The sequence below is a fragment of the Dermacentor variabilis genome, chromosome 1, assembly GCF_050947875.1.
Source record: "Dermacentor variabilis isolate Ectoservices chromosome 1, ASM5094787v1, whole genome shotgun sequence".
In the NCBI taxonomy this organism is placed as follows: domain Eukaryota; kingdom Metazoa; phylum Arthropoda; class Arachnida; order Ixodida; family Ixodidae; genus Dermacentor; species Dermacentor variabilis.
Genome location: NC_134568.1, coordinates 83,954,313 through 84,242,670, shown reverse-complemented (window position 1 = coordinate 84,242,670; position 288,358 = coordinate 83,954,313). Strand labels below are relative to the sequence as shown.

The following is a 288,358-nucleotide window of genomic DNA, read 5'->3' as shown; positions in this document are numbered from 1 at the left end:
CATCTAATTCATACTCTTGCATTTTTCAGTCTACTTCTTCCATTCGCTCCGATGTCACTTCTGCATAACTCTAGTCCATCTAATAGCACGCGCACTTTACTATGATAAATTAGACACTTTAGTACACTCCAGGTTTTTCTGTTCATTTTTGTATATGTACTTGGAATTTTGTTTATGTGCTAGTGAATGTTCACTTTCGAGTTCATTACGAATCCTTTCTGCGACTTTTGTCATTGTTGATGTACTTTTATTTCTATTTGCATTTCTCACACAGTTTGTTCGAACCTTGCATAAGCATTACATTTTAATAAAGTGTTCTTGCTTTGTCACAATGTTCTCATTTCATGCACTCTTGGCATGAAGGGCTTGGTCTGGCCACCTGCCAAGACGTGGCCATTTGTTCTTTGCAGGATGTCATTCCCATTGTGGTTGTAAGCATCGTAGCTTACTAAAGGCGGTATTAAGGATTTATTATTCCTAACAGGCTCATTTTCGTGCGACTTGGTAGACGATGCGCCGGCCATGCGGGGAACAGTGCTTGGCACTGCGCCATGGCTCTTACAGTCAACACCGACGCTTCTACTCATCTGGGGCGCGATTGGAGATCGTTGTTCGAAACACCCGATCAGTTTCACCTAACGCGATTGGCCTAGGCCGTGCCAACGGGTGCGGCTGACGACATCTGCGCGGCATAGGCCAGTCGCGTGAGGCGAAACTAAACGCGTGTTTTGAACAACGATGTCTCATCGCGCCCGTCACCCGCGAAAATTAGCTTCAGATGATCGTAAACCTTTCAAGACCGCTTCTAGACCAGCTTTTTGATAACGTCATAAAAACGTTTAGAAATTGGTTACGAATAGTTTTGGCAAAGGGATTACTTGTGTCTTTCCCAATCCTATTTCTAGACCAGCTTTTCGAATACGTCTTGCAGACCTGTTCTAGATCGTCTCAAGAAAGCAATTAAGCCGGACATTAGCAGAGATATCCGACGTTTTCCCTCCGAAGTTCTCTCATTCGTGTCTTCTTTAACCCGTTTTTATCGTCTTGGATAAACGCTACGAAAACGTTACGTATCTCTTTTGTGCTACCTGGGATATTAGCCTACGCTTAAGTCAAGGCAGGCAATATTCGAGCTTCCAGCGAGTTCATTATCAGTACGTACAGAAAAAACGATAAGTGACGGAGGCCGCGTTGTTACGCATGGCTTTGACGTCAGCCCCTCACATGACCTGTTTTTCAGCTGGAATGCCGCTGGAACTGCTTGCTGTGGGCCGAGACTCCATTGCATCATCCGTTGTTAGTTCACCAGCTAGCTCACTGATTGACATATAAAAAATTACACCTCAACTCGCGTCAGAAGCCAAGTCATTCGCCACATTTTTCGCCTGCCGCATCCGGAAGATCATGGTATTATGCCAAGAACATTCCAACTATGGATCACATCCATTGCCACAAAGGAAAGACAAAGGAAATAATAATGCATGCGTCGTCCAACGATACCGTCAACTATAGCGAGCGGCAGCCAAAGGTATTCCTGCCCTCGTGTAGCTCGTGCGTCGCGAAAATTCACCAGGGTTGTTTGAATACGAATTTTCGAGACCGATTCAAATGCGACCTGAATAGTGCCAGAAGCGAATCGAATCGAATATCTTATACTTTTCTAGTAGATTTTGAAAAATCAAGAACCGCCCTCACTTTAAATACAAAACGATCTTTACAGTATATTCACGTTAGCAACTTTCTATCAATACTCTGAACGTTATGAAGCGCTGCACATTAACATTAGAAGTGGAGAATTAGGAGCAAATAAACAGTTTAATCGCATAGTCTGGACAAGTTGGTGAGTGGGAATGATAGCCAAGCGTTTACAATAAGTAAAAGCCTGGCTCCGTGGGCCATGCATGACAGAATCGAATAGAAACATGTTCGATTTTCGATTCTTTATTCGAAATGTTCGAATATGCTCACATCCCTAGAAAGCGGCAAACTAAGCTACACGCGGGTGTTACTCCACGCAGCCCTGTTGTTAACCTGCTGCTAAGGACAGAGCCGCATCCCGCAGCCTGGCTTGTTGTCGACGCGGCCTACCTGTTGCGCGAGCCATGCGCCATCTGTGGAGCTAAAAACGAGAATATCCCAGCTTGTTCTATTTTTAACGCACGATGGCGCCACGTCTAAGCAAAATGCGCGCGCGTTCGGCCACTTGGCATATCCAAGACGCTATACGGGGAGTTTAGACGTTGTAAAATCAACCGACCTGTTTGCCGCCGGGTAACATATCCTTGTGGATAAAAAGCGATCAGCTAACTGGTAGGAACAGCATTAGCTACTCCCAGCACTATTAGCAATTGCATCGTCACCGTTCTATTTTTTGTCGGCTACATATAAATAGGAATCGTAAGCTCCATCCAAACAGAAAAACAAAACGCCAATATAAGTACGCCAAATTCACTCTCAATACTGCATTTTATTTGTAAAAGATAACTCTGCAAGTACTACATACGTATGAGAAAATAACAAGGTATCATGAGGGCAAAACACGTAGTTCGCGCTATTGGTGTTGTCATTCCTATATAAGCTCACCCAATGGAACTTCATTAAATTTTTTTTCCGAAAGCTCATTTTTTATCGCACACGTGCGTTCCATAACTTAGCTTCAAGCAGGGAGACATTCGGCAAGGGTCTTTGATGTGTTGCATAATGATCGTGTTCCTATAATTAACTTCGCCGCATCATAGCTTTGTTATGAGGCGAAGCATGACAATGTATTGCGGTGAAGTATAAATTTGTGCAGTGAAGCATACCCAGAGTGGAAATGGGACATTGTCACGGGGCCTAGTTAGGGATGCCAACGATTCGGAATTAAGCTAGGCACTCCCGACTTTTGAGTGAATTTCCCGCATTCCGACCACCGTAATCCCGATTTAACCCAATCGGGACAGCCAAATGTTCCTGTTATTGCTCTTTTTGTTGTTGTTGAATAGCAATCATTCCCTTTTTATGATGCCTAACGATTCCGTTGCACATTCTTCTCTTTTGTCTTCTGTTGCATTGCCATAAACATAAAGGTGGTTTTGTGTTTGTCTTGGATTAGTTCTATTGTATGCCCAAATTATTCGGAGTATCTCTATCTGTATGAGAAAGAGAGAGAGAGAGAGCAAGGAAAGGAAAGGCAGGGAGGTCAACCAGACGAGCGTCCAGTTTGCTACCCAACAGTGGGGATAAGGGAAAGGGGGAATAGAAAGAAGAAAAGAGGAAGGAAGTGATGACTGTGTCCAGTGAAGCACCGTGGCACCAGAGTGGAGTTCCATCGGTGGTGATCTGCGTTGATCGCATCTGGGACGACCAAAGGGCCGGTGGTCGTTGCGCGAATAGGAGGCTGTGGGTGAGATATGGGGCTTACTCGAGAGTTGCAAGCACTGGATTAAGAGCATCCAGCGCTTGCACTGCACTTCGCGCTGACGGAGTATGCAACTTGCTGAAAAGTGCACGAAGGGTATTTATGAGAGACCGAAGCATCACAACCACTTGCTGGTCTTCTTCGGACAATTTATCGGTAGTCGGCGTTGTGGACTCTACCGCGGTGCGCTGTATCCTTTGATAGACTGTGGCTGCGGCTCTGCACCGGCTGTGGCATCGGCTGTGGCATCGGTCATGGCTCCGGCTGTGGCTCCGGCTGTGGCTTGAACTGTGGTCCGGCGGTTTCATCGCCTAGCTGTGGCTTCAGTTGTGGTGGAAGCTGCCGCTATGGTTGCGCGGGCCAAGCTTCAGTATTGGTGTTGTGTGGCACGGCCTCAGACTCGACTCCGCTAGGCCTAGGGGGCAGAGGAGGAGGAGTTGTCGGTTGTGGCACGTTCTTCAAGGAGGCATCTGTGTTCTTTGAAGTCCGACGGCGTCAGGAACGTCGCTTTCTAACGCCGCAGCAGCTTCCCGACGAGATAAACGGTCTCTCGTCATCTGCTTCAAGACCTCCCGTTCCTTCTTCATTTTGGAATAGTCCTTTGACGTAGCATCATGGGACCCAATACAAATGGGGCATTTGAGGACAGTGGCTACACAGGAATCTGCAGCGTGGGGCTCTGCGCAGCGAGAAGCAAATTCTCGTGTTCTCACACACATCACATACGTGCAGGGGCGTAGCCAGGGGGGAGGGGGGGGCTTATGGATCTTGAGCCTTCCCCCCCCCCCCCGAAATCGTTTCGTGCTGCCCATGCAAGGTCGACCAAAGCAACCCCTGGCGCCGGAAATCATTCTGGATTTTGCCTAGAATGTCTTTTTCACGCATGAAAAAAATTTCACCGCGAACATTGCGAACTCGGCCTCGATTTCGCGGCAACGCCTATGCACCGGGAGTCACATAATGCAAGCAGCCCCATCCGAGCACAAAGTTTCAAGGTCGCTTTGATGGCGAAGGGGCTCGCCGCGGAATCTAAGGAGCGCATGGATTTCAATTCCGAAACGTTATGGGCCTAAAGTTCTCAAACTATTGATGCGAAACATGCATTGGCATTTCCAAAATTGTGCTTCAGATATTCAGTTGCGGAAGTTTGTGTGTTTAATGTTGTTATAAACATTTGACGCCATGGGTACAGCGACTTTTCTAAAGTCTTTGATCGGAACATGCAACGAGACAAGCCAAATCAATACACTATCAGACAAGTTGACAAAACCCGCAGCGACATCCCCTGAAACGAAGCGTTGTGGTGGTTCATTTGTGCCATCATGTCGCAAGAAAAAATATCAACCTTTTTTTTTTTCACCTACGCCAAAGCATCAGTGTCAAGACACTAAAGCCAGGCAGGGTAACTACGTTCTTATTTATTTTTTATACATTTACTTTTATTCGTGAGGACACATTGAGCCTCTTAATTTTTTTTATTCTCGCTACCTTATCCGCGGGCTGCCAGAGCCAGCCAGAGCGCATGCGTTTTTCCCGTGTTGCCCCCGCCCACCGCGCAGCGCACTTCGGTGCGCGTTTGGTTTTCTCTGGCCGAGTGGATTGCCGCCTGGCAGTATTTTGGACGCCTTCTGGCTAGCAGACGAGAAAAAGAAACAATGGTCGCTCACCGCCATCACTGTGAAGACTCGACGGATTGCACCGCGTTCGCTTGAGCGCAACCTCTCCGGAAAGTCTTGTCTCGCCGGTGTAGGATACCCACTACTACGCGTATGGTTCTCGATAGACCAAGCGTCTCACGCTTTATTCGATATTCATTCGGTAGCTATGTTGGGTGCCCAAAGTAGGCATTAGATTGTAGCCAACATACTCTCCTTCGCCTTCTTTTTTTTTCATTTCGGCGTCCCCGCCCCAATAAAGAAAGAAAAAAAACCTTGTTGCGGCACAACGAATTGTCGCGTGGTGACAGTTTGTTACTTGTTCTTTTGCGGAAAGTAATCGGCCACGGCACGCTTCAGTTACCGGATACTATTATTATATTATTGCAATAGCAATTATATGAACATCCCAGGCGCATTCCTGCTGTCGCCATCGCCCTCATGTTTAGTATGAAATCTAAGGGCGATATCGTCGTGACCGCGCGCCGCATGCTGTATGTGCGAGTGAAAGAGTAGAGGGGGGGTGGAATAGGTGAACTGGCGATGGTGGCTCAGTCTTGCGTGCGCAAAGGAGAAAAGTGGGGAGCAAGCGCGCCGCCTTCCGTCGCGCGCGATACATCGGGGGGAGTGGATGGAAGGGGGGCGGGATCTAGTATTCTGTGAATCTGTGACTGGGCAACATGCTTATTTGCCTTGTTTGACGCATTATATACAGCGACTTTTTTCTTAGATACGTAGATTTATTGGAGACTTATACGTATATTTAAAGATCTTGTTGCGAGGTTTTGTGTATACGTGCAGTGATCTTTCTATCCAGTGGCACTTTTCTGCCCTTTATCAAGCATTTATATGTTCCATTGTATCTTCGCATTTCTAATGAACGAGGGCGAGTTACATGAAAGTGAGCCTACCCACCCCGCGCAATAATGGTTCGGTTCATTATCTGCGAGGCCTGTGCGTAGCACACAGGCATCTCTCATTTACAAAAGTGACAAGCAGGTGTGAGGGTAAATGTTCTTTAATGCTCTCATACACTGGATTGAACATGGTTGCGTGACGTAATGGACACTTCAGAAGTTGAGCAGCGGGATGCCGTGGTGTTTTTGACAGCTGAAGGTGTTTCCCAAAAAGAAATTAGTCACCGTATTGCTGTTGTGTACGTTGAACATTGTATTTCATTGGCCACTGTGAAGCGTTAGAGCAAACGGTTCAAAGAAGGACGTGAAAGTTGCAAAGGCGATCCAAGACCGGGCCAAAGCCACCGTGAAATCACCCCAAACACAATTTTAAAGGTTGATGAGCTGATTAGACAAGAACGGAGGATAAGCATGGATGAACTGGCAGAGTGTGTAAACATCAGTCGCGGTTCGGTTCACACCATAATTCATGAACATCTCGGTTATCGGCTCTTGTGTGCGCAATGGATGCCCAAGATTTTGAACAACCGACAGAAGAAGGTTCTACGCTCCCTTGACTAATCTGATCCGGTATCGCAATGAGGGTGACGACTTCTTGTCTGCAATTGTGATCAGGGACGAACCATGGCGCCACTACTACGAGCCTGAGACACGATGGCAAAGTTTACAGTAGAAACATTCGAATTCACCACCCCCAAAGAAAGCAAAGGTCGTCATTTCCGCCGGAAAGGTGTTGTTGACTTTTTTTTTTCGATCGTCAGGGGCCATTACTGATAGGCTTTGCTAAAGCAGGAGAGACTAGCAATCGTTTCCGATATTGTGAAACGCCGGATCGGCTGCGCGTCGCAATCAAGAACAAACGACGGGGAAACTTGACGAATTTGGTCATCTTGTTCCACGACCTGGCTATGGTGTTGGGCTGCTGAGCACGAGGTCGCGGAATCTAATCCCGGCCACGGCGGCCGCATTTCGATGGGGACGAAATGCGAAAACACCCGTGTACTTAGATTTAGGTGCACGTTAAGGTGGTCGAAATTTCCGGAGTCCTCCGCTACGGAGTACCTCATAATCAGAAAGTGGTTGTGACACGTAAAACCCCATAATTTAATTTTTAATTGTTCCACGACAATGTCCATCCCCACGTCGCTGATGTGGTTAATACAAAACTGGCAAAGTTCATGTGGGAAACGCTGCAACATCCGCCATACAGCCCAAACATGTCGCCTTGCGACTTCCACGTTTCGGGACAAGTGAAAAAAAAACAGCTCAAGGTAAGCAGATTAGTGTCGGACGATGACGTGAAAGAGTCAGTTGCAGATTTTTTGAAGCAGCAACCCAAGGAGTTTTATGAGACGTGAATCACCTGACTCGTTAGTCAATGAGACAAATGTCTAAATGCTCATGGAGACTACTTTTAAATAAAGTACCCCGTTTGTTATATATTCGCATTGGCACTCTTTGTTTTTGACTCGCCCTCGTATATTTTGCAGACCGGCTTTATATAGGTGCTCTCTGATGGGACAATAATTTCGGTGCAATTACTCCCGATACACGACCGGTGACAGCTGCTCCTGTGTAATACATTGGAATAAATTCCAACGTCATAGAAATTTTTCACTGGCCGTTGTATATGTGCAAAAATGTAAACAAGATTCTTGAATGACAAAAGTTCATTAACATATTTGTCCTCAACTTCTTCATTTGATGGCCTTTACATTTTTCATATCAGTGGCATGCCCTACTTGGCTGGTTTCGAACTGATATAGTTCTAAAGATAGTGTGATATTTTCTTTACTTAGTAAATAGACGAAAACATGGAGACATTGACATCAGTTATATTGGGCACAATTTCGGGCACATGCGAGTATATATTTTTATGAAAAAATACATATATTACTTGTTTTGACAGTGCGTAGCGTTCAAGAATTCGCTTGCAGTATCTTTGATAATGGAAATGCAGTTATTATTCATGTATTTGATCCCTCACGAAATTGTTTAGGAGGAAGCTTTAGCTCGGGCCCAACTCCGACGCGGCCTATTCAAATACATATAAAATGCACAAACGCTTTTCTGTGATAACCCCTGGATCGCTTTAATCAAATTTGTTGCATTTGAGAGAGAAAGTTAAATTCTAGTATCAGTTGGAAGAGGAATTTCGATTTAGGGCCTGAGTTTTCTTTAAAATAATTTGAAAAATTCGGGACTCGGGAATTTCGGGACTCGGGACTCGGAATTTCGGAACTCGGACATCGGGACTCTTATGACATGGGTTGGATTCCGTTCAGCATCGGAGAAATTAAAGGGATCCTTTTGGCCACTGCAGAGCTGCACATCCCCAGTGGCACATAGCTAGTTACAGAAGTAGGCGTAAAATACGCTCATTGGAGACCAGGACAAACCGAGTGGCGCATACTGAGTACTTAAGTCAGCGTCAAAGAGTTTCTTCGAACAGCGCCACCTACCCAGTCCCGCGTCTACACTGCAGTGACTCATATCGAGGTGAAAGGTTCACTGAGGAGCGGCAGGTATGTACAGTCGCGGACAGAATAAAATGGACCACGGGATCTCCTAAAACGTTCAATTCCCGAGCAGCCTGTAGCAGTAACCTGTAAAACTGCCCACGACAACGTTGTTAGCATATTCTAGTCGAGGTACAAAATGCAAGTACCAGATTTCGTTGTGAGGTTGCGGAGATATTCCGATTTTTCTTAGATTTCATGGTCCGTAATATTCTGTCCGCGACTGTACATATTGCTACACACTCAGTGACCCAAGTTGGTCCGATGATTGGCCTCGAAACCCTGTTACCTCAGCACAGCTGCCCGGTGTGCTACCCATTCCACCACTGACCACCTAGTGACCCAGGTAGGCGGGAAAAGGATTAAAGTCCATAGACAGCAACATACATGCATAGATTGATTGGCACCGGAAAGTACGTGAAATACCTTAAGAACGCTTAACGCATTGAAATTGGGAAACTTTGCTGCATGTACAGACTGGTGGCTCACGGCAGTGACAGGGTCGGTTGTCGCGCCACCACGTGCTGTCCCGACTACAACGGTGCCTGTGCGGCCCGCGCAGCCTGAGCGCGCCGAGCCCGGCCACTCAACCCGAGCGGCAGAGCGCATACGCCGCCCTCGTGGGGGTCACGCGATCTGCTGCGGTGGCCAACATGTGTCGCTCGGCCTTAAAAGGTGAAAACACTATGGACTGGGCCGCACATCAGAAGTGCCGGGGGTCAGGTTAAGCAACGCCGGTGCGAATGTTTCACTTCGAATTATATATTCCGGGAATCCCAGCACTTTCTTGCCATTTCGCAAGAAGTTCTAGTCAACGTCGCAGTATTTTGCCAATTTCTTGTCCTTCTTTTCATCGACCCACAAATCGAAAATTTCCCTATTGACACCATGTGATATCCTCCCCGTTCTTAAAATTTTCATTGGAATTTGATGTGTTAATATGGCTATTGCTTTAATCACTCCGAGAACGATACGCTGCATTCTGATCAATGCGAACTCCAGTTTCTTGTGACTCCTGATTTCCCTACAAGTTTGCAACTATTCATGCATTAGCATTTTTAGGGTACTTCACGCACTTTCAGGGCTATCTCTATGTTTCTATGTATGTTTGTATCTAACCATTTTCCCACCAACCTCGGTCAATGGGTAGTTTGTGGTCTAATGGGTAGCGCATCGGACTGCTGTGCTGACGGTACCGGGTTAGAGAAGAACCGTCGGACCAACTTGGGTGTCTGAGTATGTGGCAATGTGTACGTATGTACCACTCTTCAGCGAACCTCTTTCACGCAGACGTGGGCCACTGTAGATGTGGGACTGTAGGTACCGTTGTTCAATGAAGCTCTGACGCCTACTTGGAGCACTGAGTATGTGCCAGTCTGTCTGTGTAGGTCTGCAATGAACGTCTTTGACGCCAACTTGGGTAGCTAGGTATGTGCCACTGGGAATGTGCCGTTCTACACTGACGAAAAAGAACCCGGGGCCCTGAACCACTTTTTACCGAAGTGGAGAAAGCCATTTGAAGTGAAAATAACCTATATCAGAAATACTTTGCCGTTAAAAGTGCTTGAATGCGTTTAGCAGAAGTTATGGGCAATCAAACACTGCCTCGGCTGTACTCCCGCTCCTTCTTCAATGCCTTGCACTGCGAAGGCTACGGCGCAGTGGGGCGTGCCCCACAGCGCTCCGCGTTCTGAATGTCACCGTGGCGCGCAGTTCAAATTTTATTTTGGATGGTAACGTAGACGCCACGACTCCCGCCTTTGGTGCCTACGACGCTCTAAACATAGGCCAAATGCGGTTGTCCTCAGCGAGCCGCAGTATGCTTGGCCAGTGAACTCGTGGCGGCACCCCGCGGCGGCCGCGGTATCTGCGCCATGAAGCCAACCGCAGCTCGATGCCAGCTGTCGCCCAATAGCAGCCGTCTAAGGGAATGACGAAATAGTGCATTCGATGAAGAAATAGCGCTGCTAGAAGAGAGTGAGGACAGGGCCTTCTGTTGAAAAGAGAGCGTTTGAGAAAAAGGTGACCTCGCGATACGCCTGCGAGCTCCACACACGGCAGCAAAACTTGGCTGTGATGTTCACAGCAGCGTATGCAACCCGCGGACTATGTTATTTATTTTATTTATTTATTTCACATACTGTCAATCCCTCATGGGATTATAACAGGAAGGGCAAGTATAAATGGTAATATTTGCGAACAAATAATATAAATACATTATATAATCACGAGTGTGTTATTGCAAAGTTTTTAGCTTCGCTAAAAGAATTAAGTGCTTCATCACAAATGCAATATATGGGTGCAATACACTATAACAAAGAAGAATCTCAGAAAAGAAGAAACCAAATAGGAAAAAAACACCTGAAATCACATGTGACATAAAACACCTAATGAACATGATAAACAGGATGCAGTCATGCATATAATGCATCTTACAAAAAGAACACTTATATGTTAAATTGTTGGGCTATGAGATCAGTAACAAACCGGAGTAAGTAAATCAGAGCTGTAAGGCGAGGAAACATGTTTTTGCACAGAATTAGCAAATGTATCTAATCAGGAGCTGTTACTAAGAGAGTCACTCAGTTTATTCCACTCTCTTATTGCTAAAGCAAAGAATGAATTCTTGAAGCAATCGGTATGAAAAGCACACTCATTGAGTGTTTGTGTGTGTTTATGTCACGTTGTCCGTGTTTCATTTCTGGAGGTGTATCTAGAGGTATCAATATTAAGCTTGTTGTGTAGGAGCTGGTACATAAGTTTAGAACGGGCTAGCGCTGTTCAGTTTTGTACTGTTAAGATTCCGGCTTTGTTAAGTAGTTCAGTGGGCGAATCTGTTAGCTTATGTTTATTGTATATATACCGCAGAGTATTTGTTGTTCCTTTGTGCACCTTCTAGTTTTTTAATTAGTTGTTTAGTGTATGGGAACCAGAGAACATATGCATACTCAAAGACGGACCTGACAAAAGTTTTGTAAGCCAGAAGTTTTGTATCGGGTGGTGCTAGTCGCAGGTTTCTCCCAAAAAAGAAAAGGCGTTTCATTGCAGCCTCCGTAACGTTATTTATATGGGAGTTCCATCTGAAGTCATGTGTTAATGTTAATCCGAGGTACTTTTGTTCATGAACTCGCATTAGTGGCACGTCGTTAACGGTATACATGAAGCTCGATTTACTTTTTTTCTAGTGATTGAAAGAACAGCAGATTTCTTAGTATTGATGGTCATCTGCCCCAGTCGGCACACCGGTTAGACACAGCTTTCAAGTCGTTTAATGTTATGTGGTCATCATGTGAGTTAATATTTCGATAAAGAATGCAGTCGTCTGCAAATAGCCTAATGTTTCCTGTGATTTTTGCTCGTAGGTCATAATTAAAAATTATAAACAAAAGGGGAGCCAGAACGCTTCCTTGGAGGCTCCCGATGTTCCCCGGGCTGTCTGGGAAATTTGTCCGTTCACTTCCACAAATTGGGTACGGCTAGTAAGATAGTCACAAATCAAGTCAATTATGGGGCCTGTACCTAATGTAATCTCAAGTTTCCTTATGAGATTTTTGTGTGGTACCCGATCAAATCCCTTCGAGAAATCGAGTAGAATGAGGTCTGTTTGTGTTGGTTAATACTAAATGATATGTCGTGGGTTAGTTTCAGCAATTGAGTGATTGTAGAAAGGCCTCTGCGAAAGCCATGTTGATATGGTGATATCATAGAATCCTTTTCTAAAAAAACGGTTATATATTATAGTATGATGTGTTCGAGAAGTTTGCACACGGTACTCGTAAGCGAAATTGGCCGAAAGTTGGACGGGTCGTCCTTGCCGCCTGATCTATGTATTGGGAAAACTTTTGCAGATTTCCATTTGGAAGAACAGATGGTGATAATGATTTGTTAAATATTATACAAAGGTACTTCGTCGTCCATTCTGCGTATTGTTTCAAGAAAGCGTTTGGCATGTTGACCCGGCTTGGCCCTTTTTCGTGTCCAGGTTTAGGAGAAGGTTCGTTACTCCGGCCTCCGTGACGGTAAGAGGGCTTAGTCTGCTATTAACGGTGATGTCGATTTGAGATAGTTTCCCATCGTCAGTTGTGAAGACAGAACAAAAGTAGTTATTTTGTGAATTATCGCTTTCTTGGTTAGTTTCGGGCGACACTAGAGGATCACTTAATGTCTTAGGTTTATTGTAGTTCCAGAATTTGCTCGGTGAATTTCTTAGGAATCCTTGAAGTGTGTTTGAGTAAAAGTATGACTTAGCTGTCTCTATTTTAGATTTCATGTCTTGGATAGCAAGAGTAAGTTACTTCGAGATGAAGGATTAGGTGCTATTTTCATTGATATTCTCAGAAACAAGACTTTTGTTTGGCATGAATAATGTCACATGAGATCCAGGGATTGTGCTTCCTCGTTTCTTTAATTTTAGAAGGTACATACTTCGAAACACAATGAAACATTATATTTTTGAAACTATGCCACAATGTTTCGACGTTTGTGGTGGGACGTATTGACAGTGCTTCAAAGGTGGTAAATTTGTTAGATAAGTAGTTAATAATACTGGTATCGTCTGCTCCACTGAAGTCCGGGTAAGTGATGCGTGGTTGGGAAGAAAATGTAGTATTTTGAGCAGGTACAACACCTAAAGGAATCTTCTGACCAGATAGGCCATTGATGAATTAAGATACGCTCAAAAAAACTAAATCAGATGTAGTGGAAGTAGTTCCTTGAACACGTGTTGGCGCTGTTACGATTTGGCTGATGTTCAATGAAAGCATAAGATTGAAAAGCATATATCAGCACTTGGTGAGTGGTGTTCAAATGTTTGCCAGTTCACATCAGGCAGGTTAAAATGCCCTAGAGGTATTAGTCTGACCCCCAAAACGTTATTTTCCGCATACAAGCACAGTCTTTGCGACATTTCAACCTCACATGAGGGACTACGATAAACACAGCCGACGACAATATTGCATGTAGAAAATGTTAGTTTGCAAAAACTTCATTCCACTCCTGTGGCATCAGGTAACGCGTTGTAAGTGATTTCCTTTTTAATCAATAAGGCGATGCCACCACCACGTGTTAATTGGTCCTTCCGTACGATTACGTAGTTTGGCAGTGTGATTTAGCATCCCTGATATCGATTGTTAGCCATGCCTCACTTAAAGCAACAAAATCTGGTTCGATACCAAGAAGTAATGCTTCAAGGAATTCAGTTTTCTTTAGTGTACTACGCATATTAATATCACAGAAAGTTATTTCGGACGGAGTGCGTTGCGCCGAGGGTGTGTTACTTGCCTTCCTGCTTCCTGTTTTTTTTTTTCTCTCTCGAGGTAGCTGAATGTGGTTGGATTAGGGCCACATCATTTGTTTCGTCATCCCATCAGTAGAGGTCAGATTCTTTTCTAGCTTTCGCGTAGTGCCATAGTTTCTTCTTGACGTTTCTTACACGCCATGAAAAATATTCGTTGATTGAAAAACTGCTCCCCTTCAGTTTATAACAGTTGCTTAGGATTTGCGATTTGTCGCGGTAGTCCAAGAGCTTCAATATAACCGGTCTTGTTTTTTTAGCTGCTGGCCTGCCCAATCTGTGAATCCTTTCAATCGTTACATCTTCGACTTCGAGGACACTTTTAAGAATTTTTTCGTGCACTTTGTGTTCAAGTGAGCCTTCGTTTTCCTTAGCTTCCTCGGGAAGACCGTAAACAATTAGATTTGATCTTCTGGAACGATTTTCGAGATCGTCCACATTTAGTTCAAGCGATATTAGTGCTTTCTGGAGGCTAGTAATTCGATCCATGCATGTAGAAACCTTGGTATCGAGATGGCTTAGGCTGTCAAGCTTTAAGTTGATGGATGTTAGACGTTGTTCCTTAATAACGTGAAGTTCGTCTGCAATTTGTTTTAGCTGCTTGGAAAACTAGTCATAATCAGGCCCAGTGTTACTTTCGACATTCCCTGCAATAGGCAGCAATTTAGAAACATGCACGTCGCACAACAAATTTGAAAGCAGCCTTGGGCATGGCAGCACAATGAGACACAATTCGTTGGATCGTAGGCATTTTTCCCAAAACGTTTGCTCACCTGTATGGCAACAACAAATGGGTTTGAGCTCATCGTGCCAGCAGCACTGCCATGCCCGGTGGTCCATCGATGTCTGTCTGCTCCTTCTATCGTCGGTGGTGCCCATAGCCTCTCTGTGGTGGCGCTGAATCCGTGACGTCATCCAGCGTTGTCGTTGCACTGTAATGGTGCTGTATATCATGGTCATTCAGATAGAGTGGAGAGGTAGGCCCTTGGGATCCAAGATGCTTTGGAAGATAGGTCGAATCGGTTGGCACATGCTGGCCTTCTCCTATATCGCTCCTTATTTCACCAAGCCCGAGGGGCGGTTCAGGCCCACTTTAAGAGGAAGCTTTAGCTCGGTCGGGCCCAACTCCGTCGCGGCCTATTCAAATACATGTAAAACGCAAAAACGTTTTGCTGAGATAACCGCTGGACCGATTTTAATGAAATGTGTGGCACTTGAGAGAGAAAGTAAAATTCTAGTGACTGTTGGAAGTGGAATTTCGATTTACGTCCTTAATTCTGTTAAAAGAATTTTCAAAAATTTGAAAGTTCTAAAAATATAGAAGAACGAAGTTTGCAAATTCATAACTCTGCATGAAAAATAGATGTCATAGTTCTGTAAGCAGCGTCCATTAGACCATTTAAAGCGGACAAATTCGATATGTCATTTTATATCTTGCGTGAATTTGTTACGTTGTTTACAAAGGTTCTGCAAAAGCTGTATTTACATATAACAAAATGTTTTTGTACTCATGTATAGCATATCAATTTTGTCCACTTTAGATGTACTATTAGATGCAATTCACAGAATTGCATTATCATTTTTCGTTTCTGAGTTACAGAGTTGTAAACTTGATAGTTTCGTTCTTTGGCAATTCTTGCTTTTTGCTAATTTTTAATAAAGAATTGAGGAGCTAAATCAGAAATTCGAATCCAACAGTCACTAGCGTTTAAGTTTTTCTTTTAAACGCAACAAATCTCGTCAAATTTTGTGCTGTGGTTGCCGAGAAAAACGAGTTCTCCTTTCTCCTAAATCATGGTATACTTCTGTGCAAACTTTATGACTGTAGTATACGTGGTACAGCATTAGAGTTAATGAGAAGCTACTTAACGGATCGTTACCAGTTTGTTTCATATAATCAGGCCACTTCCTCACTTCTCAAAATACAGAATGGCGTGCCACAGGGATCCATACTTGGTCCTATATTATTTAATCTATATATCAATGACCTTCCTAACATTTCTTCCTCACCTAATATACCTCACCTAGTACGCAGACGATACTAATCTTTTCTTTGCAAATTATTCCTTGCAATGCATACAAAAAGAAATAAATGATTATTTAAATTTATTATCTGAATGGCTGTACATCAACAAACTACAATTGAATGTCAATAAAACCAAATATATGATATTTAGACCGATAAACAAGCCATTGCCTGTTAATATAACTATTCTATTTCAAGCAAAGAGGCTAGAACAAGTAACAACGCAAAAGTTTTTGGGGGTATGGTTCCAAGAAAACCTCTCCTGGAATAATCATGTCAATAAGCTCTGCAATGATCTTAGCAAAGTAGTAGGCTGTATGTACAAAATAGGTGATTTAATTCCTTTATGGCTAAAGAAATCAATATACTTCGCCCTTTTTTTCTCGAAGCTATCTTATTGTGTCTTGATCTGGGGAACAACTACAACAAAAAACTATGATAAGTTATTAAACTTGCAAAAACGAGTACTCCGAATTTTTGAAAACTACCATGGTAGGCCGCGTGACTTACCCACGCACAATCTCTTCGACAAACATTTAATGATCCGAGCAAATCAAGTATTTTATTATAGATTACTCCTACATATAAAAAAACACAGGCTCCATGTTGACAGCACACCCACTTCTTTTCGATACCCATTACGTTATGAAATCAAGAAAATACCATTCACGCGTACTAACTACGGACGTCAGGATATAAACTATCAAATACCTAGGCTACTAAACATTGTTGAACAAAAAATTGATTTCTGTGCACCTAATTTTAAGCAAAGTATAAAAAACCTACTCATACACTATCAAATTAATTACACATAAATTGCTCTCGCACTAAAATTTTTTTTTCTTTTTTTTCTTTTTTTAATAATGCACTATATATGTATTCCTTAATATGCGCGGAAATGTGATTGCACAAACAAAAACTGAAGCATAAAATGTCTTTTACACATAGTCATTGTATAATGTACACATTATCTTGTTTATTTGTTTGTTGTACATCGTACTTGCTTGTTTTCCTGTTATATTTGCTTTTTTGTTTGTACATCGGTTCATCATGTAAGCCGAACGCACTTAGGAGCAAGAGCCCCTGTCAGGCCGAATGGCCTTTAGCTCTTGGTTCCTCTTTCTGTAATGAAGAAAGGAAAATAAACTTCAAACTTCAAACTTCAAACATGTATTTAGATAGGAGCACCCGACTTCAGCTTGGCCCTAACTCCAACACCGCCTATTCAAACGGAAGTAAAACGCAAAAATGCCGTTCTGAGATAACCCCTGCGCCGATTTTAATGAAATTTGCGGCATTTGAGAGGAACAGTGAAATTTTACTGACTCGAGGAAGCAAAATTTTTATTTGTGGCCTCAATTTTTACATGGATTTTTATATAATGCTGTGTTTTTATATAAGCTGCAGTACACGCTTCATACATACCTCATTTTGACGGGGTCAATAGGATGTGTCGCTATGATGATTCAATGCTAAACGCATTGCCGTCAACAGTCGTCATGATATGGGTTCTGCCGAAATTGTTCTATGGGTTTTGCAAGGTAGGAAAATACCTGCTTATTTTTCTTCAAACTGTATTTCTGGTACGACTTTCAGTTCTGTTATAGCAACGTTTTAAGCGCCCTGGTCCGTGTTATTTGCAAATAGCTAAAATTTTATCATTTCTCGTGAATCGTACAACTGATTCAGATGTTTATAATTTCGCTAGTACATTCATTATACATAATTCCCTCTGTAAACATGCAAAATTTTGTACCTTTTGCATGATTATTTTTCTTGCAATGAGTTGGAACACTTGCTTAGCAGAAACATTTTGCGACGGTTTGCCTTTGCATACTTATGACTTTTAGTGGAAGCGCTAAGAGCGTCGCTGTAAAATATGTCTCCTAAGGCCATATGCAGTTTTTCGGCGTCAGCTGTTCGCCCTGATCGATGCCTGAGGATGCCTGTGAGCGTTAAACTTGTCCCTTACTAAATGATATTTTCAAGTTCTCAAGCACAGCTGACGAAGCTCCACAGAACATTGACTATTGACAGCAGTCACTGTGAACGTCTGAAGGAGCACGCATGCGAGGCTGGATCGCCAGCGCTGCCTGACACCACATAAAGATGCTCCGTCCGATGGGAATAGTTGTGAACCCCGTCGTTGACTATACTTTGTGATCGTACGTGTATCTACTTGTGTTCCGTCCTTTGTGAGATGGGGCAGTTTCATTTTACCAGCGAGCAACACCGGGGTATTTTAGTGTATAATTTTATGCAAGCCGCAGGGAACTATGTAGTTTTACATCCCAACTCTTAGCTGACGCTCCGAATTGTATGAAAGGGCCCTGTGTTTTCTACCGTACACACACTTTGCTCATTTTTGAAGTTCCTTACATTGCTGCATCACATTTTCTGGACAACAATCTGCCTAGAGCAGCCTTTATCGCTGACAGTCCGCTAGCTGCCATGAAAGTGATTTCTATTAGTATCCCCTTTAAAATGGGGCGGTGATAAATAATCACCTACTGCCTACTTGAGCTAATCAGGTTTTACTACATATATCGCAGTCTAGAATTTTGCCTATGTCTTTTTCATCCTCTCTCCCGTCATTAAAACCTCTATTTCTATATTGTAGGTCACCTATGCCTCGGACGGCTGTGCCTATATCGTTCTCTTTCCGTTTCATTTTATCAGTGCTCTAAACGACTCTTGCTTATCTCGACCACTGACCACTTAACACACCAATTAGCTTTGAATACCAGCGGTCATGGGAGGTGGACGTTCCCTACGGTCCTTACTGGGTGAATATCTTCGACTGCCATTACAATATGCTGAGTTGCTTCCGGGATTTTGTTGCAGCAGACACATGCTTCATCCTGTTTCTAATATCTGCTAGTTTATGCTTTTTGTCCTCAGGTAGTCAGCTCAGGCATCAAATAGCAAGGCACTGCTGCTTTGTGTTGTCGCATAGATTTTCTATTCTGATTTCTTGCTTGCCGTATTTGTCGCATTTCTCCACTAACGAACTCGCCCCCTGGCGCTGCAGGCACGCTTCCTCGCATAACGCTTGTGGCTTACAGGTGAATGTGCGGACGATCACATGCAAAAAGCGAGCGAATGACGAAAAAAACGCAGGTGTTTCTTAAATATGAGAGGACACAAACTAAGACGATGGACATTTTTTAAGAGAGACGACACACAAAGTGCGCTTCGTGTCTCTTAGTCCTCGTCCTTCGCGCTGTATGTGGTTTTAACTTTAAACCACTTGATGACTCTTCGATGAACCCCTTTCCACTTGCAGGAGTGAAGGCGCATGTGGTGATGTCGGTGCCGGAGATTTCTTAGCCGCACCGCTGGCCGAGCTAAGGAGGACCGGCATAATCCGTAAGAATTCCTCTTGCTCGATTCCGTACCTTACATGTCGGCGGAGCACTGTTCGTACTACTGGCTAAGCTCTAAAAGGATTAAAAGAGAATCGTTGCAATGATTATCTCGGCCCAGGATACTCCACTCGTCGGGCCCACAAAGGATTTTGACCCGCTCGCGCTAATGACTGGCTGGGCCGCTGCCTCGGGCTGCGATAAATTCCATCCAAACGTGAGTAGTTTTCATTCCGGACTCTAAATTTCACTCGGAGGCTATTTTTAAACGTCTCGACACGCATTAGACGCGACGGCAGGATCAAAAAAGGGCTAGTTTCCTTGTTTGGACCGTCGCAGCCACCGGCCCATAGCCGGAGAGGCTAGCATGGCTGAAATGCGGGTATTGTTACGTTCGACCTGCGGAGGCTGGCGATCTTCGGGGAAGCGACAGTCCCCACCCCAACGGCGCCAACATATCTACTGCAGTGACTCGCTTTCTAAGGACGACAATACGACAGTCCCCAACGAAACGACGCCACCATGTCTACTGCGCGGTCAGCGGACCAAGTATTGTTAGAGGATTCGCCGTCACCGTCACGGTTTGTTTGAAGCGGTGGAACTCCTGGAAGAAGGTGTTTTGTGGCACTGTCTGACGGGTCTTAGAAGTAGTCAGTCAATGGACAGACGCGGTGGCCACTGTCTGCGGAATCAACTCTGGGATAAAGAGGCGCCTGCTCGGGGCACGACCCGTGTCTGCAAGAACCCTCTCATCTCAGTGTGGTTAGTGAAAACCTGTGCGGAAGTGAGTGTGTAAACCCTCCCGCTCAAAGGCGGGCCGGCTTCGATGACTTTGGACGCTCCCATCGGTCGAAGTTTGAACGGCCGTTTTCCCTCCCCTAGAGATCTCGGGAGGACAGAGTGTATTTAAGCAGCCGTCGTCGGCTGTTCAGTATGCGTTCTCTCTCGGTCATGCTAGACTGATGAACTGTAACGTTCTCACGTAGATACTGTAAATAAATCCTATATTCCTCGTTCTCGATGACAAGTCTCTCCCTTCAACAACACCCTCAGCGTGTATAAGTTGGACGACGGCATGGGCCAGCTCCCATCTATTTCATGCCCGACCCCAACCATTACAGTATGCGCTCATGGCTATAGTCATGGGCTAGCGAGCATCTCAGATATACCCACTTTCTGTCCGCCCAACAAGTCCTTAGTGCGTATTATTACGGGTCTTGGCAGATTTCCCCATTACCTATACCGCTTCTGCCTCGCCACAAATACTGTATGCCCCTGTGGATTGGAAAGTCCCTCCTTCATACGTTATCTTACGGCGCGTACCCTGCTGGCGTGTACCCTGCCGTACCCTGCGTGTAGCCTGCGGTTTGTTGGCGCCAAGGACGGGCGCATGGTCACAACTGCGTATTCCCTGAACTGCGTATCCTGGGGCAACGGACATTACAAGCAGGGTGCCCCGCAGGATACCTCCCTGCGAGCCCAGCTGCACGCGGCAACTCAATCCAATTTGAGGCACTGGGTCGAAGGTTGGCGCATTGGCCCCCAGCAGCCATGCAAGGATTTCCACCACCACAGCTGTTTTTCCCTTATGAGCCGGCTGCCAATTAAACCCCGACTGTGACGCGCCGTTCGCCGGTTTTCCGGTTCCTACTAAATCGGCACGTCGCAAGCTGCATCGCAAACGCTCGGCCGGGCGTTCATACATAGCAGACAACTGAATTGTCAGAAATGGATTCTGTTTCGATTTTTAAAACTTTTCTTAATTCATTACAGCATCATGTATTTTGCTGTCGTAAAGACTTCTACGCATCGGTGTATTGTTAGTAGGCTACTAATACGAATTGCGAATAAATCATTTCCAACAACAGCGTGAAGATATTAAACGAGCACTATATTTACATAAACTCTATCAATTAATTTCAATCATGCAAAGTCTGGACTCGGCTTGTCGCCGCTTCATTTTCTTTTTATTTTGTTCGTATTTAAGTACACCCTACTCTTTACAAACACACACACAGAGACACATGCACACACACGCAGACACACGCACACATGCGCACACACGCACAACAGTCAATAGTCACGATTCGCAAACCCTGATATCTTGCACCAAATACTTTACATCGTAAACTCTGCATCATTCAACGTGAAGCTGAAGCTAAAGTACGCTAACTTTTATCCCGGTAGTGTAGTGCACATAACATAGTAGATCACGTTGCGTCGCTCAAGGAGTTAGACTTCGTAAGCTAAGACGCCATCATTCGTACACAGATTTCATTCAGACGTGACATTCTACAGTTGGTATTTCTTGGTACTACGTATGTATGTAAGCACCTCTGTTCTAGCTTCAGATTAGATCTGAATACGTTCCATTTCCGCTTCATTTCATATAATATATAATGTACCGGGTGAACATTTTTTAGTTTTACGGAATTTTCTAAAACTGCCTGTTGCAGATTACATAGTTCTAGTCCTTGAGCTGGATTATTCAGAGAGGCGGACACTGCAAGCGCGATAACTCGAAACTCATATTCAACTAATTAACAAAGATCACTAATTAACTTTCTAATTAATTACTTTATGGCACATATTGCAAGTCATGAATTGTAACCGGTGAGTTTCCAAGGTGTACCCAATGAGAAGGAATTTCCAGAATGACATGGGCCTCAATCCTGTCGACCAGTGCCCTGACGCCGTGCGGATTCCTAGCGACATCAGGTCGCCACTGCACATCGCGCCCCTTCCCAGCAATATGCACCCCGCAAACAACGTCGGCAGACGTCGGGCCAGGGGAACAGCTCTACTCGAGCATGTCCGCAGTAACCACATTGAGGCAAGCTTCGTGGATGCCGCGGCATATGTCCAACTAGAGGCATTCGCCGTCTCCATCGTAGACTCTAATTCAAGGCTCACTTGCTGCGCTACGGTACACACATCGAGGCCCGTGGTAGCCGAACAGTTTGCAATCACGCTAGCAGTGCTCGAGGGTCGCAGAAAGGCAATATATAGTAATTCCAAGGCAGCCATTAAGGCCTACCAAACCGGTATGGTCTCCCCCCAGGCCCTCCGCATTCTCCAAAGCGCCAAAAGTATCTCTCCGCATTCTCTCATTTGGTTTCCCGCTCACTTGGGGTCGATTGAGCGTTCTCCCTCTAACCCTAAGGAGGGCGCACACGAGGCCGCGCGAGGACTCACTGACCGCGCCGCCTCAGCAGTCGCCCAGCCCCGCGGGGAACCCTTGCTTACGTTTAATGAAATCACCACGCACTACTATCTGTCAAGACGGGTATTCCCCCTCCCGCACCCCGCATTACGCAGGGCGACGGCGGTTACCCTTCGACTTTTACGAGCCCGTGCGTACCCTAACTTCGCGGTTCTTCATGCCATATACCCTGAAAGATATCCCAGTGCGGAGTGCCCTGCTTGTGGACTAAGGGCAACATTGGACCTTTGTTGTGGGAGTGTGTTGTGGGAGTGTGAAGCCATCGGCTCCTCCTTCAGCGAGGATAGGTGGGCTGCGCTCTTGGGCAGCCCCGAACTCAACGACCAAACCCTGGCCGTCCAGAGTGCCCGCGATCGGGCCGTCAAGCTCGGCTTGGCGGTCCCTACGTGGGACTAGCCGGGTGGCGCGGGGTCTCCCCGGCGTCTTCTCTGGACCGAAATAAAGTTACTTCACTCACTCACTCACTCACTCACTCACTCATGACATCAGTTTGGAGATATGCGGTGTCATACTCGCCGTAAAAATGCACTGTTGTTCCACTTAATTATTTTAACAAAACGCCCTTTTATGCATTGAAGCACAAAAGTAACTGTAATGACCATGTATTTCATCCCAGACTTTGGAAAATCATATCTCGAAACTGGTGTCATCCTGGAAATTAATTTCAAGTGGATGCGTCTTTCGAACTCACTGGCTACAATTCATAAATTGCAATATGTGATGTCAAATTTTAATGAAGAAGTGAATCACTGAAGTTTCGTTATTTTTTTTAATATTTGTTTTGATTTCTCGTGATTATGACGCCTGCCTCTGAATAATCTAGCTCAGTGACAAGAATTATGCTATCTGCCACAGGGAATTTTTAAAAACACTTTTTTTTTAAATCCGGCACCCTCCTTGACGTTATGCGGTGCCATATATCCGCATGTAGGGTAGCAAAGCAAGTTTGGTTTGGTTTGATTTGGTGCCTAAAGATATGGCTCAACCCACTATGGGGGATCGGCCATGAATCGGGCGGCAGTAGGTAAGAAGGGAAGAATACGTAAATATAATATTGTAATTTAGAAATGATATTAAATTAATACTCATAATTATCAATTTTGAGGCTCTGCTATTCTCAAATTTGAAGTTCATATTTTTGTGTATATATTGAGGAAAGCAAAACAATGAAATTAACGTGTTTCACTTACAAAATTAAATAGGGCATCAAATGCGTTCCTCTTGCAGGGTCGTAGTGCCAACGCTCCAAGAGACAGTATCACAGCGAGCCTAATGCCCAATCCAAGTTGGCGAAGGGGACCTTCCAGAAGTCGTTTTCCATGCACGTCGAACCTACGACCCTCTATAAGGAAATGTTCTATGGTTTCAGGTTTGTTGCAATGAGGGGAAGATGCGGAACCAGCCCTGTCGGAATAAAAATTAAGCATTGGTATTCTTCAACGCATTCTCGTGAATGAAACTTCAAATTTTCTTGTAGGACACCACTTGCTGTGCAAAGAAATCTAAGGTGCTAGAATGTGGCGTTATTTAATACGCATGATTTGTCATGTTCTCCTTAAACAGAAAATTTTCCGAACCTTGCAGCCACGATGTATGCCGAAGAATTCAGGATCATCAGTACAGGGCCTCTAAGAAATGTCGCCGCCGGTGCATCTGCTGACTCATTTATAAAGGCCCTTATAATTCTGACCTCATTGAACGCGTCCAGAATAAACAGATATGTTTTCGAGCACCGTTATTGCTGTTCTGGCGACCATACTCCAGTCCTGAAGCGTAGCAACCGTTTCCTTTCTTTCTTTCTTTCTTTCTTTCTTTTTCAGAGTTCACTGCCTGTCTTTCTTATAAAAGTAGATAATCATGTTGTATGATCAACCCCCTTTTACTGCCGCCTGCTCGTTTTCTGTTTCCCTGTCTAACATTGTTTTGTCTGCCACATTTACCTTGTAATTGCATTTTGTCCCACGTATTACTTTTTGAGTGCACCAGTACGAAGGCCACGTGGCTGTTCCTGGGCACTATAATAAACATTTCATCAATAGATTGATTATTATTATTATTATTATTATTATTATTATTATTATTATTATTATTATTATTATTATTATTATTATTATTATTATTATACCAGCCCCCGAATTGGGCTTTCCAGGTGTTTTGTGAACAGTTACGGTGGCTCTAGCCGTGTATTCCGACGTTTCATTCAACAGCCTGGACTCGCTATTCGACTCGTCGTCGTCGCACGCTGGCAAGCAAAAGGCACGCACTACAATGGCACGTGCGCCCTTCGATAGGCGGCTTGCTCATCCTAACCCTGTTGGCTTCCGAGTCAGGGTTCAAAGTACACCTTGCTTTAGCACTGCTATTTTTTATGTGTCTTGTTACTGTTCTAGCGCTTCATCTTCTTTTGTATAAGCTTCCTTTCCAATGTCATTGTTCGTTCGTCTATTTCCACTCTGCGCTATCGGACAGTGTTTTCGATAACGGCAGCGAATGATGCTTTAGGCTCTTGTTGCTGTGTGTAAATGGGGAACAAGAAAATTAATGTCCGCGATACTTGCATTGTATTGAAAGGACTGAAGGGCATATATGCTCGCGGCTCTCTGAGTCATCGATAACACTGGAAGCGAAGAAGATGAGGGCGGATCACATCTGCACTACATTTTTCTCCAAACACAAAACGTTTAATTTTAAACTCCAAGGCTCAAATTGTTAACTCCCTTGTTATCATTATTATTTTTATGCACCTTATTGAACCACCCGATTCTTGGCCAATACCCCACTGTGTGTATGTGCCACGGCCACTCAGGACAACAACAACAACAACCTCTCCATCCAAATGAACCTCAACAGAGGCTGAGTAATATTGCAGCCAGCTGTAATTACTCGCCATTATATCAGTGTCATTTCATACGGTATACTGCTTTCAAAGAGCAAATATTTGGCACGGTCATCTCTGCAAGTGACATATTGCTGTTCGTACGGCAAAGGCCGCTTTCAATGAACACACCCAACGCCATGTAAAGTTGCTCAGGCTATCTGAACGTGGCAGCTGCTAAGCATCCAAATTTTAAAAAGCCGCAGATTTAACCTGAACAAATTACTTTTTGCATAACCTTTCTCACTGTATATGTGTATACATAAGCATGTACTACAACGCAGTTATCTATTTTCTTATAATTGTCCTTGCTGGTAATAGTTGCCAGACGTGACAACCAAGCGCAATCATGTTCAAAAAGGGGAGAGTCAACTGTCAGATATCAGCGACCTTCTTCACATACCTTTGTTGCCGGTCGTGCTGCGTACTTTTCGTGTGCGTGTGTGCGTGCGTGTGTACTATCCCCACGAGGAAGAAGCCCAATTGGACGGCGATATTACAGAGACAGAAGTGACTACAGCCCTACACGGCATAAGACGTAACACGGCGCCCGGAGCTATATCCACAGAATCGCCTCGTGTTAGTCACCTGGTTTCTCAACGATGTTGTTGCAGGCGCTGTGCGAGCAAGTGATCGGTGACGGACAGCTGGCCCAACGACGAAAAACATGCGGTCGCTGATAATCAGGGCATTTCATTCAGCGCTCGACACTTAACACGAAAATTTAGGCCACTTGCGAGTTCTCTAGTGGCATGCTAAGCCGATCATGCACATACGCCCGAGTGCCACCACGTTCGTGACGCATCTGAAATCCCAGAGATAGTGCTGAAGTTATCGCTGGCCACGTGCTCACCAAGCTGTTGCTCTTGTTGCGTTTCGCCTGCGACACGCGGTTTTGCCGGCGCGACTGCGGCGGGGCGGCAGACATTTTGGCCCGTTCGGCGTCGCCGCAACGCTCCCCGCCAGGCGTTTCCAGGCGTTTCCAGGCATGTTCCGATGCCACGTGTCTTCATGTGCGTGTGTGAGTGTATGTGCCATTGTGCCCGAACCAGGCGATGCGACAGCAGGGGTCACCCTCTCCTTCCAGTCATTGTGCCCGAACCAGGCTATGCGACAGCAGGGGTCACCCTCTCCTCCCAGTCTTTGTGCCCGACCGGCGGCGCTACGACAGTGTGCGTCACCATTAGCCCATTGTACAATCACGTGCTCGTCTATTGAGGGGTTCCTTCTTGCCCTCAACTGCGAGAGTATAAAAACAGCTGCCCCCGGACGCCAGAAGGAGGGCTCCGATTTCTTCTGTTGAGTAAAGTGCACTCCCGTCTCTCTACTTCGGTCAACCTGACCGCCAACTCTTTGCGATGTTAAAATAAACAAGTTGTTTTGTTGTTACCAGTCGACTCATGCTTTGCCGGGACCTTCGGATGCTTCCAGTTGTACCCCAGGCCGCCAGGCCAACGCTACCCTTGGGGCTTGCGACCCAGGTACAACCACGGGCGTCAGCGCCGAGTTCCCAACAACCGATGCCATCGGTGGGATCCAAACACTCTTGATACCATCTTCCCTATAGTGTCTGAACTTCTCGAAGCCATATTTAATGCCCTGGCTTCACCTGACTAATCTTATTTAACTGAGCTCGTCGACCAAAAACAAAAGGTTGATTTCAATGCGCACTCGGAGGAGCACAACCTGTTCTCTAATAATTATTAAGAAAAGAATACGAATTCCTCCACTTCCAGTTGACTTGTGTCTTAAATGTACACTAGGGTGCGCAAGGCCCGCAACGCAGCACTCTTATCACGATTTTCCAACTTACAGCAATTCGTTGGATCGTTAGCGCCCAACACCGAAATTACGCCTCACAGCACGCGCGTGTGCTTTCATACAGAGCGCACAGAATTAGCCTGCAACGAAGGCTCAAAAATCTTACCGAAATGCTTGCTCGTTATGTGTTAGTCACCAAATTATGGTTACACAATGGCTGCCGTACGTTGCTGCTCCGTCACAGCTCGCCCACTGCTTGCATAGTGAGCGATATCTATCTTTTGAAAAAGCACATTCGTGGCCGCACTGACTGTACGTTCGGTGAAAAAGAAACAAAGGATGTATAAAAAGGCAGGGCAGTTAATTAGAGGTAGTTCTGGTTGGCTACCTGTCCCGCTTACACTCTACCCCCTGCAAGCGGTCAGAGGGTAAGGGGATACAATGAAAAAAGAGAGAAGCACGAAGAATTCAAATCACGCGCACAATACAAGGTTGGTACACAGCGTTCTCCAAGTCTAATCTCGGGTCCCTTTGACCTCAGAAACTGGAGCAGAGTAAACATAGACTTATGCGTAGGAACACTAGCATTGAGCTTTCTGCCCTGATAATGAACGGCTGTCAGTCTGCAATGTGCGTTACATCCCTTGCCTTCCTGCATTATAGTGAGGGACACGGATATAAAGCGTACTAAAGTCTCGTCAGAAACACAACCAACACCGTCCGCACCATCATCCACAAAGAACAAATGGATGATGACACTCTCCTCCAAACACTGCAACAGAGATACATTGCTACAAGTCACTGACCGAAGTTCAAATACTATCCCCACAAGGAAGAAACCCAATTGGACGGCGATATTACAGAGACAGAAGTGAGGGCAGCCCTACACAGCATAAGACGTAACACGGCACCGGAGCAGACGGCATTCCCTATGCACTACTACGCAACCTCGACGACCAGGCCATACGGTAAGTGACGGCATACAACGACATTTGGAAAAACGGAACGCTTTCACAGGAATGGCGACACGCCGATATTGCCTTAATTCCGAAATCAGGGAAATAATTGTCCCTCCAAAATCTCAGACCCATTTCCCTGACTTCGGCAACTCTTCGAGCACGTAGTTCCAATGCGACTCCAGCCTCACCTCGAAGCGAACCAGTTCTTCCCAAATACCTTCTCCAGCTGTCAACCAGGTCTGTCTGCGCAGGACATACTGCTACAACTTAAGGGGGATGTTGTGGATGGTCCGAGTAAAGCTCAAACAAGAGCTGTTCCGGCGATGGACCTCAGGGTGGCCTTCGATAACGTCTCACATGACCTCATTCTAAACAATCTTGCATCCTGCCGATGTGGAAAACGAGTCTATTATTATGTCCGAGCCTTTTTATCTGACCGCACGGCCACCATCATCCTAGGTCAAATTCGGTCAGATATCATAAAAACTTTCCGGCAGAGCGACTCCCCAGGGTTCGGTTCTTTCACCCACCCTGTTCAACGTGGCGATAGCAAAGCTACCACCACTCCTCGACAAACTTCCAGACGTGCAGCACGCCCCGTACGCGAATGATGTAACAGTCTGGGTGACCACAGGGTCGGACGGCGCCTTTGAAGACTCACTACAGGAAGCAGTAAATATAGTACAAGAGTATGCAATGGGGACCGGAGGACTCAGCTGCGCAGCTGATAAGTCAGAACTACTGCTTGTGTTTAAAAAATGCAATAAGGCTGATATTCCACCAGCCATCACATTGCATCTCAATGGCAACCTTCCTCCCAGGGTATACAGACTACGTGTACTATAGGCGTTCACATATAACACAAAGGGAAGGCCACAAATACTCTACACTTACTCCGCCAACAAATCACCCAAGTAACACACATGGTAAAGCGCATTACAAACCGCCGACAAGGACTCCAAGAAAAAGATGTACTCCGAATCTTGCAAGCCCTCATAATTAACCGATTAACCTACCACCTCCCTCATCATAACCTGACTCAGACCGAGATGGACACCCTCCTCCGTACGGCCCTAAAGGCAATGCTGCGACTACCCCAACATGCGTCCACGCAGCTCCTACAACGACTCGGGGTGCCCAACACCATCCACGAATTGCAGAAGGTCATCTTAACAGCCAATTGAAACGTCTCGAACGAACAATGCAAGAGTGCCTCATTCTATCCCGGCTAGGATACCAAACACCAAGAAAACCACAACAGGAAGGCCGCACACTTCTTGCGCTTAGCACACACCGGCACATTAAGTGGTCTCCGCCAACCACCGGCAGCACGCTGACGCCGGCTACCTTCCCTTGCGCTCAGCATTCGCAACAAAATTTGCGTGGCCCCGATTCCCCGGAATATGCACCCTCGCCGTCATAAAGGCCGAAGAAAGGCAAGAGCGTAAGCCCTGGCTTGACTCCTGGGCGATGATACATCGGACACACCGGTTCTATACACCGACGTGGCCCGGTACCCACAGAGATGTGCCCTATGTCTAGTTGTACTAGATAGTAGAAACATTCTGAGGGTTTCGGCCACGCTCAATACTGTGGACAGTGGTACGGCGGAAGAGGCTGCTATCGCCTTAAACATCGTACACGCTTCAATCATACCGGCACAGGATGGACCCATCACAGCTAGTGGTCACTGATTCACAGAGCGCGCCTGCAGGAGTTTGGCACAAGGTATGGTGACACCCTACACACACTGCATCCTTACATCATTAAGCCCCACAGCGTTACACAGGGTGCCTATCATCTGGACATCTGGACACACCTCTCTCCACGGAAATCAACGCTCTAATGCGATAGCCCGAGAGCTCGTTAAGCGGGCGCCATTGGAAGAGATGTCCAACCGAGACAACGCATCGACAGAACCACTGGACTACGCTGAAAATCTACAACATTACAGAGATAGCAGGAGACACTCGCCCCACTACATAATTCTCTTAACCGAGAAGATGCCGTCGCGTAGCGACAGCTTCAAACTAATTCATTTCTCTGTCTCTTTTATCTTCACCTGTTCCACCCCACACAACATCCCTCATACTGTCCCAAGTGTGGAGCAAAGCCCACAGTATATCATTGTACCTGGGAGTGCCCACACCCTCCATGTTACTCCCCTATTCCTTCACCTTCATCCTGGGAGACTGCGCTGACCAGTTTAGACCCGCAAGAGCAGCGACAGCTGATCCGGCGGGCACGCGGAGTGGCGCGAGCCAATGGGGCCCTGAACTAAACTGAATGGCTCCAGCCTACGAGAAAGTCACCCCACCTTATCAGAAATAAATGTTTTCTCTCTCTCTCTCTCGTCCCATGTTACACTTGCTGCAGGTTGGGCTGTGAGGCATTCCAACAAGGAATTCGAATTCAAAGAGTTGGTTAATGTGACCCCGGGCCACGAACGAAACAGTAGGGTTTGTTCGCGCCGTGCTAATTCAAGTGGTAGACGTCGTTACATGTGAAGGGACAAAGAACATAGAATAGGTATGGCGAAAATGTCATAGTCCCACAGGGACAATATATATGGGGCTTCAGCCCCCCCCCTCCCCCGAAATTTTTTCGTGCTGTCCATGCAGCACCGACCAAAGCAACCCGCTGCTCCGGAAATAATTCTGTATTTTGTCTAGAATCTCTTTCTCATGCTCTAAAAGACAGTTCACCGCCAACATTGCGAACTAGGGGTGGATTCTGCGGCAATGCCCATGTACTGGGATTCACATAACGCCAATTAGCCCAATACGAGCACGAAATTTCAAGGGCGTTTTGATGACAAACGGGCTCGCCACGGCATCTCGCGGAAGCCGCGGAATCTACGGAGCGCATGGATATCAAATCCGAAACTTTATGGGTATAAACCTCAAAACTTTTGATGTGAACGGTGAGTTGACATTTCCAAAGTTGTGCTTCAGATTTTTGATTTTGGAACTTTGCGGGTTTAATGTTGTTATAAACACTTGACGCCAAAAGTGCATTGAATATTCTAAAGTCTTACTCGGAACATACAACGAGACAAGCCGAATCAACACACTATTAGACAAGTTTACAAAGCACGCTGCGAGGTGCGATGAGACGAAGCGTTGTAGTGGTTTATTTGTGCCATCATGTCACATAAAAAATATCAAACATTTTTCTTTTTACCTTCGCCAAATCATCCATGTCAAGACACTAAAGCCAGCCAAGGTAACTGCGTTCTTATTTATTTTTTCTACTTTGACTTTTATTTGCGAGGATACATTGAGCGTCTTCAATTTTTTTGTTCTCGCTTCCCTACCCGCGGGCGCGTTTTTACAATTGCTAGTAGGTACAGCGGGTGTGGCGCTTTTCACGGCTCGTGACGCTTCTGCGTAGGCGCGAGTAAGAGCAGGTGCGAGAGAGAAAATCTGGGGGCCCTTGCTCCTTGAATATGTGAGTCTGCCTAGGCACAACGGAGGAGGTTTCTTAATACATGTTGTATGCGTTTGTCCCCTAGGCACGCCAGCATTGCCGAGTGTGGTCCGGTTTGTTTTACGCTCCGCCGCTGACAGCCCGCGCGGTGAGGTAGTGGGCACGGACGCCCCATTTGGTGACAGCTGTTTCTGAGAGAGAGAGAGAGAGAGAGAGAAGTGGTTCTTGTGGGGAAAGGAGGAAAGGCGGGCACTATCTTCTGCAACCCTTGCGAGAACACGGCTCAGCGCCAGCAGGGGGATGGATATAGGAGTGAAGAAGATAGAAGGAGGGGGAAAGGTAGAGAGTCACCATGGCAGCAGCGGAGCAGTCCGGCCGGGATGGCCCAGTGTCTTCGACTGGAGGAGTGGACTGGTGATAGACCATAGGAGGTGGCCCAGCAAAAGCGAAGTTGAGGCCGATCAAGAGGCCCGAGGTGGTGAATAGCCGTTAGGCTATTCACCACCCCGGGCCTCCTGATCGTTAGGATAGAATATCATTAGATCGTTAGAATAGCCGTTAGGCTATTCACCCCCTCGGGCCTCTTGATCCTAGAGATCCAGAAATTTCCTAGAGTCTCGCCGAGAGCCCCGACGAGTCGAGGTACTCGACGACACTTAGGAAGACTGGTAGCTGATTACGACTAAGGAAGAGGATGTCTTCCTGTCGTGAACAAGGGAGCCTCAGGCGGGAGAACTCCTGCAGAAGTCGACCCCGATGCTGCAGGTGAGCAGGGCAGGCCAGCAGAAGGTGCTCCAGAGTCTCTGGGTCACCGCAGGAGGCACATACTGGCGAGGTGGCTTTCCCAAGGCGGTGCCGGCGGGCTGCCGTCCAGTAGCAGCCAACCCGCAGTCGGAGAAGCAACGAGGTATCCCTTCGTGGGAGGCCGTGTTGTGGAAGAGGCCGTGGAGGCCGTCCCAGGGATACCCGTTTATCCGGATGGCAGGCGATGATGTGCCTGCGCAGCCTGTGTCTTGTGAAATCCGCGGCCGTTACAGCAGGGCTGAGGGGGACGCTTGAATGGTGGGCGCGCTTTGCGAGAGTGTCTGCCTCTTCATTGCCCGGGATCCCTACTTGCGCCAGTAGCCAGTGCAGGGATAGTGAGCATCCTGCATCCTGAAGGGCCGCCAGTCTTGAGGAGAGCAATGCAACCCCAAGGCTAGCCTTGTCAGGGCTCTGCAGGCAAAGCAGCGCCTCCTTGTAGTCGCAGAAGATAGCTACCGGAGTCCTTGGTAGCTCCTCTGCCAGTAGGTCCACAGCAAGGTGGAGTCCTGCTAGCCCTGTCTGAAGGGGCAAGGTTCTGACTGGTGTTGTATAAGTCGCGGGTCGCTTTTTTAGTCGCGACGATAGATTCTATTTTTTACAAGCCCTGCTCCAGGAGAGCACATGTGACCAGCAAACGGAGGCCTCAGGAGAGCACCTGAGATTATATTAAAGCAGACAGCGCAGGATCTCCGGGGCACCCAAGAGGTAGCGGGGGGATCAAAGCTGGAAACAAGGCGGCCCGTGGGTTGTGGCCCCGGAGGCCGAAGCGTGCCAGGAGGTGTTCGTATAAAAAATTGGCTTCCCACGACAGGGGACAGCCGATCTTATACTTCCCTGGCACGCGCAGGCCTCTCCGAGCCCCAACCCACGGACCAATCCGGGTTCTAGCTTTGATGTCCCCGCTATCGCTTTGGTGTCCTGGAGGCGCCGCCAATAATGCGAAATAATGACACGTTGTTTTAATTAGTAAACAACACGACTAATACATATAATTGCGTCGAGCCGTTAACTTGCGGTGCTAATTTCAGCACTACCGCGCCCCGCGACTTCTGCCGGCACGCCTGTAGGGACAAGCGCATACAACAAGCGCTAAGAAACTCCACCGCAGTGCCTAGGCAGAGACGTATATTCAAGAAGCAAAAGTCCCCACATTTCCTCTCTCGCACCCGCCCTTACTCGCGCATGCGCGCACACGTCCGTCGTCTCCGCAAGTGGCACGCCCCGTTGTACCTTTTATCAATCGTAAATACGCCCCGCGGGCTGCCAGAGCCAGCCAGAGCGCATACGTTTTTCTCGTGTTGCCCGACCACCGCGCGGCACACTTCGGTGCGCGTTCGGTTTGCTCTGGCCGAGTGGATTTTTGCCTGGCAGAGTTTTGGACGCTTTCTGGCTAGCAGACAAGAAAAAGAAACAATAGTCGCTCGCCGCCATCGCTGTGGGGCCTCCACGGATTGCACCGCGTTCGCTTGAGCGCAACCTATCCGGAAAGTCTTGTCTTGCCGGTGTAGGATACCGAACAGTATGCGTATGGTTCTCGGTGGAACAAGCGTCTCACATTTTTTTTTCGATATTGCTTCGGTAGCCGCATTAGGTGCGCAATATCGGCATTCAATTGTGGCCAACATATATGCCTTTACGTTTTTTTTTTTTTCATTTCGGTGCCCTCGCCCCACAAAAGGAAAAATACGTTGTTGCGGCGCAGCGAATTGTTGCATGGTAAAAGTTCGATTTTGTTACTGCTTCCTTTGCGGAAAGTAATGGGCCACGGGACGTTTCAGTTGCCAGATACACTTATTATATTATTGCAATAGCAATTATACGGATACTCCAGGCGTATTCCTGCCGTCACCATCGCCCTCATGTTTTGTATAAGTCCAAGGGCGATAACATCGTTACCGAGCGCCGTATTCTGTATGTGCGAGAGAAAGCGTAAGGAGAGGGGGGCTGGAATGAGTGAGCCGACGATGGTGACTCAGTCTTATGTGCGCAAGGGAGAAAAGCGCAGAGCAAGCTAGCCGTCTTCCGTCGCGTGCGGTGCATCGGGGGGAGTGGATGGAATGGGGGCGGTATCTAGGATTCTGTGAATCTGTGATTGCGCAGCATGTTTGTTTGCCTTGTTTGACGCATTATATACCGTGACTTTCTCTTAGATACGTAGATCTATTGGAGACTTATACGTGTATGTTCAGTGAACGTTGTTTCCAGTGACACTTTCTTGCCCTTTATCAAGCTCTATCTTCATATTTGTGTATCCCGTTGTATCTTCGCATTTCTAATGTACAAGGGCGAGTCAAATGAAAGAGAGCCTATCCAGCCCGCGCAATAATAGTTCGGTTGATTATCTGCGAGTCATGTGCGTAGCACACAGGCAACTCTCATTACAAAAGTGGCACGCAGGTGTGAGGATAAAGGTTCTGTAATGCTCTCATACACTGGGTTGAACATGGTCGCGTGACGTAATGGAAACTCCAAAAGTTTAACAGCATGGTGCCGTGAAGTTTTTGACTGCTGAAGGTATTTCCCAAAAAGAAATTAGTCACCGTATGGCTGCCGGTACGTTGAACATCGCATTTGATTGGCCACTGTGAAGCGTTGGAGAAAATAGCTCAAAGAAGGACGTGAAAGTTGCAAAGACGATCCAAGACGGGCCTAAATTTCATCGTGAAATCACCCTTAACAAAATTGCAAAGGTTGATGAGCTGATGAGACAAGAACGGAGGATAAGCATCGATGAACTGGCAGAGCGTGTGAACATCAGTCACGGTTCGGTTCACGTCATAATTCATGAACATCCCTGTTATCGGCTTTTGTGTGCGCAATGGATGCCCAAGATTTTGAACCACCGCCAGAAGATGGAGAGGTTCGGCGCTGCCTTCACTCATCTGACCCGGTATCACAATGATGGTGGCGACTTCTTGTCTGCAATTGTGATCTGGGACGAACCATGGTGCCACTACTACGAGCCTGAAACACGACGGCAAAACTTACAGTGGAAACATTCGAATTCACCATGCCCAAAGAAAGCAAAGGCCGTCATTTCGCGCCGGAAAGGAGGTGTTGACTTTTTTTTTTCAATCGTCAGGGACCATTATGGATATAATTTGCTAAATCTTGAGAGACTATCAATTGTTTCCGATACTGTGAAACGCCGGAACGGCTGCGTGTTGCAATCAAGAACAAACGACGTGGAAAATTCACGAATGCAGTCATCTTGCTCCACGACAATGCCCACCCCACATCGCTGATGTGTTTAATACAAAACTGACAAAGTTCAAATGGGAAATGCTGCAACATTCGCCATACAGCTCGGACCTGTCGCCTTGCGACTTCCACATTTTGGGGCAACCAAAAAAAAACAGCTCAAGGGAACCAGATTCGTGTCGGACGATGACGTGAAAGAGTCAGTTGCAGACTTTTTGAAGCAGAAACACAAGGAATCTTATGAGACCAGAATCACGCGACTTCTTAGTAAATGGGACAGATGTCTAAATGCTCATGGAGGCTGCTCTTAAATAAAGTACTCCGTTTGTCAGATATTCACATGGGCTCACTTTCATTTGACTCGCCCTCGTATATTCTGCAGAACTCCTGCTTTTTATACGTGCTCTCTGTTGCGAGTATAATTTCGGTGCAATTACTCACGATACAACGCCGGTGAGAGCTGTGCCTGCGTAATACATTGGAATAAATGCCAGCGTCATTGAGATTTTTCACTGGCTGTTGCATACGTACATGAATGTAAACACGGTTCTTGAATGACAAAGGTTCAATAACATGTTTGTCCACAACTTGTTCATTTCATGGCCTTTACATTTTTCATATCAGCGGCATGCACTGCTTCTCTGGTTTCGAGATGATATATTTCTAAAGTTGGTGAGATATTTGCTTTACTTATTAAATAGACAAATAAAATGGAAGCATCGGTATCAGTCATATTGGGCACAATTTTTGGCACATACGAGTATATTCTTTTATGAAAAATGACATATTCTACTTGTTTTGACAGTGCGTAGCGTTCTATATTCGTTTGCAGCATCTTTGGCCATAGCAATGTAATTATTAGTCACGTATTTGATCCCTCGACAAATTATTTAAGATGAATGTTTAGCTCGGGCCCAACTCCGACGCGGCCTATTCAGATAGATGTAAGAAACAGAAACGCTTTTCTGAGATAACCTCTGGATCGCTTTTAATGAAATATGTTGCATTTGAGAGAGAAAGTTAAATTCTAGTGTCTGTTGCAAGCGGAATTTCGGTTTAGGGCCTGAATTTTGTTTTAAATATTTCGAAAAATTCCAAAGTTCGAGAAAAATAGAAGCACGACGTTTGCAATCTGATAGCTCTGCATCAAGAACAGATATCGCGGCTCTCTCAGCGGAATCTATTATAACAGTCAAAGCGGACAAGTTTCGTATGTCAATTTGTATCTTACGTGAATTGGTTACGTTGTGTACAAGAGTTCTGCACAGGCCGTATTTCCATAATACAATTTTATTATATTCATGTGTAACATATCAATTTTGTCCGCTGTAGATGTGCTATTAGTTGAAATTCACAGAATTGTGATACCATTTTTCATTATTGAGTTACAGAGATTTAAACTTGATAGTTTCGTTTACTGAATATGTGCGATTTTGGCCAATTTTATTAAAAATTGACAACCTAAATGAAAAATTCGAAACCAGCAGTCACTAGAATTCGAGTATTTCTTAAATGCAACATACCTTGTCAAACTTGGTGCAGTGGTTGCCGAGAAAACGAATTGCCCTTCTACATGTATTTAGATAGGAGAACCCGAGCTAAAGCTTCCTCTAAAGGAGGATGCTGAGCTGCAACGTGAGCCCCCCCCCCCGCGCCCCCCCGAACGAAATTTCTGGCTACGCTACTGTATATATGGGCATGTTTGTCGAATATCTGAGACCAGTTGTTGATTGCGTCCGCTGTGCATTGCATTTTATAGGCTTTGGAAGATTTCCTTAGAGCCGCACAATTGCTGAGGCGGCTCCTGGGCAATGAAGTGCTGCACAATAGCAGCATGGAGTGCAGCAAGATAATTCTACACGTGACGTGTTCCACTTGCTCTCAGTGAACTTCTCCGGCATGATTAGTGCAGCTGCAGACTTCCCAGTTTCAGTGTCGAATCAAGCTGTCAAGTCACATGCCCCGTTGTAAACATATTGAAATGCAGCTTGCTTTAAAGGTGGCATTGACATTGCAGCTTTCTCCTTTCTACCTGGAATAATCGCTTCTACCTGAGGAATTGTAGGCTCGACCAATAGAGAGATATATAAAAGGAGAAGGACTGAACAGAACGTCTAGTTTACTACTCAAGAATTGAGGAGAGGGAAGGGGGAGGTGGAAGGATAAGAGAAAAAAAATAGTGAGAGATAGAGAGGCACCGTGCACATACACGAGCAGTGCCATCGGCACAAGCTAACACCAAGGTGCTAACAGTCGTGTATTAGGCTTAAATTGTGACGGCAAGTATAGACCTCGTGTTCAGACATTATTTTTGGCGAATGCTTCATGCGGCCGCTCGCCCGCAAATAAGGTGGTGTGAAGGCTACTGAAAGTAAAGTGATGTACGTACATGGGCTGTCAACGCATTAACAGTCATGCAGGACGCGATTGAAGACGGGAGTCTTGGGAAAGAAAGGCGCGTTCTGCAGGACAGTGCTTCCGGAAGCCTGCTGAATATTTGGCGCACCAGTTATTCTCATTGCGTGCAAGGCGTAGCGCAAAAAGTGTACCAGTCGTGCGGTGCACGCGTATAGTTGCAACATTGGCTGTATACTGAAGCACCGCCGGACTTTCTTGTCGAGTAACTCGAAAGTTACACAAAAGCACCCAGTCGCTTTCTCAAGTGAAAGTCAGGTCCTCGAGACATGTATCTATCTATGATGACACCAAGAAATCGATCCGTTCTTTTGTTGGGTACTGTTTAGTTCGCAAAACTTGCGCTGTCACCGCTTCGCGAGTAAAAGCAACATGCGAACACTTTTCAGATGATAGCTCCATCCCTGGCCATTGTAGTTAAGACAGTGCCAACAGCCTTCTGAATTCATCCGCCGATTTACAAGTGCAAGAGTGAGCAGCGTAGACACTTAAGAAAACTGCCGGGGAAAACGGGAGTAACTGGGCAGTTAGTCCTAAAAAAGACGCTTTCGTCCCTCAAGGAACTAACTGCAGGAGTGTGCGTGCCGCGTGCAAATTTCGGAGAGTAAACGTTTAGTCCCTGGTCTGAGAGAGAGCAACGGGAGGACGAATGGCAACAGTTACTCCCCATGCACTCCGTTGTTTTCTTCCGCATCGTAGAGTGATACAGCGAAAAAGGTATATACGTCTATAAATTGTGAATAATTCGAAGATCGTGCACTCTTGAGTTAACTACATGCAAAGCAGCGCTTTCCCTTTTCGTGAGAAAATTGCGTGAAATTTAAGGGGTGGAATGTGAAGAGCCATGCACTTCCACAAGCTGCCATGGTGACGTGGTTAGAGATATATCCTTACTTGTGAGCATGAGGATGTGAGTTCGAAATTCATTGTAGGGCGCAACTTATATTTATTTTTTTCTCCGGCTAAGTAATGTTTTTCATCAGCGAATAAATGGCTAATTTCGTTAATTCTATCTTTGAGAAGCATCGGAAAGAATGACCGTTACTCCCTTGAGGAGCATCAGGAAGGAGTAACTGTTAGTCCTTCAGAATAGTGTTTCCCTGAACTCGTTGGCTGCACATAGCACAATTGGTTTCCAGCAGAACGTTCTGACACAGAGAGAAAGAGACGTCGTCGTGTGTCGTCGCCTCTTCCTGTCCGTTTCAGAACGTTCTGCTGGAAACCAATTGAACTGTTAGTCCTCGAAGGAATAACCCTATAGGGAGTAATAGTTCATCCCCTAACACTTACCCCCCTAAATGGAAGAATGGTTGTGGCATATCAGTTCCTACCCTAAAGGAAGGAGTAACTTCAATACCCCAATTCCTCCTTTTTTAGAGCGTGATAAAGTGAACACCCCATCTTGCGGAACATCACGCGATGTGTAACGAGAATAGCCTAATCATATACATTTTCATAGGCCCTTTCGACATTAAGGAAGAAAGCCACATCGTTTTAGGTCTTGCTAGCCTTGTACAGACGTCACGTGCTATAGGTTTTCTATATATAGGCATCCCTTCAAGTGTGTCATGATCACCGTCTCGACCACATTGCCGACGCAGCTGGCCAATGTAATCGGACGCAGGATGACAGGCCCTGAAGATACATGGTAAGCAGTAAAGCCGTATTAGGTGTCAGCTACGCCGTCATGCCGTGATTTGTTGTGCATTGACCAAGGTTTTCATGCACCGCATATATATATATATATATATATATATATATATATATATATATATATATATATATATATATATATATATATATATATATATATATATATATATATATATAAACACACAGAGAGACAGAGCGAATTTTAATTTCATATGAACAGATTTTAAGGACGGGTGGTCGGCGCACGCAGTCCAGGGCCCCACTAGCCTTTGCCGCCGGCCTGACCTGGCTAATTAAGGATTTTCGTCCTGCCAAGTAGGAGCGGGCGAGCTGTACCTCCCACTGCTCCATTGTGTCATTGCTATTTGGCCCATGAGGGCGCTTAATGTACTCCCAGGTTACATATAATAGGGTGGCTATGCCACCGCACCAAGGGCAGTTGGCCCTATAGCGAGTTGTATACAATGGCATTTAGCAATTTTAGATGGGGAAATACCCCAGTCTGTATATTGCGCTAGTCGGCTGCCTCTTCCCGGCTAAATTGTGAGTGAGGAGGCGGGTATTTTCTGCGTACTCCGCGCTGGTGAGCAAAGATATCTTCCGGCATTTGAATTGATGGGGTTTTGAGAGGTCTAGTGCGAGTGGTTGGGGTTAGAAGAGGACGCCGTGGCTCGTTTGGAAAACCCTCGAGCTAACGCGTTAGGCTGTTCGTTCCCTTGTACCACCGCGTGTCCCGGCCACCAGAATAGGTGACGACGGTGGGTGAAAGATTTGGGAATTATCGCGAAGCTAGCCGCAGTCACCGCGTAAGTGACACCATTCGGGAACTGGCAGCTCAACAATTGAGCGCCACCTCCAGTTCTTCCACGTATAGAAAGGGACGTCCGTATGCGGAAACCTGAGGCGAGGGGTTGCAAAAGGGATAAGTGTGGCAGACTCTAAAGCAGGGCCCGCTGTCTTGGCGCAGAGATGCCGGCGTCCTCGATGCAGAGCAAGAGACAATTAAATACGAGGCGCCGGGCTTACAAGACCCCTCACCATGTTTAAAATGAATGAATTAAATTATCGGGTTTGCCGCTCGGTGGGTCAAACCAGCGGGTGGGAACCTCTGCCGTTTGGAGGGCGCCTTATCAAGGATACCAATGAAAGTTTTCTTTTTTTAATATTCTCGCGCTAAAACGGTGCCCTAACGGCGGTGTACAAGTTCTATAGAGCATACAGCATGATCAAAATTTCCTACGGGACCCGGTGAACGGCGCCTCATATCGACGCATATGTGGCAATGTTATTTTGCAAACGTCATGCAGGATGCTATGCACTCGCTTTGGACATAGGCAATGTATACGAATTTTGAGGATGAATTACAGCACCTTCGCGCTATACGCTTGCAGGCGGAACCAATATACAGGCGCCAAATCAGTTGACAACCTAAGCGATTCTAGGCGCATTCAACAGAAATGCAACGTCGAATGGCCACGTTCAGTACTACCGCTGTATTTCTATTTCTGTTTTTTCTGCCTTTTCTTTTTCAGTCACTCGATCCGCGTAAGCTTCTGTCGCACATGTGGAGAACAGTGTGTCGACTTGAACAGCTCCTGAACAGTGCACGAGCTTGCAGAAAACGCGCATTGGATAATGCAACATTACAATGCACATTGCAAGGTCTGTTTTTAAAATCACACCCCCGCTAAGCAAAACAGAACCATGTGTCATTAACAAACTCGAATCCAATTTTGTCTGTCACTTAAAAATGGCTACACCTGTAATGAAGTCAGATGGGATGCCACTGTAAACTGCTTCCGCCATCTTAACTGCGCTGAAATCACTTCATTGCTCTGCGTCTCGCATGGCATTTCCTTTTCTGTGAAGGATCTAGATTCCTTCAGCCGTTTGGGTAATTTTCCACATTTTCCTTCACATATACTCAGGATAATAGACTTCTTCTTATGCTTGCATTTATTCGTTGAGGTTTTTTTTTACTTTCTGTCTTTGTCTTATGTGCATCCTCTTTTAGTCGTCGCGAATGTTCCTAGCTTGCACTCAAGCTGTAAATACCGACATTAACAGGGCTCCCCTCATGAACGCCCATAATGAGTCTCAGGTGCCGGCAGATGAGTCTAATGTGCTTGGTTCTTTTTGGAACGGGGTGTCTGCGCTCGCTGGGGTTAAAATGGTTCGCGCTCGAGCGCCTTTGTGCCGCTGGCCTGTTTCTCTCAAACCGGCTGCATTGTTCTCGAAGCGGACTCAGTTCTTTTTCTACTTCGTTGTCCTCCGAATAGCTGTGACCGCGCAGAATATCAAACATGACGTTATCAGAAAGCTATCGCGTGAAAATAAGGCCAGCAGTTGCTGTTGACTGTGCCCTAGCACTGGCTGACATGACTGACGCCTGAGTTGACTGCGGTGATCGGTGACCGACTGACGCCTTTGATGCTAGTGAAGTTTTCTTTCCAGTGGTGGAGAGGGACGAGGTCCCTGTGATGTAGCTAGGCAGGGGTGAAGTAGTAGACAGGAAACGCTGGACAATATGAGTAACTGTATCTACAGCCGAGCTATTTACATTTACAGAGAGTGCGAAGAACTTTAGCACTTCCTCGCTCGTCTATACTACTTGCTGGGTGTTAGATCTCAGGACGCTGCTAAGGAGTACGTAGTACGGAGCCTCATCATCCTACCACTGCGTCGTTACACTCCAGGCGGCCCGTGAGTGCTCCGTACTGCGTTTTTAAATGAAATGGAAACTAAAGAAACGGTGAAGAGGAAACAGTACAGCGCGTCACGGATGGAGTTGGGCTCTCTCTCGCTACTAGCACTGTTTGTCTAATCAACACCCTAACTGGCCTTTCCCTTTCTCTGCTCGAGGCTCTCACATTCCGACGCACCCCGGTTGATGCTTAGGTGCACCTTTGTTTCACCACTATGGTCGCCAGTAAGTGCCAAGGCCGTCGGACAATACGACGTTGCTATTTTGGGGGAACGGGGGAGGAATCGGATTTGCCGTTTGTTCTCCTTCCGGTAGGACAAGGGAAGAAAGGTTCAGTGTCGCTGACAAATGGCCTCAAACCGCCAGTCGTACGGCAATTTCGCGTGCATTTGCGGACTTCCTTGAGGCTCGGAAAAACACTTTTATGTAGCACGTATTGAGCAACAGAAAGCTGTATCGGGACTTTTTCATGTCGCTCTACAATTATCTCATCGACACTTTTCATCTAATTACAATATATGAGAAGTTAATTAATTAATTCAGACATTATTTAATTAGGTGGAATGAAAAAATATTATTTGGGTATCTCCAAGCGACGGCAAACAATATTACCTTAGTTCTGTCTAGCTACGTGCTATGGCATCCGCCTATTGTTAAACTCTGGCTAAAATTAGCTGGGACCCCCTATATACTACGACACCAGGCTATATACGGGGTGTTTAAAGGGCCCCTGAAACGGTTCGGAAAAATTTCGTTGACATGCAGCATACAGCTAAAGTTAATCATTGGCACCACAGTTTCTGTGAAGCGTCTCGTATTAAGAGAGCTACGGACGATTACGAGTTACCCGCCTCCATAGCCATGCATTTTCTCCTCAACTCATTCGCCCAGTGATCGGGGCTAAGCTCCGCATTTACTGGCTCTGCGTCATAAGGACACGTTGTGTCGTCTACTTCAGGTTCCCTAGGAGCGAGCGCGCGAAGCCTCTCCAAGCTCTCTGCCAGCTGCTTGGCAGTCGACCCCAAGCTACAGCTATCGAAGCAGCGTGCGTTGCGAGCATTCTGTCGCGGCGCCGAACGTGTCTGGTATTCCGGCAACTACAGAGGAGCTGGGTGTTTCGACGGAACGCTGGAGGCATAAACTCAAGCTCATGAAGGAACTTTAGCGCAGACGTACGTGAGCTGCTTGATCAGTCTCCACGGTCCAGCCACCCGTTGGCGCAGAGCTTTACCAGTCAATCAAAGAGCTAATATTGCTCTAACCAAGCGTAAAACATTCTAAACATTTACGAAAACAACGTGTTAACGAATACGCACCTGCGAAAAATTTACACCAGCAGCAAAGAAGAATACGCTTCGTTACTGCAACTGTGTTTGGTTGAGCTCTGTGCCACGAGGTGGCTGCACCATGCAGACCATTCATGTTTGCGCTTCTGCTCATACCGTGAAACGACACGGTCAAACGGCCAGGCCCTGTCCCCTTGCTCTTGCGTTTACCCGAATACCGGACTCGCGAAACGTTGTTGTAGTAGTAGTCTTCCGGTGTAAAGTGAAGGGGGGGGAGGGGGGCGCAAACACGCCAATCCTTGCGACGATCAGATAGCGACAGTACGATGCGCTGCAACCAGTCCACTCGTCTGCTGCCTTGCAGAGGGACACGATGTCGCTGCGTGACATATTGCCCATCGCTACGTTTGCAGCCCACAACGCAACAAAGTCGAATCATGGTGCTCGCGGAAATACTGAGAGCGACTCTGACCGCGAAAGCCCTCGTCAAAATGGAGCACGTTGTAACACAAGCAGACGACTCTTGAGCACGTTGTAACACAAGCAGACGACTCTTGCTGTGCGACGGAAGTACTCAAGTGTAGTGAGAAATTGTCCTTGTGCATTCTCTTTCTGTTGCTTTCTTTTTATAGAAACAAATTAACTAACATTCCAACTATTACGAACAACATTTGCTCACCATGAAGTTGGAAAAATTATTGATGACGCGTCCTGGGCAGCCAATCGGATAGCTCGCCCTACGGACGTCATTAGGGAAAATGACGTCAAATGGGTAGAGGCGGCTTAAAATTCAGCCGAGCGAAGTGCTGCGATCGGCAGTGATGCACATTTTCAAAATCTTATAATAAATTACATGCTTTATGCGGAGCACTAAGATGCGTCAATTAATGATCATGAGGACCTACTCTAACGGCACGGTACGTTCGTACAAAATCGTCAAAATCGTTTCAGGGTCCCTTTAAGCTAACTTGGGCCAAATATTTAAAAAAGATAGCATAGGCGCTACGCGTGTCGAATTGCCGCAGTATTGCTCTGAGCCATATGGAGCACGTATGATATTTTTTTTTTCAGTCTGCCAAGCTAGGTAATTACCAAAGATTGCTTAATTAACATTTTAAATATTAACTCAAGCCAAAAATCCTCAATACAAAAGTATAGTAGCGCTTGTTCAGAAACATCGTATTATTTCATCTATGCGAAAATGTCTGCCTTGTTTATTTTTTTCCAGCATTTCTCCAATGTGCGCGCAATTTAAAAAAAAAAATTACCGACGATTACGTTACTTCCTAATGCGAAATTTGAGCGCAGCAAATAAGCTGTTTCACCTTTTCGATAGATTGAGGCAAAGAAATCGAGCAACACATGTATGCGCTATCACAGAATTTTTTTTTTTTATATTTCCCGTACTCCTGGATCGTCTCGACGGCGGCGACGGTAAGCTTCTGCTTCGGCGGCACGCACCTCTGGATTCTGACGGCGACGGCGCTGGGCCTCTGCTCTGGCAGCTCGTTTAGCAGCAGCAGAAGCAGCAGCAGACGGAGGACTTCCATCGGTCGTCTCGCTCATGGCTCAGAAAGAACTGGCAGATAATTTCGCAGTGGCGAACGGCAGCGGCAATTTCGGCTCGGGCGGTGCACATATACAGATCCGCCGCCACCGATCTGGCTCTCTGATTGCCACCGCACAGGGCGAACGGCAGCGGCAATTTCGGCTCGGGCGGTGCACATATACAGATCCGCCGCCACCGATCTGGCTCTCTGATTGCCACCGCACAGGGGTTGCATTGGAGGAGGAGCGAAGAAAGGAATTAAGTTCGAGCCGGCGCTTTGACAACCGGAGACTCGCAGGAAGAGGGGGGAGGGGGGCGGCGTGTACACCCAGCGGCAAACGATGGGGGCAGAAGCGCGCGCAGCAAGCGGACAACACGATAAAGGGAGGAGGGAAGAGATAGCAGCGACTGACTGATGCCGCTGACGCCGATAGTGAGTCAACCCCAGCTGCGGAGTTGGTTTCAGGGACAACGCCGCCGATGCCGACACAAACAATATGATACCCTCGCTTCCGCAGCGCTAAGAACCAGGTCTAGCCGTGGGAAGGTGGTCACGTATTCGTCGACGTGCCGGGGCCTACGTGAAATAACCGGCGCGTCGGCAACTGAAGAGCACCCTATCCGCCACACAAGAACAAGGGGGGGGGGGACCCTTTCCTCCTCTTTCTGCATGGCGGCGACGGTGTTCTATGCAGTCACGTTATCTTGACTCTCTAGCGGCGTCAGCGGCATCCAGCGGTATCAGTCGGTCGCTGCTAGCGCTGGGGGGATGAAAGGGGGGCGGAGCTGGTTACGAGGCCGACGACAACGCCGACGACGACGCGAAACCCAGGAACGGACGCCAAAGAGCTGCGCTCTAATACCACGTGACGGTCGGCTAACGAGCCGCGTTTTTACTGCCCTCAAATGTAACTAATTAGCAAAGGCCGCTACGCGCACTGAGATCTATTGAACAGGCTGTCGGCGACTGCGATGGACTGGAGACAGCGTGACTTTTATCTCCGTCTTTCATCACGTTCTCAGCGTCGCTCCCTCCATCGTATTTCTTCATTGGCCCGAAAATACATAAAAAAATGCCTGCGCTGCGTCAAATGTTGCCTCTGGTCCATATGACATTAGCACGTGGCGGCCGCTTTTTCGTTGAAGAATGTTTCTGAAAACAGTACGCCCGTTTTTGTCACTTAACGTCCATCGAAGTCACCGACAGCCTGTTCAGTCGATCTCAGTGCGCGGAGCAGCCTCTGCTAATTCGTTCAACTTACATTTAATGGCACTAAAAGCGCGGCGCGCTAGACGGCAGTGAAGTGGTATTTTTTTTTTTCGCGCACTTTCTAGAAAGGCTGGAAAAAATTAAACAGGGCAGTTATCTTTGCATAGATGAAATAATCCGATGTCTCTGAACAAGCGCTACAACTTTTTGTATTGAAAATTTTTCGCTAGAGTTAATATTTAAAAAAGTCAATTAAGCAATCTTTGTTAATTACCCAGCTTGGCGGGTAGAAAAGGTATCATGACGTGCTCCATATGGCTCAGAACAATACTGCGGCAGTTCGATACGCGTAATGCTTCTGTTTCGTTTTTTAATACTTGGCCCAAGTTAGCCGAAACACTCTGTATTAGCTCTTGTGTCACCGCAAGAGGAGTCATTACCGCAGGCACGGAAGCGCTCCACCAATGTCACGTCGGTACTTCAAAACCATGCGATCGATCAGCCTGAAGTGCATTACATTTTTCATTCTATATTGAGAGGAAGTATATTGTTGTCGAGATCCCAAATGATAATATTACCGGTTTACTTAATCCTAACCCAATTTTGCAGAGTGGAGCTTCGAGTAATATCTTTCTCTGCATGGTTTGAATATTTTCGGCATGATAAAACTAAGTGGTCTATTGATTCAATTTCCTTGAATTTGTGTCATAGAGGGGACATCATCTGACCAGCTCTATGTAAATAAAAATTCAATTGCGGGATGCGACAGCGTAATCTGATGTATGTAATTTCCAATTGCCGAGCTGGACACCGCTGTTTATTCCAGTAAAACCGAGACCCTGAAAGTCCGGAGATCTTATGAGCGGGAATTTGACCAAGATGATGATGATGATGATGATGAGCTGCTGACGTGTTGCTGTTGTTATTGTCGTCGTCGTCGTTGTTGTTGATCATGATGACGAAGATTTCTTCAAAAATGTCAGAAAACAATTGTAGTGAACCTGGGCCAAGAATTGGGTATTATTACGATAACAAAGAGATGGAAATTGAAAAGAAACTGATCATAAGTCGAGTAATGTAATGCGTAAAACAACAGTTACACTTGCAATTAGTCAACCGCCAAGCCCCACAGCCACGCACACACCTTCTGTTCATGCCCAAAATGATGCAATAATACACGACCCGCGTTTCAAAAGAAACGAGCGCAAATTGTTCCCCAGAGGTACGCAGAAGGCCGGGCTCAGCGCAGCTTTGTACTACATCAGCTGTGAGGCTTGGTCAGTTAGTGCTCGTTTAGTCGCTGATTTGGCGGCACCTCGATTAGCCAGTCGAGCGAGCCAACCCACCTGCTGGTGACTGACTCAACCCGCGGCCACGTCCGTCCGACACGCCAGCATTTACATGGACCGATAGTAACCCGTTTCATGACCGACGAAACAGCTGAAACGTTGTCGGGAAGGGGAGGAGGCCTTCGGAATTAGAACACCGGCAGAAAGTTTATTATTATTCTTGACAAACACTTCAGCGTGATTCTGCGAGTCGCTTTTCGGATACGCGACGATGCACATCTCTTGTGTCACCACGAGAGTCATTACCGCAGGCAAGGAAGCGCTCCATGCACCGATGTCACGTCGGTACGTCTACAACCATGTGGCCGATCAGTCTGAAAGTGGGTTAAGTTTGTCATTCTATATTGAGAGGAAGTGTGTAATACGACGCGACCAAAATGCATTGTTAGCAATGAAATCATTTTAAAAAATCGCTCATTGAAAAAGCGAAATTATTTTCGCTGATTAAAACCTACAAATAAGCTTCGTCTTACTTATTTTTTCTAGGCAGATTTTGACATCGGTATGACATCGGTATCTTGACCACGCACCAGCCGCGCGTGGTCAAGATCGAAGTGGCGCCGCTAGGCACGTTCGTGCTTCGTCTTCTCACAAACTCGGCTATGAGTCTGGTTCGGGGCCTAAACAGGTGCACGTCACGATCCCTTGCGTTGAGGCGAGCGCGGACAGTCCCGAATGCAGCCGGAACTTCATAAAGCGACTTTTCGCTAATTTGATTGACACTTTCTTTTTGTTCCTCATATACTGCGTGAGATTCGCGAACTTTTCTTCTTTTATTGTCTCGGCTAGTTGAAAGTGATTTTTTTTTTCGCTATATGTTGTTCAGCCCCAGACACACTTGTGTATAGAGCGAGGTAGCGTTGTGCTCGCAAGTGCCTATTGATTACTGATATGACTTTCATTGAGCACGTCTTTCCTGGCACGAGCAGTGGCCGGCGACCGCTGCTCGTGCATCTTGGCGTGCGTCTGGCTTTCGTTGTCCCCTTCTGGAAGCGGCCCCTGTCCTGCGGTAGCGAAGCTGTCGCCGAGTTTAGAAGCTAAAGTCCGCCTTATCGCCTCGCACGGCTTATCGCTCACTGCAGCGGCTGCCTTCAGTCTGCAGAGGACAGTGCGACCAGCGACGGCCTACTAATCAGGCAGTGCTTGTTCAGTTCTAAGCAAATTGTCTCGACCCAGCGACCCCCCGGTCAATGGGGCAAACGCAAGCAGCGTACATAGAGAACGCCGTTCCCGCGCTCTAGACAAATGTGGTGGGAGCCTGTATACTCTGCCTGTGTACTCTCTCTATGCGCTCTGCCTCTGCCAGTCTAGTTCTCACGCATTCTGCACTGTTTACGCGCGTTTTGCTGACCGTGCTCCCTTTCGGTAGGCAGTCGCTTCAGTTAATTTATTCGACAGTGTACGCACGTCTGAGATCACCCTTACTGGCGCGAAACGAATCGTCTGGAACTACAAAACCACGATCTGATTATGTGGCATCTCCTTTCTTCAGGTCATGGAAGGCGTACTGCCGAGTGCCTAAAAAGAATTTACTTCGTTGTTCCTTGAAGCTAACTTTATTTCGTATGAATGCGGTAGCTAACATTCTTAGGGCACTTTACGCATTTTCCGGGAGCTATATATATATATATATATATATATATATATATATATATATATATATATATATATATATATATATATATATATATATATATATATATATATATATATAATGAAGAAAAAACCGAGAAAATCAGTGTGCCCCGACCATCGTTCGGCCGAACCCTGCGCGATCGAACATCGAACTGACAATTCGATAGCGACAGCGCCTTCGCTTGTATATATAATTATTCGCGCCCAAAGTGAGTCAGAACATGCCTACGAAGTTGCAGCAAAATGCAAAAGCTAAGCAAAATGTATCCGACGCTCCACACGGAATGTTGTCCGTGATGTGGCGATGGACCGACATTGTCCCACATCTGGTTGGGGTGCGCTAAAAAACAAGGAAACCTAGCGTACTTCCTAGGGAATAACATAAATTCTAGCCAGGCACGTACCCAGGTTATTTTATAGGGGGGGGGGGGGCCGCCACCTTCATCACCATCATCATCATCATCATCATCATCAGAAGCAGCAGCAGCAGCATCATGTTTTATGTCCACTGCAGGACGAAGGCCTCTCCCTGCGATCTCCAATTACCCCTGTCCTGCGCCAACCGATTTCAAGTAGCACCCGCGAATTTCCTAATTTCATCGCTCCACCTAGCGTTTTGTCGTCCTCGATTGCGTTTCCCTTCTCTTGGTACCCATTCTGTAACCCTAATGGTCCAACGGTTATCTAACCGGCGCATTACATGACCTGCCCAGCTACATTTTTTCCTCTTGATGTCAATTAGAATATCGTCTATACCCGTTCGCTCTCTGATCCAAACCACTCTCTTTCTCTCTTAACATTATGCCTAGCAATCTTCGTTCGATCGCTCTTTGCGTGGTCCTTAACTTGCTCTCAAGTCGGTGCCCCATATGCACTGGCATAATGCACTGGGAAATGCACTGGCAAATGCATTGGCACTGGACATATTGCACTGGCAAAATGCACTGATTGCACACCTTACTCTTCAATAATAATGGTAAGCTTCCAGTCAGGAGCTGGCAATGTCTGCCGTATGCGATACAACCTATTTTTAGTCTTCTGTGAATTTCCTTCTCATGATCAGGGTTCCCTCTGATTAATTGACCTAGGTGAACGTACTCCTTCACAGTCTCTAGTGGCCGACTGGCCATCCTGATCTCTTGTTCCTTTGCCCGGCTATTTATCATTATCTTCATCTTCTGCATAATAATATTCAACCCCACTCTTACACTCTCTCTGTTAAGGTCTCCAATCATTTGTTGTAACTCGTCTGCATTGTTGTTGAATAGAACAATGTCATCGGCAAACCGAAGGTTGCCGAGATATTTGCCGTCGATTTTTACTCCTAAGCCTTCCCAGTTTAATAGCTTGAATTCTTCTAAGCACGCAGAAAATAGCTTTGGAGATATTGTGTCTCCCTCTCTGACCCCTTTCTCTATAGGCCTCTCCCTGCTTTTCTTGTGTAGAATTAAGGTAGCTGTAGAACCTCTGTTGATATTCTAACGCGAAAGACGAGTCAGTAAGACGAGAAACTATTTACAGATTATATTTACAACAACGGTTGCAGCGCTGACCGGTTAGATTCACAGCGCGAGCCCAGTTCGTTCTTCCTCCTCTTTTCTGGAGTGATGGCGCCTACGCGCCTCGTTCAAACAAACAAATACCTCACGCATGTAGCAATATTTTCCAAGCTTTTTACGTAAGCGTTCTGTACTCCTTGATTACGTAGTGCCTCTACGATTGCTGGTATCTCTACTGAATCAAATGCCTTTTCGTAATCTATATAAGCCACATAGAGAGGCTTATTGTACTCTGCAGATTTCGCGATAGCCTGATTGATGACATCGATGTGATCCATTGTAAAGTATCTCTTCCTGAAGCCAGCCTGTTCCCTTGGTTGACAAAATCCAGTGTTAAACTTATTCTATTGGAGATTATTTTGGTAAATATTTTATATAATACTGGGAGCAAGCTAATGGTCCCATAATTGTTCAATTCTTTAACGTCTCCTTCTTTTTGTGGATTAGTATAATGTCTGCATTCTTCCAGTTTTCTGGGACGCTTGCAGTCGATAGAAACTTCGTATGAAGAGCCGCCAGTTTTCCAAGCATTATGTCTCCTCCATCTTTGATTAAATCGACTGTTATTCCACGTTATCCTCCCGCTCTTCATCGTTTCATGTCTTGCAGGGCCCTTCTGACCTCATCGCTAGTTATAGGAGAGTTTCTGTATACTGTTCTTTACTGTTTCTAAGTGAACTATCGTGACTCCTCTGGGTATTGTATACAGGTCAGCTTAGAATTTTTCCGCTGCTTTTACTATATCTTCGAGTTTGCTGATGATATTATCCTTCTTATCTTTTAGTGCATACATCATGGTTTGTCCTATGCCAGGTTTCTTTTTTACTGATTTCAGGCTGCGTTCATTTTTTTCGGCTTCTTCAGTCTTTCTCATGTTATAGTTTCGAATATCAGTTATTTTCGCCTTGATGATCAGTTTTGACAGTTCCGCGAATTGCGTAACGCTGTGCGGCCGCCAGTCCCATACAACCGCGTAGAGCGCAGGACTTTGCGATTCTAGGCGTACTGCGCTCACTGCGAAAGGTTAGAAAAACACCCACATAAGCACAGCAGAGAAGTGGCTACGTGAGGCGGTTCGACCGATAACTGTAGAAGCGTCATTCAAAACAAGTAATTGTTCTCCACTTCCGGCGGCGTTTTCTCTACTTCCTTTTTAAATAAAAAGATGTTGATCCATAAATATTCTCATAAACAACGGTTAACTTTTTTATTATTCGCTTTTGCTTGCAGTTTGGTTGTTGCCTTGGCTCTCTCCCTTAGTAGATCGCTTAATTTCTCAACTCCTTGCTATTTTTGTTTCCAGTTGCCAATTTTGAACGAAAAGTGCTATACAGTTAGGGAAAAACAAACGAGGTAACGGGCGACATTCATCTTGCTTATGGGTTTAAGGGTTATTGCAAGGTTTCATGATGGACGCTCTTTCACATTATTTTATTTCCCACCTTATCTAACTCATATCACGTGTATATGGTTTCAGGCATCTGCCAGCGTCGCGGCGAGCCGTAACTCAAGGAAACAATGAAGCAAAGGGATAAGTTAAACGCAATTGGCGTTTTCTCTGGCCGCAACTCGTTCCATGAGAGTACACACCAGCTGAGTAACAGCCGCATCCCTCTCCTGGTCCCAGGATCAGCCTAAACAAAGAAGGTTGAACTAACAAAAGCAACAGCTATGCGCGTGACGGTTGAATAGATGGTGACAACTGAACGTATCTCGAGTTAATCGCGCGGGTGCTGAATCTACGAGAAAAATGTCCTTCACATTGCAAGAGATGCCGATAACTACCACCATCTAAAAGGAGTGAAAAAGGCAGCATAATCCTGACCGATGAACAGCTACGAAGTCTCAACATTGATCTGGCGGCGCTTTAGGAATGTGTGAGGAGTGGTGGCGTGGGTGGGGAGGGGGGGGGGGGGTGTGTGTGTGATAACTTTATTTGGAATCCGGCGATTGGGAGGCCCGGGCCTGGGGCCGCCTAGATGGCCACTGGGAGCTGCTGCTCCCGTGCGGCTTCCTTGGCTCGCTGGACGGCCCAAAGTTGGTCTTGGAGTTCTGAGCTGAGCAGCACGGCCGACCACCGCGCCCGTAGATTTTCTGGGGAGACTGCCATTTTATTTTGGTATATTTCACATCCCCACAACATGTGTTGAAGGGTGGCTCTAACAGACTTGCATAGCTTGCACATATCGCTCTCGTATATATCGGGGTAGAAAGTTTTTAGTTGCACGGGACTCGTATAAGTTTCTGTTTGTAGTCGCCTCCAAGTAACGGACTCAGCTCTGTTCAGTTTAGTGTGAGGCGGTGGTAATACCCGCCTCCGATTTTGATAGAATTTGGTAATATCACTAAATCTTGTTAATACATCTTTTTCTCTCCAGATTTCCTCCCCCGCGTTCTCCTGACCGATGGAAGTCACTCTTTGCTCAGCTCGGCGAGTAAGACCTCGAGCTTCGCGGTGTGCTACCTCGTTGAGGTTGACTGCGGGAATGTCTGGAGTCGTATGCGCTGGGAACCAGATCAATTGCCTGCCGTTCCTCTCTGCATTGGAGAACTTTGCTTCATTGACTCTGATGATGTGCCATGCCTCAGGAGAGATCCTACCCTTTGCATAATTTCTAATGGCCGCTTGAGAATCGCTAATGATGGTGTATGCCACTTGATTTCTGGGGGGGCCCGGGCCCTCCCGGCCCCCCCCCCCCCCCCCCCCTGGGTACGTGCCTGATTCTAGCATGGAGCAGGGAGTGCCACAACTCGCCAGCTCGGACCCAGAGGTGCAGGTAGCACTTCTGGATCAAGCCAGTGGGGCCCTACACTAGGGACACGCCTATGATAATCCCCCCCTCCACATCATCACCTATTTAATCAAGTTATGTTCATCTTTTTCATCTTTGAATATTTAGCACCAGACCAGCTATTTTCACTAGAAGCGCTCGAAAACGTAAGCTTACATGCGCAAGATTAAATAAAAGAAGCTTAAAACAAGCTCTTATAGACAGGCGCATGAGCGCGAACTCAAACTTGTCTGAGTAAGCAAATGTTGCAGCGAGCTGGTAAATACACGTAATGTGGTGGCGATGGAGGTAACGTTCAGGTAAAGTTACGAGTGTTTCGATTAACTAGCTGCATTGTGAGAAATTACGTAAGTGTCTGCAATTTTCGCTAGTTAGCCTGCATCCCGCTTTGGGGTTCTATATAAATATAAAGAGCCGCGAGGCTAGGTTTAGTTTGTCGGGCAAAAAGCTCCAGCGAATCGAGCATATACGTTCGACGATGTGCCGGCGAAATTGGAATGTCGTCGGGCGAGATAAGGAGCCGCAAAATATTCTAAAAATTGTAATTCTTGCTGCGAAGCTAAAAAGCTTACCATAAGAAACTATTGATTGTATTGGTTTGATCATTCGCAGAAATAATGTGTAGTTGGAAATAGTGGCGTAGCTAGGTCGTCGGGCACCCGGGGCCGATAGCTCTTCTGTCACCCCCCCCCCCCCCCTAGGTGTAGTCGAGAAAGGCGAGGATATCGACAATTTTCGGGTGTCTTCTGACGTTTATGACCCCCCCCCCCCTTCTAATGGCCCCGCACACGCACGAGGCGTTCGTGGCAGCGCATTGCTCTGTTTAATATTCGCTATCCATAGACTACCTTTTTATTTCTCGGAAATGACAACATTCGCCAGCCTTTTCGCGAATGATTTGAGCACTGCTTAGACGAAGAAACCAGTCATTTTGCAGCCGTCACAGCAAGGCCGGCAATGCGCATGATGTCTGCTGACCAGGTAGTACGTGTACGGCAGCTGTGTGAAGTGAGATTGAAAGAGTGGGGTAGGACGTGCGCATTGAAGCACCCTATCGAAGATAAGCCCCATGAATATCGAAGACAGTTTCATACTTCCCCTAGCGCCCTCAAATTCCAGTGACACAACTGTTCAAGGCAGAGCTCACCTGCATTTACGAAAAGTAGATTGCCATTTAGTTAGCAGTCCTCACCAAGCCAGCTCACCAAGCCAGCCCGCAGGCATGGCACACGCCACGCAGCAACCAGCCCGCCGACCCGCCGGGGACGTTAAACCGGCCGTCCTTCGCGGCAACTTGCGAAGTCCATCACGGGGCGGCGCCAGCGGCGTTGTAGAGCCGCGATAACGAGGCTTCTTGAACGCGTGTGCAGCGGCGACGGCAGGGGCGTCTGGTGCGTGGCCCGATCGGCGTGATCGGCCGTCGGCAACAAGTGCGTCGTCGCGTGTCCGAAAATCGACTCGCAGCCGCCCGCGGAAAAAGGGCACAAACCTCGTGTGCGCCGAGAGGAGGCCGGCATGAGCGTCGTCGACTGAAGTGAGCCGAGTTGGACCCCGCTCTTCGTATGTTTCCTTCGCGGCCGCGCCGTTCGGTGGTGATCTGTTTGTCCTCGACCGCCGATCGCAAGCTGGAGTGCGACGAGAGTCCGCCGCCGTCCTCGTGCCCGGCCGCTCTGCTCAGCATGGGCACACTGGAGGAGCTGCGTGATGCTGTGCTCAAGCAGGAACGGATTATCCACGACCTGCGGCAGGTCATCTCGTTGCGTGATGAAGAGATTTTGCAGCTGCGCAGCCAACTGGACAAGTTTCAGTCCGTGCTCATCCCGTACAACGCTCGCTACAGCCGCTCTGGCCGCCGCAAGGAGCGCGCCCAGGGCATCTCGGCCGAGCCGCAGTCACTTCGCAGCATCCAGGACCTCATACAGACCAAGTTCCAGGAGTATCCAAAATCTGACAGGTCAGTGCCCGCTGCTCTTTCGCTCATCGCACTGCGCCCGGATGAGCCACGCAGAACTTCGGGAAACGGTGATTTCGTGCACCCCCAATCTCTGCTTCCGGCTCGTGTGGGGCATGCGATTCGCACGTGAGGAACCCTTCGCCCATGCCAGTGGGCGAAGGTTTCACTGTGGTGCTTTCTTGCATTGCGCAATAAATTGTCAGTACGTCTTCCCGTGACCGATCGTACCGAGAAGCTGTGGGCACTCACGATGTGGAGCCAGCTGGGGAAGGCATTTATTGTCGCGGTTTCCACCCTCCTGAACCTTGGCGCATAAGTGCATATTTATGGTTGAAACGAAGTAGCTATTACTGTATGGACAGGAATGGCGTATAGCTGTCATTCTTCCACTACTGTGTGTCACACTTGCAGGCCGAGGAGAGGTTTCGCTCCTGCTGCATGCCGTAATAGTGGACCAACGCGTTTGCCCTCTGACAACGAGCCCTTCGTGACTAAGATGTTTCCGTGACATAGTGCTTCCTTCCTATCCTGAAAAGCTTTTTAAGCTGGAATTAACTGCGTAGACCCAGATCTCGGAGCTGAGGGTATTTTTTAAAATAATTATTTATTTTTGAGCAGTCGCAATGGTGAGATCAGCTGCAGCAGCGGCACATGCTCATATCGCCCACCCGAAGCGAAGGACACCGGATCGCTAAAAGTTGGCGGTTAGCGGTGACGGCTCGGGAGGAGCGGCGGCGGCCGCGTTTCCAGCTGCCTGTTTACTCACTCTCTCGACTCGCTCCGGGCGCAGGCACGAAAAGGAATGCGGAGGATTCGGCAGCGGCGAGCGCCGGTCTCCGCGCTGATTATCATAACCTGCCGACCGTATGATTCTCGTCCCGAGACCCGCGCTTTTACTTTTATCGCTTCCTCTTTACTTCACGTCTGTATCATATTTCTTGCTTATCTTTCTTTTTCCCTTAGCATTATCATTTCTGTACGTGAGGACGCGTTGCGCCACTCTTTCGGAAACCTTCTGCATTCACAGCGAAATAAAATGGCGAATGAAAAATAGGGCGTCGATTGCACACCAGGCCTCGCGACAATGTAAATTCCGTATATGGAGAAAATGCTGGCATCTCCGTATAAGCCGTTCACTTTTCAGCCTTGCTGTGTAGTCGCTCCGAAAGTGAAATGTGGCATCCTGTAACAATCACAGAATTACCTGTGCAGCGCTCATCACGAGCGTGTGTGGGACGCAGAATGTCTCTTGTGTGTAGCCTCCGGGCATGCTGAGGCTTGAAGAGAGAGCTGAAGATAACAACCCAAGAAAAAATTAAAACCAAATCGAACCAAATTGAAAATAAGATGGAGGAGAGCCCTGTGTGCCGTTTCCGTGGTCTTATGGTTTCCAGAGGTTACGCCACGTGGTTCTCTTGTAAACAGAGGTTTCGTTAGTAATGCCGCCCTCGGCCTGAAACATTGACAGCTTGGCGACGGTTTTTCTTCCGCTTGTAGCCTGTGACTTGTGGCACGGGATGAGTGGCTCTTAGGTCCTTGGGGTAGTTTATTTATTTATTTCGATGCATGGGGATGTCGTGGCACTCAGTAGATCCCTGTTCAGTAAAGTGTCAAGGAAGCAGTTCAGCTCAAAATACCTGCAGCACTTGCAATGTAATCTGCACTTGCCATCCTAATGTCTGTAGTAAATCTGAACTCCGAATAAACCTCCGTAACCTCCTGTCCGTCGAAGTCTCTGTTGTCAGTTAACAACGGTTACGTAAGAGTTGTAAATAGTCTTCGCACAGAGTGCATGAGTGTTTGAGGAACAAGGCAACCCAGCAGTAGACAGTATTAAGGGTGGGATTGGAAGCACCCGCTGCGATCTCTTCACTCGTTCACCTGTCTTGTAGCGTATGGGTGCGCGTTAGTTGCGTTAGAACCACGGTGAGGAATATGAGTGGTCAGATCTGTAGTCTGCTATTCCATTGGCGTTTAGTTGTTTTCACACCCTAATTTCGCACGAAGGCGGGACATGCACGAAATATTGAGAGAAAATGACATATGTACAAGGCGAGGGCATCACATTTACTAGCGATTAACTGCAAGGGTAGTAATCTGAAGGTCACCTGCACATATACGCATACTAGTGTCATGAAAAGGTAATTACGAATGAGCTAACATCAGTCCATTCGCAAACTTCGTTTGCACGTACTGTGCGGCTGTATAATTATTCATGGCGCGAAGACTATAACTTCCTTGGCACCGCATGATTCGGTTGAAGTCTTTCTGCGACCTTTTGTAAGCAGGGGTTTCCAAATGTGGTAGAATTTATATCCATTTTTTTCTCGTCGAGAGGACATGTACGAGCATAGGGAAAATATTAGCTGTCTTACTTGCACGTTGACATTCTCTGATGCCGATACTCTCTACGAAACTTCACGCTTGGTGTTCTCTTACGCCTGAAGCAGCAGGAAATATACATGCACTCTTTGAAATTATTGCGCATGCTAGTGATTATTGATCGTGCTAGCTAATGATTACGACTGGTTACGTACTGTGCACTATACGCAGCAATAAAGTTATCGAAGGCTGTACGTAGCCCTTGCTACGAATTTCACATAATTTTGTGCGAAACAGCGCTGCTCGGGACGCTTGATATACCGGGTGCGACTGCGCCCATTCATGTATATATTTTGGAACCCAGTGGCTAGCGGAGCGCTCTGGATTCATTTTGACTACCGGAGGCGCCGACATAACGCAAGCGTTTTTTTATCTAACCTCTTGCGGAATCTGTCCTCTGCTGCTGAACAAGAGGTCGCGTTGCGGAGAAAGACATCAGGCACGACCTCGTTCTCATTGGCAGAACTGCATAGGCTGGGTAGCGGGCAAAGAAGTGCGGTCTTTTCTGTGTATACATTAAAAACAAGAATTATCATTCACATTTCAGGATACGTTCAAGTGCCACGTCTTATGGCTCATTTATAATCTTGGAATCCGTCAGGAGTGTGCAACGCGTGCTTCGTCAGTGTCGGTGCAGGCACAGACAGGGTCATTTTTGTAGTGACCAAGCGTGTACGAATTTGTTGTCCCGCAACGCGACTACCGGGTATACAATAAGGTCGGTAATGGTAAACTCTCATTGCTATAGCAGGTCCAGTAGCCCTTGAAAACACGCGATCCTTCAACATAAGCCATCAGTAGGCGTGTTGTCATTTGTTTGTTTCCTTTAAGTCTTGACCACTTTCTTCTTCAACTCTGACAGTGAGGATAAGTGGCTAGCGTTGTGTCAATTGGTGACCGCTCGCTCCCTTTCCATTCGTTTATACCACGCGACCTGCGGAGTCAGTTTCTTTTGCGGGGTGCTCGAGGAACGAGTGAGATGGAAACGTCGTCGGGAAGCAAGTGCTTCGACCTATGAAATCGCACAAATCTTAGCACGGTTCGAGGGTGCTCACCCGAAAGCGGTACAACGAAACGATCTGTGCGCGCGCGTGTGTGCCTGCCATACGCCAGAGTCGCCGACCGAGTTGGCGCACCTTAGCAAGCGCTGAGCAAACGCCGGCGCAACAGCGATTTATTTCAGGCGCCCGCCACAAGTGGGAGTATCTGGCGTCTTCGCAGGTCCTTCCCCAACGCCGGCTTTGTTACCACTTTGCAAGATCGTTGAACCAGCTTTGTCTAAGGACGAACGACCCCATTAGCTTAAGCTGCCTCTTCGCACTTTTCGGTATAGATAAGATTGTGCTTCCTGGCTGAGACACAGGGCTTTGTCAGTTGCGCATGCAGCAGCAGCACACTCGGCTGGCGCCATCCTCTCCGGACGAAGCTCGTTATGCTGCAGCTCCCACAGACGCACTGGCGCGGCCGCTGACTCTAGCGGCCATTTGTTGGCTCCGCCGTCCACGTCTCTGCGTTTTATCGACGTCGCCGCATCAGATCCAGAGCTGGCTGCGCCAGGCGTCCAGCACTCTCGGGAAAACTAGAGAGGAGGAAAAACGGGTAATTAACTTTTTTACGAGCAACCACAGTGGCGCGCACTTGAGTAGAAACCGTTGCTCTGTATTTCTAGCGTGCGACAGAGACAGGACTGGGCGATAAGTCGATACCGGAGGCCACGCATGTTACCGGTCTTCTTGATATCCGGAGGCGTCTGGCGGCTGAGATTAAATTATCGCTCGCGGATTGTTCGCCAAATCAGTAGGATGTCCACTTCGAGGAATCGCGGTGTCAAGAGTTTGCGCAGAACGAGCGTTTGTGTTCAGACACGCCGCCATTGCCGACCCTCAAAGTGACCTCTGCGAAAAGAGCGGCGGCTGTGGGTTGGCCTTGCAGCTGTATTGCATGCACACCTCAAAAATTAATTAATATTTGGGGTTTTACGTGCCAAAACCACTTTCTGATTATGAGGCACGCCGTAGTGGAGGACTCCGGAAATTTTGACCACCTGGGGTTCTTTAACGTGCACCTAAATCTAAGCACACGGGTGTTTTCGCATTTCGCCCCCATCGAAATGCGGCCGCCGTGGCCGGGATTCGATCCCGCGACCTCGTGCTCTGCAGCCCAACACCATAGCCACTGAGCAACCACGGCGGGTACCTCAAAAATGGCTCCCTAGAAAGATACGCATTTGACAAGCGCGAGACAGAGAGAGCCAAGGGTGCTGTTTCTTCCCGTACAAAGCGTGCTGGACACTTGTCTCGTTCACATAGGATGTGGTGGTTGTTACCGTCGCAAGCAGAAAATAGTGTTTACGCTATCACGGTGGTGGTGAAGTGAATGCTCTGTGCAGTGCCGTACCCTGGTAGATCTTATTTGTAGCCGTTTGAGGTTATTTATCGAACTCGAAAGGAGCTCTTTTTCCAGCCTTCTTTCGTTTCCTTTTCTTTTTCTTGTTGTCTTCGCCTTTTCTCCTTCGTTGTTTGGCTTTTCGCCGTTGTAAGAAGGGCTACAGCATGTGCGGAGCGCTGGTTCTCACGCGCTGTAAGGATGACCCGCATTCCAGCAGCTTTACAACGGTGAATACTAAGAACATTTCTAGCTGCTTGTGCTATAGGCTAAATTTCTCAGATAAGCTATGGATTCGGAGACACTATGTCGGCCGTGTTAAAGGTGAGATGGACGTGCAAGGCCGAAAGAAAAAAAAAAAAAAGCGAACGCACAGCGGTATACTGCATGCTCTCACTTCCTTCTAATACATGTAAGCTTTGTTAGTTGAAATTTTCCCGTTGCCCATTAGGTCACCACATAGCAGCACTACCCATAGTGTTTGGCCCAAGCGACAGCCCCGCGCGGAGACTTGTTTGTCGACTGTGCGCTCGTGAGCATTTTAGCGCTCAAACAGAGGTTGCGTGTCTTTTTCCCCTCTTCCCTGCCTTGTCTGTGGCGATGCTATCACAGCGCTGGCTTGAAGAGTTGTTTTTAACATCCCAGCGAAGGCGAGTTCCCAGCATGCTTCACCCCCCTTCGCCCGCCTCTTCCTCTTTCCCGAATTGGTTGAGAAGGAAAAAAAATAACTACGAGATATTGCGCTCATTCTTAGACGAAACTAGCGCACTGTCAGATAAAGCATATGTTTATTCTGGATGATCCGGCTAATAGGAACGAACAGAGACCTTATCAACAATTTAGGGCTGGGATGACACAGCGGTCTTTAATGACCGCTGTGTTGTGTGCCCTATCGATTTGAGAGCTACGGTTCGACCACCACTTTCTTCTCCGCTAGACACTTATAATTCAGGACATAGTAGTACAGCTGTCACATGTGTATAACCCAACTTCCTTTCTTGCTTTTTCGAGAACGATCGAGATATGTGCCCTCACACATATTTAAATTATACCTCCAGAAATTTAGTCGAGACGATTAACATTAGAAAATCACTGAATTTAATTAGCTCTCTTCAATAAACGATAGATCTTACCGGTGACATCATTTTCGCCTCGTGCATGCAGCTATGAAATGTCGGCGCGAATTCGCAAACCTGTTTGGATGCAAAATATCCTTCCAACAAGGAACGAGGGGCCAGGGCATCGTGATAAGGAAACGTGCAGGCCAGTGGGAGTAATTTTTACGAACGAAAAAAAAAATGCGAAACCAAACTTGACAGTTTTGATTAGCGCAGATGCATCAATGTAGAGGCTGATAATGAGGGCACGCGTGCTTTTGATGGCTACAGTTGCGTACCCATGCGTGTGCTATTATATATCTGTGCACCACAAGCGCAGCAAGAGCCCCAGTATCAGCTCCGCAAGCGAGAAAAAGTAGCGCGAACACGTCCGTGGAACACGGCTGTTTTTCCTCTGAGGATCGAAACCCTTTAGCGAGTGACTGTCTGTGCTGCCTCCAGCAGCGCTGGCGTCGAACCTCCGTGCATGAACACCAGCGCGCGGCTGTGCAGCCACGACACTGTGTGGCGGCCTGAAATCGGTAGTCGATTGCAGGCGACAGAGGCAAGGCTTCGCGTGCCGTGGCGTGCCGTCGGAATACACGCCTCTGCATCTCGCAGCCGAGAAATCCTTTTGTGGGTCGGCCGTTTGCCCGAGGCACACCGCCAGCCCTGTCCAAGTCCGGAGCACGGTGGCGCTCCGCTGTTCCCCCCCTTCCGCCGCTTATCGAGCGGCGCGCCACTGTTTTAGGGGTCTCCTTTATCTCGGCAGCACGGAATGTGTCCACGGCGACCGCGCTGCGCAGGACAGCGAGCAACCTCGTCTGCCCGACTTTTTTTTTTTTTCCTTCTCTCCTTGCCGCCTTGATCCGTCTACGCGCGAAACAAGTTGCGCTCGAACGCGACGAGGGAAACGAAAGGAATACTTTGTAGCTGGCTACGGTGCCTTGGCCGCTTTGGCGAGTGCTGATTGATCTTTACAATTTGTTTCACCGGTTGGGAATCGGGGCTGATTTGTGGGTGGAGGTCGTAGTTTATGCGACCGCGAGTAGCGGCGCTCCGGGTTTCTCCTGCTGCCCATGGCGGCGCGCATACACGTTCGTCGTGACAGCGGCTCAAGTTCGTTGTTTGACGCTCATCCGTCTCCTCCGCAGGCATTGAAAGTAACGAGGGGGGGGGGGGGGGGGCGTTCTGTTGCTGCAAGGCGGTGCTGATTCGGGGAGCGCGCCGCTACATGGCAGCAGCTGTCATTGGAAAAGTGGCAAGTTCGAGCAACAGCGCGACACCAACCGATCGACTGGGCGGCAGCCGGAAAGCAGTCTTTCAGAGAAAAAGCGCTCGAGGCAGTCTTGCCATAAAGCATACTTTCAGCTTCGGTGAAAATGTCGGTATGCTTATACTGTTGCAGTGTTATTCACATCTTCTCGACTGCGTGATTGCATTTTTTCTTGTGGGCTATTATAGCTTCAGTATATTACAGAGCAGCAAGAAAAAGAAATCATCCACACAAACAACTGTTGGTGTTCTAGTTTTGAAGTTCTATTCCCGTTGGACCTGTTTTCCCTTTCTAATGCGTTTGCATTAGGAGTGTCAAAGTGGAAATAAGTGTATGTGTATGAAGTGTGGGAAGTTTATCACGTGGTAGAGGTAGAGAGGGGATAGGAGAGCTTAGATGCGCTTATATATACACACACTACAACTTATGATCGTCTGCTCCGGGCCACCGTCACTCGCTCCTTCGCTCCTCGAAGAGGCGAGTGAGCTCCTGACACTTTGCAACGTGGTGTACGCGGTTGAAGTCACGGATCAGGGACCTCAAAGAGGTGGGACGCAATGCTAACGCATTGCTGTGGAATTTATTGCTGAATCGCCACTGATTTCTTTCTGCTCGCTTATTCTTTCGTTTTATTTATTTATTTATCTATTTATTTGTTTATTTTTGTTCCTTTGTTTCTTTTTATGTCGTCTTTCTCGTCGCCGCGTGGGTCCGTTAATGGCGATGTTGGAATAGCCTATTCTTCGGTAGCCTATTTTGCCATGTCTTCATCGTTTCATAAACATTTACACTACCCAGAAACACTTAGGCAAAAATTGACAGAAGTCAAGATGTCGGCATGTCAGCGGCCGTGCACTCTTCTGGCAGTGACTCCCCAATGAGTGGACGTCCAGCCCTGAGCGCTACGGTATACGAGTTGGGAATGCCTCGAAGCGGACGCAGTTTGCACCCGCGGAGGGGATACGTCACGTACACGTGATCGCCAGGGCGCCGAGTTTGGCTTGCCGCTGGTCTTCCGATTCGCGTAAACATGATAGCGCCGCGCTCGAGTCGCGGAGTGAGCTTCTCTCAAGGACGGCTTCCCGATGAGAAGAGAAAGTACACAATCTAAACGTGATAAAGGTGGCGTTTCCTGAGTGAACAGAATGAGAAAGGTGGCAAAAAATTCTGTAATATCTATTAGCTCGCTCACGTAGGGCAGTTCGCCATTTATTTCCTGATACTATACGCACTTATCACATAGCATATGCCGTCCATTGTATGCAAATAGCGCAGTTACCCATTTGAAATTTCCCGCTATTCACTGGTGCAACAAAAATTGGTTATCATCTGTGGTGATTGTTGTGGCTCCGTCTTCGCACAGCAGTGTCGACGCACATGTGCTGTCAAAGCATCCGTCGTATTTTAACTATATATAGTAAATGCACTGTAAGGAGCCTGTTAGGCACTGAATTGTATGTCTACTGACATATTATTTTAAATTGCATTTTATTCTTGCTTGAAGGGTGTAAGAGTAATTACACCTATGAGAATCTGACGTCGCCAAGGCAGGGGGTAATGCTGGCATTTGCACCACTAAGGCCTCCATGCAAAACATCGCTTTCGAGGTATGTAAGGGCTGAGATATAGACATATAAAAAAAAGTAGGTGTAAATTGATTTACTGTGTAACTTAACGTAATACTTCTCGACTCTGGCGCAGCTTTGACAGGCTGTGCGAGCTTCGGCTATCGTTTGTCTGTGTTGCGCGAAGCGGAACTTAACGCGCCGCGACTAGCTCGTCTGCGTATACACGCGGGCATTGTCCGAGTTCGTTCTCTGCCGACCTTCTGCTGCGCAAACGCTGAACCCTCTTTCCCTCATCGGCCGCCAGCGCGGCTCGCGTGCCTGTTAACTCTACCGCACGTCTTTTTAACGTCGCCTACTGGGGTATCCACACGACGCTTAACGTTTTCGACTACGGGGCTGTTGTTGTAGCGAACTTAAAGGGAATTACATGGTGTCTACCAACCGGGAAAACCTGGAATTCTCAGGGATTTAGAGTAGTCTGGAAATACTCCGGGAATTTGTGCTTATATCAGGAAAAATTAGCTGTAATTTTATTGAAAAAGAACGAAAGTCGCCCTAATGCTGGCTCGAGTAAAAGATAGGAATCGTAACGAATTGTCTTTGACGCCGTGTCGTCGGATGGAGGAGTTGCCAGTGTACAGTCAACGACCGACTTTCCGGATGCCTGATAATTCGGACAGCTTCGCGGCACCACCACGTATAGCCCATAGAGTCAACGTATGAGAACGTGGGAAATTTCGGACGTAAGAACCCTTCGCCGTGCGATTTTCCGGACTTTTTGCCGTGACCGCAGGTCCGAAATGGCATTAATCAAACAAAGCCACCACCGCCGCCATATTGATTACCTCGCCGCGTCGAACGGCGCTCTCGCATGCAGATCCGTTTGCAGCCAGCCGTAGCCACCACCGCGGCAGCGCTAGGCCTAGCTGCTTCGACGTTCGCTGTTAAAGGGACACTAAAGGTTACCAGAAAGTCAAGTTAAAGTGATAAAGCAATGCTCAAGAACGTCTAAGGCGTCATTATTATCGCGAACGGAGCTTTACTAACCGAGAAGTTGAGGTAAATGCATGACACAATTTGAGACCCCCCAGCGACATTCCGGTACTAGCCCGATGACGAAAGCACTCCTCATCATAATTTATGTCACTAGTACTCAACTACTCGTATTAAAAAGACCATTTCATTAGATTATAAGACTGAAGAAAATGCTACTTGCCTACTTCTATTCGATTCTAAGAAAAAATAACATTTTGACGTTACCCTTGAGTAGTACGGGTGATCTAAAGGTTTCGTTTTCGCTCGACTCTGCGCGCTAGACTTTGCGCCGCGCGCGCTTTGGAGTTTCAGTTGTTTCTTTATCGCGTCGTGCTGCGGTGGTCCTGCTGGCTCGCGAAACTTGCATATGGAGCAGGCAGCGAGAATGCCACGTCCATGTTATGTTGTGGGATGCGTGAACGGTCCGCGGAACTTGGCCAAGGGCAGTCGTCCAGAGGATTACGAGTTCAACGCCGACTTACTGAAGTCGCGTGGAGTGCCTTTCAAAGCAGGCCGTCGTCGTAGTAGTACGCAACGACGCCGGCAGCGCGAGCCCTCAGCAGCAGGTCACGTTCATAAGTGCTTAAATCACTGAACTCGAGGCCAGCATCGCGAGCCAATGTGTCGTTGTCAGGGTCGTCCATTGCAACGAGCGTCGAAGTTGGCGTCATAAAATAAAGAACAAGCTTATCGTCGCGCGCTTTCCCTTCCGCTAGCCACCATAGTTCCGCTTTCGTGCTGCTGTCGGCTCTGTGTTGGCTCTGTTTCTGGCCTCGCGTTCGCGTTTTGCGCAGAAAAACTGTAGCGCCGTCCGCGGGAGCCGTTTTACTCACCGATGGCGCAACGTCACTATGAGACCATGACGTCAATACTGCTCGATCGGAGGGCGGGTGATTTGAACTGCGCTAGAGGTACGCTGACGCTTCAGAACGCATTTTCTCTTAAAATAAGTCTCTTCTTCGCACGAAACAAGCGTTTCGAGGTTTCTGGGATGGTATTTCAACAGTCCACGTTGACTTAATGTTAACCTTTAGTGTCCCTTTAAGCTTCTTGCCGTTCGGTGCCGTGTTTTTCATGGAAAGAATTCGCCACTGTCAGCAATGAGACTCCGCCTTTGTGGTAACCGCTATTATTTTCGAAGCTCGGAAAGCACGGAGCGTTGCATAATGCCGGTTCCTGACAGTTATCTTCGCCTTGATACAGTAATTTTACGTGGCGAAGCATAACAAGCGTGGGAAGGGCAAATAGTCACGGGATGCAGTATGCACTCGCCATGTCCTGTCACAGTACGAGTACAGATATGCCTAGTAAGTGTACTGGCAGGCATTCAGAGCTTTTTCGGATGTGCTTGTGACGATTAGAGCCCTTAAAGAGGGCATTACACCCAATTTTCGATCGTAATCTGTATTGTGTGAGATAATCTTTGTGCATTCAAGAACACGTTGGCAAAATTGTAGCGTATTTGAGCTAGCACGTAATTTGTAATTTATTTTTTTTTATATTGCACTCGAACGGCATAACAGTGGGGCAACACTGGCACGCTGCCGAGCCGTGACGTCACAGGTTGCATGCCTGCCGAGCGAGCGTCTATATTGTATATTCCGGCGAAGAATCGGTGTGTCAGCTGTGCGGCATGCGGGAAACTTCTGCTGTGTTCTGTTTGCCATTGGAATTGTTCAACTTGTAGCGGCTGAAACAATGCCACCGCGGCGCCTATGTAGCGTTGTTGGCTGCTAGAGCGAACGGAGCAAGGAGTGCCCCGTATCGTACTTCAGGTTCCCCAAGGAGCCGGTCACACTTAAGGCTTGGAAGATTAATGTCGGCAGGAAGGACTGGCGATTATCTGACGCTTTTGTTTTGTTCTCAGAACACTTCACGCCAGGCAGCTACAACGGCGATTTACGCCTGCTCGCCGAGTTTGGGATAGCCGTGAAAAAGCTGAGACTGCGGCCAGACGCGATGCCGACCGTGTTCGCGCACCGACCCATCCGGGAGGCAGCGCCCCGGCCAAACGTTAGCCTTGCTGTTTGTTTTATCGATATGGGGCGCAATAAAGCAAGTTCAAGTGAAAGTTCAGCCAAGCCTACATCTCGCCAAATCCTTGCGCCTCGGACACATGTGCGCGGGCATTTGTTTACATATGCTGCACGCGACTACAGAGGGGAAAAAAAAGAACTGGTGGGAACGCACGGCAGCTTAACAGCATCGTAGTTTAGTTGAGTACGGATCTTATAGAAATCCATGCCAGCAAACAATCTACGCGCCTAACTAATTGCATTGTGCGAAGTAGCACCAGATTCCTGGCTGAGCAGTGCTGAACGCATAAAATATCAAGAGAACGGAAAGCCATCAGCAGCATTTAGCACAACACCAATGTCGCCATTTATGTTCACCACGTTTACTACGCGGTCTTCGTCCATGGCCTCTGAGATTTGCGCAAGCCAGCGCGCGCCGCGAATCTCTGAGGCCGTGTTTCGTCGCTTGAGCTGGTGGCGATGACGTCGAAGTGAAAATTCGCAGCGTATACTACGCCATCGCTGCATGTGCTGCTCAAAGATCCCTTGCTTCCTTCATCACGCGAAGGTGGCGAAGACATGGCACGTGACATCTGGAGCAAACACGGCAAGAAACGGCAGCTGTGTCCCGACCTCACATGGCGCGGTGGACGATTTTGTAGCACACGATGGCTCGGTTCCGTGCAGCGCATGACGTCACGCATGGCTTGGCATTATGGCGGTGGGCGCCGGAGGGCGGGGCTTAGAGCCAGGGAGTTCTAGCTCATATTTTGGACAGAAATGGGCTTTTACTGCCCAGTTTTTATGCGTGTATAGTCATAATAAACCCTCTGATACAGTGTCTCGCGGGAAACCACAAATTGTTGGGTGACCGTGTCGTGCATGAAGGACTCACCAGACCCTCACCCTCACCAGGGCCCCTCACCAGACCACATAGCAAATTTTGGTTATATGCTGGAAGTTGTTACGTGTCCTCTAGGGAGCGTTCTGCCGCAAAACTTTTTTCAAATCGGCTCATTAATAGCCAAGATAGAACTAGTTCAGTGACCTGAACCCATGATTTCAGCAGGCGGGCTCCATTGCCAAGCAAGACGCTCTCTCCACTCGCCCCGTCTAGCCTACGCAAACGAAATTCTTTCCCTGCGTTCTCCCATACCGGACCTCAAGCATTGCGTAACGCATACGTCATGGGCCCCGCCCTCATTTTTTGTTTTTTTGCTCGCTTTCTTTTTTTCGGCGCTACGCACTTCCGCCAACGGCGTCGCGCGCGAGCTGTTGTCTCGTTCGCGCAGCGCAGCGCACGGTTTTGCGCGCTGTGCACAAGGAAAGATGACTAGCGGTATAATTCAGTGCTACACAAATACTGAGACAGAACAAGCGGATCGCAGAGCATGATCACGCGCTGGAACACGGTAGAAAATTGCATAGTTTCGGTACCTGCGCACGTGGCCGCATGACCGCAGCAGACGAAGCGGAAGTGCATCTCTCGTGCTTCGGTGAGAAGTAAAACAAAAAATACGCAGACATTCCGTTTGTGTTTTATTATTTCTCTAAACTTCAATTCGTCAATTCAAGCAATAGATCGCACAGATAACAGATGTTGCCTTGAATAATTTTAGAAGACACGTGTCACCACGGGCGACGTCACACTGCAGACACGACTACGTAGGCGCAGAGGCACGACTACGTCACCGTCCGGCTTGGAGCGCGGCGGCCGCGAGGAGAAGGAAAAACGAGCGTTTGGTGTGAAATTTCAGACCTTTCCGCGGCTCGTAGCGAAGTAATACTTTGCAGACACGATCGTTATCGCGCAATGCATGCGCTGCGCTTGTCAGCTCAAAATGGCCAGAGCTGATGAGGGGCACTTTAAGGGCAGTAAAAGACATGCATTAATTTTGTCAAACTGTCCGATTTTTTTCTGTGTTTTCGCGGCCCCTAGGGAGTACTAAAAATCGTGCAGTGACTGCGCAACGGACCAAGAGGATCGTTCAAATGGTTCGTGAAGGGAACGGGCGTCGGAAGGACGACGAGAACAGCACTGAGGAATGAACGGGAAAGGAAGCGTGCTGCCGCTTCTTTCAAGAAGCTTGAGCTCAAAAAAAAAAAAAGTATTGACTGACGCCGAGGTGCAGGTCTCCCTCATCCAAACCAAAATAAACTCTTTCAAGCAGTGAAACGCAACACTGAGGTGGTGTGCGCGGGCTGAGAGTATGTCTGGCCAGTTGAGGGTGACTGAACAGCTGTTGAGAGAGAATCTCACTTCTGACGAAGTTCTGACACCATACCAATGAGCTTGTAATCAATTGATAGAAGTAGCTCATATTTAAAAATGTTTGCTTCTGTATGCATCTCCTTTCTATTCGTATTTGAGAACGTTCGACTCAATTCAATAGGTTTACCATTTTTTTCGAAGGTGTTTTATTTGCTGAGAATTTAACTAGCACCCCCCGCCCCTTTCTGTTTTCTTATTGAATAAAATAAGCACTACTCCTTATTAGAAAAACTGGATTAAGTAGTTTGTTTATTTTTTAATATGCTTACTAGAGAGTGACAGCATCGGGGGACATGATGTCAGCCCGCCTTGACATAAAACAAAGTTCTGTGTCACTCAGGGATTTTTGCAAAGCCACTCAGGGAAAACCTAAAAAACTCGGGGAATTTGGAAATGCCAACTTGGTAGATACCCTGAATTAGTTTTGTGCACCCTTGTGGACAGATTGTGATGTCAGTTTACCTGCCGCTGAAACCATACTTTGAGACATTTAATGTGGTGCTGCCGTCCAGTAGGAATATAGTCGTATTGCACTGACGTTACGTAATGTTTGAATCTCAGCGCTCACACCCGTTGTTGCACCTCGGTCGCAAGCCCCAAGGGTAGCGTTGGCCTGGCGGCCTGGGGCACAACTGGAAGCATCCGAAGGTCCCGGCAAAGCATGAGTCGACTGGTAACAGAACAACTTGTTTATTCTAGCATCGCAAAAGAGCGGGCGGTCAGGTCGACCGAAGTGGAGAGACGGGAGAGCACGTAACTCAACTGAAGAAATCGGAGCCTCTCTCTTGGCGTCCGGGGGAGCTGCTTTTATACTCTCGCAGTTGAGGGCAAGAAGGAACGCCTCGATAGACGCGCACGTGACGGCGTCGCTCGGGCACGTTGAGACGAGTAGGTGACGCATCCGCCGGGCCGGCGCCGATCAGACCTCCTCGCTTCACAGTTGGGGGGAGCTCCTCTCCCCGGCTGCCGCGCTTTGACAAGCGTGGGCACCAACATGCACACACACACACGCGCGCACACGAAGACACGTGGCATTGAAACATGCCTGGACGCGCTTGGCGGGGAGGAGTATCGGCGGCGCTGAACGGGCCAAAATGTCCGCCGCTTTGAACGAAGCCCCGGCGTCCGTTGCATCCGCGCCGGCTATACCGCGCGTCGTAGGCGAAACGTAACAGTAACAAAGCCTGTCTAGGCATTCTTTATGCGAAACATGATACCGGCTTATCATCCTGTCCTATAGACATCAGGCCTATAATCCATTGTATACGACGAACGGTCAGCGGAGAGGGAGCACCGGTAGCCCGTTGGCTGCGCAGCTGTATCCGCGTCGACCTGGACGTCTTCATCGCAAATATGGCGCATGCTTCGAAAACAGCCGCGATATGTTGAACATGCGTTAACGCGAGTCAGCAAAGCTGTCCCACTGTGGCAAGGCCGTATCGCCTATAGAGGAGAAGCGTTATAGTGAGTATGGTGCAGCTGCATGGTTACTGAAGTAGCGATGAGCGTGTCACAAGGGGAAGCGTATGGAACACTAAGACCGATGCATACCGTAGGAACCGCCGAGTCCCACTTTCCTCCAGCATACTCTTACGGGAACATCACGCTGTCGTAAATACTTTAGTTGCACTTCGGTCGTCATCTTAATACTGGTTCTGCTGCTTCCTACTTGTATTATCAGTCTCTCTTATGGCGCATGCATCTTCCTAGACATATGTTTCACACATCTATTTGCAGCAGTAAGTGCTGTTAGTTTTCGCCGTTGGTAATGTGCGTCACCAGAGAGGCTTGCAAGGAACGCGTAGGGAACGCCGTTGTGCAGTCGTTGCTACGAGTCGAGCGCGCATGAGGAGGGCGGAAGCAGCGCTCCAGGGAGCGCGCCAACTGGTCTCGCTGTCGCCGTGGCTGTCGCCAGCGGGGCGCGTGCAGATAAGCGCGGAGCAATTATACGAACCATCCGCTGGGCGGCAGGTGAGCTCGCAATCGGGGCCGCGCACCAGGCTGTGCTTGCCTCCACCACCTCGCTGCCTTGGAACGAACGGCGCCGTGCGTGTCACGAGACGATTAGTTCGCGTCAAGCGGCCGCTTGCTACGCTCGGTATTTACTTTTTAAAAATGAAAGCACGAGAGTTGCTTCGGCAGACCTCATTGTTCACTCTAGCTTTGAAGAACTAAAGGCTAAACCCCATGAGCGCGATTTTGTGCGCGACAGCGGCGAGCGACGGCTTCGAGCGACGGATCGGGCCGTCGCTTGAACAGATCGCTCGGTCTTGTCGCGCGATCGCTCGGTTCTGCAAATCTAGAATTCGTCGCTCGTCGCCCGGAAGTGCTATGAGCGACTAGCCAATGGCGCGAAGCCGGAACTGGATGTACATCACTCTAGCACTACCGATTGTGGCACGGAACGAGCAAACGATTGAATTTTTATAGTGCAAGGGTAAGAACCTACTGGAAGACCTTCAGAAATATTTTATGCTGCTTTTTACAGTAAAACACATCAACTTAAGTTAATAAAGCACGCGTCACGCTAGTTTCGGCCCGTATATTGCTGCCCTCATACCGGCAACACTGGGGAGACGTCGCTCGAAGCCATCGCTCTCATGGGGTACGACTTGTAAGCGACGAGCGAACGCGACAGCCATCTCCATCGCGTCGCTTGTCGCTGTCGCGCGCAAGATCGCTTGCATGGGGTTTATACTTAACGCAGAAGCGTGACACGGAGCGCTCCTTGTCTTGTGTCTCTGCTCCTCCCCTTCAGTATAACTTTCTCGCAGCTATCTATTTAATTAGTATTAGAAATTTGAAATGACGGAAAACAGTTGCGGTTTCGTAGGAATTATTTTCACGCGTGCGCGTTGTGGAGAGAAATAAGTGGTTCTTAGTGAAAAAGAGTATTGGCTGACTTACATGGTCAAACACTCGCGGATCTATCTGTTCATGGTTCTGTTCGAACAGCAGAGAGCCACCCTCTCGCAACTTATACGGGACAGTGCTGAGTGAGGTAAAAAAAAGACATACGAGCCTAGCTATGCGACAATTTGTTACGCGCGTGATCTTCGGTTGGCATTGTCGCGAACTCGCAATATACTTTAGTCAGTTTGGCTCGGGACTTTCTTTGGATATTTCCACTTGTTCAGTTCGTTCGCGTTCAAAGCCTTCAATCAGCGCCACTACTCGTTAGTGCATTTTTGTGGTTATGTCCTGCCGCATAATTCGGCGATTTTTTACGGCGTTGACGAGATCGCGCTTCAGAAGCCTGTGTAATATTGTGTGTGAAGAGAACGAAACGATTATAGAAGCGCGGAGAAGCACGCAGTTTTGGTTGGATACGTTGCACGTGGGCAAAGGGGATAAAGGAGTGACGCACGAAAAACGTAAAGAGCGAATGCAGTCCAAGGGCAGCACCTCGCGTCTTCCAAGTTTAGCATGTAGGCCCGTAGACCTCAGGAACTGGAGTAGCAAAGTGATAGCGCTGACCTTGTAACCTTGTATTCGAATGGTGAAACACTGTCCAGCCTGTGAAGGGACATTGGAGATCACTTGCCTCCCTAAGCGTGTGGATGTCTCTTCTCAGTCGCGCTTGTGTATAGTGAGGCTGTCGACAACTCCAGAGTTCACAGGAAGGTTAGCAACGTATTCATTTGGTCTGGCTGGTACATCTTGTCACACAGCATACTTCTTTAACACCGCGGCAGAGGACGAAAGAAAGACAACGCTATGTCCTGTGCCTCTTTCCTTCGTCTCGTGTCGCGCTGTTTAAAAAATCGGCTGCGTTCACAGAAGGTTGGAGAGCTATCCACAAACGGCAGGACACGTCGTGTTCGTGTCGGGGTCACCTAGGAAGTAGATGTTGTTACTGGTCAAGAGAAAATGAACGTTGAGGAGATGTGATGAAAACGTTCGAATCGCATAGGCACAGGCGTATTCACAGTACATCGAGCGAAGCCTTGCCCATGATCATGACCTTGCGTGATCATGATCATGACCTTGACCTTGCCCGTTATCATGACCTTGCATGGTCATGATAACATACTTTGGACAAAGCACACTTCGGCGGAATATAATACGATAGATGTATCGCTGACGCAATCAGACCCTTTCTTTTTAATATCAAACGCATCCAACAACTCTCTTGCGTTTTTTATATAAGAGAAAGGGTCTGATTGTGTCAGCGATACATTTATCGTATTATATTCCGCCGAAGTGTGCTTTATCCAAAGTATGTTATCATGACCATGTTGTTCTGTCACACCTTGGCTCCCTACGCATGAGCGGAAGTTGCCTTTTCTTCTGTACGTTTTTTCAGACTGTCATTAAACAGCTGGTAGTTTGACGCCTTACTGTCTTCCTTTGTCCTATCCCTTTTCAAGAATGTATTTTACGCCACAATGTACACCTAGGAAATCTAAGCACCAACTTGCCCAAGAAGACGTCGTTTTGGAAAGGTGCTCTAGCCGTGTGATGGGCGTAAATTGTCACTGCAAGTAGGCCTGATCCTCAGAAATTATTGCGATGAATGTTGTATGCGGTATCACTGCTGGCAGGCAAGGTGGTGTGAAGGAAGCCGAGTCAAGTGCCGATTATGCGCCGTGAGTGCATCAGCGGCAATGCGGACGCACCCGCCGTGTGGCCTAGCTGCTACGTTCCCCTGCTAAGCCAGAGGCCGCGCAATCCCGGCAACGGCAGCTGCATTTCGCTTTGACCAGGAATTAGGTGATGGAGATGATGATTTATTATAACCTCCTTTGAAACGGGGCGGTGATAAATAGTCATCTAGCCTGCTTGGTTTAATCAGATATGCTGCACATGTTTATCATTTTAACATATTTGTGTACATCTTAACATTTTTTCCCCCTCAAGTCTTCTCTATCTCGTACCAAACCTATGCCTATAAGAGATCCGATCGCATCAAGGTCTTCCCCGCATTTTACCCACCGATGCTCTAAGCGTCTCTTGCTTATCTCGACGGCTGACTGGCTGATGCTTCCAGCCATTTTAAACCCAAGCGCTTCTGGAAGGTGTACGTTACCTACGGTTCTCACTGGGTGAATTCCTTCGCATTCCATTAGGATGTGCTGAGTGGTCTTTAGATTTTTGCTACAGCATACACATACCTCATCTTGTTGCGAATATTTTCTCCGGTATGTGTTTGTCCTTAGCCAACCAGCTCGAGCCTCAAATAGCAAGGCACTACCCTTCCGATTTCTGTCCTCGCGTTCTTGTAAACCTCCATGGTCTCTTTTGTTTCCTTTCTTTGAAGCCAATTCGCTGTCTTTGTTTCTCTCACTTTCTTTCTGATGATTCCTGGTTGTCTGTTTACACTTCCAATTACCCTGTACTTGGTTGCCAACTTTCTTGACCTCCTCCTCCATTCTGTGTGCGCACTTTTTAGGTATAGATACTTGTGCACTTTAGCTGCCCATTTATTTTGATCCATGTTCCTGATTCTTTCTTCAAAACGAATTTTGCTCTGCGCTTCTCTGACTCCAAAAGAGGCCCGACCCATGTCACCCTGCACTGCCTCATTTGTGTTTTTACCGTGGGCTCCCAAAGCCAACCGGCCTACCGATCTTTCGTTAACTTCCAACCCCAACAAGATATCCCATTTTAAGCATACAATGGCATTTGCAAACATTAGCGCTGGCACCATTGCTCCTTTCGAGATTCAACGCACCATCTCATATTTATTGTGCCCCCAAAGTGCTTCATGTTTCATTATTACAGCATTGCGCTTTCCCTTTATTTTCACCTTATCTTGGTGGGTGCTTGAGTAAGTCGTTCCTTCCTTTGTGTATACACCGAAGTATTTAACTTGCTTGACTATAGATATGACTTGCTGTTGAATTGACACCACGTAATTGCTCGTGTCTTCATTAACGATTATAATTCCCGATTTTTCTATGCTAAACTTGAGGCCTAAATTTGTCGCTGCGTTGCCACAGATATTTGCAAGTGTCTAGATATCTGGCATTGTCCGCTAGTAGCACTATGTCGTTCGCATACATCAGTCGGGGAACCTTCTGTTGCACCATTTGTCCATTACGGATGTAGGGTAAATCGAACCCTAATTCACTGTTTTCCAGTCTGCTTTCAATGTCCTTAACATAAAGCGTGAATAACAGTGGAGACTGAAAACATCCTTGCTTCAGTTCTTGGTGAATTCCCACCACTCTATTACATTTTCGACCTTCCCATGCAATTTGTACTCTGTTGTCTATACATATATCCCTCAGCAGCTCCACGAAATCGTCATCTATGCCTTCATGCTTGAAAATGTTCCATAACAATTCTGTGTCTACGTTGTCGTAGGCTCCTTTAATATCTAGAAATGCTGTCCATAAAGGTCTATTCTGAGCTACTGAAATCTCTGTGCACTGAATTAGTACAAACATATTATCTTTTAAGCGTCTGCCTTGTCTGAACCCATTCTGTAGTTCCCTAGTATATGATTTTTTTCCACCCACTTCGACTCTTTGGCTTGCATTTCGATTCTGTCTATCACCGACGTTACCGTAATTGGCCTCTACGAGCTCATCTTATCCTTATTACCTTTGCCTTTGTAGATGAGGTTCATCTTGCATTCGCGCCATCCAACCGGAATTTTCATCTTTCTAATCACTTGCTCTATGGCATTAGTCAGCAGTGCCTTGCTCTCTTGACCAAAGTTTTTTTTTATTAACTGTATTGCTATTTCATCGGGCCACGCGGCCGTATTATTGGGGACATTTTGTTCTGTTTTTTTCCTTTTTTCAACAAAAGCTTTCTGTGCTAAATTATGATCGCTCAGGCTTCTCTGTTGTTGCTGGATCTGTTTGAGTCTGAACTACTCGTTCTTTCATGACGAACTTATCCCTAATAACGTCTTTCATGTACCGCAGCGCATCGTCTCCTTCGAAGGTGTTACCGTTTTCATCCCTCATATCCATTTGCGAATTTTTAGTTGAAACTCTCATGTTTTTTCTCACGCTTTTATTTTTGTCGGGATCTTCTTTCTGTCTTTACTTCCCCTTTCCCTTCCCCTCGTGCAGGGTAGCAAACCGGAGGTTTTAACTCTGGTTAACCTCCCTGCCTTTCTATCTTTTGCATATATATATATATATATATATATATATATATATATATATATATATATATATATATATATATATATATATATATATATATATATATATCTTAGTTTAAACTCCGAGTGATCTTACATGGTTCCAGAATCTTTTTGGTGCACCTCTGTCTCTCTTGCGAATGTTATGCACCCAACGTTCACTTGTGCGTTTAATTTTCTCTTGCACGAGCTCACTCGCCACCCGGTTCTTTTCTCGGTATTTGTTCCATCTAATGGATGGATGGATGCTATTAGCGTCCCCTTTGAAATGGGGCAGTGGTTTTTACGCCACCAAACTCTTCTTATTATTTTATCTAATGGCCTACCTATCTTTTAGGAAAGAAAAAGAAAACGAAGAATTCCCAGCATCAAACTTTCTGAACCGCTATGGGGAAGTCTGTTTTTGTACTCCTCCGTTGTAAGACATCGCCAAAAAGCGCCTGTAGTGGTCGCCCCCTGCAAACATGCGCATTTTCTATGGGAGAGCGTCGTTTTTCACGAATAACTAGTCATAGAAGCCATCTTTCAAAAAAATATTATAATTAGATGAAAAAGGTCAATGAAAGAATGGTAGAGCAACAGGAAAAACTCCCGATACAGCTTTACATATGGCTGACCGGCCTAAATAAACCGTGGCTCCGGCGGCTACCTTACCCCCACCCACCCCCACCCCACTCACACACACAGTAGCATTGGTGCGACTGAGCCATCGCATTTGTTATTCTAGGTCCGCAATCGTGCACTGGATTCAGGGCGTTCAGTGGTTGCAGCGCACTCGGAGCCGATTGCACGTGCTGTATAAACGTGTGGGCAGCGCTGTGTATGGTTCATCTGCTTGTTCATGTCCGTCAGTTTCAATTCCTGATTTTCATTCTGCTTGTCGCGAACAATGTGTGGTAAAATATCCGTGCCCGCATTTTCTCGTAGTGACAATCCGTGAGCCTTGCATGCAGTTTTGTTTTCCGTTGTGAATACGAAATTATCTGAACCTTCCTTCAACGCTATAGCTTGCAATTAGTGCTGGCTTGCGTAGAATCCACTAGACGCGACGAACTGCAGCTCAAGTTGTAACGAGACCTTCCCTGGCGTGAGATGTAATTGATGTCGGTGAGCCACGTTTAGTAACGCAGAGGGGAAACACGAGACACGGCTGCTGAGACGGAAGCGCGTGTATGTCGGCACCGTTTCCTTTCACCGAGAGTCGCGTTCCCTGCAAAGCACTGCGCAGAATGGAAGTCTGCAAAAGTTTCCGCCGGAGGAGAGATTAATCGCACGTTCGTGGCGTCCTGCAGTGACAGTTCCGGTATGTAAAGATCCTTCGTCCACTTGTGTAAAAGAAAGCAAAGCCGCGCGTGTGCCGATGTGCACGCAGATAGATCGACCCCGTAGTCGTTCCACTCACCACTGCGGTGCCACGGATGCGAACAAGCAGCGCCGATGTCCTAACGGGCTTCTGGTTATGGTGTCCTTTATGTATAGCGACTGGGAAACAGCTAAATGCGCATTGTACTTTCTCCAGATGGCAGTCTATAGTTTAACAGACCAGTCGGGAAAAGGAAGTGTTGTAGGTCTATGGTTGGCGTCCCTCTGTGAGTCGACGGTGGCGGCGCGAACGAAGAGCCATTAATTTGTCAGGTGAAGAAGTATTCGAGTGCAAATCGGACCTCCCTGTTTTTCCTGGATAAATTAAGCTCGAACTTCCACCCTCATAAATGTTACTGGAGTCTAGACGTCTATGAAACATCACAGAACCGCATTAATTAATCAAGCCCATATGTTTCTAGAAACATTACCATCTCACTTGTACTCTTAAACGATCCGCTGTCACACCGGTGTTGTGCAACTTCTGCGTTGCTCGGGGATCTATCAGACCAAGTATCAGCCTATCAGTCGCTAGATGTCACCAGAGCGCTGCGGACAGCCTAGCCTTTGTGCACCGTTCCAGCGGACCGGAGGAGTGTGATTGAGGATGTATACACGTCAGTGACAAGCAAAACGACGTGTCTGCGATCTTGCTGACTTTGTGCTGATTGAAAACAATCGACGCAGGACTCGTGTATCGAAATACACTGCTTGCTCTTTCCGCCCAGTTCACAATCTGGAACGTCTTCGGTCGGCGCACGTGGTTCCCTCGATGGGCCCAGTGTTACCCGCAACGCACCGCTATCGGAACAAGCCGCGGTGCAGCGCCCGAGGTTAAGCCGGAAGCATCCGCGCGCCGCGGCGATGCTCCGCACGCGCGGCGTCGGTCCTTCGTTCCACTGAAATAGCCCGCCGAGGCTATTGTTGGCGGCAGATAATAAATTATCTGGAAGCGCTCCAAGGCAGCCCAGCGGAGAAGCGGCGATCCGTCCGCGCAACAGCGTCCAAAGGGCGCCCGGCAACCGGCGCGAGACGCGCAGGTCGGCCGCGGCGTGCGCGCGCGATTGCTGCCGCCGGCTCGATGGAGGCCGCCGGCCCGCGATTTCTAAGTGCCCCGAGCGAAGGTGAAGCGTGCGAACGGCAGCTCCACGTTGAAGGGCTTGTGTCCTGTGCGGCCCGACCTGGGAGCACCGCATCCTGCCATGTCGCTGTGCCGTTTGCTAAGTTGGTTACCTTTACTGGCACAGTCTGGCCCACTAGGCACTTTGCTTCAAGTCCGTCGTGCAAGTCCGTGCCCCTGAGTGACAACATGAACCATACAGGCAGCTTCGCGCGTGTATATTTAGTGGCATGTCGGGGGCTTGTGCAGGACCAGCCTCTGACCAGGCGGCCTTGGCCCGTGCCGCACGTGCATGTGTGTACGTGTCTGTGTGCGTGCGTGCGCGGGCGTGCGGTAATCTCAGCCACATAAAGCCAGCAGGCAGCAAAACCAATGAGAGAGAGAGAGAGAGAGAGAGAGAGAGAGAGAGAGTCATAAGGGAAAGGCAGGGAGATTAACCAGGCTGAGCCCAGTAGGCTACTCTGCACTGGGGAATTGGTAAAGGGGGTAGCCAAGGTAAAATGACTGTGCAATTGTTTAATTGAAATATTAATTAATATTAAAATAAAAGTGGAAGAAAAGACACTGTGTGCCGCTTAATACTTTCTTTGTCTCCAGCGTATGTAGTCTTCATAAGTTTTTACTAGCAAAACATCGAGCCCCTCGGTTCTCTAGATATCTTGAGTCTGCACTATACGGCACCAACGGGGATCGGGCTTGCATTACATATGTACAGTCGAGGTCAAAATTTTATTGACCGCAGATTGTGAGTAAAAGCTTAATATTTTCTCAGCATCGGCCAAGCACCCTGGTATTCGGATTTCCAACCTGAACTCGTATGCTAACAATACAGTGTTGTATAGTTTTACTGGCTACGGTCACAAGCTGCGCGTAAGATCAGCGTTTTCACAGATTGCGCTGACCGTAAAATTTTGACGCGGGCCGTATATATCAATGCGAGAGCGTTATATGCCGCATTACGCGAAAATCCGGCGTTGTCGTCGGTAGTGTGACCGAAAGATGGTACCAAAAATGGCCGACGGCGCGAAGAGTAAAAACACGTAAAAATGCTGGCATTGACGTCAATTTTTTCAGTCAGGTTTCTGTAGACAAAATAAAATAATAGAATTGAAGAGAAAATTCAGTCTGGCTGGGAAGCGTGCTCGTCTCGAACCCCGGAGGCCCGGCCGCGATTCCCAGCCAGACCGAATTTTCGCAGCGCTCGCTACTTTCTCGTCGAGAATGCTGTGTCACGCTGATAACGCGCATGCCGTTCGTGACTTGGAAGTCCCGACCTCGCAGCGTTAAAGAAATGCGGGCAACGCAGATGACGGTTATTAACTCTAAGTTTACACCTTTTGGAGTGTATATTTGCCACACAACGATAATCGTCATCTGTCTTGCCCGCATTTCCTTTCTTGAAAACGCTGCGCTCGTTACTTTCCTGTCGGGAATGCTATGTCATGCTGATAACGCGCATCCCGTTCGTTACTGGAAAATACCGGGCTCGCCGCGTTAAAGAAAGGAAACGGCAAATATACACCCCAAAGGGTGCAACTGTTTTTAGAGTGTAAGCCGCGACAGCCCGTCGAGGGCAGCGGTCAAGCGCTGTAAGCGACGGGCACAGGTGAAAGGGCAACAGCGGCTACAACCGAGGCCTGATCGGCGATGACGCTCAAGCGCGAACCGGGCAGCTTTGCAAACAAAAGCATGGCATTGGGCATCGGGGTGCTCAGGATAGAGTGGTCATTTTGGGAACTTGGCGAACACTGGCTCGCGCGTTTCGATAAACGGTTGGGCACAAGTGACTGTGGAAACCGAGACTGGTGCTACGATCGACCTGTCAAGCGTGAGGGACATTCAGGTGTACGTTCTCATGACAAAGTTATTTGCCTCGTCCCAGAAAAGGCTGTTACTCACGTCCTGCGTGGGCAAGGTGCTGGAGCTCGTCCTGCTCAATAGGTGGCAAGACTACCTGGAACGAGAAGGGCCGTACCCGACCACTTTGATCGGCTTCAGACAGCACCTCAGCACGCAGGACGCGATGCTGCAGCTCAAATACCAAATCATCGACGATGGCGGCAGCGCCCGCGACAACAAAGCAATCCTAGGGTTCGACCTGCAGAGCGCCTTCGATAAGGTGAAACACTCGGCGATTCTGTCCCAAGTCTCCAAGCTCAACATGGGCGAAAGATCCTACAACTACATCAAGGACTTCCTCACGGACAGGACCTTCGAGCTACGAGCAGGCGACCTACAAACGCAAGAGAAGAAGCTCGGGAGCACGGGCACACCGCAGGGATCGGTCATTTCGCCGATGCTATTCAACCTGGTAATGATCGGAGTAGCCGAGAAGCTCGGGGACATCGAAGACGTCAGGCACACCATCTACGCGGACGATATCACGCTGTGGGTGACCGGTGGCAGCGACGCCCACATCGAGGGCGCGCTGCAAGCCGCCGTCGACGCAATAGAAGCCCAGCTGGAAGGCACCGGACTGAGATGTTCGCCGAGCAAATCGGAGCTTCTCATACTCCCACCTACCAAAAACAGCAGAGGCAAGACCAGACAACGCGAAAACGAAAAAAATCAGAATCGTAACCAAATCCGGCAACGTGATCCCCGAGGCATGGTCATCGAAAAGCACGGAAGAAACGGCGAAACCATCACCCGTCTCAAGGCAAAAGCAGCCAACGCGATTCGACTCCTTAAACCAGTCACTTCCCGGAAGGCTGGCATGAGAGAGGAGAGCCTAATTAGACTCGTCCAATCCTTCGTCATCAGTCACGTCGCATACGTTGCAGTCTACCACAGATGGCTGCAACACGAACGTAACAAAATCAACTTGCTCCTCAGAAGAGCGTACAAGACAGCGCTGGGCCTGTTCGAGTCCACGAGCACGACCCGCTTCTTACAACTCGGGATACACAATACGCTTGAAGAAATAGCCGAGGCGCAACGGACCTCTCAACTGGAGCGGCTGTCCATGACCAAATCCGGGAGGAAGATACTGGGCGATCTGGGAATCGAACGCTCGAACGAGGTGGATATGAAGCTCCCTGTCCCCGAAGAGGTCCGACGCCAGACCAGAATCGACCCCATACCGAAAAACATGAATCCCGAGTTCAACAAGGGAAGAAGAGCGGCGAGGGCCAAGGCTTTCATTGACCAGCATACCAACGACGAACACGCGCGCTACGTGGACGCGGCCGAATACCAACGGAACGCCTTCGCAGCGGTCGTCATAGAGGCGTCAACCGGCGCCACGAGGACGGCAGCGAGCGTGAGAAGCACCGGAGTGGAACACGCGGAGGAGGTAGCCATCGCCCTGGCCATCGCCGACGCAGACTACCACACGGTGCTCAGTGACTCGAGACAGGCGGTGCGAAACTTCGCCAAAAGCCAAATCTGCAGGGAGGCTGAGCGCGAGCGGTCAAACTACAAGGCAGAAAAGTAAGACTCAAGTGGTTCCCGGCGCACGCGGGCGACGCGTCGGAACGCAATGAGAACCACAATGAGACGGCACACGCAGCGGCGCGAGCGCTAACCAACCGCGCCCCGGCCACAGACCGTCCGACGTGGTTCGGAACCAAGGACCGCATGACGGATTACAACGAAATCACGAAGGCCTATCACCTGGCTCGCAGGACTCTCCCACCCCCGCACCGGAGGCTGAGTCGAGCGGATGCGGTACTACTGAGACAGCTCCAAACCGGATCGCTACTGAGCCCGAGACTAATGCATCGCATGTACCCCGAGACATATCCGACCGATATGTGCAGAGTCTGCCGGAGGGAGACGGCAGATTACACGCACATCTTATGGGACTGCGTTAAACATCCCGAAGAAGCAAAATCAAGAACGCTCCTACCGCGGCTCGAGGCAGCCGCGAAGAGCTACGAGCGAGACGAACAGCTCTGGGCCGTCCAGCAGGTCCTCGAGGCGCTCGAAAGGCAGGGACCCAGCGAGCCGGCAACGGCGAGAGGAGACCCGCGCCGAGTAACGGTGACATCGTAGATGACGTAGGCCCTCGGGGCGCGCGAGCGCCCAACTGCAGGCATAAATAAAGTTGGCTCCAATCCAATCCACTGTTACCATAAGCCTGGACATCGACCTGTCAAGTGTGAGGAATGTTCAAGCGGGCGTCCCCATGTCGATATAGTTACCATCTTCCCTGAAAAAGCGTCACACCTTTATTCCCTGAGCAGACACAAAGGGAAGGACGCAGAGAAGAAAACCCGAAAGGCAGGAGCTCGTCGACGGCAGAACCTGACGAAATCACTAATACCCTCGAATATCTCCTCTGCTCCTGCCCAGCCCTTGCAGGATTGTTCGAGGGTCACCGCTGCATATAAACACCAGGGCCTCCCTGCGGCCCATCTCATGGACTTGCTGTTCCCGTCCCGCCCCCACCTTCCCGCACAACACAGCGTGCTGGAGTTTGTGGAGATGAGCGGGATTACAGCATACAGCTGAGCACCACCGGCCTGCCCTTGCTGGCTCCTGCCTCTCTGCGGCCCCTCTTTGTGCGGACGAGCTCCAACTGCTGCATCTCTCCACCATCTTTAACTCCCCCTCTCATCTCCCCTACGACGCTGCGTCGGGCTCCCCAATGGGCTGCACAATATAGCATCTTTTCCCCTTCTTATTATCACAATCAATCAATTATCACAGGCTCCTCAAGAAGGCAGCGACGACCACAAGACCGCAGTGGGTTATTTAAGGCCGTCCTGTTCCCGTGTTAATCAGAACCGCTCGAGACTAGGAGAAGAGTCACAACCATGTAGCAATGAAATGCATACATTCTTTTCTACTTTTTTTTTTCATCATCACCATGCCCGGATGCGTCGTCGTTTTCTGATTCTTGCGGTGAAGACTCACTCCACCCGGTAGATATCCCACCCGGAGTTTCGATCCATGTGTAAATTTTGTCATTTATTTAGGAGTGTTCTAAACTGGTATGGGCCATTGTTTATTTGCAATACTTTGCCGCTGCCTGTGGTGTTCGCCGTCTTTTATGTCTCACGTGATACAAGACGTCATCGCAATGTCGCGTATGGAACACGCATTGCTAAAAAGAAATACCTGTGGTATAGTTTTTAACAGAGGCGTCTCAAGAGAGATATATTTGTGGAACCAACCAGGCGACTTGCGCTCATTAACACTTGCCGTTAACTCTCGCCCTTCAAAAAGTTATTTCAGTGTTTACTTGCTTATTTCACTGCTTATTTGCTGCTTACTTGCTTGAAAAGCGACGGTATGGATATTTCCGAATCAGGCAATAGCATATTCTGGCTAAGCCAGGCCGATAGTGACAAGTCAGCTCCCCCCCACCCTTTTTTTTTTTTTGCATGTATGTCCTAAATCTAAGTCGAAAAAGAAAGTAGCCATCCGGGCCCTGCGAAAGTGGATGTCCAGCGAAGCTCTTGAAAATCACAACTGCTGAGGGGGGTATGGCAATGCTTGCGCTAGCCATGTCTAGTGCGGACACCCTCATCCTGCCTGACTTGTCGCTTGCAGTGAGCATCTTGAGCGACAACATTCGGGTCCGCGTGGCTTGGTGCTTGCGCTGAGCTTCTTGGGAACAAAGTTAATAAATTTAGGCAGCACGCTAGCGGTAGTCGTATTGCCGTTTCTTCCCCTTTCCGCTCCTCGTATTCACGCTGCTCCTTGGGAGTCATGACTGCGTTGCCTAAGTATAGCAGTGCTGCAACACTGAAATCCGTCGCTAGGCTGTTTTTTATATATAACAGGCTAGTGACGTCACTCCGCACGTCGCAAGCTGCCGTCGCCGCGGCAGGTTGCGCAACTCTACAGTCCGGCGTACGCGCGGCGCAGTAGCGCTACGCCTGCGCAAAGTGGGCGCCTCTATATATTCTAGCATCACCGCGCAATCAGCGTGACTGGCGTCGTTCGGCGCACGTTGACATGGCCAGCGCGGGAATAGAGCGCGGCCTATCTCACGCCCGAGTCGCTAGGCCAGAGTGCTTCGCGCGCTAGTTTGGCTGCCCCGCCTGTGTTTTTACAATTGCTAGTAGGTACAGCGGGGCGTGGCGTTTCTCACCGCGCTCGACGTTTCTGCGCAGGCGCCAGTAAGAGCGGATGCGAGAGAGAAAATCTGGCGGCCTTTGCTTCTTGAATATGTGAGTCTGCCTAGGCACTACGGAGGAGGTTTCTTAATGCGTGTTGCATGCCTTTGTCCCCTAGGCATACCGGCGTTGCGGAGTGCGGTCCAGTTTTTTTACGCTCCGCCACTGGCTTCCCGCACGGTGAGGCAGTGAGCACGGACGCCCCATTTGGTAATCGCTGTGTCTGGAGGGGCAAGGTTCTGACTGGTGTTGTAGAAGTCGTGGGTCGCTTTTTTAGTCGCGACGATAGATTGCTTTTTACAAGCACTGCTCCAGGAGGGCACATGTAACCGGCAAACGGAGGCCTCAGGAGAGCGCCTGAGGTTATATTAAAGCAGGCGGCTCAGGATCTTCAGGGCACCCAAGTGGTAGCGGGGGGATCAAAGCTGGAAGCAGGGCCAGTCGGGGTTCTTGCTTTGGTGTCCCCGTTGCGGCTTTGGTGTCCTGGAGACGCCGCCAATAATGTGAAATAATGACACGTTGTTTCAATTAGCAAAAAACACGATTGAATAAATATATTTACGTACAGCCGCCAACTTGCGACGCTAAACCGGGCCCCGCGACTTCTGCTGGTACGCCTAGGGACAAACGCATACAGTACGCGCCAAGAAATTCGTCTGTAGGGCTAGGCAGGGTCGTATATTCTAGGAGCAAAAGTCCCCACATTTCCTCTCTCGCACCCGCTCTTACTCGCGCATGTGCGCAAACGTCCGTCGTTTCCGCAAGCGCCACGCCCCGCTGTACCTACTAGCAATTGTAAATACGCGCCCCGCCTACAGTTCGCATGCAATTAAGAGATTGCGCGGAGTTTGCGCCTTTTCCAAACGAAAAAGCGCTCACTCGCCGCGCACTTGTGCGCATGTGCTGCGGCAACATCTGATCGCCGCGGGGCTGCGGGCCACGATGAACGCGCCGTATATAGCATACAGTGCGAATTTTCGGCGATCGAGGCGTCGTTGGCGTAACGTATCCGACTTCGCCGGGCACGCTGGCAACGCCGGACTATATGCGGGCCTTGATATTTGCCAGGAAACGTATGCGGAGAGCGCTAAGGGCTTCGCAGTGTTATCAGGAGCGCCTTATCATCGATGATATGGTGTGAATGCTTGTTTTGTGCTCGTTCTTCATTGAAACGAATGCTCTGTTGCACGTTGTATGCGCGATACCAAAGAATATATGCACTTTACGCTTCAATCGCAGAAGGTGTATTTTTTTGTGAGGACGGCGCCGCGAGATATGCCGACCAACTAGAGGCTAACAGCTTCGCTGTAAAAGTTGTTCGTATCATCTGCTTACATGATAACTTCTCGAGAATTGCGCACATCTACAATATCACAATGCAGGCCGTGCAACGCAGACACAGGACGGCTCATGGCGCGTGCGTTCGCTGCCACAGCTTTAAACTAGATATGGCTGATGGCAGATAATAAACGTAACAAACATTTACAGGGGACTTAGACTTGCGTCACAGTTATAACTTTGCTTTGGTGAAGGCATTGATGACCTAGAGGAGAAAACTTACGGTGTTCTCCTACACTCTCATTCAGAAGACCATTATAAGCGCTTTTTGCAAAAAAATCTGAGACGTTGAGCTAGTTAATTCGTCCATCATAAAAAGTGCGGGAAACACCTCAAGAAACGTGTACAAACACTAATGTTGGGACTGACGGTAACGTATCCCATCGCTGTCGTACGGTTGTTGCGACTCTGCGTCTGAGGGGCCATTACGCTTTTGTGGCTGATGATGGGCCAGGTACCCGCCGTGGTTGCTCAGTGGCTATGGTATTCGTCTGCTGCTTACGAAGTCGCGGGCTCGAATCCCGGCCACGGCGGCCGCATTTCGATGGGGGTGAAAACACCCGTCTACTTAGATTTAGCTGCACGTTAAAGAACCCCAGGTGGTCTAAATTACCGGAGGCCCCAACTACGGCGTGCCTCATAATCAGAAAGGGGTTTTCGCACGTAAAATTCCATAATTTAATTAATTTCATTAATGTGCCAGGCGCCGGGCGAACGAGAAGTCCGAGGTATTTACAAATTTACTTGATGAGAGTTTAAATGTACTAGCACGAGTTGGAATACTAGCATGAGTAGGAGCACCCGTACGACTAGGATCACTAGTACGAGTCGAAGCACACTCCCACAGCACTCGAGATCTACTTCTTATGCACTTCATTTTTACCTTTCTCTCGTCAGGGGAATTGACTGTTCTTCTCGGCGAAGCACAATCGTTGAACCGTTCGCAAAATCCCGCCCATGAGGTCGCATCGTCCCCCCCACCCCCCCCCCCCCCCCCCCCCCCCGCATACGAGGCAACGACGTGGCAAGCTGAGAACTTTAGTCGAAGTCGTTCCCATGGAAGTCCTCAACTTTGGCTCCTTTTATCAATTAGCGGGGGATTCGTGACGGTCAGGTTCCGGTAGAGTGGTAGTCACGGTTAGATTTTGCTTCCACGAAGGGCGGCGTGTCGTGTTTTGTTTCCGTCTGTCTTTCTTTTTTTCGCTGTACACGCGCTCTGTAAGCAATTTTTCTATATACATCGCATAGGGTGTTCCCTTGTTAACAAAATTAAGACCACATTAACACACAAAAACCTTTTCTTTTTTCTTCTTTCACGCTTCCAGCATGGTCGCCCTTTCTTTTTTATGGTGGTAGCCCGAGCTGGATGTGCTCAATTGGTTCGAGTAATTGCGTTCAAATATGGCGGAAAAAAACAAGGAAGGAAAGCGTGAACGAGACCGATGTGCTTAAGTGCAGCATATGTGTGTCCCAATTTCGCGCGGCCTATAGTGCGCACGCACGAGAAGCAAGAAGCACCTTAGCAAACGCAAAATCCGTGTCGTGACCCCTTTATAGGCGAGGCGGAGCGAGAGATTAAACGCTATGCCCATTTCCTAGTGTCACGTCGTAACACGGGAAGGTAATGTTGCGTCGTCGCTTGCGCACCTCCTTCTGTAAACCGCGTAAATTAAATGTTTAACACAATATATTTTTTTTCAATTAACCGGTCTGTCATTACAGGCGCACGCATTTAGTTTCGATCAGTATGCACCAGTATTCTTCTTCTTCTTCTTCTTCATCTTCATCATCATCATCATCATCATCATCATCATCATCATCATCATCACAGCCTATTTTAAGTCCACTTCAGAACGAAGGCCTCTCCCTCCGATCTCCAATTACCCATGTCCTGCGCCAACCGATTCCAGCTAGAGCCTGCAAATTTCTTAATTCCATGGACCCGCCTAGTCTTTTGCCGTCCTCGGCTGTGCTTCCCTTCTCTTGGCATCCATTCTGTAACCCTAATGGTCCACCGGTTATCTAACTTACGCATTACGTAATTGAAGTAGTAACTTAGCGCGATAAAAATGACAGAGTCAAGAAAGGTGGACAAAGACAAGCGCTACTCACAACAGTTGTGAGTAGCGCTTGTCTCTGTCGCTCTCTCATCCACACCACTCTCTTCATGTCTCTTAACGTTAAGCCTATCATTTGTCGTTCCATCGCTCTTTGAGCGGTCCTTAACTTGTTTTCGAGCTTCTTTGTCAGTCTGCAAGTTTCTTCCTGATATGTTAACGCCGGTAGAATCCACTGATTGTACACCTTTCTTTTTAGTGATAATGGTAAGCTTCCAGTAAGGATCTGAGTATGTCTGCCGTACGTACTCCAAACCAATTTTATTCTTCTGTGAATTTCCTTCTCATGATCAGGGTCTCCTGTGAGTAACTGACTTAGGTAAACTTATTCCTTCGCAGACTCTAGAGGCTGACTGACGATCGTGAACTGTTGTTCCCTTGGCAGGCTATTGCATGATCACTATCTTTGTTTTCTGCTATATTAATCTCCAACCCCACTCTTACACTCTCTGTGTTAGGGTCCTCAATCATTTGTTGTAACTCGACTTCACTGTTGCTGAACAGGACAATGTCATCTGCAAACCGAAGGTTGCTGAGATATTCGCCGTTGATCCTTACTCCTAAGCCGTCCCAATTTAATAGCTTCAATACTTCTTCCAAGCACGGAGTGAATAGCATTGGGGAGATTGTGTCTCCTTGTCGTACCCCTTTCTTTATAGGCGAGAAGGGGGTTAACCGAGGGGCCCGATTTTTATTAGTCATATCATAAGAAGCCAACAAACACTGACACCAAGGACAACATAGGGGAAATTACTTCTGCTTAATAAATGAAATAAAGAAACGCTAAATTAATGAAATGAAAGTGGATGAAAAGAACTACTTGCCACAGGTGGGGAACGATTCCACAACCTTCGCATATACCATTTGTTTATAGGTATTTTCCTACTTTTCTTGTGGAGAATTAGGGTAGCTGTGTGATCTTTGTAGATATCATCCAAGATATTTATGTAAGCCTCCCGTAGTCCTTGATTACGCCTCTATGACTGCTGGTATCTCTACTGAATCAAATGCCTTTTCGTAATCTATGACAGCCATGTGGAGAGGCTGATTGTGCTCTGCAGATTTCGCGATTACCTGATTGATTAAATGGATGTGATCTATTGTACAGTATCCCTTCCTGAAACCAGCCTGTTCCCTTGGTTACCTGAAGTCAAGTGTTGCCCTTATTCTACTGGAAATTATCTTAAAAAAATTAAATTATAGGGTTTTACGTGCCAAAACCACTTTCTGATTATGAGGCTCGCCGTAGTGGAGGACTCCGGAAATTTCGACCACCTGGGGTTCTTTAACGTGCACCTAAATCTAAGTACACGGGTGTTTTCGCATTTCGCCGCCATCGAAATGCGGCCGCCGTGGCCGGGATTCGATGGAAGTACTGGAAGTAAGCTAATGGGCCTATAATATTTCAATTCTTTAACGTCTCCCTTTTTGTGGATTAGTATAATGTTGGCATTCTTCCAGTTCTCCGGGACGCTTAAGGTCGTGAGACATTACGTATAGAGAGCCGCCAGTTTTTCAAGCATTATGTTTCCTCTATCGGCTGTTATTCCATCTTCTCCTGCCGCCTTTCCTCGTTTCATGTCTTCTCAGGCGCTTCTAACTTGATCGCAAGTTATAGAAGGAGCCTCTGTAACCTCTTCATTACTACTTTCAATGCAGGTATCCTGGCTGCTCTGTGTATTGTACAGGTCAGTATAGAATTATTCCGCTACGTTTACTATATCTTCGAAATTGCTGATGATATTACCCTGCTTATCTTTCAATGTATACATCTTGACTTGTCCTATGCGAAGTTTTCTTCTTACTGATTTCATGCTGCGTCCATTTGTTACTGCTTCCTCAGTCTTTCTTACGTTATAATTTCGAGTATCCTTTATTTTCTCCATGTTGATCAGTTTTGACAATTACGTCAATTCCATCTGATCTCTTGAGTTGGACTGTTTCATTCTTTGTCGTTTCTTTATTAGGTCATTCGTTGCTTGAGAGAGCTTCCCTTGGTGGCTTACCTCCCACTTCAATTGCTCCCTCTGAAACCAGCCTGGTTACGAATTCATTCATTACCTCTATGTCCTCTTGATTTCGCTGTTCTAAGGCTGCATATATGCTTGCAAGTACCAGCCTTAATTGGCCTGCTTTTATTCTTACTGCGTCTAGGTTGGCCTGTTTCTTCCTGACCAATTTTACTCTTTCTCTCTTCAAATTGAGGTGAATCCTAAACCTCACCAACTTATGATCACTGCGCTTTACCCTTCCTAATACTTCTATGTCCTGCACTATGCTGGGATCAGCAGAAAATATGAAATCGATTTCATTCCTTGTTTCACCATTATGGCTTTTCCAGGTGCACTTTTTGTTGCTACGCTTTATGAAGCAGGTGTTCTTTATTCGCAGCTTATTCCTCTTTGCGAATTCTACCAACATCTCTCCTCTAGTGTTTCTAGAACTGACACCGTATAGTTGCCAATCGCTTGTTCACCAGCCTGCTTTTCCCCCACTTTTGCATTGAAGTCGCCTATTACTACAGTGTACTGAGTTTGCACTTTTCTCATGGCTAATTCCACATCTTCATCAAACTGATCTACTTCATTATCATCATGACTGGAGGTTGGAGCGTAGGCTTGTACCACCTTTAATTTATACCTCTTATTAAGCTTTGTTACGACTACTGCTTCGCTCTCATTAATGCTGTAGAATTCGTCAATGTTGTCCGCTATGTCCTTATGTATTAAGAGTCGTACCCCGTATAACTTCGTATCTGGGAGTCCTCTATAGCAGATTGCGCGGCCGTTAGTCAGCACTGTATAAGCCTCACGAGTTCTTCTAACCTCATTAAGGCCAATGATATCCTAAACAATGTCTGGTAGTTCCTCAAAGAGCCCTGCTAAGTTAGTCTCACTCAAAAAAGTTCGGGTGTTAAAGTGGTCAAGGGTCAGTTTCCATTGGTGGCCTGTCCGGGTCCAGAGATTCTTAGCACCCTCTACTGCGTTGCAGGTCGGACCACTGCCTTGGTCAGGCGCTCCCGCAGCTGCTGGGCACTGAGGGCCATGGGTTAATTGTAGAAATCATGAGTGAGGTAGTGGCCGAATACTGCACCAGGGATGCCAATTCCTGTTCTGATGAGGGAGTGTCTTTGTTAGATAGTGAGCCTTCCTAAGTGTATTAAGCCCACTAGTTCTCGGCGTTTTAGCCGGTGTCAGGCGCCACTCCAAGCCTGGAGATGTTTGAGTACTGCAGGTGGTGAATTCAAGATTACCACATTCAGATTAAAAAAAAAAAAAAGAAAGCTTGAGGATTCGAACTTCTGACTAAGACACCCGAGCATACAAGTTAGCTCAGTCAGATAACCCTGCAGTCTGTGAGGCTGTCTTATGGTGGAGAATTTCAGCCCAGAGGATCTTACCTGCCTAAAGTTTTGATTTATCCGCGAAAGGTGTACCATCACGATAGGTAACACAATATAGAATGATTTCTAAACGGTTTTGACCTGGTAGTTCCAGTATCTCATGTATACAGGCGGCTGTGAACTCGGCTGGGAAAACGAGGCGTTTCGACGACATCTGACAGCACTTCAAACGAGAGGGGGGCAAAATAATGGTGGGACTGGTCGCTTCTCTCACGCGAAGCGCGACGAGACAAGACGTAAACAAAGACAAGTCCGTATAAAATAGCGCGGACATTCCCGAAAAATTGCCGAAAATACGGCTGTGCGGTGTCAAAGGCGTTGACATAGCAGGTACCATACATTTTCCTGGCGTAATTGTGTAGCATCGTACTTTGTGCGTTATACGGCTTACATGCAACACATCACAATGCATGTATCCTCACTGCCGGATATCCGTAGCCATTTCAGCCGTAAAAGTGAGCTGACCTCAGCGACACCTACTGCTCTAAACTGATTGACTGCTGTAACAATTACTCCTCAGTCTTGTGCCTACGCGTCGGACTCCTTACAAAACTCCTTCATACCGACATATCAAGGTAGGAAGCAATGACGCAACGACAGCGATTACGACGATGAGACGATAAGGACGACACATGCCGCAGCGTAACGGAACGAATGGACGGGCGGAGAAAACATTGGTACGCCAGTTGTGCTGCACCAAAAACACCCCAGTGGCAGTTGGATGTGTGTACATAGTTATGATATTCGCGCGAACCACGAGAAGGCAATTGGTTGCCCGGAAAGGGCAGTGGGCTTTGCGGCCGTTGAGGTAATATAGTAAAGAAATGTTCAATACGTTCGCACGCTCGGTTTTCAGCACTGACCAACTTGACATCAGCGTAAGCACATGGCACCTGATGTGGTGCCGGACAGGTGCCATGAGCTTTACGGACAGGCTTCGTTTCGCAACATGAATATCACCCTGAGCCTCTCTCTCTCTCTCTCTCTCTCTCTCTCTCCTTTTCTTTTTTTTTTTCCGGCACGCTTGGGCGCGCATATTGGCGTTGCCATCAGTGTGCAGATGCACCGATGCAGATCGCACCATTTCCTGTATACGCTCGCAGCCGCGGCGCCACATTTGATTCGTGGATAGCGACCAATTAAAATACGTTATCTCTGTACCAGTTAAGCTGGATAAACATTACCATAGGTGATGCGCGTCAAATGACGTCACTAGAGGCTTTGCGGTTCCTGTGTCGTGCAAACGTCTTCAGCAGTGCGCCGTCAGGGAGTGTCTGGCCTTCACAATTTCCTGTGCGCAGTCAGCACTGAAGGTTTCTGCACGACCAACACCACCAAGGCGAGGAGCGCGGCTATCGTTAGAGTAATTGCGCGAAGCACGCTAAGAATTCAACTTTCAGAAATCGTGGCCAGTCTTTCGCTATATATTCGCATTCACTGTGCATTTACCGCAGCTATTAAAGGGACTGAAGTTACATTTTTTGTGCTGGTTAGAATAACGGGCGGTAATCCGAAACTCGCATTCACCTTAAGCGTCATTAGTTTGCACTTGTGAGTCTATCGTGATGAGCCATCGATACGATCATTAAGGCTACTGTGCATTTAAATGAATATAATTTAACTGGGCACGTGCCGTCTTTCATAATAATCATTATGTAAAACATGTGGGGCAGAAACTTGGAGACTGACAAAGAAGCTCGAAAACAAGTTAAGGACGGCGTGCAAAGATAGATGGAACGAAGAATGTTAGGCGTAACCTTCAGAGACAGGAAGACAGCGTTGTGGATCAGAAAGCAAACGCGGATAGCCGATATTCTAATTGACATCAAGAGAAAAAAATGGAGCTGAGCAGGTCATGTAATGCGTAGGTTAAATAACCGGTGGACCATTAGGGTTACAGAATGGGTGCCAAGAGAAGGGAAGCGCAGTCGAGGACGGCAGAAGACTAGGTGGGGTGATGAAATTAGGAAATTCGCAGGTGCTAGTTGAAATCGGTTAGCGTAAGGCAGGAGGGGTAAATGGAGATTGCAGGGAGAGGCTTTCGTCCTGCAGTGGACTTAAAATAGGCTGCTGCTGCTGCTGCTGCTGCTGCTGCTGCTGCTGCTGCTGCTGCTGCTGCTGCTGCTGCTGCTGCTGCTGATGATGATGATGATGATTATTATTATTATTAGGACATATCATGAACAATTACCGACCAAGCATAGCGTAGATTACGAATAATAGCATTAAAATCGTCAATCATCTCTAAAGGATGGCTGCACTGTTTTTTGTTTTATTCTTTTCTTTAAATTCTGGAACAATGCAATTAACCAACCAACCGATCACGCCAGCGCACTCGACGGAAACGCTAGCGCGCACAGAGTGCGACATGTATGACGGAGGCGGAGGCGTAGCAGCATATTCTCGCGCTCTATGCATCACTACAACGTGACATTATTGTTTCTGAGCGGCGCTAGAGAGCCAGCTTACAGCTGGAGACACCTGACATATTCACAGCGGTAATCGGCGGGCGAGTGAGATGCCTGATGGGGGAAAAAAAAAGAAAGCCTTAAAAAAATCGGAACCCGGAGATTTACGGTGCGAGTCTGCAATGAAAGTGAAAAGGCGCTTTTGGCAGAGCGGTTGAAAAAAATGCAGCGGGCACGCAGCCGGTGTGTGCGCAGCGGAAGCTGGCGCCTCCGCTCTGCTATCCCCGGTGCGCTTTGCAAGCGGCTGCCTCGGATAAACCCGTTTTCCTGTGCTCGCAGCTCGAGCAGTGCTGTTGGCAGTGGCGCCGGCCGCGCTATTCTCCTCCACGCGGCGTTTCGCTGTCGGGCGAGCGCTCGCCGGCCGGTCGGCCAAGCGGTAGCGCTCGCCCAGCTGTGTAGCAGCAGCAACAGCAGAGCCCGGCGCCCTTGACCTCGGAGGGAATCGCAGTCAAGGCTGGTTGCTTTTTTCGGCGAATGCTCGCGCGCTCCGCCTGCGGACGCTCTTTCTATTCGCGCCACGCTCTCTCAGGCTGTGGCCCCACGCACACACCGAACGGAATCCACTTTTTTGTATTAGTAAACTCCTTATTGTTTGCACTTCGTACCGGCAAAATCTGAAGGAATCAAATGAAAAACTTCATGTGTGACCACATCGAAGGATGCACAACTTGCGGCACTCCGTGCTGCACTTTATTTCATTAATCAAGAACAACTACAACAATGGACACTCTTTAGTGACTCCAAGGCAGCCCTTCAGTGCATACAAAGCCCAATGCACCACGGACCCAATGAACAGCTGGCTTCAGAAATTCGATAGATATATCATCGCAGCCATGACAAGGGACACAACATATTTCAGTGGCTTCTAGGACATTGCAACATCAGCGGGAATGGCCACGCCGACGAAGCCGCCCGATCTGCCCATGAAAGTGGTCAACTTGTCTTGATTCCGCTTTCGCGAACAGACGCTGTGGCTGGGCTGCTATTGATGTCCCGTGGATGTACTTTGCCCCTGTGGGACTCGAATTTTTTCACCGTGTATCGTTTCCGTTCGTTGTCTCCGGACATGTGGATGCACCTAACGCCTGGGTTACCACGACGTGAACAGACCATGCTGTACCGTCTGTGGCTAAGCGTTGCATTTATGAACTCATATGCTTTCGTTATTGGAATGGCCAACAGCCCCACGTGCGACACATGCAACAGCAATGAGAGGCTCGTACATATTATCTGTGTCTGCCCGCGATATTGGTCTGGAGCTCCACCACTGGAAAAGTTGGCGCCACCGTCGGCGTGACGTGCTATTAGGGATCACGTGGACAAAGCGGCCGCGTCGGCTGCTTCGAGAGCGCCGAAGTGAGCAGAAAACGAGAGTTTAAATTCCCTCGTACGCTGCGGTCCTCATTTAGTGGCGAGATTTTCCCGCTTCTTGTGTCTCCTTTACAACGCTTGAAAGCACTAGAATAGGTAGTGGCTGTCTTTGAAGGCGCGCAACATCGTAGGCTACTGCTCGGTGCCGCATTGCCGGACGTACGCAACGGAGCCCGGTGTCAGCCTTATTCAAACGTAGACGCAGGACAAGAAGCTGCGTGAAGCTTGGCTCGCGAAACATAAAACCGGCAAACAGTCATCGGCTACAACTCGGGTATGCAGTAAGCACAGACGCGAGAAAGATTTCTGCTACGGCGCCGGGTCTGCGATGTTCGGAAAACGCGCACTGAGACGCTCGCCCGAGTCCGCTGCCCGACTAACGTCATGACGGTTTGGTCTATGAACTTGTCGATGCTATAGATATTGGCAAGTTCACTGGAATGGAAAGGGAGCGGTAAGACGCACATTAAAAGAAGGCATGGCATATGGTCATGTTTGTACGTGTTATGAATTAATGCACTGGATTACGAAAAAGAAGCAGAGGGTAATCGCACGCTGAGAACACCGATAAACATAGAGTGCGACGCAACTCGAGAAATAATATGGAAACGTCCAAGGATTTAGAAGAAAAAAACAAGATTGAATCGTCGCGACGGCACATCACAGTCCCCGTAGGCGTCGAAGTCTCTACAATGAAATTATTTTGAACAGCTCTGATAGCGCCCACCCAACAATGGTTGCTTGTATACTGTCAAATGCTCATATTCTGCGGCCTAAAGCTCATGGCACGGTGCGAAAACGCGCTCACAGCGAATGCAAAACATTGTGCGCGGACATGCATGCAGACGCGCAGTCGGTCACTGCGAACCCGTGCGATCGCTGCATTGAGGCTTCATTCTGTTATGCTCCATTTGGTTATACAGACAGCCCACTCTAACAACATATTTCACATAGTTTACTCTCAGCGTTTGGCTACCTTTCACGCAAGAAGCCGGTTCGGGAGACTCCATCGCGGCGACCGCGCGCAGTGGAGTTCACTGTACGTATTCGGTAAAGAGATAGCGTCTGTAAAGGATTCTGCGCTTTCAGTTTGCCCATGATTATTATTTAGATAGTAAAAAAACTTCTCTCGTTTCGAAAGTACTTACAGAAGGGACCGGGAGAGCTCGCCGTGGTGTTTTCAGTGAGCGCTGACAGCAAAACCTATGAGGAGCGCGCCGCGTGATCCCTCGTACTACGCCGGCGAGGCGCTTCCGATAGATGGCGACTCCGTAACTCCTCGCCGCCAATAGTGCCCAGAGACAAGTGATGTGCAGAGTACTGGACCAGTTGGACAATCATCCACTATCAGAACTCAAAAGCTTTATGTCAGTGCTCCCAAAAAACATCCGCGCCGAAGGCCTTACTCGCGTTATTAATACGGGGCTTCACGATAGACTTTAAGAACGCCGCCCCCTTCCGCTCTATAGTGTACGCGGTTTGTTCGTGTTCGTCTCTCTTTCTCTCTATCTTCCCCTTCCACTCTCTTTCACTTTTTATCCCCCTTAACCCTTCCCCCCGTGCAGAGAAGCCAACCGGAACTACCGCTGGTTAACCCCCCTGCCTTCTATGCGTCCTTTTCTCTCTCTCTCTTGCTCTTCGTCGCTTTTGCCTGTGCGTCGACTCAAAATCACATGGTGGTGGTGGTAGAAACATTTTATTCAAGAAGTTAATAAGAGAGTTGCTTGCTGTGCGCCTGAGTGGCAGCCCCTATTCCGGGACGCCATTGGAGATGGCCGCTGCCCGGGCGCGCGCCACCAAGGAACGTTGAGCTTCCAAGGTAGAGCAGCCGAGCAGGTACTCCTCCCAAGCCTCTCTAGTAGGGATGGGGAAAGGGGATGAAAAGGAAAGTGGAGTGGCGGGACACGAAGCCACAACGTGAAAGGTATCGGCGAGGACCTGACAAGTCGGGCACGTGCCTGAGATTTCCGGCATGAAGTGCCGGGCGACCGCCGGAATGAGAAAAGTATTGGTCTGAAGGCGGCGTAGTAGTCGTTCGTCCGCTTTCGCCAAACCGCGTGCAGGGTTAGGGTAGAGTCGGCGCGAAGTGCGATAATAATCCAGAATATCGCTGTAGCGTGTGAGGCTCGAGTTGCCAGGATCCGACACAGGACATGAAGGGGCAGCGGCCCGGAGGAAAGAAGCGCGGGCAGCGGAATTCGCCGCCTCGTTGCCGGGAAGACCTGTGTGGCCTGGGGTCCAGACTATTCGGATGGAGTGAGGCTTGAAGCGCCAGGAGGCGGCCCGAAGGAGACTAGCCGCCAGCGGGGTGATGGAACCCTGGATGTATCGAGAACAGGCTGAGCGCTAATCTGTCGAGATAGTGCGAGTGGTGGGGTGGGAGGCGGCCAAAGCGATGGCAACCTCCTCTGCATGAGTTACAGTGTTGGCTCTGAACGAGAGGCCATCGACGTGGTGACCCTCGGTGATCACAGCGGCCGTGAAGTGACCTGAGGGGGAAGGGCCCGAGGCGTCTACGTAGAATACGCCGGGGCGTTCGGAGTGGCGCGCATGGAGGGCAGCGGCACGCGCTTGCCTGCGACCGGGGTGTTGTTCGGGATTCATGTTGCGGGGGCTTCACCCGTAGCTTCTGGCGCCAGAGTTCCGGTATCGGGGAGGGAGGGACCGGGTTAGAGATTGAGCTGAGGAACGGTTCGCTCGCAGCGGACACCACCCGCGCGAGCTCTGCATTAATGTATTTCGTTAGGTGGGAAATCACGCGTTCGATGCATGTTCCGGTGCAGCTACAGTCCATGATGTCCACTAATCTATCGCAGGAGTAAAATAGAGAAAGTGAAATTAAGGGGAAGATGAAGATGAAAGTAAATGAAAGATATACGGAGTAAAAGGTGATGTGTGGTCTCGTTATTATTGAGATGTCAGTGTACGTTCACATCCAATTGCTCCGCAAGCATTAGGAAATTTGTCGCAGCTTGCGCATATCGCTGGTGGAAAATACATTGATATCTTTTTCTTCTTCTGTTCTCCTGTTGCTATCTAGCCTCAGGGTAAATCAAAATCGAGAAGTGCTTCTGGCTTGATTGCGAATATGTTGTGCGCGGGTTTTTTGATGAATAGTTCATCTGCTTACTGACTCACGCTGTGCATATCCCCAGCCTGACGTCCTACGTGGCGAGTCAGAAGCGACGACCAAGCTTGTAGTTATGTGACCACTGGTGAATTGACTTGTTTGTTTCACCGTATCTCGCTTATTGCCGTGTCTTTTTTCACCGTATCTCGTATCGACTTAGCCGCAGTGGAAGCGTTGGCTTGGGGGCTATAATTAAAAACATGCCAGCGTGGGTACGCGTGCTTTTTGATCTGTAGCAAGCAGGTGCTGAAGTCTGGTACACAGACCTTCCTACTACAGTTAGGGAACCTTTCTACTACAGTTGGGGACATCGGGTCCGTCAGGTCATTCCACCGCCCCCCCCCCCCTTTTTTTTTAGAGCAGGAACAGCAATCCGAGTTGTTAGCTAAGTAAATGGCCGTGTCGCCTGTCTCCCAGGCTCTTTACATGTCCAGTGATCATTCGGTTTTTGCGAAGGAGCATTATAAAATCATTCGGTCTTTGGGAATAAATATTACTATAGGCTGCAGTCGCAGTTATGCCCGATCGCGCAGCGTTGACTTTAGTCAAGTTGTTCGAAACTGCGCAGAGATAACGGAGCGGCCATGAAACATATGGTGACGTGGACAGGGCAGTCAGCGTCGTGGATGTAGATCTTCCCTTCAACGCAGTGTGGACATAAAATTGAAAGCGCAAAGATAGCGGCTCGAAAGGTCGGGACGACTTTTATCCGAAAGACGGCTCGTATATATTCTTGATGTCGGCGCAAGGAGAAGCCCATTGTTGTCTTCAGAGCTTTTTTGTATACCATCGTGTCGCCGCACTTATTTGGTTGAAAGCGCTTTTCCACTGCGGAGCCCCGGCTTCTTTAGCATAGGTTGTTGTACTTTTTTTTTTTTTTTTAGTGCGGCGCACAGGTGATTTCAGGTTTAAATCGGGCACCGGAAAGTTCACAGGTAGTCTGGTTGTAGTTGTAGAAGACAGGCTACTTTCTATGTGGACAGGTTTATCATCGTAAGCTACCTCCGCACCTCGTCTGTAATGCACGAAGGGTCTATATAGTATCTTAGCATCTAAAGGTGGTTGTAATAATCAAATCAGGGTGCGCTGACCTAAAATTACGCACACTCTATCAAACGGGGAGTACCAAAGGGTTTTGACATTGGCACCAGTATACAGAGCTATTGTTATTTGAGCGTCCACCGGGACAACATCGCGTAAGAATTGGTGCACGTCCTTGCTTTAATTCGAGTACAGTCGAGGCTCCGCAGCTTTGCGCAGCTCTCCCACTACCCTGTCGTTTGTGGTCTTTAATTGGCCTGCGGTGAAAAAGCCCTTACCATGCCCGCACTGGTCATATTGCTCTCGAACGTCGGAGATGTACAACCTGTAGAGCATCTTTATTAATTGCATTTAACACATTATATGCATTACATAATAATCATCTTCATATGGGAGACACCGCCCCTTCTGGCATTTCCTCATCGCTTTTCTTTTCACTAATGAATTATGGGGTGGCTGGCGGTTCGATCTGGATGCAGATCACTACAAATATCTATCTCCAAGCTGGCAACTTAAATCTCTGAAAGAAAGCCTAAAGGCGAACCCTATCTTCTGAGGAAACATAAGCAACAAAATGGAAACGCAAAGGACACAGAAAGCTTAGACGAAAACGCCGCTCTCTGCCCTGTTTACGCCTTCATAGGCTGAATTCTACCAGTTTTGAACAGATACCCTCGCCTAAATTTAACTGAGGCGAGTTTATATGATATAGAGCGAATGATGTCTTCCCAATCTCGGGCATATATGGCAAAAATTCACGAAAGACCTTCAAGGGACCTTATAAAACTGGCCCGTGCGAGTGAAAGTCCGCTCTAATGAAGCCTGAATACTATAGAAGCTTCCCACCTGCACAAACATAGAGTAAGTTTTCGTTAACAAGAATATGAGTCTGTTATAATTGCGTTCGGTCAAGTGGCGTTTCACAGCATGTTCCTTTAATGCGATGATACTCCGGGGCTTGGAGGCGTGTAGGTGACTCAGCGTAGATGACCTTGTGTACAAAACCTGTATGAGGAAAACGGGAAGACGAAACCAAATTAAGAAAGAAACTGGATTTGTGCCTCTCTTAGGAAACTAAACCGGTTCTTCTGGGCTTAAATTCCATTACCAATGCGGAATCGTTTTAGCAGCGCAGTTCCGCACCGCACTATGGGTATATTTGTGTAGTACACCGCATGTTGACACAGTGCTGCGGGCATTCTACTGAACGCGTGCTAGTGCATTTTTTGCTTCAGTAAAGAATGTGTCGTGAAAAAAGAAATTGAAACGAGGAATCGGAACAGCTTGCTTTCTCCCAAATATGGCGACGAACTCAACGTATGAAAGCGGTAAATACGTGTGTAGAGTTAATAAACGGGTTACTGTATTGATTATTTTTTGCCCTCTAAAATGTTACTTTGCCGGCCCGTCTGCAGCTGCAAGTTACACGTAAACTTACCGAGACAGGAGCTACTCTGCACGGCGTGTACCACCTTTCCGAGTTTACAAAGCTGCACAATTGCTTACAGAGAACTCTGACCACAAGATGCGCGGTTCATCTTGAAGAGTTAGATCTACTAGAGTCACATCACAGAACACCTATACAAACTTAGAGAAGGGAAACTGTACCTTCCACAGTGCTACGGAAATAAGCGTAGCGGTGGCGTCGTGAACTAAAGTATGCGACCACAGGTGGCGCTGTACAACAGGAAACGGAAACGGGGTTTTGCACACGCTTTACCAGGTGTTCTGTGGCTTTACTGGGTTGCTGGCTGCTGCGCCTCGATCGTGCTCCCGCCAGTTTGGTTGCTGTGTGGCAAACGTAGCGCCTACATATATATGTAGGCGCTACGTTTGCCACACAGCAACTAAACTGGCGGGAGCACGATCGAGGCGCAGCAGAATACATGTAGCGCAGAGTCATATCGAGTTAAGGCACACTCTGAACTGACTTTTATGGGCATCCCGAGCGGTTTTTCGTTTTTCGGCGGCACAACCCCGAGTTGTGCCGCCGCGCTAGAGCTGTTGCATTTCGTGTAGGGCTACTGACAGAATGCGGTTTCCAGGTGGCACGATGGCCTCGACTGGAATAAACGCACACGACACCAAAGATTGAGTAAGCCTGAAAATATTTTATTTGCATTTTACAAGTACAACAAAAAGCACACGTCTACGCATCCACACAAACGCGGTTACATAGTCAAGAACATAGTCAAGAAATGGATCATTAATAAGGGTAGCACAAACGCACAAGAAAGAAGACCTAAGCTACAAAACGTACGGTCGGCTGCTAAGTATAATAATTTCCCTGTCACCGCGTGTCACTTTTGTACAGCATCTTTACAGCACTACCAGGCCGGGTAGTTTGGCGGAAAGAACGCAACAGCTTACGGCCGTCAGCTGCCTCTTCCTTACGGGTGTCATAATTATCCTAATCTCCGCATCAACGTCGTGCAAGTCCGCATACAGGCATCTGTATCTGAACCATATGCGCCAGCTTAATACATGTGTAGTGAAATTATGATAACCACTGCGTCTTATCAAACGTATTGGTTTTGCAAATGCGCATTACAGCTGACGGAACGACATACTGTAAGTGAAGCACAAGAGAACAAGGACAAAAGGAGTATACAACACTTGAAGAAATGAATAATTAGTAGGCGTACAGCAAATAAGCGATGACGGAGAACACACAATGATGCATCGGGTGTTCTGTGACATCGGTCTGCGCACTTACGGTGTTATGGAGATCAACGGCATAAAAACGTACCTTGAAGCGTACTCCCTCAACCTCCGCCGCATTCATTATGATAATCAACGCCTAAACAAAATGAGGCACTATGTTTTGCCAAGAGTAGACCTCTTTACAGCAAGTCTATGTAATGACTCGCAGACGAAACCAGCATGCTTTCGAAAATGTTTTACCGCCGTAGTATTCGAACGCCAACGGCCAGGAAACACATCGATACCAATAGGCTGTCGGCTGTCGGCGGTTAATCAAGTACAAAAACCTTGACGCTATGATTAAAAAGCAGCTTTAACAATCAAATTAAAAAAAATCAACTGCCTATTTGCCTGAGGTAACAAAACATCCTTAGACACCTCGATTGTTTATGTCAATGGTTTGTGTAAAGTAAAAAATTCAGCATGTTCAGCGCCCCTAGCAGAAAAAGCACAAATTAAAATATTCGACCAAATTACAGTAGCTCCACTTGCGCGCTTACGCTGAAACACGCCTCGATTGATTTTTCGCCCTCTGTGGCCATTTGTTGAACTTGAGAGTGTGCGGGGCCTGGTCATATACAATAACTGCATTGGACCGGCAGCCAATGAGGCGTATAGTGCCCCGGCAGGGCACTATATGCCTCATTGTGCAATGTGGCAATGTGCAATGCCAATGTGCAATGTGCAATGTGCAATACGCCAATGTGCAATGTGGGCCTGCCACTGCAGGCCCACATTGCACATTGAGGCGCAAAGCCAAACCATCTTTAAAGCATTGTGGTGCCAGTCGCCGTTTACTCAGGCCTTGCAGCTCAATCCGAATGGCATAGAATGTAATGATAGGATCCCTATTGGCACTATATATATATATATATATATATATATATATATATATATATATATATATATATATATATATATATATATATATATATACATACAAACGCTGAATCCCCGAGGTTTCGAAGAATACTTGGACGTTCTTGTTTCGCAGCTGCGGTTCTCTCCTTGAGCTGTGGTTACGTGTCACCTTATACGCATGAGCGATTGTCAACGATTGACAATTGGTGTCAGCCCCATGCTGTTGTATGTAAGCACATTGGCTATCTTGTTGGCGTGACATCCTCAAAGATCGGTCATCACGTTTCTGCTTTATTTATTTATTTATTTATTTATTTACTTCATCGTACAAAAAGCATGTTTCGTTGTTCATCAATATTGTTTGCACGCTTTGTAGTCTAGGATGAGAAGCCTAATAGAACGCGCTCACTTCTCATTTTGTTTGGCCTACAACCATATGCGGCACGAGGTATAGGCTGTCAGGTGCACGTACAATCACGGTATCTATGTCTAAATTTATATTGTTCGGGGGGGGGGGGCATTTTTCCCTGTGTGCCTTCGCTGTCACCATAAATTACACTACTTCCGGCATACGTCTACATGTCAGCGCGGCTTGTTTCGAACAACATGCTGCCTAGGAATGTTTCATTGCGTGTCTCTAAAATACTGCAGGCATGGACGTTCTCTCACTCGCTGCGTATTGAACGCCGTGCGTGTTCACTGCAAATTAAGCCGCTTCCGGTGTTTATTGTATTTTTGTTGTGTTGGAGTAGTAAATGGAGCGGTGGGGAATTATTTATAAGGTAAACTAAAGTTGTATATCTCTTTTCATCGCCCACAGCACAGTACTACAGTGCCAGCTTTGTGTTCCATTGCTTAGTCAAGCGCTGTTATTACTTTTGAACAGCTCAATTCTAAATTCCAAATTCTTATTGCGATAGCAATTATATGGACGCTCCAGGCGCCTTTTTTGCCGTCAGCGTCGTCGTCGTGATCTCCCGTATAAAGATTAAGGGCGGTAACACCGTTGCCGCGCGCCGTACGCATGCTGTATGTGCGAGTGAAAGCTTGCGAGGGTCAGGCGACGATCGCGGCTCAATCCCGCGCGCGAGGCGCTGGGTACAGCGCAGGTACCGGGGCGGGAAGGGGGGGCGGTCTACTGTGGCGGCTGTTGCGTACGGCGCGCGTGCGCCCGTATCTTGAATGCGATCTGCGATGTGGACGAAGTGCGCCGAGTGCCGGTAGCATCGGTTCCGCTGTGCTTTCGACGCTTAGTTGCGTTGAAGCGAGACGCAGCACGAATGTCAATTCGCTCGCTGCGGCACTTGTTCACTTGAGCGTTTTCACAGTGAGTTTCGGCGGTCATCGAGTGCGATGTGTTCATGTTTAACCTGTGCGCGCGCGACACCATGCTTGTTTATTCAGTTAGTAAGCGAATGTTTACAAGTTTATACGGCCGATAAATCTACTATCCTTACTTCGTATCATCATCAGCCTATTTTATGTTCACTGCAGGACGATCTCCAATTACCCCTGTCCTGCGCCAACCGATTCCAACTAGCACCCTCGAATTTCCTAGTTTCATTGCACCACATAGTCTTCTGCCGTCCTCTACTGCGCTTCCCTTCTCTTGGTACCATGCTGTAACTCTAATGGTCCAACAGTTATCTAACCTGCGCATTACATGACTTGCCCAGCTCCATTTTTTTCTCTTAATGTCAATTAGAATATCGGCTATACCCGTTTGCTCTCTGATCCAAACCGCTCTCTTTCTGTCTCCTAACGTTATGCCTAGCAAACTTCGTTCCAGCGCTCTTTGCGCGGTCCTTAACTTGTTCTCAAGCTTCTTTCTCAGTCTCCAAGTTTCTGCCCGGTTTCTCCAAGTTTATGTCAGCACCGGTAGAATGCACTGATTGTACGCCTTCCTTTTCGGTGATAGTGGTAAGCTTCCAGCCAGGAGCTGACAATGACTGCCGTATGCGCTCCTAATCCATTTTTATTCGTCTGCGAATTTCGTTCTCATGATCAGGATTCCCTGTGATTAATTGGCCTAGGTGAACGTACTCCTTCACAGACTCTAGAGGCTGACTGGCCATACTGAACTCTTGTTCCCTTGCCCGGCTATTGATCATTATCTTTGTCTTGTACATATTAATCCTCAACCCCACTCTTACACTCTCTCTGTTAAGGTCCTCAATCATTTGTTGTAACTCGTCTGCAGTGTTGCTGAATTGAACAATGTCATCGGCAAACCGAAGGTTGGTGAGGTATTCGCTGGCGATCCCTACTTCTAAGCCTTCCCAGTTTAATAGATTGAATACTTCTTCCAAGCACGCAGTGAATAGCATTGTGGAGATTGTGTCTCCCTGTTTGATCCCTTTCTTTATAGGTATCTTCCTGCTTTTCTTGTGTGGAATTAAGGTAGCTGTAGAACCTCTGTAGATATTTTCCTAGGTATTTACGTAAACGTTCTGTACGCCTTGATTACGAATGCGTCTTTATAAAAAAAAGTAAGTTGGACAACAGCCCATCTTTATGGCACGTTTCAATGCGCTTATCAAAAAATTAGTGCTGGTGTCAAAATTTGTGCCAGGTGCCTTGTGCCAAGTGGCAGATCACTGGTTTCAGTTAGTGTATTGCAATATGGGCACTAAAGTAATTAGTTGAAAACTTAATTAGCTAAATTTTTATAATTAGTCAATTATGCGTATCGACTTCCAGTGTAAGTAACGTATGCATGTTCCAGTATTCCAGCTCAATAATTAGATTTGCTTTAGATGCCACAGTGTATTTTTAAAAATTCCGTTAACGTTAAAATAACACACCTGGTGTACGTATACCACAGTCGCCATAAAAAAAAGTTAATTAACACTCTTTTGTTTATTACGTGATTGGTGATTCTAATTTGGCGCACAAGTTGTGTCCGCCAAAACGCATAAACCGCCTGTGTAAGCAGATTTTGCGTAGCTAGCAGAGGGTATTTATATATGCCAAAATTACCATTAGTTTGACTTTGAAGACCCAAAATGAAAATTATGCCGGGGCCTGCAAAGGAGAGTGCATAGTAAAGCACAGTCTTTCCAAGGCATTTGGACGAAATTTTCGCTTTTTCTGAATTATATTAGTTGTCTTTATAATTTTTACTTGCACATGATGTCTTGCTTTCAACATCATATTAGAATTAAAATGGCGTTAGTGCAGACAAAACAAATTTTTGCACAAATAGTTTAGGAATTCATTTCTTCAGACTGAATAGATGCCTACAATTTCTTAAAAACGATTTGCAGTAGGTCAAGATTTCAACTGGTGCGTTTGGCGTGGGATAACGCAAACCCTAAAAGGGACACTAAATGGAAATATTACATCAATGTGGACTCTTAGAATACCATTCCATAAACCCCGCAGCGTATGTTTCGTGCTAAGAAAACGCTTAGCTTAAGATAAAATCGCGCCTTAGAGGTCCGCCGCAACCTTTAGTGCAATTCACTTGACCCGCCAGGAGCGAAGAGGTGTGACGTTGCATACGCCATCACTGCCGTTTACTGCCATCGGTGAGTAAAACGGCGCCTGACAGCCGGCGCTGCGGTTTTCTGCGTAAAATGCGACAGCATGGCCATAAACATAGCCAATGCACAGCCGACAGCATCAGAAGACATCACATGAACGCGGCATTAATTTACTGCTGCCTACCGGAATTTCGCTTGTCGCCTGCAAGTCAGCGGCGGCGGCTCGCCCGTTTCCACGCAATTGCGCAACAACGTGACATCGAGCGTGCTTCAATTTTGTCAGCGGCACAGGCACGACCAAGGAGGTTAAACAAAAACTGCTGGAGTGGAAACGATTCCCGAAGGTGAAGCCGCACAGGAGGGGCACCATAAAACTGTAAATAAACGTTAAAAATGATAAAGAAGTGCTTTTCGCACACTTCCCACGAGTTAATCAACCTCCTTGTTTAATCGTGGCTTATTTTACCAGGCAAATACTTATCTACGTGTATCTCTGTATGACTGGTTTTGGTGTGAAATCTGAATACCCTGGCATATTGCGTTGGGAAGAACGTCATCAATATTCAGAAGAAATGGTTTTCGTTGGGAACAACTAGCTTTTATTTTCTAATTAGCCTAGCATTACAATAACAGGGCCAAATCACGCAATCCGTGAGCGGACATCACCCGACAAGGCTCCATTTCAGGTGAAGGAGGGGCAAGCATTGGTTCCCTGTTTCCTTGTGCGATGCATGAGCTTCCACTCCAGCAGTTTTCTATTTTTTAACCTCCTTGGACACCCGTCGCTCCCCTTGTGAAGAACACTACGCGTCAAGTCTGCTGGTGAAGCATAGGTAATGCATAACTGTAACAACGTGCCATTATTAATCGGTATGCGGCCGATAAAGCGGCATCTACCTAAGCCTCCATAACCGCACTTTGCGCCGGGTCGCTCCGCTCTCCTTGACAGGAATCCTCAGCGACAGGCCCGGTGGCAAAGCATAGGTAAAAAACTACTGCAGAAGTGAAATGGGGAAATGGTATAATAATGCAGATTTAAAAAAATACAAGAAAGAAATTCACGCTGAAACTCTGTTTGGGAGTTGCCTGAGTATGCGTAAGCATTGTCCCATTTGCTCATCTCCACGCAGCCCGGTGTCATTATTAATGTTGTGAAACTCGATCCGATCAGTGCAAACGACAGCGCTGCGGCGACACGAACTGCTGCGGACGGCGGCGCAAGGTGGATTGATGACGCAAGCAAACTACTGCAGGTGACGCCGCTAGGTGCGCTGATGACGTTCCGATCATTATAAGCCGTTATTGCTCTTTAGCGCCTTATCCGTCCGTGTCGAGCCATTATCAGCAGTGATCAACCGTTGTTAGATACGGGACCTTTTCCTGAGCCTCCTACGAGTTCACCAGACCACATCGAATCGCGCCACAACTAATTAAGGAGCGCAGAAGCACATTTACCCTGTTCCCGAGGCGCGGCACGTGCAAACGAGTTGGCGTCCCCCACCTCGTGCGCCGCAGGTGGAGCTATTCACTGCTTGACTCTTCCCGAAAGTGTAGCGAGAGCCTGGCACGGTTCCAGGTAACGCAGGGCCCGAGCAAAGCTGCTTTGTAGCACTGAAACGTCGCCCCCTTCCGCCTATTGTGACGGCGCTTGCAAGTCAGCAAGGCCATACCGCAGAGAGAAGTAAGTACTCGGACAATTGGGGCCCAAGGAGCCACCCTCTCTGCCGGGTGTGACACAATCGCACGGGCGCTTACCATTGGCCGAAAATGACGACACCTGAGCGGGCTCGCCGATTGGCCGAAAATGGCGTCACCTGAGCGGGCTCGCCGGTTGGCCCAACGTGACGTGACTTCGGGACACCGAAGGGCTTAAAAGCCAGAGACCGGGAGCAGCAAGGGAGCATTCCTTCATTCATCTCTTTCGTGCGTCTTGCCACGGGCCGCAGCGTCCTAGTTGCTGCCGGCCCGTAATGACTTTATGACTGTTAATTTCTTTGTACTCTCACTGTAAATAATGTAAATAAACCTCCAGTTTTCATCTCAAAGTCCTGCTCAACTTCGGCCAACTCCCGCACTCAACGGCAAGGTCCAAATATCTGGGGGACAGCAATTGGGATTGTCCTCCAGATCCAACACCGTACACTGGCGGCGGCTGCGTACAGCGCGGCATCGCGGGCCCTATCTTGAAAGCGATTTGCGATGTGACAGAGTGCGCCGAGTGCTGATAGCTTCGTGTGCGCTGTGTTCTCGCCGTTTAGTTCGCGTTGAAGCGAGAGGCAGCACGAAGGTCATTTCGTTCGCTGCAGGGGACCCTATCTTGGAAGCGATCGTCTTACGTGACGGACGGGTTTCCTGTGACGCTGCATTATTGCGCGATATCGCGCACATGTATAGTCTCAGAGCGAGGCGCGGCAGCGCCACAGGGTGTCTCTCGCTTGAATATTATGCGCTCGTGGTCGACGCTTTAGTGTGAGCTTCGTGAGACACAGAAACTACCAATACATGAGAGCGCGGGCTCGAGCGAAAGCAACCTTTTGACCATCCTCTCCGTCGTTGCCAAGGGTAACCTCAGAAAGCTTTTTTTTCTTTTTCTAAGAATCGAATAGACCTGAACAAGTCGCATTTTCGTCCTTCTTACAATGAAATGCAATGATCTTTTTATTATCAGTGGTTGAGTATTGTACTGCAAAGAATGTCCCGGTACTGTCAAAAATTTAGACTAAATTATAGAGTTTTACGTGCCAAAACCACGCTTTGATTATGAGGCACGCCATAGTGAGGGACTGCGTATTAATTTTGACCACTTGGGGTTCTTTAAAGGCGCATACACACTAGCGGAAAAACGCGCGCGGCTCGCCGCCGCCGGCGAAATCCAGCGGCGGCTAGTGGCGGCAGAGCGGCCACACCAACTGGCGCCGAGCCGCTGCGGCAGTCACGTGACAACATGAAAATCTCGCCTCCTCTCATTTAATCTGCGTGTAGGGGCGAGATGCCGCGTGCTTATTCCTACGTCTGCTGACAGATCGGCACTCTGTTTATGTTCTTCGTTCTTAACGCGAGTTATGTCTTACGAAGATGGCGTCGTTGCCACTAATCATAATCATGTTGGTGCGCTCCCTTTTGTTGCGGCGTCGCCGCCTTCAAAAGACAAGGAGATTGAGGTACTAGGTGTCGCCTCCGCGTCCTTGTATTCAGAGTCCGTCTTCTCGTACAGAACCGGATATGGCGCACTGTTTCCAAAAAGCCTTTCCATAGGGACGTCTCGGTTTAGACTCATCATTATAAAAAAAAAACAATCGCAAACCATGATAATCAAAACAAGCACGAGCGAGAGTTGACGCGAGCAGACAGTAGTACGAAACGAGTGTGCCGGCTGGTATATCCATAGAGTTTCTCACTGTAACACCTAGAGGGAAATCTGGCGCCACCGTCTATGGGAGTTTCCTAAATGGCGCTATGCCGTCATGGGAATGGCCCGTCATGGCCCGCTCATACCTTTCACGTATCATATAATTATTGTACATGCAATATGAAGTTCTCATAGTTGAACAAAACATGTTTTGTGCAATAATAAAGCTAAAACATCTTTTTACGTGCTGTTTTAGTAGAAAATAAATTATTGTGACAGACGGAACGGTGCTTGCCTGGTGCTCTGAGAACGATGCCAATCCAAAATCACAATATACCGGCATACCTATGCTTACCACAGCGCAGCAGCGCCAGATTTCCCTCTAGGTAATATTGTGAGAAACTCTATGGGTATACCATACGAGTACGAATCGAACGGTCGGGTGGGTCCGCATGGAACCACTTTCCCCCGCGCACGTGATTCAAGGGGCCGCTCTCATTAGTCTCCGGCGTTCGCGGAAAGCCGCCAGAAATCGGTCGAGGACCGATCCATCCCGCGGCACCAAAAAAGCAGCCGCGAGGACGAGACGTTCGTTTGAGGGATAGCCAGCCGTTGATGCGCAGGCGCGAGTAAGAGCGGGCGCGAGAGAGAAAATCTGGGGGCTTTTGCTCCTTGAATATATGACTCTGCCTAGGCACTACCGAGGAGGTGTCTTCCGTGGTTTCCTAGCGCGTGTTGTAGGCGTTTGTCCCTAGGCGTACCGGCATTGCGTAGTGGGGTCGAGTTTGTTTACGCTCGGACGCTGGCTGCCGGCGCTGCAAAATACGTGAAGCAGCGGGCACTGACGCCCGATCAGGCGACCGTTGTGTCGGACAGACTGTCTCGCATTTGCGGCGCTCGTGCTGTCAGTCGTGGCGGATCATAGCGTTCTCGCGCCTTACGGCGATTGTTACTAACGGCCTGCAAGGCTACCGACCTACAATATTTTCCCAGCCAGCTGCTGCTGCAGGGGTGGCGAGATTTCCATAAGTGACCGTGGAACCCTTCCCCATCTGCTGCGGCAACTCGCTTTGTAGGGGCGACGATGTGCCGCATCAACACCCCCTCGGCGCCGCTATGACTAAACGCGGTCGGCGGACCAAGTATTGTTAGTGGATTCGCCGTCGCCGTCACGGCTTGTTTGAAGCGGTGGAAATCCTGGGAAAATATGTCTTGCGGCCGTCTCACGGGCCTTAGAAGTCATGGACAGACGCGGCGGCCGTTGTCTGCGGAGTCAACACTGGGATGAAGAGGCGCCTGCTCGGGCCAAGCACCGTGTCTGCGAGAACCCTCTCACCTTGCTGTGGTCAGTACAACCTGTGCAGAAGTGAGTGCGTAAACCCTCCCCCTCAAAGGCGGATCGGCTACGATGTCTTTGGACGCTTCGAATTGGTCGGCGGTGAACTGCCGTTTTTCCCTCACCTAGGGATCTATAGGGAGAACAGAGTGTACTTAAGGAGCCGTTGGCGGCTCCTCAGGGTGCATTCCTCTTTCAGTTATGTTACACTGATGAACTGTGACGTTCTCATGTAGATATTGTAATTAAATCCCATATTCCTCGTTCTCGATGAGAACAAGTACCTCCTTTCAACAACGTACTCAGCGTGGATAAGTTGGACGACGGCATGGGTCAGCTACCATCTATTTCATATGCCCGACCCCAACCATTACACAGCGTACCTTGTCAATAACATCACAGATGTTTCTGTGGGAGCAGTAGATACCGTAGTAGAGCCCGGGCCGCATATATTGAAAAAAGTCGCGGGTCGCGGTAGTGCTGAACTTAGCGTCACAAGTTGGCGGCTGGACGTAATTATATTTATTCAATCGTGTTTTTACTAATTGTAACAACGTGGCATTATTTCGCATTATTGGCGGCGCTTCCAGTGCACCAAAGCGGCAACGGGGACACCAAAGCTAGAACCTGGTCCGTGGGTTGGAGCTCGCCGAAGCCTGCGGCTGTCGCGGACAGCCAATTTTTTTATGCGAACACCTCCTGGCACGGTTGGGCCACCACGGCCCCAACTCACGGGCCGCCCTGCTTCCAGCTTTGATCCCCCCGCTACCCCTTGGGTGCCCTGGAGCTCCTGCGCCGCCTGCTTTATTATAACCTCAGGTGCTCTCCTGAGGCCTCCGTTTGCCGGTTACACGTGCCCTCTTGGAGCAGTGCTTGTAAAAAATCGAATCTATCGTCGCGACGAAAAAGCGACCCGCACCTTATACACCAGTCAGAACATTGCCCCTTCAGACACAGCGATCACCAAATCGGGCGTCCGCGCCCACTGCCTCACCGCGCGGGCAGCCAGCGGCTGAGAGTAAACAAACTCGACCGCACTCCGAAATGCCGGCATGCCTAGGAAACAAACGCATACAGCACGCGCTAAGAAACCTCCTCCGTAGTGCCTAGGCAGCCTCCAGATTTTCCCTCTCGCGTCCGCTCTTTCTCGCGCCTGCGCACAAACGGCTGGCGATCCCTCAAATGAAATGTCTCGTGCCGCGAGGCAGCTCTCGCGGCGGGCGATCTGCCGCCGGCGCGCGCGTTTTTCCGCTGGTGTGTAAACGTGCGCCCAAAAAGGTACGTCCTCACTTGCGGAAATAAGCGCGCGCATATCTGCGCGCTTAAACACGAGCGCCGCGAAAGGCACTTTCGCAGCAGGAATTCTCTAGAATAGCAGCTTGGGCTTTCTGGTTCTCCGTCCTGGTGTTAACACCGCAAAACGTAGACGGGACACGAGACGAGTAGACGACACCACAAGCGCTGCAGAAATAAGCGCGATGCCTTGCGCGCGCTTATTTCCGCAAGTGAGGACGGGCCTATACACGGGCGTCTTTGCATTTCAGCCGCGGCCGGGATTCGATCCTGCGCCCTCGGGCTTAGTATATATATGCGCAACATCATAGCCACTGTGGGTTGGGTATAGAACCGCATATCCTGTCGTACATTTATTTCAGTTTCTTGCTTATTTTAGTTTTGCTCTCGAGAATATTGATGCCTTAGGCGTTTTTTGAATATTAATCTATCACTTGAGCTTAACTTGATATTTGCCTTTAGTGTCCCTTTAAAGATGGCGTAGTCTTGTGGCATGTTGCGTGCTGCGATACTGACGACTGCTGCGTGCTCTATCACCATGGCAACCGTCAGAAACAATCCTCTATTCTGCTTCAACTGCGCGTTTAAACCCAGCACTCGACCATATTAGATTTCATCATTGTGTCAAGTGCTGCTACACATTGGATGCTTATTGCTCTCTTTGTCACATTTGCACAAATCCATACCTGTTGTCTTTAAGATTAGTATCACACGACGGACCGAATCACGGATTCAGCCCACGTACCGAGCATGGCATGGCTTTGCGGCACCGAATCGCGACACGAGGAGCGTTATCATTTAGTATGCAAGTCCAACACGCAGTGCACGAACCACGTCACGCTCGGCGCACGGACTGCATCGGCGTTTCGGTCCGTCGGGTGAAGGGCCGGCGTCGATTCAACGAGTTGACACTTTCGTTGCCGTCCGCACATGAAACGAACCGTCCTATTCTTAATTTCTTAATGCTTGCGCGCCCTGCGCTCTGTTTGCACTGAATGAAATGTGCTTTGATAACGAGCACCCTCGCCGAAAGCGGCATGAGTAAATGATAATGAACGCTCGCATTTTCTGCTATCCGCGTCCCATGCAGGGACAATCTGTCGCTCAGGGCTCACAGTGCCGACCTTGATGCGGGCCCTGCAGATATGCTACAGTATGAAAGAAATAAAAAGCAGGAAGAGGGAGGTTGCTCTTCATTGTGGATTATCGCCCGCACGCCCGCACACGCACGCACTTATCACCAGCGGCCGCGGGCGTCGACGATAGCCGTAGATGGGGACCGCCTGTTGGTCACAATCTGGGGCCTCGTGCGAGGACGCGGCGATTGTGGGCTGCCACTGTGTGTCTGGAAAATACTGCGTCTGCCAAGGGGACGTAAGCGTCCCGACCTTTAGCCAAATCCTAGTGCACCGCCGTATATGTGTATGGCCTGTATACATCTCGCACGTGCACACTGACTGACGTGTATCTAAAAGAGAGTGAAATAAATATCGTAGTGTGTTGGGGCGTCCGAGTGCCACTATTTTGACTATATGAGAATCGCCGTGGCGGGGGCATCCGGATTAACTCTGATCATTTGGGGCTCTGTAACACAACCCAAGTCACGGTACACGAGTGTTTGTGCATCCGTTCCCCATCGAAATGCGATTGCCCCACCGGATAATCGCACCCGCGACCTCTGTGATAGTACTCCATAGCCACTGAGCCAGAGCGGCCGGGTGGGACGTACAGTTTCTTTTTATTCATTTCTTTTGTTCTTTATTTAGCATTATTTGCGTGAACACATATCATATATGTGTGTGCCGTGCGCCAACGCAGGCTGTATACTTGTTGTCGCGTAACATGACCAAAAAACGCGTAAATAGGCACGTGGTATTGACGATCAAACAAAACAACCCACGAGTGCGCGGTTATGCAGACATGCACCGTGCTATACAGCCTACGCGGTCGTCTTGAACTCCAGCGGCCAATTACGTGGAAAGTATACTCTTCCCCATGCTCGTGCTTATCGCCGAAACCGTGTGTACGCTTAAAGCCCTCTTTAAACCAATTAAATACTTCTCAAGCTGGATTGTCGGCTGCGAGGATCAATATAGAGGGAAAAAAAAGAAAGAGAGAAGAGAAACACTACAAATCTCTCTCTCTCTCTCTCTCATTAATGTCAGCTCTCTCTGTGATCTGCATAAAAGCTTCACCGGAGCGTTCTGCAGTCTTATAGTTTATCGACTCATTTCTGCTCTTCCCAGGTTTCACGCTGCTTGCATCTGCCATTTCTGTCCTCTCCTTCTTAAAGCGAGACGCCTTACTAAGGCAAACGCTTTCTCAAGAGGCCTGCATGACAGCCTGTATGTCTCCCCTGTTCTTTGTTCTGCTAGCAAATAATAATAATAATAATAATAATAATAAATAATAATAATAATAATAATAATAATAATAATAATAATAATAATAATAGCACACATAAGATCGACACATCAAGAACACTAAATTTGGAGCATAGTAAAACAAGGCGAAAAAAGACGTGTGCCGAAATGAAAGGACAAAGTTGCAATGATCTACGCGTTTTTTTTTTTTTTCGATGTTGTCGAGAATTGCTGGTTACAAAAGCAGAGAACGTAACTTTGGTACAGCTGGTGCAACTACGCGCTTCTGTGCCCATGCGTCGGAGATATTATTATTATTATCGTCGTCGTCGTCGTAATCGTCACCATTCATTTAAATGTGAGAGAGACAACATAGTATACAAAGCACAAAGCTCAGGACTGCAACAGCTATCTTCAAGAATTCGTGTTCTTGAGGTTGACACGTCATCGCTGAAAAAAAGCCAAAGTGCATTGCCACTCCGCTCGCCTGAAGCTATTAATTCAATATCTCAGCAAATTAAGACTATTGAATCAAGATGCGATGATACGGAAAATCGGCTAAGGCGATGTAATCTCCTCTTTTTTGGCATCCCCGACGATTCCAATGAAACATGGTCAGCGTCAGAAGGCAGAGTCATTGATATTTGTTCAAAAGAGCTTGGCGTTACAATCGAATCTTCGCAAATCGACCGTGCGCATCGTCTTGGCAAATATCAAATGGGTAAATGTAGACCGATTATTACTAAATTCACCTTCTTCAAGGATAAGCAAAGAGTAATAGAAAAAGGTTATAAGTTCAAAAATACAAATTTTGCTGTGCGCGAAGACTTTTCATTGCAAACACGAGTAGCCAGAAGAAAGTTAATAGAATTTGGGAAATCCAAAAATGTGCCGTTTAAGCTAGCCGTCGATAAACTGCGCATAGAAAATACCGTGTTCACGTACTGCGCTGACACTGACAGTGTTATTAAATCATCTAGATAGCAGTTTCGAAGGCTGGCAGACTCATCTGATAGTAATCCACCTACTAATGAAAGTGTCCATAATGATGTAACGCAGATTTCGATATCGTTCACGAATATGCGCAGTTTACTCCCAAAGCGTGTCGAAGTTTGTTCGCATCTAGAAAACAGCAATTGTGATATTCTACTAGTCGCAGAAACATGGCTCCACTCCGATATCACTGATGACGAAGTCCTACAACCATCAGTTGACTACAGCATCTATCGTAAAGACAGAGACGGAAGAAGGGGAGGTGGGGTATTGATAGCCGTAAAAAAAGACATTACTGCCTTTCCACTTGAAATCTCAAGTCCACTTGAAATAACCTGGGTCTGCATTCCATCTTCGCATTCAAAGAACGTATTTGGAATATGTTATCGACCACCAGACAGTACAGAAACGTTCACGTCATATTTGTATGAAAATCTTTGCGAAATTACTAAGAAATTTCCTAAAGGTAACATATTTTTATTTGGTGATTTTAATTACCCAGAAATTGACTGGGCTAACCTAACGTCACCCTGCCAACACTCCAACGATTTCGTAGCGCTTGCACTAGACTTTTCTCTAGTGCAAATGATTCAGAAACCCACTCGTGGCAATAATGTTCTTGACCTCGTTTTCACATCAATCCCTGAAACAGTTGCATCGGTTTCTTTGATGCCTGGTTTTAGTGATCATCTACTCATTAACCTCACAATAGAACTACCATTATACAAACGCACTACAACACCTAAGCGCATATTTAATTATAAGAAGGCTGATTTCACTGCTATCAACATAGGTTTAGAGAATTTCTACAGCTCGTTCATACGTAATTTTGTTTCCCGACCTGTTGAGGAAAACTGGAAGCTCTTTAAGGAAACACTAATGCAGCTTACACATGCTCATATTCCAGTAATTTACTTCCGGGTAAATAGTTCTAAACCATGGTATCACAGGGCGCTGCGCTCACTAAAAAATAAAAAGAAACGCCTGTTCAGAATTGCTAAGCGTCAAGGAACCGCAGTGGCGTGGTTAAAACATAAAGAGTCCGAAAAACATTACTGCTGTAACATTCGTAGCGCTAAGCACAAATTCTTTTCACACGACCTGCAATCCATGATGCAAAATAACCCTAAAAAATTCTGGGCAGTGATTTCCCCTCGAAAAGACTCGAGCCGAATTTCACTCCAAGACAATACCGGAGCACCTATTTCAGAAGAATCCTCAGTTGCTTTTAATAATTTTTTCACCTCGATGTTTACACGCGAGGATTACTCTACCATTCCCGCAATTGCAGACGTAAATTACAGGTATATGGCACCAATAAAGATTGATGCCGCCGGCATCTCATCCCTAATTAAAAAACTAAAGGTCTCTACCTCAGCCGGCGTTGATGGTATAAATAATAAAATTTTAAAGCATACGTCCACATATACAGCCCCCATTCTATCACGTATTTTTGAGCAATCCTTATCCTCAGGGGAACTACCATGTGACTGGAAAATCGGGAAAATCATTCCCATCTTTAAGTCGGGCGATAAAAGTAGGATAAGTAACTACCGACCCATATCATTAACAAGCATTCCATGTAAATTACTGGAGCATGTGATAGCATCTAATATTGTGCAGCACTTAGAAGCTAACAATTTCTTCTATCCGAAGCAACACGGTTTTAGGAAAGAACTTTCCTGTGAGACTCAACTAATTGAATTCACTAACGAGCTATTCACATAAATAGACAATGGTTTCCAGATTGATAGTATCTTTATTGACTTTGCCAAAGCCTTTGATCGCGTTCCCCACTCTAGATTAATAGCCAAATTATCATCATTACATTTAGACAGCCTTACAATATCGTGGATAAGGAACTTCCTCACATCCCGCAAACAGTTTACGTTCACTGACAATCATTCTTCTTCCTTGGCCGATGTGTCATCTGGTGTACCTCAAGGTAGCGTACTGGGTCCGCTATTGTTTCTCATCTACATAAATGATTTGCCATCGAACATAACATCACCAATCAGATTATTTGCTGACGATTGCGTAGTTTATCGCCAAATTAAGACACCCGACGATCACATAGCTCTTCAAAAAGGTCTAGATAAGATTACAAGCTGGTGCAAGCTATGGCAAATGTCACTAAATACTGAAAAATGCAAATTAATGACTGTCAGCCGAAAGAAAACTAACTCTCTTTACACTTACTCGCTTAACAACAGTGCTGTCACTGTCACCCCCTTGTACAAATATCTCGGTATTCATATTACAACAAACTTATCATGGAAGACGCATATAAAACATGTTACAGCAAAAGCATCTAGCACACTTGGTTACCTAAAACGAAACCTACGTGAAGCCCCTTCAGCCACTCGTGCAATAGCGTACAGAACCTTTGTTCGTCCGCAGCTTGAATTCGCTTCCGCCATCTGGTCGCCACATCAGGAATATTTAATAAATTCTCTCGAATCTGTTCAAAACCGTGCCGCGCGTTTCATCGCGAAAGATTACAGTAGGCATTCTAGCGTGACTGCTATAAAGAAATCACTATCACTCCCATCTCTTGAATCTAGAAGGACGATAGCTCTGCTTTGCTTACTGCACAAAATCACTCACAGTAAACACGCAACTACATTACCCCTTTCCCGCCCATTTCGCACATCTCGCCGCTTATATAACGCACACAGTTTCACACGTGTTTTCGGCCACACAAATGCATTTAACAAATCTGCATTACCTCTGGCAATAGCAGCTTGGAACGATCTTCCAAGCCACATTGTTGAAATTAATAATCTGGACACGTTTAGAGAAACATTAAAAAAATTGATTCCGTAGTTATGCGCACATGTTTCATTTGTACCATGTCACTTGACTGTCATTCTGTGGACAGCATGTCACTTGACATGCACTTGCAGTTCTTTGCAGGAATTTGATGAGCCATGCGCGTTTCTGATCGTCCAGAGTGTTTTTGTTCTTCGTTTGCTTGATGTTGCTCGGCGTATTTCGATTCAACTTTTTTTTCAATTGTTTGATTTGTTGTTAGCTATGTTTTTTGCTCCTGTTTTCGACATGTTGTTTCTCTTACCCCCCTCACGCAATACTCCAGTTGGAGCCTGTGAGGTATGTGTATAAATAAATAAATAAGACTCGCCGCGTTTGTTCCCATCTCATCCACGATGACCAAGTGGAGGATAGCTGCGTTCGCTGAGAGCTGCTTTGTTAATGAAGAGACAGACAGTGCCATGCCTTGCGCTACGCTACGCTACCGCTGAGTATGGTGCACACACGCGACACCTTGCCAACAGCGTGCTCGACAGGAGCGTGCAAGGGCCTTGCTAATGCAAAGCGGACGCTTCTTCAAGAGGCCTGCCCAGCAAACAGATTCGGCGGTGAATTAGTTTCGCAGCACAGTTGCAGTTGGTGATGATGGAGGGTTCGCGCGTGAGCCGATTCCGACTCGTCCCGTGGGTGGGCAGTTCCCGCGCCGCATATGTGCGCGCACGCGTATGCGCAACCGTTCCGGAAGGGTGGGAGGCATCGGTGGCGGGGTTAACGTTTGGTTTCAGCAGTGTAGGCGCATCGGTAGAAGCAAAAGTGAAGGAAATCCGACTGCGCGCGTGGCCACATTCCACGAGGCAGGTGTATGCTGATTATTATAGTATTGAATCTGCCAGAGGATGTCTAAACGCACCAGTGCTAGCGAACGGTATCGCCTCGGTTGTTTCACAACAAACGTAATCAGCGACTGGCAAACCCTCGATGATGTTCGGTATCTCGCAAGTTATCGCACACACTCGAACTTTCCATGAAATGCGCAAGTTCGCGTTGTTGCAAGCGCGCCTCCGGAGGAAAGTAAGCCCGAATTTTGCCAATTTTCACTGCTGCGTGCGCTACCATAAGCTATGAAAGTATCCGTGATTAAGTTTTTTGAACAGGATTATATACAGAGATGATAGCACCTCAATATTCAAGGTCATTATGGTTGTATCGAGAGTACAAAAGTATGTCGCACAAGTCGTGAAAGGAGATGGCAAGTTAACCAGAGAAATAAACTGTTTCAAATACGTGCGAGCAGCGTTTTGAGGGTATTTTGCTATAAGATTAAAAAATTCGCCAGAAGCCATCTTACGATGACTGTCGATGGCAGCTGCGTTTAGCATTGAATCAATATAGGGACACAACGTATTGCCACCGTCGAAACGAGTTGTGTATGAGGCGTGTACTGCAGCGCGACTCCTCTTTCGCGTTTCTCTGAGAAACACTTGGCGCCGTAAAGCCTGCGCGTGGACTCCGAAATGCATGGCACACCGGTGTGCGCGAACGCTTACAAACGCGCCATGCTGCCAGCCTGGCTTCTCCCTCGCTCTTACTGGATACGCTGCGTCTTCTATGGTGGCGCTGACGAGAAGTGCCCGCATTGCCTCCGAGACGAGAAGCGTGGCACGGCGGTACCTGCGAGCGCTGAGAATTGTTCCCTCGCTTGCCGCACACCCAGTGGCAGACGATCCAAGTCGGCGACAGGTTCATTGAAGGGCAGCGCCTGTGCATTCAGGGCGCAGAAGCGTTGGCGGGAAAGTCGTGCGTTCATGGAAAAGCGGCACATACCTAGGGAATTTGCGGCGCAGCCTTCTAAAACGTCGGGTTGCTGTCCTTGAGGAACCCTCATGACGTGGGTTTGATTCCGCCTGGCTTCGGACAAATTTAACGGACCTTTCTTTCGTCATTGTAGAGCGGCACATTCCCAGTGGCACATACCTATAGTTACCCTAGTTAATTGGCGTCAAAGACGTTCATTGAAGAACGGCACACGCCTACTGGCACGGACCCAGTGACCCAAATTGGCATCAAAGGGGTTCATTGAATACCAGCACACGTAGAGCGGCACATACCCAGTGCTCCAAGTCGCCGTCAAAGACTATCATTAACCTAGTCCGGCATCTATAGTGACTCTTGTCGGCGTGAAATAGGTTCGTTGAAGAGCGGCACATATGTACACCCAAGATGGTCCGACGGTTGGTTCCGAACCCTTCATCACAGCAGCCCGATGCGCTGCCCATTCGACCCAGTGACCTAGGTAGTCGGGAAAAAGGTTAGAAACATACAAACATACAAAGCCTTCCCGGAACGTGTGTCAAGTACCTTAGGAATGCTAACACATTAAATGACAAGTGCATGGCGATTCATGAGGCGTTTCATTATACGGCAGAAATCATCTTCGAAAGGCTGCATGTTCTGATCTGGTAAGGAAAAAGTCATGTGTGCCTTGCCACGTAGTCCGTAGCAATGTCGGTGAAAGAGGTCGCGCAGGCCTCGGAAAAATTCTGCGCGATCTCCTGTTCTTCGGTCGTTCTCACGATTGCACCTCCACTATAACAGCGGCAGTATCCCCTTCTTGTCATCCGTCGCGCTAAGGATGGGAAAATATTTGCTACAAAATATATGGCGCAAAAGCCTGTTTGCTCGGCGCGCGATACATGAAGATGGCGACGGCAGCACACTCTTCACTGCAGGAGCGTTATCTGTTTTTCCCCAAGTGGTGCGCAGTATTTCGCGATGTATCGTATGCTGCAGTAGTCCGTATATTAGACGGCGCCTAGGGTGCCTCTTCCCGTTACTTAGGTTTAGCTGCATGGTAAAGAACCCCTGGTTGTCCAAATTTCCGGAGTCCCCCACTACAGCGTACTTCATAGTCAGATCGTGGTTTTGGCTCGTAAAATCTTATAATTTAATGATAAATTACGGGTGCCTCCCAATCCGCTACCTGGGAGCCCATCGGGACGCCCTGACGGCGCCAACACCACGCGTAATTCGTCTGCTTGTTGGCCGTCCTGCATATTGAACTGGTGCTCGTTACCAGCTAGAGATTAGTGGCTCAGGAGCGAGCCGGATCTTTTGAGCCGCTCTTTTTAAAGAACGAGTGAGCCAAGGTTCAGTAAAAGTGATCGGCGGTTCTTTTAGAGGGGATGCCGTGCCGAGCCGTTCCGTCTGAGCTGGCTCTTCTGGGTGCGACTTCGGCAGTTCTCGGTGTTTCTCTGCATCCCAACTGTTCGACCGTGTTCGTTAGAGTTCCAGTCAGCTCGGCTCGGACTGTAGGTTTCCGTTCGGTTGCTGTCCTCTGCCGTCGCTCTCAGCCGACTACACTCCACTGAACTGTAGCTTCGCTGAGCTCACAGGGGGCGAGATTGCACAAGCATCTCGCTTTCTGAACGTGCGCTTGCGCAGACAAGAAGCGCGCGTCAAAGGACACGATATCAATAACATTTTATTACGTAGCTTCATGTTGCAGATAGGCTGCTTCTGTGGCAAAAATTACGTGTTACCTTTAGAAAACAATGTTAAAAATAGCAGTTCACCTGGTACCGGCCGATAATAGTCGCGGGCGCACCAGTGCAAGTAAAACCATAAAAAATCTTACTGCAGAGACTTTCTGCGAGAAAAACTGGGCGTCCACCAGCGTCCGCGCAGCGAACGCGCGCTCGCTAGCAGACGCCGCACTTGACAACGACAGCAACATTGGAAGACACCGTGTTGTATAACTTGTATAACCCATGCCTCAAATATTTATACGTAGCAAAAGGATGTCAGCATAAATTTGCAGTGGAAATAAAGCACTATTACAAGAGAATACGCGCGCAATCGGTCTCAGGGCCCGCAGCGAAATTACGTTGAATATGCCGCGAAGCGCGTCTCCGCCCCAACACAGTTCACTCGCAGCGCCCTCGCAACATTTAAAGAATTTTCCACATGCGGCGCCTCTGCGAGCAAACGCCGTTCGGTCCACTCGACCATTGTCTAGTACACTCTAGTGCACAATAATGTTGATACGGCACTCCGCCAACTTCGCACTGTCGGCGCTTAGTGCAGTCGTGCGCGCCGCCTTGGTGCTCGCTGCGAAGGTTGCGTCCAGCGAGGGCGCTGGTTGAGCGTTATTTGAGCGTTCCCTCGGCTTCGAGATCCTGTGCTGCGGTCACCATTTGACACTTCGAGACGCTCTGGCAAGACACGGGGGGCGCCCTTCTGCGGCCGTAAGGTCGAGTCGTTGCGCGAAGCGGCGCTCTTTCACTCGCTGCTAGCGCCGTCGTTGACTTCGCGAGAGAACGGGAGGAGGGAACGGAAACAGAGAAGGGAGTCGAGCAGATAACGAGAATGGCGGAGCCCCCGGTTTATTTCTGGCTCCGAAGGCAATCGAGCTCGGCGGCCTCGCTGAGTACGACGACGCGGCAAGCGACCGAAAAACCAAATAAAACCGCGATGAACAAACAAATGTAAGTGCCCGACAGTGTCGTCGCCGCGTCGTAGACCTGCTCTCTCTGTCTCTCATTCCTTGATTTCTCTTCATTTATTTCTTTCTGTCCCGCCGAGCGATAAGCCCGAGAAAGGGCCGCCGTTTGTCCCCTGCGTCGCCCGGAGGACGCGCTTTTCCTCGTACAGGCAGCCAGCGTGCGGAATGGAAAGCGTGGGGCATTTAATTTTAAGTGGATAAGTGGCGCCTCCCAGTGCCAACTCCGGCAGGCTGCAGCCCCAGCCTTGGTCTATTCCCGCGAATCTAGCCTTTTAGGTAAAGATGGGACTAGCGTGCCTGCTTTCCTCTTTAATGGAGCACCACACTAAGGCAGCAATAACTGTCTCTTATAGGCCTGGGAAGGCGGATGCAGGCAGATGAAGCTCAAGCAGCATATTAGTTCCTTACAAAGAATCTGGGCTTCAGCGTGGAGTTGTGTTCCTGTTCGTCAATCGCTGTATTTATCTGAGAGAGGTCGTCGCGAAACAGGCATTGCGCAGTTCTGAACGAAGCGCACGCAATCTGGATATAGAGTGAATACGCCGTGCCGCAATGCTAGCGTTCAGTTATGTTGTCATTTGTACTATAATATTATCAATTGTCAATACGACAATATTGATATACGAAGACGCTGAAGATGGAATTACGAAGACTGCGCACTTCAAGATCAGGGGCTGGATTCTTAAAGCTAAGGCTGCTAAGATTTAGCTAGAGGCTAACTCCGATTTCCCTATTCGAGTACATGTGAAACGCAGAAGTGCTTGTATGAGACAATCCCTCGACCGATTTGAATTAAATTTATGGCATTTGAGAGAGAAAGTTCAGTTATAGGGACTGTACAAGCCGAATTTCGCATTAGGGAGTGGAATTTGTTGGAGAAATTGCCGAAAATTGGCAGGTTAATATAAAAGATAGACGCACGAAGTTTTAAAAATGGGAAAGTCTTCACCAAAAACAGGTATCGCTGTTCTGTAAACTGCATCCATTAGGGCATCTAAAGCGGACAAACTTGATATATGAATTTCCAGCTCAGGTGAATTTGTTACAGTGTTTATGAAGGTTTTGCAAAAACCCTACTCACGTATTAGGGGTATATTTATGAGTGGTGTATAATATAGACGTTTTGTTCGCTTTGATTGTGTTATCAGGCGCAGTTTACAGAATAGTGATATACTTTTTCATTGCCGAGTTAGAGCTGCAAATTTTCTAATTCCGTATTTCGTCTCTTCTTTTGATTTCGCGATTTCTAACAATATTTATAATGAAATCGACGGTCTAAATAAAAAAAAAAACGTCGCAGTTTTGCCCGAAAGGCAAAGCATCGATTGCGATAATTTGTAAACAGCTATCCGAACTAAGGATAGTAGCTTTATTGGCCGTATGAACTTCGGAACATTCGTAATTACTAACTGAATTAACAAGCATGGTGTCAGCGCGCACAGGCAAACATGAACCCATCGCACTAGATGAGAGCGGACACTGGTTGTCAAAACGCTGGCGTGAGCAAGCGTGGCAGCAGCAGCGAACGAAGTGACCTTCGTGCTGTCTATCGCTTCAACGCAAACAGCGGCGAGAAAACAGCACACCCAAAAGTATGCGCCATCTTGTCGCCCGTCTGGCCGCTCGAGGCACTTTCAGGGGCTTCTTTCACGCTCAGAAAAACACTTTTATGTAGCATGTATTTAGCAACAGAAAGCTGTATCGGGAGTTTTTCATGTTGCTCTACTATTTTCTCATTCAAACTTTTCATTGAATTATATTTGAAAATTTGATCAGTTAATTAAGCCTAATCATATAGAATGAAATATAGCCTTTCATATAGAATGAAAAAAAAAATAATCTGAGTATCTCCAAGTACGGCAAACAACATTACCTTGGTTCTGTCCAGCTACGTGGCGTTTGCATATTTTTTTTTTTTTAAATCTTGGTGCATGATAGTTGGGACACCCTGTAAATCTTTGCCATTGCACGTTCGTGTGATTAATTTCGCTTCTCTAATTAGAACGTTGGCTTCCAATAGAAGACCATTGCTTGTGTCAGTTGTTTTTAAAGCACAACCAGAAAAATCGCGAACTTTGGACTGCCGGGCAGCGAAACCGTGATTCTCGCCCGGTTTTCGTGTCCAGTAACGAAACCCCCGATGTCTCCGCGGTTTCCCTCTTCAGAATAGCACCCGATTTTATACCCCTTCGAATTTCAAAAGAATATAAAACCCGAGAACGACGGACACTGTAAGTCAGTACATTTCACTTCCCGTGAAGCCCCTGGCAGCACCACCTGTGCGTTGCGCGCCAATAAAGCGCTGCAGATGTTCTTGCGGGCCAGCCTTAACGAAACCTTGTAAATATCTCTACAGTATATATATATATATATATATATATATATATATATATATATATATATATATATATATATATATATATATATATATATATATATATATATATGAAAGTCCGGGAAAAGCGGAAAGTTTACAGCCTTATCGGGCCTAATCTTCTCCCCACGTTCAGCTCGGCTTCGTTTCGAGAGAACGCTGGCTGTGAAGCCACGTGCCATCGCGTCCGGCCATGCATATGCGGCCAGCTACAGCCACTTCACTGTTCTGACGCCTCGTCACATGGAAGGCGATGTTTGCCCACAGCCGACATCCTCGACATAGGGAGGTGCAGTGGGGCAAAAGGTCGCGGTAGCCCACATGTATCAGGAGAGAAGCCGTAGCAGTGGGATGGGTATACCTCCGCGCCGCGGATATCCGCTACGACGTCCATTGTCGGCGACTCTGCAAAATGCGCAGTTAGGCGCGAAACTAATCCGTCGAGTGAGAACGAAAAATTTCCATGGGGAGCTGAGCCTCTAACGCGAATCTAAGCTGAATTAAATTAACGAATCAGCACCTTCTGGCGAAATTATAGTTGGCCCTGCCGCTCCGACAATGCTTCAGTGCTTTAATGGCATGTAGTAGAGTTAGCTGAATTTATTCAAAGGGTACATGAACTACAAATAAAGAAGTGCGTGACTGCGAAGGATGAAGCATCAGCAACTCCGCGCTCTGTGTAGTAGCTACCCGCCGTGGTTGCTTAGTGGCCATGGTGTTGAGCTGCTAAGCCGCAGGATGGAATCCCGGCCACGGCGGCCGCATTTCGTTGGGGCAATATGCGAAAACACCCGTGTGCTTAGATTTAGGTGCAGGTTAAAGAACCCGAAATGGTCCAAACTATTCCGGGGTCCCCTATTACGGCGTGCCTCATGATTAGGACATGGTTTTGGCTCGTAAAACCCCATAATGTTTATGTATTTTACCAGCGTGGGGTAGCTCTCACCTCCGCTGCTTATGCACCACACACGTTGTTTCGAGCTTGTGTACAGAGTAAATTCACGCGTTCTTTTTGTCATTATTCTTCGGCTATGCATGCGCACGATTATACTTGCACCGCATCGAACTGGGTTCAGGCGTAATTTTTCGAAGCAGGATAGGGGGAGGGGAGAGAAAAAAGAAACTGGAACGCAAAACAAAAAAACAATTCCGTTCAACACCCTGAAATTTAGACCAACTGTACAACGTCCTGCTGCGTATTCCGCAAAACGAGCATATTCCTGTTTTCCGTGGTCCCGTTGTTACGGGCCGGCCGCTAGCTGCTGGGAATTTAACCTACTCACAGGTGTGTACGTTCTTACACCTGCCCCCCCCCCCCAAAAAAAAAAAAATGCCCATTGGAGTGTTCCAGACTGGGCTGCGGCAGACAGCTGCTAATTACTGAAGTATTCTGCGCTGTGAAGAAGTGTGGGCGTCTGCGTTTAGTTGAAAAACAGGTGTAGCCTACATCGGCCATAAGAAAGCCCTGACATTGCATGATTCGCTGGTAAAACCTCCTACTGAGTATAAGTGCTTTAACAAAGCATTATGTATAATTGCGCGAGCATTTTCGCTTTGAGGGAGCCTGTACCAGAGTCGTTCAGTGGCGTGTACCAATTGCATTCGAGAACAAGTTTACGCATGGTGAATGCTCAGAAAACGCAAATAACTGGAGAGAGAAATAAATGAGATGGGGAAAGCAGCGTGGTTTACTGGAAGAGAAGCATCCGGTTTGCCACCCTTGGAGAGGAGTACCGGGAGACGGCAACAGGAAGGGGAGAGAGAGCATTCCACGTATAGGACACGACCTCGAATCCCCGAACTCGAGACCTCAGCCTCAGTAAAAAGGTTGAGATGAGTTTGAGGTGGAGGTCGCTGGTGACCGCCGAAATTTGGGGGAATGTTTCCTGAAAATACCTGAACCTCTCAGGCAGGAAGTGAGATTCAGTAATGTCAAATCTGATTTGAGATATAAATGGGTCTAGCCTTGTGAGGTCGTTTGATCGCGTTTGGTTGCGGCGCTGCATATTAGTGTAGCCGCGTGGCGACTCCACATTCTTTTGTGTAAACAACTCTAGTGCTCGCGGCGGAACGGACCTCCGCGAGGGACGCAGACCAGGCTTCATGGACACTTGATCGTTGATCATTTCACACTTGATTGCTGTCGAACCTCGCTTAGGTCGCAAGTCATTTTTCGGAAGTATCTTCTTTTGCTCTCCTTTTAGCACGAAGTCTGCGCACCATTCGGCTTTCCTCTGTTATTTTCCTTTCCCTCAAAAAAAAAAAGAAAAAAAAAGCTTTGGCACTGTTTGGCGCGGTCGGGGAGCCCGCTCGATTTCTTCGGTATTTGAATAAATAACCTAGTCATCCTACCAGATAGACGTGTGCGTCTCGTTCTCCACTGCTAAGATTCTGCTAAAAATTCATTTAAAGCGACTCTTCTCTCTCTCTCTCTCTCTCTCTCATTTCTTTTTTTTTCTTTTTTTTTATGGTGCATAATACGATATCACAATATTACATAAGTTGACGTTATATTAACTAAACGCTCATGATGCAGTTCGCTTTCCTGCGGTTTGCGCTATGTACGCATTACTGGCACGACACATTGACATCCTTGTGCTGACTCCGTTAAGCTTCTGCGGAGCGTTCCTCAGATCTTGTACTGCATAACAATGTGTAGCGTCCCATAAGGAACCTGCGTAGTTTGAGCGCATACCGCTGTAGTGTAACTCTGTCGTATAACGCTGTCCTGTGGGGCTGTTGTGTGACGATGAACATGCACACTTATTAAATCGTTCTCAAGCGATACGCTAAAACAGCTACTGCAGCTGAACTGAACATGAGGTTTGCAAAATATTGAAGTCGTGTGTCGTGGACAAATTGAAGCGCAGTCATTCTCAGCGCGGCTTTGAGCGCAGGGGCCATTCCCAGCGTTCCTCCCTCGAATACAGCCTAGATGTCAGCAGTGAGCCTCTTATGTCAGTCAGCGAAGTGTCGCCGTCGTCGTGCCTTCGTCATCCTTGAAACTGTAGGTATATGTATTACAACGAATTAGTTGTCACCTTTATTTCAGGATTCAATGTACATTGAACCTGTGAAATGTGGACAAGCTCCTTCGCTCCTTGTTTGAATAAAACAAACGAGAATAAGTGCCTAGTGAACTGCTTTGAGCATTAAATGGCCTAAGAAGGAAAAAAGAAAGTGAATCGTCAAATATTTCGAGCAGCAATGCGCAAGGCTGCATCACTCTTCCAACCTTTGTTTTCAAGAACTTGACGTCTCGTAGTGGCTTACATATTACGGAAACGGGAGAGAGAGAGGCCCTATAATTATTCCATTTCGTGGCCGCTCTAGTATTTGTTTCAGGTCATGGGCAATTTCCCCCGTTATTTTTCCTTCCGTCGTGAAGCTAGCCGCAGCTGTCTTCTTCACAAGCTGCTCGCCTTAACCGCTGTCACTAACGCTCACCAGTGTATCTTGCGGGCTTGCAGTCTCTTGGCGAAAGGCTCGAATGGCTGCTATATTTGTATCTTGGTAAACCATGTTGAGAGGCCTCTGTCGGTATGCGCAGCCACGGCAGCAGTGTGAACGACATGTAGTGATGTGTATGCAGGACCTGTAAGGCACTAATCTGACCTACAGTTACTTCCTTTTACTACATTTTTTTTTAAAGGGGGGCGGGGGGTGGGAGGTTGTAGTATAATCGGCGTCATCCGCTCGCATCCTGGAAATCTATACATCTACAGCTTTCTTTTATCCACCTGTGGCAAGTATCGCAATTCCGTATCTCACGCGGATTACTTGAAAGGACCTGCGTTATGGGTCCAATTATCTCATCAAACATTGCTATTTAATCACAATGCTTCGTGAGATAATTCTCAAGCCTTCACTAATCACGTTTCTAATGATTCCTTTAAGGGACACTAAAGGAAAATAATAAGTCGAGCTAGACCAGCAGAGTACTCGCCTAGAAATCTATCATTGTTTTCTGGATGTCAATATATCACTTTGTTGCGTAGAAAATTGCCGCCGACAGTCCCGTTGCTGCTCCTCAATTTGCACTGACCGCGGGCCAAGACGGAGGAGTTGTCCTCTCCACATGACCTTCCTGTGTGCCGCTGTTATGTCTTTTAGAGACTCTTTATAACCTGTACATACGATGCGTACTGCTTGGCCGGTGCAGGTGTTCTGCTTGCGTGAGTCGCTCTGCGGCTCTGCTTGGGTTCAGTACAACGTTTACGGTCGCCTGAGCCTCCGGAACGGGAGAGGGGGGTTGCCGCCTCGGTGGTTGTAACAGAGAATGCGACGCTGCTCGCAGGGGCTGTACATAGTAGCCGCTCTCCGTGAATCAAAAATGCTGACGTCACATATTAAAGTTACCGTCCAGAACAGGCGGCGCCACTCCGACCTGCTATTTCATAATTGTTTTGCTTACAGTAAGAAGCTCTGGTTTCGTTACGAATAACAAATTCGTTAATACAGAAGCCTAATCTGTCAATATAGCTTGACTTAATATTGTCCTCTAATGTCCGTTTAAATGCACATGCAATTCAAGCCAAGCATTAGTAAAGTTATATCTATTTAGCAGATATCCTGGTATTAGCATAATTTTCCAGGTATCCGGCTCCAAAGTCCGCTACAATATGCATTGCAGTTCCAATCAGCATATTCCCAAAGGCCTCTCTTGCGCATTGCTGGATAGAACGAGCGGAAATGTCAGTGGATATCGTGGTCCGTTCCGGGAACGGATATCTCGAAAGAGGTGCTAATGTGAGTGTCTCTAATAAAGGGGTTTGATTTCATCATAGCCTGGTTTTATGCTCGCTGTGGTAACATGTTTCCTAATTAAAGAAAACTTAACATTGTGTTTTGTCATCCGAGTAAATCCGCCTCTGGTGGTAGTTCTGTCGAGAGGAAGAATTGTACTATCTGCCACGGGAGCATGGAGGAGAAATGCAAAAACACCCGTGTACTTAAATTTAGGCGCACGTTAGAGAAGCCCAGGTGGTCAAAATTAATCCGCAGTCCCCCACTAAGGCGTGTCTCATAATCAGATCGTGGTTTCGGCACGTAAAACCCCATAATTTATTATTATTCTTTTTTTTTGCATACCGCAAACACGCACGCATGTACGTGCGAGCGTGCATGCGTATCTCGCGCTTGGCGACATCTGCTCGTGAGGCGTGGTCAGACGAGCAAGTTCACTCGTGTACGCCCGTGCGTCAACGCGTGCGCTGTGCTCACGGTGAAACAAATTTTCTGGTTATATAAATCTGGGGCCCTATAACGTAAAACTATTCCAATATGTTTCTATTCCAATCTCCTGACGTCAACTTTGCGTAACCACCAACGCAAGCACCGGGCGGTTTCCCGCAGGGTTGTCTGAACAGACCTATCAAACACTCTCCTCGTTCATAGGAGGTCACTTTTGTTTGCTTGAAAAACGAATAACATTGCCTACACTGAGCGGCTTGACGTATCTAATTGGCTGGCAAGAGGCGAGGAGAACGCTCAAGTGGAGAGGGATTCGATGGGGCCGAGCCACTGCACTGAAAGTCGATAACCGGATGAAGAGGGTGGTGCCGGCGTCTACGATTGGTCGGCTTTCCCTTACTTAGCTTGCGGTGGCTGGTCGAAAATCGCGGCGGCATGCAACGGAAGCTCAAGAATGACGCTAAAACGGACCCTCAGCAAAGAAGAGTTGGCAGAATGAGGGGGTAAACGTGCCGAAATTACTCGAAAACGTTACACGGCCACGCAAGAAGATTTATTATACGCAAATACACTCATTCTCTCCGGCAGGTGCGAGTAGCCAGCGTCTGCGCGATCGGCGGCAGCCATCTTCTATTCCTTTCGGAACGGGGCAGCATGCGGCTATTCCGAAGAAAATTCAGTTTTGTTCGGCATATTAATGAATCATTATCTCGTACACGTCACTTTGACGCGGTGAGTTCTTGCAGTTTTGTGACGTCGCGTGACAGGCAGGTGAAGTGGGTGCAGCCCGAAAACTTTTTACCAATAGCCGAGGGCTAATGGCGAAAAGGGGTCGAATCAGACATAACTGTTTTTCTTTTTTCTGTCAAATCATGCATAATCAGTGTGTACACATCATATCAGATGGGGAGGTATCGTGGTTTTCGTGACGTCGCGTGACAGACAGGTGAAGTGGGGATGGTCGAAAAAAGTTTTTGACCAATCGTGGAGAGCTGATAGCAGAATTGGAATAGAAAAGTTTGGAATAGTTTTACGTTATAGCGCCCCTGGTGGAATTGAATATGCTTCTATAGTTCACCCTGAATCGTTCACATTGATGAATTGAGGTAACCTGTATTCGCATCTTATTATCACATAATAGATGTCAAGGGCGTGGACGAACACCTCACAGGATTTACAATCTGTCCTGCAGTCTGATTCTGTGCGCCCAGCGGAAAAGTGATGCAATCGCGGCCGGTGTGCTGCTTCGCCCCTTCAGGACGTCCTACGTACGTGCGCTTTACGCTCGGTAACTCTTCTCTACTTCAACGCAGGCCACAAGGGAGGTAGGTAGGAGTGCCGACTCTGTCGATAAGCGGTGTATCCAACAGCCTCGGCAGAATGTAGCGCAATACAGACAGAACAGCGAGTGGTATACGTAGCGTGGACGTCGGGGCAGTTTGGCGCTCGATCAGGTCCGGCAGCTGCCGCGCAGCGTGGCGTCTGTACTGCACTGTCGAACCTTTGACTTCCTGCCTTTATTAGAATGTGGCACGCTGTCAGTGGTGACTGAAGTTCGCGGTGCCTTAAGACCGGCAGCCCGGGAGGCCTGAGACGGAGCACCGCGTGTTTACAAAGACACGCAAGAAGAAACGTGGGAAAGCTCCCCGAAGGCTCGGTGAATTGTGTCGTCTTGGGAGTTTCGGGCAGTTAGCAGACGCGTAAGATGCCCTGCTGTCTCAGGCCAAGTTCACATTGGAGTTACGCGTTACGCTCGCAGCCTAATATAGCTTTATCCGCTGTACAACCAGTGAGGCAGCGCTAACGCGCTGCTCCAGAACCAAGCTCAATCCACTATACCGCGCCGCCAGACAAGAGAGAGAGAGAGAGTAATATAGGAAGGCAGGGATGTTAACCAGTCAATAGTCTGGTTGGCTACCCTACGCTGGGGGAAGGGAGAAGGGGAAGCGAGAGAAGGGAGAGAGTAGGTGTAGATACGTGTACGGACAGTACTTGAGTTAAAGACGCTCGCGCAAACCAGAAGTTCTGAGAAAGCACAAAAGTGCCTTCACTGCCTTCTGAGCCGATGATCGGTCGGGACGGTGCTCTAGTAACGTCTGTTCACTCAGAGGACGATCATCTAATTTCCTCAATGTGTTGGACAAAGATTGTCTTTGTGCTTGAAATTTAGGACAATGGCACAATAAGTGTTCAATTTTATCCTCGCAAAGTTTGCACAGAGCATAGTGTCTAGCGTAGTAGGGTAATAATAGCAAGAGATTTGCTGAGCTCACTTGTAATTGATTCTTTAGCACTTAACTCTAAGCGGGACAGCTGCGTAAGTTTTATGCCGCGTAATGTAGTATTGTTGATCATCATGTGTGATCATCATCATGTTGATCATCCTGTGACGCCACTTAAGTGATGTGGCAGTGGCAGCCCACCGACATATTTATCAAAGCCCCCTAGCCGCATTATTTTCCCACTGCGTACGCGTATACGTGTTTTCCACTGCCGGAAAAATTACTGTTGTTGGGTGTGTTTGTTGAACACGCCACGACTTGCTTGTTGCCTGCGCCTTGTACGTGCTCTCTCTTAGCCCAGGTGGCCTCTGCCACTGGAAGCACGATTCACAATATCCTCTCTGCATCGCACTCGTCCGCCTCTCTTGCTGGTCACTGGCGGTTTCTAGTTTTCCCAACTCGCCGACGGGCGCCAAGCGAGCGATGCAGCGTGACCGGACGCTTCGCTCGCCGCTACGTTTACTGCGACAGAGCTGCAAACTTCGTGGGTTTACTGTGTCTGTCTTTCCATCATTTCCCTTGCGCCGGCGTCGTCCAGCCGTCGTTATCGTGTCGTCGTCAGGCCGCCTCCTCATTCGCAGTTCACTCTCATCATACGGCGAAGAGCACAGCATCAAGTATATATACGTATAGCCGTCGAAGACGACGTGTTGCGCTTCGCAAAGAAACTGTTCTTCGAATGGCGGAGTCCGCAAAGCAAAATTTGCCTTACAAACGTTTTTTTTTTTCATTATTTTTTTCCCCTCCCACGAAACAATTTGTCATATACGAATTAGCTGCTGCTCACTTCCATCTTGATTCGCTTGGTCGTATTTTTCTTCTCTGGGCAAACATTGTAAAGGACGGAGGAAGGTCCTGTCCCCTTACTTTTGCGCGCAATAAAACATTGATAGAAGTTTAATTTAGCCGTCGACTACATTATTCCACTTCCTTTGGCGCCCTTCGGAGCTCATATTTCTCTGTAGTCTAAATGGCAGACTGGAAAATGTTTCGACTGCGTAGCGAGAAATCAGACATCGGTCATTTTAGTTACAATTCTCAATTCTCAATTTTCTAATCACGTTGCTCGTTGCCGTGTACTTTAAATATATGTTAATAATCTCGTTATGCCATGTTGGTCTGTGGTGGTTTGTTATTTAAGAATGTCCAAAAAATGTGCTAATCTGTGTGTGTGTTTGTGCGAAAGAGACAGAGAGAGACACACTACTAATAAATACCGGTGTAGAAGTTGTAACAACTGAGTACAATCCCACGCCTACCTCTTCTGCACTGAAAAAAAAATGTTGCCGTACCATGCTCTCTTAGGAATTAAACTCAGTTATCAGTTCAGTGTCCTGCAACATTTCGTACGTCCCCTCCGCAAAGAGGAAGCCCTTTGCTGCAAGCAGCATTAATTCTGGAATTCCGCCTCGCATCCTTTCAAAACAGCAATACAGTCCAGCGGGAAGTGGCGCATAACAAGACTAGGATGCGCGGCTGACTGCAGCGAGCCTTATGGTGGACAGCGCGGTACCCGCTGCGATGGCGCAGTGCACGACGCTGGGTCGCGGGTACGATTCCCGGACGCAGTCACAGTGACCGATTGCCGCTGTGGGCGGTGTTAAGAACGGCCAGCTGCAGTGCAAGTTTGCCACCCAGTTGCGATTGTGGAAGCAACATCTCGGGAGCATCGCCGCCAACCTCTAGCCACAGCGTGACTAAATCGACTTTGTGTCGGGGAACAAGACGCGCATCCCCCACTCTCCGTCGCTTCAGCTAGGATGCGTTCGATGAAGCAGGCTTTGTGCTGAAACGCTGTTGTGACGGAATGAGTTCGGCGGGCCAACTATTGTTAGCAAACTCCCCAACGCGGACCTGATCTGCTACGGGTGCGCGATTTGCTGCGGGAACGCCGTTTTGCGCTGCTTCCCACGCACCGGCCTAGACGCAGGACAACGCGCTACCCGGAACGGCTCCGAGTTCTACGGGGCCCCTCTGACGTCGGCTCCGGAGCTTCGAACCTGTGTGTATGCGTGTTTGCGTGTGTATATGTAAACCGTGCCGCAGAGAGGCGGCTAGTTTTGCGATGACTAAACGAACGTTCGCATCACCTTGTATTGGGAGAGGACCGAATGTTTAAAAACCGCTGTTGTGCGGCTGCTCAGGACACTCTCTCTCAAGCAGTCATGTTAGACTGATGTACTTTCTCAAACAGTCATGTTAGACTGATATAAATACTGTAAATAAACCCATATTCCTCGTTCTCGATGAGAAGCAGTCCTTCCCTTCATCAACGTCCTCAGCGTAGATAAGTTAGACGACGGCATGGGCCAGCTACCTTCTAATTCATGCCCGACTCCAACCTTGACAACGGATCACGAGCGATGGGATTGAGCCCCCAATCCTGACAACGGTGTGCAAAGACGCTTGTGCACCGAACTTTGGATGCACGTTAAAGAAGCCCACGGTTAAAGAAACATCCCGAGCCGACCGCGTCCTCTCTGCTAACTTTGGGTCCCTATTTCTAAAACTCTCCATTGAGCATTCATTTTAAACAGCGCCCAAAAACACACGGACAAGGAAAAGCACAGTATCAGCGCTGGCCCTGTGCTCTTCCTTGCCCGTGTGTTTTTTGGCGCTGTTTCAAATGAATGACCCGAGCCAACTAGCTCGCCCCCAAACCCTTCTAAGTCATCCCTATTGAGCCCGTTGAGGGCGTTTTGTGTTCCTTCACGGAAACAGCAAACCTTGGGCGCTATAACATAAAACTAGTCCAAACATTTCTATTCCAATTCTGCAATCAGCCCACCGCAATTGCTCAAAAACTTTTTTGGACCACCCCCTCTTCACCTTTTTGTCACGCGACGTCACGAAAACCGTGATAGCTCACCATCTGATATGGCGTGTACACACTGATTATGCATAATTTTACCGAACAAAACAAAAATAGTTATTTTTGATTCAACGCCTTTTTGTCATTAGCCCTAGGCTATTGGTCAAAAGTTTTCGGGCTGCACCCACTTCACCTGCCTCTCACGCGACGTCACAAAACCGCAAAAACTTACCACGTCAAAGTGACGCGTACGCGCTGAAGATGCATTAATATACCGAACAAAACTCAATTTTCTTCTGAATAGCCGCAGGCTGCCCCGTTCCGAAAGAAATAAAAGATGGCTGCCGCCGATCGTTCAGGCACTGGCTACTCGCACCTGCCGAAGAGCATGGGTTTATTTGCGTGTAATAAAACTTTTTTGGGTGGCCGTGTAACGTTTTCGAGCACTATCGGCAAGTTTACGACCTCGTTCTGCCAACTCTTCTTTGCTGAGAATCCGTTTCAGCGTCATTTTTAAGCTTCCGTTGCATGCCGCCGCGATTGTCGACGAGCCACCGCAAGCTAAGTAAAACAAAGCGGACCAATCGCAGACGCCGGCACCACCCTCTTCATCCGATTATCGATGTTCAATGCAGTGGCTCGGCCCCATTGAATCCCTCTCCACTTGAGCATGCTCCTCCCCTCTTGCGAGCCAATTATATAAGGCAAGCCGCTCAGTGCAGGCAATGTTATTCGTTTTTCAAGCAAACAAAAGTGACCTCCTACGAATGAGGGGAGCATTTGATTGGTTTGTTCAAACAACCCTGCGGGTGACCGCCCGATGCTTGCGTCGGCGGTTACGCAAATTTGACGTCAGGAGATTGGAATAAAAACACATTGGAATAGTTTTACGTTATACGGCCCCTTGACGCGTCATTGGAGCTTCAAGCCGTCATAACCATATTTTCCCCATATCTTACTCATATAACCCCTGCCCCCCTTTGCAGTCACCTTCCAATCAATGTTGCATCGTGCAGGACGTTTAGTTCGCATCGTAGCTTCGAGGTTTTTCAACTGATTGGGCTCTATGAATATGTGCCGGGTATAAAAACCACTTGGTTAATTAAAAAATCGTAAAATCGAATTTCATTAAATTCAGGCTTTACTGTGTAGCAGACCAAGACGGCGCACACTATCCTTTGGAAACGAAAAAAAAAAAAAGATTCCAGCGCTTGTTGGAAGCAGCGCAGGAAGGCATGTTATAGTAGCAAACTGTGGAGTAAATTACAGCAAACTTGCGCGCTTGGAAACATGCGCAGTTTCTGGAAACATCAATTGCAGTAAATCAAGCCCATCTCTCTCGCACACAATTCTACCTCGTATTTCAGTGCGCGAGTTACTCGGACCTGTTGCTGGCTCCTAGTCTCGTGTCGTCAGGCGTGAACCGCACTCGTGAGTCGCCTGCGATGGAAAGAGGGCGCATATACAGGGTCTTGAAAGTTGAGCTAATGCTAATTTTAAATAAAATAAAAACGCGATGCGAGCTACGCAAAATCTGCTTGGGCAAGCGGGTTATGCGCTTTGGCGGGTACAATTTTAGCGAACAAACTGGTTGGTCAACAAAAGCGTAATTAATAGAAAAAATATTTCTTAATCAGCTTGATTATTATCATGATTATGGTACATGTTTAAATTTCGTACGTTAAGACAATTGTATTTGAAGACATTTGAAGATTCTCCTGGAGCGGTTCTGTTCCGAAATATTCATCATCAAGTTGGACACTCAGCTAATTTTGCATTCAGAGGCTTGCACTTGGTTCTCAACGCAGCGTCAAGCCCCCGTTGTGACGTAGCTATAACAGATTTCCGTCGCTAAACGATTATGCAAAACTTTTATCGCGTTACATGAAGAAGGCTGACGATTACGCTTCAGTGCACGCGAGGGAAAGGGAAAAAAGTCACTCGTTGCTTGTTTTCGCCAGCCAACCTCAGCTTGCAAACGATGTGGCACACGCAGTAAGCTATGTCACGATGGGGGCTTGACGTTGTGTCGAAATCCGCGCCTCTGTATTCGAAATCAGCCGACTGAGTCTCAAACTTGATTATGTGTTTTTGATAAAATAAAATAGCGTTCTTGTTAAAGTTAGCGTTAGTTTAACTTTGAAGACCCTGCATATTCATGTGGGATGGGCAACGAAACATAAGACATGGGCGGTGCATCTCTATGAGCTCGGTCGAAGACTCGAGTAAATGGATGAAAAAGGCGAAGGAGGGCAGTATTTTAAGCAGCTGCATATCTAGCGATGTTTTCATTTACTACGCATGTTTTCGCTGATGACCGCTTTCGCGCAATCGCACTTTCAACTTCCCTTCCAGTGTCTTGCCATTTACGAGTCAGTCCGACAGGATGCGTCTTAGGGCCAGTTCGGCAGATAACGTCAGTGGCGCGTTCATGAGGTTGTTCACTCCGCAGGGGCTCGTACATGTGCGTTGTCAGTGCGCGTGCTTTGGGAACAAAAAATGAACCACTCGGTGTTATATAGGCGCGTTTGCTCGCATCATTGTAGCAATAAAAGCGCTGGTAGGATCACGTGCGATAATATCAGTGTCGTAGTCGCGCAAGAGCACACCATGGCTTATGATTAACCCGCGTTATATGCGGGGTAAATAAGAACATTGTTCCGTTCTCTTTCGCTGTTTCTTTCTTTCTTTGCTTTTCTGCCCCTGTGGATTATATCCAGATTTACAAGGCGAGTACCCTCGTCTGAATTATTTGCGAGGTGACCCGGTGAAGTGTGCAGGCGGGACCTTTTCGGCGACGCGAAACGGATTAAAAGCACTAAGAGAGCGAAGACGCCTCTTATGCGTGGATATCCCGGTGTGTTTTCTCCTCTACGTGACCTTTTGATGCGGTCGCCAGATGTCGTTCGGGGCACTGGCTTAGCGATTCAAGTACGTGGAGAGCGAACGCCTGCTGCAGTGTACATAGGTTCACCGCCCCCTGTTCAAAAGCGTACTTGAGCTTGCAGTCTTCGTATAGCGACACGCACTGGGGATAGTTGAATCACTGAGGGATCCAGGATTGATGGACAGAAGGAGATGCGATGCATCGCTTTCTGGACTGACGCACCACTCGTCTGAGTCGGCGTTGTGACACACTGCGCGGCGTTCTCGTATTATGCGAAGTGAAAAAAAAAAGAAGGAGAGAGAAACGCAGCTTGGCCTTTGTCGCTGCCGAAGCGGAGAAACGGCCACCGAAACAAAGGCTACGCAATATCTCCGTGGACGTTTCCCGCCCGCCCTTCTCGCGGCGTCGGTCCCCTTTGAGCGCCGCGCAGCGCGTCACCTGTCGTGCTTGCGCCGTCATTTAAGCCGACTTTTCCCCGCTCTTTCTTTCCCCTGGCAACACGGGCAAGCGCGGTCGGCTTCGTCCTTTCATTTCCTCGTCCGGCCCGCGGCCAGCAGCTCGCGTCGGTACGCGCGCTGAGAGAATGATCAGCGCCTCCTTGGCGAGTGCTCCGTTGGAGAGCGGCGGCAGCCGCGAAACGTCTTCGCGAGGTTCCCCGGCGGGCCGGCTGCAGCAGTGTCCACCGGCTGCCGCACGCCGTCAGCTGCGGTCATCGTCGTCGCCCCGCGCGCGGCGCCGCCCGCAGCGTCTCGCTCAGGTGCGGCGCGGCCACTCGTCGGCGTCGTCCGGCTTGACGGCTTCGGTCTCCGGCTGGTCGTGCGTCGTGCTCTCCCCGGCGTGCTTCGGCTGGACCCCCGGATTGTCGCTGCTGATCGACCAAGCTCCGCCGTTCGCCCTCGACGCGCAGCTCCTGTGGACTACCAACGCCGGTGGCGCCCGCCGCCGGAACGCAACGCTGGTGTTCGGCTGCCTGCACCGGGGCCGCGCCGCGTGCGAACGTGTTCTGGCGTCTCTGGTCGCCGGGCTGCGCGCGCTGGCGACCCTCCTGAAGAGCGTGCTACGCACGCTCGTCCGCTTCAGCTACGGCTACGGCGCCAAGGTTCGCGACGCCTGCGCGGCCAGGTTGCGGACCTGCCTGCTCCACCTGCGGAAGGCACGGTAGGCGAGCCGGACGCGATCGTCCTTTTGCAAATGGGTGGGTGAGCAGAAAAGCGGAGAGAGAGAGAATCGAGTACATCAAGTACGGCATTGTTGCGAGCACTTTCTTCTGGACGTGTAGCACACGGAGTAGACATGTCCAATTGTGTGAGGGCAGCATTCTTGAGGTCTCGTCCAAAGGGTGGGCTTGCTGGACGAGGTTTTCTTACCGTATGTTAATGTGCGTAACAACCCGCAGAGAACGCGTGGCGAGAATGAGTGCAGCATTCTGTCTTGTTTGTTTGATCTGCTGCCGGGTTTTAGCTGCGTTACTCCGCAGTGTTTGTGCTCTCCTCATGCTCCTTTTTCTCGTGGGTCCTATTTATCCTATTTATCCTATTTATCTTTCTTGGGCCGTTTGTGAATGCTACTCGGAGGCTTATTGCGCTGCACCGAAGTGCGACAATTCTACGTTGGCAAGAACTGTGATCTTAACCATTACGGTCACTTGCTGCTCGAAGCAGTCTATCGACCTTTCATAGCGTGCATGACAGAGAATAAGGGCGCTTACGTCACACAGACGGTCTAGAGCGAAGCCGAGTGCACTTCGTACTTCGTCTCGCCTTTAGTCTCTATGCGCCGTTTTCTTGCGTCCGAATTCGGCGACTTGATGCTATCCTATTTTCTCTTTATCTGAGAGAAAACTGACACCGTACTTTCACGACACAATAGCGCCATCTGAGCGTATTTTCTATCTTGAGGCGGAAAAGAAATTATGCCTCAAGAGGAAAGTTCGTGAAGCGTTCCTTTCGCAGTTTCGCGTGTAATTTCTGCCGCTGACTTTTTTTTTTTTTCGCAGCGCGCACTTCTTGCTTTCAGCGCATTCTTGCTTTCAGCGCAGTTTAGAGTGTCTAATTCGCCACGTAATGAGCTCAAGGAAACACTCCTTGTCGAGACAGTTGCGCAAAGAGACGAGCAAGGTGCGTGATTAATCGTCGCTTTCCAAAACGTGCGGTGAGCACGCAGAGAACAAGCGTTGTGAACCGATGCTTCTTGTCTGTCTGGCCCCGACGTGAGTGGCCCCACGATATGTATATGCAGGGATGCCGCTTGCACGGCTGTTGCGTGGTGGTTGCGCAAGTCTTTTGTAATGGCAGCAGAGTAGCTGATCCGTGTTGTACACTGCAGCACCTCCCCGCAACCACCATCTGCCATGCCGCATCCCCCATTATGTTAGTGTGTGCATGCGCTCCCTTCAAGACGCTAGCTGCGGTCCGGCAACCTGTCATAGTGTGTTTGCATGACCGCAACAAAAGAAGTTTTTGGCTTGAAATTTCCCCGGCGGTTCAATTTCGACGGCGAGATACATACTTGCGTGAGCCAGCCAGCGCAGCCATAGGTCGACTCGGCTTGGTGACGCTGTGGAAAGGGCAGGCGAACGTGCATGGTGGTGTCGGATCGGCGGTGCGCAGCCAGCAGATAAAAACTGGAGGCCGCATTCACAAAGCTTTCTGCTCTTAAGTGCTCCTTGCCATTAGCATGGTGGCTTCGCGAATAATGTCTCCAGCATCAGGATTGGCTGGAAGAAATTGTTCTTACGAACAATTCTTGCGTAAGAACTATTCCTGAATACCGGTCCGAAAGATCAGGGCCCGTATTCACAAGGAGCTCTTACGCTATAATTGTTCGTAAAAGAAAATTTCAGCCAGTCCTGATGCTGGACATATTATTAGCGATGGCGGCCGGCCATTGACAATGAGTACTTACGAATGGAAAGCTTTGTGAATTCGGCCCCTGTTCTCAAGCTCTACATGTCGGTCTAAAGTTTTGCCTTTTGCGCTCATGTTACGTAGCCTTTCGGGCGATTCGCCAGGTCTAGCTAGGCCATCGCCCCAGTTGGTTGAGTCAGCCCGGCCCGCTCGTCAAATGCGCAGACGAGGAAAGATCGGGTTGGAGGTTTGCAGCAACGAAGAACGCGGCGTTATGTTCGCGAGGCTCTGTTTTCTCCCCTTTACGCAGGCTATCACTCTCCTTTTGTGATTGCCACCGTGCCCGTTAAGGCCCAGTGCATACACGGGATAAGTGGCCATATTCGCGCACTACACTGCTGCGTCACGTTTATTATATTTTTTTCGTGTCGCCGATCAGTCAGTCAACGTGCTCCCTTAGGTCTTCAACCCGCCAATTAATGGTGGCTATCATGTCCCCTGACGTGGGCGTGCGTTCTATAATGCCTTACATACAGACGAGGTAATGAAAAACGGAAACGCTCGAAGGGGCAAGCTAAAGTTGCTGTTGGAAGCGCCCTTTTAAAGTCACCGTGCGGTCCGAGGTTGCAACTTCGCAACGTTCGAATCAGTCGTAGAAGTCCGTCAAGTTTTGTCTGCGGGTCGTTCGGGTGTCGGGGTTCGCGTACTGGAAAACGCTCTGTGAAAAGAAGAGTTAATAAAATGTTAGTATCTGTTACTTCTATTTGTTACTCACTTTATACGAGCCTTTCGTTGCGCGACAGACATATTACAATGTTAATATTGGTTTATTAAATACGACTACCCTGTGCAACCTTTTGTCGGTTCCTCTGGCTGTGGAGAGCTTCTATCGATATCGGCGACTCTCAGAGAACTATGTTTTGGAGTGCGGAACCACAGAGGACAGGCAGGTGTAGTGCGGTTTTGTAGGCTGAGGTTGTAATAAGTTCTTAGGCTGTCACCGCGCATATTTATGTATGCGGATCGTCACTATAGCTGCACGTTCTAAAATGCAGAGATAGTGATGTCGTCGCAGGATTGACTTGAAAGAATGAAAGCGCACATGGCTTGTGCGAGAAAAAGAAAGGAAGAAATAATTTATTGGGCTGTGAGCTTTTCGATTATTATTATTTTCGTGCACGATGTGTTGAAGACGAGCTGCCTCGTTATATTTCAAAACCGATTCTCGTTCTATGCGCCTGCAAAGAATGCTTGTTTGCCTTTGTGCGGGCAAGGGCATTGACATTAGTGTGACGCACTTTGTTCTTTAAAGGATGACTAAGAGGTAGACATTTTTAGTGCAGGATATATAAGTGTAAAAACACACAAATGCAGGTGCGCACGATGCCTGTCTGCTTTATCGAAGTCTTTATTAAGGTATGAAGCTGGGAAGAGGATCGTTTTTTTCACTGCTTTCACTATTGGGAACGTCCAAACGTACGTTAGCGCTCCAAGCGCATGTGTTTGGTACTGATGAGGGCAGTTGCTAAAAAAAAGAAAGAAAGAAGGTAATGGTGGATGGCGATCTATCTCAATAATCACAAAAGTGAGCATAGGTCGTAGGCAGCATTCTGATCGTGACGCTTGCACATGGGAGCCCATAAATGGCGCATTGCACGCCTTTGCAGAGTTTCTTTATTACGCAGTATAGTCGGAAAGCGATACAGCGCGCACACTCGCTTCTAGCATTTCGCTTAGTCGGTGAATTCTGACGTGTTTGCTCGCTCGAAACTTCCGGGTGCTATTGTTCGGAGGTCATGCTTTTCGCAGCCCGCCGTCTTTCGCAAAATGCTGCGAGCAGACTGGCCCTTCTAACGGTGTAGAGGACAGTATATGTGTCTTTGTATCTGAGGACGGTAGAGGACAGTTTCTCTGACCGCGGTTGGTTGTTGCATCCGAGCTGGAGCTTTTACACACCACGCCTGCTGCCAACCTCTCTTGTCGTCGCTAAGCTTCTGTCAAAGCATGCGCAGCGCACGGTGTGTGCGCGTGCTTTGACAGAGGATACGCGTTCCGAGAAAATGATTTAATAGTAGCGCTAGTGCATGAGGGAGGGGGGGGGTGCATCGAGGGTAATAACATGCATCATGAGAGACTGCGAGTATAAGCAGTAACATGCCGGATGCATCACGAGACACCTTTGGAGCCGCTGTGGTGACTTTGACGGCGTTGCTCGGTGGCCTTGATAAAAACAGAACTGTTACCGACGGCCGCCTAGGCCCACCTTTCGCGGGAATACGGACACCGTCTGCTCTTGTGGAGCGCGAGGCACGTGCAGCGAGCCGTTGCTCCGCACCGTCTGCGCCGACAACGTGCGGAGAAGGAACGCGCCTGGCCTTTGGTTGCGAGGGAATGAAGTGAGGGCTCTTCGTGAAGCAGTTATTTTAACTATTTCTGGTCGTCTCGCCTTGAAAATTGAAACGAAAGCTCTGTCTTTCATTCGCCTGGGTTGTCCCGCGATATAATATCGGAATGAAATGGAATATAAATAAGCACGGAGTCCCGTTTCTCGCAGACAGTGCAAAAGCGACTTGTGAAATGGATCGTCCACGAACCATCGTTCACAGTCTTCAGGTTGGTCACCTCTCCAACTTCACGCCCGCAAGTGCACTTTCGCGGGCTGTGCGTGCCAGGGCACGTGCAAAGTGGATGAAGTTATTTTGTACATTGTAGATGCGGCTTGGAATAAATTCAGCCGGGCCTCTGCCGTGCTCGGATTGAAATGTTTCTACCACCACCACCACCACCATGCAAGGCACAGCGCCTCGGAGACAACCGCTGCGGCCTTGATTTCTCCACTGAGAGCAGAGGAGGCATCGGCGCGAAGCAGTTGGCCTCGCGCCGCGCGCGGGCGCCTGGACGCATGTTGGCCGTGCGTGTGCGCGCGCACCGCCCGCGTGCATGCTCGGCGGCGCATGTCTGCGAGCTTCCTCGGCTGCAGCCAGATGCGCTTGGCTGGTCGCGCTGATGGTGCGCATTCCGGATGAACGGCGAGGAAGAAGCGTCGGGCCCTTTCACTGCCCGTAGTGCGAACGGGAGAGAATTCGCCGAGACGGACGCGGGCTGCAATTCTGGACGTTGACAAATACCGCTGTATATTGTAGAGTTCCCCAACTTGTCAAATCTGGTTGCCCCGCAGGGCTCTGATTTGCTTAAAATGCCGACATTACAGAATTTGACAATATGGCGGAATTTGACAATGTCCATAGTGGTAGGTCTCGACCCCGGCTGTAAAGATGTCAACACCTTACGCTGACAAGGGAATAAGTCTAAGCCTTAGGTTGTGCTTATTCCTAAACGCACATCCGTCATCTTGGGTTTGTTTTGTTTTTGTTTTTCGCAGAAATATACGTTTATAATCGTCTGGCTAGTCCGTCGAATTTCGTCGAGTTATGCGGACGACGACTCACTCCCGCCTATAGGGACATCTTTCAATTGTGCAGTTTAGATTACTTTCTCTGCGATCGTGCATGGTCATGCCCTTACTTAAGTGCACGCGATAAGGGTTTGGATAGGCTTTGAACTTCGTTTGTGTTTTTCCTAGTGTAAAGAATGCGCACTGAGTGCACAAACTTTCTGATACAGCGAATGCCAGCCGAGCCCTGGGGCCCAATTCGCAAAGCTTTTCGCTCGTTAGTGCACTCTACCATCGTCCGGTCGTCGTCGTTGAGCACAAGCAGTTTTACCGTAAAAGCTTTTTTTGTGTATACGGGCACTTATTTCTTCACTCGAGCTTGTTCAAAATAATTCAGTCCGATTCATGATTTCAAATTATTACCGTACCGCTAGCATATCCAACATCAATGAAAGACTACATCTTCCATTTTGCGTCTTGTAGAACAATAGCACGTTTGACCCTGCTTCACAAATTTTATTACCATTCCTACTTTCACAATGACTTCATTTTTCAGCCGCATTGCCTGTCGAGCCGCATCGATCATCCGCATAAAGTCGGAGTTCAAACAGGCAGCACTAACACTTTCTGTCAATCGGTTTTTTTTTTCAGAGAGAGAGAGAGAGAGAGAGTGAGAGTGAGAGGCAAAGGAAGAACATGAAGGTTGACCAGATAATAGTGCCACGGTGCGTTTGGACTGGACCGCGCGCGCAAAAGGGAGACAAAGAGGAAGCGATAGTCTGTCTCCTGGAGCTGTGATCTTTGTGCCAGCCTGCGCGATTACCACTAACTTTTCCCCATATAAATAGTTGCACATACATTTGTGCATCGCGCTTCCTCTTCTTAGCAATATCTCCGGTTGGCTACCCCTGTACTGGGGGAAAGGATGCGATAGATGAGAGATAATGAATACGAAATAAGCAAACATACATACGCACACAGACAGAGACAGATAGGCGCACATACACACACATACAATACAGAACTGCTTCTGTGGGCGCAGTCTGCTAAGGCGTTACATAGTGTTACACAGTGTCAACGTCCCACTAATACATTCTACGTCACACAGTGCACAGTCACAACTTGTTGCAGAGTCTGGTGACTTTAAATAACGCAGCAGTGCCTTCATTGCAGGTCGCGCTGATGTTCGTGTACGCCAGTTTCTGAGAATGTCTTCCGTGAGCGATCGCTTGTCCGGTTGGTCTAGCGTGGCTGAGAGAGCTGCCCTTTGCGGGTTGAAACGAGGGCACTCGCGAAGAAGGCGCGCGATCGTTTCGCTTAACCGGCAGAAGTCACAATGATGGCTGTTGGCTATTCCGAACAGAAAGGTGTACGCATTTGAAAAGGCTGCTCCAAGCCATAGACGGACAATAAGGGTGCGGGGTGGTGATTGGAGCAAAATCTGTCAAAATACAGATAAAAACGTCACATGTATCGTCAACGATAGCTGTTGAACTGACCGCCCTCAGTGCGGCTCCTCATTTCGTTCAGGAGGAACCACCACACCCACTGTCAACCCGCTGTGATTCCGGGACAGCGCTCCAGAATTTACTCTCCGCACTACGTCACGGATCACATGAGCAGCTCGTCGCAGAGATCGGACAAGTGCACCATCGAGTAGTTGAGAAGGACACGATGCAATATATTATTATGTGTCCTAGTCACTGTGGCATACATGGCAATGATCGAAAGAACGCAGCTGCCCGATCTGCCCATGACGGCGTCAATTGAGTTGCCATTCCTCTTTTGAGACCCGACGCAGCGAAAAAACTTTCCGTGCTTGCACGTAGCCTAACACTGGTTCAATAGAATGCATCCGACTTCAGAAGTACACGCCTTCACACCCTGGACATTAATTTACCGTTCCGTACGGACGTGTCCCACGTTCCACGACGTGACTGCAACCTTCTAGTCCGTCTATGGCGTGGAGCAGCACTTTCATGAGTACCCCTTTCTGATTGGAATAGCCAACATCCAACTTTGTGACTTCTGCCGGTTCAGCGAAGCGATCGCGCGCCTTCTTTGCGAGTGCCCTCGTTTCAAACCTCAAAGAGCAGCCCCCTCAGTCACGCTAGATCAACTGGACAAGCGCCCACTCACGGAAGACAACATTCTCGGAAACTGGCCTACACGATCAGCGCGACCTGCAATGAAGGCACTGCTGCGTTATATAAAAGTCACCGCGGCAGCTGAATTTGTATGGGTGACTGAGCCATCGATGTAAACATGTAGTTCATCCCAGGTCGTCACAGCAGTAGAACCACGTTCTCGGTGAAATTGTCGCCGTTGTCGATAACAAACTATTTCGTAAGGCATTAGCTAACGTTCTATAATTAGGAATGATTAACATGTTTTTTTTTTCGTTTATGTGCCCTACTCGCAAACGATTGAGACATTAGCTACCATTGTATTAACAAGAATTATCAAGATGTTATTTTGTTTACCTTATTAGTCGTTACACCGTGTTGGTGAATCATCGAACTGACCAGGACAAGGCGAAGGTACACGAGAATACACGACATTCGCTATCATGTGTCTCTCCGCCTTGTCCTGGTCAGTGCGCTGCTTCACCAACACGGTATGGTGATTAATCAACAACTCGCCCAACTTTCCACATTACTTATTAGTCGTACTTGCAAACTATTAAGCAAGAAATGCATAACATTGTATATCTAGGAATTAGTAACATGTTGGATTGTTTATCTTATTTTTCGTATTTCATAGTTATGCTTCCCGTTTGACGACTCCCCTCTGTATTGCCGTCGGGGCTTGAGGGTAACACATGTAAACAACAAATAAATTGCGACAAATGGGAGGATCGTCACAATAATATGGAGTCCGTACATACGTGAAGCAAATTATGCCACTGTACTCAATACAGAGCAGTTGCAGAAGCAGTGTTTTACTCTTAGATAATATGTCTTTGAAACGCCGGTATATGTTCGTCTCGGGCACCTGCGGTCAGAAAGATATGCAGGCAACGAGTGTTGTGTTGTGAAGCCAACATATACAGCTTTAGTATAGATATTGTGTGTGTGTGTAGTTCTTTTTAAAATTATTTTATCCTTCTCTCTCTCACCTATCGCATCCCCTTGCCCCTCCCCCAGTACAGGGTAGCCAACCGGAGATAATCTCTGGTTAACCTCCCTGTCTTTCCTTTGCCTTTCTCTCTCTCTCTCTCTCTCTCTTGTCGCTACTGAACGTTGTAAAGTAAACAAAAGAAAACTCGCACAGTGGTTGGTAAAGGTGTATGTGAGGAACATTTCCAATATCTAAAGGCCACCTTCACAAGCTTATGCAATTTCTATAATTAATAAAAGGTTGTCTATAACACTGCTTATTCCCACCTTGTAAAGGTCCCATATGAAAACAGTAAAGGAGTCGTATACAGAACCATTGCTCTTTTGTCTATATATAATGAGTTAACTTGGCGCCTCTTTGGTCGTTATCATGAAGATATAGTTCAGTTCCTTCACATTTACAGCTTCGGGCGGTCTTTTGGAATTGCGTTAGGCGTATGGTATTGCTACGTATAATGATATAGGATAAGTAGGATATTTGGGTCCTTTTACAAATTAAGAGATATTTATTCAATTTTGTTTTTTGTTTCGTTGGTTCTTTCTTTCTTTCCTTATTTATTTATTTATTTATTTATTTATTTATTTATTTATGTAGACGCGACGACGCGCTTATATATCACAAACACACTTTTGAGTTACAATGATACAGAAGTCGATGGGAAGCGAGATTATTGGCTCATTTGTGTGTCGCAGAACACGCGCGACGGCGTTCCGTGCCGTGAGTTCGCGCATATTTATGTCGCTGCGCGGGAGCTGAATCGTGAAGTCCGGCTTTAGTTCGAAAAGGAATTCCCACTTCAACCTTGCAAATGTTTTTATACGTTTTCTTACTGCGCCTTGTGCACTTATTTATTCTTATTTCATGTCGTGCACGTACACGCTACATATACGTTTTCCGAGTGAGTCACGTTTTAGAAAAGTCTGACGCCCCTCAGCTACGGAAATAACCGCGAGATGACAACCTGCTGGGATTGGGAGTTTCCCCCCATTATCGCCTCCCTCGTTCCCCGCTCTCACTTATTCCCGCGAGCCACCCTTGGTTCGTATATCGTGGCCATTTTTCTCTTGATGTCGCCTGTGCTCTATAGAATGCATTGTCTAAAAATAATGTGCCGCATTGTGCGTCATCTCTAATTGCCTTATTGGCGATGGCTTGTTCCAGCACACGGAAATTCTGGCAACTCAGGAATCGGCGTGTATCTATAGCAGCAGCCGACCATGTAATCGCAGTGAGGTACATAATCTTTTACGTTCATGTACAGCCAACGGAGGGCTCCGTGCTCTCTATCACATGCCAGTGCGGTAGGAAACATCTGAGGCAATATACCGCCGCCACTGTCACTACGTTGCCTTAACAGCCGTTGCTTCACTTTAGTTTAAGAAAAGCTGAAATGTAGAATCATTTCCGCACGGATGCTCCGAACGGGCGCGGGAGCTGTGGTCGTCGTCGCGGCACCGAAATTTGTTAGTAACATATATCCTGGCTGTGCGCGCCGTTGGCTTGAAGCAAACCCCTAGAGATGAGCACACTTAAATGTTTTGTTCATTCAGCGTCCTCACTGGCGCCTGTGCCCTTTCTTTCGGCGTCAGCTAGCTGTACACACACTACGGCAGCTGTAAACGCAGACGAACCCTTCTTTCTCGTGCGAGTGCGTGGGAGTAATGGGCGGACTCTGGAGTGGATGTGGATATTGTCTAAGAAACAGTAGCGGAATCTCGTGTGTGCGTTTCCTGTTTAGGCCGGTCACGTAGCGGTGACTCATCCATAGTGAGCACGGGTGAAAGAACTGTTGGCATTACCGCGGTGCTGAGGAACGTCTGCACGCGGGAGGCGCTTCTGCTCTGTCGCAGTGACTGCGCGTTGGAGGAAGTTAGCTCAGGCCGACCTCTCTGCCTTCCTTCAAATAAATTCTCTCTCTCCAACTGCGGGTTTACTCGTCACTGACCCGCGATTCCTTGTTGTGACTGGACTCACGTGGCGATCGCATGTGTTGGGGCTACTCACTTCGTGTATATAGGAAAGAAACCTCTGCAAGAACGCCGTGTCCTAAGACGCGACTTGACGGAAGGCATCGTGTGAGTGAGACGAACGGTGCGGAAGCCGTTTGTCTTCGTTTTCGGCTTCTAAACACTGGCACTCTCTTTTTCGACATCTCGAGTGCACCAGTTTTGTGGAGGAATACGAGAACCGTTGTGTCCCGGGTTATATAGGATGTTCCGTTTTCTTTACGTTGGTATATTTTGGAACGTTATACGCAATTAAGGGAAGTATACGTGTTATTGAACCTCCTTTCTCGCTGATTTATGAACACTGACGCCTCAAATAACGATAGTGTTGCGCTCGGGCTGTCAAAAATCAGCCGGCGTGACAGCTGTTTAGAACCGCCGGCCTACAGAGTTCAGTGGCCGTATATCCATAAAGTCACTTGTTGCCCCAAACGTAAGTCGAATGCCTTGCTTCACGTCTACGAATTAAGAAGATTCAGTTGACTTATGTGTGGGTCAGGTCCTGCAAAACAATAGTTCCTCTCACTGCTACTTCTTGTTCTTTGGAAGTCGTATAGCTTTATTGGCAGATAAGTATCGAAAAAACTTTTTAAAAAATTGTGTGGGCTGTATCAGTCACGCAGCCGCAGTGGGGTCCATGAAAAGTCTTGTGCGTGATGCAGACGGCGTGTGGGCACTATGGGTAGAGAAATGACGTAACCAAATGCACAAGCTGCGTTTATTCACGCATTAGAAAGTTTACATGCCTAACTTATATTTACAGCTAGTGGCCGTCTTACGGCCCAATTTTGCAATTGTGGTCACGGCCTATTCGTAGCTGGCCCGCTTGTTTGTTTTACAGAGGTGTGTGGGCACTAGGGTAACGAAATGATCCCCCTATTGGTGGCGCCCGAGACTTGTTCATGCCCTGCTTGAGCCAGCCGCACTCGTAGATGGTTGGGGCTTCTGCTCTTTCCTCAGTCTCATGCGCTTGCGCTCCCTATGGAGACGGGCACGTTATGCCGTGGTCAGAGAGGTTGGATATCCCCCTGTCTTGCTGCCCGAGTGTCGCCATGCCATTTCTGGACCGTACGTGTCGAATGCAGGGGCGCCCATGGCTGAGCAAGAGCGAAATTTCTGCAACAAATTGCCACAGTTCTAGGATTTATAACTCTTTATGAGCACCAGTGTGAGTTTGATATAATAATATTTGGGGTTTTACGTGCCAAAACCACCTTCTGATTATGAGGCACGCCGTAGTGGAGGACTCCGGAAATTTTGACCACCTGGGGTTCTTTAACGTGCACCTAAATCTAAGCACACGGGTGTTTTCGCATTTCGCCCCCGTCGAAATGCGGCCGCCGTGGCCGGGATTCGATCCCGCGACCTCGTGCTCAGCAGCCCAACACCATAGCCACTGAGCAACCACGGCGGGTTGAGTTTGATATATTATACCTGCTGTGGTATATTGAGCTCTTTCAAACGCGACCTTTCCTTTTTGGATGGACAAACGTACTACCGTGCTAGGACTGTCTGAACGCCGGGCAAGAGGCTATCTTTAGCTCCGATTGCGTCATGCGTGATGCGCCAGCGGCGCCATCATTGCAGAAGACACACATGATAGAGTGATGTCTTGCTTCCTCACACAACGATACCAAAATAAGGCACGTGTGGTTTATGGTTGCAAAGATTTAGGCAATAATCCTATAACGTGTTGTCGTTACATGCGATTGTAGCAAGCGACCCCTCTGGCTGATCTTAAAGACGTTTCGCGAAAAAAAAAGAAAAGAAAAGCAATTTACAGTGAGAGAATGCTCGTCATCAAGTTCACCTCCAGTTGTGGAGCATTTGACACGGGCGAACGATGAGAGTGATATTGCATGCTTCGATGCGCCGAAATTAAATACCGTGCGAACTGTATATGTTCACGAAGCTTTGCGGCAAGTCAACCGGCGCTGAATGTAGGGCGTGTCTGTTCGTTCCAGCCAAGTTAATTGCCTAGTGCTTTTATTTCGACACGGTCGAACGCGTTGCAGGGAACAGGGAGAAGCCTGTTGTCGCTGACGAACGCCACAAGACCGCTCGTGCGGAGGTCCGGTTGTAGGGATTAGAACGCATCAGGAGCAGCTCGCAGGGGCGCATCGGGCACGCTCAGTCGCCCAGGGCCACGCTCAGCGACAAGGACACTGCTGAAGTGGCTGAACAGCATTGCCGAAGCGGCGGCGAAATGGCCGTAGCGACTGCGGTGGTAGCGACTGTCGCGACCCTCATATACTCCTCAACCACTTGGGCGAAATCGCCGTGGTACTTTTCGTTGCTACACTGCGATCAGCAGCTGCTGCCCTCACGCCTTTCATGTATGGTCCGAACAATACTTGCGCAGACCGGAGAGCAGAAATGCAGAGCATGTATAGCACCATAATGAGGTCCAGACAGTAGCGCATATTGTCTGTCCGCGACCCCATCGGGATATGTCGCTCGTATGGCTACAGATGGCACATAGATACTGCGCCATCCTGCTGTTCACACTTTCTGTAGAGAAGTAGTTGTAATTTCTTCGTCGCTTCAAATGCCTAACCGAAATTCGGGTTGGCGTCAAATTCGTTTTGTTTATAACAATGGTAGAACAAGGGATGTCACTCTGGAGCCACTGTTTCGACAAGGAGACTTGTCTTTGTCAGGGTAACAGCTGCAAAAGCAGCTAGCCCATGCCCTGAGAAAGAACTCCCCTTGTCGAAATGTTGGCTGTTCATCCTTTCAAGCGTCTGTCTTCCTGAGAATTTCGGTATTGTTTTGATTTGTATATAGTTATGTGAAACTAAACATTGTGTTTAGGATACAGCAGGGAATCCTGCTGGGCTGTAGCGAAAAGTTACGTCTCATAGAATGTAGGTTTGCAACGTTGCTCGGCAAATGAAGCACGATGATGCCCTGCCACATCTCGACACTTAAAGGGACACTAAAGGTTACCAGAAACTCAAGTTAAAGTGGTAGAGCAATGTTCTAGAACGTCTAAGGCGTCAATATAATCGCGAACAGAGCTTTAGTAACCGAGAAATTGAGGTAAATGCATGACACGATTTGAGACCCCCCAGCGACATTCCGGTACTAGCCCGATGACGAAAGGTCTCCTCATAATTTGTGTTACTAATACTCAACTACTCGTATTAAAAATATCATTTCATTCGATTATAAGCCGGAAAAAATGCTACTTGTCTACGTCTATTCGATTCTAGGAAAAAATAACATTTTGACGTTACCCTTCAGCAATATGGGTGTTCGAAAGGTTTCGTTTTCGCTCGACTCTGCGCCGCGCACGCTTTGGAGTTTCAGTAGTTTCGTTATCGCGTCGTGCTGTGAGGGTTCTGCTCGCGAAACTTTCATTTGGAACAAGCAGCGAGAATGCCACGTCCATGTGATGTCGTGGGAAGCCCTCGTTGCTTTCCCGCTCCGTAGAGCCGGTGTCGAGGCCGCCGTCGTAGTACGCAACGACGCCGGCAGTGCGAGCCCTCAGAAGCAGGTCGCGCTCGTCGGTGCTCAAATCGCTGAAGTTGAGCCCACCATCGCGAGCCAATCTGTCGGTGTCAGGGTCCATTGCGACGAGCGTCGAAGTTAGCGTCATAGAATGAAGTACCAGCTTATGGGCGTCTTGCGCTGGAGTGTGAGGTATAGTAGCGGCGCCTGGTGGCGGTGCGGGAAACGACATCTGGGTCGTGCCAGCTTGGGTCGTATTGAGCCCTGGCTGTGGCGAAGCACGTTTCTAGGCCGAGTTTTGCGTCGATTCGCAAATTTTTATGCCCTGTTGCGAGTGCGAAAAGGCTCGTCGCTTCTCATAGACCACGCCGACCACGCTGCGAGCTCGCTGCAGCCTATAGTTTAACGAAAACGGACTCTCCGTGTGCCGTGGGACGTAACGTGGGACGTAATTCGTTTCTCCTTCCGCTAGCCACCATACTCCCGCTTTCGCTCTGCTGTCGGCTCTGTCTTGGCTCTGTTTCTGGCCGCGCGTTCGCGTTTTGCGCAGAAAAGCCGTAGCGCCGTCTGCGGACGCCGTTCTACTCACCGATGGCGCAACGTCACTATGAGACCATGATGTCAGTTCTCCTCGATCGGAGGGCGGGCGATTTGAACTGCGCTAGAGGTACGCGGACGCTTCAGAACGCATTTTCTCTTAAAATAAGTCTCTCCTTGGCACGAAACAAGCGTTTCGAGGTTTCTGGGATGGTATTTCAACAGTCCACGTTGACTTAATAGTAACCTTTAGTGTCCCTTTAAGCCCACTGAGTTTTAGCACGGGGGCATATGCGCACGAGCATATCTTACCCTGGCCGGACACCGCACCCGGCGACACCGCAGTCTCGTCCAGTGTTGTTCCCGCTCAAATCAGTTGAGGTCACCAGAGTGTCATTGGAGTCTGAGGCTTCTTTTTTTTTCTTCTTTGGACAGCAAAAACGACCAGGTCTGGGCACCGCGAGATTTTCAGTGCGTATTTGCACTCATTGTTACTCTGTAAAATCCTTCTCTCCGCAAGTGTCATCAAACACCGCTTCTCTGTCGGGAAGTCTGACCGGCGGATCGAGCGTCCGCGTCGCAGAAAATCCGACGTCGGCGTCCAGCATCGACCGTCGTTTCGCCAATTATCATTTCGAACCACGCCGGTCGTCCATGTAGCGCAAGGAAGTTACAGGACTAATTGAATTTCCCAAGGTAAAATACGTCAGAAAAATCGTAAACTACGACTTACAGACAACCTGCAGATATGATATTGTCGGATTGTAATTTGAATATACGAGAAAACATAATTCTGTTACGCGGAAACTCGAAGCACAAACCCCTTTTCCAGCGTTTCTCCCATCCATAGAGCGGCCACGGCCTCCAAGATTTGCCCGCGCCGGCGCACACAAATCACAACGGCCATAAAGTGGCGCACCCGGTTCCTTGCAACACCTCCAGATGGCGTTCACCTCCGCCGCATCGCGGCCCACGCAAGACGCCGCGTTTCTACCAGAAGGTCGCCTTCGTGCATAGCGTTCGCCGCCAGCGTTTCCCGGTAAACATTACGGTTACATAAGCTTCAGTTGCCAGGAAGCGTGAAAAGCAGTCAGGGATCTTTGAATGCTATCGCGTTCCACTCTTAAAGGCGAAACTTAAGCGTCCTCCTAATTGTTTTGCTAACCAACAGTCGCTCGATTGGCGCAGCAGTTGGAGCATCGGTGATGTCACATTGTTTGCTGGCAGGAAGAGCTTCTTTGTTAGCGCTTTACTTACTAAATTAAGTACGCGCGCGTTATTGCCTTCCGCCTCCATCGAAATTCTGCCACCGCTGCCAGGAATCCCACCCATGACCTCCTGCCCAGCAGCAAAACTTCAAAGCCAACGCAGCGTTTAGCGGCAAGTCCTGGGATATTCGCGAAATATGGAGCTTGCTTTTTAAGCTGCTCTTGTGACTACATTCTGGTCGAAAAACCTGGCATTTCTATTTTACGTGTGTAAGTGCCCTCCCCCCCCCCCCCACACACACAAACACGCAGACAGATTCACTTTTTTCCCGCTTTCCATTCTATCGCCTCCCTTGCCGTCAAAATTATTGGTTTGTTTACAGGATCTTCATTGCTGTTGCCTTCGTTGACATTAGATGGCTGATCGACGGCTTTGGAGACGTCGTCGGTCGTCAGTTGGTGCGCTCATAAGGTTTTGTGATTCACGGATGGTATGGGAATATGCAGCAGTTCACACAGGAAAGCTATCACTAACTTTGGAAATAATATTCGATGGTTACCCGCTGTGGTTGCTCAGTGGCTATAGTGTCGGGCTGCTGAGCACGAGGTCGCGGGATCGAATCCCGGCCACGGCGGCCGCATTTCGATGTGGGCGAAATGCGAGAACACCCGTGTACTTAGATCTAGGTGCACGTTAAAGAACCCCAGCTGGTCAAAATTTCCGCAGTGCTCCACTGCGGCGTGCCTCATAATCAGAAAGTGGTTTCGTAAAACCATAACTAACCATAACGTAAAACCCCATAACTTAATATTCGATGGTTTCAGCCACCGCGCGCGCGCTTGTTTGTGTCTGTTGAGCAACACGCACGCACAAGCACGCAGACTGAACCAATCTTCGGCTCCTCGCAGTCGACATTTCGTTTGTGTCATTGTTGCGAGCCTAAAGGTGGAACTAAATCGCAACCAAGAGAGGCTAGTATATGTATGCGCACAGGACCCAAGGAAAGTACAGCGAGTGTTAATTACAGCCTTGTCGTCGTTTGTTACTACCGCTCTTCCATACTATTCGCAGCGCGTCGCCATGGACATCGTTGTAGCCTCGCTCCATCAGTTGTCTCACCGTTTATCCTTCATTCCATCCGCTGACGTCACTGCATTATCCACACAATACATGACTGACGCAGAACATAGTATTGTTTCATTCCTTGTTCGCATACATTGCTAAGCGCATTATGTCTACGATGGAAGGACCCGTTTAACAAGCCTGTCTACGTCGTCATTCGCACAGCCACGTGATAGCGATATTTTGTATTCCAAAGGCATGGACTTTCGGGGCATTTTCGTCTTTATAGACGCCTTTTTTTCCGCGTGAGTGTGGCAGCCAAAGAAAGAAAATATTTATATGAAGCAGCATTCCCTCCCATGCTAACAAAATAAAAAGGAAAGACCACTTGCGAGACAAGGGTTTACGTCAATCCGTCTGTCCATTTCAACGAGTAGGCATGCCACTCGCTGTCATCTATAGAGCCCTTTGTGTCACACCTGAAGAATTAAGCTGATAATCTGCTAGGAGTAAAGTGGCTCATAAACTCCACAAAGATAAAAGTGAAATAAAAGCAGCACTTCGGGCCCTTGCGGTTGTGCAAGTCTTCGCCTTCGGGCATTGTGACGCACATTGTTGGGGTGGGACACGCGCAGAACGCGCCTAGAAGCTGCCCTCTTGTCTCTGGTGTTTGCGCCTAAAACAATGTCTGCACCTGCAGCTTCATTAAAGATCTGCCGCACGATAGACATCTGCCCTTCCTTTTCCATATCCCGCCCTCTAAGGCTTCCGTCCTGCCTTAATGCTTCAGGCCCTCCTCGTGGTTCAGACGTCTTATTCACAACATTTTTCGACATGCGCGATATAGTTTGAGCTAGGAAGACAGGGTATCGCTATATGTTTAGAAAGAAAGCGTAACTGAAAAGCTTCACCGTTGACTGTCATCTATGTTTTTCGCCTATTCGGCAGTCGGACAAGCCTTGATCGTGACGTCTTTGTCGTGACGTCTTCTCCTACAGCTTCCTGTTTTCTTTAAGTCGCGGTTGCTGCGTCCAGACACGCTTTATGGCGTAAAAAAAAGTTAATTGTTCTTCGCCAGCGTCTTTCTCACCATCCGCGCTCTTCTTTTCTCAGATAATTTCATCCTGCCTCATAACGTCTGTGCACGTCTCGCTTCGTGCACAAGGCATCGCGTTGTGTTCTTCGGACGCGTCGCGTAATTGCCAGCCACAACGTCGCGAACAGACGCAGTGCGTCACAGATATGATGGCCTCTTTGATTTGCACGCTAATGAGCGCCGCCGGCTCGAGGGCGGCTCTCCCGTCCGGTCCGGACGCGCACCCCGAATCAGTGGCTCCGCGAAGAGACGGCGCGCGTGCAGTGACACAATGGCGGCTGGAAGACGGTTCGGGGCCGCGCGGGACCCGAGCCTGGGATTACGTCTGCATTTAGGAATGAAAGCTAGAGAGCGTGGGCGAATGTGGTGAATGAAGAATCAGTCACTCACTCTTGGCTGTCTTGTGAACTGAGATTTTAGACGTTGGTTTCATTCTTCTTCTGCGAAAAAAGAAAGGGGGGAAAAAGGGTGGGGGGAGGGGCACTATATGCACGATGCATTTTTTTTTAAACATAAATGTTCGTAAGACGAATACGCGTATCTTCACAAATCTGCCACGGCAAAGTGTCGCTCGTCTGTTTTGACTTCGAAGCTACGTATGTGCTGTGCGCAGCCGCATCAGCTGCACTGACATCTAAGCGCGTGTCATATATAGGAACCCTGTGCGGTTGTAAGGTGGTCCATGTGGTCCATGGCGGCGTTTCCTGGTACACGTGTAGTCGGCATGACCTTTGCTTATCACCTCATTGAAGCAATTACTTGCTTTTAGGTTACCCCGTCTTTGGGCACTCCTTCTTAGCTCAAGTTGACGCTGTGAGGATATAATTTAGTACAAATACAATTTCAGGGCCTTTATAAAAGAAAGCATGTTTTTTCGAGGTCTCTCTAAGCGGATGTATTCCTGCGAAGGAGCGTCCAGTTGCCCTTATGCGACATTGCTGGGCCCCTGCTCACAGAGCTGTGCTACATACGTCAGAGCCGTTTGTAAGAATAGGCGCTGGCTAATCATCATAGCGAGCACATTAGCGAAGCTGACCGCCCGTTGTTCTCGCAGACGAAAATCTTTGTGAATTGGGGGGCCTTGTGTTGTTTTTTGTTTTCACTTCATGTTCTTCATGGACACTCCTCAGACAATTCCACTAGTTTGATAGTCTTGCCGTCAGGCTTGAATTCACTTTGCATAATTCCGCGAGTTCTGAATAAAACGACGAGGATGCGTTAGGTGCGCTCTCCACCAATACGGTGCCTTCTTCACTCCGAGTCTCAGATTCTGTGCTCTTCCACAGCAATCACTGTTGCATTAGTCTCCCGATTGTAATCGCTGGCTTAAGCTGTATCCTTGGAAATGACGTTGTGTGAAAGTTAGCTCATCCAACACCTACTAGCAGACTTCACGTCAGAATTCGATGTATTGTACGCTGTCTTCAGATTCTGGAGACAAAGTGTGCAGCAATGATGCGCATGTAAAAACGAACGGTAAAGTGGCCTGCACACTTACGCTTAACAAAGCTGTGCAAACAACGCCATGAATAAATATTTTGAAGTAGTCATGCTCATATTCTTCAACTGAAATTATGGGATTTTACGTGCCAAAACCACGATTAGATTATGAGTCACACCGTATACAGTGTATACGAAACACCGTATACGAAACAATTTGGACTACCTGGGGTTCTTCACCGTGCACCTAAATAGAAGTACACGGGTGTTTTCGCCCCGATCGGAATGCGGCCGCCGTGGCCGGGATTCGATCCCGCGACCTCGTGCTTAGCAGCGCAACACCATAGCCAGTAAGCAACCACGGTGGGTCATGCGAACATTCTTGCGTTTGCTCAACAATTTCATGAATCGTGTTCACGTGAAGCTGCCCTGACCCCTGTTGTTACAGTGACGCTCGATCACTCCGCTTTTGAAACGCGAATAACGCTCGAAACAGCTCGTGTGACTGATGGCCATCTTGTCATACGTTTATTGAATCATTTCAAATGACTTTGTCCTGGATTCCCAGACGTGGTGCCATAAAGTTGTGCCGCAGAACTCACGATGTTCTGCTTCTATTACCTTTGAATATCTTTGCCCTGTTGCCCCAGTGCAAGGTATAGCCATCGGTTCCAATACGCTGCCCTAACCTCCCTGAATATCTCATTCTCTTTCGGTGTTCGCAACATGGTGCAACAGATCATAACGAACGTGGTCTGTGGCTATCCGTCTCTCGCCTCTATAAAATGAAAATATTAATAGAGTAAAACATAGCATTTCCGTCTAATGTCTTCTGAAGCAGCAACTCTTCAGAAGTAGGTTTATTTTCTCGTTTTCCATCGCTCTAGTCATTCATAGCGCCTTAGCACTCACATCCTCAAGGTGTGGGATGCGTGGCGTCCGCTTGGACGTTGATCCTTCGTATCAATTTTGACGTGAAATGACGTAGCAGGTAGAAAGCGTTTCCAACCACTACACCCCCCCCCCCCCCCCCCAGTTAGTCGTATACCTGCCTGCGTATATTCACACCCCATCTCCAACTTTTCCTTTGACGTGTTTCTCTGCGCGAGCTGTGACGAGGCAGCGTACTACTGCCATTTAGCATAGGGCGACGTTGCGGTCTTGCTTGGCTCTTTGCGCTCAGGACATCGCCTCGTCATTCTGACCGTCCCGTCATTTTCGCCATGTATCACTGACTACAAAGGGGTTTAGTGCATTGAATGTAGGCGTCTATCGTGCAGACAAAGAGTACGTGAATAAAGGTATGGCCGAAGTGTGTATCATGGGATTAATGGGAAATTATCGGACGTCCCGTTATACTGGCGAGCTGCAGGCATGCCGAAGCTGCCGGGTCTGCTCCGAGACACCGCTCAGCGTACACGTCGTCGCTGGCGGACTGTCGATTAGGCGGCCTGTTAAACGAAGCTCCTCACAGGCTACATGCCACAGGCGCGAAATTGATTTGCGGCGTCCGCACACGGACGGCAGGAGAGACCGCGGTTTTCGATGCTGTGCTGGAAACGTGTAAAGTCGCGGGGAGAATAGCGCAGCCGCCCCTTTAGGAAAGGTAGGCGGGGAGTTGGCACATTCTTGCCTCAGCGGAGTATATATAGCTACTCGGGCGCATCCATGTAAACAGATGGGGCCCCCGGATGGGAATTCACAACGGTGGCGATGCGAGGCTTGTTTGCCTGCTAGTGTAACCCACGGCTCGGCGGTTGTTTGCTTGGTGCATCACAAGTGTTGGCGCCAACTCACTCGCGAGCCATAGCGACTTAAGAACAACACATTTAGCTGCTAACAATAGTGAGCTCGCTATACGCCTCGTTATCAGCGGCTGTTAGATGGTGAACGATCCCCTCCTCTGTAACAAGTTTATAGCCATTAAAGAAACAGTAATGCAGAAGCGTAGAGACTGGACCTCGAATTGCTAAAAGTAAGGCGTGAGTGCCTCGTTATATTTTGGCGCTGTTAGTGGCTTGTGTCCGCTCGAGTGAAGAGCATTCATTCCCCGTGTGGATAATAATCATGAATTTCGAAAGGCGCGAGCATGGAAGTGTTGCGCAATTGACTGCATCAGCTGCAGCTGTAGTGTCAACATTTCTGTGGATCTATAACGCAGCCTGTAGCAGAAAAAAAAATACAGTGTGAGGCTCACTTGACCTGTCGATCGAATATTCTGAACAAAATAGCGGAGGATAGGCAGATGTGAAGCGACACTATGGCAGAAAAATCAAGTTTACGAGACAAATTATGTAATCTGCTGTACGTTACGGAATCGGACAGAGAAGCTAGTGTAAAGCAATCACGTGTGTAACTGGCTAAGTACGTCATGTACATTGTCTACCACGCACTAATTGCGGCTTGCAGATTTTGTGGCGTCCGTGGCAGCTACCATCATGACGGATCCGCTCGACTCGACCACATGGTCTCCTCAAGGTCGGCGATGTTGACAGAGCACAGTAACAAATAAATGAATCCCTTTTTCATCAATGATTGCAGCTTGCGCTGCGTAGGCGTAGAAGGTGTATTTCGTGGAACGCCGCCGTTATAACGCACTCGTGGTCTGCGCTTCAACAACTCTCTCCTTGCGCACCTCATAACATATTTTGTCGACAGTTGCTGGCTTTGCTCGAAAATTGAAGAAGCAGGGGTACAAGAACGGCCGTCCAATGGACGCCTTCATTGTGTTACTAGCAAAGAAAGAGCAATTTCTCTTGCAAAATGGGCGTCTCGCGAATGCTCAACAGTCAAAGCACCGATGCAGCTGCAGTTCCTCAAGGAGGCAATTCGCTGCAACTTTGGCGCCCTCATTTTCAAACGATCCTCGAATCAAAGCTCTTCCTCCACTCCAACGAGTAGCGAACCTAAATACAAGCACTTCGCGCTTGCATTTAGGCCTCCCATGACCGAGTTGAACACAGCGCCTCCCCTCGACTGAAGAAGTCGCTACAATGCTCAATAATTGCCGTAAGCGATCAATGAGGCACAGTGACCATTTCTGCCGAGGGGCGACAGGGGAGAGATTGATAGGACCGCATGTGTTAGCGGCAGGTAACTGTGGAAGGTGGATATAGAGGTCTTAGTGGGACACTTGCAGCAAATACTAAGTCGACGTGGACTGTTAAAATACCATTCCAGGAACCTCGCAGCGCTTGTTTCGTGCAAAGGAAAAGCTTAGTTTACGAGAAAATTGTGTCTGAAGGGTCCGCATACCTTTAGCGCACTTCGAATCGCCCGCCCCCGAGCGGGGCAGTGGTGACGTTCGATGCGCCATCACCTCCATTTACTGCCGTTTGTGAATAAAACGGCGCCTGACAAACGGTGCTATGGTTTTCTGCGCAAACCGCTAACGTGCGTCCATGGAGAAGCCGAGCCAAGACAAAGCGTTGGATTCGCCTCTGCAACTTCTCTTGGTCAAGTGGTGGGGAAGGTGCGGGAATCCCGAGACATCACATGGACCTGGCATTGTCTGCTACTTGCACTTTGTGTGAGTTTCGGGAGCTAGCAAAACAAGCACAGTGCTACGCTATAACGAAACTGTTGAAACGAGAAAACGCGGGCGGCTCCAGAGTAGAGAAAACGAAATATGCTAACCACCCGCGTCGTTGCCAAGGGTAACGTTAATGAATTCTTTTTTCTAAATATCAAATACAACTGGAGAAGCAGCATTTTATTTCGTCTTATAATGCAATACAATGATCTTTCTATTACGAGAGCTTGAGTACTAGCGACAGAATTATGAGTACCTTCGTCATTGAGCTAGCACTTGAATGTCCCGGAGGAGTCTCTAATCGTGTGCTGTATTTACCTCAATTTCTCGAATACTGAAGCTCTGTTCGCGATAATATTGACGCCTTAGACGTTCTCGAGCACGTATATATCACTTTAGCTTGACATATTTGCCTTAATGTCCCTTTAAGGAAGCGAGAAAAGATTAAGGAGAGATAGGCAAAATGGTAGGCTGATGAGCATGTTTTGATTACCTGATTAGCTGAAGCGGGCCTAGGTGACAATTTGTCACCGCTCCGTTTTGAAGGGGATGTCAATAAGCAATCAACGTCATCATCAAGTCGAGGTGCAATGTTGAGTGGAAGAACGTTCTAGAATACGGGGGTTAATCGATTTGGCCGCCGCGACATAAGCCCTCCGTAGTTAAGGGGCTTAATAGCATGAAAGCCACGTTGGTTTATAGAACACAAATAGAACTGGCCTACCCCCCCCCCCCCCCTTCACCCACATTGGGCCTTAAAATCTACACGGGTTCTGTCGCCGTTATGCACAGAAAGCAGTGCATTGTGTTACGTGGAGCATTTCACTTCGTCTTGTAGGCGCTTCATCGTCGAAAGGAATACTTTCTTTGTCAACTTGCAAAGAGGAAGGTTGGTATAATGTAAGGACTCCTTTCGGTACGTTTAATTCCTTTCCTATAATCCATCGTTCACGAGGGGCCGACCGCAGTGATAACGTGTATAGGCGGGGCGCCACTCGGACCATTGACGAAGCGGGAAAAGGTGAAGCATTCGAGTAGACACGTTCCATGATGCCGGTCGAAGTTTTCGCACGTGCCTGTGTGCAACATAGTGTTACTTGTGGCTGCGAGGATAGTGCAAAATGAGGTCTCGCGTCTCCTACTTGCATTCATACGCGGCATTGAACTGAAATGAATTCTGGGCGGCAATTGCTGGCGCAAAACGCCCGGAGTAGCCTCACTTGTACAAACACCTTAACCAACCAACCGACCGACCCGCACTACAATAGTGGAGATACTTGACTAGTTATTCCTCGTAAGGATCTCTGCATACTCCCGAGATTCCCGTGTAATTTGATCTATACGTTTCCTAAATTTGCGGTTGAGGCGTTGTCGTTTCCATCGTCGTGTAAACCCTCTGCGGGCGTTCCAAAGATGAAGTAAATGCGGGTCTATGTCTGGTGTCTCGGTTGTGGTGCACAGTGTGCTCGTGGTGGCCTCTAGATCTTGTGCGAGAGAGTCAAGCCAGCGTTCGTACCCTTGGCGCTCAGGTGGGTCCTGGCGACGTTCCCTGAATTTTGCCCAATCCGTTATACGCACATTTCGCTCGGGCCTGCGCGTACCCCGTAATGACAAGGTGGTCGCCACAATGTAGTGGTCACTACCAAGGTGCTCCTCTAAAGGCCCGTGCGCAACCACTGGGCCAGTATTGCGCACGAAGGTAAGGTCAGGGCAGGTGTCACGAGATACGCTGTTGCCCATCCGAGTGGGGTGCTCTGGTACCGTAAGCAGTGTGTATCTCATGTTACAGATGGCATTCCATAAGCGGGTCCCTTTAGCCTGCGATTTAACGTAACCCCATGCAGTATGCGGAGCGTTAAATATCGCCGGTCACCATACAAACCCGTCCAAACCTATCAAATTCTGTTAGTAGGTGCTGAAAACAGTGCGTTCGCGAAGGGGGGAACTGTACGCATTGAGTATAAACAGACTCTTGCTGCGTTTGCCTTGCGTAATTATTTCCAATATTTGGTGAGGAATGTCAATGTTAGTGGTATGCATGCGACATGTAACATGTTTCGAAACTAAGGCTCCCACAAGAGGAGAGACACCCGAGAGCGTGCTGTAGCCGGATATAAAAGGGGTGCAATTGACTTCCTGTAAGAGGATGACATCGCGAGGGTTCGTGGATGTGGCGATATACTGCTGTAGGTAACCTCGTTTTCGGCGGAATCCCCTGCAATTCCACTGCCACACCACCAGTTGCTCCGCGTTACGCGGCGCCATCATCATCGCCAGAGGAAGCAGGCGGTGCCCACATTTGAAGGTTGCGGCCGAGAGCCTTGGTCGGAAAGCGCGCTTTCGTTACCGCTAAGCTCAGGAACTTGCATGCGTGCGAAAGTGCACTCTATACATGATTTCACTTGCTCCGTAATCCCTATTTGAAGGGCCTCCATTTGGCGTTCTATCCAGAATGTCTTCTACTCGCACTCAAAACAAATGCGTGGGTGCAAAGCCTGTTTTCTGTTGTTCAGAATTTTCGAGTTACAAGTTTCTGGTTTTTTAGTTCCTCGGCGTTATCTTTTGTGCGTTCTGCCGTCGCATGCAACATATTCCCGTGTTATCACTCTTGGCAATCGCTCGTCGCGTTTTCGACAAGCGTGAGTCCCGAAAAAACTTATATGTTGTCGAGGAGTGCATGATAAGCGTCACAAACGTGACCCCGTAAGATTCAGTCAATGCCAAACTGCGTCACAACGGTCGAGCTGCTTTTTGCTGACTGCTTCACAGCGCTGGGTGGGGCCAACGTGCCCCAAGAGTATCCCAATATGTAAAGAAATTTGTTACAGTAGTCAGAGAAAGTGCCACAGACGTGTCTCATAAAGATTCATTACACGCAAAACTAACTGCGCCACAACGGTAGAGCAGATTTTCGCTGGCTGCGTCAGAAAGCTCCGTGCCGTGCCGTAAGCCTAAATTGCTTGACATGCAGCGCAGACTGTCACACAAAATTTCTCACCTTACCGTAGTGCAATAGCGTAATAGTGCTGTGTCGAAGTGCAGAAGTTTACGCAAGAGTATGCCGGGAGGCCAAGAAACCAGGCTGCAACCCCCCCCCCCCAAAAAAAAAGAAGAAGAAGAGACTGACAGACGGGTTGCCGAACAAGCGCACGCTCACATGCGCAGCCGGTCTCGCTCGCTTCGGTGGCCTGTCTGGCGCGTGGAAGGAAGGAAGGAAGGAAAAAGTGGAGAAGGAAAGGCAGGGAGGTTAACCAGTGTAGCTTAACCGGTTTGCTACCCTACACATGGGAGAGGGATGGGGGCGATGAAAGATGGGGAAGGGAGAGACAGACAGAGAGAGAGAGAGAGCACGTAGCACAGCACACACACATCGTCCGTTAGAGTCCATCAATCTGGCATGGTACGTGATATCACTGTCACAGCCGCTTGTCCAATCCCGCCTCTTTCAAAAACCGATGTAGTCCCTTCGTCGCCTTCACCTGCGATGTCTTCTGTCGGCGGCATGTGAAAATCGTGTTGAGGGACAATGGTCTAGTGTCAAGGTGCTCTAGAACGGATGCCAGGGACTGTCGTTGAACATTATATTCAGGACAGCTGCACAGAATGTGTTCCAGCGTCTCCTCGCAAAGACAGGCATTGCAGAGAGCGTTGTCGGCCATTCCAATGCGAAATGGCGCATGGCGCATGCACGCGTGTGTATCTGACGCGTCATTTGCTTTTTTCTGGGTGACGCAAGAAAAATATGTCGCAAAGTATAAGTTCTTCTTTTGTTAGCGGGAAAGAATAAAAAATAAAACATTGTTAACTCCATTTCACATGCTTTTGTTTTTCGATGCTCGCGTCAGCTAACGGACGGTATGAATACTAGCATGACGTATTTCCTGTTGCCAGTTCTCGCAGTGTCCGCTCTTGTTGTCTTTCTCTATGCTTGGGCCGCCGCCTGTTTCGTTTAGCGGGCACGCCGGCGTTCATGACCGAGACAGGAAGGGGAAAAAGTGTTGCGTCACGAAGCCAAGCGGCGAGACGCTGGAACGGCGCTGGCAGCGTGAAACTTTCATCTTTCACGTGGCCACCCCACAGAGAAACAAATTGCCACCCCTCCCCTCTCTCCACTTCCTTGCTGTGCCGCTCTTTTCCTTTGGCGCGCGCTGCGTGCTTTTCCATTGCCCGTTTTGTCTTTCGTGTGCGAATATAACGAAGGCGAGTGAAATCCCGCGCCGTGCTATAGGCGACGTCCAGGTCCAGCCATCCTATATACGCCTTCTGCTGACTCTTCATTTCGAACCAGCAAAAGAGTTTATCCGTTCGTGGGATCGAGGCACAACATCATAAGGGTTCTATCTACCTGGTGGGCGTCCAGAAAATTTCGGTTCTCTATAGCTCCGCGGAGCTGAAGTCCTTGGCGCGCGGGAAGGCCACGAAGCAGTCGTGTAGGCGACCACGTCGCGGCGACTCTGCGTGTGTGCGTGCGTCTCGAGTGATCGGAACGTGAGCGTTGTTCGCGGTAGCTGCGGCGCGGTCTCAACTGCTTTTCTGCACGGCAAAGCGTGCTGGCCGGCGCTGTTGCCTTGGAAGAATTCGAGTGGTCTCAGCGCGCCGCACCTAATTGTCGTTGTGTTAACAGAAGGAGCCTAGCGATCGGGCGCTTCTTTTTTTTTTTTTTTTTTTGCCTTTTCACCGAGAAGACCCATGGGTCTTCTCGGTGCACTGGGGTGCCACAACGACTGTGACTGCTGAGCACGTGTAGTCGGGGGTTCAATTTAACCTTGGAAGCCACATCCCTATGGAGGCGGAATGCAAGAAACGCTCGTCTGCCGAGCGTGAACCCCAAGTGATCATGCTAATCCGCCTCTCTCGTAGCCCTGGCTCTGTGTTGCGTTAGTCACTTACTTACTTAATCAGTCAGTCAGTCAGTCAGTCAGTCAGTCAGTCAGTCAGTCAGTCAGTCAGTCAGTCAGTCAGTCAGTCAGTCAGTCAGGCAGGCAGGCAGTCAGTCCATTCTTGCAGGAACCCTATCCCAAAGCACAGCTGCGTGTATGGCTCGTTCGTCATCACGGAAGCCCTCAGTTGGCCAGGTGCTTTTTTTGGCGCGGCTCCAGCCTCAATTTTTCAGAGTGTTAAGGCCGATTTACGCTCAATCCGCCTAGCGCCGCCAGCCGCACTGCACGCGTGCGGTCGTGCGATAAATTGCACATGTCGAACACTTGTGCACAAATTTTGGTTTACGTGTAAAAGCTACACATATCTAACACTTGTGCACAAATTTTGGTTTACGTGTAAAAGTTGCACATGTCGAACACTTGTGCACAAATTTTGGTTTACGTTGTAAGATTTGCAGTCGGGATTGTAGGACGATCGGAGGAACTTGGGGCGACAGGACTAGGCGAGAAGGGTTTATTTGCAGTATTTGCATTTGAACATGGGATAAATTTACACAGTCTAGCGTGACTCCCAGATGGAGCCCGCAAAACGAAGCATACAGCAAACGAGCACACAGCTCACGAGTACAGAGCACGCCGACGAGCACACCTAGCAGCCGACAAACAGCCGTTTCTAAACGCTTCGTGTTCCCTAGATCCCTAGGTGAGGCAAAACGTTCGACGTCATCGTAAACAAGCCGCCTCTTTGCGGGACGGTTTACACACACACGTACGCACAGTTTTCACTGCCGATTAGCAGCGTCAAACGTCAACGCAGTCGACCCGCTGCTTGCCCATTATCTTGAGTCTTGAAAGGTGTGTTGGTTCCCCGAGCTGACCAGGCACCGTGGCCACCGGTTGTCCCTTGTCCGGCGCCTCTAAATTCCAGAGTGGACCTCGCACAGTGGCCTCCGCCGCTGTGCATTGTCTGGCGTCTTCAAAGGCCCGTCAAAAGGCACCGCAAGGCATCTCCTTCCAGGAAATCCCTCTGCTTCAGTCGAACCGTGAAGGCGTTGGCGATTTCACTGACAATAGTTGATCCGCCGATTGCGTTTAGTCATAGCGGCGCCGAGGGGTTGTTGACGCGCCACCTCGGAGTCCCTACGAAACGAGTCACCGCATCGGGTGTTGAAGGCTTCCATGGTATCTTCGGGGAAGCTCGCCACGCTCGCAGCTGCAGCTGGCTGCGAAAACTTGCATGTTGCCACCTCGGCAGGCCATTCCTAACAACGTGTAAACCGAAATTTGTGCACAAGCGTTCGACATGTGCAATTTTTCACACGACCGCACGCGTGCAGTGCGGCTGGCGGCACTGGGGTGGCTAGAGCGTAAATCGGCCTTTAGGAGTTCGTTGTGGTATACTACCTTCTTGTTTAGGGAGCGTGGACCGCCACTGCGTTCCATACGAGCCCTTGTCTTCGGCTGTAGTAATTTTAACAGGCGTCTGAGAAGTCCGAGCTGGAGGGGCCAGCGGTCCTATTTTTAAAGCGAAGCTTTCTTTGCATCTTCCTTCGACTTTCCCACTGCTGCTGCTGCTACTGTCTGGCACACCGCGTTGGGGTGTTGTTCAGAGCGTGAGTATACATGACAGGAGCTAGTCAGAAAGGAAGGGCGACGCGAGAAACTCATTTAAACCCCACCGCGTCGAATTTACACAATTCCCTCTGTAGCTCCCTGGGCGTCGCCCCATTAGCCTCTTGACAGCTGTAATTATACGTGACTCCCCTCAGAAGCACTGCAGAAAGTGCAGCGCTTCCTTTTCTACTAACGTGCGAGTCTAGAGGGGACGTAGATAGAACTGTAGAGAGGAGGGGAAGAAGAGGCAGTTCCCATACGAGGGGGGTGGGGCGGGGAGAAAGTAACATGAGAAGGCAAAGAAACCCTGCTACTATACGACAGCAGCAAACTGGATAAGCTTAAGTTCAAGGTACGGTACAGTACGTTCCTACTATTTCTGAAAAATAAACACCGTGGAAATATGTCAAGTGGACAGATGATGCAGGGCGTGCAGAAGCAGAACCGCATTAATTAAGGAGCACCGCAGGAGGGTCCAGGCAACACTACGGAAGTGGTCGACCGTCAAATCAACACTTCTGTGGCCGCCGCCGTAGGTTTGTGACTATGGCGTTGCTAGAGGTCGCGGATTGGATCCCGACCGCGGCAGCCGCATTTCGATGGAGGGTAAAACTGAAAGAAATTAGATTTTGGGACACGTTAAAGAACATCACGGTGTCAAAATTAATCCAGAGTCTGCCACTACGGCCTGCCTCATATTCTGATTGTGGTTTTGGCACGTACAGCTCCATCATCAAATTCAAGTTTAATACTTCTGCTACGATGCGATGCGTCACGTGAGGCAATGACAATGCTCAACCCTCTCGTAGGTTATTAAATGTGGCGCATAACAACGACTCGAGCTAACATCTCTCCCTGTGTTTTCTGTGTACTACGCAGACTAACAGCAGTGGTGCACGCAAGGTAACGTTTAACATCAACTCACCACTCTCGTGTTGGACAAAACGTTGAAGAAATTGAACACTCGCCGTCAACATCACCGCTAATTATTGTTAATCAAAGCAAACTACACATAAAGCTTCGTTTACATCGATTCGCACAGTGCGTGGGATCTGCATAATTTTCTTTTTTCTGCAGCTACTGGGCGTTGTTGCCCCTGCTCTGAGCAACCGTCCGCGTGCGCCCGCGTCGGCTTCGGCGGGCCATTCGGCCTTGAACGCGGGCGGAGAAAGGTTAGAGAAAGGATGATGCGGCTGACACCACGCGGCGGCGGGCGTTAGCTCCCAACGGAGACGCGGCGAAGCCCTCTGCTGGACTGCAGGCCGGTACTTTCCCCGGCAACCCGAGGAAAGAGTGCAGTCGATAGGCTCCTATTGTCCGGGCTCTCTCGTTCTACTCAGTGCGCCAGAACGTCTGCCGTCCTATGCGTACGCACGTTTGCGCAACATTGACGTTTGCCGCTTCGAGCTTTGTAGCCGAATATGAGCACTACTTCAGCTCTAACCTCTCGGGCGCAAGAAGAGAGAAGTTCGATTTTCTAGTTTTGTGAAGTTGTCAAGTGGACGATTTCGTGTGACAAGCCTGGTCCGCAGCAACGTGACAGTATGGTCAAGAGTCTCCTCAAAGAGTTCGTCGTGCCGCTGACGTGACAGCCTCCGTATGTGTGTTTGTATGCTTGTGCTGGTGAATATCTAACTCTGACTTTCATCTCCGTTCGCACCTCAGTCGCTCTCAGACCAGCTCCGCGTGACTCTGTTTGCGGTGTTTTGCGTGCATGTTTCTCAAGGTCAGATTGCCGCGAATGTCCTGAAACAGCGTTCTGACTAAACGCAAGCTCGGGTTCAGCTTTCCTGGAAACCGTTGCCGCAATTCCTCAAGCCGTGACAGTCATCACTTAGGAAGCCTACTGTCTGTCGAGAAGATTGGAGGCGACATCAGTTCGGATCGCCTTAAGATATTGCGTGTTTTACGTGCGAAGAAGGCCAAGCTGCTTCTACTGCACCATTTTGGTTCGATTTCGCTTATTCAAGCCGCAACATGAGCCATATCTGTTAAAACCGTCCGAGTGTCCGTAGAGGCTGTACCTTGTCCAGCGAACGATTTATTTAGTTCAGTGCTTGTGAAGCGTCCCAACTGAACTGTGTTCCGCATTAGTGCTATTAGTCACTATCGCATAGTAGCCAGTACCATCTCAAACGTTGTGACCATGGAGCGCAGCTCCTGTGAGAAGACTAGCTTGGACGGCCTATCCGTTGTGGAACTGCGCGCAGCGCTCGAACAGTGTCGAATCGAGCTGTCGAAGAAGGATGGAGTGATAGCCAGCCTCAGGTCTCGCCTGGAGCTTCGAGAAGGCGTCAGTCACGAGCTTGAACTGCAGTTGGGCAAGTTCCACGCAGTGTTGAAGCCCCTCACGGAGCAGCTGACGCACGACCTGCAGCTGTCGGCTCGCCGGCACGACCAGTCTGCGTTACCCGCCGGAGGAGCTCGCCTCAAGCGTCTCGCTATCTCGGCAGAACCCGTGGACGTGCGGCTCGAGCACACGCCGGTCAAGAAGGTGCTTAAGAACGACGCGTGAGTATGGGCCACATTCAATGGGACTGTCGCGTCTAGTAGCCTGTCCTGATAGCTGCTGGTTGGCGAAAAATTGCTCGCAGGGATTTATACGCTGACTCAACGCGCTCACGATGGCCTTAGGCGCAGCAGGCAACCGCGCCACGCCCTAGTGTCATGTAAGCGACGTTGTAAACGAGGTCTCTTATATTACGTTGAACTATAATAGCACAATGCGCCACAGTTCCCGTTGTCTGCTACTCGCTCCTGCATTTCTTTTTTCTTCTGCTATCTTCATCCCGCATCCCAAACATGCCGCTGTTGTCTCAGTCCTTGTGGCTTTTGCGGTCTCCGTGCGGCATGGAATGCGCAATGAAGCGGCGATCTAAGGGGCAGTGAGGTTTTGTCAGTGAAGAAACATGGATAGGTATTTCGTGGCTCATGATGTCTTCTATTTGGTGGCTTGATGTCGCACATTGTAACATTGATACAATAAACATCATTATCACGCATGTAACTTTCTCTGAAACATAGCGATCCTGCGGTGTTCTGAAAAAGCAGTGAGTCAACGAACGATATTTTTCCTTGTGAATGAGGATACCCGCGAGCAGTATACACACATCGTAGCCTGCGTAGTTCCTGAGAATACTCAGGATGCGTTCAGTTTTGAACGTTGCTTCATACGTCACTAACAAGGAAGGAAGGAAAAAGTGGAAAAGGAAAGGCAGGGAGGTTAACCAGTTTAGCTTAACCGGTTTGCTACCCTACGCATGGGAGAGGGATGGGGGTGATGAAAGATGGGGAAGGGGAAGAGAGAGAGCACATAGCACAGCACACACACATCGTCCGTAAGAGTCCATCAATCTGGCATGGTACGTGATATCACTGTCACAGCCGCTTGTCCAATCCCGTCTCTTTCAAAAACCGTAGTCCCTTCGTCGCCTTCACCTGCGATGTCTTCTGTCGGCGGCATGTGAAAATCGTGTCGAGGGACAATGGTCTACTGTCTAGTGTACGTCACTAACAAGGCTGACCAACACTGCCTGTTAGTGTGTGTCGTCTCTTCACTCGGATGACAAGACTCGCGCACTTACGCACTCCCGCCTTCGTCGGACAGACGCCGCATGCTACGCAACTCTCGAGGTTCTTGGTCTCGCGGAGCGACAGCGTGCCCCCTACGACCGGCTGCGCTCGTGTTAGGATGGAGAAAAAAAAGCGCGCCGCGCCGAGAGGCGTTTGCGACCTCTCGCGCGCGAGTATTTGGCAGGAGACCCGGCGGCAGAGTGTTGCCTGGCTCATGTTTTGCCGCGGTCGTGCTGCCAAAGCCTTGCCGCGACGACGGTGTGTGCTGCGAGCATTGCCGGGTGTGAGATTTCTAGAACGCAGGTATCAAACTTGCGGCTCTCACTAGTCCCACGGCGAGCAATGCACAGAAACTAGACGTTACTAGTAAGATGACGACTATGCCATTATTGTAATGCTTGTGCTGTTATGCCAACTATACTATTGCATACTTAGGCAGCTAAATGTAAGGAATAATGGCTAGACGCGCTGCTTCAAACCGTAACTCCAGAAGGCCTGTTAGGAACGACAAGAAGACAGACAAGACGAAGCGCGCACTCACAACTGATTTATTTCGTCACGGCATGCGCTTTATGTACAGAAGTCAAACAACAACAAATAACAGAGACGTATTCTGGACCTAAGAAAGAAGAAAAAGAGACAGAGACTAAACAATTTACTTCCCTCGTTAACATGTGTGCTGAAGTCGTTTCCGCTTCTTTTTCTCTTTTTTCCTTCTATTTTTTTAACATGCGCTGCGTTCAAAAAATGTATACGTATTTTACAGACAGAGCTGTTGATGGCGCTCTTGTACATTTATCAGCAATGTGCATTTTAAATGCCTCATTTATATATCGTTCCGTCTGGTCAAAAGAGTGGGTTGTTACTTGGTAACTTCAGTATCGTAAAAGCGCGGCCCACATGTGCATGCTATAAAACGCACGCGCACATATACATACACACGTACACACGAACGCACGCAGGTCGCATGAAGCCGCGCCCCCGCTGTCGCCTCCCTTGCCGTCAAAATTCTTGATTCTTTTACAGGATCTTCATCACTGTTGCCTTAGTTGACATTAGATGGCTAAGATCGATGGCTTTGAATACGTCGTCCGTGGTCATTTGCGATCACATCGTCACGTCGTCATCAACTGCGACGACAGTTGTATTCCCCAGCCGTCGCACCAGCTGATGTGTTGCAACAGGCAGCGTACGACTTGAGCGATTCCTGCAGTAGTGCAGCGGGACTACGTCTGACTCCATACAGGCCATTTCGCTGTAGAAGGCGTTCGACTGTAGTCAGGCTGCCGTGTGGTGCGTTTGGTGTAGTAGTTGACAACGGAGCCGTCTTTTTTTCTGCGCTTACTTCTGGCGTCGCGAGCGAGCGCTGCAGTGAAACGCTGAAGGGTGTTGGTCTTTGTTCAGGATTTAGTGCCATGGTGGAATTTTATGACTGGCACAGAGGATGTGCTCAGCTGCTTCGGTGGAAGCGGCTGTTCTTGGTTATAGCGGTGTAGGCTGAGGGCTTCCTTGATGGGGTCGTAGTACGTTCCAGTGCGTAGCAGGTGATCCATGCTGGCGTCGACGGGGACACGTAAGGATACCTTTACACCCTTGATTAGATCAGATTATGGGGTTTTACATGCCAAAACCACTTTATGATTATGAGGCACGTCATATTGGGGAACTCCGGAAATTTAGACAACCCGGGGTTCTTTAACGCGCACCTAAACCTAAGTACAATGGTGTTTTCGTATTTCGCCCTCATCGAAATGCGGACACCGTGGCCGGGTTTCGATTCCGCCTTTACACCCTTGCGAAGAACGATGTTCAGCTGTTTGTCTTGTTCGCGTTTGAGGGAGAAAGGCAGAAAGTAAGCGATGAAACGCAGAGATGTTAACCACAATACCAGCCTGTTGGCTACTGTGTCCTGGAAGAAGAGGAAAGCGTATAAAACATGAGGAGGAAAGCAGGGTGTCCAAACGGATAAACAAATGCCTCTGAACGATCGGACGGTTTGTGCTGAGCCATACGTCGATCTTTCTCGCGCATCTGCACGCTGCGCTGGCTAAGGGCGGACAGAGAAGTCAAAAGCGTAGGTCGGCTAAATGAAACGCAACTCACTCGGACTTACTCAGAAATTATATTTTTTGGCTTAGAGCGCACTCGGACACATGCAATCGACAATGAACACAATCGGGTCGGACTGTTTCAGGTCACTTTTGTTTGTTGACCATGCAACCCTAGTTTGTTGCTGAACAATGCGAACAATTATTTCTGCTATTCTTTCTGGTTTTGTTAGTAGCCTTTGAACAGATACCACGTCTGATTCGACCACATGAAGAACATGAAGAAAAGTTTGTCAGCGACTGTCTTTAGTGATGCGATCAGCTTTTCGTGTAGCACTACAAAGGCCCCGTGAACTTCGAGGTTCAGCCTTCTGCTTCTGTACTCTAGCTCATTTATCCGTCGCTCAAAATAACTTTGTGTGGTTGCGCGAGTAGCCTCTCTTGCCTCTAGTTCTGCTACCTTCTTTCTCAGCTCTTTAATTTCGTTGACCTGGCGATTGATTGTCTTGTTTTATTTCAAAATCGTCAGATTTGTTTGACATGAACTAGAGACTGTGCTCCATCTCCTGAACCTTTTCTGTCTTCCCTCTTTCTTCGCCTCCCTCAGGTGCTCTCGCAAACCTGCATCGGCTCCGAGGCGCAGTTGTCATCCTCACGCGACAAAATGCACGGCTTATAGGCAGCCCCCCCCCCCCCCCGCCACCAAAACGAAAAAAGAAATTTGCTACAGCTAACGAATGATGTATACTTTATCGCCGAAGGTATGCGTTATCTGTGCAGCTGTTAAGCATTTGTGGGTTACCCCAAATTGTCCGCTTCGTGTGAGAGGACAACGCCCGTGCGACGTTCACGGCGAGCGATACCTACCCGGCACTTGCATGGGAAAAGAACGTGTTCACACGGTCCGTGCCGCTCATCTGCCCGCGTCGGCGTGCGCCGTACGTGCTTGGAAATTTGCACTGCGTGAGCAGATCTCGCTGCTTCACGCGCACCGTTTTACAGCGAAACTTTATGTAGATCCTGTGCCGTCGTTGTCGCACTTCGCTAAAAAGGGGCCATGTGACCTAGCGGGAGAGGAAAATAAGAGCTCAACAGGGGGAAAGGGGTTGGAGTGACCCCATTCCCCCTGTGAGAATGCTACACTCTAAAAACGTTTACACCCTTTGGGGTGTATATCTGCCACACAATGATAATCGTTATCTGCCTTGCTTGCGATTTACAATATAGACTGCTTGTGAAGTTTGACTTGCACGGTGTAACACTCGGGGTAACCAACGTAGCTTCGCCGTTCGATCATCTTCACGGACCTCTAGCGACCTTTCCAAGTGATTCCTTTCCATTGCCTCCAGTGTAGGGTAGTCCACGGGACGCTTGTCCGGTTGACTTCGCTGCCTTTCCTTTCTCTGATATCTATCTATCTATCTATCTATCTATCTATCTATCTATCTATCTATCTATCTATCTATCTATCTATCTATCTATCTATCTATCTATATATATATATATATATATATATATATATATATATATATATATATAACATCTCATTATTTTATTTATTCAAGGAGTTTAACGTCCCAAAGCACCGCGCAGACTGTGACATACGCAGTAGAGGAGGATTCGAAATTAATTTTGATCACCTGGGGCTCTTTAACATCCACCCAAAGCTAGGTACACGAGCGCTTGTCATTCCGCCTCCATCGGAATGTGGCTGCCACACCCAAATATCGAATCCACGGCAGCTTGCTCAGCAGCACAACGCCACAGCCACTGAGTCACTGCACTTAGGATTAATCAGGCTTTTTTTTTTAATTTGAAACACGTGGGCCGGGATAATAATAAAACAATTCTATTCTAAGTCTTTACATTTTCGCGTTTTGTGAGGGATCCGAGCTGCGCTCCGCCTGCGTTATCACCTGGATCTGCCAGCTGTGAGTGATGCGTGACAAGAAAGGGATAAAATCAAGTGCAACAAACCCTTACAATATGCCGGCCCTGTACTCGTCCTGTGACGCTGTGATTTCATTCTTAGTTAATGAGTCACGCAGCAGCCAGCCATTGTGAAACTGGCGGACGCTTGTTTAGCCCGTGAGATCAAATGCGTGAGAAGCCGTGGAACGACCATACGAGGTTAAGCTTAATTATTCGTACAGAGAAAGCACTGTGCAGACACGAAGCGTGAATGTTGAGTACATCAGCGACATGCATTCGGCAACTATAGCAAACTCAGTGGAGAAGCCTCCCAAGGAAGCCTCACTGAAGCCATTCACATATGATGAGACAAGAGCGATGGTTAAGGCGAGGTTAATTCCATTTATGGTCCACTGAAAGCCATTGGAAACCAAAAACCTGATGGTGTGCGATTTGTGAATGTAGGTGGGCCGCCAAGAAGCATCGAAGGGGAAAAACGAAAGAGAAGAAGAAAAAAAGAATAACCCGCTAGAAAAATACATGAGTAACCGGAAGAATGCAATACGCAGAAGTAAATGCTCGAACAACTTTTCAAGAACCGATGAAGGCTGTAAGGATCGGTGGTTGTCAGATATTCGTGGCTCGCATACGGCGATAGGATGCTTAGGCAGAACATTTATGGGACGTATTTATCATTGGATGATATATTCGGAAAACATTCTATATGCCACTATGGGCTAGTATAAAGCCACTCCCCGATGTTGTCTTGTAAGCTATATTTGCATTTTTAGCAACAAACGTCGAGATGGTGCTATTCGTTCGTCACGCAGCTTCGGCACAGATACACAACTGACGCGTATAAGCACGAATGAAGAGGAACGGAAATTCCAACAACCTGGTAGGTGTGTCTTATATACGATGAGAAAGCAGAGAGAACGCGAAGCCTCACTTGGCCCAAATGACAATGCAAGCAGCGGAGTTCCAGCTGCAAGAGCGGGAAAAAGAGGTCGGGTTATTTGGCGAATTTCATAATTACTTTAAAAAAGGGCCGCCGTTGAGCGTAAAATTTGTTCTCTTTAACCAGGTCTATAGAAATTGTTTATCGCGAAGGCCAGAAGTGCCCTCTTGTTAGGAATGGCCGGCCGGGGTGGCAACGTCCCGGCTATTTCAGCCCGCTGCACGTGCTTCGACTGACCCGCGGTGGCGGCGCCCTTAAGAGAACGAGCGAGGACGACAACGCTAACCGACTATGCGCCGCGTTTGGAGGATCGTTGATGACAACAGGGCTGACCACGTTTGGCGCCCCGTGCATTGTTGGTTAATTTACCGGGTCGTCATGGTCTCTCTGCGGCAGGGGGAGCCTCCCTGGCAAAAGGGTGCTTTGCGGTACGGGGGCCCCAGGATTCGTCACAGTCTGCCGACACACGTGGCGACTACAGGAAAAAGGCAGCTCGGGAATTTAGCGGCGCCGGCTGGGGTCGGGCGTGACCAGCTGACTAACGCAAGACAATGGATACCACGACGACTGCGCAGCAAAGGACGTCTGCCCTCGAGAGAGCACTGAAACCTGTGCGGCACGTGTGTGTGAGCCCTCCTCCTCGAAAAAGGCGTGTAGTCTGCGATGACGTCGAACGGAGTACTTATAAGCAGCGATTCTCGGCTGCTAGAGTGTGCTCGTCGTCGTGCTCTGTGCTCGTCAATGTACTTGTGAGCTGTGTGCTCGTTTGCTGTATGCTTCGTCTTGCGGGCTCCATTTGGGAGTTACGCTAGACTGTGTAAATGTATCCCATGCTCAAATGTAAATACTGTCAATAAACCCTGTACGCCTAGTTCCTCCCAAGTTCCTCTCTACGACCTTCAACTCTTTCAAATCTGTGGCAGCGGCGAGATCGTCCGACAACTCCTACAACTGGTAACAACGGTGGGATCGTCCGACGAATCTAATACTCTGTGGATAGGATTCCTGGATGCCCCAGGTGCCGCCCATAACGCGAAATATATACTCACTCTTGTGGCGTATTTTGAAACACGAAGGTGTGAGTAGTGCAGCTGTGTCGTGATTACACGAAGCCTATAATGAGATCACCGTATAGTGGGGGACTATATATATATATATATATATATATATATATATATATATATATATATATATATATATATATATATATATATATTGTCACGTGGTGGTGACGTTGAAGGACACAGTAGCGATACTGTGAACGACAAAACTAACTTTTATTGGGCGAACCTGTGCCCACAAAACAGGCTACACTTATAGCACAACAATAGCGGCGAACACGGTCGGCGATCGTCGAAAATCTGATCAGCGGGTCCAGCGCGTCAGCTTTTATTCAGCAGTCATCGAATGTTCCAAACTAATCGTTGGGACCTGCGTGCCTTCCACAAAGTTCTACACCATTCGCGTCACGCGATGAAATCAGATAACACAAGGTTCGGCGACAACAGACAGCGGATAGAAGCAGCGATAACTTTCCAGAAACTTCGGAAATATATATATATATATATATATATATATATATATATATATATATATATATATATATATATATATATATATATATATATATATATATATGAAAAGGAGTTCGGTAAGGAGGCCCACTATTACCGCAGCTACTTATCATTTTCCCAGGAGCAGAAAGAAGGCTGTAGAATCGACTGGGTTAAGTTTTAATTTGTTGTGCCGGTGGTTAGGCAAACCTGGAGTAGCATTAGCACCATGCCTAATACATGTCTGTGATATTGTTCTGCTGCCAGACATCAGTAATGATTTCCAAGGTTTCTTTAATAGTTCTGTTACGGAGGCTTATATTTTGCACTTGCGCTTTGTAGTGCGAGATAAGTTCTAGTGCTGTGGTGTCTAACGATGAAAGCAACACAGGGATGTTACAGTGCGCGGAATCGTCTATCGTCCGTGCGTATAAATAAATGGATTATTCTTTGGATAAATCATGGGAATGAGTAAACGCTAGAGTAGAGAAAGAACGTAAAAAAACGAAAAAAGAAAGTAGTGCTGCTGTCATGAAGCACAGGGCACTTTGAGGTCATAATAAATATCGAGTAAATCGCGAAACGTGAAAGGGCGCGATAGTAGCGGGTACCACGTTTGTATATGCATGATTATTCCTGTGATCAGACGCCACTTCTAGCCTTGCAATTTTGCAGAGTGATTTTTAAACTAGTTTTAGATGCACTCGACCTCAGGACGAATGAAGCAATCCTGGGAAATAAACAAAGGGTGGTCGACATATAAAGTGCAAGAGGCAAAAAGCAAGCTTCCTGTGGAACTGTTCAGGTAAATGCAGAAACATACGGGATTTCTTAGCTACCTCTACCGCTGCATGTGAATGCTGATTGTAGACGAAGAACACGATGTCTTGCAATTTGCAAACAAATACCGATCTGTAAGTGGACCATGAAATAGCCAAGTTACATCGAAACCAATAAATCCCAATGGAACTTGAGATTTAGAGCACTAAATAAACGGGCTTTTACAACTCTACAGGATGCCTAAAGTACACAGAAAAAAAAAAGAAAGCAGTTTTCTTTTTTTTTCTTCCTTTTTCCTTATGATACTACAGGCTGGGTGCTTCTGCACAGAATGCCACACGCAATAGTTTGGCAATGTAGATTAAGTTTGCTGCTGTTGTGTGCCAGGCGTGCATGGAAGCGAGCGAAGTTATCTTAATAGAATGTACTTCCTTCAGCCTCAAATTGGCGATACAAGCCCAGAAAACCGAGAAGAACCAGAACCAAAATTCCCTACGGAGAGATTAACACGCGAAGGGACTAGCACGAGGAGTCTGAATGATTGGTGGAGAAAAGTTATGGCGTAGGCCTATCAGTAAATGCAAGTTAGGTCACCGTAAAGTTTTCATTGTTGCAAGTTGACACCGATCACCATGTAGATACAAAGGGGCAGTATCCGCCCGTACGTTCGTCCAGCCTCATGCGGCAGCTGCACGATACCCGTAATATGATCCCTAGAACACTCATAGCATTGCAACGCTTAACCGTGCCCAATCGCCCAGCTCCATCTTCGCTGTTGGTGTGCGGGATATTCCGTCGAATATCGTGAAGAACTAAACACGCACTGCCAATTCTCACGTTTTGAATCCGTCCAAGAGGCACCCATAAACGATAATTTTGGGCTACACCTGATGAGGAGCGCAACGATCAACCTAATCTAAGCCCCTTGTCGGGGCTTAGATTAGGTTGATTAGGTTGATTAGATTAGACGTGCATACGTCACCATATGCACGTAGAGTGTTGTACTTGTTGAAGGGGAGAAGTCTGATACTACAGCACCGCATGCTGAGACAGGCCAAATAAGAAATTGTGTTGACTAAATTGAGGCAACAAATTCGTGCGTAGTTTGCCTAACAGCGAGGCAGTCTTATTAAATGAAATTATTGAGTATAGAAGGGAGGATCTTATCCGTGCGTTCGTATAAGAACTGGTGCCTGCGCAACAGCCGCAACAACCACAGTTGTTGCTTTTTTTTAAATAAACATTTTCCCTCTTGCTCTCATATTCTGAATGCGAGAACTATATTAGCGTGCGTGCGAGTGTGTTTCAGGGCAATTACTGAGCGCGAATGCATGCCTGATGAAGCTCCCGTTTTCGTGGGCAACTTCTACTGGAGGGTCATCTCGCGCAGCTGCATGCATGGCTCGAAAGAGCTGCGCGAAGCCTTCAGCTGTTTTTTATCGTAACGCAATGTGTACAGGTGCGGCCACTTGCGCGGAGTGTCAACGCTCTTCGGTGTTGCTGTCCTCCGACAGCGGCATCACGCACGCTGGCTTCCGCGTTGCCGCACCGCGGACGCTGTCGCCGGGCTCCGTAATGTCGATTCTCTCGTTTCAATTTTTTTTTTTTGTGCTGCCCGTTTGTGCGAGCTAATGTGCGATGAGTAGATGAAACAGTGGCGCATATTTACTGCGCTGCAATTCAGAGATATCCTCGTCATAATAGTAGTAATAGTAGGGTTGTTCGGCTAGTGAGATTTCCGAATCGAATCGAGTACGAATATTCGAGGTAAGAGACCTCCGAATATCGAATATTTTCGTATTTCTAAACGAGGCGAAGCATCAAGTTTGCGTGGTGTCTGTTAAAACAAAGAAAAGGGGCGAGGAGGGAGGCTTATTGACATTGTTTGACACATGTATGTAAAGTCGTCCGCAATGGACGTCTAGTCAACTGAGGCGTTTGTAAATGAGAAACGATTACTTCCTGTTATATAAAGCTCCAATAGAATTGCAATAATGAAACAAGAGCACGTCACCATATATGCACGTAGAGTGTTGTATTTGTTGAAGGGGAGACGTCTGATACTACAGCACCGCATGCTGAGACAGGCCAAATAAGAAATTGTGTTGCCTAAATTGAGGCAACGAATTCGTGCGTAGTTTGCCTAAAAGCGAGGCATTCTTATTAAATGAAATTATTTAGTATAGAAGGGAGGATCTGGTCCGTGCGTTCGTATAAGAACTGGTGCCTGCGCAACAGCCGCTGCTCTCCTGCATCAGAATCATGCAGACCCTGCGTCAGTCTCTGTCCCTCGATACTTCAAACAGTTTTGTTATCCCTTATATTCTAACAAACAAATATTCGTCTATTTAGGATAGGGAATACTCGAACCGAATACTAATGGAATATAGCAAATACAATTCGATTCATATACGAAATTTTGCATATTCGCATTTCCCTAAACATTAGTAAACTATCAAAAATACGCCAGCACTGCTCTCTCTCTCTCTCTCTCTTTCTCTCTCTCTCTCTCTCTCTCTCTCTCTCTCTCTCTCTCTCATTTGTGTTCCTCTTTTTTTTTTCTGTACGGCAGGTAACCTTGCGAAAATCCAGCAGCTTCATGTTCACAGACAACTGTTAATGTGGTGCTATAGAAGTATTGGGCAGGGAAGTTATTTCCATAAAATTCTCGAGTATCTTTCTGCCTGCCTCGTTTTCTTTCTTGCTTCTTCTTTTGTCTTTCGGATATTTTGGCCCTGCCAGAACAGTGCGTTTGGATAGGGGATAATAAGAAATTACCTGTGTCTTGGTCGTATCTATACTGCACTTGCTGCAATATAACGGCTCATGGTTAGGTTTAAAACAGAGTGCCATGTTAGATAGCTCTTTAGCAGACATCTCCTGGCAAGATGTTCGGATATTGAATTTAGATCAAGCGGACATCAACATGCAAATAGAAAATGGATCATCGATGCCTTATTTGGCTTTGACTCGCACTATAATGCGGGATCTCGAGTTGCGGGATCTCGCTGTGTTTCGGGATGCAATCAGAGTTAGATTACATATGTCGGGATAATCAGCTTTCTATAGAACACCAACACCTAAAAATCGCCGACAATAGCGCTCACGAATCGGATTCCATGGCTGCGTGCGGACGTGTTCGCGACACCCCAGGTTAAAATAACTGGCTAGTTGAAGTACTTTCTTGTCCAATTTCTAGCTGCTGGGCTCATACAGCAAAAGGTCATTAAGGTAGCACTTCTCGCGCGTCACGATGGCAAGCTCGGACAGCGCAAACACCATACCTGAAGTACCTAAATATCAGGCACATGCCTCAGCGAGGCCATTTGCAGCATGCGCGTTCCGTGTATCGACTATAGTATGCAGTCTTTGTGGATCAGAGAGCAAATGGCGATTGCCCATATTCCAGTTGGAATTAAGAGAAAAAAAATGGAGCTGGGCAGGACCATGTAACGCGTAGGGCACATAACCGGTGGACCGTTCGAGATACAGAGTGCGTGGGTGCGAAGGGAAGGGAAGCGCAGTCGAGGACGGCAGCAAATTAGGTGGGGCGATGAAATGAGAAAATTTGCAAGTGCAAGTTGGAATCGGGTCGCGCAAGACAGGGGTGATTGGAGATCGCTCGTAGAGGCATTCGCCCTTCAGTGAACATAAAAGTAAGCTACTGATTATGATGATGATGGTGGTGGTGGTGGTGGTGGTGGTGGTGGTGGTGGTGGTGATGATGATGATGATGACGATGCAGTCTTTGTCCGAGACAACGCAAACGAAAGAGCATGGTAACCTCGCAAGCCAGATCACCGGCATTTTAAAAATCGGGTAGGCTGCATCAGGGACGCAGCCGCAGTGGGGCACATAAAACGTCTTGTGCGTGCTGCAGAGGGTGTGTGGGCACAAGGGTACAGAAATGACGTGACCATATGCACAAGTTACATTTATTCACGCATTACAAAGCTTACATATACCTAACTTATGTTACAGCTAGTCGGAGTCTTACGGTCTAACTTTGAAGTTGGGCGACCTCTCTAGAGATTCGTAGTGGGCCCGTTTGTTTTCCGCAAGGAATTTGGGCGCTAGGGCAAAGAAATGACTCCCCTACTGGTAATGCCCGAGACTACCCTGCGCTGCTCGAGCCCGCTGCACCCGCAGATGTTTGGGGCTCCTGCGCTTGCGCTCCCTATGAAGACGGACATGTTCTGCTGTGGTCAAAGGGCTGAATATCCCTCTGTCTTGCTGCCCGAGTCTCTTGACGCTATTTCTGGACCGTACGCGTCGAACGCAGTGGGGCTGTAGCCGAGCAAGCGTGAAATATCTGCAGCAAATTGCATACTTGTAGGCCGTATGACGCTTAATGATCATCAGTTTGAGTTTGATTGATTATACCTACTATGGCTGAGTGAGCTCTCATACGTGGCGACTCCAGCTCGGATCGACAAAAGAAACGCTGAGCTATGCCTCTCTGAATGCTGAGCGATAGGCTAAACTTAGCTCCTATTGCGTCGTGCATGCGTGCATGGCGCGACAGCGGCGCCATCTATGCACCCGACACATGCGTGAATAAGTATTGGCTTCTTTCCCACACGCATCAATACCAAGGTGAGGCGCGTGGGCAATATGGCTACAAAGATATAAGCGGTAGTACTACTATAACGTGTTTTCCTTACATGCGGTTTTAGCAAACGACCCCCTCTGACCGATTTTAAAGACGTTTGTCGTCAAAAAAGAAAACAAGAGAGAGAGAGATAGAGGCGTGGGTTTCATGTCTTTCATTTGTGTATTTTTGCAGAATGTCCCAAAAGAACACAGCATATCGACCATCTATAGAACAGTGATAAGGCTGTTTAGGGTGAAGTCACAGACGGCAATTTGTTGTCTGTGCAACGAAACGTACAGCCCCTTGTTCATAACACAGGAAGATTTGCTATAATATAACACTGTAGAGAATTGTTTTCTTTAAGGAATACTCGTCTGCTGGACTTTTAAATAAGGTGCTCGCGCATCATTGTTGATGTTCGAAGTAGGGGAGGTGACGTTATCAGGATGCGCTTAAGTGTTACAACATTATCGGAGCTAGAGCACTAAAAGCAGCAATGGCTAACGGGCAACCAGCCATATTTCGCGCCATTCACAGTGCACGAGATATCCTTGATTAAGCCAGAGATACCATCAAGATCTCGCCATCTGTAAAGAGTTCATCGATGCGAACACCACAGGTCAAGAATAATTTCCTCGCTCTACCAGCTGGGTTCTTCGTGAAATGAAACCGTTTCAGTGAATTGATGTTTCATAAACGCCAATAGAATGCACCATCACTTCATATCTACAAATAATTCACCGTATGTATATGCAAAGTTCAGACAAAATGGTTCATCACAGCAGCCTGCGCGATATAACACCTGTTGGCTGTCTATATGATTTGCAGCTGCTGAAAGATGCCTCAATCCGAAATTTTCGGTTTCTTTCTCTCCTTCATGTTTTTTTTCTTCTGGTGGTGTTGTTGTAGTAGTGAATTCGCTGGCTATAAACGGGGATCGTGAAATAATCCAGTTGATTCAGTTCATTTACTACAACAACGCCATTTTCGTATAACAGTCACCTGGCATCTTCTGAAGCACTTCTGGGTGAATATTCTGGAGAATGTTCTAGGGAAACTTTTCCGTCTGCTGCCAGTTTTGCTGTTCGTCATCAGAAACATCCGAGTGCTAAAAGTGGAACGTTTTTGTGCCTATGCGCAGTCAGTGCTTTTAACGCTATAGTGTGGTGGTGTCTCCGGCGCATACAAGCTGCAGCGAAATGGATACAGTTGGCAAAGGCAGAATATGTCTTATGCTGAATTCACCATGTTGTCGCATAGTAGACAGAAAACTAATAACACAGTACGAGGGCGAATCAGAAAGTATTTGCCCCTATTTTTTATAAGTGAAAGTGAGGTACACACAGGTAATTACAAATATGCTTACTATTCTATGTACCTTATACTACTCTTACACATAGTCCCCACACCGGTTCAGAAATTTGTCCCATCGTAGCACTAAATTTCAGATGCCCCTGTGGTAGAATTCGTCCGGCTGACTGTGGAACCACTGTGGTACTGATGTCTTGGTTTCATTGTTACACGTGAATCGCTGTCCTGACAGGAACTTCTTCAGCGGATTGAAAACGTGTAAATCACCAGGGTCGAAGTCCGGACTGTATGGGGGGTGGCCCAGACTCTCCCAGTGAAATGATCGATGCTTGTCGGCAGTCTGCGACGCACGCAGCCTCCCCGAACGCTCATTGTCATGCAATACTTCACAGCGTTTTGCGAAATCGCAACACCACCACCTCACACTTCTCAAAGCGAGACACCTTTCTCCATACGTGGGCTGCATTTCGATGTGTTCTTCCCTTGCTCCATGGAAAACGAATCACACCTCGTTGCTCATACACCGTGGACGTGTGAAGCACAACCGCCATCTGGATGGATAGATGGATGAAAGGATGGATGGTTGGATGTTATGAGCGTCCCCTTTAGAATGAGGCTGTGAGTTGCGCCACCAAGCTCTTGCTATTATACTGCCTAATGTCCTACCTTGGTTAAAAAAGAAGAAAAAAAAAACAAAAACACGATGAATTCCCATAACCAAATTTTCTGACCCCCTACTGTGAAGTTTGTTTTCGTGCGTCTCCGTTTTTTGTCGTTTCCCTACTCTTCTTCCACCAATCTTCCGATCGCCTCTTACTAATCTCTATTGCGGACATGTTTACCTTTCCCCTGCTCTCGCTGAACTCAAGTGCTTCAAGGAGTCCAGTGCTGCTTAAATCGACCGCTGGGCAGATATCTTCACATTCTAATAAAACATGCTCCATCGTTTCCCTAGCTTTACCGCAGCAAGCACATGCTTCTTCTTCCTTCTTATATCTCGCTTTATAAATTTGTGTTCTAAGGCATCCTGATCTCGCTTCGAAAAGTAATGACCTTCCCTTTCAGTTGTCGTAAATTGTTTCTTTCCTGATTTTGTTTTTTCCTCTTAAGTAGTTACTCATGGAGGTTTCTTTTCCATTGCCGCCACCCATGAGATTACTTCAGCCTCTCTGACTTTCCGTTTGACGTTCTTTGTTGCTGTGTTGCTCACCCTACAGGCCGCATACTTGCTGGTAAGCTTGCTAGTTCTTTTCCTCCACTGTGAATCAATGTTTTTCCTGTACAAATATCCCAACACTGTCCCAGCATATTTACTTTCTTCCATATTCCTGAGTCGTTCTTCATAATAAATTTTACTGTGAGCTTCCCTCACTTCAAAACTAGTCCAGCCCATATCACCCTGCACAGCTTCATTTGTAGTCTTCCCGTGAGCGCCCAATGCGAGCCGCCCACTGACCTTTGGTTGCCATCGAGTCCTGATTGTATCCTTGATTTATAGCAAACAACCGCATTTCCAAAAGTAAGTCCTGGAACCATTACACCTTTCCACATACCCTGGAGCACCTCGTACCTATTGTATTCCCATAGTGCTCTGTGCTTCATCATGGCTGCATTTCTTTTCCCCTTTACTGTTATTGTTCTTTGCTGTGTTTCCATATATATATATATATATATATATATATATATATCGCCTTCGTTTATCCACATACCAAGATCCTGAGGTATTTCCTGGCCCTGTATTGCTACTATCTGTTCACTGTTTTCATTGAATACCATAACAGCTGATTTTCTAACGCTAAATTTCAAACCTAAATTCTCGCCTTCCTGTCCACAGATATTAGCCAGACGTTGCAATTGTTAGCTAGCAACACAATGTCGTCCGCATAAAATAAACATGGAAGCTGCTGCTCTACTACTGTACCCGCCGGTTTGTATGAGAGATTAAACATGATATTACTTCCTTCTAGCGCCCTCTCCATCCCCACCATGTACATCATAAACAGGAGTGGGGATAAAGGGCACCCCTGCCTCAGTTCCTTGTTGATATCAACTTTCTCCTCGCTCCTCATGCCTTCCCATTCATCGGAAATTGTATTTTCTAGGTAAATCTCTCTCAAAAGCTGTAGACAGTCGTCGCCTAAGCCTTCCCCTTCCAGAATATCCCACAAAATATTGCGGTCTACGTTGTCATACACTATTGTAATGTCTAAAAAGGCCACATGTAATGGTCTGCTTTCTACTCTTGATATTTCAATGCACTGAGTAAGAATAAATAAGTTGTCATCCAAACGCCTACCTATTCTGAAGCCATTCTGAAGTTCTCCCAAAATGCCATTATTATCTGCCCATGCTTGCAGCTTTTATTTGATTGCCTGCATTGCTAACCTGTATATTACCGATGTAATGGTCAACGGTCTATACGATTGAATTCTATCTTTCTCCCCCTTACCTTAATAAATTAAATTCATTCTACTTTGTCGCCAACTTTCTGGTATCTGTCCATCTTTTAAAATTTTTTCCACTGTTTTCACCAGACCTTCCTTAATTTTTAGTCCTAGTTCATTAATCAGCCTAACGGCAACCTCGTCTAGCCCTGTGCCTGTGCGCTTAGGAATTTTCTCTTCGTCTTTCTTCCAGTTGAAATTTGTCAGCGCCAGCTCCTTTTCCATCTGTTTCTCTTTCATGCTCTTTTTTTCTTCAAATACAATCTCGTCATTGCCTTGGAAAGATTGGGCTGTTACTTTTCAGATGTAATTTAATGCCGCTTCCTCTACCAGTTTGTTTCCATCTTCGTCTAGATATTTTTGTATTGTTGTTGAATTCCTGCCTAATAATTTTATGTGGTTGCAAAATATTCTAGGTGGGCCTTCTTTTACACATATACTTCTGACAACCGACGTTCACTTTCACCTTTTATCTTTGCTTGCACCAGTATTTGAACCATATGATTTTTCTCGCGGTATATTTCCCATTTACTGGCCACTTCATCCTGCAGCAACTGCGCCTTTTTTGCCTGCCTGTGCTTGGGATGCTTTCTGTCGTTCGGAGATCGCTTGTCGTATCTCCCTATTCCACCAGCTTTTCGGTTTCTTTTTTCCTTTCCAACGAACATGTTGTTTCTCTTTCGGTATTTCTGTCGTTATCGCACTTAGAAGCTCACTATATTCCCATTCTTTACTTCGCTATTTGCGAAGTTTTTCCTCGACTCTTGTGACTATATTTGTTATTTGTTCAGCGTTCAAATTTGAGCTGTCTATTTTGAACGCCTTGCTTTCTTTCCCAACTACATATCCCATTTTCAAAATGATGCGTTTATGGTCACTCCCTATGCTGCTATACCCTTCCTCGTAAATGACCATTTGTCTCAACATGTCATGAATTCCTTCTGTCATCAGACAATAATCAATGGTCGATTGCCGGTTTCCCACTTCCCACGTGATCTGCCCTTCACGCTTAGGCCCTGTATTCACGATAACGAGGTTAGGTTGCTCACAAAGATCTAGCATCAACAACTGACAACGGCGCCGTGCCGCGGAGAGAGAGAGAGAGAATAACTTTATTGAATTGGGTAAAGCGGGATTAGGAGATTAGGAGCTTAATGGGTGGCGCCCCTAGTCCAGGGCTCCACTGGCTTCTGCCGCTAGCTGAGCGTGACCCAGAAGAGCCATCTCCGTCTTCGGCTCGGAGCTGGCGAGTTGTGCCTCCCACGGAGCTTCCGGCAGGTAAGGCCGGGCCGGTCCTAGAAAGGTCCACCGCTGGGAATGGATATGGTGACTTCGCATTTACAGCCTTAATTTGGCTACAAAAAAATAATAGGCGCAGATAATTTCTGATTCGCCCTCGTAACACCGGGTCTTAGACAAGGCTACATCTGCCAACGCTATGTCATATTTATGTTCAGTTTCGCGTTTCAGTTTAGTTCAGTGTGTTCATCAGCACTACACGTTGAATTAACTAAATTGCTCATACAACGACATGCTCATGCAATTCTCACCGCTTCTTTTAGGTTTATATATATATATATATATATATATATATATATGGTAGCCAGTCACAGATATTTCTTACGAGCAGCAGTTTGGGAATTTTTTATTTTTAAATTCTTCAGTTTTCTTACACAAAACAAAAAGGATCAGGACTAAAGGCGCTAGCATGCGCATGACTAAGGCCCGAAACCCTGAACAATCTGTGCTCCAGCGAAGCAAACCTCAGGACAGCACAAGAATAAGGAGAAAAAAAAAAGGGGCGGGGAGTATTTGGACAACAAGGGATTCACGAAGCAAGATCGAGAATAAATTATACACTGTGACCAGGGTTCGAATACGAATTAGAATCCCGGTCTGTGTTGCGAAACTCTCAGCAACAACATAAGGGATCTCCGTTACGTGAAGTGTTAAGTTCGCGCCCCGTGTTTCCAACCATTTTCAGCGTTTTGTTAGTTGTCATTGTATTGTCTCTTTCAGCATTGATAATGAAGAGAGAGACAAAGGAAACGCAGTGAGGTTAACCGGGGCCCAAGTTAGCCATGCTGACTACTCTACATTGGGGGAAAGGACAAAGTTCAGGCAAGCTGGAGACATAGGCGAGCTCTTTCAGCACTGTCTCACCGACTGTTATGGGGACAGGGTTTTCTGACCTTCAACAGCGTCTGCTTGGAGCTCGAACCAGGTTGACCATCGGACAGGGTTCGGCAGAGAAGACGAGGTCATGCGAAAACAAATAACAGAAGTTTAATACATCATTACAGTTTAGCTGTGCGCTCCAAGACAAAAATACAGAAACGTTCAGCGTGATTGCACCTGCACGCAAGGGCAGAGAAGACGTGTCCACACGCGGCAGCTCGCTTGCTTTTCTATACCCTCCACCATCCGGGCAACCTCATTCTCTGCTGATCCCTGGTAGAGGTCCTTGTCAGGACACGTCGGGTCAACCCACACAGAGGGTCATGGGAGGGAAACTACTCCTTGGCGTAGAGGGGTTGAACAATAAAACTTGGTACTGGGCTAGTTGGTGATGCATTCTTTAAAACTGATGGTAGCGCTAAAAGGCACGAACACACGGTGAAAAGACGACGCGACGACGTTGCCTCGTCGTCGTGTCGTCTTTTCACCGCGTGTTCGTCCCTTTTAGCGCAACCATCAGTTTTAAAGAAGGGGTTGAACGTAGGCCACGTGGCGTCAACCAACACAGAGGGTCGTAGGAGGGAAGCCACTCCTTGGCGTAAAGGGGTTTAGCGTAGGCCACGTCGGGTCAACCCACACAGATGGTCATGGGAGGGAAACCACTCCTTGGGCTAGAGGGGTTGTACGTAGGGCAGAGGGGAGTAAAATTTGCACATTCCGGGCATAATTCCGTCGCACACACGCGACGGACAAGTCTTTTTATGTTTACAAACGTGACGATTAGGCACGCCGTGCCCCAGGCGTTTGGCATCTGTTCCATTTATTGCCGCAGAAAGTCAACCGTAGCAAGACTTCAGTCCGATTGACTGTAGACATCGCAACAGCACTCTTGTTTCTTTTTGCTGCTGCGATGTACGAAGCCATGATCCCAGGGTTTATCGCTTAGTGAAATGTCTTTATTATTATTATTATTATTATTATTATTATTATTATTATTATTATTATTATTATTAGCTATTGACACTTGTAAACGGGGCCGGTTTCTAATTCTCTGACCAACGCACGCACGCGCACACACTGACACACACACTCACGCGCACGGGGTGGCTGGAATTATTGCTGAAACAGGTCTCTTGTGTAACCTGCTGCATATCCCCGTACCATCCGTCAATCACGAAACCTCATGAGGACATCAGCAGTACCCTCGCTGTCAGTCACAACGCTGAATCGTACAACGACACAGTATATCTTGTTTTACTCGCTCTATCCCACTTGAAACTCCCAATGCAACCCCTAATATCCCTACTGTACCCCGGATGCTACTTCGTTTGCATGGCTATCCATCGATCGGCCGCGCTCTACGCGGAGTTGTCAATTGCAGATGGAGCGCTATCGCTTGGAATATATTTAAAGCTACATATCCCTTGTTTCACCTTGGCACATCCATTCTGGTGGATTGCCGGATAATGGGCACCATACCAACATCACACTCGCAGTGACGAAGTTGTCTGTTCGGGCACGTTCCCAATGGCACATACCCAGTGATTCAAGTTATCTACTAGGCAAGACAGCAGCCAGCACATACATAGAGTGGCCCAAGCTTGTAGGTAACTTGGGTCTCTGGCTGTGTGCCACTATTTATTGCCGGAGATCGTCCAACCATCCAAAGTGGCCGAAGTTGACAAAGAAAGCTATAAAATTAAACGCTGCATAGCTACTCATTACCAAACGAGAATTTTAGCCGTTGCACAGGCTGCAGCCAGCCCTGTAGCATCACACAGCGCGCGTGCAGTGGCATGCAAACTTGTTGCAGCGTCCGTTTCAGTAAGGGGCACTTAAGGCCAGTAATAGTAGATCGGGCCTGCTGGGTTATCATATCTAAACTAACACAGCAAGCTGGGCGAGTTGGTGACTGAACATGTTCCTATAGGGGTATGAATGGTATAAAAATGCTTAAAAAGCATAATATGTAAAAATGTATAAAAATGAAAAAAAAAAGGTATAAAAATCTAAATCAAATCAACCTCGAGATTGTGGAAGCCTACTTAATGCATGTCAACTCAGGCGCATGCGTCAGCCAGACTTATGTCGCTCTGCGTGATAAATAAAACCGAGTTTTTGAATGGCAAGATAGGCTGACACCCTTTCACCACTTGTAAGCGTCACTTCACACGTGTTTGCATTATCTGTATATTTAATCACTTGTTTGAAAAAATAAGCCAGTTGTTAGTCTGCGCTCGTATCGTGTACTTTCTTTTGTGTTTCGTCCGGGTTGCGCTGCCCACCCCTAGGAACATGTTCAGTAACCATTTGTAATTCTCTGTCGATTCATAACATGCTGAAAGCCTCCAAACATGCTGCATCGAACACAAATGGGCGCAGCGTCAAAAAGCAGCCCCACTCGGAATATCACCAACCTGACCCCGGCCTGAAAGCCGCCGCTACGCATATTTCGTGATTCTGTCGCATCTCTGTCTATTCGTCAGCTGTCCGTGCTTTAAAGAAGAAACCACATGAACTCTACAGCGAGGCTTGTTTTTGTAAGTCATATGATGAGTACACTTTTTACCTGCGTGGAGCGGCGGAGGGGGGCGCGCGCATCGAGGCACCCTTGGCCTTGAATGCCGTCGATCGTAAACATTGTGCAACAACCAGAATTTATGATTTGTCATCTACAGTATGCCTTGTGAAGAAAATTTGCGCCGAAGCGCTTGAAAAAGGCGCTTTATTAATGTGCGCCCTATACGCCACTGCAAGCGCGTGGTGGGTGTTTGTTGCCCCAGGTGCCCATTAATGGCATTGAAGCGGCCGCTTGTTGCAGATATATATGAACGAGAAGAAAGCAAACCGAGGGCTCGATTTTTATTAGTCATATCATGAGAAGTCAACAAACAGACACCAAGGACAGCGTAGGGGAAGTTACATGTCCTTATTGAGTAAAGCGGATGAGAAAAGTTGCAGTTTCGCCCGAAAGGTGATCGAAGCATCGATTGCGTTAGCAAATTAGGAGACAGCTATACAAAGCAACGATATATAGTTTTATCGGCCGTATAAACTTCTAAACATTCGCTTAATAACTAAGTTAACAAGCACGGTGTCACGTGCGCACAGCTAAACATAAGCACGTCTCGCTCGATGACCGCGGAAGCTCGCTGTCAAACGCTTGAGTGGGGAATTGCGGCAGCAGCAACGAGCGAATTGGCCTTCGTGCTGTCTCTCGCTTCAACGCGAAAGGAACGTTGAAATCACAGCGCATATTAAGGTACCTGCACTAGGCGCACTTTGCCAACATCGCAGATCGCTTTGAAGATGAGGCCCGCGCGGGCGTGCACTTTGCCCACGTCGCAGATCACTTTCACGCATGATGGCAAAGCACATGTCGTTCGTTTCATTCAGTTGCGGTTAACCAGTGTTATTTAAATACCGTATATATAATCATAGCATAAGAAGCCAACAAACACCAACAACGCACATGTTAGCTTCTTATGCTATGATTAATAAATATCGGGCACCTCGGTTAACCCCCTTTCTTCTCCTTCGCACACACACACACACACACACACACACACACACACACACACACACACACACACACACACACACACACACACACACACACACACACACACACACACACACACACACACACGCACGCACGCACGCACGCACGCGCACACACACACACACACACACACACACACACGCACACACACACACACACACATATATATAATGGAGGTCACTATGTGGTGGGTTGCTGCGCGCTGTGATCGGGGTGCGCGAACATTCTTGTTTGCCTCTGCCTCACTCTCGCCGGACGGCGGAACACCCGATAACCTTCGCCGGGAAAGCAAAAAACACCATAAACCAGGAGGAGGAAAAGCAAGAGTACAAAAACACGCGCCACCGCGGCGGCGCCCGCTCGCTGGCCGATCTAGGCCTGTCTCTTGCTTGGCGGCCATCGCTCTGGATCGCGCCGACCTTGAGACGCAATGTTGGCGCGCAATTAAAAGGGTCCCTCGTTCCGGCCGGCCTCCTGTGTGTAGCTCGCAGCGAGTGGCGCTGCCGGCTTCGCGGACCGGCTTCCACGTGCACCCTCATACATACATGCACCATCATACATGATGGCCTGAAGTGATTAACTGTGGTGGAACAACTAATGTCGCCGGAAGCCAACGTTTCGACAATTGTCGAAACGTTAGCTTCGGCGACATTCGTAGTTGGACTTGTCGAAACGCTGGCTACGGCGACATTCGTTGTTCCACCACAGGTAATCACTTGAGGCATCCATCTTGCTGTAATCTATCCCTTGTTTTAAATATACTATACTGCTTGTGGCTTTTTAGTCGTGTCGCCATGGGGGCCGCTAGCACGATTATCCTTTTTCGTTGCCCTTTGGTGCGTGTTAGCCTTAAAAAAAGCGGTTGTGGGCCTGGTATGTAGCCTGGCATCCTACGAGCAGTAATACTAAATGTATGCACGCTATCGTGGCCAAGGTGGCAAGTGTTTTTGGCGAGCCACGAGTTATTGTCGGCGTAAGCGCTGCACCGTGTGCTGGCATTCTCGGTCAACTAGACCTGTAGTTTCATTAAGCTGATAGTTGTGTACCAAGTGTAATAGGGCTTATATAGCTATACTGACTCGGCAGGTGCACATAATAAAATTAGTTTACTGGGCCCGTATTCACAAAACAGTTGCTGTGCTGCGGTGTTTCGTACGAACAGGAGCCGGCTAATCGCAACACCGAACATATTGTAACGCCGGTGATCGTCCAATGACAAATTGCTCTCGTAACGAAAGGCATTGTGGATTCGACCTCTGTATTGGAAGTCTGTATAGCGTAGCCTTCTTATCATATCGGCACCCGAGGATATATCGCAGCACGTCACTCGACTGAATTTTCAGCCGCCCCTGACCATTTGACGCCAGTTGCCCTAATGACGCCAGTAGGGCGAGCTATCTGATTGGCTGCCCAGGGCGCTTCATCGATAATTTTTCTAACTTTACGGTGAACAAATGTTGCATAGGTCGCCCCTTCACTATTGGTAACCGGGGTAACATTGCAATGAGAGGACGGTGTTCTGAGGAGAAAAACAAACGCGCCATAAGTATTTTTGTAGGCGTGGCTCGGCGTGATTTCTGCGGTATGGGTTGAATTTTGACTAAATATTATACTCGGGGCGAATAAAGGAAAGCAATATAACTAAAGTAACACTCGAATTTCCGCCCGAAGCTAAAGAGTAGGAGGCAGTAATATGACAGAAAAAAAAAATTAAATTATGGGGTTTTGCGTGCCAAAATTACGATCTGATTATGAGGCACGCCGTAGTGGGTGACTCCGGAAATTTGGACCACCTGGGGTTTGTTAACGGACACCTAAGTACGCATGTGTTTTCGCATTTCGCTCCCATCGAAATGCAGCCGCCGTGGCCGGGATTCGATCCCGCTATGACAGATGTACTGTAGGTAGGGGCAACGAACAATTCCAAAGTACAATTAAAACGCATCCCCGAGGAAGTGCGCTATTTTAGCTGTGACAGACGTATGCACAGTCCCTCGCAGCGTCGCCAAGAACGGACGGTGCACACGTGTGTAACATTAAAGCCAACGCATTAGTGCCAGGACATGTCGTGCAGTATCCACGAAAAGTTCCGTTACAACTGTTCGTAAGAGCAGATGTCAGCGAATCGTGTTTCTGGACATATTGTTACGGAAGGATGAAATAAGAGAGGAACAATAAGATCGCGAGACGCTGGCTGCTGCGTGTTGCTGGTGGTCAGCCATCTTGTCTACGTTGACTCATCCTGTATATATATTGTAAACACAGTCTTTATAGAAAAAGCCACCAGGGGGCCGAGTGGAGCGGACGCGCTTCGCATGGGCTGCTGCTTTTATCGCGAGTTATTGCAGTTAACCTTAACCAAACTTCACGATTTTGTGTCATTGAACTCGACAAGGCAATCGGCATCGAAAGTCGCCAGAATTACCGCGGTGAGTGGATTTGTTTTCCTTGAGACACCGAGCAACGAGCACCTCGACATATTCGAACACCGTTCTCCGAACGCCGCACGCGCCCCAGGAGCGGGCCCGCGTGGTCTCGCGAGCACCGAGAATGGCAGGGGAAACGAACGGCAGTGCTCACGAAATGGACATAGAGAACAATAGCCAAGACTCCACAGCGGTCCAGAGCAACATGGAATTCGACGAGAACAGCGGCAAGACGCTTAGTCAAGCTGGCCCATGGTTCCAAGCAATCAAGGCAAGAAAAAACAAGAAGGCGCTGAACGAGGACCGCATACAAGAGGGAGGAAAGCAAGAAAAACCCCAGAACCAGCAAGGAGGACTGAACGCGAGGAGCAACCCGAGAGTGGAAGCAAGCATGCAAGCCAACAGCAACCACCAACGGCAGCAAGATCAGGGAAGCCGAACCAACGGCAAGCCACCGCCGCGACGCGTGACGCCGCCGCTGCCAGAGAATGATTACAAGGTGGTATACCGACCAAGAACCGGCATGAAACTGTCCAGCTGGCCGGACGAGAAGATTGCCGAAGGACTTGCAAGGGCAAGTGGTTCTCCTTTCAAAGAATTTTGCGCGAACGTAACCATCCAAACGCAGTGGAAGCAGAACCTGATAATTGCCAGCACCGCAGACGAGGACTACGCACTGAAGCTCGGTTCCATCAGCAGCATCGAACTTGGGGCGGCCACATACGAGATGACGCCGTACATCAAACCGCTCCCAGGAACAGTACGTGGAGTCGTGCACGGTATCACTGCGTGTACGACGGAGAAACGACTTGCGGAACTACTGGCAGCCAACAACTGTGGCATCCTGCATGCGAGGATGCTCGGCAAATCCACCTCAGCAGTTATCACCTTCGAAGGTCCGCACATCCCTTTCTATGTGAAGGTGGCCGGCTCGTACACACGTTGTCGCCCATACCGCAGATCGGTACAGTATTGCAAGGCCTGCGGAGAAATCGGCCACCGGCAGGACGTATGCCCCAACCCAGACAAACATATCTGCAACCGGTGCGGGGTGCAGAACCCACAAGCAGATCATGATTGCCAGTTGCAGTGCAAACTATGTGGACTACCTCACGAGACGGCAAGCAAGGAGTGCGAGAAAAGGCTCAAGCCAAGACCCCCACCCCTGTACGTGAGGGAGAGAAGTCAATCAAGAGGCCGACAACCACCTATAACAAGGGAGACAAGTTCAAGCTCCTCGCAATATGGAACAAGTAAGCCACAGCAACAACAGCAGAAGATCACCTGGGCGGAAGTGATAGCCAGTTCCAAGTCGACAACCGACTCATTTCCCTCACAGCCGACACAAGAGCGAAATTCGAGATACGAGGAAACCATCTCCTCTCTTAGAAGGCAAAACGCCGACCTGATCCAGCGGAATGAAGTGCTCATGAAACGTCTAGAAGAGCAAGAAGGTCGCCAGGAGGAACGCGACAGAAGAGCTCAGGCCAGGGAACAAGCCCTGGAGAGGAAGCTCCAACATCTCATTGACGAATTGCAAAAACAGCAGAAACTGACCACAACACCAACGCCGCCGAGGGAACATACTCCCCCGATGGAGGACCTCGATTCGGGAATAGAGTACAAGATGAACAAGGCCCGAACCGAAGACAAGGCCGAACTGAGAAATGAGTTCCGAGCCGAACTGGCTCAGGCCGTCGACACCATAAGCAAATCTGTGGCAGCCACCGTCCAAGCAGCCGTACAAACGCTCCGCCAGGAGATCACCCAGATGGGCAACGAACTCAACCAACGCATCTCCATTCTAGAAAGGGAAAAAGAGCAGGCAAGGAAAAAGCCAAAATACCCCATCAGAGAATCCCAGATGAACGAGACTCTGGGAAGCCAAGATGGCGAATAAGATAGCAAAGAAGAAAGAAGCGACGGAAACCCTCAAAATTTGGCAGTGGAATTGCAGAGGAATAAATCGGAAACGGCAAAATTTACTTCACCTATGCACCCTACACCAACCTGACGTCATCGCGTTACAGGAAACAGAAACAAATAATATTACGATGCGCGGCTACAAAACGTACATTGCCCAAGGAAGGACCCGGACCGCCGTCCTCATCAAGAAGCACTACACGACGCAGCAGCACCAAATCAACCACAGAATCGAACACACTCTGATTGAGCTGGTTCCTCCCAAGAAAACCCTGCAGAGCCTCTACATCCTGAATGTATACAGTCCTCCGCGCGACACACTAAAGGACTTGGACAAGTTCCTGAGAGAAGTGAAGAAAGTCACCAACGGTCAAAAACTTCTCGTGGTGGGTGACTTTAACGCTCCACATGTGGCTTGGGGCTACCGATCAACCAACAAGAAGGGTATGGACGTGCACAACGCGGCACAACACCACCAGCTGACGTTGTGGACCGATCCTCTAATACCAACTAGAATCGGCAACAGTGTCTCCAGAGACACCAGCCCAGACCTGACCTTCTCCACTGGCTTAAGGCAAGTCGAGTGGTCGAGACTGGACGAGACTCTGGGCAGCGACCATCATATCATCCAGACTGAAATCATGCACCACAAAACCCCTGTCAGATTAGGTCAGGCCAAAATTACGGACTGGCCTGCTTTCCGGAAAGACGAACACCCCAGAAGCCTAGAGGACATCGAGGAGTGGACCAAGAACGTGATGGACTTGGTTACCAAGTACACAAAGACCATCCAACTCACTGCGGACAATCCCGAAGTCGACCCACACCTACTTCACCTCTGGGAGGCCAGGCGAGGACTTTTGAAGAGATGGAAGAAGCAGAAGAGAAACCGCAAACTCAAGATCCGCATTGCCGCAGTCTCGCGGCAGGCGGAGGAGTATGCCGAAAAACTCGGACGTCAGAACTGGAATCAAATGTGCGACCAGTTACAGGGAACCCTCAGCAACCGAAAGACCTGGGCCATTCTAAAGACCCTTCTCGCGAAGACGGAATCAAAAACTGTCACGGGGCAACACATACAAAGACTTATACACAACTTCCAGGGAACTGAAGAAGAAGCGCTCGAAGCCATCACCGAGAAATACATCGGAGACGAGCAACAACGGAAGACGCAGCCGGTCATTCACCCGGAGTACGAGGGGGAACCCAATCCGGATTTAGACCAACCTTTCACCAAGTCGGAGATCGTGGCAGCCTTAAGAAATCTCACAAGAAACACGACGCCCGGCAGGGATAAAATTAACAACAAGACCCTCCGTAACCTGGACGACCGGGCAACGGAGAGTTTACTAAAGTTTATCAATGAAAGCTGGGAGAACGGCAGTATACCGGCTTCCTGGAAGCACGCGGACGTAACGATGATCCCGAAACCCGGCAAGCCCATCAACCTACAGAACCTGCGTCCGATCTCTCTCACGTCGTGCGCGGGAAAACTCTTCGAGCACATGGTCCACAATCGTCTCTCGCCCTATCTGGAAGAAGGTGGGCACCTGCCGAACACTATGTTCGGTTTCCGGCCTAACCTCTCCACCCAGGACATTCTACTTCAGCTGAAAGAAGAAGTCATCGACGGCCTCAGCACATTCCACAAGAGTGCCATCCTGGCACTCGACGTGAAGGGAGCCTTCGACAACGTCTCACACGAAGCAGTGCTAAACAGCCTACAACATACCAACTGCGGACGGCGGACATACAACTACGTCCGGGACTTCCTGACGGGTAGAACGGTGACCATAGGCCTGGGGAATCTCAGGACCGAGAAGTTCCAAATACCGCAGAAAGGAACCCCCCAGGGGTCGGTGATCTCCCCGTTGCTGTTCAATATAGCGATGAGGGGATTGCCGAACCTCTTGGAGAACATCAGGGGTATCCGTCACGCAATGTATGCAGACGACCTGACCATGTGGACGTGCACGGGATCGGCGGGCGAACAACAAGACGCCCTGCAGGAAGCCATCGACAGGACCGAGCATTATCTGCACCGCTGCGGTCTTTCATGCGCGCCGGAAAAGTCGGAGCTCCTGATCCTCAAAAAGAGGACAAGAGGGCGGCCTCCACAGGAGACACCTGACCCAACGTTGACACTAAATGGAGTCAACATACCCAAGGTGGACACACTCTGTATTCTGGGCCTCACTCTCCAGAAGGACGGTGCCGGTCTCGCCGCCATTAAAAAACTGCAAGCGACAGTTACCCAAGTCGCGCACTTGGTGCGAAGAGTGACAAACAAAAAGCACGGCCTGAAAGAGCAGGACACAATCAGATTAATACAAGCCCTGGTAATCAGCAGAGTCACTTACGGCACCCCGTACCTGGGTCTCAAGAACAGCGAGAGAGACAAATTGAACACCCTAATACGAAAGACCTACAAGCTGGCACTGGGGCTTCCACCGACGACGTCGACGGAGAAGCTACTCAGCCTGGGCATCCACAATACTTGGGAGGAACTAGTAGAGGCCCACAAGACGAGCCAGATAGAGCGACTCAAGCTCACCAGCACGGGTAGGGACACGCTAATAAGACTGGGCTACCCAGTCGAATATGAGTCCAGAAAACAGCGGGTTCCTCTACCCCTGAGGGAGAAGATCACGGTGGCCAGCATCCCGAGAAACATGCACCCTGAATACCACAGAGAAAGGAGGCGAGCGAGAGTGAAAGCTCTGCGTAAGGCCTACGAAGGACCAAAACAAGGAGAAGTCCGATACACCGACGCGGCGAAGTACAAGAACAGAGCGGCCCACGCTATCAGCGTGATCAACGGCCAAGGACAAGAGGTAGCAGCGGCCTCGGTAAGCACTCCAGACATCGACTGCGCGGAAGAAACGGCGATAGCCCTGGCGGCCACTACGGGCCAGCGAGAGGAAGATCTAATCACGATCATCACCGACTCACAAACAGCATGTAGAAATTATCAAAAGGGCCGCATTTCCAAACAAGCCCTGAGCATCCTCGAAAAGCGAGACAATTTTCCAGAGGTGTACATTGTCTGGGCCCCGGGACACGAGTCCCTGGCGGGTAATGTAGCGGCTAATGCCGCTGCCCGAGATCACATTCTCCGGGCTATCCCACCAGGTTCACGAGCACCGGTAGACCAACAAGATAGCGTCCCGAAAAGATACGCCGATATCCTGAGCCACTACAGACTGGGTAGAAGGATCTATCCACCCCCGCATCCCCAGCTGACAAGAGAAGAGGCGGTGATCTTCCGAAAACTACAGACCGGCACATTCCCGCACGGCACCCTGCTACACGCAATGTACCCTACGACCTATACTCACAAATGCGCCTTCTGCTCTACGCTTAATACCCTCTACCACATGGTATGGGAATGTCAACAAAATCCATCGACACCGCCCATCACCGGACCAACCGTCGAGCAGTGGGAGGCCCAACTGATAAGCTCGAGCCCTGAAGACCAGCATCGCCTGGTGAGCAGGGCCAAGCTATCAGCTCAAGCCCACGGCATCCTGGACTAGGGACGCCGCCCACCTCGGACGATTTTACCGTCGGCTCATTTCAACAAATAAAGTTTATTCCTCCTCCTCCTCCAGTCTTTATATACTCCCAACATTCCTGTAACATATTATTAGCGAAAGCGACCGGCTAAAGGCAAAATGTACGCGTGAACAAGATGCTTTGCGAATTAGGTCCTTGGTTTCTTGTTTCGGTGACAGAACTGCCATTGAAACTGAGAAATTCCCAGCCGCAGCGGTGATTCAGTTCAGTTATATCGCTCCGCTATACTGAGCACGATGTCGCGGGTTTGATCCTCTGCCGCGACGAAGAATAAAACTTTATTGCCCTCAGTCAGAGTTGAGTCGCAGGAGGATAATTGAGGACGGTGCTAGCTTCGTCGTATAGAGTCGCAGTAGCGTCACATCCGCTGCTCGCCTGCCTGACTGTTGACCCCAATCGCCACAGCCCTGTGGTCGAAGGTAGCGAGATGCGGCTTCAGTCAGGTAGTCCACGTCCGACGCTGCCCCTTCCAAGAGCTGAGTTCATGGTGGGACCCGTGAATAGGCCCAGGGCTGTGGCAACTTCTGCAATAGTCTTTAAGAAGCAGCGCTGAGTACAACGCAGCAAATCGTCATCAGAAATGATATACGTAGTGCGCCTGTTGTTGCTGGAGCACTAACTTCCTAACTATTCGCACCATTTAAGTGTAGCCAGGTGCTGCGTCAGCGGCCGCATTACGTTATATCGGATCGTAAAACACGCACTAACTTCCTAACTAGTCGCACCATTTAAGTAGAGCCAGGTGCTGCGTCAGCGGCCGCATTACGTTATATCGGATCGTAAAACACGCACTAACTTCCTGACTAGTCGCACCATTTAAGTAGAGCCAGGTGCTGCGTCAGCGGCCGCATTACGTTATATCGGATCGTAAAACACGCACTAACTTCCTAACTAGTCGCACCATTTAAGTAGAGCCAGGTGCTGCGTCAGCGGCCGCATTACGTTATATCGGATCGTAAAACACGCTTCACGGTGGCTCAATGGCTACGGCGTTGCTCTGCTGAGTACGAAGTCGCAGGTTCGATTGCCGACTGCGGTGGCCTCATTTCGACGGAGGCGGATTACAAAAAACACTGATGTACTGTGCTTTGGGTGCACGTTAATATTGTTACGGCGCAACCAAGAGTGGCGCCAGTCAGAAGAAGACGATTTGACGTGTAGAGGTTGAATCGGTCTCGATAGCCATCTTTATATGCTTCATTGTCTCTCTTGTAAATATTGTAATTACATCTTTATATATGACTTCTGCAACGTAATAAATTGGTGAGAGTTGCGGGGTACCCACGAGAAAGAACAACAGAGCTCCGCAGTGGTCGTCACCTCGGACTGTACAACACGAAGGACGAAACAGGACCCCGGCATGGCGTGGCTCACATCACCGCCTACAACCCCGACGGTTGTGCTGGCTCAGCCGCGGAATCCAGGAACGTTCTGCGGCACCGACCACCTCGACGTGGACGACTGGATCGCCACGTATGAGCGTGTAAGTGCCCACAACAAATGGAATCCGACGATTATGTTGGCTAACATGGTCATCTACCTACAATGGACGGCGACGGTGTGGTATGACAACTATGAGGAAGAGCTTAATGACTGGTACACGGGCAAATAAAAGCTAGGGGACTTGTTCGGCCGTCCCGCCGGCCGGAAGAGCACCGCGAAGAAAGAACTAGCGACCCGCGCCCAGACGTCCACAGAATCTTGCATCTCTTACATCGAGGATGTGCTGGCTCTGTTCCGTAAGGCCGACAGCGAAATGGCTGAATCAGAATGTAATGGATGTACTGAAGGGGATCGTTGACGATGCTTTCAACCTGCTCATGTGCAAAAATTGTGAAACAGTACGGGAAATCATAAAAGAGTGTCAACGCTTTGAACTGGCCAAGAACCGCCGCATTGCAACGCCGTTCGCACGTCTGCCGAACACAGCTATGGCATCCTCTTGTAACGACAGGCTAGGAGTGCAGATACCATCATCATCAGATGACCTGACGCGGATGGTGCGACGAGAACTGGAGGCCATGGCTCCTGCACCCCTTTTTTCCCGCCCCCCAGTGACCCGAACAGCTTGCCTACAGCACCATTTGTGCAGGCAATAGTCCGCGAAGAACTCGCTAATCTCGGAGTTCATTCTGTATGTGCCGTTGCCACTTCACAGCTGTCTCTTGCTCCAGGTCCATCGACTAGTCCGCGGTATTCTGCATGCTACCGAAATCCAGCCGATTGGCGAACCGCAGACGGTTGGCCAATCTGTTTTGCCTGCCGGCGTATCGTTCGCGTTGCTCGCCATTGTTCACGTTCACGTTGCTCGCCATTGTAATAACCGTACTGTCTTCTCCCCTCTGCGACCGCCATGCACCAATTATTCTCGCTTCGAACAGAGCGAGCGTCCTAACCAGCCTCCGTTGGCACCGCAACAGCCAAACAATGACGCTCGTATCCTTGGAACAGTCCCTCGTCGTCATTCCGATGTCACCAGTCTCGTTCGCCACCAGCTCGTCGACCATCGTCCCTATCGCCGCTATCGCCGCAGGCTCGTCGCCCTCCGTCTCTTATGCAGTCCCGACGCCCGTCTCCGGAAAACTAAGCGATGCAGCTCCCGGAGGTGACGCTGCATTGACGACTCGACCGTAAAACCCTCTGATCACTTTGCCGACCAAACAGAGCTTGATGGACGTTTTAGTCGATGGCGTCAGCCTCCCAGCACTGATTCACTCTGGCGCACACGTATCCGTGATGAGTGCCCAATTGCGCCGATGGCTGAACAAAGTTCTCGTACCCGCTACATCACGCACCCTCCGCGTCGCCGACGGAAGAACGCCTACCGTATTTTTTTTTTTTTGCCGTTTTGGAACAATGCCCTTACGACGTTATACACGGCTTAGACTTTTTGTCGTCCCATTCAGGCCTCTTTGATTGCGCGTCTAGTGACATTCAGCTTGAACTGCCCCACGGCTGCTATAGTGCACCAGTCACACAACCATGGTTATGCTGTTCTGAAGACATCCGCCTGTCGCCTCAAGCCACTACGTACGTCACTCTACTGTCGTTCCCATCTGTTTCTGACGCTGTTTATGTACTATGTCCCACCGCTGCCATACTGCTTGAAATAAACTTGGTCGTTCCCCATACAGTGTTCACTGTTATAGGCAATCAGACTTCGCTTCTTCTATTTAATTTTAATTGCTCGACTAAAATTCTTCCCAGAGGCATGTCTTTGGGCGACATCTCGCCTCTGAACGATTGCGCGATATCGGCTCTTGACGCCGAAATTCCGTCGCCTTCTACAGGAACCTCCGATTCACCGACTCTCACAGACGAGCTTAGCAAGATCATTGCACTTGATCTTCTTCCGGCACAAGCTGTTGACCTCCGCCGTCTCTTGGAAACTTACCGCGAGATTTTTTACTTGGATGGCCGCCCTTTAGCCCAGACATCGGTTATCGCCCATCGTATTTACAACGGGGACGCCAATCCAATATACGCCGCCAGCGGTACCGTGTTTCACATGCTGAACGAAGAGTGATACGAGAAGTCGATAAGATATTGACTAAAGACGTTTTTGAGCCATCTTGCAGTCCATGAGCGTCCCCTGTTGTCCTTCTCAAGAAGAACGGCAGTTGGCGCTTTTGTGTGGATTACAGACATCTCAACAAAATAACACGCAAGGATGTATCCCCTTGACCCGTATTGATGACGCCTTGGACTGCTTGCATCGGAGCCAAGTACTTTTCATTGATAGACCTCCGATCAAGCTATTGGCAAATCTCGGTAGATGACATGGGCCGTTAGAAAACTGCCTTCGTAACGCCGTCAGGCCGTTTGAACAAGGACGCCGACTGCCTCTCCCGTCATCCTGTCGACCGCCCTGAATATGATGCGCATGACACTGGCTCTTGCGTCCTAGCCATTTCTGATCTGCACGACATTCGCACCGAACAATGGCGTGACGATTGCTTATACGTGCTGTCATGGATCGTCTCAACTCTGGAAATTCGAAGCCCCCGCTGCGAATGTCCGTGCTCCGCGGCGACGTTCTCTACCGTCGCAGCTTACGCCCTGAAGGACCTGAATTTTTACTCGTTGTACCACACCATCTCCAGACATCTGTTGAACAGTTGCATGATGCCCCCACTGCAGGGCACCTCGGCGTTTCGCGTACTTACGACCACGTACGGCGCCGCTTCCACTGGCGAGGCCTGTACCGCTCTGTGCACCGGTACGTTGCAGCCTGTGGGCTCTGTCAGCGCCCCAGAAACCTGCTGTGCTGGCCGCTGGGCGCCTTCACCCCATCGATGTGCCTTCAGAACCATACTTGCGCGTCGGTCTCGATCTTCTGTGCCCTTTTCCGACGTCGAAATCTGGCAATAAGTGGGTCGTCGTCGCGACTGATTATGCGACCCGGTGCGCGATCACGCGAGCTTTGCGCACAAGCTGTGCAACTGAGGCGGCAGACTTCCTTTTACATGACGTCATCCTCCATCGCGGCGCACCCCGTCAGCTCCTCACTCGCGGCCGCACCTTCTCGTCCCGAGTAGTTGAAGACCTACTTCGCTCCTGTTCTGCCGAACACAAGCTTTCCACCGCCTACCACCCGCAGACAAACAGACTAACGGAACGGCTCAATCGCACGTTGACAGAAATACTGTCTATGTACGTTTCCGACGACCATATATCGATCGGGACAGCACGTTGCACTTCGTGAACTTTACCTATAATTCGTCCCGTCACGAGACCGCTGGCTTTTCACCCTTTTGCCTTCTATTCGAACGCCACCCTTCTTTGCCCTTTGACACACCACTTCCTTCCTCGACGAACACTCCCACTGAATACGCTCAAGACGTCTTCGCCCGAGCTCGCGCGGCACGTCAGATTGCCGGCTTCCGGCTCACCGAGTTTCAGGCCGCGCAGAAGATCCCGCTGGACAGCCGACATCGGGGCGTTCGATTTCTTCCTGGATCCGGTGATCTATGGATTCCATGTCGCCGCGTCGTCTTGTCTGAAAAGCTGCTACCGCGCTACACAGGGTCCTACAGCTTGGCGATGTCAACTACGAGATCGTTCCGCGGGACTCGCGTGTCCCCACGGACGTTGTGCATGCGTCCCGGTTGAAGCTTTACTTTGCCGCGAGTTCACTTCCCATATAGCTATCGCCGAGACGGCGCCTCTATAGGCGGGGTTGTGTTACGGCGCAACCAAGAGTGGCGCCAATCAGAAGAGACGAGTTGACGTTCCAAAAAGACTTCTTGTTGGGCAAGTTGGTGCTTAGATTTCCTAGGTATACTTTGTGGCGCAAAATACATTTCTTGAAAAGGGACACTGTCTTACTTTGTTCCGTCCATTTTCAAGAAATGTATTTTGCGCCACAAAGTATACCTAGGAAACGATTTGACGTGTAGAGGTTGAATCGGTCTCGACAGCCATCTTGTTTATGCATCATGGTCTCTCTTGTAAATGTTGTGAATACATCTTTATATGTGACTTCTGCAACGTAACAATATTAATCCTGGGTCATCCACAGCATTCCTCATAACCCACTGTGCAGTTTCGAAGTGTTAAACCCCTCGTTTCATTCGAATTGTTCTATGAAAAAAAAAAAAAAGAACGCTCGTGTATTTTGATTTAGATGCATGGTAAAGAACTCCAGGTGGTGAAAATTAATCTGTAGCCCCCCACCACAGCGCCTCTCACAACCCACTGTGCTGTTTCGGGACGTTATAAACAAAACCAGTCAGTCAATCAATAAATCAGTCAAATCCAGCAGGCACCGACTTTTGTCCTGAAATGCGTTAGAATGAAAAACGAGTGGACCTGTAAAAAATCCTTTACTTTGCCTTTAACCTTTGATGTCGTTTTCAGTTCATTAATTTTTGCAGGCTAACCACCCTTGTTTGCAAATATGTGTTAGTTCACGAGGGAAGGAGAGAAATGAGCGGGCGGACGCACGCAACTGATACGTCGCCTTCGACCTTCGCGCACTGAAGGTCTAATTTTCACGATAAAGCTGCTGCGGCATGGTCGTCATGTGGGCTGCTGTTGTCATATGTCATGAACAGCTTCTCTGGCAATTGGCATTCGTGCGTGCGTGCATTAGTATAATAATGTCAAGCCGCTGGTTCTGCGCCGCCATGCTGCTGCAGAAGCTGCTTTCAACTCCGTTGCACGACCGATGTGTCTGCATATTTGTGTTGTTGCTTCGCAGATAGAATCCTGCTCCGCGGTGCGACTTTAGTTGGAGAGTTTTAGTTTAGGGGACGCGAGCCGCTTGCGTCCCCTAATCTAAAACTCTCTATTATGTTTGCTCTCTTCTCTGCTGATAAGAGGTCCATGCCTGCTCATTGTGTCACCGCCTGCGGGGGACTGGTCGCTGCGGTCCACGACTTCGAAGCTCGCGTTCGTGGCGTATATTGCAACAGTGTGGACTCGATACGCCTTCACCAATGCACCAAGCTTTCGTGTCCGCTCCCATTTACGCTTGGTAAGGAAGCCGTAGCCGCTTCCTCAATTTACCACCAGTGTGAAATGATTCGTCCCGACCGTTTCGCTAACCATATATAGCATTTTGTAGTGCGCTTCTTTCTTGAAGCACGGTCGCGCTGGGTAAATTGTGAACCGTCTGTACACGTCGAGGTGACACTGCGTGACCAATGTTTTCAATGTGGGCGTTTCAATTCGCCATCGTAAATGTTTTCAGTCGTATATATATAGCGTGACCATGATGGCGAGAGCCATGCGTGCCAATGTCCCCTCCTTGTCGCCATACGCTTTGTAGCGCTGTGGCCCGGTGCCTGTTGCAAATCGCGCAGCCGTCTCAAATGTAGAACTCAAATTCATCATTCTTCTTTACAAACTTCACACGCACACACGCATACAAAAGTAAAAGCCGCAGTCCGCGCGTACATTTCTTGGGCTTTACGAAAGTTGCGCGCCTCTTTTTGTTCTGTCAGACGGCTGCCTTCGCTTTTTGCCGTCATGTATAGAACCTTCATCATAGGTCACACCTCGTGAACTAGCACGCGGAAGCTGCCCGTACAAAGTACACGCACAAAGGCTCGTAATGTTGAAAGCGCGGTTTCTGCTTTCGCGCTCGCGATTAAGGGCGACGTTCTTCTCCACATCTGTGCACGTGTATTGCGGGTTGCGCATCGCTACAAGAGACCAGACACCAGGGTTTGTGCGCGTGCGACGCGCAGTTTCCTATAGTTCGCCTCCGACCCCTCCTCCGCGGCTTTTTCGACCGAAGCTCCCGAACCCAGTACGAGCGCGCACGGAATGTGCTCGCTACGAGTTTCTGTCGGCCTGTTTCTGGCGGAGCAGAACCGAGACGGGGGAGCTGACGGTGCAGTTGTCTGTCGCGTGGAGGAAGAAGCGAGGCCTCGGACAAATTTGGACGCGCCTGTGTATCTGTCGCACCGCCGCCCCCTCCGCTGCCGCTTAGGTTGCAGCACTCTGGCGAGCTGCATGTGCTGCCGACGCTGCCATGGTGTCGCTGCGGTCCGATTAGTATCTACTACATTGAGAACCATATTCTAATGCACTCTAGACTCGACGTGCTCATGATGCAGACATGACTACAAAAACTGTAGCGCTCGGGGCCGGCTACGAAGCGTGCCTATTGGCATATGTTCACGTTTATATAGCCTCGACAATCGCCGCGGCTTCATCTTAGTTGTGTTGGCCATAAGAGGACAGCGCGTGTGCACTCTAGCGAAGAGTCCTTTGGCATGGCTTCTCCTTCCGCGAATTTCCCCTTTACACAAACCGTTTTTGAGCACACTGACGTATCACACACCTCAACAGCAAGTGCTCAACATAATGCCCTACGGATCGCCGTGGTTTGTGCCAAACGCGGCCGCACAACTTAATATAGGAGATAGGGACGTGGTTTGTTGATCGAACGCAGCTGCGTAGCGGACAGGGTTGGGACGCGGGGTGGTCGTCTAGGTAGCCTTGCTGATGGCGATAGCGTCTGTGGGCACGCTGCCACTCTGTCGCTAGCGGCCACTGTCATGAGTCGCAGCTGCTGGTCGCTTTGCTCCGCGGTGTCCTCCGCCGACGGTGTCGTGCACCGTGGTTACCTTACGAGTACTTGCCACAGCCTGCGAATGCCATCCGTGGTCCGAGTTGTGGACGACATCGTCGCCGGTGCTGCCGCCTGTCATCTCGACTTCGTCGTACTCCTGGTCGCATTCCACGACAGGAAGCGCAGTCCCAGTTTGCAGTCTCGGTGAGCGTTGTTGTTTCCGATTTGTGTGATCGGCGGCCTGGGAGGACATACTTACGGATTCGGCCATCGTATTCATTGTTCACTGAACCATGCACCGGTTTCCCAAAGCTATACTTGATCGACACGTCTGTTCAGGCGTGCACAGGGGTGCGTGGCGGCTGTACCTCCGTGAAGCTCTGTGCATGGAAATGATCGCTAGTTCACGTCATTCTGCTTCCTTAGCAATGAGTATGTAGATTTTAGTATCAGCACACTGGCGATGATGCATTCCGGAACTTTCATGGAGTTCATGGTTGCGCAGTTTATAACAAAGGTCCAGCGAGCAAGTGAGCCGTACAGAAGAAAATAATGTCCGTGCAGTCAAAGCACGCGTCATATATGCAGGTTAAAGGAATCCTCGCCAGGTGCACAGAATCTGCGAGGTGCATAGAACAGGCTGTGACGATCGTGTCTGCGAAATATTACGCTGTTGTGTACCGCGAAACCAACTCACAATTCAAATTAGAGATGGGTCGCTCAGGAGCGAGCCGGGTCTTTTGGGCCGCTCTATTTAAAGAACGAGTGAGCCATTTTGAAATGAAAGTGAGCGGAGGTTCTTCTAGAGATGAAGCCGTGCCGAGCCGTTCCGTCTGAACCGGATCTTGTGGGTGCGAGTTCGGCAGTTCTCGGTTTTTCTGCCCGTTCCAACCGTTCGACCATGTTCGTTCGAGTTCCAGTCAGCTCGGAATCGGCTGCCGTTCCGTTTCTGTGCGTTGCTTTCGCTCTCGCCCATCTCCGCTCCGCTAGAGTGCAGCTCCGCTCAGTTCACGTACGGCTCACAGGGGCGAGATCGCGCAGGCATCTTGCTTTTCGAACGTTCGGTTGCGCCATAGTGTTTCGCCAGTACCACAATTTCGTCTGCCGTCGTCAGCACGGCGAGACGGGAGTGAACGCCGCCTACTCAGTGACGTACCAATTACAGTATAAGAAGTATTTTATCGCCAATATCATGAAAGAAAGGTTCATTAATATTAAAACATTGCACTTCTTAATCAAGAAAGTATTTAATAGTCGCCAAGCGTACACCACATGCCGATAACATGCTTATTCTACTAAAGCATGTATAACTTTTTCAAAGCCAAATAACTTGACTATACATACCACAGGTTACAGATTTAAGTGAGCTGATGAGCCGTTCAAGAGAACCGGTCGATTTCAGTGAGCTGAGCCGTTCGGAGCCGCTCACTGAAGTGAGCCGTTTTGCCCATCTCTAGATTCCAAATGACAGCCCGCACACTCTTATAATCAGAGTAGCCAGCCTTGCCGCCAGCAAAGGCGACATCACCGGTCTCGTCTACCACGTCACAGGTCCCGCCTGCGACTTCGGAGATGACGCGATGCAGCGCACAAATAAACGGCAGCAACCAGAAACATTTATGTGAAATGCATGCACAGCCCGCTAAACCGCCACTGAAAATGCGCCGGGATGCAAGAAAGAGGGAAAAAAGTTGGATGCATGCTCGTGATGTAGCGTGATGTTAACTTGACGTGGCCTCTCAGCTCCGATATGGAAGAAGGCAGGAGAGGAATTGCGGCCGCTAGTCGAGGGCCTGCATTGCGAGAAGGTGAACTTGTCTCCTCACGCCATCGCCTTGCAAATTTCATAACTTCCTTCATGAGAGCTCGCGCGCACCTTCGCCGTTGTGGCGGAAAACAATGTCACGTGATTTAAGACAGACATTCTTTCGCACTCAAAAAGGCGCCCGGAGAGGTATTCGGTTATCTTTGACAAGTGAAATAGTAAAGTATGGTGCAGGCAAATGCCAGAAAATAACGTGACATTAAACCATGCCGATGCAGCCCCGTGTGTTTCTTCTTACATCAGTTCGATCATGTGCACTACCGTTTACCGGGTTCTTTGTTCTCCACGTGGTGCCCGCACGTGCCTCAAACAAGGAGCTTCGCGCAAGCGCTCTGGCCTCCTCTCCTTCCCTTAATTTTGAAGTTGTTTAAGCTCTACCGCACGCTGCTCGCACGTAAAAAAAGGACATTTAGCAAGTATGCAGGTTGGGAAGTGCATATTAGATATTTGACGGACGAAAAAACAGCGCACGCACAGAAAATAGAGGATGGAGGCATGGACAACATCACAGCTAGCGCTGCCTCCGACCCCGTTTTCTGTGCGTGCGCTGTTTTCTTTCATCGAACATGCGCCTACAAGCCCAAGTCTCTACTACACCAACATATAAGATATTCTAAAGTTGGTCTCGAAATTCTGGATCTAGGATCATCGACATTACAGTGACGGGCATGACACAGAGCAAGATTTGCTGAGGTCGTGGAAATAAAAGGCTATAGGGCCGGTATAACGTAAAGCTATTCCAATCTATTTTTGATGCGAAAGCATCGAATGGCCCAATGAGCGAAAAAGCCGGCGTCGTCTGTCGAAAGGGCACATAAATTCCCATTGGCTGCGACGCCACGTCACCAGCGCGCCTCGGCAGAGCAGATTCGGCGACGCGACGCAGAACGTCTTCGATATGCAGCGAAGTGTGGCTCAGAACGCGAGCGTCTGTTGGCTCGAAAGCGCGAAGCGGAACGGCATCGAGGGGCGGCGATGAGCGCCGAGAAACGTCGGGAATATTTAGCGCAGCAACGTGAAGTGCAGATGCGTCGATCCGATACAGGGAGACAGCAGCGTATCTGCAAAAATCGACACCATACCCCGCAGCAAAACTAGAAAACGTCACTCGCAGCGAAAAACTCGGAGGACCGCTCAGCGGCGTTCAATTGGACATTAATGCTTTCGCATTCACAACTCATAAGAGGTGCTTAGGTGTATGGTATGGTATGAAAAGCTTTATTCAGGCCCTTCAGGTCGCACTAGATTCCTAGCCCGAAGCGGGCCACTCCCACGTCGGGACCGAAAGGCATAGCTTCTCGGTCGCATCGCGGGCCCGATGGACTGCACATGTCTGTTCTTCTAGTTCGGTGCTACGAAGAGCGCGTCCCAACGCTCTTTGGCGTTGCCCTTGTCGCTGCGTAACGCGGAGCATCACTAGAGCATATGTTCTAAGTCTGCTACGCTACCGCATCGAGGGCAAGTTATGAAGTCAAGGCTTCGGGAAATATTTTGCTTATTAACAGGGGATTGGGATAGGTACCCGTCTGCAAGAGCTCTCAGGGTGAGAGCTTGGGGTCTGTTTAGCTTTATGTGCGGAGGCGGATACGATCTGCGCGCCAAGTAAAAGTGTTTCATGAGTTCATTGTATGAGAGAAGATGGTCCCTGCAGTACGTAATCTCCAAGCCTAGCCACCCTAGCACCACGCGGTCTGTAAGCCCTCGCGCGGCGTCGTGAGCTGACTCATTGAAATTAGTCGGGGCTCCGTAAATTTCTCCCATGTGTGCGGGAAACCAAATGATCATGTGCGGGTTAACGTCCTTGCCGCGGAGGATCGCCAGGGCATGTCTGGAAACGGTGCCCATGGCAAAGGCTCTCACTGCCGCCCTCGAGCCACTGTGTATTCTGGTTCTCTTGCCATCCAGGAGTGCCAGGGCGATGGCTGCCTGTTCGGTCGTCTGTGGATCCGTTGTATATGGAGACGCGGAATCCGTGACGTCTCCTCTACCATCCGGGCAAACGGCGGTGAACGCTCGCCTGCTGTGTTCGAACGCCGAATCGACGAAAGTGCTTTCTTCTACTAGTTCCCTGGCTTTCTCGAGCAGGACTTTGGCTCTAGCTCGCCTTCTGCCATCGTTGTGTACTGGGTGTACGTTCCTCGGAACGGGCATAACCATGAGGCAGCCTCGCAGCTTCCTCTGCATCTCACAGTACTTATCTTCAACCATGGCGGGCGAGATTCCTATCCTCTTCAAGATTTGTCTTTCGGACTGAGTGGTGGAGAGTCTGATGTATTGAGCTCTTTCTTGCGCTTCGGCAATCTCTTCTAGAGTGTTGTGCATGCCCAACTACATGAGCCTCTCGGTCTTCGTATATAAGGGTGATCCCAGGGCTCTCTTAATCACCTTTCTCAGGAGCGCGTTGAGTTTGTCCCTCTCCACCCGCTGCTATTCGTGCATTGCAGCGGCGTAGGCAAAGTGACAGAGAACGAATGCGTGCACCAACCGGACGGCGTTGTCTTCGTGTAGGCCTTGCTGTCGGTTGGTGACTCTCTTGATGAGTCTAATGGCATTGTCCGCCTTCTTGGTGAGACGATCATTTGGTTGCTGGAACCGTTGGCTTCAATCGTCATCCAGAGGACCCGGATAGAATCCACCCTCGAGATGATTTTGCCGTCCCTCGTACGCAGGGTGATGTCGGTTTTCTCCAGGGGTGTCCAGCCCTTGTGTTTGGGTCCCCTTCTCTTTGGTCTGTACCGTAAGAGTTCCGATTTCTTAGGCGAACCTGAGCCCCGTGAGGACGAGATACTCCTCCGTGACGTCGATCGCCTCCTGCATTCTGCTCTATGTTCCCATCGCTGCCGCCTGTGCACCAGATCATGACATCGTCCGCGTAAATCGTGTGCTCGACGCCGTCAATCTCGGCGAGCCTCTTGGACAGCCCAATCATCGATAGGTTGAACAGGGTCGGCGAGATGACCGCTCCCTGCAGCGTGCCCCTGTTGCCGAGCTTCGTCGTTTCGGCCGTCAGACTACCAGCCTTAAGCGTGGCCGTTCTGCCGGTCAGGAAAGATTTGACGTAGCCGTAGGAGTGATTTCCCAGATTGAGGTTCGATATCGTTTTCAGCATGAAAGAGTGGAGGATGTTGTCGAAGGCCTTTTCCATGTTCAGGCTCAGGACGGCCCTCGTGCCTCTCGTCCTGCAGTCGATTATGTGGTGTTTTAGGAGCATCATGGCGTCTTCTGTAGATAAGCCCGGCCTAAATCCGATCATCGCATGCGGGTATACATTTCGTGCTCTTCCAGATTGCGCGAGAGGCGATTTAATATTGCATGCTCAGCGAGCTTTCCCACGCACGAGGTAAGCGAAATTGGGCGTAGGTTCTCGAGACCGGGTGCCTTGCCCGGTTTTGGGATGAGTATGGTGTTGGCCGTCTTCCACCCGTCTGGGACCTTGCCGCTTTTCTCCGCGTGTCGTTTAGAATTTGGGTCAAGTACTCGATCGAGTCGTCGTCCAGGTTTCGGAGTGATCATGACATCGTCGTTAGTGATCCTGTCGTGCCCAGGGGCCGATCTGTCGTTGAAGACGTGCAGTGCAATTCTGATCTCTCCGGTCCCAAAGTCGGCGTCCAGGGTGGGATTCTCCAGCCCGCCGTACTCGGGTAAAGAGGTGCGGGGGGGGGGGGGCGCTCGCTGTCCGCTCTCCACCGGCAGGTACTTCTTGACCAGTCCAGCCATCACCTCTTCGGAAGACTCTTTTCGGGCAGTATGTAAAATTTTCTCCAGCATGCTACGCTGGTTCGATTTTGTGTTTGTTTCATCTAACAGTGGAAGTTCCAGGTGCCCACTCTTCGCATTCGGCCATCTATCGAGTTGCAGACCTCATCCCACTGTTGTTTGGCGAGTGTCGTGCTGTGCTCCTCGATGGCACGCTTGACTTCTGCGATCTTACTTCTCAGTCGGCGGTTCAATATTTGACCCTTCCACCTCTATAGGAGGGATTGTTTTGCTTCTATGAAATGCGCCAGGCGGCTGTCCATCTTCTCGACGGGAAGGTCCGTTAGGACCTCTCTGGTAACGGCGCCGACGTCGTCCCTCAACTGCACAGTCCATTGTTCCAGACTCGGTTTGGTTTCTTCGTTCGCCCTTTCTTTTCTGATCTTTCGGAAAGCGTCCCAGTCGACAAACTGGAACTTGCGCAGCTTCTTCTGTCTGATCCGCAGGCTCGTAGCTCATATGCAGTGATCACTTCCCAGGTCTTGGTTCAGGTTGGACCAGCGCGGTTCCAGCGCGTCCCGCACGAAAGTAAGGTCCGGAGTCGTGTCTTGACTCGTCGACGTGCCGTACCTAGTGGGGAACGCCGGGTCATTGATCAGCACCAGGTCCAAATCAGCCGCCTCGCGCCAGACACTTTACCCTTTGTTTGTGTCATAAGGTTTGTGCTTAGATGTCCTCGAATTTTATTCCAAATCGCCCATTAGCCCTCCGTGATAGGTCAGAATGGTTTGGGTCCAGCCCATATGGGCCGAGCACAAGCCAGTGTGACCTATCACGGAGGCCTAATGACCGATTTGGAATAAAAACAGGTCGGAACAGCTTTAAAAACGTTATACCGATCCAGGTTTGATGACCTTGCCAATAAAGTGCGCGCGTTTCTTCTGGCTGCACTCGCGCGTGGTAGCCGCAGCGATCGCAGAAACGGAGCGAGCCATTACATCGCGTCATCATCCCGGGAACCCACCTCCTAACTACCGATATGGAAACTGCTCCATAGAAAGAAGTATTAGAGTAACTAAATTATTTGTGCTGACCTGACGTTTGCCAGTACTTTTTCTAAGGTTTAGAGGGCTTGAATCTTCATTTACCGCAAAAAAATAAAAATCGGAAACGTCACGCATGGGCCTCCTTTAGTATAAAAAATTGACCGTCCTTCCACTACTGTGAAGAGGGGTGCAAGCGAAGCTCGGGATTCGCGGCTCTTCGTTGTAACGCCTCGGCTTCGCGCTCCCTCACGGCGAGGTCGGCACGTCGACGACGACCCCTTCCTCGAGCGAGTTCCCGGCGGCGTTCATCAAACGCCGCCTGTTCTGCGGCCAAACGCACGACGCGCGGCCGGCTCCCGCTGCCGTTCCTTCAGCGCAGCCTGCTCTTCGGCAATCGCGGCCGCCCCATCTGACTCAGTGTTGCCACGACACATAAAAATAGTAATTTTTTCGCGAAAAATCAGTAGAAATCAGTAGACTTTTTATTTCAATTTTTGCTCTCAGTTTATGAGCCCACGAATTCAGCGCTTATATTAGTACTCTGATGTAGTATTGTAGCTTCTAAGGAATAGTACAAAAATCGGCCCCGAGATTCTTGGCGATACTTTTGAAAAACCCGGGGATCCAGAGAGCCATTGTCAAGCAAGAATTTAAAAACAGTGAAGCCCTCCGATGGCCTATTCAAAGGCTTCAGATGGTAGTTAGTACCTGAAACCTTTAGAATATAGTATCTTCCAGACAGGAGTAATTGGAGATCGCTGGGAGAGGCCTCCGTGCTGCAGTGGACATAAAAATAGGTTGATCATGATGATCCAGAAATAAGAAAACATGCGTCCCTTATAGCTTATGCAAATAAACTTTATTGCGCGTGAACATGCAACTTCAAAATGGCCATGTATATGACTAGATATGCTGTGAAATTCCACAAGCGGCTGTGCCAGGAAAGCCGCATTAAATGCACTCATGCTTATCCTTGTGCCAGTCGTCCATTCTCCTTATCAGTGGCCTGTCAATGTTGAAGCTGTGACATGCTGAAGACGTTATCAGGCGTTTCGTGTGTAGGCCACAGATAGTCTCCGTGCTAAGCTTGTTCCGCAGTTTTGTCTTCAGGTTGTTTACAGCAGAAAATATCCGCTCAACTGCTGCACTAGAATGTGGCAAGCACATATATCCGTCACAAACTCGGTCAATGCAGGAAAAGCGGCGCTTCCATCACAATGTTTTTAAGTAAACACGACTGCCCAGAACTCGTGCAACGAGGTATCTTCAGAATTTGGTCGACACTCTCAATGTAAAAACCAAGGCACCTTAAGCGGAAGAACTGACGTTGCTCAGTGGTAACTGAACATTCTCTGGATGACAAGAATGCAGTTGCTTGACCGCCGACGTACATGTCTTCCAAAGACACAAAGCATTTGGGGTTCTTGAATTCAACTTTTGCCACCTCAACTCCCTGTGTGCAGGATCGCTTGAGATAACAATCCATAATTGTCCTCACGCAGGTTTCTGCACTTCTGAAGAGCTTGTGCAACTGTGGAGCATCACTTTACATTTGTTTGTTCAAATTGTTAAAGAGAGACAGTACGAAGCTGAGGAACATCAAAAACTTGTTCAGAGGATCTTGCAGCCTCTGGTAGATTGTTTCCGATGCCAAAAGCCAGTCTGTGGAAACCGTAGATGCAAAATATGCCTCTAGGGCATCATACTGCTCTAGAAAGCGGTCGACTGCAGCAAGCAATGAGAGCCACCTTGTTTGACTTGGATGAGGAAGCTTGTGCGGCTTCAGTTCAAGAAGAGCCTGAAATTTCTTCAACGTGCCCTCTCTTTTAGGACTTGAGTTGGAGTAAGTGTAGACTCCCCGCACGATATCTTCAACAACACGTGGAAGTTTCGAACAAGCGTACGATGCGCACAAGTGAAATGAATGATACGTGCACTTAAGAATGAACAAGCCGGGAATCTCCTTCTTCAGCAGTACCATCACAGAATGTTTACTAGCCATCATGGTACTTGCGCTGTCTGCAGTAAAGCCAACTAGATTGTCTTTATAAGGAACACCCGCTCTCTCAAAAGTACCAGTAAGGGCACTATAAAGGACATTGGCACCCACATCCGTCACAGGGATGAGATCAAAGAAGGCATCAGTCACTTTATCTTTTTCGAAAGCCCTTGTAACAACACACAAGTGCTTGTTGCAGCTGACGTCCGTTGACTCGTCAACCATGACTGAAAATTTCTTTTCTCGAAGTAGCCTCCACAGCCGCGATTTGCTCTCCTCGCCTCTCACAACCTTTGTTATCACTGATGTTCTTGTTCTGCTGCAGGCAATCTGCTTTGCGATATCGGAGTCCGGGCAAATTTTTTTCACGAGCTTTGTTAGGTAGGTGGTCCATGACTATAAAGCGCAGGTTGTGCTGGGCGACAAACATAGCCATTCTTACTTCAGCTTCTTTTACCTGCGAAGAGATAGCAATGCTAAGCATTGCTTGCATCAGCGGTAGCTGGGACGTAAGCTTTTTTTGTATTTTCTTCATGTTTCGCAGATTTCATGTGCCGTTCCAACAGTTTCTTGCCGGCAATTAGGTTCATATCGCATGTTTTGCAGTACGCATAACGGTTGCCCTTCTTGCTTGGTTGCAGCCAACTTTGAAACGCTTTCTCATGCTCCCAAGCTTGCTTGTACTTTTGCTGGTATTTTCTTTTTTTTGGTTTTGGACTGCTCTTCTTTCGGTCTGAAGACTTTGAACCAGCGTCACTGCCACTTTTCATTATGCTGAAGCTTCCAATACACCTGTAATGCAAGTACCAATGCACTTAATGAGGGGCAGATCACTTAATGCGGGGCATTTAATGAGGGGCAGCCCAAAATATGGTGCCGAGATAACCGGGAATAAAGCACTACAGTAACGATGCTGAAGTTTTGCATGTCCAAACCACGATATGATTATAAGGCATGCCGTAGTGGGGGACTACTCTGGGTTAATTTCGACCACCTGCAGTTTTTTAACGTGCACCAAATGCAGGGTACCACAAGCGTTTTTGCATTTCGCCCTCATCGAAGTGCGACCGCCGCGGGATATGGTTTCGAAATCACGCACTTTGCAGCGCAACGCCAAATCCACTTAGTAGCCACGGCGGGTGAATCACTAGTTATTAATACTTACATATCGGGAACTCAAGACATACAGATATTACTTACCTGGTGAGCTCGTAATGAAGCCCGCACGCTGAACTTGATGCGAAGCAATGGGTGACGTGTCTGCCACATGCGGTATGTACTGCATGCAGTACACAAGCAGCAGCGGACAACTTGACTGCACTATTCAGAACTAGTAAGTAAGTGGGGTCTTAGTCTCCTGTAAAACAGAGTAGGCGCTCGAAGCGCCGCATGTAGAGAGTCATTGGTTCTGGTTCGATAGTTTTGGTTTCATTGTTGTGGTTTCATAGTTGTGGGAGGTACGGTAGTGCACCCACTTTCACAAATTCACCGCCTCACCTTTTCCCAACTTTGCTCAAAGACAGAGGTAGCGCCACGTTTGAGAGTCCGGAAACGCAAGAATGTGTGTTAACCTCGAAGCCAACCGCGTTTTTTTTTTTTTTCCGCTGGCTAGGTGGCATCACATTAAGATATACTCTGTACTGAAAAAGTAGCAGATTTTGCTTTCGTTTCAGTAGAAAAGCAAGAAAATCAGTACATTCAAGCATTTTATCACTGAATCAGCAGAAATACTAAAGATCAGTAGATCTGCTGATAAATCAGCATCCGTGGCATCACTGATCTGACTGCCGGGCCTCAACTGGCGGGAAACGGCGGGCGCGAGGCAAGTGAACACGCGATCGCACCCTTTCACTCCTCATCCGGAGGTAGGGGACGCCTGTGTTTGGCTCGCGCCTTGCGCTGTGTATACTTCTTCGTGCGTATAAAACCCCGCTTTAAAGGTCGCGTATGATGAACCGGCGGTGGCTGAATCGGTAAGCGTGGTGGTGGTTCGAATCCGCAATCCGACAAGCAATTTTCGCGCGTCTTTTTTCGTACGGCACCGACGCCGACACGAGTGCGGCAATACAAGTCTCGCTTGAAGAACGGACTATGAAGGGACACTGATCATCCTATGGGTGTTAAAAAAGTTTATTATCGAAAGATGCACTCTCTGCGGTTGAACCCTTCCTTCTTTTTTTTTTTTACGGCTCACTCTTCCATAATCTAAAGCTCAGTGTACGTTCTCTATTTATTTTATTTTATTTATCTATTATTATTTTATTTTATGTCTTCCAGTCGTCCAACGTGGCGCGTCTTTTCCATTGATCCTTCATATTAAAGGAAATAAAATTGCTCGCTAAAGATGTAAAATTAACGGAACTATTGAAGACGTGAAACAAAACAGAAACTTTGGAAAATATCCTAAAACGTTATTGCGCGGTGATATAGAAGGGACTGTTAGGCATGTGTCCGTGCAAGACGTTTGTATGCTGCTTACAAGACGTTATAATATTGTATGATATTTATATCTGCATTTTTCATTCGCTCAGAGGTTCTTAATGGCTTTTAGAATTACCATTTGCCGATCGTGGAAGCAGTCCTATTATGGAGGGGTGGCAGCATTTACTCAGTACTATTTCACTGTAAGTCAGCCTCTGCGAGAAAAACGAGTCTACGTAGCTGGCGGCTCTCTCGTGTCAATCTGCATCATTGTACGGGAGTTCATTCATGTTTATACGCTCCGAGTCGAAGGCATCGAATATGAACCATCAATGCCCTTTGCGGCTGCATATCGCCGGCTGTTGTCTGCACTGGATCCTACAATGGACGGATACAACATGCATGCGGCGAGCGCTTTGGGATATGTGCGTGACAGACGTGAAACAGGCGGGGAGACAATCCGCACCTGTTGCTCGGACATGCGAGATGCGCCTCCGTTGGCACCTTCCGGTGATCGGGCGACTTGTTTGCGGCCGTCTGCGACACCGAAGACAATTCCGCGCTCGCGCAAAGTGCCACAACAGCGTTCGCGCGAATCGTCTCGCGCAGGTTTGCACTGGCGCCGGCGTTGTTGTTGTCGTGCTGTGGGCTCTTCTTCCACTGTCGGACGAGGAGTTATTGCTTTCATTGAGAAACAGAAAAGGGAATCGGCCGCCACGGCTGCGTTGACGGCGCACCGTCGACTAAGCTCTCCGCCGAACTTCGCCCTGGACCGCCGGAACTGCGGTGAACGTGATCGGAGCACCCAGCGAGGAAAGCCAGCGGGAACGTACGCATTAACCAAAATTCAACTCTGCGAACAGCGTTTGCGTTTCGGGCGTCGCATGTCGAGCCATGTCGGAAACCGATTTGGCGAGAAGGGGCATCGATCTAGCCCTGTCCCTCGTTCGCTTGCTTGGCGGCCATCGCTCTGGATCGCACCGACCTTGAGACGCAATGTTGTCGCACAATTAAAAGGCACCCTCGATCACCGATGCAATGCCACTTTCTAATATCTATGAAACAACATTTCAACTAGGGCTGGATCAGTGATCGTTTGACCTTGAGATTAATCGAATATAATGCTGTAATCATGGTTAGTATTCTTTATTCTGATTAATCGATTGCACTCAAATGAGAAAAATCAGGCACCAGTAGGCATCAACATCCCTTCTTTGCTTGTTCAGCAGGAAGGAAGTGCCTTCATGTCTCTCGGGATAAACACCACTCCTGAGTGCTGCATGGTTCTGCACATCAAGCCAGCAGGATGTGGTCAAGTGATTACCATCACTGAAGCTAGGCCTATGATTATGTTTGAGTCAGTTTGATATGCTTAATATATCTCCACTCAAGTAAGGTGCCACTGACATCATATTATAGGTAAATATTGAATCAAATATCGAGTAAACTTAGGCGAGTTGCTTTATGTTCAATATTACAGAGATGGTGACAGACGCAGAAAGAAGCACACAGGGTCAGGATAATGTGACGGTTCTATTCCAATTATTTTTCTTATTGCTTTTTGTCAATGGTCCGAGCAGCGCCCTGATGCCTACACTATCACCAGCATTGGCGAGTTCTTTGATGAATGATGAGAAATAAATAAAATCGAGTGAATGGAATATCTACATTATGCCAATCCAGGACTTGTGCGCCTCTTTATCTGTGTTTCACTGTCCGCTTTGCACTGTTGTCAGAATAAACAAATAGCACATACAGTTATACAGTTTCTTCTTCAAAGGTTATATGGACAAAAATTATAAGTTTTGACTTTTGTTTAGCAGAAATACTTAAGTCCACAAATAGTATGGCTAATCAATGAAGTAATAGATCAAACAGTTTCAGGTAATCAAATTAAAATTGTCAGTTGATGCCTAGCCCAACTGTCAACTTTGATTTGATTTTACCGTTAAATTCAACTTACGTTTAATTGTACAAAGCCACAAATTGTTTAATGTTGAAAACAGGTTCTCTAGATTTTGGTTATGCATTTGCAGTGAGCCTGAAGGGGAAATTTGACATGATGACTTAGACCAAAAGTATGTTTCAATTTCATAAGGAATTATGCATGTACTGCTCTTCATATGGCTTTTATGCAAACTATGCACTTCAGAAAAGATGCTGACTGGACATTGCCATTGTTCCTGGATATATAGAACATAAGGCACATTATAATAAATAGCCTTATGCAAAGATGAGCTTGCTATAGAACAGACTGCTCTTTAAAAAAGGAAAAAAAGTTATAACTGTGTAGACATCACCTACTGCAAGGAGAAGAAGCCCATTTTCTTGACTGCAGTGCAATGGTGAAAGGGTCTTTTTTGACAACACAGTATTATATGCGGGCTTCAGATGATCGCTGTTTAACTAAATGAGACTCCAAGATATTAGCTTATGATTAATTTGCTCTTGGGCACATGTTGCAATTGCGGAATTTGAGCCAGTTAGTGCTAAAGGAATGCCTGCCAAGTAGGCATCCCGAGACTTGCGCAAAATTCAAGCTAGTCATCCTCAAAATCTGCCACAACATACATTATTGTTCTGCTTATATTTTCCGCCAGTGTGCAAAGAAGGCGGTGGGAGAATAATAAATAGAACTGCTAGCTTCCCTGCTAGTTTTGAGATGGATATTTCCGAAGTGCTACTAGTCTCATGACTCCTGCTAAGTAGAAGTGTCCTGTAAACACTCACGAGCTTCCATTCAACTAGCCAAAGAAGTGTATGTAATCAACTGAAATGTTAATTTGTAAATTTGGATAATTATTAGTTCATTAGTGAGAATCACATTTCCTGATTATATATTTTATTTGCACTTCACTGTCTTCAAGAGGATTGGCTCTTCCTCCTTCAAACAGGTCATATATGTTTGTAACAGTAGTGTGTACTTGTTCTGTTATGTCGTTGTTCCAAATCATGATCATGAAGTTGAGGTAACCCTCTTTTGAGTTATCATTAATCATGAAGGTAACTCTCTTTTCACCCTGATAGCACATGTCCTCATTGTATACATGGTGCTATTTAACACCAGTATTGTGGTGGTACCTTTGAAGAGCACAGCACGTACTCCCACTAAAATTTTGTTGTTGTAGTGACAGTACCAAATATATATTTTCATTGAAGTCATATTTTTCTGTTATTGTTAGTCACAGCTGGCCAAATTTCCAGAATAGCCTGAAAAAAAATTTGCATGGCTGTGCTACTGCTTAAATTGTGCTTGTCACACCACAATACCTTTGTGGTGTGACAAGATTTCACCCCTATGTTAAATTAAGTAAGCCAAACAACTGATTGAGGTTTGGGGTAGCACAGTCATTAATTTTCTCAATGCTAAGTCTCCTGCTGATGCCTGCACCATTTCTGCCACTGCAGGTCCCGGGAGCTAATTAAGCAAGCCATTCAAGACAATGACTTCATGAAGAACCTGGAGACTGTGCAGATCAAGGAGATCACTGATTGCATGTACCCAGTCGAGTATGCCCAGGACAGCCTCATCATCAAGGAGGGCGATGTCGGCTCTGTTGTCTACGTCATGGAAGGTATGGCCTTGTAAGCAAACCACAGCAGTAGCACTGCACATTTTTACCATGTGCCCTTGGGTCTGTGGAATTAATTTTCGAAGCAACTTGTACCTTATAAAAAAGAATCTTATAAAATATCATGTGACAGTGCAATTGGTCCTACATGGCCTGTCATGATAGTAGCTAAGAGCAAAACGTAATGATAACATGTTTGATAATCAATTTAAGCTATCTGGTGTATGCTCATGAATTGGAATGGAGGGTATGTTATCAGCTTCAATCTTAGTGCGAAAGCATTTTTTCACATCTAAAGAATCACTAGTACAGCAGCAAATTCACTAGTTAAAAATTAGTGAATTTCTCGCTGTACTATATAAATGTGCTTATTCCTTATATTCGAACGGAAATGAATGTTTGACAAGTTGGAATATAAATTCCTGAATCAAATGGAAATCGAGTATCAACAACTATACATTTCGTACTCAAAAAGAACTAGTGAACTTGTTGCTGTGCTATTGAGTATTTACATGGGAAAAGATAATTTTGTATTGAAATGAAAAGAGTTATACATCATGCACTATGTTCTTATGAAGGCATGAATCATGGCATCTATATTGCTGATTTTCTGTGCAGAGGGCAAAGTGGAGGTCACAAAGGAGAGCAAATTTCTCTGCACTCTGGGGCCTGGCAAAGTGTTTGGTGAGCTGGCCATCCTCTACAATTGCACGAGGACAGCCACAGTCAAAGGTATGAACAGCTTCGTATTTTTGTGTAGTGGCTTGTGCCAGCAAGCTCTACATTGGCTACAAAAACAATGCAAGAGGAAAAGAGGCAGTTAGCTGGGAGGTAGACAGAATGAATGCTGTTGTCAGGGTGAACTAACACTTTTGCAGTGTGCATTTGGAAATTATTAAAGTGCATGTCTTGGCATGCACCTGTACACAAAAGCATTAAAAAGTGACAAAATAAATCTGCTGCAAAAGGATATTCAGCATTCTTATGAATGCTTTCATTGACTACAAGAAGCATATGGACATGTTCTTACAATTTTTTACAATTGGAAAACAGAAAGAAAATAATATTTGACCTTGACACAAAGTTTCGTATTGGTGGGTCTTGCTTAGATATTTGTTTGGCCGCTAGATTATTTGGGATAGCTGGCAAGCTTGTGCACAATTATTTGTAAGATTACAAAGAAATTAACTTTTGTGTTGAGCATGTGACTTGTTACCATTGCACGGAACAGTCCCTCCAGCATGTAGAGCTCATTTTTATACTTCGTGATTTCAACTCGGGCCATGAGAAAAATATTTTCTTAGAGTAGTGTATTAATAGTTAGGTCACCTCTTGCAGCTATCAGTGATTGCAAGCTTTGGGCCATTGAAAGGCAATGCTTCCAGACCATCATGATGAGGACAGGCCTGGTTAGGCAGTCTGAATATACTGAATTTCTCAAAAGGTGAGTGTTGACTATGCACTTGAAATTCTCTTGCCCACCTTATTAATGACTAGCCATGATGACCAGCCATCTGCCTGAGTCATTGTGGGTTACCTCTAAAAGTAATTTTTGTTTACTAGGAATCCTTTGCCCGTTCCAGGGAAAATTAAAGCTTTCCATGTTATGGTTTCTGAAAACAAGTCTCCTGGTGTGATTGTCAGCCATAAAGTCTCTATAAGAAGAGCATTAATTCAAGAACTGCACTGTTTAGTAACATTGGAAGAATTGTTCATGTCTCTTTTCAAAGAAGCATTTTAGCTCACTAAAAGTAGCTTTTCTTGTACATAAAAATTTATAGCTGCTACCTTTTGATAGTCAGCAGCATGTTATGTTTCAGTAAGGCAGCACCGGTGAACCTGAAATATGAATGCTCCACGTTGGAATTGGCATCTGAGCCAGTATAATTCCAGCATTTGTGCTACACTATTTTAAAAATGGCCAGTACTGTGCACTTGGCAGACATCTGCTGAAGAAACAGTATGTTGCAAAGCTGCCAAACTGAGTTGTAATGGTTGCTAGGACAGTACTGAGATGTTGCCTCTGTGTAGCACAGTATACATGACAGCTTATGCATATTTTCTTACCATCACTCATATCATTGCACTTTGATAACACCATTCCTTGCCACTTTCTTCCAGTGTGCCTACTTTCAGGAAACTTCCGGAGGAAACCCTTGTCAAAATATCTGATGTTCTTGAAGAGGTATGTAGCCCTCCAATTTTACAGCCTGCAAAGCTGTGCCATTTGTTTACAGGATGTCTGCGGCTAATAAAGGAAATGAGAATTTCAACAATTGCATAGACTTCCCAGTCCCAATAGGTTCAGGTAACTAGTTAAAGAAACAGCGTGTGGTAGCATGGGTGAACTTTGACTTCCAAGCTAATTTGTTTACTTTGTGTTTTGTTAGAATATGTTCCTGTACATGAGACATGCAAATGGGTGTTAGAAGTGCTTAGTATAAATGAGGTGAATCTAGGTGATGGTAAGTAGGCTATTCAGTTTGTCCTCCATAACACGTACTCCATATCTGCTTAAGGGACCCCTTGCAAGGGTTAAGCATTGCAAACAAGTGAACCTAAGGCATAGATCATGTGATGATAATCGTGTCTGCAAAATATTATACCTAGGTGTGCCGCAAAAACAGAAGAAAGTTCTACTTAAAGCCTGTGCCTCCTTCTCAGAACAGCCCCCAAGGACGTCATTGCAGATCCCTACCTACTATGCCACAAGTCTCCAATGGTCCATCATAGATTATGGCACATTAAAAGCAACGTGCCTGAAACTGCTATCAGTAGGGCACAGCAAAGAAAAAAAATGGAAGGAAGGAAAAAAATGAGGAAGCAGTTCTTGTTATGCAGCATGACATGGGCTCTGCTCCAGCATAAGAGAAGCCAGGGGTGGAATTTATACTGCCTGCTATACCTTAGGAACCGCAGAAGCCACTGGAACACGTGCTATATGTTTATTAAATGTAGAGTATCAATTAATGTAGTAGAATCCCTTTTAGGTCTTCTTACTGCTCAAGGTAAAGAAAATAATTTATCTTGTCTTGGCACAAACTCTAGGCAGACTAAGGAATGGGTACCTTTTTCAATCTGCAGAAATATACAATGGATTACATCTATGTCGCAAAATAATGATAAAGGGTTTCTGGATTTTTTTTTCTTCGCTTCTCTGTGTTTTACATGCCATTAATCTCAATATATTTTTCTTGGTTTCTCTTTGTTGCACAGGCCACTAACGGCTCTCTCTCATTTATTACCTTCTTGCAGACTACTTATGCACAAGGTGACTATATCATCAGGCAAGGGGCTAGAGGTGACACTTTCTTCATCATCAGCAAAGGAACTGTACGTGTACTTCTTTTACATATTTCTGCTTACATTGTGTTGACAACCGCTTCAAAGCATGCTGTTATAGCAAAATGTAAAAAATTTAAAACAGTTGCATCTCCAGCTAAAAAATAAAACAAATGCATCGCACTGTTACTACGACTTTTGTTTTATCGGAGTTCCCATATGGAATGAGAAAAAGCAATATGTTTTGTCTCGTGAAATATATGTTGCAAGCATTCTTTTATTAGATAAATTTCAGAGTATTTCAAATCTGAATAATACAAGCTCGTAACATTTGTTCGAACCTTACTTTTTTATTCATATCAAATTATAGTGCATCACTACTGAAAGAAAATTTGCATCTTTTCATTTTATAATCAATCAAGCTTTAAATCAAGCTTTTCTTGTGCAGTATCTTGAACTAGGCAGGAGCCCTTTGTTTACTTCATAATTCAAGGCAAAACTGAAAACTGGTCAAGATCAACAGCAACTAGCGTATGAATAATTGCAATCTGCTGATTTTGACATGCAGGTATCCTTGCACAATGACTGCAGTGCTGCTAGCTGCTGTCACTCTTGTTGCAGCGGAGCTGCTCTGTTGAAGCACAGTGTTAGGAGGGTTCTGGCCATAGAGCTTTTGTGGACTCGCTGCCCGTGTTGTTATCAATAAGCCAGCACATTAATTACATTGTAGTATTCAGTCACAGTAGCTGCATTTATATCCTGCTCATTTGTGGTCATTGGCAAAGAGAAAGGATAGCCAATTGCAAAAAAAATGGGAAAGAAAAAGAAATTATTCCCCCTCACACATTCTCTCGGATACCCTCTCTTCTGGCCACTTAGTTGATAATTCTGAGATAAATTTCTGTGTTGGGGAAATGAGAGAGTTTTTGCCTCTTGGCTATGCCAGGTCAAGGTAACCAGGAAAGCACCCGAGGAGGCAGGTAGCACAGGAGAGGAGATCTTCATCAGGACATTACACAGGGGAGACTTCTTTGGAGAAAAAGCACTGCAAGGGTGAGTGTACTCTTGTGTTCTGCCCATACCTCTCTCTCTTTCTTCAAGGTGCCAACATCTGCTCTTGCTTTCTTTCTCTTTTACACATGCATGCTGACATGTTTTCTAGTTGATGTGTGATCCAGGTGAGTGTAGTCCTTACTGCTTGCAATTGTGCCATTCCACATCCATAGTGTCTGCTGATATAGTGTAATTATTTTTGCTTTGTTCTGTTGAGCTAAGGGCGCTGTGTTTTTCTGCTGTTGAGTCGAGCAGCCACGCCACATAGTCTGTGAACTCGACTTTCCTTTGTCCCGTGGTGGGAATGGGCGATGTGTTTTCATACTCAATCTGGTAAGCATAAAGTCAGTGTTTTTTCTCTTCTGTTTTCTGGAAGAAGACCACAGCATAGATATTCACATGCATATTCAGTTGTTTTACATGATAACTTAACTGTTGAAGGAAATTTCTACTGCTATGTTTCTTGCCATTATGTTTGTTTGAATTTGTTGTGGCTTCTGTCAAGATCATGAGTGCTTTCAATAAAGTCCAGATTTTTTTATGTTTTCCTGTCATTTCTTTTTTGTTAGAAAACTTAAAGGTATAACTATGAATAACATGAGTATGTTCCCTGCTGTGATCAATTCTTTCACTTGTGGGATTAATGGCATAGATGTACAAATGTAAAGCATAATCCTGACTGTGGCATTTGCAGTGCTTGATGAAGTTGCAATGCAAGACTCTTGTTCTAGAATTTTGGCTAAAGCATCCTTGCTTCTTCAATGTATACCACAACATTATTCTGAAGTTCCCCACTATAGTATTCTGCACAGAGTATAATAAATAGATGTGTGGCTGCTTCATAATTTTAAGGCCTGAGTTTATTAGTAATTATTACTGTTAGTAATGGAAACTCTTCCAAAAGTGTTCACAGTGCTAAGTGATGTATGTTGAGTATTCCCTGTGTGGTTTATGAGCTGTGTGTTTGGAAAGTGTGGCCTTGTACAGTTGATATGTAAGAAATATTAGCCTTGAAACTGCACTATCTTGGCTATAGGGTTTTATGATATCTTAAGAAAAATGCGTACAACTGTCATCCCAGCATTTGATAGCGGCCCCTCAGTGCTTATGTGCAACTTGTTTTCTTCATTTTTGCTTTCACTTTCCTGTCATGATGTGTCATTTCCATAATGTAGTTGCACTTTTCTCCTATGTCATTTCGCTGCATTCTTTTCTGCAGTGAAGAATGTCGTACAGCCAACATAATAGCAGACGATCCCGAGGGTGTGACATGTCTAGTCATCGACAGAGAGTAAGCATGCATGTTTACTTTCTTGCTTACCCCTAAGCACTTTCTATTTTTATACTTCTTTAGCTACAAATTTTATGCAAATTGCTTGGACTGAACCTACAGTTATTTAGCCGGTCGCTGTGTGCCCGTGCACGTTTGCCAGTAACCATAGAGACATTTATAAACAATACAGGTATTTGGTAATGAAGGTCTAGAGCACATACGGAAGCATATGGGCATGTAGATGCAAAGCACTGTGAAAGTCAAATGCAGGTAAGTTCAAGTATAACAGTTTAAGATATCACTGAATTCAAAGGCAAATTGTCATTGGGCAGAATGTTCACAAATACTTTATTGCTCACACATAGTGTCATGAGCCAGTTTTGTTTTCCTTTCCATGGGGGATGTGTTTTCATACTCAATATGGTGAGCATATTGTCACAGTGTTTTTCCTCCTCCCATTTCTGGGAGAAGGCTGCAGCATAGATATTCACTTGCATATTCAGTTGTTTCACATGGTAGCTTAACTGTTGAAGGGAATTTCTACTGCTGTGTTGCTTGCCATTATGTTTGTTTGAATGTGTACTGGTTTCTGTCTAGATTATGTCGCTCCAGCTTATATGGGCCTTTTATGATGCAAAAGATTTATAGGGTTGCTAAAAGCAAAACACTAAAACTTATAGAACATTCTTTCATAATTCCTATTTTGTTAACTTCGCAGTAAGGAGTTCATTACTAGAAGAGAAAGTGAAGACCAAAATTTTCTGCCGAAATCTCAGAGTCACTATGTCAGTGTAACATAAGAAATTTCAAACTTATTTTCTCATATTTGGACCATTGTGGTACAGTAAAAGTTTTCTAAACTTGCTAAGTTCAGTCTTTTGATCCTTAAGAATACAGTGTAGTCCATCTTTAAAGGTAAAAAATTAACTACGCTTGAAAATACACCATCAGAATCCACATCACTACCACCTGGTAAGGGAACTACAGAGTGGCGTTGCCACATGTCTTCCTTTCTAGCATCTTTTCTGGCTTATCAAGCTTCCTTTTGCAGTAATAGTGGGTCTTTTGACATAGTTACAGCTATACTTAATTTCTTTTTAGTGTCCCTTTAATTATGGCCATTGCATTATGTCGCCCATTAAAGTGTGAGTTGAATTAACTGTAATAAACTTTAACGAGACTACTTCATGCATTGGTAAATTTTACTACTCGATCAAATACACTAGTGTGCATAAATGGGGCCTAAACCCTGTGAGTCTCTGTACGTGTACTCTTGTCGATTCAGTCAGAGATGTTTTGTGAGACTGACTGCTATGCGTTTGCTGGATTGCATCTTCTACAACTGTTTGCCATGTATATCAAAAGCAGCTTTTTGATACACTTTCACTCATGCAGGGGGCAAGTATGCTTGGGTTGACACAGGCATGCAAGTCAATTTAGCGGTGCCCGCTTGCTAAACGGCCAACCAGTGTGGCCATTCGGGAAATCTTTAAACACGCTTAGCATAAGAAGCCTGACATGAGTGCACTGCAGTGTCATGATATTTGCTGTTCCAGCAGAAACATTCCAGTGTGTTTAGGAGTAGGGGGGGGGGGGTCATGTATTTCCTATTATACTGTCATATCACGGGATTAAAATTGACTTGTTTTAATATATTTGGAACACCATTTTCTTGCTTTCCCTGCAGCTCCTTCAACCAGCTGATGAGCAACATTGATGAGATCAGAGGCAAGCAGTATGACGAGGATGTTGGTGCAAGGCAGAGGTGGGCTATTTTTCTCCTAGCTGCTCTTCTTTTGTATCATTGAAGCATGCTGTTGCTTTTAAAAGTTACTCATAAATCACTTATCAACCCAGAAGCGCAGCATGTTCTCAACATATTCTTCTATTCTATTGCATGTCACACGCTATATGAGGCTGCTGTTGTGTGATAGCTTCTAATGGCCTTCAGGCATTTAAACCTGTTACTTCTAAAAACATTTAATGCACCTTAGTATATCTACAGGGTGTCCCAGCGAGCTTTACCCAGAGTTTAAAAATATACAAATGCCACATAGCTGGACAGAACCAAGGTAATGTTGTTTGCCGTCGTTTGGAGATACTCAAATTAGTTTTTTCATTCATCCTAATTAGATAATTAGTATTAATTAATTTATTAACTTCTCAAATATTATAATTAGAGGAAAAGTGTCAGTGAGAAAATTGTAGAGCGACATGAAAAACTCCAGATACACCTTTCTGTTGCTCAATACTTGCTACATAAAAGTGTTTTTCCCAGCGTGAAAGAAGCCTGCAAATGCACGCAAAATTGCTGTGCAACTGGCCGCTCGAAAGCACTTTGCGTGTATTTGCGGGCTTCTTTCAAGCTCAGGAAAAACGTTTTTATGCAGCAACGTATTCTGCAAAAGAAAGCTGTATCAGTGGTTTTTCATGTTGCTCTACAATTTTCTTACTGACACTTTTCATCTAATTACAATATTTGAGAAGTTTATTAAGTAAGGTTAATTGTCTAATTAGGCGGGATGAAAAAAACAATTTGTTTATCTCCAAGCAACAGCAAGCAACATTACCTTGGTTCTGTACAGCTATGTGGCATTCGCAAATTTTTAAACTCTTAAGTTAGCGGGACATCCTGTATAAAATGCCAAATGGTGTACCTTCTGCTGATGATGTTGCTTCACAAATTAAGCTCACACCAGTCTTTTGTTTATTGCACACAGCTAATCTGCTGATTGTTAACAAATGTATTGGTTGGCCACCTATCGAATCTATTAACAAGGCCCATCACATAGAAACGAAAAGGGCTTCAATAAAAAATGTGCTAGCTTACTGCTTGTGTCATGTATAGTTTCCATCTTTGGAACTAAATAACTGACAGACTCTTTGACCAAGACTGCATTTTGTAGCTGGTTGCTGCTTTGTGGCCCACATGCAAACTTCACTCATTCAGTGCAAACTTTAGAACGTACACTGCAGGCACGCATGTGCAGAGTTATGCAGTATGTCTGTTGTAGTTCTTTTGAAAAATAGTTGCCAGGTGGTAACTTTAAGCAACTAACTGCAGTTGGCTTTTTTTCGTACATTCTTCTACAACCATCCAATAACAGAAGAGCCCCTTAAATGAATATTTACATAAATTTTCATAATTTAATTAATTAGCCAACTGAAGGTATATTACAAAAGCTACTCTGATATGTTCAAGATGACTGATAATCATGCATTCTTGGTTTCCCCTGTAACATATCATTTTGTTAAGAGTTTCGTTCAAACCACACGCAACACCTTCTGTGCAACCATGCAGCGGACCCCTGCCATGCCTTCATTTCATTGTTTACGTGTAAGCATTGCAGTGATCAAAAGGTAGGAGCAGTTATTATATAGATTTTTATATTGCTATGTGTGTCATGAAGTTTAATTGTTCTAATTTACTGCCCTACTTGCTTTGATGCTTTCTTTGGAAACCTGTCATAAGGGTAAGCATGTCACATTATGTGAAAACTGTTGAATTTTTTAAACAGTTTTATAGTGTTTTCTGTTGGTATGGTGTATGTCACTATACTGAGTTTCTTTCTTTTTCTTTTTTTTTTTTGTTATTTCTTTTATGAACAGGATCAATGAAGAGTTTGCAAACTTGAAGCTGAGTGATCTCCGTGTGATAGCCACACTGGGAGTTGGTGGCTTTGGCCGGGTTGAACTGGTAAGAAAAAATTACCAAGCTAAGCATCTTTATTTAAATATTGATGTCAAGTTAGGCATCTGTTTATAGAAAAACTTGTTCAACTTTTGCACCCTGAAAAATATCCTACATCAAGAAATGACATCACATATATTGGATGGGCAACAAATGCAGTCATTTGGTTTCATGCCATGAATAGACTGAGCCAACTGTCAGCCTCGCTTGACAGTGCTCTCCGCACAGTGTGCTACCACTTCTGCGAGTCTCTCTTCCATGCACAGTTTACATAGTGTGCCTGTTACAGTGCGCTAGTAAAGAAAAAATGCTGCAATTATTTCTCTATGAGAGTACAAAACTACCATGACTGAACCTTCCAAAATGTTGTTATGACATAATGCTGGTTCACAGGCAGAAACAATAGCCAAAAGTATGATTACCCGCCGTGGTTGCTCAGTGGCTATGGTGTTGGGCTGCTGAGCACGAGGTTGCGGGATCGAATCCCAGCCACGGCGGCCGCATTTCGATGGAGGCGAAATGTGAAAACGCCCATGTACTTAGATTTAGGTGCACGTTAAAGAACCCCAGGTGGTCAAAATTTCCGGAGTCCTCCACTACGGCGTGCCTCATAATCAGAAAGTGGTTTTGGCACGTTAAGCCCCATAATTTAAATAGAAAGATAAGTATGATTAAGAATAAAATAGTATTAGGCGAACTTGTGCCTCAGAAGCAGGGCAACTCTTGGGGGACAACTAAAGTGGCAAGCATAGTCGGCAGCTATCAAATCAAATCACTTTCCTCAAGTTTATCAGCTATTTGTACATTCATTTATGCACACTCCACAGCAATCAGTGGCACTCGTTTCGGCTCAAAATTTTACTATTATGTTCGAAACATGTACATTCTGATGATGATGGTTCATCGTATGATCAAAGCGACGGCAATTTTCGCAAAGTTTCTGATAATGCAAACATGTCTTTCTCAAGAGAAATAATGATGATAGTTGGGTAAAAGTAGGCACAAGCAGGGGAAAGTGAAGCAGTGAATGTATAACAGTATGGTAGCATTTAGAGATTGTCAGATTAAGTCTGTAAAAACAAGTGTGCAAAAAGCGATTTCTAGAAGCAGGCATGAGCCTATATGTACTTTGTTGTTAACTCAGTTTGACATCGCCATATTTGTTTTTTGTGTTTTTAGGTACAAAGCATGCAAGACCCGATGCGTTCATTTGCACTTAAAGTCATGAAAAAGGCACAGATTGTGGAGACAAGACAACAGCAGCATATCATGTCCGAGAAGATGATTCTCGAGGAAGCCAATTGTGACTTCATCATAAAGTAAGCTACAGCTTCACTTAGTACTGTTTATTGCGAGCAAACAAATGCTTCTTCACTATGTATACACATTACTCGTGAACACCATGTATTAGTATTCAAGATTTGTATGCAACAACACGAAAGGATCATTTTTAGAGTTTGTTAATCTGAAATTCTCAGTAGAGCAGAGCTACCAAATTTTCAGGCAATATAGGTCACATCTTTCCCTGTGCTGTCAGTTCAACTACCATTTGTCAGTACAGTTTTTTTACAGGAATTCTCACATGTGGGCCCACAACTTTACCTTTTGGTCTTTCTAGAACAGATATCAGCCACTGCCTGTCAGACTTGGAGCTAAACAAAAATGATTTACAGTCGAACCCACTTATAACAATATCGGTTTTAACAATATATCGGTTGTAACAATGAGCAGCTGCTGCACCATCAACTTTTGTATGTTTTCCATGGTGAAATAACCTGCTTACTACAATGCTCTCCCATGCATCATTATCGGTTATAACGATGAAGTCTGGCTACTGGGTGTCTGTGCCGATAGGTAATAAAATGCGAAATCCTTGAAAATAAAAAATAAGAAGAGAAATTCAAGCCACTGCACGATAGCCCACTGCCCCAAAAGCTGCCGCACGCTCATTTTCCAGCCTTCTCCGCATCACCAGCCTTGTGCGCCTCTATCGCGTCGCCCTTCCACCCCTCTGAATGCAAATTGGCTGTGCCCATAGCTCTATGCCGCACCACCCTCCAAAACATGAATAGACGGCACCATCTGTGCAGCTCCCAGATTGCTCACTGGCTCCTCATTCTGCACAATTCTGCCAACGGATTAGGTCGCTCGTGCTCGTCTTTGTTGGTTGCGTCAAACTCATTTTTGGCCATGTTGTTTATCGGCCTCGTTTGACTCACTGCCGCAATGGAAGATGGCTGATCTGCCCCCTGATAATCGCCAATGCATGAAGTTTCCAGAGAAACGAAAGCGCACTGCTATAAGTTTGGAAACTAAGTACTCCTAACCGATAAGGCCATCGTCACGAAACGTGCTTGCATCAGATATCGACGGCGACGACAGCAGTGATGTCGCGGTAAGATAGGCTGCCTTAACTTTGTCCTCAAAGGAGGCCTGGCAGCTGATTTAGTCCCTCCGGGGCTTCATTTTCGTGAGGAACCTTCCGCTGCACTGCGTGGAGCACCTGAATGCCTTGGAGAAGGATGTCGGCCTGCTCCGTGTAAAGCAAGCAAGACCGACAGACATGGGGTTTTCTCATGCAAGCCAGTGAAAAGTTATGTGGGTGGTGAGATGCTTGTGGGGATCTCCAGTATTTCTTAAGAATTTCTCAAGCTAAGTGGTTGCTGTGGGAACCTTTTCACATTCTTTAAAAGGCCCTTTTTGGGGCCACCAAAGGGATGCCTCGGCAGAGCTTGCATATTGCTTGCTGCTGGTGACCCCTCTTTGCAGTTGTTATAGCAGTGCCATTCTTGATTGTTGACAGCCGTGGCCTGTTGCAAGCGATCGGAGCATGCTGGAAGCAGAGTTAAGCAGTTAAATGAGTAAACACAATTAGCAACCGGATGGAGGAAAGTGGTGGGGAGGGGCACTGGCCTCCCTGCCATTATAGTTTTCCCACAACAGCTCCGCCATCCCTGTTTTTATTTTTTGCATGCAACCCAGTTATAACAATTATCAGTTATAACAATGGAATTTTCATGGAATAGTGAATATTGTTATAAGTGAGTTAGACTGTGTATGTGTTTTCATTTCACCAAAAATTTACAAGTTGAAATCGGAACATGTGCTCTATCGCATTTCTAAATTCATATAGGTAAGCCATGATTTATGTTTCAACATAGAGTCATACCTGATGCATGTTCAGCAAATGGTTATGCATCATTATGACACCATACAATCTTGTCGTTGGTGTGAATGTGATTCAAGCTATTTGTTTAACTCCTTCCTCTCTTTGCCATAGGATATTGTTTGATTTCAATACTGCCTTCTGAACACATTGCCAAGCATTCACTCTAACTATCTTTTACAAGGACTATGTATTATGCACCGCAAGGCTTGAACACTGCACTTTCAGTTTTGGCCACATTTTGCTTCTGAGCAGTCTCAAAAAAACAATACTTCAATTGCAGTATCATCTAAATTGGTTTTCAGCACTTTACATACTCCTGTAATCAAATAATGAAGAATGTGGACTTAGGCTATTGCAGCTCCGTGATCTTTAAATGAGAGCAGCAGGGAAGACTCAGCATATTGCATTGGGTTACCTGAAGTTCAGTTCTGGCTGCTGTACAACTTTACTGAGGCCTCAAACTTCAGCATATGCTCTGGTGTGAACATTGTTTTCATTCTTACATTCTATTAATATAGAGTGCAATTTCATTTGTGCTCCCATTAAGTTGTTTTTATTCATTGTGGTTTCAAAATTTATGTACAAGGTATTATGTGATATATGCTTCCTGTTGTGTGGAGTTTTCACCCTGTAAAGAGCCTGTGTTGATTTCACCTCAACCCTCTGTAGTAGCTTGCCGATTGCTTCAATATAGCTTTGTGCAAACAGGCCTAGTATTTGTTTGCCATGCCAAGATAGCATCCAGCGGCTGTTGCACTAGCTAAAGGTGCCTGGTGGGCCCAGATTGGTTTCTGTGAGAAGCTGATCGAGAATGATTGGTCAAGTATGAGAAGGTTTGTAGGTATTGCCTGCCCTTACAGACATTGCTTCAAAATCCTAAAAAACTGCGGAACAAAAGTAACTAGAAGTTATGCTACAAGTTATCAAAACGAATGTATTATACAAGGTTAGTTATGTTTATCTCTCTCTCAGCTTTCTCAGGTGAGTAATTGCCCACATTTCATGAGCATCACCCGCAACATCATCGGGAATAACTTTTCTGGCATATAATTAAGGTAGCAAAGTTGAACATGTTGGGCAAAGCACAAATTTCGCACATATTAAACTTTCTTTACTTCTGGTATTCAGTACAATCTCAAATTTGTGTTTTAGTAATGTTGGTTTATGTTTTTATTTCTTTATTGGAAGTTTTGGGAAAACTTCAGAAGCCTTTTGTCTGATATTGCTTCTGTTTTTCTTCCATACAAAACACGAAGCTAAAATGCAATATATCGCTGTATATGTTTTGGCTAATATTTATTTAGGTAAGAAGTTAAAAAATAAGCATTGAAAATTAATGTAAGCTTTGTGTTTGAAGCTTGCTCTGAAAAGGCCCTTTATCATAAAGCCGATTATCTCTTCTGTACTGCAGGTTATACAAGACATTCAAGGACAGAAAGTACCTGTACATGCTGCTTGAGCCATGTCTAGGGGGAGAGCTGTGGACCATCCTTCGAGACCGGTCAGTGGTGCAGTCTCTTGCACCATGCAGAGTAGCCAAAGTTTACATTTGTTGGCACATGTAAAGTGCCAATAAATGCAAAATGCAAAGCGAGGTTCCTCTCACTTTTCTTTCTTTTGTATGCACAATGTGTAAGGTTCCTTTTTTTTTCCCTGTTTAAGACTAGGTTACCTCTATTTTAAGGATCCTGTGATGGGGCACTTTAATATAGCTGGAAAGCTGCTTTGTGGCTAAGTCTTCATTGGATTACGAGCATACCTCATATTTGCAGTGTGTAGACTTTAGAAACATATGCTTAGCCCTTTAAATGCTGTGGATGAGTCTTACTCGGTTTCAATTTTTTTTTTTTGCAATTAGTGTCAAGGACGAGTCTGTCTCATCCATGTGTCTGGGCGTTCTGTCTGAGTGCCAGTAATGGGTCGGGCTGGGGAAGTTTGGCGGGTTCAGCCTCCCCTGCCCCCGAGATTTTCTGACGAACCCACCTTCCCCCTTTCCCACAGAACAAAGTTTCAGGAGATGGGCTTTGAAAGAGGGACATGGATAAAACGGAAAGCTTGAATGTGAGGTGGGGGGTTGCCATGGGGGTGATCCCCTCTCCCATGCACAGAACATTGCTGCCCCAATCATGGCCGCGCCTCTATCCACATCATCTTAACCATAACTGCTGAGGGGGATCAGTGCTAAAAGTTCCACATACAGATAAAGATGGGATGAACATATGCACAAAACTTGGGAGCATTGTTGCTCCCCACCAGGCCTTCATGTTGTCGAAGAGCTTCTCATTTCTGGTACTTGACCGAATCGTCAACCACGCTGTGCGGAAGAAAAGCATGCTGAAAATAATGCGACTTGCTCTTTCCCCATATTTTCTTGCGTTTCAAGTCAAGTACACAATCTCACAAACTCGCCCAAATTTCAGCTCTTATTTGCTAGTCTAGGATACGTATGATAAACACCCCACACCCCCTTTTTAAAGCAAAGCTTTCTTTGTCTCTTCCTTCGACTTTCCCACTGCTGCTGCTGCTGCTGTCTGGCACACCGTGTTGGGGGGGTGGTTCAGAGCTTGTGCATACATGACAGGAGCAGGGCAGAGAGGAAAGGCGACTCGAGAAACTCGTTTGGACCTTTGCACCACGTCGAATGTACACAATGCCCTCTGGAGCTCCCTGGGCATTGCCACGTTAGCCTCTCAACAGTGGCAATTATGACTTAGAAGGGTGGTGCGAGCTAGTTGGTACAGGACGTTCATATTAAACAGTGTCAAAAAATAAAGAAACACACAGACAAAGAAGAGCACAGGACCAGCGCTGTCCTGTGCTCTTCCTTGCCTGTGTTTTTTTTTTTTTTTTTTGGTGCTGTTTAAAATGAATGAGCTCTAATTATCCATGACTGCCCGCAAAAGCATCGCAAAAATTGCAGCGCTTATCTTTCTACTAAAGTGCAAGTCCAAAGGGAAGCTAGATAGAATGTTAGAGAGGAGGTGGAGAGGAGGCAGAGAATGGGGTAGGACCTACGCAGCCTCGAAATGAATGAATAACAGCCTTGCCGCTCTTCGCTTGCAGTTCCCATACAAGGCAGGGGAGGGGGCGGGGGGTAAGAAGGCAAGCAAACACTGCTACTGTAGACATGACTGGTGGACGCAGGCAAATAGGATAAATTAAGTTCAAGGTACAGTACAGTATGTTTCTGCTATTTCTGAAAAATAAACACCACGCAAATTTGTCGAGTGGACAACTTTCACAGGGCGGGCAGAAGCAGAGTCGCATTAAAGCACACCGTAGGGTCTAGGTGACGCTACGGAAGTTGTCACACATCAAATCAACACTTCTCTACCCGGCGTGGTAGCTTTGCAGCTATGGCTTTGCTCGAGGTTGCGGGTTTGATCCCGACCGTGGCAGCCGCATTTCCACGGGGACGAAATAAAAAATGCTCATGCACTTAGATTTTGGGACACTTTAAAGAACCGCAACAATGTCAAAATTAGTCCGGAGTCTGTATTGTTGGACTCCATGTTGTTGGACTCACCTGTTGTACTAGACATTGGGGAAATTAAACATTTGCTGTCAACATTCGCCTGCGCATAAAAGGCATCAAGAACAAAGTTGGTGGATAATTATGGACATAGTGAGAGCAACTTGTTATGGTCCGATCGCTCAACACCAGACAGCCATGGCCAATCACGTAGCTGAGGCTCACCTACCCCATCGTAACATATGTTGCTTGCTGCAGAGAGCCCATCCTAACTAAACGTCTCGGCAACTTTCAGAATAACAGGGTTTACGAGATGGACACTTCCAAATATCTCGGAGCTACTGGCCCCTAATTTACTGTGGACTACGGATGCTGTAATTTTCACAAAGGCTTCTAAACGGGAAGCAGCTGCTGCTTCGGACTGTCTGCCTCATCGATTCCCAAGTGGGATCAAATAACAGTGTGCATCACGTGATGACTGAAATATCATGATCACAAGTTACTTCCAAACATCTCTTCAAACAAGTTGGACAGCAGGTCACTGAAAGTCAGTGAAAGTTGCATGATATGATACTATCGAAGTTCTAGCGCAATGCTTCATTGCTGTAGCTTTAAATCTAGAATAAGAGCATGTCCACAACACTGAAAGCGCATTTGACTGATAGGTGACTTGCAAGGTAGTGCGCACCCTCTGCCGTACGTAGCCGTGGCTGTACCTCGCACTAGAAGATCTGGCTGGAAAACAATGGCAAACCCCACTGTTACCTGGGCTGCAACAAGTCTGGCCTGAAAACAGGAACACACATGATAGTGCACTGTCTTGTTTTTGTTTGGCCACATATTTAGCACTGTTCATTTTTCCAAGTCATGTACCAGCTGGGTCATCGACCTACATTATATAAAGGCATCAATTCATAAACTAAATGTTACCTTTTTTTATATCCTGATTTTTAAATATATAGCATAAGGATGATAACATAATTTCATGCGAAGTGGCTGCACACCTTAGCAATAAAAAAACTTTTGTCAGGAATTATGCAAAGCATTGTTTTGGCAACACAAAAACGTGCGTCCTCGTTGTTAAAGCATTCTTGTCCAGTTTGTCTTTGCGTGGTGTACGACCTCCATAGATAGACATGTATGTATATATATATACAATAGAGAGAGAGAGTAGGTGGCAGAGAACCCCCCCCCCCCCAAAATGAATTTCTGGCTACCCCACTGACTCACATGTTGCTGCACCCGTCGTGAAAAGGGGCTTTCATTTGACTGAGTCATCAAACCCTGAAAATAACATGATTTGCCTCTGCATGAAAGCATTGACAGTCATGGCAATGTTTTCTGTGATATAAACACATCCAGTAACTCTGATGTCGCTGACTATGACAATATGTAGCTCTGAAATGGCGTGGCAATGAACGAAGTTAAATTGACAGAACCTTCTGCCATTGCCTAAATTTGTGTGTTTTAAGACATAAGTTCAGAATTTACTATCCACATGTCATATATATTTCGAATCTGCAAGAAGTTTGCTTTCCGGGTGTGCAATAAAATAAAGAATGTAATTTTCTGAATGCATCTTGCATTTTTTGCCGGCACCTAAAGTTTAGCTATGTCAGCCTTATAGGTGGATTAGACAGGCATACAGCATATTTTTTTTGTGCAGGTTCTTTTCTCAGTAGTGCCATGTAATTGTTTAAAGCACAATGAAAGCATCCCAACATTCTGTTCAGGTAATGTTACCCATGTCGCATAAGCACTCTCATTGAAGGCACTCAGCATTAGAACTTTACTAGCTGGTTTGTGAAGGTAGAAATCCAGCACTGCTTAATGAAGTGTGGTTCACTTGTTGTGGGAGTGAGCTAGTGGTTATTGCTGCACTTACGGAGGTGGCTACAACTGTTATTCAATACAAATGGGCCTGGGCAATTGTTAAACAATGAGAGGGCTCGGCAACCAAGCAGACTGCTCGTGTGACGCGTGTGACGTGGTTATAGCCAACTTAACCCTTCATAAATATACAAAGGTTCAGAGACCTAGTATTATTTACTTGCATTATAGGGACTATAAACGCAAAAACCAAGTTAAACTAAAATAATAGAATATCCTAGACAGCAAGAGACACTGCTTTCAGTGCAAATTGTGCTCAACAGGCTAGGAGGTAGTGTCAACGTCCAGTACAGATGTAAACATAGCAATCATTTTCACATCAAACCAGGCATTGTACGAGGGCAGTCCCCAAAAAAAAGGTCTGCTATTTTTTGGGGACGTAGAGAAACTGTTAATACGCTTGTTGGCCACGCTGTTGTGAGTGGCGCTTCCTAAATAAGCACGCACACCCTTCGCTCGGATGCTGGTGCTCAGTCTTGGCTTGGCAGCCATTCAAAGTGGAACTCCCATTGAACACTACTGCCAAGTGCGAAGTTCGCGCAGTTATTTGATTTTTGAATGCAAAAAGCGTTAAACCGGTTGAAATTCATCGCCAATTGACAGAAGTGTATAGACAGTCATGCATGGACATCAAAAACGTTTGCAAGGGGTGTAGAGAGTTTACAGCCAATTGTACTGAAATTCACAACAAAGAAAGAAGCGGTAAGCCATCAATTTCTGATGAGACCGTTGCGAAGGTTGAGGAAATCAAGCGTGAAGATTGGAGAATCACTCTGGATGCTCTCTACATTTTGGTTCCTGAAATTTTCTGAAGCACGATGCACAGGATTTTAGCAAAAAAAATTATAATATCGGAAGGTGTGTGCAAGATGAATACCGCGTATGCTGACAAAAAATCACAAACGATAACGAGTTGATTCTTCCCACACATTTCTTTGCCGCTATACAGACAAAAGGACAATTTCTGGGACTTGATTGTCACAGGTGACGAAACTTGGGCATTACACTTTATGCCTGAAACAAAACAACAGTCACGTGAGTGGGGGCATCCCTCTTCGCCGAAACCGCAAAAATTCGAACACAGTCTGCCGGTAAAGTCGTGGCAACAGCGTTTTGGGACTGGAAGGGGTTACTGTTGGTCGACTTTCTGCCTGCTGGGACCACAATAAACGCTGACAGGTACTGTGAAACACTGAAAAAACTCAGAAGGGCAATTCAGAACTGGAGAAGAGGAATGTTGAGCAATGGCGTTAGCATGCTCCACGACAACGCCCATCTAAACGTCGCTCATCAAACCATCGATCTCCTGCAAAACTTTGGTCGGAACGTCTTTACCCACCCACCATACAGTCCAGACTTGGCACCAAGTGACTGCCACCTGTTCCCTAAGTTGGAACATTTGTCTGGATGGTGGTTTCGCTCCGACGACGAGATGAAAGATGAGGTTCAATGCTTCTTCAAGGACATGGTGGCGAGCTGGTGTGACATGGGCATTGTAAAATTGCCACAGCATCTATAAAAATGCATCAACCGAAATAGCAACAGTTAATTTCCTTTCCCTTTATCCTCTGCTAGCTTCAACACTAGTTAAGGAGGGAAGGTGTCTAAGGTCCGAAGTCGGCGCCCCTCGATGACTCGAGTGCACAGTGGCAGCACGAAGGAAGAGCCATTGTCCGGTAAAGAGACGCTTTAATCATACGCCAAGGTGTCTGTCCGGGTCCAAGCCCAAACCTCGGCTCTCCCCACACAACCAAAACATGATTTTTTAAACCCTCAGTTGCACAAAAGAGTCACAAACCATCCAATCACACATGCAGGTTCGCCCCATTGCAGCCAATAGCACAACAACCTTCATGACCCACACATCATTGGTGGAAACAGTGGCACACTTTACAACATGCAAGGGGATAGGTTTGCTCAGAGACACGTGTCATCTCCCTCTCCCCTACATTAGGCTCTGAGTATCAGCCTTGATGTCCTCCTCTTCTCTCCCGCCACGCAAGCTGCGAGAATGCTTCCACGAAACCACGGCTTATTGATGGCATGTCTGCCGGACAGTGGGCTGCTTTGCCAGTACTAAGAAAACTCGGTCCCCCGTGTAGCTGTAGGCCGGTTCTCTTGAACGCTCCAAACACCATAATTGGGACCCAATGGCGGTCGCACACAAAAGCATTCATCGGTCGTAGCCGGCTAAGTGGGCGTAAAAATACTGCCGTTTTCACAAGGCATTTTCAAAAGGCACGTGCGGATGCCAAACAATGACACTCAAACCGGATGGGCATGTTTCGCGTCGCCTACTTTCCGTGACTACGCTTCCCCGTCTGGCCCCACAAACAAAGCGCAGTCGTGACCGAGAAAGTCAACGAGACATGTGGAAAGCGCGTGGACGTTAGCGGTGGCAGTGACTCCAAGCACTCCCCTTCCTCTTATCTTCACGCACGTCTCCCCGAATGCTCCCATTCAGCTCAGCTCGGACTGTCTCCCTTAAGCCGATTTCTTTCCACGGGTGGGTGTCTCTTGCATTCCCTCTTTGCGGAACCGACCTGCATCCTTTGTTTCCGGTCATTGGCCGATACAGCAGTGTGTGAAATCGTCATGCGCCTGCTGTACTCGCATAAACTGGGCAATGCAACAACAGCAACACCAACTCCATAACCTCAAGCTGACTGCAACTATGAGAAAAATAAAGCATTCTTCAACCTTTAAAATGATGTAACTACCATGTAGTAAATAAATGGTTGTTTCTATATCTAAAATTATACAAGACTTTACTTTTGGGATTACCCTTGTATAGTAGGTGCTGGCAGAGGGTTGGTCGCAGCCAATCTGTTCCTGCATCATCATGACTTGCCAGTTCATCTCCTGTAAACTCTTGTGTTTGCAGGCTGGGGCTGTGCACTCCCCATGGAGGCACCACCTTCTTTTTCATTAACTATCATTACATTTTTCTTCTGTTGTTGACAGGAGGCACTGGTTTTCATTGATGTAATGTGACCTTTTCACTTTCTTGTGTTGATTTTGCAATTTTGTCTGGACATGCAAATGAAGGAATTATGCTGTTTATTTCCAAGTTTCTTTTCAAAGAAAACACTTTTCTTTGCCACACAAACACAAAAACAATTGCAGACACCCTCAGCCCTTCTTTTGTAGCGTAAACGAGGAATGTTCAGAAGTTGTGTTTATAGTGCCACATATGCCTTGTGCTGTCATCAGTATTTGTCAGCTGACTCGAGTACTGTCGTTACTGCAGTGGCAACTTTGATGACAACACTACAAGGTTCTACACAGCTTGCGTTGTGGAGGCCTTTGACTACCTGCATGCAAGGAATATTATTTACCGTGATCTCAAGCCAGAGAACATGCTGCTTGATGTCCAAGGATACATCAAACTGGTATGCACTTATTAGTGTATTCCACACTGTCTCTGTCGATTACAATGCTTCCTATGTGTCAATTTATGCTGTGGACTTTCATTTATAATTTGTTTTAGAATTACTGGATGGCCATTATCATTTTTAAGCCGTTTAATAAAAGTGCAGAGTGTTTTTTTTTTAAGAAATTGGATATTTGTGCTTCAGTTCTTCTTTCTTTTTTTAGGCTATGTGTATAATTTACGTTGTATGCCAGTCTTGTACTCAGCGATTACAGGCAGCTCTATTATAGTGCAGCCATCTTTTCTGAGGACTGAGCCATGTGAATAGCATTCTCGTGACATAGTATTGACATCACATGTTTAACTGGCTAATTCGCACGTATGCAGGTGGACTTTGGCTTTGCCAAGAAATTGGTGAACGGGCGTAAGACGTGGACTTTCTGTGGCACACCTGAGTACGTTGCTCCTGAGGTGATCTTGAACCGAGGGCATGACATCTCGGCAGACTACTGGTCCCTGGGAGTGCTCATGTTTGAGCTGCTTACTGGCGCGTGAGTTGGCTGTCCTACTCTCTCTGGCTTTGTGCTCCAACTCATAACATCAATCAGTCTTGTTAAGGTACTGAACAAACAGTGCTAACAATAGGTCTATGAGAAAATGAGGATGCGGGTGCTCATTGCCCGTGTTGTAATCTTCTCGTAGTTCTGTTGTCTTCACTGTTTGTTCAGTATGTCGATGTTCATCCGACTAGCCGAAATTAGCACTCTTATTGATGTTTATGTCACAGAAGCAAATAGGCCACGGGCCCGGTGTTTAAAAGCACTGTTTCCGTATCGGAAATTCATAGTGTGGCTCTCTCAGCTTACCTAGAATATGTTTCTAAAGGAATTTGGTGATTTGCCTAGTCAGTAAATAAGGAAATAGGCTTTTGGTGGCAAATTTTTCATGTTTATTTTGGCTCATTTTGCCTGTCCTATGGTATGTGCTTTCACTGATAATTATTGCAAAAAAAAAGAAAGAAGAAGCATGTGCTTTGAATCATTTGTTATGTAAAACAAAATGTCTCGTAACATTATTTACATTACTCCCCTTCTCAAGAAAGAAAGCACAAATTTCAATTTGAATATGATCTGCAACTTGCACCAGCACTGAAGCGTTATTCCATTTTGTATCTTCTTTTTTCCTTGCTTTGGATAAACTTTTTGGCATGAAGACAAATTTGGCAGTCAGCTGGAGCAGTGCCCATGATCTGATATAAACATCTGTTGTGCAAGACTAGACAGAGGTGAAAGAGGTGGCAGTTACTGCTCACCTAGCAATAGCTTAGTAGTACATGCTCAAAGTGTAAACAAAATGTTATTGTGCACCAAATAGATGTCCTTTATGCACTTGGTAGTGCTTTGTGGTAGTGATTATTGCTCTCGTAGTGGTCAGTGCTTTATGTCCCAGTGAATTGATTAGTTTAATTTTCCCTGTTTCCATCAGTAATTCACGGGCTGTATTCTTGATTGCTCACTTTAGGAATATCACTTTGAGTTTGCATCAGTTGAATAAGCCAACAGGAGGGCATATGACAGAAGGAATGGCACACCTATCCGTGCCATTTTCAATTGTGTAACACTCGAGTTTAGTACTATATTTACAGGGTGCCCATTGCTACAGCGAGTTGTTGCATTAGATACTACATAGAGCAGTTTAGCAAGTTCAGTAGCCTCCCTGCTGTGGCATTGGTTATACCCGTACAGTTTCTTGTTTGACTGCTTAGCTGCCAGAGTAAAAGCAATCAAGAAGTTCCCATGCAGATCTTGCTGCTAAAAAACAAAGGCAGCAATAACTTTTGAGTCACATTGCCTACGTGTGTACACAAGCATTCACCGTCCAATTTTTAAGTTGCTTTCCATTCGTCATTTCTTAAGTCTTTTGCTATTTAAAATTTGTTCACTAGTGTAATAAGTGTGTGACCATGCTGCAAGAGTGAAAGCATTTGTGTGGGGCTGGCTGGTAATTGGAGGCATTGCTTTCACCAATCTTGCAATTGCTTGCTAGGAGAACACCAAGGGCTCATGAACATTGTTTATGAGGCCGAAGCAAGCAAAAATACGCATATGTTCTTGTGTTGCAGACCTCCATTTACGGACCCTGATTTCATGAAGACCTACAACATCATTTTGAAAGGGATTGATGCTATAGACTTCCCACGGTGCATCACACGCAATGCAACAGCGCTTATCAAGAAGTTGTGCAGGTAAGGGCAGTTAGAGTGTTGGCACTCACTATACTCACTGGTTGTATCAGTAAATTAAACTTAACTTTGCATAGAGACTGAACTAATCAAGGTAGCTAGTCCCGTTTGCAATAAAGTACTTTGGGTGTGTCCGTCTTTCCCAGTACCTGCACTCGTTCAGCATGTTCTGTGAGAATTGCAATTTAATGTATTGCCCTCATGCATTCTTTCTTTCATGGCTTTCTTAAGTTATGTGGAAAGGCATACTAATTTTAATGAATGCCCCCATATTAGAGATGTTTGAAGCAACCTTAATGCCATCACTACTTATCACAACATGACGTGCCAATCATTGCAGTTACGGGCCACCCAGAAATTATGATTTTTATCATTTGTTTGTTTGTTTAAACATGCTGCCAATCCTGTACAGTATTTTTGCATGAAGGGCACAAGAACTTTTGAGCATAATACAACAGAACACAATGAATAAAAAATAAGGTTGTTTGAGTGAAGAAATTTCCAAATCGAATTGAATAATAATATTCGAGAAAATTGGCATTCAAATATTGGATAAAATATCAAATATTTTATTCGTTTTGCACTGAATGTAATATAAAAGTTGTGTGCTGTCCTTTTGGTAAAAGTGCTCATTTATATTACTGTATTTGGTATGTGTAATCTCATGGACAGTTGAATGTCTGGTCTACTGAAAAGCTAAACTGTAAACGAGAAACAACTGAAAAGTGATCGTATCTTGTGCACTATGACAATGACAGTAATAATACAAAGAAACAACATGTCACAAGATGCATGTACTACTAATGTATGTTTGTTGAAGGAATATAGTGTGCTTCAGCACAGCATATTGTTTTAAAGAAATGCAAACATGGTGAAACTGGCTAAATAGTAATGAATTGCCCTACAGAAATCCAGACAACAAATTCACAGGCTACCTAAAAACCAGGCAATCTTTTTGAACGATTGCAAATTATTGAGCAGAAGTTACGTTCCTCCTGCATTTGCTAAGGAGCTGGCCTCTCTGCAGAACAACAGCGGCTCTCCAACAGTATAATCATTCGGAACAGTGACTGCTTGCATTGATCTTTATCCTTGTAGACTCCAATAGGCATTCTTATCACTTTTATTCAAATAGACAGGTATATTCAGCAAGTCTTAATCATGAAATCATATTTATTTTATAATGTAGCGAAGTGATGCAGCTGTTAGTGTTCTAACGCATCAACACACTAGGGAAAATGACGATGAAGGGTGAAGAGCTCCAGCAGGGGCAAGTGCAGATCCGCAGGTATGAAGACGACGAGAGGTATCATTTGGGTAACTAGGTTTGTAAACTCGGCATTTGCTTTAAGTTTACACTGTACACATATTTACATGCAAAACGATGTCATACCTGTCGTCGACAGCCTGCCTGACCAGCCTGGTGCCGTTGTCAGATTGGAAGAGGACTTGGCACCCGGAGGTACTGCGTCCCAGAACTTACATGCACTCATCAACCCAACATCATTAGCTATATTGACCCCGGCGCTCCCCGTCTACCCGGATTGACTGGGTGGGGGCTTTGGTTCGGGCCAATGGTCCTTCCCGGACAAGGGGGCTGCTATGGTGCAGCACAACTGAGCTACTGCACTCAACACACAAACAGCCATGTCGGTCTTACAGGACACGAGCCTGACAGACCCTCGGATTGCCTTAACACAAAAGAGGTTAAAGTATACAACCATGGAGATCACCCATGGAGTTGGGTGCTAAGAAAAAAGGAAGTAAAGTTTCGAGTCAGGAGCATATCCGAGTTAAGAGCGACCTGGGTCCACCTGACGTGTAGTGCAGTAGCCACGATGCCCAGGTCGGGAATTCCGAGTCCACCTTTATCCCTGGGCAACTGAAGCACCTGCCGAACTACACAACCAGTTGTCCCTTTCCGGAGGAAATGAAAGAGGACTTTTTCCAAGATAAGCTTGGTTCGGAAACGAAAGAGGACCCTTTCCAAGATTAGCTTGGTTCGGGTTGGAACAGGAGACACATGTAAGGAAGGAAAACAGAAATGTACGTATGTAAGTAAGGAAAACAGAAGTGAGCGAAGAATTGTTGCTCGAGCCATCAATGGACATGAAAATGAGCTGAATTTCTGAATCCTGGTTTCAAACTTCTCTTTTGCTTGCTGCCAGTTTTCAGCATACAGACCGTCTGGGTCGAATTGGAAACCTAGAATGCGCAGCCGTGTTTTCACGAGAAGACCATGAACGGGCTGCAGAATGGACAGTCCCGTGATGAAGTGGCGCCATGAACTGCTGTCACCTTGCTCACTGCTCCAACTACTCAGAGCCCTTCCTCAAATAAGTTTCTGCAGCATCCAAGGGACCCGCGGACTGGCAGGAGGCGCAGGCTTCTCCACCAATGGTCTACTCCAACCAATCAGACAGGCCGACAAGATCCAATAGGGGCCAGTGTTTAGGCGACCAAAAATGGTTGCGAAAACACCCCGCACACACCACCAATTAGCCCATGGACAATTAAACTCAAGTGCGTCCCTTACCGCTTGGCTCCTCTCCCCTATCCCCACCATTCTTTCTCCCCTACTCTTTTTATCCCTTTCCTCCACCCATACAGCGCTGTGGAGGTGCCCTCACACGAGAGGCAGTAACGTCGCTGTACTTTTCCCGTTCTGCAATTAACACATCACTCGTACACTAATTAATCTTTGCCCCCTGACACACCCGAGCATAAGAAGACCGCGCGACACGTGCACGAAGTGACTGTCAGGTACGGCGGCGTCGGCCGGGCGGGAACACATGCCGGAAGCACCATCGCGGTCATTCCCCGCGCAAAGGCACAAACGACGGCACGCTCAATTTATTATTCCGATACGAGCAAATCTCCGCCGGGGTCGTCGCATGCCACATTCACAGCTATAGCCGTCAAACCTATTGCGTTAAGCATCTTTACCTATCTGTTTTACCGCGCGTGGTGCGATTGGCAGCGTACTGCACGCTTTTAGCAGGCGATGATCCAAACGCGCTGCCCCCTGCTGCAGGCGGCGCGATTTGGGCATCACATTTCGCTTCGGTGGCAAGGTGGGCGGCATCCAGTATCACCCTCTTAAAACACCATGCGATAGAACAACAAAACGTGTCCCGGGCCGCCAGACCACCACCAGCTCCACACGCGTAGGCGTCTCGTGCCGCAGCGATCCGCACCACGCTTCGCATTACGTAGATGTCAACAATAGTTGAGACTCAAATTTGTTTACTTACTTATAATCGTACGCTTTCCCGGTTAGTGCGTTTTTTCTTGCGCATTTTTTCTAAAACGTATGAACAACATTCTATTGTATAAGGTGAGGGTGCAGTTTGGGGACCCGAGAAAAAGAAATGAAGTATGCACACTAATACAATTTGATATAGATTAGCTGATGGCTTATTAGGACTCTGTGGTGATTGCCTAGAATACTGTATATTTAGAAGCCTGCAGAATAATTGGTGTGGGTTATATCCAAATGTCGCCTTTGGGTGTGACTTCATGACCGTGTGAATTTTGCCCTATGGTATGGCTTAATGGCAGCATGCGGCACACTGCAAAGCCGCACTGTGAGGAAAAATCCGTGCTGCCATGAAGTCGCATCTCAAGGCGAAATTCGCATACGCCCCGCACTCCGCCTTTACTGCTAAATTATTCAAATTCTCGGTGCAGGTTATACACGAAAAAATATGCCACTGCCTCACCTGCCAAGGTGTATTAGTTGCTACAGTTTGCTCTGCTGTCTAAAATCTGTATCACTAGAAATGTCAGGCTGCTGCCACCTTATGAACCAGTAACTGAATCTATCAGCCTAGCACATAAGATGGGGTGTGACTTGGAGGCTAAGAATTCTGGGAAAAATAACTCTCCTTATATTCAAATAAATACGGTATTTCAATCCGGTATTTCAATCAAATATGAATTGAATAGCCAAGGCTATTTTATTCATATTTAAAATTTTGAACATTTGCATACCTCTACACCTCTAATAAGAAGTCACACAGTATGATCTAGAGTAGTACAAGGGACTAGAAAAACAATACTAGTTTAACAAACACAGGGTAGCAGGTCTACTGAATACATGGTAGCATGACAATATATTTTACAAAACAGTACTCGGTAGCCAACAAACTTATAAATGCATAACGACACACCAAGAATGACAAATCTAATACTACTGATTTTACACTTTTGAGTTGATAAGCATAGGTAGTAAAGCGAAAAGAAAAAGTAGTATTTGTGAGTAAGCTTGGAATGTAGATTTAAGATGTCATTAAGTGTCTTTGTTTACCATCAAGTTAATTTTGTTTCTACCATAAAATTATAAAGGATGCAATAAAAGTGAGCAGTGTTTTAATATTGCTTTTGCACTTTGCCCTAGAGGTAAGTTTTAGCATTTGCAAAGTTGCAGTTTTTATTTTTTTATTGATATTATTTGAACTTTCATTTTTCCTCTTTCATTTCTGTGCAGTTTGTGACATGAAACGTAATAGACATGTATATATTAGTGTGTTTTGCACCATCAGACAAACCAGTATATTAATAGTCTTCCATGCTTTCTTAACCATTCCTATAATTTTCTTTCATAAAGTGAACATTTATAGCAGCAGCAACAACCAGTAGTAGTAGTAGCAGTAGTAGTAGTAAGCTCTGAAAAATGTTAAGCCTTGAGGATGACGAGTTGTATAATGAAGTATGTGCCACCATTTTGTTCGAATAATTGGTGCATTATAAGTCGGTACAATGTGCATGTATGTCTACAAAGATGTGTGTGCACGCACCTGATATGCAGTGCACATATCCAGATGTGCATGCTTATGTACTCATACATGGGTGAGCAGTATCACATGGAACAATGATATCTGTTTGCTTGAATGCACAGGGCCAGTGCTTAAAGTCAGGGGGGGGCCTAGGGGGGCCCGGCACCCACTCCATTTTTTAAGGAGGGGCTCGCCCCCCTCCCCCCCCCACCCTTGGCAGGTCAACTGTAGCCCTGCAGCACCCATGCGACAAGTGCGGGAGGTGATTTTGTTGCCAGTAATGCCTTGTGTGGGGCAATTCTAACTCTCCAATTTTTCGATGAATGGTTTAATCGCGATTAACCGGCTGGTGTGGCATGAGCAAAAGCAGTAAAGCAGGCATTGTCGTACAGTTGCTTGCACCTTCCCGAGGCACTGCACATGACTGTCACCACCCTTGTTCAACTAAGATTCTTGGCCTTGCCAAGCATCTTAGTGTGATGAAGGCAGTTCCAGCACATGCATATGTGCACACACACACGCACGTGCATACATACATACGTGCGTACATACATACATACATACATACATACATACATACATACATACATACATACATACATACATACATACATACATACATACATACATACACGGTGTCCTAGCTAACTGCAGCCGGAGTTTAAAAATATGCTGATGCACCCTAAGACAGTGCGACCAAATGCATGTTGTGGACTATTGTATGTAACAAGTCACACTATTTCTTGTGTATGGCTTAATTGCATAATTAGTCAAGATTAATTAACCAACTTCAGAACCAACGAAGTTAGGCAAAAAAATCCAATCGGAAAATTGTAGAGCAGTTTGCAAAATGTCTGATTAAACACTTTCTAACTTTCTGTCTACTAAGTATTGGTGTTTTTCCGCTTGCTGCAGATGCCCACAAAATAAAGATACCACGTGACATGCCTGCTTGCCCACCATGATTACAGCTCCCACAGAAGTTCCGTGTACAAATGAACATAGCATTTAGCCGTGTGTGCTGCCGCTGCGTCTGCTTATCGCTATCATGAACCACCGTGACGGAAGCACATCATCATCATCATCATCATAAGCCTATTTATGTCCACTGCAGGACGAAGACCTCTCCCTACGATCTCCAATTAGCCCTGTCCTGCGCCAACCAATCCCAACTAGCACCCGCAAATTCCCTAATTTCGTCGCACCATCTAGTCTTCTGCCGTCCTCTACTGCGCTTCCCTTCTCTTGGTACCCATTCTGTCACCCTAATGGTCCAACGGTTATCTAATCTGCGCATTACGTGACTTGCCCAGCTCCATTATTTCCTGTTGATGTCAATTGGAATATGGTCTATACCCGTTTGCTCTCTGATGCAAATCGCTCTCTTTCTGTCTCTTAAAGTTATGCCTGGCATTCTTCGTTCCATCGCTCTTTGTGCGGTCCTTAACTTGTTCTTAAGCTTTTTTGTCAGTCTCTGCCCCATATGTCAGCACTGGTAAAATGCACTGATTGTACACCTTCCTTTTCAATGGTAATGGTAAGCTTCCAGTCAGGAGCTGACAATGTCTGCCCTATGCGATCTAAACCATTTTTATTCTTCTATGAATTTCCTTCTCATAATCAGGGTCCCCTGTGATTAATTGACCTAGGTAAATGTACTCCTTCACATACTCTAGAGGCTGACTGGCGATCCTGAACTCTTGTTCCCTTGCCCGGCTATTGTTCATTATGTTTGTCTTTTACATATTAATCTTCAACCCTACTCTTACACTCTCTCTGTTAAGGTCCTCAGACATTTGTTGTAACTCGTCTGCAGTGTTACTGAATATAACACTGTCATCTGCAAACCGAAGGTTGCTGAGATATTCGCCGTCGATCCTTACTGCTAAGCCTTCCCAGTTTAACAGCTTGAATACCTTTTCCAAGCACGCAGTGAATAGCAAAGGAGAAATTATGTCTCCTTACCTGACCCCTTTCTTTATAAGTATCTTCCTACTTTTCTTGTGTAGAATTAAGGTAGCTGTGAATCTCTGCGGATATTTTCCAATATATTTACGTAGGCGCTTTGTACTCCTTGATTATGTGATGCTTCTACGACTGCTGGTATCTCTACTGAATCAAATACATTTTCGTAATCTATGAAAGCCATATAGAGAGGCTGATTGTACTCTGCAGATTTCTCAATTACCTGATTGAGGACATGGATGTGATCCATTGTAGAGTATCCCTTCCTGAAGCCAGCCTGTTCCCTTAATTGACTACTGTTCAGTGTTGCCCTTATTCTACTGCAAATTATCTTGGTGAATATTTTATATAATACTGGGAGTAACCTAATGGTCCTATAATTTTTCAATTCTTTAACGTCTCCCTTTTTCTGAATCATAATAATGTTTGCATTCTTCTCATTTTCTGGGACCCTTGAAGTTGATAGACACTTCGTATAGAGAGCCACCAGTTTTTCAAACATTATGTCTCCTCCATCTTTGACTATATCGACTGTGATTCCATCTTCTCCTGCCTCTTTTCCCCGTTTCATGTCTTGCAAGCTAGTTATAGGAGGAGTCTCTGTTTATAACCTGTTCATTACTACTTCGAATGTAGGTATTGTGGCTGCTTTGGGTACTGTACAGGTCAGTATAGAATTCTTCCTCTTCTTTTACTATGTCTTCGAGATTGCTGATGATATTACCCTGCCTATCTTTCAGTGCATACATCTTAGTTTGTTCGATGCCTAGTTTCCTTCTCACTGTTTTCAGGCTGCGTCCATTTTTTACTGCTTCCTCAGTATGTTTCACGTTATAATTTCGAATATCCCTTATTTCTCCTTGTTGATTAGTTTTGACAATTCTGCGAATCCTATATGACCTCTTGAGTTGGACACTTTCATTTTTTTTTCGTTTTTTTATTAGGTCCTTTGTTACTTGGGAGAGCTTGCCTACTGGTTGCCTTGGTGCCTTGCCTCCCACTTCAGTTGCTGTCTCTGAAGCCAGCCTAGTTACGGTTTGATTCATTACCTCTATGTCATCTTCATCTCTCTTTTCTAAGGCTGCATATTTGTTTACAAGTACCAGCCTGAATTTGTCTGCCTTTACTCTTACTGCCTCTAGGTTGACCTGTTTCTTCTTGACCAATTTTACTCTTTCTCTCTTCAAATTGAGGTGAATCCTAGCCCTCACTTAGGTATGATCACTGCACTTTACCATACCTATAACTTCTACATCCTGCACTAAGCTGGGATTGGCAGAAAGTATGAAATCAATTTAATTTATTGTTTCACCATTAGGGCTTTTCCAAGTCCACTTTCTGTTGTGAAAAAGTTTCCTGAAAAAGGTGTTCATTATTCCCAGCTTATTCCTTTCTGCGAATTCTACCAGCATCTCTCCTCTAGCGTTTCTAGAGTCGACGCTGGAGTTGCCAATTGCTTGTTCACCAGCCTGTTTTTCCCCACTTTTGCATTGAAGTTGCCCATTACTACAGTATACTGAGTTTGCACTTTTCTCATCACTAATTCAACATCTTCATAAAAATGATCTACTTTATCATCATTGTGACTGGATGTTGGGGCGCAGGCTTGTACTACCTTTAATCTATACCTCTTATTAAGTTTGATTACAACTACTGCTATCCTCTCATTAATGCTGTAGAATTCGTCAGTGTTGCCTGCTATGTCCTTATGGATTAGGAATCCTACTCCGCATTGCTTCTTATCTGGGAGACCTCTATAGCAGAGGACATGGCCATTAGTCAGCACTGTATAAACCTCACTTCTTCTAATCTCGCTAAGGCCAGTGATATCCCAAACAATATCTGATAAAAGACATGTTTTTTGCCACAATTGAACACTCATAAAAGGAAGACACATAAAGACAACACGGGTTCTGTTGCAACAGCAGTTCTGTTGCAACAATATCTGATAGTTTATGATAGTTTTGTTTATGCTCGTGCATATGTTTTATTAATGAATCATGTTATGGTGAGTGCTGTGAAGCTTTATTTCAGCAAACCATGTGACTTATGTTGATGATTGTTTATTTTATTTTGGCAAATGTGCATTTCATATTGTCTTCACATGTAGAAACCTTTGGGCCTCCTATTTTAGTCAAGCCTGCAGCAAGTATGATCTGCAACACATGTAGTCAAGGAAACAGCAAAACTAAAGCTGTGAATTTCTTTCAGAGACAACCCAAATGAAAGGCTAGGCTATGGTAAAGGAGGAATCAGGGACATTATGAAACACAAGTAAGTTTGGCAGCCTTGCTTTTGGCCACCTGGTCACAGTGCATATTTTTTTTAAAGTGCCAGCACTTTAATTTTAGCATACAAATATAGTAGTTCCTAACAGTGTCACATTGTTTCATATGAAACTAAAAGCAAATGCAGTAATGCAAATTCATTCATCTGATGAATTAAGCAATGTAGACACTGGTGTGACCTCTATCATGTGTTGAATGGCACATAGCAGGATTCTTTTTCCTTTCCAGGTGGTTTGATGGATTCAATTGGGAAGGCCTCCATACCAGAACATTGAAGCCACCTATAATTCCACAGGTATATGGGCATTTGCTTCCTAACTTAAAATGTGTTTGTAATTTTTCTCATGCAGACTCAACTTAAAATGAGAAACCAACATTTTGTTCCTGTGATCTAATACATACAGAGAATACATATTTCTTTAATGCAAAGCTTTCTTTACCTGCCACCTCGCACCAGTGTACTGACAGGGGTGAAGGGTTGTGTTTGTGGGGTGGCACCCACCAGAGGTCTGCCAATCAAACAATAAACCACAAATAAGACCTGTACATATAATGTCGGCTCATAGGTATCTCTGAAGCCCGCATACCTCTTAATGGAATAGTACATAATATTGAACAGATCCTTTGAATTTCTTAGATTTCTTATATTTGGCCTGCCACATTCTTGGGCCACTGGGTATATGCCTACACTTGGCCATTCACACAGATGTGTATGGGCTACTTTCACACAAGGTGAACAGAAGCTTTAAATGTGTGTATTTACATATGTGTCATACTTCTCTCTGCGTACACCTCTCTTCACTATTGTTCTCTCAACAAACATCATGTCATGAGGAGAGACATTCCCTTTGTCACATTGTGGCATCAACATTTCATGGAGTGCATCTGCATGAACTGGTGTTTGCATTTCAGCATAGCTTGTGAACAATGTAATGCATAAACATGAACATTGCATTACATTAAAGTTTGGCCTGTGTGGGGCATAAATAACATTGTATAATATTGCACATTACATAGGATGAAAACAAACACAGTTGTAGCCATTGTATTAATTTGTGTGGCATTTAATGAGCTGCTTCGTGAAAGCTTTGCTTCACATAGATTCCAGCATGTGCATTAGATCTGCACTTTCTTTTTGTATTTTGTAAAAAGTCAATTTCTAGAGAATTCCTTCTATAAACCGAAAACAAATATTGAGTGTTTTCTGTGCTGTGCTCTAAATACTTGTGTAATCCACAACACAAGTCCTTGTCAAAGTTGAATGGTACCACGTTGAGTCACCTATATTTCTTAACAGGTGCGGCATATGACCGACACGAGCAACTTTGACCGATACCCACCAGACACGGATGGTCCGCCGCCTGATGACATGACAGGGTGGGATGCCAACTTCTGAAACTTAAGACAGAAAGGACTCAGTTTTTCAAACCTTGTGTGTTTTTGCAAATGGACTCTTTCTTGCCAACCGCCGGAACATCCAAGCGGGCCAGTCACTACAGCCTCCAGTGCTCTTCGCCCGTTGTCCTCCTTCGGAACCCGGTAAAATATGTGACCTACTTTCGGACAGAAACACAAGAGTGGTGCGTGCAGCTGCCGAATGATTGTGGTCCCCAGTGAAAAACACCCCATTAAGAAGAGTGTCCTTCCCTACCGGGCACCTCACGACGTGTCACAAGAAGGGCCCTGACTCTAGTCTTTGATGATCATGTCCAAAGACTGCGTCTTGTCTTTGCATCTGGCTGTGGAAGTTGATGCGTCGCGCTGTGGCGCTGTGACGCCAGCTCCTCTGGCTTCGTTTGCAACCACATTGTGACAAGTGTCAGTGAAGTGTGACACTGCTGCACAGCGGTCAAGAAATGAAATGGCCGATCTTGGGGCTTGTTACACTGGTTGAATGGGTAGTCGTGTTTTGAAGGCCAGTAGTAGAAGCTCTCACTGCTGGTCATTCTAGCTGTAGAAGGTATACAGATGCAGCTATATTGGCAATTTAGACCACATGTGGGTAGCAGTAGCTGCATTGACTACAACTAGCAGTTCAGGATCACACAGATCTGTTGTATGCGCAAAACGTTCACCAGCATTCTACTTTTGCGATTTGTCCTGAAAGTGAAAATATGAAGTCATTTGTGAGAAAACTGGCAGCATTATTTCTGAAACCTAAATTGCTTGCTTTTTTCAAATAGTCCCATGGTTTTAACTTAGTTTTCATCATTCTATTTCACTATCACTTCTTGTGCAGTGGGACTCACACCTGCAATGAAGACATATTGTCTTTGCCAGTACAAAATGAGTAACCTTAGAACTTTAGGGAGACTAGTGTTTGAACTGCATGCTGTTAAGCCATGTCTTGTTGGTGGCATGCATGGTTTTGGTTTAAACTCATTGTTTTGATTTTACATTTTTAAATAGTGACTGCCTGTTTGCATGAAACTGCAGCTCCTCATTGTGCTAATCGATGAATTGGGGCAGAGAATGTGCATATGGCAAAGTGCTTTTTTTTTCTTTTTTATTTGTGTAGCAAGGCAAAATGTGACTATCGTGAAAGGGTCAGCTGAAGCAGAAATGAAAAGCGCAAAGGAAAAGAGCCAAATTTAAATATGTTGTTTCACAGCTTCTGAATGGTGGTTTAGATGGTTGCTCTATAAGTGCTACTGCATACTATGCCAAAAATTTGATTATTTTTGGCCCGAATAGTTTGCTTGTTTCATGAAGTGTTGAGAATAGCTTTTCTGTACTCTACTATGCAATAAGCTGTCTGTCTGTTATTGTGCTTCTCCTGTTATATGTTGACAGTACCTTAGAACTTAAATGCCATTCTTTTGTTGGTCTTGTTAATAAGAATGCAGATGTTACAAGCTGTATGGCTTCTATGACTTTGGCATTATTCAGTCTAATCAGCCTGCATTTGAATAGTGACTGCCTCAGAATGTTGAGAATGTGCCACAAAGCTAATGTTTCCATTTATGTAATCACCACAACTGTGCCTCTTGGAATCCCACTATACAAATGTTATGATTGTTTTCATACTTAGTAGCTCACTGCACATAGCAAAAGTTGTGTCTGGGTCAAAGTTTACTGGTTGAAAATTAATATGGAGTCACTTTGACAACAGCTTTCTTAACTGCATGCGATGTGGACAGTATTGAAAGGCAAGGAGGTTTAGGCAAAAAGAGACTTATATGCGGACTACCTTCCAAGTTGTGCTTCTACTTCTAAAGAATCATTTATTACAACATGGAGGCTGCATTTTTGGCGGATTTACGAATGAATTCAGGTGTAACCTGCTCAGCTGGCACATTAAAACTTATATGTGGAGAGCATAATGGAAACAGAAATATACAAGAAGTCCAGTAAGGGAATGGGCTGAGTGCCTTTGATGAGACTTTAAAATCGGAAACATCTTACATGTGCATTGCAATACAAGGTGTGCAACACAATCACTGTGTTTATGGCTTCTTGTTAGTTTGTGTTATCAATGCAGTACTTTTTTAATGAATTATGCACACAGTCAGTAATGATACCACACAACTTGTCTTTACATGTAGAATAGTCAAAAGAATCTGTGCTTAATGTGTGAATTATGCAATGCAGTTCATCATACTTCTGCTGGCATAATGTGCCAGAATAAGGCAGTGTATTATGTATGGATCATTAAGTATTCTTTAAATGGCTACTTTCAGAAAAGATTAAGTTGACCTTATCAAAAATGTTTTAATATTGACTCTGCACCACTGCTTTGAGGTATATGTGGTCGATAAAGACTGGGCTTGAAGGGCAGTGAGCGGTGTTGCTGTTTCTCGATGTAATATTATTTTTACACCGGCTTGCTCAAGTTTTCAAACACAAAAGTAAACATATCCATCTGTGGAGCCTTTGCCATTTGTTTTTCAACATCTCCGTGCCAAAAGCAAAGATTTCGCCTTTGACTATAGTAAAAAACTCCTTTGCAACGATGATTGAATGAAGAGCATGCTATGCATTGTCTATCAACTGCAAACTTTTGTCCACGTGATTAGTGGTGCCTGAATGCATCAGCCATATGTTTTTTCTGTTCATTGTTTTTTTGTTCACTTTACAGTGAATGCAATAATTGCTGCATGTAAGCAAGGTAGTTAATTTTTATATATAAAATACCAAGCTTTATCTCAGTTTTAGCGCAATATTAAGCTTTATTGTTTTGTTGTTGTACAGAGCAGTGTTTTTTTGTGCCTGTTATAACTAGGACACCCTTTATAGGCTTAAAAAATTATCTTTTTTTTCTATTCATGTTCTTGACGTGCATATTAGCAAAATGGGCTTAGTGTGGCTGCTGTATCCTTCATAGCAGTGACATTAAGCACTTTGTCTGAATAATGACATTGTTAGGGGCAAACCAATGCCTCATAGATAATAAAAGAGGCCTGGAAGCTTTGAACTATCACATCATGCTGGTGGGCTGATGTTTTCTATGCTAAGCACCCAGTGAAGAGGACATAACTGTGATAAAAGTGTCACTGCTCTCTTGCCAGTAAGCCCTGTTGAACATGTGGATCATCAGCCTGCTGGTGTGATGTCATGGTTCTATTTCTGCTTTCATAGCGTCATCTATCCTGGACATACTGAAAACAAATCAGGCACATTGCCTCCTCCTGTTTAAATGTCACTAGCCATCTTGTAAATTGCCCTATTTTCCCCTCTCCCAAGGGCAAGACACAGCTAACTGCCGCAAAAGCCCACATCCCTTAAGGTATTTCTGGCTGCACCACTCTTAGCAGGCACAAGTCTGCTGCAGCGCTTGACACTGTCTTTTCTTTTCTTCTGTCTAGCTTACGACATGCTGTTTAAAGTTTCTTTCCGGCTCATTTTCTTTTTCTCTTCGTCTTCTTTTTTTCAGTGATAGTGAAAAAGAGACGAAATCTCAAAGAACTTGCGAATTGATGAATTAAAGTTGTGCTGTTCTGCACATTTATAGAAAAGCATGTCTTAAATGTGGAGGCCATTCAATAAGTGTGCGACCATGTTTCTTTATTTGTATGGCTAGCTTGACTTTCAGGAAAGCTGTGAAATAATCTTCACGGAACTTGTGCCAGAAGAACCGGTGTAATGTCCAAGCGTTTTATGTGGCACCAACTTAGGAGGAAAATAAAGGATTCATATTTTGCTGCCAGGCTGGCCAACTTGTTTTTCTTCATGTGAATGTGCACACCAAGGACAACATAGGGGAACTTGTACTTACTAGTTGAATTAAAGAAATGATAAATTAATGGTAATGAAAGTGGATGAAAAAACAACTTGCCGCAGGTGGGTAATGATCCCACGTTTTCGTATTGCGCGTGCGATGATCGCACGCGTAATGCGAAGACGTAAAACTGATGCCATGCGCCCGTGTGCCTACGATCCTAGACGCGTTGACGGCACAGCGTGGCTACAACAATCCCCTTCGCCCGAACGCCTGCCCTAGCTAGCCGCCGATCCTCATCACCCCGACGTCGCTCTCTGTCACCTATGCGCCGTCGACCGTGCCCTTCTGACGCGGAAAACTAGATGCTGCAGTTCCCGAGGCACGAACTGCGTCGACGTCGAATAATTCAAGTCCTCGAATTTCTCCAGCAAACCTCATTGAAGTTTTTGTGGATGGCTTTCGTACCCTTGCGCTTGTGGACAGTAGTGCTGCCGTTTCAGTGACAGATATAAAACTCTGCCGCTTGCTGAGGAAGGTTACCACGACGTCAAAGGGATGCCTCTCGGTACCGCCAGCGCACACCATATTCAGCCGCCTGCACAGCCATCGTCATCATTCAAGATGTTGTGCATCCCATTGAGTTCCTTGTGCTACCGGCCTGTTCGCATGATGTCATCCTCGGTTGGGGTTTTCTCTCTCGCCATGATGCTGTTATTCGTGCTCATGCCGAGGTGGCGTCCTCTGCGTTGTGTTCCGTATCGTCTGAACCTACGTTGGCAAAGTTGTTTGTCGGGTACGGTACGGGCATACCACCCAGTAGTACAGCCCTTGTCTCCGTGTCCTGTGCCGGTGTTGGTGATTCCATAGTTCTATTTATACCCTTCGATACCGTTCAACACCGCACGAATCTTGCGTTGCCATTTGCCGTTCTCGACATGCCCAACGGCGCTACATTTTTGTTTGTTACGAATTCGTTGCCAGTACCCTCAACCTTATTCCGTGGAGAGTGTATAGGTACAGTTCAGGCATTTGATGTGTCCTCCATCTTCTGCCTTGACGACGCGACAACTTGCAACTTAGTGCTCTGGCACCTTCCACGGGTACGCCTGATCGCCCACCTTTAAGTATACAGTTTGGCTCCGCCATCGACAACGAACTTGCAGAGGCGCACCGCGAGAAGCTTCTTGCACTCCTACACCAGTTTCATGGCTCGTTTGCTTTCCAGAAGGCGTCATTATATAGGCCGAACGCACCCTGTTCTCCACCCGACTGACACCAGCTCCCAAGCGCCTCTGTGACAGCGCCCTTACCGCGTATCCCCTGCTGAGCGTCGTGTGATCTCCGAACAAGTCGACGGCATGCTTCAGCGTGGCATCATTCAGTCGTCCTGCAGTCCGTGGTCGTCTCCAGTTGTTCTTGTCAAAGAAAAAGACTGGATCCGCTTCTGCGTCGATTACCGCCGGTTAAACAAAGTTACACGCAAAGCTGTATATCCTATGCCACACATCGATGATGCCCTGTACTGCTTGCAAGGAGCCGAATTCTTTTCCTATGTAATGCCCCAGCAACATTCTAAAGGATGATGGACAGTGTCTTGCGTGGGTTAAAATGTAAGACATGCCTGTGCTACCTAGATCATGTCGTTGTTTTCTCCCCTGATTTCGACAGTCACCTCCGTCGTCTTTACGAAGTACTGAGCTGTTTGACATGCGCAGGATTTCAGCTTAACATCAAGAAGTGCCGGTTCGGAGCCCGCCAACTCACCACACTGGGCCACGCAGTGACGCAGTCTCGAAGGACGGCCCCCTTCCCGATCCGCAGAAACTTCGATCCGAAAACGATCCGCTGAATTTCTGAAACCTACCACCGCAAAAGCGCTTCGCAGCTTCTTTGGTCTGTGCTCATACTTTCGCTCCTTTGTGAACCCCTGACTAAGCTGCTCACCGGCGATGGATATCTGTCTGGTATGTCGCCGGCGTGTGATGAAGCTTTCGCAACATTACGTCATCTCCTGACTTCACCGCCTATTCTACGTCACTTCGGCCCTACCGCTCCAATCGAGGTAAACACGGATGCCAGTGCGGTCGGACTTGGCGCTGTACTTGCCCAACGAAAGCCGGGCATCTCTGAATAAGTATAGTAGTTGCGTATGCGAGTTGTGCCCTCACTACGGCAGAGTGCAAGTACCAGTGTTCCATTCCGGGGAATTAGAACTTGCCGCAATTTCATCCTTTTCAATTCCTCGGAATGAAAAAATAACAGCTCATTCCCACTCCGGGAATTGCCGGGCAGTTCATTTCCATTCCTGTAATTCCTCAACGTAGGAAAGGCATCTTGGTAGTTTTATCGAGGTACCGATGAATGCACCATAAAGCTAATGTCATCAGACGCGCTAAGAACTGCAAAAATACGCAAAACACGTTACCAAGGTCGAGGGATAGTAGCTTGGTGACATGTCTCGTGCAATGCAACCACCCTACTAATTTTCATAGGGGCAGTTCTCCCGCTACCTATAGTATTGGCATGGTCAGCATGTTTTAACGGCTTGTGATGTTTCAATATTGTTTAAAGGGACACTAAAGGTTAATATTAAGTCAACGTGGACTGTTGAAATGCCATCCCAGAAACCTCTAAACGCTTGTTTCGTGCGAAGAAGAGACTTGTCTTAAGAGAAAATGCATTCTGAAGCGTCCGCGTACCTCTAGCGATGTCCAAATCGCCCGCCCTCAGATCGAAAAGTGGTGACGTCATGGTCTCACAGTGACGTTGCGCCGTCCATGAGTACGCAGACGGCGCTACGGCTTTGCTGCGCAAAACGCAAACGCGCGGCCAGAGACAGAGCCGACAGCAGCGACTCCAGTGATACCGCTACTGATTTACTTTGACTGTGTGGGTAAAAAAAAAAAAAAAGACAGACAGACGCTGGTGCCTGAAGTCCACAAATTATAGCTTTAGACGAGCCCGCTCAATCAGTCGGAATCCTGATTCCGCCTTGTTCTTGTTCCCTAGTGGAATGGCGCAACCCACTCTCGGGGATCGGCCATGAATCGGGCGGTGAAGGAACTGTTAGCATTAGTTAGTTTGTAAACGGACCATTGTGGCACGTAGTGGTGCGCTACAGCTGCATAAGCACAGGCGCGTATGCCTGCGCTTATGCCTGTACTGCTGTTTCAGTGCCGCATGATTTTCCTTCGCGGGTGCAATGGTTGATTCTACTTCTGATACATGTCTGGTTTGTGAGCAGTCACTTTTAACAGATGGTCCATGCCTTATCTGTTCAGAATGTGGGTATGGTTATCATTTAGGCGCCTGTTCTGGTACGAAGGCTACCTGCAAAGCAATGGCAGACACTACTGAAAAAGGCGGAAGATGTCAAACATGTGTAATTTCAGCTGCTTGAGGCCCCCAAAAGTAACAAAGCAGCCATAGAACGAGCAGTCGTTCACCGAAAAGATGCTAATAGAAATCAACAAAAAGCTTTGTGAACTGCCAGATGTCAAACAGAAGCTAGATCTCCTTTTCCAAGTCAAAGACTTGGAAGAGTCAAAGTCAAAGTCAGAGACTGTGGAAAGTATGGAAAGGTCTGTCCAGCATCTTTCCGATCAGTACGATCATGTGCTGGCAGAAATGAAGCTTCAGTCATCTGAGATTCTGCTTTAAAGAAAAGATCGGGTAGTCGTGGAACAACGACAACAAATAAACAGTCTGTAACAATATAGTAGAAGGAATAACTTGGAAGTACATGGACTTGCGCAATGTGAAAACGAAAATCTGTTCCAAAAGATCAATGCTATTGCAAAGGACTTGGAACTGGCTCACTTGACTAAATAGGACGTAGAAGGCCTTCATAGACCGCCAACTAAGCGTGGAAAACGCAGGCAGTTCTGGTTCGTTTTTCTTCGCGTGTAACGAAGAATCAATGAATAGCAAAGAAGCAAAGTATGAGGGAAACTAAGTCTACGGTATACTTTCTTGATAATTTACAAGCGCAGTACAAAAAGCTCATGTGTATGAGGGCAAAGGCTACTGAAAATCACTATGAATATGCTTGGCATAGTAATTAAGCTATTTGTGCGCAAGTGCAAGGGTGAACTGGCAATACAGATTGCATGTGATACCGACCTCGAAGAGATAATCTAAACGGACGCCGCTGTTCCTGCGTCTTGCTTATCTGTTTCACGTTTCTTTTCACAGCGAGGCTATATATGGCTCAGATTCGGGGTTTCCTGGTGTCTGTGTTCAGGAACTATGATCATATGAGCCGATCCTGGTAATAGTGCCGAGAGGGTCCAAGCTCAATGGCACATACCCCTGTTGGCTCGGGGACCTGTAACGCGCCCTTGAACTGCCCTTGTCATACCTCGGACCCAAAGACGTCCGAGCCACAAGGGTAAGAACACATGTTTTTGAAAAAAAGAATGTACAACCTTTTCAAAAAAGGACTTAAAATTTTAGGCGTTCGTCGACGTCATCTTCTTCCACAGCTGGCTCCGTTGCCGCTCTTCATTCCAGCGTAGAATTTCACTTCTGTTGTCGTAATGGGGAGGCCGCGTTTACGGGGGTATGAACCATTGCTTAAGGGGGTATGAGCCATTCATTGTCTTACGTGACGGACACATTTATTAACAGAGGTGATACGCGAATGTGTGTGCGTACCTACAGGCTGTCTTCTTTAGCTGCACCAAATTTTTTAAAGATTGTCTATGGAAGATAACACAATTCTAACCCTTGATATTAATTACTCGATGAGGCAGCCATTACGTCAACAAGGAATCAAAATGTTCAATTGAATAATTAACATAAATACGCTTATTAACATTTCTTAATTACTTCACCGCACATATTCAAATCTACGGATTATAGTAGGTGAGTTCGCAAGGCGTATCCACTTGGAACACATTCTCTGAACAGCACCAGTTCCGAGATATTAATTTTCAAAGTGTCCGACGAAATGCATGGGCGTTACATTTACTTTTTTATGAAACCGCTGTTTTATTCATTGAAGCACAAAATTAACAGGAACACCAATGCATTTCGACGGACACTATGAAGATTAATATCTCGGAACTGGTGCTGGTCCAGAGAATTCGTTTCAAGTGGATACGCCGCGCGAACTCGGCTGCTATAATTCATCAATTGAAATATGTGCCTTAAGATAATTAATTTAAAAATAATTAGCATAGTTACGTTAATTACTCAATTTGACATCTTGATTTCTCGTAGAAATAATGTCCGCCTCATCGAGTAATTCAGATCAAGGGTTATAATTGTGCTATCTGTCATAGGCAATCTTTAAAAAATTTCGTGCAGCTTAAAGAAAAGCACCCTGTATGCCAATCATCAATCAATCAGTCTTTATTTTCGTCTTTCGTATGCACTGTTACGTTTCGCCTACGACGCGCGGTATAGCCGGCGCGAATGCAACGGACGCCGGGGCTTCGTTCGAAGCGGCGGACATTTTGGCCCGTTCAGCGCTTCCGCAACGCTTCCTGCCAAGCGCGTCCAGGCATGTTTCAATGCCACGTGTCTTCGTGTGTGTGTGTGTGTGTGTGTGTGTGTGTGTGTGTGTGTGTGTGTGTGTGTGTGTGTGTGTGTGTGTGTGTGTGTGTGTGTGTGTGTGTGTGTGTTGTGTACATGTTGATGGCCACGCTTGTCAAAGCGCGTCAGCCGGGGAGAGGAGCTCCCCAACTGTGAAGCGAGGAGGTCTGACCGGCGCCGGCTCGGCGGATGCGCCACTACTCGTCTCAATGTGTCCGTGCGCCGCCGTCACGTGCGCCCCATCCGGAGCCGTTCCTTCTTGCCCTCGACTCCGAGAGTATAAAAGCAGCTGCCCCCGGACGCCAAAGGAGAGGCTCCGATTTCTTCCGTCGAGTAACGTGCTCTCCCGTCTCTCCACTTCGGTCGACCTGACCGGCCGCTCTTTTGCGATGCTATAATAAACAAGTTGTTCTGTTAGCAGTCGACTCATCCTTTGCCAGGACCTTCGGATGCTTCCAGCTGTGCCCCAGGCCGCCAGGCCAACGCTACCCTTGGGGCTTGCGACCCAGATGCAACAGCACGATAGAACGAAAAAGGTGGCAAGAAAAAAACTGCTTCGTAGCAGCTTGACTGAGCTCCTGCCACGTGTACATAGGGAACATACAGCAATATACATAGGCAAGAAATCAGCATTGTTACGAACTGCCTACAAGGGTACCGACCTACAATATTTTTCCAGCCAGCTGCAGCTGCGGAGGTGACGAGCTTCCCAGCAGCAACCTTGAAACCCTTCCCCACCTGCTGCAGCGACTCGTTTTGTAGGGACGACAATGTACCGCATCAACACTCCCTCGGCGCCGCTGTGACTAAACGCGGTCGGCGGACGAAGTATTGTTAGTGGATTCGCCGTAGCCACCACGGGTTGTTTGGAGCGGGGGAATTCCTGGAAAGAGATATTTTGCAGCTGCGTTCTCATAGGCGCCAGAAGTCGTCGGTCAATGGACAGACGCGGCGGCCACTGACTAAGCGGTCAGTTCTTGGATCAAGAGGCACCTGCTCGGGTCAAGACCCCTGTCTGCAAGAAACCCTCTCACCTCGGTGTGTTCAATGAAACCCGTGCGGAAGTGAGTGTGTAAACCCTTTGGACGCCCTGACTTTGGACGCTCCCCTTGGTCGAAAGTGGAACGGCTGTTTTCCCTCACCTAGGGATAAAGGGAGGACAGAGTGTATTTAAAGAGCCGTTGGCGGCTCCTCAGTGTGCATTCCTCTTTCAGCCATGTTAGACTGATGAACTGTAACGTTCTCATGTACGTACTGTAAATAAATCCCATATTCACCGTTCTCGATGAGAACAAGTCTCTCCCTTCAACAACGTCCTTAGCGGTGAGACGGACTTTGCGACGTGGTGCTGTGTATGCGGTGAGTGCTTGGTTCTTGCTCTGACTCTCTAGGCTTCATTTTGTGTTTGTTCTGTTTAGAACAGTAGGGAAGCTGGATTGTTGATTGATAGCTAGGTTGTGTTTACCTAGGTAGGTTTAGCGAGCAGGATCAGGGCAGTAAAGCAGCAACCATGGAGTTAAGGACATTGCTGAGAGACGAATTGTTGATTGTTGATGAGGAACTGGGCCTGGAGGTACGCAAGGAAATGCTAAAATGGGAATTATTGAAGCTGAGTATAATGAGTATAAGGCGACCTCCAACTCTTAAATCAGCCTAGAAGAAGTATTAAAACATTCGGTAAGCTCACGCGCTCTTACACCCGAGCAGCTAGACGAGCTAAGAGGGCTGATAGGGGAATATCTCGACAGATTCAGCGATCGGCCAGGTAGAACCGAACTAATAACGCATGAAATAGAGCTGACATCAACCGAACCCGTAAGATCAAAGCCTTACAGGGTGTCTCCACGACAGAGAAATTATGGAGGCAGAGATACAACACATGCTAGACTTTAGAGTTACTGAGTCCGCTGAGAGTGACTACACGTCACCACTAATACTTGTAGAAACCCCTAATAAGGACCCTCGTCCGTGTGTTGATTACAGGAAGTTAAATGCCATCACTAGGGATCAGCTGTACCCGATACCCAACATTGAGGAACAAATCGAAAGAATTAGCGCTGCTAAATACATTTCAACTATAGATTTCGTGCGGGAATACTGGCAAGTTCCCCCTTCAGAAAGTGCCAGCCGCTATGCCGCATTTATTTCACCTATGGACAAGAACGGCACCGAGAGCGGCGCTGCTGCGCCGGCGTTGAGAGCGCCGCATGCGAAGCAAAATTCTAATAGCGGGTGGTAACCCTCTCCCATCTCTCGTTCGCACCGCCTTGATTGCCTCCTGCACTGCGCGTGTTTGGGCACGTTTCGTGCCGCGCGCGGTGTGTGCCTACGTGTGTGCGCGTGGACATTTCATTCGAAGGGCGATTTACAGTCTGTTTCACATTTAGGGAAACTCGGAGCGCATTGCATCGCGATGCGGCGAGCGCTTGAGTCAGGAGGCGGCAGCAGCTCGCGCAGCTGCTCGAGGGGCGGGATCTTGAACGGCGTCGTCTGCTACGGCGGCGCGCGCTGGCCGCATTGTCGGGAAGCGTTCTACTGTCAGTTGCAGGGCGCCGATCTCATGATTACTGCGTGAAATGAGCCGGTATTCTTTACTAAGTGTTGTGCGACGCCCACTGATACGCCTCGAAGGTAAGTTCATCGCTGAAAGGTGCAGGGCAGTCATAGACGACGTACTGATTCCATACATTCTTGACGGCCCGTTTCTGGAAGGCGACTGTATATTCTAACGCGATAGGTTGCCGATCCACACTGCTCCTGTTGTGCAAGAACTGCCGGAAGAGCGCGCAGTCACTTTCTTGGAGTGGCCGCCTCAATCCCCGCGCCCACATCATTTAAAATGTCTGGGGCTCGTTGAAAGTATCACTGGCGCAACATCCCCTCTGTCAGTCGCCCCCGAGGATAGGCTTCGATCCACCATTGTCAGCGACTGAGACGTGTTGCGAATGAAGACATCCCTGATCAAGTCATTCTACACTTCACTGCCTTCCACGATGAGCGCTGTCATCGCTGCCGCTGGGGACATGACGAGATACTAACTGAAGTTCCGAGCATGACGTGTCCGATTCACCGCCGGCGGGCAGGGTCTGCCTGGTGTAGTGAATGATTGTCGAGAAAAATCACTTCCGGCTCATTGTCTTAACCTAAAACATTTCTTTAATCGTATCCGTTTGTTTCATCGTGTTCGACCCCCATAGTTATCATTGTTGAGTGCTTTGTTTTGCTTTCGAGTCAAACAAAGACTGAGCACGTTCCGCGCACATCTTGGTGCGTCTTGTCACTGCTTATTACGGTAGCACACACAGTGAAGAAATATACGTGCACGCGCTCAGTACCCCGGCCTTTCGAAAGAACAAACCAAGCATGCTGTCAAAAGAAGTTTGTGGAACTCCATTATCGCCAATGCCTTCATTGCCTCGGAGTTTGGCTTCGCACAACGTTTAGTAAAGAATATAAGCTCAGCTCCCGCAGTACCGATGAAATCGGTGCAACTGCCCCGGACAGTAGCACGCTTCCCGACAATGCGGCCAGCGCGCGCCGCCGTAGCAGACGACGCAGATCACGACTCCGCCCCTCGAGCGCCTGCGCCTGCTCGAGCTGCTGCCACCGCACGACTCCATTGCTTGCCGCATCGCGATGCAATACGTTCCGAGTTTTCCCCTAAGTGTGAAACAGACTGTACACGCTTCTATTTACCTTTAAGAAGATCGATACGATTGACGATTATTTTTATGGCTGCAAAAGGGCAGCGTCTGTTTAACCGTGTAAGTGACGCTGAGCAGGTAATTGTAAACGACATCGTATGTGCCGCTGGAAAAATCGTCAGCACATACGATGCGGCACATACGAGCTAAAGTCATTTTTGCAGTGTCTCACAATGTTTGCTACAAATCCGTGTTGTCTCTGATGGCGACAACGGACTTCCATCGACACTGTGCGGAAATAAAAAAATATATCGCTGCATAGCACAAGTACGACATGCGCACACAACTTTAACTAGTACGTCCCCTACAATATGGAATAGAGGCAGCAATGTAGACAGCTTGGCCATTTTTTAACAGTGCCCAAGAGACGGAAGTTGAAAGTATTAGTAATCATTCCTGCTTCAGCAATGCCGTCGCGACCAAGACGCGGGAGTGTATCGTCCAGTAAGTCGATCGAGCGATGCAGTGGTGAAGCGGGAATGAACTCCGGTCATGTTCAATGCATCGTGCATGTATTCAATTTCTCGGCACGCGTGAACTTCGGCCACTGCTAGCGCATACAACAGAAGTGGTTTCCATTTTTTGGCAGCGCACACACAAACGAAACACGAGAAAGAAGACAAGACAAGCGCTCGTCGAACAACTCAAAGTTTTTATATGAATAAAAGAATTATGTACCGAGTAATTTTTAAATTCATGTGGGTTAAATATAAAAACCGTCATACACTCAGGAGTGATTAATGAACGCGCTCGCTTCGTTTGCCAGTTGTTTACTTCACTCGGCGCACCGCAGTAATCCATGTCTGTCGTCTGCTTTTTTCGTACCATTTTCTTGTGAATCGGCAGAATTTCACTGGTGGCATCAACCTTTTCGTGTTTACATTGCTGTCATGACAGTAAACAACGCGGTAATAATTTCCGGTCATCCGAAGAGGCGCCGTCGCAAACAAGAGACGTTTCGCGCGCAGCGCGAACTGAACGCGGGCGAGACCGCTAAGGGAAGCGGCGGCGGAAACCTACACCCGTTGGAGATGAAATCGTTCCGCCAGGGGAGAAACGAGCGCTGGCGTCTAGGATGAAACTTGGCGTGCGGTCGTCCATAGTCACTTTTCGCCCTAACGCCCTCAGCTTCGGGCTGAAGAACTTGCCGTTTAGATTCTCTAAGTTAATGGATATTGTCCTAAAAGACTTGTAGGCGTTCGCTTTGCCATATCTTGATGACGTAGCAATATTTTCGGACAGCTGGCAACAGCACGTATCGCACCTCAAACAGGTGTTCTCACGGTTGAGGGAAGCCGGCTTAACGATGAAGGCGGGAAAATGTAGGTTTGGCTGTTCGCAGGCTATTTATCTGGGCCATGTTGTCGGTCAGGGCACGAGACGGCCGGCCGAGCTGAAAATAGCCACGATTGGAGAATTTCCACAGCCGCGCACAAAAACAGACATTCGTTCATTTTTGGGACTTGTGGAGTACTATCAACGGTACATTGCAAATTACTCGCAAATAGCAAGTCCTTTAACGGACGCTCTCCGAAAGGGAGCACCGAATGGCGTGCCCTGGGATAAGGACAAAGAGAACGCTTTCCAAAGTTTGAAAACGCTATTCGTTTCTCGTACTGTGCTTCGCGCGCCAGTCTGCGCAAAGGAATTCATAGTTAAGTGCTACGCAAGCGACAGGGGTACGGGCGTGGTACTTCGTCAGGTCGGCGACGATAATGAGGAACATCCTATCCTCTATGCCAGCCGTAAACAAACTGTAAGAAAGGAAGCCTACAGTGCTTCAGAGAAAAAATGTGCTTGTTTAGTTTGGGCAGCCCAGAAGTTGTGTTACTTGTACGGAGTGAGGTTCATTTTGTAGACCGACCACTGTCCTCTGACGTGGTTCAATCAAATGTCACACAAAAACGGCCGCTTGCTCCGATGGAGCCTCACTCTCCAAGAGTACAACTGCTCCGTTAGGTATAAGGGAAAGTTGCAGAGCAATGCGGATGGTTTGAGCAGGTTAACTTGAATTCTGCGTTTAGGGATCCCGCCTAAATTTTGGGTTTGTTATTAATTTTGTTAAGCGAAGAACATCCCCTCTCATTTAGCTGAACTCCCTCCATGATTGCCCAATTTGCCAGCACGAAATTCCTTCCAAATTGGCGTAGCGAAATGCAGCATTTGTTGTTTCTGCACTTATGTTGTCTTTGAAGCCTAGCGGGTCTAAAGTGAGATCCGAGATACGTCATCTCGGCACAGAGCCGTGTTGTGGGGTTCGCTTTGCAGTTGCCTGTCCTTGTTGGATGTTTTGGGGCGGTGTCATCATTTCACTGCTGGTCGTTGCAAGCCAAGGCATCCCCCCCCCCCTTTGCCACCAGCCATTCTCTTCCTGCTCAGCGGTTATCAGCACTGGTCAGTCGAGATTTTCCGGGCCATGGAGGAGCTGTTACGAACGGCCTGCAAGGGTACCGTCCTACAATGTATTCCCAGCCAGCTGCAGCTGCGGAGGTGGCGAGCTTCCCAGAAGCGACCTTGGAACCCTTCCCCACCTGCTGCGGCAACTCGTTTTGTAGGGACGACGATGTGTCGCATCAACACACCCTCGGCGCCGCTATGACTAAACGCGGTCGGCGGACCAACTATTGTTAGTGGATTCGCCATGGCCGCCACGGGTTGTTTGGAGCGGGGGATTCCTGGAAAGAGATATTTTGCAACTGTGGTCTCACGGGTGCCAGAAGTTGTCGGTCAATGGACAGACGCGGCGGCCACTGACTACGCGGTCAGTTCTTGGACCGAGAGGCGCCTGCTCGGGTCAGGACCCTTGTCTGCAAGAAACCCTCTCACTTCAGTGTGTTCAGTGAAACCTGTGCGGAAATGAGTGCGTAAACCCTCCCCCTCAAAAGCGGGTCGACGACGATGACTTTGGACGCTCCCCTTGGTCGAAGGTGGAACGTCCCTTTGCCCTCACCTAGGAATCTAGGGAGGACAAAGTGTATTTAAGGAGCCGTTGGCGGCTCCTCAGTGTGTATTCCTCTTTCAGTAATGTTAGACTGATGAATTGTAACGTTCTCATGTAAATACTGTAAATAAATCCCATGTTCCTCGTTCTCGATGAAAACAAGTCTTTCCCTTCAACAACGTACTCAGCGTGGATAAGTTTGACGGCGGCGTGGGCCAGCTACCATCTATTTCATTCCCGACCTCAACCATTACAGCATACAGAGAAGCATTTTTTCTTTTTTTTTACAGTTTCAGAAGTGTACATAATACAAAAAGAAACTGCATCAAGACACGTATTAGCTAATTACCATAAGCACTCATCCAACATTTTGGCGTAATACCATAAGTACTAATCAAACATCTTAGCAAAATTAGATCAAGAGGGCCCATTTTAGGGTACAAAGTTTTTCTTTAGGCTATACAGAGGAGATCGAACATTTCTGTCTTCGTTAGTGTTAGTATATCTATATCTCGTGCATAGCATGCGTTTAATGTAAGTGGCATTGTTTGTCGAACCCATTCTGTACCATAATGTGGGCGAGCGAAGGGAATTTCAAATGGCGGTTGGTACCTAAAGGGATACAACGCTATAGTTTCCTTTAAACTTGCTAGGTATAAAAACTTGTCAAGTTTGCCGAGTTGAGCGCTTTTATAGAAGGTTAGAAATTTGTGGGTGTAAATTTTGTCCGATTTTATGATTTTATCTTTATAAAAAAATGGATCTGTATGTTCTAGAAACGGGGCATTATCAATAGACCGTAATGCCTTTTTCTGTAATAATCTATAGTTTATTTAGGTTTGTAAGTGTGGTGTTTCCCGACACTGATGCGTAGTAGTACAAGTGGGAATTCAACAAAGTGTAGTACAGAGTCCTTTTAACATTAGTCGGAAGAATGTGACGACAATGACTTAGCACGCCGGCAGCTTTACTTAGTAGGTTTTTTTATGTGGTCATTTCATGACATGTGCTCCGTAAAAATGACTCCAAGTAATTTTACTGATCTTTCAATGGTGATTTGGTTATGCACCTAGGGTTATGCACCCAGTTGTTATTTCCCCAGATACCTGTGGACGAAACAGGACACTTCGTTTTAAATTCATTTAGGTTAAGCCTATCTTTTTTTGCACCACACATATAGTCGCTAACGAAAGGCCGTAGCTTTAGGTAGTATTTCTTCCATATTTGCACCATCTATAAGGACTGAGCAATCGTCTGCATATATAAGGTACTGGCATTGATAATAAATTCGTACGATATCGTTTATGTAGAAGAGAAAAAATATGGAGCCCAATATGCTTCCTTGAGGAACTGCGGATTTAATGGGCATCAGCCTGCATTTATGATTGTTTAACTCGACGTATTGTAGGCGGGAGTTTAATAGCTTCTAATTAGTTGCAAAGCCGTTTCTGTAAAACAACAGTGTTCTAATTTATCGAGTAGTATTAAATGGTTGACTCGATCGAACGCCTTGCTGAAGTCTAAGAACATACCTAGCGTCATGATCTTATTTTCGAAGTTCTGCAGAATAGCTTGCTTTTGAATGAGGAGTGCAGTTTCTGTACTTCGTCTTTTTCTGAAACCATGTTGACAATCAGTAAGGAGGTTGTGCTTGTTAGAGAAATTTTCTATGCGAGCGTTAATGACCTTTTCTAGCCTTTTCAAAGAAATAGGCAGTACAGATAGCGGTCGATAATTAATTGCTCAAGTTGTTTTTATCGCCGTTCTTATATATAAATCACTTTTACTATTTGCTTTCTACTCAGGAATACGCCTGACGTGAGCGACAAATCGTATATGTGAGTTATATTGGCGCAAGTAAATCAGTCACAAACTTAATTGGCTTAAATTGAAGATCATCGTCTTGACTGCGGCTGTTTCTTAGTCCCTGAAAATTGCCAATAATTTCGTTCACACTCGTCGGGTGAAAAAATGCTGATTGTGGTATTCTTGAAATATTGTTGTTTCAGCACAGTATTAAATTAAATTATGAAGCTTTACGTTCCAAAACCACTTTCTGATTATGAGGCGCGCCGTAGTGGAGGACTCCGGAAATTTTGACCACCTGGGGTTCTTTAACGTGCACCTAAATCTAAGCACACGGGTGTTTTCGCATTTCGCCCCCATCGAAATGCAGCCGCCGTGGCCGGGATTCGATCCCGCGACCTGTGCTTAGCAGCCCAACGCCATAGCCACTAAGCAACCGCGCCGGGTCGTTTCAGCACAGTATGTACTAGTACCGATTCCGACGAAAAAGTCGTTGAAACAATTTGCAAGGTCTGTTCCTGTGACCACCGTATCTCCAATTGTCAGGTTATCAACTGCTGCTCTACTTTTTCTGCGCCTGCCCGCAGTACAGTACACAGAGGGAATGCCTTCGTTACGAACTTGAGCAGCTGGACGACGAACCACTATCAGAAAAAACAATTTTACACCATCGAAAGGACCTACCGTCACAGAAGAAGGCCGTGCAAGCACTATTGCGCTTTTTGCGATCTACTGGCCCATGTGAACGACTTTAAGTGGAACGCCTCTTGTGTGTGTGTGCCTCCATGTGTGCGTGTTTTTTTTTACGTTTTCCTGTCTGCCTTCTTTATAACCCCTATCTCCCATCCCCAGTGTAGGGTAGCAAACCGGAGACCGATATCTGGTTGACCTCCCTGCCTTTCCTCTTTATATATATATATATATATATATATATATATATATATATATATATATATATATATATATATATCTTGTCATTCTTAGGTTCATTAAGGTTCTTTCATAAGACGTCACTGTTTCGAAAGCAATTTTCGTCAAACATACGGTTGTAATAATCAACTTTGACTTTCTTTAGAATTTCTTACGCTTATTGCGAAACATTTTATATTCCTTAAATTGTTCGATCCTCCGAGATGAACGAAAGGACCCAAAAAGCTTGTTTTTTGATTGATTAGTTGATGTGGTCGCACGTTATCCACGGCTTGCGCAGCTTTTTTTGCTTGCGATACGTGTGTAAAGGAAAAGACCACGTGTAATGTTTTTTTTTAGAATGAAGAAGGTGTCGTACCTCTTGTTCCTATCACCTGCTGATACATTTGGTTCCAGTCAACCTGGGAAATTTTCCGTCTAAATATGTCTAATGTATGTGGCGATATTTTACGATATGTTGTCTCCGGCCATACATGTGTCTGCAACTCTTTGTGTCGCTTAAAGGGACACTAAAGGTTAATATTAAGTCAACGTGGACTGTTGAAATACCATCCCAGAAACCTCGAAACGCTTGTTTCGTACGAAGAAGAGGCTTAATTTAAGAGAAAATGCGTTCTGAAGCTTCCGCGTACCTCTAGCGCAGTTAAAAATCACCCTCCCTCCGATCGAGGAGTGGTGACGTCATGGTCTCATAGTGGCGTTGCGCCGTCGGTAAGTAAATCGGCGCCCGCAGACGGCGCTACGGCTTTTCTGCGCAAAACGCGAACGCGCGGCCAGAAACAGCCAAGACATAGCCGACAGCAGCGCGAAAGCGGAACTATGGTGGCTAGCGGAAGGGAGAGCGCGCGACGGTAAGCTGGTTCTTTATTTTATGACGCCAACTTCGACGCTCGTTGCAATGGACGACCCTGACAACGACGCATCGGCTCGCGATGCTGGGCTCGACTTCAGCGGTTTAAGCACTGATGAACGTGACCTCCTGTTGAGGGCTTGCGCTGCCGGCGTCGTTGCATACTACTACGACGGCGGCCTGCTTTGAAAGGCACTCCACACGACTTCAGTAAGTCGGCGTTGAACTCCTAATCCTCTGGACGAAAGTGCGGCGAGCACACTATGCGATTTTCGGCTCTTTGCCAACGTGCTGTGGCAGAGTTACGGCACTTAACCACTTAGAATGGAGCGGTTCACTCGTTGGCACACAATGATAAGTAACGTTGGATTTGCCGCTGCAACTGCCCTTGGCCAAGTTCCACGGACCGTTCGCGCATCCCTCGACATCACATGGACGTGGCATTCTCGCTGCTTGTTCCCAATGCAAGTTTCGCGAGCCAGCAGAACCAGCGCAGCACGACGCGATAACGAAACAACTGAAACTCCAAAGTGCGCGCGGCGCAAAATCGAGCGCGCAGAGTCGAGCGAAAACGAAACCTCTCGATCACCCATACTACTCAAGGGTAACGTCAAAATGTTATTTTTTCTTAGAATCGATTAGAAGTAGACAAGTATCATTTTCTTCCGTCTTATAATCTAATGAAATGATCTTTTTAATACGAATAGTTGAGTACTCGTGTCATAAATTATGATAAGGAGTGCCTGCGTCATCGGGCTAGTACCGGAATGTCGCTGGGGAGTCTCAAATTGTGCCATGCATTTACATCAATTTCTCGGTTACTAAACTCTGTTCGCGATTACATTGACGCCTTAGACGTTCTAGAGCATTGCTTTATCACTTTAACTTGACTTCATAGTAACCTTTAGCGTCCCTTTAAGCTTGCAGAAAATTGGCAAGTGATCACTAATGCCACAGGTTACAACACCAGATGCGATTTTTTCACTAACAGCATTAGTAATGACAAGGTCTAGTAGAGATGTCGCTGACTGAGTTACACGCGTTGGAATGACAATAATGTTCTCAAAACCACTTTGTTGTAATAAGAGTAAGAGTTCTGTGGTGGGGCCTGAATGCTTTAAAATGTCAATGTTCAGGTCCCCACCCTCAATTGTAAGCAGCCATTTGCACTCATTAGCACGCGTAAGCAGAGAGTCGAGGACATTGTACTACACGGCAAACAACCTTCTACCCCGATTAACGCAGATGATCTCGAAGTCTCCAGTAACAATGCTAAATTCACTTATGACGTCAAAACCTGGTACTGCTACCCGTATAGACACCCTTCCTCCTCTGCTATCCGGACGATTTAAAAAGAAATGATTGTAACGAGGTAAAACAAAATGATCAGAGTTGTTATTGTACGAAGTCTCAGTGAACATTACATCGAAAGAAACTTTGAGTGATTCTAACAAAACAGTAATGTCATCATATTTCCGCTGAATGGATCTTGCGTTAAGGTAAAAGAGTATAAACAGTTTGTGTAGTCCACAGGGCACAACATTTGTTATATCATCTGGAAGAATACAATCGGCAGCCATATTGGTACTGGCACGGAAAGCAGATCACTTTCACGCTTTATCGCTGCAATTTGCATTTATCGTCGCGACGTGCGAAAATGTTGCCATTTTACAGCGAAGCTGCATACTGTAAGGATTTGGAGTCGGGCTTGTAGGACGATCGGAGGAACTTGGGGCGACAGGACTAGGCGAGCAGGGTTTATTTACATTATTTACAGTTTAAACAAGACATACATCGACAGTCCAGCGTGACTCCCAAGTGGAGCCCGCAAGACGACGCATACAGCAAACGAGCACACAGCTCACGAGTACATTGACGAGCACAGAGGACGACGACGAGCACACGCTAGCAGCCGACAACCACTGCTTATAAGCACTCCATTCGATGTCATAGTAGACTACCTGCCTTTTGGAGGAGGAGGGCTCACACACACGTGCCGCACAAGTTTCAGTGCTCTCTCGAGGGCAGACGACCTTTGCAGCGCAGTCGTCGTGGTATCCATTGTCCTGCGTCCCCGTAGTCAGGTGGTCACGCCCGAACCCAGCCGGCGCCTCTACATTCCAGAGCTGCCTTTCTCCTCTTCTCCGAACGAGGCGCTTGGTGGATGAACGCCGCCGTAGTGAAGTTCTCCAAAGGAAGTTCACGGTTGGTTAGCGCTGTCCTCGCTGGTTCTCTGAAGGGCGCCCCCACTGCGGGTGGATCGACGCACCTGCAGCGGGCTCAAATAGCTGCGGGCCGATCCTAACAATACCTCTACCGTCCAAGCAAATTTTTGGGTCATTGGCGTGGTAAGCAGAAAACTCCCCATACGTGGGCCGATGCCGAAGATAGTGCAATGCCGGCCCGACCTGCGCCGGAGGTGAAGCAGGCGTTAAGCACTCCCCATACGTGGGCCGGTCCCGAAGATAGTACAATACCGGCCTGACCCGCGGCGGAGGTGAAGCAGGCGATAAGCACTCCCCATACGTGGGCCGATGCCGAAGATAGTGCAATACCGGCCCGACACGCGGCAGAGGTGAATCGGGCGTTAAGCATTCCCCGTACGTGGGCCGATGCCTAATTCTGTACAATACCGGTTCGACCCGCGGCGGAGGATAGGCAGGCGTGAAGCACTCCCCATACGTGTGCCGATCACGAAGATAGGGCAATGCCAGGCCGACCCGCGGCGGGGGGGCAGTTCGCCATTAAGGGGCCCACATACAGCTTCGATGGTCATCCTTCTTCACAGAGTGGAAGGGCACTTAGTTTTTAACCCCAACAAATTTCCATCGGGCTTCGCGTTTGCGCGCTACAGCCATGCCCAAAGGAGGAAATAACTTTATTGAGTCCTGAGGGACCCCTCCCCACCCACTCTTGGTTTAGTGGTCGGCAGGGGTCGCGGGCCGCACCCACGTTGGGATGGGAAGCCCTTGAGCCTCCGCCCTTTCGTGAGCCCTCTGGACCGCCCGGAGCTGGGTCTGGTGGTCGTCGCTTCGCAGGGCGTTCACCCAGTCTTCTTCTTTACTGAACACCGTGCCGCTTAACGCGGAGCATTGCCAGAGCATGTGCGCTAGCGAGCAGTACGATTTGCCACAATCCGGACAATGCGGTTCTACTTCTGGTTAATAAAGGCTCAGTCTGCCTCTCGAGGGGAACGACCCTGTCTGAAGCATTCTGAATATAGACGACTGTGGTCTAGTGAGTTTAGCGTGAGGGCGCGGGAAGGTCCTCCTCGACAGCTGATAGTGCGTTGTTATTTCGTTGAAGGTAAGTACTGGGTCTCGGTGCTCCCCTCCCTCCCCGCCACTCCGCTCGCCACGATCGCCGCGGTGCGTGAGTCCTCGCGCGCGTCCGTGCGCCAGCTCGTTGGCGTTGGGAAAGTCGGGGTGCACATCGGCCCCCATGTGGGCTGGAAACCTTTCGACGATGTGATGACCCGCGGCTCCCTCGCTGCCGAGCACGGCCTCCGCTTCCCGCGATATCGAGCCCGAGGCGAATGCTCTGGCCGCCGATCGCGAATACGTGTACATGTAAGGACGTTCGGGGTCCCTCATTGCCATGGCTATTGCCACCTGTTCGGCCACCTCGGACGTTACCCCCTTGACCGATACTGCGTTAATGATCGTACCATCCCAGCGTATCAAGACGGCCGCGTACCGGTCGCTGCGCCCGTACTGGGCCGCGTCTACAAATGCCACCAGTCCTGGGCAGTTCGCGGTCGATTTCAGCAGTGCTCGGGCCTTCGCCTTTAGGCGCCCCTCGTTGAATTGCGGGTGGATGTTTCTCGGAAGCGGTTCTACCTTGAAAGTGCCCCTGACCGCCGCGCTGAGCGCGACCTTGCGTGCGTTGCACTCTGCCTTTGCATTTATGCCTGCTTCTTCTAGGATGCGTCTGCCGGCCCTGGTGGTCGACAGCCGCACGACCTGTGCCTTGGTCTGTGCTTCGATGATTTCTGCTAGCGAATTGTGGACCCCTAACTGATCGAGCCGCTCCGTGCTTGTAGTGATCGGAAGACCTAGCACCCTTTTGATGCTCTTGCGCATCAGTGTGTCTATCTTGGCTACGTCTCTCTTGGTCCACTTTAGCGCCGAGGCTACGTAATTTACATGACTCATGAGGAAGGCGTGGTAAGGTCTGATGAGATTGCTCTCGCTGAGCCCTCCCCTGCGGTTCGTCACCCTGAGGATGCCCAAAAGTCTCTTCATATACTGACAAAGATGCTTATTTATGTAAATGGGCTCGTCTGCCGATGAACTCAAAGACTATTCAGTCGGCAGGCCCAACTTGTCGTTTGTGAGCCTTGTTTTGCGTGCTTCTTCAACAACCTTGACCCGCTTATCTCGCCTCACAAACTGGACCACGATGTTTTTTTTTATTTTTATCTTTTGTTGAAACCATGCGACATACGTCTACGTCAGTGACTGAAATTGGCTCATTGATTTCCTTGCCAATTTGGCTGAGGATATCTGAAAGGCATTCATTTGGGTTTTCTTTGATGTTTTTGATTTCCAGGTTCCGGTTACGCGAGTACTGCTGACTTCACCAGGTCAGCTTGGCATGTAGTAAAGTCGCTTTCGATAGCGATGACCTGCAGTCGGAACGCTTCGTTTTCTTTTTTGTAGTTGCTTATTTTCAGTCAGGGAGGCTTCAAGCCTCTTATTAGCTTCATCAAGGCCATTGCTAATGAAAGTCATGCTGCGTTTCATCTCTTCTATATCTGCCCGAAGATTTCTTTCTTCTAGACGGATACTTAATTCTTTCCAGAGATTCTCGGACGTTCTTGAATTCATTTCGAAGCTCCTCCTTGAATTCCTGGAAGCACTTTTGCATTTCCTTCGAGATTTATTAGTGACCGGAACAAAGCGCAAACACGTTTCACAACACACTGTGGTAGCAGCGACAGGAGCACTTACAAGTGACTTAATGAGGTGAAAAAAAATAGAAAATTGGCTAATCTGCAACGTGAGGCAGAGCCCGATTAGTAGTTGTGGTCGATATGCTGTCGCTGCTGCCAAGTGATCTGTCCACGAGCACCGCTGTCTATTGATGGGCCTATTGATGGTCACGAGGTCTCGCCGTGTTGCGCCGCCAGGATTGGAATGCTTCAGGCTTTGAGCAGTGGCCTTACTTCGTCGCCCGTAGCTCTTTACGCATGCAGGCCCGTTCAGCAGCGATGCGGATGCGGTTGTGCTGGTTTGCCTATGGCAGATCTGCAACGTGAAGCAGAGCCCGATTAATAGTTTGGTCAGTATGCTGTCGCTGCTGCCAAGTGATCCGTCTACGAGTACCGCTGTCTATTTATGGGTCTAGCGATGGTCACGAGGTCCCGCCGTGTTGCGCCGCCAGGATTGGAATGCTTCAGGTTTTGCGCAGCGGCCTTGCTTCGTCGCCCGTAGCTCTTTACGCAGGCCCGTTCAGCAGCGATGCGGATGCGGTTGTGCTGATCTGCAACGTGAGGCAAAGCCCAATTAGTAGCTGTGCTGTCGCTGCTGCGAAGTTTCGTCACGATGACCACAATAACTATGTCCGTACCTTTGTTCAAAATTCTGTGTCTCCTCTATGTCGTGCGCTAAACAGCTTCGCTGGTCATCCTCCTTCACAGAGTGGAATGGATCGTGAATTTCTTTCATGGCGTCACAAACCAGGCTTTTTTACAACGATGCTTTATCTTTCAGTTCTGCTGTGCGCAGTTCTCTTGTTCACGAAAATGACATGATGCCTGTTTTTCACGTGAATATTAGAAGCCTAAAAAAATAAGCAGTTCGAAGTACCGACGGCTTTGGGTTCCCTGAATCAGATTTGATATCCTAGCATACACGGGAACATGGTTTACAAGTGAAAATGGTGTATTCTTTCCTGGGTACAAATTTGAAGGGGCGTTCAGAGACTACCGTAGAGGCAATGGCGTTGCATGGTACAAGAAAGAAAGTTTTCAGTATCAAGTTTTGTCAGACGTTTCACTTGTTCGTACGCACTACGAATCGATTGCTTTGAAATGTTCCGAAACCATAGTTGGTTGCACTTATCGACCCCTATCTAGTGAAATTGCAGAATTTGTTCAGTTTGTGCGCGGTCTTCTTGAATATGCGTATATCTTAAGTATGCCTGTTGTTTTGGCTGGATATTTCAATATTGATGTTTTGTCAAACAGCTCCCGTTTTTTTTTTATGAGGCCTTCACACTTCACAGCACCAATGTTATCCAGTCACCAACAAGAATAACCTTAGAGAGTTACACGTTAATATATGTGTGTGTCACAAATCATGAGTTATGCAGTGTTCTATCTGGTGTGCTCACATTTTATTTAAGCTGCCACCTACCAATATATTGCTTTTTTCCTCGGTTAATAAGAAAAAAAAAATAAAAGGAACTGCCAGCTCAACAAACAGTGTACCGAAGTTTTAAGCAAGATAACCTGGCTACATTTAGATCTATATTAGAAAGCACTACATGGAGCGATGTTTACAATGAGAAAAATACTAGTATACCTTTAGTTAGTGAAAAGCAAATACGATAGCCCATTTCCTTTGTTAGTAAAAAGATAACAAAATGTCTTGCAAGCCATGGGTAACAGTGGAGTTGTATAAGCGAATTCTAGCACGTGACAAACTTTCGAGAAATTCATCCGATTAAAAGATCCAGTCATACTTCAGGAATATAAAGAAATAAGAAATAAGTTATGTTCTGATATTAAAAAATCGCGGAAAGAATACTACAAGAATAAATTTGCCGCAGTCTCAAACTGTCTAAGAAAATCTGGAATTGTCTTAGTGATTTTATGGGAAGCGTTGCCTGTCATTTTCCTAGCACATTAACACTCAATAACGTCGACTACAGTGGCGCTGCTTTGGCAGACAAGTTTAATGCGTATTTCCTATCTGGTGAATCGTCTCAGAAACAAGATGGAAAGCATGAAATCAATCAGTACACTGCCTCTCTCTCTCCAGATGTAAGTTCTATATTCTTAAAGCCGTGCAGTGAGCATAAAGTGTTCACGTTCCTTGGAAACCAAGATAAATCCACTGCGGCAGGAGCAGGTGAAATTAAGGCCGCGCTAATTATTGCTGTTGCCTATCTAATCAGCTTGCCACTACAGCATATATGCAATGATGCTTTAGACCAAGGTCTTTTTCCAGACGGCATGAAAATTGCTTGAGTGGTTGTTTTGCACAAAGGTGGCCTCTATAATAGCATAAATGACTATAGGCCTATATCTCTCCTTTCCTTGTTTGCCAAACTATCGGAATATTTGATAAGAAATAGAATATGTATGTTTTTTGACGGCTGGCAAATTTGTGTGAAAGAACAGTTCGGGTTTCATGAGAGGAAGTCAACTGAAATGGCACTGCTTAGTATAAAGGAAAAAAAAATACTTTCTAATATTGATGCCAAACTATTCACAGTCGGACTCTTCTTTTAGATTTCAAAAAGGCATTTGATTCTGTTAAACATGACATTGTATTTTACAGGCTACTGTTTTATGTCATTTGAGGAGTTGCCTTAAATCTTATTCGCAGTGTTTTTTCCGGTCGCGCGCAGTATACATGTTTGAATGGCCATCAGTCACAACTGCAACAATTAATATATGTTGTACCGCAAGGGTCTGTTCTAGGTCCAATATTCTTTATCTATATCACTGACACAGATAATAAGAACTCCTGAAATAATTCTGTATGCTGATGGTACCAGTGTGTTTTTCTCTGGTATGCATCTTGATAATATGCATGTTGAGGCTAATACAGGCTTACAAGAATTATCTTCATGGTTGAATATAAATAAACTAGAATTAAATTTTAGTAAAACAGAGGTTATTGTATTTAAGGGCCCTATAACGTAAAACTATTCCAATATGTTTTTATTCCAATCTCCTGATGTCAAATTTGCGTAACCGCCGACGCAAGTATCGGGCGGTCACCCACAGGGTTGTCTCAATAGACCAATCAAATGCTCTCCTCGTTCATAGGAGGTCACTTTCGTTTCCTTGAAAAACGAATAACATTGCCTACACTGAGCGGCTTGTCTTATCTAATTGGCCCACAAGAGGCGAGGAGCACGCTCAAGTGGAGAGGGATTCAATGGGGCCGAGCCACTGCGCTGAAAATCGGTAACCGGATGAAGAGGGTGGTGCCGGCGTCTGTGATTGGTCCACTTTCCCTTACTTAGCTTGCGGTGGCTCGTCGGCAACCGTGGCGGCATGCAACGGAATGACGCTGATACGGATCCTCAGCAAAGAAGAGTTGGCAGAACGAGGTCGTAAACGTGCCGATAGTGCTCGAAAACGTTACACGGCCGCCCAAAAAAGTTTTATTACGCGCAAATAAACCCATGCTCTCCGGCAGGTGCGAGTAGCCAGTGCCTGAGCGATCGGCGGCAGCCATCTTTTATTCCTTTCGAAACCGGGCAGCCTGCGGCTATTCAGAAGAAAATTCAGTTTTGTTCGGCATATTAATGCATCTTTAACGCGTACACGTCACTTTGACGCGGTGAGGTTTCGTGGTTTTGTGACGTCTGGGACAGGCAGGTGAAGTGGGTACAGCCAGAAAACTTTTGACCAATAGCCGAGGGCTAATGGCGAAGAGGCGTCGAATCAGAAATAACTATTTTTCTTTTGTTAGGTCAAATCATGCATAATCAGTGTGTACACGTCATATCAGATGGGGAACTATCGCGGTTTTTTTGACGTCGCGTGACAGACAGGTAAAGGGGGGTGGTCCAAAAATGTTTTTCACCAATCGTGGAGGGCTGATTGCAGAATTGGAATAGAAAAGGTTGGAATAGCTTTACGTTACAGTGCCCTAAAGCACGCAACAAGCTTGATGATTCTGAACTTCAACTTACATTTGAAAACAATGTAATTGAACCTGGTCTTTTCTACAAGTTCTTACATGTCCTTTTTCAAGAACACCTAAGTTGGAACCAGCATACTATTGAAAGTCATGCCAATATATCAAAGTCAGTCTACGTATTGTACAAAATTAGAAACCTTGTTGCTAAATGACTGAAGTGGCCGTTACATTACACCCTGATTTATTCACATCTCCACTGTTCTATACTGATTTGGGGGTATACAACCAAAACTAATCTTATGAAATTGATAACGTTGCAGAAAAAAGCGACATCTTTCATACAACGACCACACATGTTTGTGCATTTTAGAACACTTCGTTGTAAAAGTGAATCAATTATATGAGTTGAAATTTCTCTCTTATGTCTTTAACAAAATCAAGCTCAATACTTCTAAATATCTTGAATTGCACTCTAGCAGTAATGAACGAGAAGAAAGGGGGTTAACCGAGGGGCCCGAGAGGCCTTCAGGTAGCATGAGTGGGTTTATTGACCAGTTGCCTTCACCCCAAAAAAAAGATCACGTACTCGTGACGCCTGCGGCAGAAAGGGTGTTCCACATCCGCCGCCAAGGTTTGTAAGTAGTGGTGCTGGCTAACACTCCCAAGGTTAGTACTATCAGTAAAAATGTAAATACCCAAGAAAGTGGACGGGGAAACGGCGCCACGATAGCTCAATCGGTTAGAGCTTCGCACACGTAATGCGAAGACGTGGGATCGCTCCCCACCTGCGGCAAGTTGTTTTTTCACCCACTTTCATTGCCATTACTTTATCATTTCTTTAATTCAGTTAGTAAGCACAAGTAATTTCCCCTATGTTGTCCTTGGTTTCTTTGTTTGTTGGCTCCTTACTCTAGTAGTAATGTGCCTTATATATAAAGGTGCGACCATAACAGAATTCCACTTGTGCGGACCAACTATGGAACCCAAATGCTTTCATACTTAATTCCAAGTCTTCTCAACAGACATACACAGGCAGTAGAAATTATTCAGTAATGTTTGTCCCGGAACGCTTTAAAACAAGAATGCTAAAGCTTAGCTCCTTTCCTGTCCTAATGATTAATAGGTTGTGCATAGCAGAAATTTTTATCTTAATGAGGTTTCGTTATTTGTATGAATTTTGCTCTATGATTGCAAAAGTATGCACCTTGTTCCGTTTATAAAACGATAGTGTA

General features: G+C 47.3%; 1 protein-coding gene across 4 annotated transcripts; it reads left to right on the top strand.

Moving 5' to 3' along the window:
• Positions 1–54,941: 54,941 nt before the first annotated feature.
• for (cGMP-dependent protein kinase for) lies at positions 54,942–262,517 on the top strand. 4 transcript variants are annotated; one of them, XM_075690819.1, is made up of 18 exons: positions 54,942–55,533; positions 224,732–224,898; positions 225,514–225,627; positions 226,234–226,339; positions 227,017–227,080; positions 228,151–228,228; positions 229,124–229,230; positions 230,450–230,521; positions 232,191–232,268; positions 234,113–234,200; positions 235,374–235,513; positions 238,775–238,864; positions 245,976–246,117; positions 246,486–246,649; positions 248,221–248,343; positions 257,295–257,357; positions 257,600–257,666; positions 258,669–262,517. In XM_075690819.1, exons 1-18 carry the CDS (start codon positions 55,142–55,144, stop codon positions 258,765–258,767), a joined length of 2,154 nt encoding a protein of 717 aa, XP_075546934.1. In that variant the 5' UTR covers positions 54,942–55,141; the 3' UTR covers positions 258,768–262,517. The 4 variants fall into 4 exon arrangements, with proteins under 4 accessions (XP_075546934.1, XP_075546924.1, XP_075546906.1 ...); XM_075690791.1 differs by lacking the exon at positions 54,942–55,533 and adding an exon at positions 139,800–140,445; XM_075690799.1 differs by lacking the exon at positions 54,942–55,533 and adding an exon at positions 221,692–222,152.
• Positions 262,518–288,358: the final 25,841 nt, after the last annotated feature.

Bases quoted from the DNA above. Each gene is read 5' to 3' on its own strand.
- for (XM_075690791.1), top strand. From the start codon at position 139,871: ATGATCAGCGCCTCCTTGGCGAGTGCTCCGTTGGAGAGCGGCGGCAGC. The intron at 234,201-235,373 runs GTAAGAAAAAAT...TTGTGTTTTTAG, and splicing joins GCTTTGGCCGGGTTGAACTG to GTACAAAGCATGCAAGACCC. The intron at 246,650-248,220 runs GTGAGTTGGCTG...CTTGTGTTGCAG, and splicing joins TTTGAGCTGCTTACTGGCGC to ACCTCCATTTACGGACCCTG.